General features: G+C 54.6%; 15 protein-coding genes across 21 annotated transcripts; 8 read left to right on the top strand and 7 right to left on the bottom strand.

Annotated features, from left to right (window-relative positions):
• The first annotated feature begins 82,303 nt into the window (after positions 1-82,303).
• CSF3R (colony stimulating factor 3 receptor) lies at positions 82,304-89,335 on the top strand. Its single transcript, XM_068158930.1, has 16 exons — positions 82,304-82,440; positions 83,112-83,207; positions 83,473-83,772; positions 84,088-84,211; positions 84,349-84,518; positions 85,234-85,388; positions 85,610-85,763; positions 86,373-86,455; positions 86,559-86,772; positions 87,032-87,220; positions 87,359-87,460; positions 87,593-87,739; positions 87,913-88,053; positions 88,164-88,254; positions 88,424-88,505; positions 88,704-89,335. Exons 2-16 carry the CDS (start codon positions 83,126-83,128, stop codon positions 89,202-89,204), a joined length of 2,535 nt encoding a protein of 844 aa, XP_068015031.1. The 5' UTR covers positions 82,304-82,440; positions 83,112-83,125; the 3' UTR covers positions 89,205-89,335.
• Positions 89,336-89,506: 171 nt separating this feature from the next.
• Positions 89,507-97,024, top strand: MRPS15 (mitochondrial ribosomal protein S15). The gene is made up of 8 exons (XM_068159361.1): positions 89,507-89,652; positions 90,437-90,499; positions 91,327-91,402; positions 92,660-92,708; positions 93,317-93,401; positions 93,879-93,937; positions 95,171-95,362; positions 96,740-97,024. The coding sequence occupies exons 1-8, from the start codon at positions 89,568-89,570 to the stop codon at positions 96,998-97,000; spliced, it is 870 nt and encodes a 289-aa protein (XP_068015462.1). The 5' UTR covers positions 89,507-89,567; the 3' UTR covers positions 97,001-97,024.
• A 1,424-nt stretch (positions 97,025-98,448) lies between these two features.
• Positions 98,449-109,357, top strand: OSCP1 (organic solute carrier partner 1). 2 transcript variants are annotated; one of them, XM_068159357.1, is made up of 11 exons: positions 98,449-98,573; positions 100,421-100,450; positions 104,132-104,286; positions 104,888-105,055; positions 105,591-105,671; positions 106,221-106,324; positions 106,631-106,759; positions 107,300-107,369; positions 108,050-108,189; positions 108,549-108,612; positions 109,163-109,357. In XM_068159357.1, exons 1-11 carry the CDS (start codon positions 98,462-98,464, stop codon positions 109,277-109,279), a joined length of 1,170 nt encoding a protein of 389 aa, XP_068015458.1. In that variant the 5' UTR covers positions 98,449-98,461; the 3' UTR covers positions 109,280-109,357. The 2 variants fall into 2 exon arrangements, with proteins under 2 accessions (XP_068015458.1, XP_068015459.1); XM_068159358.1 differs by lacking the exon at positions 100,421-100,450.
• LSM10 (LSM10, U7 small nuclear RNA associated) lies at positions 109,356-110,352 on the top strand. 2 transcript variants are annotated; one of them, XM_068159360.1, is made up of 2 exons: positions 109,356-109,410; positions 109,821-110,352. In XM_068159360.1, exon 2 carries the CDS (start codon positions 109,828-109,830, stop codon positions 110,197-110,199), a length of 372 nt encoding a protein of 123 aa, XP_068015461.1. In that variant the 5' UTR covers positions 109,356-109,410; positions 109,821-109,827; the 3' UTR covers positions 110,200-110,352. The 2 variants fall into 2 exon arrangements, with proteins under 2 accessions (XP_068015461.1, XP_068015460.1); XM_068159359.1 differs by lacking the exon at positions 109,356-109,410 and adding an exon at positions 109,417-109,521.
• An 884-nt stretch (positions 110,353-111,236) lies between these two features.
• On the top strand, positions 111,237-139,393 carry STK40 (serine/threonine kinase 40). Of its 2 annotated transcripts, none has more exons than XM_068159355.1 (12): positions 111,237-111,337; positions 118,502-118,614; positions 120,487-120,606; positions 122,310-122,395; positions 122,831-122,974; positions 124,586-124,813; positions 125,629-125,681; positions 128,687-128,802; positions 132,569-132,713; positions 133,357-133,476; positions 134,419-134,503; positions 136,767-139,393. In XM_068159355.1, the coding sequence occupies exons 3-12, from the start codon at positions 120,495-120,497 to the stop codon at positions 136,983-136,985; spliced, it is 1,308 nt and encodes a 435-aa protein (XP_068015456.1). In that variant the 5' UTR covers positions 111,237-111,337; positions 118,502-118,614; positions 120,487-120,494; the 3' UTR covers positions 136,986-139,393. The 2 variants fall into 2 exon arrangements, with proteins under 2 accessions (XP_068015456.1, XP_068015457.1); XM_068159356.1 differs by lacking the exon at positions 111,237-111,337 and adding an exon at positions 114,832-114,849.
• Positions 139,394-140,440: 1,047 nt separating this feature from the next.
• Positions 140,441-143,761, top strand: EVA1B (eva-1 homolog B). The gene is made up of 3 exons (XM_068159354.1): positions 140,441-140,641; positions 142,690-142,803; positions 142,903-143,761. Exons 1-3 carry the CDS (start codon positions 140,554-140,556, stop codon positions 143,313-143,315), a joined length of 615 nt encoding a protein of 204 aa, XP_068015455.1. The 5' UTR covers positions 140,441-140,553; the 3' UTR covers positions 143,316-143,761.
• A 911-nt stretch (positions 143,762-144,672) lies between these two features.
• On the bottom strand, positions 144,673-148,687 carry LOC137451449 (SH3 domain-containing kinase-binding protein 1-like). The gene is made up of 8 exons (XM_068158915.1): positions 148,675-148,687; positions 148,170-148,253; positions 147,178-147,309; positions 145,636-145,747; positions 145,432-145,493; positions 145,020-145,341; positions 144,876-144,939; positions 144,673-144,800 (listed from the first exon to the last, which is right to left on the bottom strand). The coding sequence occupies exons 1-8, from the start codon at positions 148,685-148,687 to the stop codon at positions 144,762-144,764; spliced, it is 828 nt and encodes a 275-aa protein (XP_068015016.1). The 3' UTR covers positions 144,673-144,761.
• A 2,210-nt stretch (positions 148,688-150,897) lies between these two features.
• Positions 150,898-152,979, bottom strand: LOC137451448 (proline-rich protein 36-like). The gene is made up of 3 exons (XM_068158914.1): positions 152,937-152,979; positions 152,047-152,213; positions 150,898-152,002 (listed from the first exon to the last, which is right to left on the bottom strand). Exons 1-3 carry the CDS (start codon positions 152,977-152,979, stop codon positions 151,139-151,141), a joined length of 1,074 nt encoding a protein of 357 aa, XP_068015015.1. The 3' UTR covers positions 150,898-151,138.
• On the bottom strand, positions 150,898-178,924 carry THRAP3 (thyroid hormone receptor associated protein 3). The gene is made up of 13 exons (XM_068159353.1): positions 178,855-178,924; positions 173,453-173,518; positions 171,584-171,669; positions 167,761-167,922; positions 163,934-164,830; positions 162,085-162,825; positions 161,027-161,199; positions 159,960-160,071; positions 159,277-159,361; positions 156,720-156,904; positions 155,688-155,880; positions 154,912-155,061; positions 150,898-153,427 (listed from the first exon to the last, which is right to left on the bottom strand). Exons 4-13 carry the CDS (start codon positions 167,895-167,897, stop codon positions 153,206-153,208), a joined length of 2,895 nt encoding a protein of 964 aa, XP_068015454.1. The 5' UTR covers positions 167,898-167,922; positions 171,584-171,669; positions 173,453-173,518; positions 178,855-178,924; the 3' UTR covers positions 150,898-153,205.
• A 760-nt stretch (positions 178,925-179,684) lies between these two features.
• Positions 179,685-195,329, bottom strand: MAP7D1 (MAP7 domain containing 1). 3 transcript variants are annotated; one of them, XM_068159351.1, is made up of 18 exons: positions 195,311-195,329; positions 187,720-188,397; positions 187,504-187,572; positions 186,701-186,864; positions 186,248-186,362; positions 184,616-184,726; positions 183,008-183,130; positions 182,724-182,866; positions 182,471-182,604; positions 182,085-182,365; positions 181,835-182,009; positions 181,609-181,768; positions 181,262-181,366; positions 181,083-181,136; positions 180,913-180,970; positions 180,714-180,831; positions 180,435-180,640; positions 179,685-180,348 (listed from the first exon to the last, which is right to left on the bottom strand). In XM_068159351.1, the coding sequence occupies exons 1-18, from the start codon at positions 195,312-195,314 to the stop codon at positions 180,338-180,340; spliced, it is 2,709 nt and encodes a 902-aa protein (XP_068015452.1). In that variant the 5' UTR covers positions 195,315-195,329; the 3' UTR covers positions 179,685-180,337. The 3 variants fall into 3 exon arrangements, with proteins under 3 accessions (XP_068015452.1, XP_068015449.1, XP_068015450.1); XM_068159348.1 differs by lacking the exon at positions 195,311-195,329 and adding an exon at positions 194,955-195,087; XM_068159349.1 differs by lacking the exons at positions 184,616-184,726; positions 195,311-195,329 and adding an exon at positions 194,955-195,087.
• Positions 195,330-198,264: 2,935 nt separating this feature from the next.
• Positions 198,265-202,523, bottom strand: LOC137451665 (uncharacterized). Its single transcript, XM_068159352.1, has 14 exons — positions 202,232-202,523; positions 201,992-202,152; positions 201,607-201,766; positions 201,305-201,475; positions 201,114-201,205; positions 200,870-201,027; positions 200,686-200,789; positions 200,367-200,591; positions 200,127-200,212; positions 199,822-199,958; positions 199,555-199,644; positions 199,154-199,362; positions 198,814-199,020; positions 198,265-198,694 (listed from the first exon to the last, which is right to left on the bottom strand). The coding sequence occupies exons 1-14, from the start codon at positions 202,430-202,432 to the stop codon at positions 198,407-198,409; spliced, it is 2,289 nt and encodes a 762-aa protein (XP_068015453.1). The 5' UTR covers positions 202,433-202,523; the 3' UTR covers positions 198,265-198,406.
• A 2,110-nt stretch (positions 202,524-204,633) lies between these two features.
• TRAPPC3 (trafficking protein particle complex subunit 3) lies at positions 204,634-210,641 on the top strand. The gene is made up of 5 exons (XM_068159347.1): positions 204,634-204,759; positions 207,544-207,641; positions 207,804-207,903; positions 208,144-208,326; positions 208,996-210,641. Exons 1-5 carry the CDS (start codon positions 204,718-204,720, stop codon positions 209,113-209,115), a joined length of 543 nt encoding a protein of 180 aa, XP_068015448.1. The 5' UTR covers positions 204,634-204,717; the 3' UTR covers positions 209,116-210,641.
• Positions 210,642-225,980: 15,339 nt separating this feature from the next.
• Positions 225,981-259,404, top strand: COL8A2 (collagen type VIII alpha 2 chain). Its single transcript, XM_068159346.1, has 3 exons — positions 225,981-226,046; positions 248,723-248,896; positions 254,059-259,404. The coding sequence occupies exons 2-3, from the start codon at positions 248,740-248,742 to the stop codon at positions 255,978-255,980; spliced, it is 2,079 nt and encodes a 692-aa protein (XP_068015447.1). The 5' UTR covers positions 225,981-226,046; positions 248,723-248,739; the 3' UTR covers positions 255,981-259,404.
• Positions 259,405-261,594: 2,190 nt separating this feature from the next.
• On the bottom strand, positions 261,595-267,407 carry ADPRS (ADP-ribosylserine hydrolase). Its single transcript, XM_068159345.1, has 6 exons — positions 267,169-267,407; positions 265,399-265,495; positions 264,399-264,606; positions 264,105-264,289; positions 263,924-264,024; positions 261,595-263,474 (listed from the first exon to the last, which is right to left on the bottom strand). The coding sequence occupies exons 1-6, from the start codon at positions 267,392-267,394 to the stop codon at positions 263,158-263,160; spliced, it is 1,134 nt and encodes a 377-aa protein (XP_068015446.1). The 5' UTR covers positions 267,395-267,407; the 3' UTR covers positions 261,595-263,157.
• Positions 267,408-267,754: 347 nt separating this feature from the next.
• On the bottom strand, positions 267,755-272,973 carry TEKT2 (tektin 2). Of its 2 annotated transcripts, XM_068158928.1 has the most exons (9): positions 272,793-272,973; positions 271,723-271,848; positions 270,883-271,088; positions 270,439-270,582; positions 269,809-269,923; positions 269,334-269,441; positions 268,776-268,919; positions 268,466-268,545; positions 267,755-268,135 (listed from the first exon to the last, which is right to left on the bottom strand). In XM_068158928.1, exons 1-9 carry the CDS (start codon positions 272,946-272,948, stop codon positions 267,931-267,933), a joined length of 1,284 nt encoding a protein of 427 aa, XP_068015029.1. In that variant the 5' UTR covers positions 272,949-272,973; the 3' UTR covers positions 267,755-267,930. The 2 variants fall into 2 exon arrangements, with proteins under 2 accessions (XP_068015029.1, XP_068015030.1); XM_068158929.1 differs by lacking the exon at positions 269,334-269,441.
• Between the last annotated feature and the right edge of the window lie 606 nt (positions 272,974-273,579).

The raw sequence follows: 273,579 nt of genomic DNA, 5'->3' as shown, positions 1-273,579 counted from the left end.
AATACAGCCTCAGCTAATAGCCCTGATGGTGCTTCTGAACTGCCCTGCAGAATACAGCCCCAGCTAACAGCCCTGATGGTGCTTTGCACTGCCCTGCAGAATATAGCTCCAGTTAATAGCCCTGATGGTGCTGAGCCAGATGAACCACACCATGTGGCAAGAGCCCCATAAGAAGGTCTCTTTGGTCTCCTCTCTGTATGCTCAGAAGGAAACCCAAGGTTTGGGGTTGGGTGGCGTTCAGGATGGCATCACATTTCCCTGGAAGGCAGAACTGAAGAGAGGGATTCTGCCTTTTCACACTGCAAAGCAACTTGAACCCAGGTTAACCTACTCTGCTCCTCCACACAGCTTCCTGGAGCTATTCCTGTTGCTCTGCTTTAGCAGCACAGATGGTTCCTGACATGGACAAAACCAAGCCTCACTTGAGCCCAGACTGGGACCAGTTAGATTAGAGTGTTCCTGGGTCTTTTAAAAGTCATTTGGGGCTGTGTTTTGCGTTTCAATTTACACTCCAATGTAGCAGTTAGCATCAGAGATGCCATCAGGTTGTATGTGACATTTGGCACAGGGACCAACCATCTGGCCCCTGGAAAGTGTGTACAGGGCATCACAGCCTCGGGGGGCATATACTGAGCTACACTTTGACCACCATCAGAAGGTGTTTTTTTTTAAGACCAGCCCATCACTAAATTGATTGAGATGAGGCTTTTGTATTGGACAGCAAAGCAGAGGAAAAACCACAGACAGTAAAAGAAGGGGAGGTGACACATGCTGGTTAGTGTCCTTTTGAACATACCCAAAAGACTGATTGTGGTGGGTTGAAAATTCCCCTCCCCCAGCATTAAAGGCATAGCCTAAAACTACCACACTGATGAACCATCACTTGGACAATGAACTCCTCATGCTTTGCCCTCAAGGGATAAAGCCAAACTCCAGCTAAAACACCCAGACCCCACCATGGGTGGACAAAGTAAGGCAGCCCCTTGCACCAAAGCCAACTGCTTTTTGAGAACCCTCCTGTGATATTAGAATCACAGAATTGTTAGGGTTGGAAGGGACCTCAAGGATCAGCCAGTTCCAACACCTCCCTGCCATAGGCAGGGACACCTCACACCACAGCAGGTTGCTCACAGCCACATCCAGCCTGGCTGCAAAAACCTCCAGGGATGAGGCTTCCACCACCTCCCTGGGCAACCTGTTCCAGTCTCTCACCACCCTCATGGGGAAGAACTTCTTCCTAACATCCAATCTGAATCTACCCATTTCTAGTTTTGCTCCATTCCCCCTTGGACAAGGTCACTAACAGGGATACAGGTAGCACACAGCCCCCAGCATCCAATTCTTCCTATTTAAAAGATCTCAAATCTTCAGTGACTTCAAGGCAACAGATGCACTGAGGCAGCACTTGAGAAAACAGAGGCTTTGCCCCGGTATGAAGCTGCCCAGGTTCATTCCAAGGAGCAGAGCTCTGCTCAGAGCATGTTATTTTCAGCTGAAGGCAATAAAGTAGGAGGATAAAATGAACTGAAAGTATTGATTGAAGAACCTGCACCACTGAGCTAACTCCAGCACCCTGTTTTTTTCCCCTGAACTAGCACCATAAAGCCATGAAATCTTCACAGTGAAGACCAAATTCTCCCCTCCAGGAACAACCCAAACCTTCCATCATATGGTGTAAAATATTTCCCCTCTGCAACTACCGACCTGAAATTGGGAATGCACTGCACAGCACAGCCTTGCAAGATTATCCCGTGGGAACAAACTGCATCTAAGCTGCCGGATGGTGCCAACAGCTCCTTACCTGATCTTCCTTTGTTATTAGCATTTGCATCACAATAGCACTGAGAGGCTGCGACAGAAGCCAGCACACCATTGTGCTTAGCATCCTACAAGCACCAGAAATAGATGATTCCTGTCCTGAGAGCCCCGGAGTTCACTTTCACAATAAGAGGGAAGATAATTAACTTTCTTTTACCAGAGAGACACTTTAGCTGTCTTCGGAAGCTGGGCTCAAATCAACACCCAATGCAGTGTTGGCACCGGGTCTCCTCTGCAGCCTGCAAAGCTGTCTGTCCTCCCCTGTCCTCCTGAAGCTGGGGTAAAGCTTTGCTTCTTTGCAGCCTGAGGAAGGCAGGCAGGGGTGGCCACACATGAGGCTCACTGTTGGCAGTGTTGCTGCAAGGTTTTGCTTTCATTTCAGAAACTTCAAAGCAAGAACCCAGATTCCATTTCCTCTTGCAGCCTCACTGGGTCAGCGCAAGTCCAATGTCAAGCAGCAGGAGGAAGCTGCTCCCCTCCTATCCCATTTCTGTCACAAATCTCAGCTGATGCCTGGCCTCTCCTTACCCAAGAAGGAGGCAGCACTGAGAGCCCAGCCACAGCAGCCATGCTGCTACCTGTGCCCTTAGCTCACAGATGTGCCCAAGAGAAGTTAGCACCAGATAGATCAGTAAGAGAGCAGGAGGAGTGGATGACAGCAGGGACTCCCATGAGCCCAGGGCAGTAACCACGACAGTAGGACAGGCAGCTCCATTTATTTGCTGTTTGGTTTCTGTGCAGCCCATTTGCCAGCCAGGAGCACTGGGTGCACTGGAGCCCCAGCTGGGTGGCCAACACGTGGCAGTGGCATGCCAAGAACTGCCCAGGGGAGAAGTGAGTGGGGAACCTTTGTGCATCAGCTGCTTTCAAAGTAACAGAGAATGTCACTGCTCATCTCTTGGACTAGATTTGAGACCAAGCTGAACTCTGCTGGCTTAATTAGCTAACCATAAATAAACATAATTTACAAGGCCTAAACATTTAAAACACCCTGTTAAGCATCTGAAACATAAATGCTTTAATTATAGAGTAGCTCAAGATTTAAGCAAGGCTGGGAGAAACGCTCTGGAGCAGCTGTCTGTGAATATTTTACAATGGGATTGCTCTCTGCTCTCCCAAGTCCAAAGATACCACCCTGGTGGGAAGAGCACATCCATCCTTTCAAATGCTTCTTGCCCTCTCCCTGCAGGGTGCAGCAGCCCAGCTATCACCATCAGCTCTGCAGGTTCTGCTAAAAGCTTTGTCCCCGGTGAAGTGCTCACAGTGAGGCCAGAGATCTGGGGTTTCTCTGCCGCTGTGCTGAATTCTCTCCTGTTGTGCTGCTCTGCAGACTATCCCAGCTGATTCTGCACCAACACGATATAAAAACCAGCTCCAAACAGATGCCACAGAACAGCTTTTGGTGCTTTATCCACAATCAAGTATCTCCTGAGCTCCAGCCTCATGCTGGATCTCAAACTTAGCTAGCAAATGGCAGGAAGGAGTTGCAGTGCTGGCATTGCTATTGCATCAGGACTCTCAGCACTTCTCCAGTTTGAGTCAGTTTAATCGCTCTAAAGATAAAAGTACTCAAGGGCTCTTGTCCTGAGCATTGATAGGATGCTCACAGGTCTCTTATTTCGTGTAAAATAGGAACAAACAGACAAATGGAACCAGCCTTCAAAGAGCAGAAGGAAGGGGCTAACTGCACCTTCAGCCAAGGCAGCTCCATCCCTGGATCTGTGAACACCTGCAGCCTATTGATTGCACTTCGCCAGCTACCTTTGGAATGCTAATTCCAGCCCTGCCTCCAGAACGCAGCACTTCTTTACACAGCACTCCCTGTGCAGCCTTTTTTTTTCTGCTGTAAGGAGTAAATGGAGCAAGTGATTTTTATTTTTTTAACTACAGGCTGGTAACTTCATTGGCATTACACTGACAGTCATCTATTAGTTAAGGAAATCAAGTTTTTACTCGCTGCAGGAGGGGAAAGAGATACTTAAGCTTTTATGTCAGTTCATTCTCTATTAATGATAAACACTGGAAGCCTGGCAGGGATAGATCATCTTGCATTTATTGCCATGAGTATATTAAAATTACACATCAGGCTGAGCAGCAATGAAAACACCAAATGCCTTTACCCTCCCTGTTGCCAGAGCACCTCACGGCACAACTGGGTGGAGCAGAACCATAGAATCACAGAATGGTTTGGGTTGGAAGGGACCTTAAAGATCATCCAGTTCCAACCCCCCTGCCAAGGGCAGGGAAACCTTCCACTAGCCCAGGTTGCTTGAGGTCTCATCCAGCCTGGCTCACAGCAGAGGTGCTCCAACTCCCTGACCATTTTCATGGCCCTCCTCTGGACCTGCTCCATCAGGTCCATGTTCTTCCTATATTGAGAGCTCCAGACCTGGGTCTCACTGGAGCTTAGCAAAGTGGCAAGTACAGGCATGTGAGTGGTGCTCTGCCTGTCCCAGGACCCAGGTCTGCAGGAACTTGTGCCTGTCTCTTGAGAGATTTGGTCTCTGATCAGAAGGGCCAAGAGGATGAGCAGAGGGCTGGAGCACCTCTCCTGTGAGGACAGACTGAGGGAGCTGGGGCTGAGAAGAGAAGGCTCTGAGGAAACCTTATTGTGGCCTTCCAGTATCTTAAAGGGGCCCACAAGAAAGCTGGGGAGGAACTTTTGAGGGTGTCAGGGAGTGGTAGGACTGGGGGGAATGGAAAAAACCCCAACTAGAAATGGGTAGATTCAGATTGGATGTTGGGAAGAAGTTCTTCCCCATGAGGGTAGTGAGACACTGCAACAGGTTGGCCAGGGAGGTGGTGGAAGCCTAACCCTTGGAGGATTATGTAACCAGGCTGGATGTGGCTGTGAGCAACCTGCTGTAGTGTGAGGTGTCCCTGCCTATGGCAGGGGTGTTGAGATTGGCTGATCCTTGAGGTCCCTTCCAAACCTAACAACTCTAAGAGTTTATGATTCTGTGTCTGAGAGTGAAAAAGGAACAGAGGAATTTTCCTCTGGCTCCCACTCTCAAATACACATTCTTGAAAACCCCAGCCTAATCTTCACGTTATTTGCTTTAGGAAACAAGCTGAAAGCAAGCAGAACTTGGGAAGGACTTTCTATCAAATGCATATATTAGCAAATTCCCCCCCTTTTTTGCTTTTATTCTTTTTGCTATGACCTATTTCTCAGCCATTCTCAGGGAAAAGAAAAAATAAAGTATTTATAGCAGTTCAGCAGAAAGGACTGAAATTAGGAAAAGGAGAAAAAAAAAAACCCCAACCATGAATAGAGCAGCACACACATTGTGGCTCATTTTATTATTTAAATGTCTTCCTTTCATTCTCAACAGCCAAATTAAATAAAGGAGGGAAAGAAATATTCCAGCATTCAGAACGCTGCCGAGAGTGACTTGCATTCATATCTCTGTCTACATCTCTATGCTCATGCACAGAGGGGATGGGAATGCATCCATTCTATCTAGCAAATGGAGTTAACTCTCCTGCAGCAAATGTGCCATTTAAATTCCAGACTGGATAATGAACAGCACAGGAGAAAAGACTACAAGAGGGGAAAAAAAACCACCCAACAACCACCCTACACGATAAGCAACTGAAAATTGCTTTCAATGACTACAATGTCTTCTATTATTTAATTATTTCCACCCACCCACACCCCCCCCTTCCCTAATCTGCTGCGTGGGAGTTGGGTTGCTGAAGCTCTGGCCACTTGCCCAGTTTGCTGGGGTAGGTAAATCAGTGGAACCTAGCAGCCATCTGTTCCAATTGGCTGTGCGCAGCCCAAAGAAACATCATCAATATGCAAAGGACTACAATAAGACCCTGATGGAATAGCTGGATAACAATGGCTTTAATTTTTCATTTGTTTATTTGATTTGCTGTAATGAATGAGCTGCTGGAGCGTCTGAAGTAAGTGAGATGAGACAAATGGAACTTCAGGGCAAAAGGAATCTGTTAGAAGCAAAGCTGCGCTTCTGGTTCTGCTGCCGGTTTGAGTCGATGCTCTTTGCTCAGCCATCTGCACCGCTTGGTGACGCAGAGCTGGACGTGGAGCCTGGCTTTGTTTATCCTTTAACTGCTAGCTTGGAGGGGCTCTGGTTAATCTGGTAAACGAGACAATTTCATGGCTCCGTCACTCACAATCAAAACATCTGATTTAATGCTTGGAGCAAGCCAGGGGAGTCACGGCCCCAGACGGGAACCCAACGCTCTATCGCAGTTTGCTATCAAAGATGCTGAAAGCCTTTTCCCTGGATCTTTGCAATTCAATGGCATCAAAAAGACATAATTGCAACTGCAGGGCAGGGATGGATGGACTAATGCAAAATCACTTGAACAAAACCCATCGTAATTATAACCGACAGGAAGCTCAAGGTAGCCTGCAAAGCTACCCGCTGCTCTGCCACAGGGAGGGGAACCAACAGCTGAACAAGGGCTCCAGAACAGCTGCACAAACTTAAATGCTGTGACAGAAAGCAGGGACAGCAAAGAGCCACCAACACCCCACACCAGTTCCTGACACGTACAGACAAGCATTTAGTGCAGGCATTTGCCCAAAATCTTTCTTTACTACTCATGCAGCAGGCCATGGCACTCCCCTGGCAAGGCCAAAGCCAGCAAGATCCAAGGTGAAGAAAACAAAGGACACCCAAGAGAAACATCCTTGAGCCCTGCAGTGCTTGGCCAAGGGCGCTGGGTGATCCTCCTAGATCACTGATGCAAGACACTGCAGTTGGATGTGACTTATGTTTTAATTGTGACTGGGGTTTGGGTTGGGGAAGCTGCCTTTGAAGAACAGAGCAGTGACAGGAGCTGCATGCTGGAAGGAGATGCAAAGTAGTGAGATAGAAACCACCCCAGAACAACACCCACTGCCAACACCAGAGTTCAGAAAGTGCTTTAATGCATCTTACTTCAAGCAGCAATTCTGCAGAGGAAATAGCAATCTTCATTAAGGATTAGGTAAACAATTAACTTATTATGTTCAATCTTTTTAATGTGTGTCTGGGTACACAGAAATGAAAACAAACAGCTTAAGCACAGTACAAGTTAGGTTGGTTGCCTCATTTCAGATTAACTCTTTGTAAGTTTTGCCTTTGATGTCTCAAACTTGGGACCCCAGAAATCCACTCCTCTGAAACAGTCAAGCTGGAGGAAATTCAAACCTTGAACCCTTTGTAAGGTGAAGGAGATCAGGATTTAGTCCTGCATCACTGTCCTCTGCTCTACACCACCCTCACCATGGAGCCACACTTGGGCTTGACACAGCCTGGAACAGCTGGCTTAGAATAACAAAATGGTCTGGATTGGAAGGGACTTCCACAGGTCATCCTGTCCAACTCCCCTGCAGTCAGCAGGGATCATCCTCAGCTACATCAGGTCGCCCAGAGCCTTGTTGAACCTCACCTTGAATATCTCCAGGGATGAGGCCCCAACCACCTCCCTGGGCAACCTGTGCCTGCAGTGCTTAGGTTATTAAGTTTTGTATATTCCACCACAAAACTACTGGGAATCCAGTTTCCAAGGAGTAGGCACCATGCTGCAGTCACAGCATGGCTTAGATTGGAAGGGACCTTAGAGATCATCTAACTCCAAACTCCCCACCATGGGCAGGACTCAGCTGCTCAAGACCTCAGTGCTCCTTATGAGGTACTAACTTGAGCACAGAACACAGGACAAGGGGTAATGGATATAAACTACAGCACAGGAGGTTCCACCTCAACATGAGGAGGAACTTCTTCACTCTGAGAGTCACAGAGCACTGGAACAGGCTCCTCAGAGAGGCTGTGGAATCTCCTTCTCTTGAGACTTTCAAGCCCCATCTGGATGTGTTCCTGTGTGACCTGTGCTGGATTCTATGGCTCTGCTCTGGCAGAGGGGTTGGACTTGGTGACCTTTGGAGGTCCCTTCCAACCCCTGACATCCTGGGATCCTGTAATAAAACACAGGAGCCACCCCCAAGCAACCTCTTTCTCCTCATCCATCCCTTCTCCACTATAAGAAAGGGCCACAGATCAGCAGCATGATGCCTGATGTTTTCAGGGAAATCTTTGTCACATCCTTGCTCTAAGCTTGCTTTATTATTTCTTTGTCTGTTTTATTTTATGAGACTTTTAATGGGAGGTTTCAACAACCTCATCATTAAAAGGAAAGGAAAGAGAAATGGGGGGGGGGGGGGGGGGGAGAGAAGGAGGAGAAAAAGAAAAAGAATAATTAAATTTTTAAGGTTCTTTCTCCAGGAAAATGGTTTTATATCATTTTAAATGGTTCAAATCTAGCTGACTGCAGCATTTCTGCTGATGACTTCAGCAACTTACAGGGCAATTTAAAGAAATGAAGAGAGCTGGGAAATACAGTCTGGAGTAAAACTACATGGATTATCCCATTTGGGGGGAAAGAAATGGCAGAACAGATGCAGAAATTGCTGCAGATGCTGGGAGCTCACCCAGCCTTGTTCTGCTGCCTAAGAAAGGAGCAACAAAGCGCTTTCTGCTCTCAGTCTGAGCTTTGTTATTTGCAGATAGTGCTAATCCTGGTTTTGAACTCACCACAGAAGGCATAAACAAGCTCAGCAACCCAAATTACAAGCAGGCTCAGTTGGGGAGAGATGAGATTGGATCTGTTTGGGGTTTTCCCTCCTGATTTTGTTTAAGGTTGCCCTGTTTACTTTGATGCTGTCTTCAGTGGGAGTCCTTTTCTCCTGGTGTTCCCAACCTGGTCCTGCGCTGCTGACATTCATTTCCATGAACCCTGCAGAACTGTTGGAGAAAGTTCTGGCAAATTTTAACAGCACTTTTCCCTTTTTTGCTTTCTGAGCTTTTAGGGCACTCAGCCACACTTTAGTGATGATTCTACAGGCTAGGAAATAGAAACACTGCCAGTTGCTGGGGATGCAAATGGAGATCCACACATAGGCACAAGACTCCCAGGTGTTTCTAGCAAATACCAAAGTCGAGAGTCAGATGCTAAAGCTGAGTGTTGGCACCTGGGCAGCCCTCATTTCCCCTGCCAGAAAAGAGGGGAGGGGGGTAGAGGGGCAGCCTGCTTGGAGCAGGAGAACTGGAAAAGAGAACAGCAATTAAGGTGCACTTGGTTGAAGCCCTTGAGCAAGAGCTGAAACAAAGTATTGAGGCTGGGCTTTGGGCTCGGCTGTTTTCAGCCGAAGAAAGAAGGCTGAGCCTGGGGTGGGAGAAGGGGAGGGAGGAGCAGGGGAGGAGGGAAAAGAAATGTTGGAAGCTAATCCCAAGCACTGTGAAAAGGTCATGTGCTTCGATATGAGTAATTAATTTTCTTAGAGCAATGTTGAAAAGGTTAACCTGATTTATGGGATGCAATTTAATTCCAAATGTGTTGTGTACCTTGTTAAAAGGGTCCAATTACAGCTGCTAATTCCGCGGACTGACACCCGTGCCGTGGTCTGATAACAAGGCAGTGCGAGGGGGGAACATGTGCCTGTCAATAATTAGACATGGCCTATTGAAAGTTGGGGGGGGGGGGGGGGGGGGGGTGGAAAGAAAAAAAGGTAGAAATGCTTCAGCAACAACTGTTCGCTTTGTATCCCATCATGTCCTCTTTCAATTACCTGCGCTGTGAAATGCTCAGCGGTTCATTTCCAGCCGGAATGGTTTATCGCGATGCTCTGAGACAGGACTCCAAATGCCAGGTATTTACAGAGCAGCCCACATGGCTCCTTGACCTTCATTCTGTTAATTCTTGTAGCAGATATTAAATATCTCTCTCTCTCCCCCTCCCTCCCCCCCCCCCCCCAATCCTCTCTCCCTGATTTGATAAACAGTGGGCAATGGGATGACAAAATCACATTAGTGCTGCTTGTCTGTACATCTTGGTAATAATCAAACTACCCCAGGCTGTGTGGAGTGGGGGATCCTCAGCCAGCAGGGCTTGTAGTCTTGAGTTTCCAGTCTGGAAGGTTTTGTCCTCATTAACTCCTCGCTCATCCTCTTGTCCTCTGCTGTGTCCCCATTACTCCCCATCCCTGGGGAGCAGGCTGTGCTTGGTGGCCCCAAGGTCTGTGTTGCTGTGCCTGCTGGAGCAGCCCTGATGCTCTGCTCCTCAGCAGTGGGTAGTGTGAACACATCCCACGATGATGCAGCCCTGAAGCCACTTACTACCCAGGCTGCAGTGAAATAGGTTCAGTTGCCTCGAATTGCTTCTCTAAATTCTCACTTTCTGGCAGCAGCAGCCAGTGCTGCTCCCTCTGTGTTTAGTCGCCCCTCCTTCAGTGAGCAATTAATGCAAAGTGACTAATAGCTGTGGGGGCACTGCTGCATGTGGAACACAGTGTTCCCTGCAGTGCCTCCCCCCCCCAACTTTGCTCCCTCCAACTGTGAGCCCGTGCTTGGTTTGATAGACTGCAGATTGATGGGGGAACAATTGTAACCCAAAGAGCTGCTTGACAGGACACATATTCCTACAAGGAGCAGAATAAATGGATTCATGCAGCTCCAAGCTACCTCTTGTTCCCCAAGTGTGTTGATAAATTGGGTTGATAAATGGCTGTCAAAACTCTGTGGCTGCAAATGGGGACTTTGGAGGCGGTAGCCCCAGCTGCACAGAGCAAGGAACTCTGTGGTCTTAGCTGGGGCTGTCCCAAGCGCAGCCATGTCCCAGTGAGCAGGAGGGAGCAGCTGTGCAGCTGAAATGTGCTTGCTCCTGCTTGCAGTTTATCATGAAGGCAGAAAAAAAACCCCACAACAAACCCACCCTGTGCTGCAAATGGAGTTTGCCAACCACAGCTACAGGTGTCTGCAGTGTCAAACTCAGTTAGTGAGATGTGAGCAAATGGATTTCCAAATTACTGCAGACTGTAAGGACTGAGCAATCCCTACATGACAGGCCCTGTGTGTCTGCCTCATTCCTGGTGCCCTCTCATGCATCATTTGTCAACAGTGTTTGAGGCAAATAAGCAGAGATGGACTCAGGAAGGGTGATTTGATGATGAGCACAGCATTCTTATCGCTTTGGTATTACTTCTGCTGAGCCGGAGGAGGACATGTGTGCATCAGGCTTTCCTAGGAAACTAAAGTGCTGTGGTGGAGAAGTGAAGCAGCTTTTTTTGTTCACAGGATCACAGGATGTCAGAGGTTGGAAGGGACCTCCAAAGATCATCAAGTCCAACCCCCCTGCTAGAGCAGGACCATACAATCCAGCACAGGTCACACAGGAACACATCCAGATGGGGCTTGAAAGTCTCCAGAGAAGGAGACTCTACAACCTCTCTGGGCAGCCTGTTCCAGTGCTCTGTGACCCTCAGAGTGAAGAAGTTCCTCTTCATGTTGAGGTGGAACCTCCTGTGCTGTAGTTCATATCCATTGCCCCTTGTCCTATTCCAGGGTGCAACTGAGCAGAGCCTGTCCCCTCTCTCTTGACCCCCAGCCCTCAGATAGATTGCTCCACAGCACTGAATGGTCAGAGCCAGGAGCAGCCTGCGTTTGAATTAACCTTTCAGAATCTAGCTGTTGTGACACTGAGTGTTGAAACTTTGACAACCAAAAGGTTAAAAGAAGCTGGCCTGAAAGGGCAAGGATGGTGGAAGAAGCTGCTGCCTGGCTTGAACCGCTCCAGCTACCCTCGTGCTCACCTCTGCAAGCAGAGCTGGCTCCCCAACCTTTCCCCAGAATGCCTTTGTATTGCCATCACCAAATTAGCTCAGCAAGCTTCATCTTGTGCTAATTTCATTATGGTTTATTGACTTCTCAGGGAGCTGAAAGGAATATAATGGCCAGCATGAATAACTGGATGGGGAAAGCCAGGCCAGTGAAAGAGCCATTCCCTCCTCAGCCTTTACCCAGGCAAATCACCACCGTACGTTTCATTTTCTGATGTGCATCTTAGTCTCTTATCAGGGTTGTTGGTTTGGGCTTGGGGTTTTTTTTTCCACCCAAAGAGGATTCCTCCTCAGAGAAGCACACAATGATTAGCATCAGATGGAAAAAGAAAATGCTGTTTGTATTAGCAGAATATTAAAGGGGCAATTGCAATTTCTCAGCTGCAAGGAACACTTAAAAGCAAATTACCTCAATTAAGAGAGTAAGAATCAGGGAACTGCTTTAAATGGGTGTTGACACAAACATCCAGATAGGATCATATTTCATGTTTACAAATGTCTGAAGGGTGGGTGTCAAGAAGAAGGGGCCAGACCCTTTTCAGTGGTGCTCTGGGATAGGACAAGGGGCAAGGGATGGAAACTGGAACATAGGAAGTTCCACTTCAACATGAGGAGAAACTTATTTACTGTAAGGCCACTGGAGCCCTGGAGCAGGCTGCCCAGAGAGGTTGTGGAATCTCCTTCTCTAGAGACTTTCAAGACCCATCTGGCTGCTTTCCTCTGTGACTTGCCCTAGGTGATCCTGCTTTGGCAGGGTGGTTGGACTCGATGATCTTTGGAGGTCCTTTCCAACCCCTACCATTCTGTGATTGGTGTCTGCTTGTCACTGGGGGCTTAGTATTTACTCCAGCTGCTGAGACTTGGTCATGCTCTGTTACAATTCATAGGCTTGTGTTCCCAAATTCTGGGTACCAAAATGCTCTGATTTATGGGATAGAACTTCTTGTTCCCTCTGAATTCCTTTGCTGTTGTCATAAGTGTGGTCAGTGATGCTTATCTCATTATATTAGTGTGCCTCATTTAATTATATGCTCTTGCTCATGAATTGCACTTAGTTTGAGGCAACTGCAAGTTGTTAACTTTGGGTAAATGAATGTTTCTTGCTGGAGAACCATGGAGGTCCCTCTTGGGAAGGAGGTTGTGTTACTGTTGGGTCAGTAACAACTTGGGTCCTTTCAAGCCCTGCTTCATGCGGGAATCTCAGCATCAGACCTCCTGGCCATCAGTTTCAGGGCTCCTTGCCTGTTCCCTGGCTTCTCCTTCCCACCACAAGCACCCCCTGAGAATAGAATAGAATAGAATAGAATAGAATAGAATAGAATAGAATAGAATAGAATAGAATAGAATAGAATAGAATAGAATAGAATAGAATAGTATAATAGAATTAACCAGGTTGGAAGAGACCTTTGAGATCATCGAGTCCAATCTGTCATCCAACACCATCTGATCAACTAAACCATGGCACCAAGCACTCCATCAAGTCTCTAAATCCATCCCAACACCCTGCTCCCAGCACACCCAAGCCAGGAGCTGCCTGGTGTACACACTGCTGCCCTTGCCCCCCTGTCTGGGGCCCAAGGAACAAGAAGTGTGCCCTGGGCAGGTTTTACCTCCACTTATTTGGGTCAGGGTGGTGAGATTCCCTATTGATTACATGATCTGGGTAGTCACAGTCAAAACTACAGGGATTTCAAGGCTGATTGACTACAAATTAGAAATCTATTGCCTTGGCTGGACTCCTAATGACAAGGATTAGGAGAGAACACGGTTTGGGTCTGCTTTTTCTCTGTAGGCTTCATTTTAGGTAACTGATGGTATGAGAGGAGAGGTTTGGAAGGGAGGCACCCACCCATTCTTCACAGCAGGCTGGTGGGGGCTCAGCTCCTTCACCTCTGATCACAGTGGCACAGCTGGCATCCTGCTTTTGTGACCTTTCTGCAGTAGTGTGGTGCCTGCAGGAGTTAAAGGAACAGAGGCTGGGAGTAACTGCAGAAAGAGCCAAGGACATGTCTGGCTGAAAGGCCCTCTCCCAGCTCCTCTCTCTGTTAGAGAGGTTTTGGCACCTATCTTTCCCACTGGATGTCCTCATTTAGGGCATGAGCTCCCCTGGTCTATGAGCAGGAAAATCCTTGTTCAAAAAAAAAAAGAGTTTAGGGCCTGGAGTTTGTCTGTCTCCCCCCTCAGAAGCCGGGCAAAGAAGCATCAGCAGGCAGGGGAAAGGACCTTCTCCTTTTTTTTCCTGAAATAGGTTTTCATTTAAAAGATGCCAGAGCCAGCAGATTAGTGTCTTGACTATATAGGTTTCCTAAAGATAAGGCAGAGAAATTGATTTCAATTACCAAAGTGGATAGACAGGCTGCTCTGCACTCTCCAGAGGATTTTTAACCCTTCAGAGGCAAGAAGTGAAAACCAGGAGGGGCTTTTCAAACCTGAGGCCATTTCCTTAGCTGTGCCTCTCGCTGAGTGTAAATCCTCACAAAGGGAGGGAGGTAAAGAAAGGAGGTTTATTTAAGGATGTACAATGATCCTTGTGATACTTTGGGATTTCAGCAAGCTTTCAGATCCTTCAGTGAGGCTCAGGAGGCCAAGGGTTAAAGTGGCTGCAGGGATTAAAGGATTCGGTGCCTTTCAAGCACCAAGTTCACCTTTTCCAAGAGCAGCCTGGCTGCTGGGAAATTTCTCTCAGAGACTCCAGGGCTGGGTAGCACAAGGCTGAGCAGGGCTGGATCCCAGCTGGACTGGGAGAAGGTTGCCAAGGTGATGGTGGGCTCTGCTGGGGAAGCCCTCAGCATGTCCTGATGCTGGACCTCTCCATCCTGGAGCCAGGTGATCCAGGCACCGTGTGCAGGGTGTGAAAGCCCAGCTTTGGTCAGGATCAGTCTGGAATGAGCTAACCCAGCTGAGAGGACAGAGCCTGCTGTCTGCAGGGAAAGATGAGGCCGCTTGGAGAGTCACAGCCAGGACATGCAAGGGGCATGGGGCTCTGTTGCAAGCGTCACCATCCCTCACCTTCATCTGCAGAGCTTTTCTGGCACAGGGTGAGGGACATGGGCTGTGGGAGCAAAGGAGCAATTCCAGCTGTATGACTGAGAACCAGAGGTGACCCAAGGGTTGAAGGAGAGGTTTTGCAGGGAGAGGTAAAACAGCCACAGGGCCCAGAGCAGGAGAAAAGGAGATCCTGCATGTGCTGGGACAGAGGACAGCAGCCAGGGTGTGGAGCATGGCAGATGCAGGAGGGACTGGGCATCTGCTGTCCTGGGACTGGGCAGAGGGAGCTGGCCCCAGTGGACAGGACCAGAAGCAGGCAGGTGGGTGGGTTTTTTTAGCACATGTGGGAGACCAGTCCTACCCTTTCATCCTCAGACCTTTCCCATCCTGCACTTACACACCCAGCGATTTCAGACACATCTCTGTAATTGTGTCCACAGGGTGCCTGCTTCCCTTCCATCCTCAGATTCAATTCTCTCCTTTTTTGCAGCTTCACTGCTGCTTGCTAATAGGCACCTTGCAATAGATTGTTCCACTCTTCACTTGCTGGCTCTCTTTTGTCCTACCACAGGGAAATTTGCCCCTGTAGGTCTCCCAGTAGGTTTCTCAGCAGGGTTTCACAGAGGCTTTTATTGCCAGCCGCATCTGCTCTCCTCTCCGATTACTCCAGCACATTTCTTTGCTGTCCTGCCCCGCTGGCTTCACCACCAGCTCCTGCCTCTTGCTGAACTCCCATGCAGGCTTTTTGCCACTGCCTCCGGGGGGTTTGGTGCAGAGTTTCACCGTGGTCAGGAATCTGCACGTGGTCATTTCTGAGCAGAAGCAATTCAGGGGCTCTGTGCTGGGAAAAGACCAACCTGCTAAGCACGTGTGAGCAACCACAGGCAAGCACAGCCTGGAAATGAGCCTTCAGGCCGTGGAATACATTTTGTTCCTGGAAGCAGCTCAGCAACTGCAGCTTTTGTGTCCTTTCAAATACATATTTCAGAGAACCACCCTGTGATTTGTACTTTGCATAAGCAGCAGTGAGGACAGGGCCTGTCCTGCGTGCACAGCATCCTTTTGGTTTCCCTTTTGTGTCTCTCCAATCTGGGCAGGCTCCCAGAACAGGCACTGCTCCTGCCGTGCCTGTGTGGCACAGGCACTTCCCAGCGTGGCCTCTGGCACTGGGGCCGGGGCAGGCTCCCCAGGGAGGCTGCAAAATGGCAAACACTGTGTCTGGGGCTGCTTGATTATTTTCTTTTCACCCTAGTGAAAAATGTTTTCTGACATTCTGGCAACAGTAGGAAAACTACATCTAGCTACAGAAATGTTTCAGGTTTATTGTCTCAAACTCAAGACAATGTTTTCCATTTCCAGCAGTGTTTTCTGCAAGGAAAATCTAATCATTTCCTCCCCCGCAGCTCAGTTATTTTCCATCTTACTCTGTGGACAATCCCTGGCTCTTCAGATAAAGATCTGCTAGAGTGCTGAGGAAGGAGTGGCAAAGACAGTATCAATGGCATATGTCCTTCTACCTGCCCAGCTTCTACCTGCCCTCTGCTCTTTGGTGAGGTTCATAGACTCATAGAAGGATTTGGCTTGGAAGGAACTTCAAAGATCATCCAGTTCCAACCCCTCTGCCATGGGCAGGGACACCTCACACTAGCTCATGTTGCTTAAGACCTCAGCCAACCTGGCCTTGAACACCTCCAGGGAGATGACATCCAAGACCTCCCTGGGCAACAGAAAGAGTAATTGGCTATTAGAATGGGCTGCCCAGGGAGGTGGTGGAGTCACTGTCACTGGAGGTTTTTAGGAGGAGACTGGATCATGTACTTGGTGCCATGGTTTAGTTGATTAGGTGGTGTTGGGTGACAGGTTGGATCTCCAAGGTCTTTTCCAACCTGGTCAATTCTATTCTGTTGTGACCAACCTGTTCCAGTGTTGGTGATGTTACCAAGATTGTTAGCAGGACCTTGGTGTTGTTACCAAGATAGTGATGCTTTGAGAGGGCTAACTAGGTAAAACTGGATTTCATTCCTAACCCAGGATGTCCAAGGGACTTGGAGATCAGCGATTTTTTCCTCCCCTCTTTCCTCTTAGCTGCCAGCTTCATCAGAGGGCTGGAGCACCTCTCCTATGAGGACAGACTGAGAGAGTTGGGGCTATTCAGTCTGGAGAAGAGAAGGCTCTGAGGAGACCTTATTGTGGCCTTCTAGTTTCTGAAGGGGGCCTACAAGAAAGCTGGGGAGGGATGTTTTAGGTTGTCAGGTAGTGATAGGACCAGAGGGAATGGAGCAAAACTAGAAATGGATAGATTCAGATTGGATGTCAGGAAGAAGTTCTTCCCCACGAGGGTGGTGAGAGACTGGCACAGGTTGCCCAGGGAGGTGGTGGAAGCCTCATCCTTGGAGGTTTTGAAGGCCAGGCTGGATGTGGCTGTGAGCAACTTGCTGTAGTGTGAGGTGTCCCTGGCCATGGCATCCAGTTCCATGTTGGGACTGGATGCTCCTTGAGGCCACTTCCAACCCTAACAATTCTATCATCACTAATGCCTGGATTCAAGACGACAGAGCTTTAATTGTACAGGACAAAGGTGCCTGATTCCCTGCTTCCCTCACCAATTCCAGTTCATAAAATAGAGCAGAAACAAAACTCTTTAGCAGTGCTGACAATTAAGTAACATCCTGATAAACATCCCCCTTTTTGTTTTATTTAAATGAAAAGTGCCTTTATTTCCACAGTTGTATCTTGCAACAATAAGATTCACTGTCCCTGAAGCTTGGTTAATTAAACACAGTATTTGCAATCTACCAAAACAAGCTGTTTTATGCAAGCTGATAACAGGGTTTCCATTTCATAATGTGAACAATTGGGTTATGCAAATGCCAGGATTTTAAGCCCCTGTGATCTGTTTTTGTTGCCTTATTATCTGTTTCTGTCTGCGAACTCCAAATATAGACATCCCAATTAAAGCAGCTAAATGCCATTAAATCCAACTAAAGATGGCTTTATCAGTTAAAAAAGCTTCCCCCAATTTAATTAAAAATATGGTTTGCAATTGGCCTTTGTTGGTCCAAACTCTACACCCACACTTCCATCTGCTTGATTTAATTCTCCACGTGCTTCCCCCCCCCCCCCACCTCCCCATCCCTCTTCTTACTCCTTGATGTAGCTTTTGAGCCCTGTTGGGGATATATGGTGAGAGACAGTGACTCAGCCAGGGTTGTGCCCACCCTTTGGCACCTGCACCTGCACAGCACTTCTTCCTCCAGCTGATTCAGTGAGCATCACTGGGTGATTTGGTGAAGAATCACTGAATGGGCTGGGTTGGAAGGGACCTCCAAAGGTCATCTAGTCCAACTCCCTCTGCAGTCAACAGGGACATCCTCCACTAGGTTACCCAGAGCTTTGTCAAGCCTCACCTTGACAGGAATGGAGCCTCAACTACTTCCCTGGGCAACCTGTTCCAGTGTTCCACTACCCTCATGGTGCAGAACTTGTTCCTAACATCCAATCTACATCTCCTCTTTCCTAGATTCAAACCATTGCCCCTCATCCAATCACTACAGGACTGGAATGTGACCAATCAAACAACCTGCCCAGTCTCCTGCAAGTGATGATACTCATGGGAAGTCATCCTGCAGAGCTGGGCTGATGCCTGCCACAGTGCATGGCATGTTTGCTGTGCCACACCACGTGTTGAGCCTATCTCATACCTGCAGATCAGAAAGAAGAAGAAAATGTTACCAGGGAACAGACGGGAATAAACCCAGGGCTCTTCACCACAGGTGTCCTGATGTTGGCTCCAGGTGTGCCCTCAGATATCTTCAATGGGTATGCACTCACTGAAGACCCCACAGCTCAGCTTGGTCTGCAGGAGGGAGATGATGTGCTAGCCTGCCTGGAACACATGTGTAAGCTCACTGGAGCTGTATTGTGGACAGCAGTGCAGAAAGTGGGAGTCTTTTTATTCCTTCACGGGCCAGCTGCTAAGAAAGGTGTCTTCCCCTCTTCAGTCACTGTCTGCCATGCAGTCCCTACAGAAGGGGTGGAGGAGGCCCTTGCTTCTCTGCCTTGTGCCTTTGAGAGCACAGGAGATGTAAAGCCAGGGCTTTGTACCAGCCCCACCGGTGGTGAGGTGTGCAGGAAGCTTTCTGAGCGCTCCGGTGATGGAATTGGTGATGGAATTAGTGGATGCCTCTCAGCCCACAGCCTTTCCCAGGAGGTTGTAAGAGATCACTTCAAAGCTTCGCTCTTCTTCTAAAGTGCAGCAATTTAACTTTCCATCAGCCGTGTTTGCAGCAGCTGTCAGTCACCAGGACAACAACATTCACACTCCTGGTGCTTCTGTTGTGAGCGACAGAGGATGTAATAGCCTTGAGGGAAGGTGCAGCAATTGCTCCGGCAGTTGCTTGCAACCCAGGTGACTCTGTTGGGCTGGGAGAGGTTCAAAGTATTCAAAACATACAGGAAAAGAGTTGCTTTTACCGTTTAAAATGACTTGAATTAACTTGAGGCTGACAAGAGGAAGCAAGGGGAATCACTGGAATAAATCACTGGAATAAATGTGAGGCAGGGAGACTAGGAGGACACCTTCTGAAATCTCATACGATGCAAATTCACTCTTCTAGGCACTGCCTCTGGAAGGGCAGATTTACATCTCCTTAAGCTTGGGAGGGGAAGGGGAGTGATTACAAAAGGCTTTGCCGGCCTCCTGGCTCTCGTTTTAGTCAAATACAAACCAGGCACTGAGAGAACAGGGAGGGGAGTTCCGAGCTGATGTTTGCTCTAAGAAATAAACCAGAGGAAATCAGTGTCCCGGGTTTCAAACACCCACGTTTGTCTCTTTTCATCTGTTTCCCTTTTTGAGGGGGAAAAGCAAACAAACCTTCTCTCCATCAATATTTAGTTTCTTCATTGTTCCCAGCCTCCCTCCTTCCCCCCTAGATAGACCCCTGCATTAAGATAAGGTATTGATTGCCTACACTGAGAGAATGCATCCCACTTAATGAGTTCATTATTCCTTTTATTTGGATTTTTGGTGGGTTGGTTGGGTTTTTGCACAAGACTGGTGACTCGTTAAGCTATGCTTAATTACAGAGTTTAGTACTTTGAAAGGCAAATTAAAGGAAAATTCTGCACCTTCAGCTGGTTCTGCTCTTGGCTACTCTGCCACTGCTCTGGACCAGAGGTCTGGAGGCTTTTTCTTCCACACCCTGCTCTTCACTGCAGCCTAGTTTTAGGGTGTACAGCTTTAAATCTCTGTGATCCCACCGAGAAGGCACAGCAGTGAGCTGGCAGCTTGCAGGGTTTTGTGCAGGTCCAGAGCTGGAGGTCCCTGAAACCTGAACAGTCTGCCTTAGATGCTGACCACAGAATCACAGAATTTCAGGGCTGGAAGGGACCTCAATGATCATAGAATCATGGAACCAAAAAGGTTGGAAAAGACCTCAAAGATCACCAAGTCCAACCTGTCACCCAACACCTCATGACTAGCTAAGCCATGGCTTGAAGTGCCACATCCAATTCCCTCTCAAACACCTCCAGGGATGGGGACTCCACCACCTCCCTGGGCAGCACATCCCAATGGCCAACAACTCTCTCTGTGAAGAACTTTCTCCTCACCTCCAGCCTAAACTTCCCCTGGCACAGCTTGAGACTGTCTAACTCCCCTGCCAGAGCAGGATCACCTACACCAGGTTGCACAGGAATGCATCCAGGTGAGTGTTGAATATCTCCAGAGAGGGAGACTCCACAACCTCCCTGGGCAGCCTCTTCCAGGACTCTGTCACCCTCACAGTGAAAAAAGTTTTCCTCATACTTACATGAAACTTCCTATGCCTCAGCTTCCACCTCTTGCAGTTACAAGGCCTTGGTGAGTACCAAAGCTGCAGCATCACCTCTGGAGGCAGAGGCACAGGGGAAGCTCAAGGGTGAGTCCCAGCCTGACCTGTTGGTTGAAGGGGAAGAGATGGAGAGGGAGAGCACCAAGCATTAGTTAAGTGAGCAAAGGTATCTCGGTGTATACCCTACACAGGGCTCCTGGCTTCCCAAAACACAAGCAGCCAGCAGAGGGGATTGAGCTCTGTGCTATTCCACAGCACACAGCAGGAATGAAAACAACAGAGAGGGATTAGCTTGAGGACTTGTCCATCACGTAGGAGCTGACAGCAGTGGCAAAAACATGTCCAAGCAGACAGACCAGCACTGAGTGCAAGGTGGTGGTGGTGATGGTGGTGCTGACCACCACTTCTACAGCACCAAGCAGATTTCTGGGGAAAAGCTGTGAGACTGGAACCTGGAAGTGCAGCCAAACACAACACACTCTGGAGGATGCTGATGCCTCGCTGCCAACCCAGCCCACAGCAACAGTTGTTAACCACGTTGTCAGCTGTGTTTGCAGCTCTGAGCTAGGAGGTTCAGATGCTAAAATTAACACCACACAGGCAGTAGTGAAGTGTGAGGTGCATCTTCTAACTCCAAAGTGTGAGAGAATAGAAAGCAGGCTGCTTGATTGCCGCTTAGCTTTCTGCTCACACAGCTCCTGTGCCGTGACATTTGCTCCAGAGCAGTGCCAGTTCAGGGGGAAATGTACAAAGAGTCCAACACTTGGAACCCCACCCACCCCATTTTGCATGGGAGAGTCTGCAAAGCAGCAGGGCTGGCTGTTGGCAACCCCAGGAGGGGAAAAGCAGAGGGAAAGGGCAGGATTTGTGGCTGTGGTGGGTTGAAATTACCCTACCCCCCAATTTGGAGAACTGCCCCCAAAATAAAACTGCCAGACCAGCTCAGTTTGATATGGAAGCAAATGAAGCTCTATTTACAAGCAAACCAACACCTAGAGATATGAAATGCAACGAATATGTATAAAATATACAATAGATGCACAATGTAGGAAGGCTGGGGAAGGACTTCTCAGGATCTCAGGTAGTGACAGGACTAGGGGGAATGGAATGAAGCTGGAGGTGGGGAGATTCAGGCTGGATGTGAGGAGGAGGTTCTTCACCATGAGAGTGGTGAGACCCTGGAATGGGTTGTCCAGGGAGGTGGTCAAGGCCCCGTCCCTGGGGGTGTTTAAGATCAGGCTGGATGAGGCTCTGGCCAGCCTGATCTAGTGTGGGGTGTCTCTGCCCATGGCAGGGGGAATGGAACTAGATGATCCTTGTGGTCCCTTCCAACCCTGAATGATACTATGATACTATGATACTATGTTTGCAACTTATAAACAACACACAAACTCCTCAGACCCCCCTGGGTGGATCCAGGGGGACCATTCACCTCCTCCCCCACTCCCTCCCTCCTTCCCATTATTTCACATAGGAGTCAAAACAGAGATACCCTGGCAAGGCCAGGAGAAGAGAAAGAAGTTGCAAGCAGAAGCAAAAAAAAGAAGAAAAAGAGAAAAAAAAAGAACTGTTTATGCCTCTACTTACATCCCCTCAGCAAGCCAATGGATTCTAGAGACCTCAGCATTAGTTTTCTTTTACATCCAAAGGTAACTTATCTTACTTTCAGTCTGTGCAGACAGGGACTAGGCTGAAGTTCCCCCTTCAGAATACAGAATTAACCAGGGTGGAAAAGATCTTTGAGACCATAAAGTCCAACACCATCTAATCAACTAAACCATGGCACTGAGTGCCTCATCCAGTCTCCTTTGGAACACCTCCAGTGATGGTGACTGCACCACCTCCCTGGGCAGCACATTCCAACGGCCAATCTCTCTTTCTGGGAAGAATTTCTTCCTACCATCCAGCCTAAACCTGTTCTGGCACAGCTTGAGACTGTGTCCTCTCCTTCTGTCACTGGTTTCCTGGGAGAAACTGTAAGAGTGGTGGTTTCCAAGCAGGGCTGCCCTGCCCTACCAGGGCTGAGACAAAGGATGGGCTGCAAGGCCATCAGTTTCCAAAGTGTGAAACAAGCCAAGGGACCAAAGCTGTAGCGGGGCCAGATTGTGCTCACTGTAAGTCTCCCAGGTGGTGAAGGAGCTACGAAGGAGATGCTGCAGCCCTGCAAAGCTTTCCTTTGGGTCCCCTGATTTGTTTCAGCATCAGGTCCACAATTAGCCCTGAATCCCACTTCTCCTGCCTTGTGAAAATGTCAGCTTCCCTGGTACTCCTGAGGCCACGTTTTCAAGAACAACACAGATGTTAAATCAATTCTTCCATCTTTCCTCCCTTCCATTCTTTTTTTTTCCAAGCTACTAACATTGTCCTTTTGGGAATGTACTCATGAACCACAAACATCTGTCGGTTTGCTGCAAACAATTCCCAGCCCTTAGCTGAATGGCCTCCTCTCTAGTCCTTTGTTTTCTTCCAGCAGCCTTTCTGGTTGCACTGAGTGAAGTTCAAGATGACTGGCACCAGTGCAGGCACCCACAGGCAGAAGCTGACTGACATTTTGCCTTGATGCAGAGAGCAAGTGCTCATGGATGGTTTTCCAACTCCAGAGGCAGCAATTTAGACAGGGAGGAGAGGAGAGGAGAGGAGAGGAGAGGAGAGGAGAGGAGAGGAGAGGAGAGGAGAGGAGAGGAGAGGAGAGGAGAGGAGAGGAGAGGAGAGGAGAGGAGAGGAGAGGAGAGGAGAGGAGAGGAGAGGAGAGGAGAGGAGAGGAGAGGAGAGGAGAGGAGAGGAGAGGAGAGGAGAGGAGAGGAGAGGAGAGGAGAGGAGGGGAGAGGAGGGGAGAGGAGGGGAGGGGAGGGGAGGGGAGGGGAGGGGAGGGGAGGGGAGGGGAGGGGAGGGGAGGGGAGGGGAGGGGAGGGGAGGGGAGGGGAGGGGAGGGGAGGGGAGGGGAGGGGAGGGGAGAAGAAAAAGAAAAGAAAAGAAAAGAAAAGAAAAGAAAAGAAAAGAAAAGAAAAGAAAAGAAAAGAAAAGAAAAGAAAAGAAAAGAAAAGAAAAGAAAAGAAAAGAAAAGAAAAGAAAAGAAAAGAAAAGAAAAGAAAAGAAAAGAAAAGACAAGACAAGACAAGACAAGACCTGAAAGGCATTAGGAGAGCAGAAGAAATAGATCCAGCAGCAGCCCATGAGGGATGATACAGAAGTTTGAAATGTCAGGAACTTAGCATGGAAGTCAAAGCTTTGGGGGCTGTCCACTTGCTGTGTTCAAAGCCTCATCCAATCTGTCACTGAACACCTCCAGGGAGGAGGCAGCCACAACCTCCCTGAGCAGCCTGTTCCAGACCCTCACCACCTTTGTAACGAAGATCCTCCTAAGCTCCAGTCTAATCCTGCTCTCCCTCAGCTCCAAACCATTGCCCCTTGTCCTGTCTCTAAACACCCTTATGAAAAGTCCCTCTTCATGCTTCTGTAGGATCCCTTCAGGTAGGATCCCTGGTCTAGTGTGAGGTGCCCCTGCCCACAGCAGCAAGGTAGGAACTGGATGATCTTTGAGGTCCCTTCCAACCCTGACAGTTCTGTGATTCTGTGATTGGAAGGCAGCTCTAAGGTTCCTCTGGAGCCTCCTCTTCTCCAGGCTGAACAACCCCAGCTCCCTCTGGCTTGCAAATTCAGAGGAGCACTGCATTCAGGCAAAGGGGATCAGGTCCTGGCTCCCAGCTAGGAATCCTTTGGGGGAGGGTTTTTTGGATGCTTTCCAACTGCCACTTTCCTTCCACTGCACATTGTTTGTCCCTGCTGAAAAAAAAAAACCCCAAACCCTCTCTCAGCTGCCCAGCTTTTACCCTTAGTTTCCCAAGGAGCCTTGTTGTTGTTTGATTTTACTTTCCAGAAGCATTCCCACGCAGGGATAAAGTGCCAGTCACACAGGAAGATTTAGTCCCTCTCCATAAAGTTATATATTGCAAGTGAAAGGGGAACAAGCATGGGCTGGCAGCAGAAAATTGAATTAGCTCAGCAGCACACAAAACAAGATAAATATTGTACAAGGATATAATTGAAGCTCTATTATTCCCTCCCCCCACCCCCCCCCCTTTTTTTTTTTGGGGGGGGGGGGGGGCTGGCTGTTTGTCAAAGTGAATTGCAATTTGCAAATGAAAATAGCCATTGATTCCAGGAGTTGGTTTAAAGGGTTTTCTACATTCAGAGCCCTTTGAAACAATTATCTCCAAGTGGCATCAACCAGCCAAATCCTTCTCTGCATGGCAGGCTGGGGGAGATAATGCATTTCCAGCCTCTTTTCATGGTTTGTGGCCGTTCAAATGACAGCTTTGGAATAGAGATTTGCTCCTCCGGGAAGCAACAAGGAAGAAAGATGGCATCAGAAGGGTGGTGGGGCTGTGCTGGCGGGGGGTTGGTGGGGGCGTCCCCCCAGTTAGTGCAGGGAGCACTGGAAGGGGTTGCCTGCAGTGCTGCTGGCACAGCCCAGCTGGGCCAAGGGCACTGGGGCACGGGACATGGCCATCGTGCCAGGGTGAGGAGGTAGATGAGAGCTTCTGTGCCAGGGTGAGAAGGTAGATGGGAGCTGCTGTGCCAGGGTGAGGAGGTAGATGGGAGCTGCCGTGCTAGGGTGAGAAGGTAGATGGGAGCTGCTGTGCCAGGGTGAGGAGGTAGATGGGAGCTGCTGTGCCAGGGTGAGAAGGTAGATGGGAGCTGCTGTGCCAGGGTGAGGAGGTAGATGGGAGCTGCCGTGCTAGGGTGAGAAGGTAGATGGGAGCTGCTGTGCCAGGGTGAGGAGGTAGATGGGAGCTGCTGTGCCAGGGTGAGAAGGTAGATGGGAGCTGCTGTGCCAGGGTGAGGAGGTAGATGGGAGCTGCCGTGCTAGGGTGAGAAGGTAGATGGGAGCTGCTGTGCCAGGGTGAGGAGGCAGAACAGGACTGATGTGCCAGGGTGGGAAGGTAGAATAGAACTGCTGTGCCAGGGTGGGAAGGTAGAACGGAACTGCTGTGCCAGGGTGGGAAGGTAGAACGGAACTGCTTTGCCAGGGTGAGGAGGTAGAAGGCAGCTGCTCTGCCAGGGTGAGGAGGTAGCCCAGAGCCCTGGTCCCTAGGCATTGTGCTTTGTGCCCTTCCAGGCTGGGCAGGAGTTGGGCTCCCCACTGAAGTGTCTGTGCTGAAACAGAAGGGAAAAGGCTCCTTCTGGTTCACACTCAGAGGATACTACTGATCTGAACTCACCCATAGCCCTTTGATTGGCACCCCCCAGCTCGATTTGGGCTCTCACTGAACACAGAGGGCAGGGCAGGAGGGCATGAAGCCACCATTAAGCTTTCACCAACCTGACTCTACCTGCAATTTACTTCCTTCTGCTCCCCAGTGCTTAGGTTGAGCTGTGACTAGGAAATGCATCAGGGGTGTTGCAATGTGTTTTTAGACAGCAGCACAGCAGAGCCAAGACAAGCCTGGCAGCCACAAAGGCTGGGAGGGATGAAGTTCAAATGGCAAAGTCTTGATGGAGTAGGAAAGGAGCTGTGGACAGGTGGCAGAAAGAGCCCAGACCCTTCTGAACAGGGCACTGCAGCCATTGTGCTGCTGCTCAGAAGCTGTGGTGATGTGTCAGTGCAGGTCTTGAGTGTTTTGTGGTAAAAAGCTTCCAGTGGGTCTCTGGAAATCACAGCATTGCTGTCCCTTTAGCCCTCCCTCCAAAAACAATTGGCTTCACTGTAGTCTTATGCACTTTTATAGTCATCCTACTTTCCTATTCACTTTTAAATGCTGATTCTAAACCAGAAGGCTCTACTTCCTGAAGCAAACCTGCCAGCAGCCTTGGGAATACCCTTCTGCAAGATCGTGGGGTTTAACTCTTCAGTAAAAGACTCTTTCAGCTCTTTCCTCCTAATGTCTCATCTACATCCAGCTTCTTCCAGTTTGAATCTATCAGCCCTCCTCCTGTCACTCCAGGCCCTTGTGAAATGTTCCTCTCCAACTCTCCTGAAGTTCTCCTTCAGGTCCTGGAAGGCAATCCACACACACTTTCAGGCCTGACTGCCTGCGATGGGGCAGAGCTTCCCTGGTGATGCTTTCATCCCAGCACCAAACATGGGTTTTTTTCCACAGTGGAATTCCCTTTTCATAATTCCTGCTAAGCTTTCCTGCTGTAGCAAGAGGGCAAACACTCCAGCAAATGATGTCCACTGCTCTTTTTGCAAATCCCCTGAGGTCCCAGGTCTGGATAGGTTCTCCAGCTGTACCCTGTGCTGGATAGACTGCAGGGAGCTGGGACAACATTCCTGCCTTCACCTGTGCTGCTGGCAGAGGAGGCTGGGGGACATTTGGGGGGCAGTGCTTTTGTTCTGCAAAATCAAGAGCAAAGAGCCCTTGTGACTAGAGAGGAAAAAGTAAAATGCATTAAAAACCTCCATCCAGTGCAGCAGGCAAGCTGCTCTCCATGGGCCCTGTGAGCCTCTTACTGTTTGAGTTAAGGCTCCTTATATAAAGTTTATGGATCCCACCAGGGTGTTTGTAGGAGATTACATCCAAACCAGCTCATGCAACACGGCTGTGAAGCAGTCTGTAAATCAGCCCAGCTTAGCTCCTAAGCTTGTACATGCCTCTCACAATGGCTCTCAGTGCTGGTGTAATGCCTCTGATTATTAGCTGCCATCTGGTAAACAAAGCTCTGGCTCCTGGCACGCCGTGGTCGGTGCCGTTACAGCCTCTGCCTACACCCAGTGCTTGGGAAGCTGCTGCCTTCCTGAGGGGCTGGAGATCAGGGGGATGGAAGGGTCTACCACAGGAGGAAAGGCTGAGAGAGCTGGGTTGGTTCAGCCTTGAGAAGAGAAGGCTGAGGGGAGACCTTATTATCATGGCCCAGTATATAAAGGCTGGCTGCCAAGGCGATGGAGCTCCCTTTGTACAAGGAGTCCCACAAAAAAAGACAAGAGGTGATGGGGACAAGTTGCTGCTGGGGAGAGTCCCACTGGAATCCAGAAGAACATTTTTTCCCCATGAGAACAGTTAGGGATTGGAATCATCTCCCAAGGGAAGCAGTGGAGTCCCCTGTGTTGGACAGTTTTAAGGCTCAGCCTGACAGGGTGCTGGGCCAGCTCATGTCGATTACACTGTCACCTTGAAAGGATGGAGCAGATGAGCCTTGGGGTCCCTTCCAACCTGGAACTCTGGGATTCTATGATTTCATGATTCTCGCTCATTTGGCCACAAAATGGCCCAAGCGTGCCTAGCAGCAGCACGACATGCTGTCCTCACCAGGTTTTGACTTCACCTAGCAGAGCTCTCTCTAGTTTTTAACCATGGGACAATGGATGGGAACTACATCACAGGAGGCTCCACCTCAACCTGAGGAGGAACTTCTTCACTCTGAGGGTCACAGAGCACTGGAACAGGCTCACCAGAGAGGTTGTGAAGTCTCCTCTGGGGACTTTCAAGACCCATCTGGATGCATTCCTGTGTGACCTGTGCTGGATTCTCTGGTCCTGCTCTAGCGGGGGGGTTGGACTTGATGATCTCCAGAAGTCCCTTCCGACCCCTAACATCCTGTGAGCCTGTGGCCTCCAGGGTTCCTTCCCTGCAGCACTGCCAGGAAAACAAAACATTCTCTGTTGTCCTGGAGCCTGAACCATCTTTCCTTTCTTAAGAAGTTAGTAATTTGAAAGGTGCAGCTTAGGACTCTGGAACAACAAGAAGGAAAAAAAAAGGAGAGCTGAATATTTCTACATCTAAAAAACAGATTTGAAGCTCTGAGTTTTGAGAAGCAAACCCCTGAAATGGCTCAGCAAAAAGCCTGAAGAGACAGTTCTGAGCAACTCCATAATTGCCCTGAAGTAAATAAACAGGTCTTGCTTATCACTGTCTGCAATAAATTTGGAGGGGGGGAAAAAAAAATCACTCTCGAAGGCAGAGGAGCAGATCTGCTTTGTGATAAACACCTCTGCGAGTGGCACAGTCCCCCTCCCTCGGGCTCTGTCCTTCGTTCCCTCGCTCATTATGCTCTGTATTCATCACCAGGGAGCAGCGGTGCCTCGTCACCGCCGTGCTGCAGCTGCCGGTGGTGGTGCTGCTGCGTGTGTGTGTGTGTGGCAGAGCTGCAAATGGAAGTTCTGCTTTGATTTCCATTATGCATTACCTGCTCTGACTCCCTCTGGTTGTGCAGCGCAAGCAAATGACCTCCCAGCTATTTTCAGGTTCAGGTGTGGGTGCGATGGGAAATGTAAGTCCTGCAATTTCCATTCACTCAGAAAACAGCATCACAGTGAAATGAATACATAAACAAACAAACAAATCATCAAATCACTTTCTTCTGCTAATATCTGAGCTCCCCTTGGCTGGCACATCAGTGTTAGGACTGGACTGTGTTTTGTAATACACAAGCTTGGAATTCATAGTTTCATAGTTTCATTCAGGGTTGGAAGGGACCACAAGGATCATCTAGTTCCAACCCCCCTGCCATGGGCAGGGACACCCCACACTAGATCAGCCTGGCCAGAGCCTCATCCAGCCTGCTCTTAAACACCCCCAGGGACGGGGCCTCGACCACCTCCCTGGACAACCCATTCCAGGGTTTCACCACTCTCATGGTGAAGAACCTCCTCCTCACATCCAGCCTGAATCTCCCCACCTCCAGCTTCCTTCCATTCCCCCTAGTCCTGTCACTACCTGAGATCCTGAGAAGTCCTTCCCCAGCCTTCCTGTAGGCCCCCTTCAGATACTGGAAGGCCACAATTAGGTCACCTCGGAGCCTTCTCTTCTGCAGACTGAGCAGCCCCAACTCCTTCAGTCTGTCCTCATAGGAGAGGTGCTCCAGCCCTCTGATCATCCTCGTGGCCCTTCGCTGCTTCCTCTTCTTGCAAAGTAGTCACAGTACATCAGAGGTGGGAAGGGATCTCCAGGGATCATCCAGTCTAACACACCACCACCCCAAAGCAGGGTCACTTAGGGTAGTCTGCACAGGAATGCATTCATAGAATCATAGAATCACAGAATCAATAAGGTTGGAAAAGACCTCAGAGATCATCAAGTCCAACCTGTCACCCAACACCTCATGACTATCTAGACCATGGCACCAAGTGCCACATCCAGTCCCCTCCTGAACACCTCCAGGGACAGGGACTCCACCACCTCCCTGGGCAGCACATTCCAATTACTCTTTCTGGGAAGAACTTTCTCCTCACCTCCAGCCTAAACTGCCCCGGCACAGCTTCAGACTGTGTCCTCTTGTTCTGGTGCCGGTTGCCTAGGAGAAAAGACCACCACCACCACCCCAAAGCAGGGTCACTTAGGGTAGTCTGCACAGGAATGCATTCATAGAATCATAGAATCACAGAATCAATAAGGTTGGAAAAGACCTCAGAGATCACCAAGTCCAACCTGTCACCCAACACCTCATGACTGACTAAACCATGGCTTCAAGTGCCACGTCCAGCCCCTTCTTGAACACCTCCAGGGATGGAGGCCCCACCACCTCCCTGGGCAGCACATTCCAATGGCTAACAACTCTTCCTGTGAAGAACTTTCTCCTCACCTCCAGCCTAAACCTCCCCTGGTGCAGCTTGAGACTGTGTCCTCTTGTTCTGGTGTTGGTCGCCTGGGAGAAGAGACCAACCCCCACCTGGCTACAATCTCCCTTCAGGTAGCTGTAGAGAGAAATAAGGTCTCCCCTGAGCCTCCTCTTCTCCAGGCTAAGCAACCCCAGCTCCCTCAGCCTCTCCTCATTTTGAATGTGTCCAGAGAAGGAGACTCCACAACTTCCCCAGGGCTCTGTCACCCTCACTGCAAAGAAATTTCTCCTCATGTTGAGGTGAAATCTTCTGTGTTCAAGCTTGTACCTGTTGTTCCTTCTCCTTTTATTGTGCACCACTGAAAAGAGCTTGGCCCCCTCCACCTGACACCCACCCCTCAGATATTGATAGACATTGATCAGATCTCCTCTCAGCCTTCTCTTCTCCAGACTAAACAGCCCCAGGGCTTTCAGTCTCTCTTCACAGGGGAGATGCTCAAGTCCCCTAAGCATCCTTGTGGCTCTCCATTGGACTCTCTCCAGCAGGTCTCTGTCGTTCTGGGGAGCCCAAAACTGGAAACAGTATTGCAGGTGTGGTCTCACCAGAGCAGAGTAGAGGGGGAGAAGAACCTCCCTAGCCCTGCTGGCCGCACTTTTCTTGCTGCACCCTAGGATCCCATTGGCTCTCTTGGCCACCAGGGCACATTGCTGTCCCATGCAGAACTTGCTGTCTGCCAGCACTCCAAGGTCTTTCTCCATGGAGCTGCTTTCCAGCAGGGCAGCCCCTGACCTGTCCTGGTGCCTGTTGTTGTTCCTCCCCAGATGCAGGACCCTGCACTTGTCCTTATTGAACTTCATGAGGTTTGCCTGCAGCCAGCTCTCAGCCTGTCCAGATCTTGTGGGATGGCAGCACAGCCTGAGAGGTGTCAGCCACACACACACTGAGTTTGGTATCATCAGTGAGCTGCTGAGGGGACACTCGATGCCCTCATCCCAGTCATTGATAAAGATATTGAACATAACTGGACCCAGAACTGATCCCTGGGGAACACCACTGGCCACAGCCTGGGCAAGACAAAAGCAGTCTGTGAGTTGCTCTGCTTTTCTTGCTATCAGCTTTACATGAACTTGACAGAGTGTTGGTATCAAATCTGGCAAGCACAGCATTTAATTCAGTATCTTTCTTCTTAGCAGTGTTGAACATCACCTTGAATAAAATTACTTGCCTCAGATTCAGGCTTGGGAAGGTATTATCAGAAGGGAATAGGTACTTAATTGTGTGGAGTCACATTGGTGTGAAGGCTGCTCCTGCTCCCTTATCTGAGCACTATTGATTTGCAGCCAGAGATGGCTGCTCTGAGCCCATGATTAGTCTTGCTGCTTTGTACTCAGCACATCACCCATCACATCTGCTAGGAAACACCTAAGTGGAGAAAACTCCTCTCCTCTCCTGGAGCTGAATGCCCACAAGACCCACCAGCAGCTGGCTGACTCCTGAGCACTCACAGTCTCCATCCACCCAGTCCTCTGGCCAGCACATCTGGGGACACACCAGGGACAGCACAGGAGAGTACAAGTGGCCACACGAGGTCAGAGTGTCCATCCAGCACCTTGCCCTGTCCCTCACAGGGGCTGGGATCAGTGGTTTGGGGGAGCAGAGGAGCTTGATGTCCATCCAGCACGTTACCCTGTCTCTCACAGAGGCTGGGATCAGCAGTTTGGGGGAGCAGAGGAGCTTAATGTGCTGTGGTGCAGCTCTCCTGGGAGCAAGGCTGGAGCTGGGGCTGGGACTGGGCATAGAATGACAGAATCATAGAATCAAAGAAGCATGGAATCAATGAATCATACACTGACAGAATCATGGAATGATAGAATCATAGAATAACAGAATCATAGAATGACAGAATCATAGAATCACAGAATCAAAGAATGACAAAATCATAGACTCAGAATCAAAGAATCACAGAATCATCAAACCAGAGAATTTATTGAATTGGAAAAAAACCTCCAAGATCATCAGCCCAACTGTCAGGACAGCTCAGCAGGGCTGTGGAGCAAGACAGGAACTGGTGGGGCTGGCAGGACAGCTGCCTTGGCTGTGCCTTTGGGAGCTGATCAGTGCCTACAGCATTCCTCAATGCCTTTTGAGGGTTAATTAATGTATGGCCCTGGTGCTTGGGCTTTGTATTAGTGTATAATAATGTATGGCTCTGGTGCCTGGGCTTTGTATTAGTGTATAAACCACGGATGAGCCGCTCGCTGCGTGCTGCCTGGGAAGCCTTGATGCCACATTAGAGAGCCCCAGCATTTCATTATTACATCAGATAAATGTTTTCACGTTCAGCTGTGGGAGAAATTCAGCCAAGAAACATTAGTTCTTTAAACTCAAGCAATCTTTCTTCAGAAAACAACCTCCCAATTACTAAACATTACTTAGAGGATTGGTTGCTTGCTCTATTAAATGGGACACGGTGCCAATCAAATCAGATAATTCAGCCACAAAAAATCAATGGCACCACATTTACTCAATCAAATCCATTGCTTAGTAAATTATATCCATATGAAATTAAAGAGATGAATGTACTGGCTGCACGCTGCAACTGGGGCCCCGTGGCTTTGGCACATGCAGGTTGCAAAGGAAGGCAATCGATGAGCACGAGGGAATGTATTTGACATCAGTCACTGCTTTTAATACATTAATTTCTTCACTAGATTAATCACCTATTGATCATCCTTCAGCTTTCCCAGAAGCCAAGCATGTGATCGCTCTGGGCTGAGCCCCCCCTGGCAAAAAAAGCTCCGGGCACAGAGGTTAAATCTCCTGCCCAGCCTCTCCCAGAAGGTTTGAGAGACTGCGAGGACCCAAGGATGGGACTGAAAGGAGGTTGGAGTGAGGTGGGGGTTGGTCTCTTCTCCCTAGCATCAGGGTGATAGGACAAGAGGAAATGGCCTGAAATTGTGCCAGGGGAGGTTTAGGTTTGAGATTAGGAAACATTTCTTTCTCACAAGAGTGGTCAGGCATTGGAGCAGGCTGCCCAGGGAGGCGGTGGTGTCAGCATCCCTGGAGGTGTGGACGTGGCGCTTTGGGACATGATTTAATGGCAATGGTAGTGTTAGGCTGATGGTTGGATTTGATGACCTTAGAGGTCTTTTCCAACCAAAACAATCCTATGATTCTATGAAGCAGTGCAGGCTGATCCCAGCTGCCCTGTGTCCTGGAGCTGAGCCTGGCTTCATCCTGGTTTATTTGACTGAATTCCTGTTTGTTCCCCCAGGTGGACCTGGCAGCCTGGGCACAGCAAGGAGGGTGATGATGTTTAATGGTGATGAGACCACCTGCCCTGCCCTGCCCTGCCCTGCCCTGCCCTGCCCTGCTGGGTTTCCCATCCCTAGGTTTGGTTCAGCACCCACCTTGAGACTTCTGGTAGCCAGCACAGGGCCAAGAGGTACATTTGCTGCTTGGATCTGCTCTTTGCTTTTGTGGTGGCGTCACAGGGGAGTTCTGCATGATCTGCACATGCTGAGAATAGACTCAGATTCAGTCCTTCCACAGTATGAGTGGAGACTTGATCCTTGCCTTTGCCACTCCAAAGTGAAGTGTTCAGAAACCATCTGAATGGGAGAGAGGAAGAAACCTCCAAGTGCCTTGCACATATGGGGAGGGCAAGAAATCATCATTTATTTGTAGACAAGTGACAATTTCTAATCTCAGCTTTGTGAAGGATCTGATTTACACCAGAACTGCTTATCTTGATGCCATGGCTAACCTCTAGCTTCCCTTTCTCAGCACTGTGCCAATAACACAGCTGTTGTTTGTCTCTGGTAAAAGAAAAAGGAGGGGAGGGAGAGGAAAAAACCCACTACAAAAATACACTGCAAGGCACCAAAATAGAACTTGTGCAAGTGCTGTGTCCTACTTTAGAACACACTGAGGCAAGGAAGCAGAGAGCAAGTGCCTCAGATTTGTAGCTGGAGTTGTCTTCTGAGGAGCATATATCCCCTCCTTTGCCCTGAAATCAATTCTGCAGGGCTTAGGATTGCCTGAGGTTGAACAGAAGATGACAAGTGTGATAAAATTAATTAGCAAAGCAAGAGACAATCCTGAAGCTGCTTTGACTGGCCCAGGGTATTACACCTCAACAATGGCTTTATCTGCCCAGCAAGGGGGGACAAGCTTCCTGCTGCCAGGTTATCACAGGTGATGTGACAGCCACAATTGTTTCCGTTTCCAGGTGCTGCCTGACAGAGCCAGGCAGGTTATTGAAACTGAGATGTTCCTGCTCACACCAGCCTGCCAGGCCAGGGAGTGCAGGGCTCTGCTCCCAGCCTGGCTTTGCAGGGAAGTATAAGGAAAGGATTTGTGTTTATTTGCTTTTAATTCTTGCATGAGAATTTCAATCCAGAACCACCCATGCCTGGTGGCATCCACTGCTCTCCACAGCTCCCTGAAAAGAGGTTGCAGTGAGGTGGGGGATGCCCCCTTCTCCCTGCTGTCAGGGGAGAGAATGAAAGGAGGCTCAGGGGTGACCTTATTGCCCTCTACAACTACCTGAAGGGAGATTGTAGCCAGGTGGGGGTTGGTCTCTTCTCCCAGGCAACCAGCACCAGAACAAGAGGACACAGTCTCAAGCTGCACCAGGGGAAGTTTAGGCTGGAGGTGAGGAGAAAGTTCTTCACTGAGAGAGTCATTCACCATTGGGATGTGCTGCCCAGGGAGGTGATGGAGTCACCATCCCTGGAGGTGTTCAAGAGGGGATTGGACGTGGCACTTGGTGCCATGGTTTGGTCATGAGCTCTGTGGTGACAGGTTGGACTTGATGAGGTCTCTTCCAGCCTCGGTGATTCTGTGATTGTGAAACTGTGCCCTCCTGACATGGTGGCAAAGATGAGCCTTTCCCCAGCAAAGGAGCAAATGTAACTAATGCTCAGGGCCATGCCCTGCTCCTCAGAGCTCCATACCTGCCCCCAGGTTGCTGTCTCCCTATTCCCCATGGTCCCATTTCATTATTCCAAGGAGGAATGGAGAGAGGCTCCTGCAGATCCCCACGGCAGAGAGCGGTGGGGGCACAGCAGTGCGAGGCTGCAGCAGGCTCTGAGTGTGTGTGTGTGTGTGTGTGTGTATGTGTGTGTGTGTGTGTGTGTGTGTGTGTGTGTGTATGTGTGTGTGTGTGTGTGTGTGTGTGTGTGTGTGTGTGTGTGTGTGAGTGTGTGTGCAGAGGCATTAGCAGGTACACCCCGGCCCAGACAGGCTCATTTGTAAATCTGAGCAGAGCTTAAGGAGCACAATTCTGCAGGGAGAACTTCTCAGCTAATTGCCACAGCCTTGTTCAATTGACTCTTTGGCAAAATGCCCTCTGCTTATCAAAACAATTAAAAGCCCAAATACCCTCTGTTGCTGTCTTGATTTATTGCGTGGATTGGAGTAAAGTCTGACATAGGAGCATAAGTCAACCTCTCTAGGTTGTTTGAGTGTTTAGCTAGGCTGCATCAGGCAGCCCTGGAGGTGTTCAAGAAGGGATTGGATGTGGCACTTGAAGCCATGGTTTAGTAGTCATGAGGTGTTGGGGGACAGGTTGGACTTGATGATCTTTGAGGTCTTTTCCAACCTTATTGATTCTATGACTCACCACGAGTCTGTCTCTGGATTTAAACCTTGTCCTCAGGGGCTGCAAGATGTGAGTCACTGTCCTGTGGTCAGACTTTACCACTCGCTGTTAGCTGAGCATCAGGGAATGAGGAGGAGTGGCAGAACAGAGCCAGGATTGCTGGAAGGGATGAGAGCTGCTTACATGGAGAACAAAGACTGGTCCCTTAAAATGCAGCTGCTGTCTCCTGTGGATATTAGGCTTAGATTACAAAGGGGTTGGTAAAATGCAACTTTCTTCCTCTTGCTGCTTTCATCTGATCTGTGGGGGGGTGCACTGCTTGGTTCTGCTCTGCTCATCAAACTGTCACATGGTTAAGAAATAGCCAAGGAGCAAGCAGCATTCTGACCTTTGGGCTGGATGCCCCAGGACTGCAGAAGGATTTTACATCCACTGCCTGCCCACAGCTCACAGGAGCTGCAGCCCTGGCCCCAGCTTGCTTTAGGGAGTATCCTGGTTTTGCTGGGACAGAATTCCAGGCCACATGGGCTGCAGCTCTGAGTCAGTCAGCACAGCTGACATGAGTAGGCTCCAGGTGTGTCCAGCCCATGAGCATCACAGTTGGTATAAAGGGGGAAGGTGGAGGAGAAAGGAGGGTCCTGCTAGGGTTGCTCCTTGCCCAGTTTGTCTCCTGCTCTCAAGAGCTACCTGCCTGGATGTTGTGACCATTGGCCCTTAGCCCAGCTAAGTATAACTTTCATGTATTTTGTACTGATGTTGGTACCAGTTTGGCTCTTCCATAGAATCATAGAATAGAAGGGGCTGGAGGGGATTGGAAGTGGCCTCTGGAGAACATCTGCTTCATTAAATCCATTTGCATTTCAACCTGTGAGCCTCTTTTTCCCAACCCCCCCTTCTCTGTTGGGGAGGGGTCAGGGAGTGATGGAGCAGCTGCTGGAGTTTGGCCCCAGATGTGGGCTGAGCACAGGCAGTCAGAGTGGGGATCCTGGTGCTGCTGTCCCGTGATGTGCAGAGCTGCACAGCACCAGCGCTGAGCCCTCCTGGTCCCTGGGGATCCTCCTGTTCTGCCAGTGCAGCAATCCAGCAGCAGGAGGCAATAAGGGGTGATGGATAACCTCCAAGGTGCTTCCCTGGCAGCTTTTACAATGCTTAATGAGGTAAACTAATTGTAAATTGCAGCAAAATGAGAAACTTAATGACACTTCAGCTCTCGAAAGGATTTTAAATACTGAGGAGTTCACTAATATTTCTGGGTGGTGGGAAGTAGCAGGGAAGCCCTGGAATTCCCACAGATGGGCTTCCTGGTCTCTGTGAGCCTTGCCATGCTCCTGCCTCCTGTCTGATTGCTTCTCACATCATCTGGAGACCAGCTGCAAAGCACATTTGCTCTTTATTTTGGTGACCCCCCAAAGCTCTGGGGCTGTAGAACAGGAGCCAGCACACAGGCAGCTGTGCTGGGGTCAGGGGGCCCTGCCCAGCCCAGCCCAGCCCCATTTCTTCCCTTCCACCTGGCTGGGTTGCAGCCCTGCTTGTGCTGGCACAGGGTTCTGCTATGGGCCCAAAGCGAACCAAAATGGGAAGTGTCTTGGCATCTGGCTGACTCCAAGGAACAGAAGCCTTTTCTCCCTTTATCTCTGGTGTTGAACTGGCTGCCTGTCAAGCTGCTGAGTGAGAATAAAATTACAGCAGCTAAAAACTCCCCAAATCCTGGAACAAATTCCTGTCGTGTGTTGCTGCTGAAGCTGCTACCCCTCAGTTACACATCACCACCTCACCAACTCGCTGTGACACATGCAAACTTTTCCCATTGTATGCTCTGAAATATTCATGCAGGCTTTGCAGCAGATGTCAGTGCCTGCACCAACCCCTCTGCTCCAGGTTCATTTCACAGCTCCAGGGAAATTTCTTTCTCTTTCCACAGAAATCCCTGAAAGCTGCAGATGCTCTGATCCTGCAAACAAGCAGTGACATTCCCTGGCATTTCCACTCAGAGCTCCCCTTGCTTGCTAATTTCACAGTGTAGTTTGGTAGAAGTAGTTCTGAGGTGTCACCTGGCCAGTACAAATGGTCACAGCATCACCAAGGATGGAAGAGACCTCAAAGATCATCGAGTCCAACCTGTCACCACAGACCTCATGACTAGACCATGGCACCAAGTGCCACCTCCAATCCCCTCTTGAACACCTCCAGGGACAGGGACTCCACCACCTCCCTGGGCAGCACATTCCAATGGTGAATGACTCAGTGAAGAACTTTCTCCTCACCTCCAGCTTAAACTTCCCCTGGCACAGCTTGAGACTGTGTCCCCTTGTTCTGGTGCTGGTTGCTACAGAGAAGAGACCAACCCCTTCCTGGCTACAATCACCTTTCAGGTAGTTGTAGACAGCAATAAGGTCTCCCCTGAGCCTCCTCTTCTCCAGGCTAAACAATCCCAGCTCCCTCAGCCTCTCCTCATAGAGCTTGTGCTTAAAGGGCTTCCCAGGCTGGGAATGCTTCTCCCTTTCCCCTGGCTATGTCCTGACTCTCCAGAAGGCTGCAGCAGCTCACGTCAGCCCCCAGTGGGAACTTGCCCTGTTAAGTTCTGGGCCCTTACAGAGGGGAGGGGGATTGCAGGGATCCTGGGGACACTGAGGCAGGGCTCTAGTTTTGCTCCTTCTTTTCCACAGCTCAGCAGAGCTCGGTGTGACAGCTGGGGATGGAGCTTTATGGAGCTGCCTGTGCACAGCTGACCAGAACCACCATCGGTGGAGCTGTGTAGAGTTCTTCCAGCTGCTGTCCTATTTGGGAGGAAGTTTGGGCTGACTTTTCAGTGAGCTGATGCAGAACCTCTCCCCAGCCTCTGCCAGACTTGGTAAGTTTTGCACATTCAAATATTGACCTTTCATAAATCCTTCTTAGCCTCCCACTGAGGCTGCCACTGCTGGGAGTGAAAGCAAGAGCTGGCAGGACATGAGCAAGCTGAATATCATTCTCCTTAAACAGCTCTGAGATGTTCAGGGGCATAAAACCTTTAAGAGCTCCAAATGGCATTTTTCAGCGTGCAGCCTCCCTCTTGAAAGGTCAGATGGGAGTTAAACTGGAGGCTCCTCTTCTCTCCATCTTAATCAGCCACTGCGCAAGCTTATCAAATTTCACTCCTGCCTCCCTGCTCTGATGAAATTGATAACCTGAGCTGAATTCTCCCTGAGCTTTGCTGATGGAAGATCAACGTGAGACAGAGCAGGGTGATGCACAGCCAGCTTCTCCACTGCTGCTGCAGGACATCCCTGCAAGCAGGGTGAGCCAGAGGCTGCTTCTCCTCCAGCTCGCCTGGAGGTGTCCTTGGGGGTGTCCAGGGGCTGTGAGGAAGAAAGGAGGCAGGAGCAAGCTTCTGCCAGTGAAAACGTGACTTGGGCCTTCCTTCTCTGCTGGCTGGAAGAAGCTGCTTCCAGGGCAAGGCTTAGATTGTTCCCAAGGGAAGAATTGTTGCCTTTGTCCTCTCATGAATTCTCCCTGCCTCATTTTCACAGAATGTTAGGGGCTGGAAGTGACCTTGAAAGACCATCTAGGCCAACCCCCCCCCTACAGAGCATTCACCTTCCCCAGGCACTTTGCAGGCATGAGGCTGAACTTGTGTGTTGCATGAGGACATATCACCAGCACTGCAAGCCTTGCCACCACAGTGCCCACCAACCTGCCCTTTCTCCTCTCCCTACCACCCAGGACAGTCCTGGCACTGTTGGTGCTGCTGACAGAGCCTGCAAACAGCCTGAACTCAGGTCACCTACCCCCACACCCACCCTCCAGCTGTGGGTGCTGAGGTCCAGAGCTGAGCTTTGGGCAGAGCTGGGACAGGATTCTGAGCAGTGTTGCCCCGGGTTTTTTAAAGGCATATTTCAAACTCTCACACTTGGGGTCAAAAGCCAGCAAAGACATTTCCCTAACTGGCTCAGCAGCCATAAATATCCAGAACTTTGGAGCTTGCCTTCAAGCAGCAAGCATTCCTGAAAAACTCTGCTAAACAAAAGCCTCCTTCTCCAGCAAAGCCACTTTGAGCCAGCCCAGCCCTGAGCCTCTGAGGAAGAGCAGGGGGAAAGTCGGCAGGGGACAGGCTGGGGTGACCCTTCCCAGCCATATGTGCATAGTCATGAAGGATGTGCAGGGGAGGACAGATCTGCCTGGTTAGCTGCATGCTCCTGCCCTTGCCAGGTGGGGAAAGCATTTGTTCTGCCTCCTGCAGCTCCCACCTTTGCAGGAAAGTCCTTCCAACCCACCAGCCTGTTGGGCAGAGGGTGAAAGTCCTGCCTCTATTTCTGGGGCAGGATCTGTCGTGCTGCTACCCCCGGTCGGTGCCAATCTGCTCAGCTCCTTGGATGCAGCTCCTCTTGCTGAAAGCAGATGCCATGCCCAGCTTTCTTCTGCTGTTGTATCTCAGCTGTAGGTTGGCAGCTCCACATTGATTTAGTGTGTTTCTCTCTCTCTCTGTCATTCCATCCCTCCTCTGAGGTGAGCTGGCCACATTTCCCATCAGCTGTTCCTTCGCCCTGATGTTTGCATTCCTATCTCCTTCCAAAGCACCACAAATTATGCTGCTTCTCTCTGGTGCAGATATCAGCCTCCCAAGGGGAGAGGAGAAGCTGCAGGGAAACATCCTGGGAGAGGAGTTTTAGTTCTCTGCCTGCTTCAAGAGGAAATCACTTGAAAACGGGGGAAACCTCTCCTGCTGTTAATCAGCTCTTTCAATATTTGCTGTGCTGCAAGCACTAACTTGCCTTGCGAAGTCCAGAGGGCAGGGAATGCCACCAGGATTTTGCCTGAGGAAAACATAAACATACCCCCACAGACACCCCTATGCACCCTCCACAGCTCACAGTTCCCAACAGGTCCCTGCACTGGTGCTGGCAGTGGTCTGTGCATCCTGCGCACCTGGGCCTGCAGCCTTCAGGGGGAATTCCTTCCTCCCTTTTTCCTTTCCCCTTTTTTCCCCCTTTCCCCTTTTTTCCCCTTTCCCTTTTGTTTCCCCTTTCCATTTTTTCCCCTTTCTCTTTTTTTCCCCTTTCCCTTTTTTTCCCTTTTCCCTTTTTTCCCCCTTCCCCTTTTTTTCCGTTCCCCTTTTTGTCCCCTTCCCCTTTTTGTCCCCGTCCCCTTTTTGTCCCCTTCCCCTTTATTCCCTTTTCCTCCTCTGTTCCCCCTTTCCCCTTTTTCTCCCCTTTCCCCATTTTCTCTTTTCCATCCCTTTCCCTTTCCCCTTCCCCTTCCCCTTCCCTTTCCCCTTCCCTTTCCCCTTCCCTTTCCCCTTCCCTTTCCCCTTCCCTTTCCCTTTCCCTTTCCCTTTCCCTTTCCCCTTCCCTTTCCCCTTCCCTTTCCCTTTCCCTTTCCCTTTCCCTTTCCCTTTCCCTTTCCCTTTCCCCTTCCCTTTCCCTTTCCTGTTCCCTTTCCCCTTTCGCTTTCCCCTTTCCCCTTTCCCCTTTCCCCTTTCCCCTTTCCCCTTTCCCCTTTCCCTTTCCCTTTCCCTTTCCCTTTCCCTTTCCCTTTCCTTTTCCCTTTCCCTTTCCCTTTCCCCTTTCCTCTTTCTCTTTTCCCCTTTCCTCTTTTCCCCTTTTCCCTTTCCTTTCCCTTTCCCCTTTCTCCTTTCCCCTTTCCTCTTTTCCCTTCCTTTCCCCTTTCTTTTCCCCTTCCTTTTCCTTCCCTCCCTGCAATGTTTTAACAGCCAGGGATCTGTGTGATGTGTCAGAAGTGGCCAAATTAAGTTAATTTGACCTTTCAACTCCATTTTTTAATCCCTTGCTTTGGCATCCAGTCTGATTTGCATTCCCTTATAGTGACACTCAGCCTAACAAATGACTTTCTTTCCAAACTGCCTTTGAAGTATCTGAACTTAATGGACTATAACATTTATGAACATCTGAGTTCTTCTCTCAGCAGCTGCAGCAGGTTATTGATGATCTAATTGAAATGCTGGCAAATCTACCCCAGCAGTACATGGGGAGCAACAGACAACTCAGCAAGGCCCAGGAGTCTTGGAAGCCCATCTTTGTCATGCTCTTCATTAGAAGCAGGCAGTATATTTTCAGCTGTGTGAAAGCAACAACAAAGAGAAGAGTAAAGATACCAGAAGGGAGAGGAGGAAAAAAATAAGCTACATGCAAGAAAAAGGCTAAAATTTGCTGATATTCTGTGGATGCCTTGGCACAGAGGATGCCTCGTGGGTCCCTCATCCACATGGAAGGGACAGGAGCCAGTGCCATGAATTGGATGCCTCTTGGACCCTGTGGTTTATTTGCAGCAAGTCACTCAGGGCAGTTCAGGTTACTCAGGGCACATCCAGCTGCCTGCACTGGGTAGAAATACATGGGCAAGCTGAAAACAAGGCAACTGGGTACCAAAAAGTGGGATTTCTTATGCCCAAATAATCATCACCCTTTCTTTTGAGCCCCACAAGGGGTTATCCAACCTGAAAATGTCCTAACTGGACATGGAAGGCCATAAACTGCCTCCACTGCTCTACACATTTCCCCCAAGAGCCGAGGAAGGGACATTCAGAGTGGATATTAGAAAGACATCCTTTACAGAGAGGGTGGTGAGATCCTGGAACAGTTTGCCCAGGGAGCATGTGGGTGTCTCCTCCCTGGAGGTATCACAGTATCACCAAGGTTGGAAGAGACCTCAAAGATCAGCAAGTCCAACCTATCACCCAAGACCTCATGACTAGACCATGGCACCAAGTGCCACATCCAGTTCCCCCTTGAACACCTCCAGGGATGGCAACTCCACCACCTCCCTGGTGTTCAAGGCCAGGTTGGTTGAGGCCTTGAGCAGCCTGGGCTGGTGGCAGGATTTGGAATTAGATGATCTTGGAGGTCCCTTCCAACCCAACCCATTATTTGAATCCATGAACTCGGAGCCTAGCCTGGAAATGCCCATTCCTTCAGTCACCTCTGCAGTCTCCTTGCACTCAATATTCATCCAGCAACCAGCTGAGAGCCTGCTTCGCTCTCCCCTGATTGGCACCTAATTAAGCAGAGGGAAGAGTCATAATGTTTAGCAGCAGCAGCATCACTTGAGTGTTCAACAATACCGAAGATCTGAACGATATGCTGCTAAAAATAAAGAGGGGAATGTCTTATTAGGAGGTGGATTTAGTTCCCATGCAGTGAATAGCTCCAGGCAGTCCATTCCCTTCCATTTCATTTCATTTGTTAGTATCCGGTTTACAGCAAGGATAAAAGAGGAAGGGGAAAAAGGATATTGAAGAAAAAGAGGAGGAATGCTTTTTGACATGAAAATAAAGATGGGGGGGGGTGGAATCAAACTGGTATCTTAGAGCAGATGGAAGCTGCTCCTGGCATCATCCACACAGCTGGATTCACTCCTCTGGTCCAGGCTGGCTAAAAGGCGTCGATGGTTACAAAAAAAACCTGACAAATGCAAATGAAATCTCCACACCTTCCTGGACAGAGAGAAATGGAGGGTGCCACTCAGAAAGGCAATCTCTCCAAAAAAAAAACCATTTAAAAACATTGTGCAATTTATATCTCGTGCTTGACAGAGCATCCAAAAGTAATTTCAGTGCTGTGTACCCGTGCCACAGCTCTCTGCCGAGGGTGCCAGTCACCGCGCCGCGGCTGCTGGATAATTTCCCTTCCCTCTCCAAGCTGCAGTGCTTTAAAATGTAATACGAGTTGGCTGCTGGCCTCTTCATTTCGGCTGGAAAAAATCTGGCTGTGCCAGCATGTGTAAGGTCAACAGCACAAAGCCTGCTTATTAACTGGAAATTTGGGGGGATCCGGTGCCAGAAAATAGCTTTCAGCCTTTGTGAAAGTGAATAAAGAGGTTTCAGGGCAGTGGTTTGCAACAGAAGGAAATCAGGTTTGAGCACATTTCACCGCCTGCCCATTGCATCTATCTGCTGCTCTTCCAGGGAGGCAGGAGCCGTGTCTGATCCCACCAGGACACTCAATTAGGCCTTCTTCATCTGAGCATAAAGCTCTTCCCAACCACATCAGGTTCCCTGTGACACTGCTGTCACACAGACCGCGTGGGGACCGTGCCCCACAGCCCCCCACAGGCACCCAGGGAGCTGCAGCGTTCCCCCTGCTGTGGGCTGGCTCATGCTGTCATAGCTCCAGAGGTTTCTGTTTTAGAAGTCAATGTTATTTGGGGCTGAGGCACACAGGAGACATTCCTAGCTTCTTTCAGGACAAATTCTGGTTTTGGCTGAGCTAGGAGGGCCATCCAGCCTGGCTGGCTGAGCAGAGCTTTCCTGCTCATAAGGAACAGTCCAAGCAAGGATGAAATAGGGGTTTAGTTCCACCTTCCTCTTTTTTTCCCCCTCACTAAGTGGTAATTTACAGCCCAATTTTTGACTATGAGAGATCTCAGCAACTGGGCTACAATCCAGGAAGGTATTTAAGTGCATCCTAAACACAGGAACAGATTTAGCTCTGCTGACTGATGCTCACGTGGCTCAAGCTTACACGCAGCTCCTGGCTGTTCACTTTTGGTCCAGTGGAGTTAAAAGCAAAAGGGGTTTCAACGTGAGAGATGGGAGGAAGTGCTGCCACTTATTCACCATTCCAGCTGGAAACTCATTTTCAGACAAAGGTCATCTCTGGGTGCTGAGAGCTGCTCTCCTCTGATGTACCACAACAATCTCTGCTTGCCCGGTCCCAGGCCTGACTCTGCGTCCAGGCAGCAGCAGAGTCAGAGAGTCAAACCTCAGATCCCTGCTCACGTAGCAGATCCAGATGGAGCAGGCAGCAGGATAAACCACCACCCCCAGGTTGTTTATGTGACACATGCTGGATGAGCAGCTCTTTAAGGCTAAAGATGCCTCATTTTCTTCACAACTTTTAGCCTTTCTGACCTTGAAGCCTCTCCCTGCTCTCATACCACAGCCATGTTTTGGGGAACGGTCAAGAGTTCACAACATTAATCTCTCCAGCTGCCTGCAGAGGTGAAAGGATTTACACTTTTGATGCTAAGAAGAAGGCAATTAAAACAACAGTTTCCCACTAATTTTACAAATAGATTTGGGATAGAAAGATTAACATTTCCACTGCTGGCTAATGCATCATGTAAATTCTAATGACAGCGCAGCTCCCTCGCTCTTGAACTGTTAAATGATTTCCTGAGGCTCCTCGCAGAATCCATGCTTCATTTCCAGCCCCTCTCTTCTCTCTTGCAAATAATGAGTCTCAGATTCCTTCCGTGGATTTGTCACTTAAAATTTCTATTAAGGAAGGGAGGTTTCTGTTTAAAGGGAAGAGTCTGGGGGGCCAGCTCACGCGGGCTTTGACAGCGCTTCCTCAGCTCTGTCGCTGTACTCACAGTCCCGGGGACTTTCACCGTAATTAGCTCTCCTTTGTAAGCACAGAGGCTGGAGACAATAGCACCTCTGATCTGGGATTTGGATGCGTTTGGGCTGGGAAATGAGCACGCTGAAGAGATAAAGCAGATTAATAATGCAGAAGGGATTTCTGCAGCCTGCTCTGCCAGTCTTGCTGTGCATGCTTTTTTTTTGGGGGGGGAGGGGAGCTGAAATTTGACTCAGATTTGAGGCTATGCAAAAACTGCAAGGTATAAATCATGGCATAAATCAAGAGATGGAGCTCTGTCTAGGTCAAAACCAGAGGGAGCCTGGGAGCCTGGTTTCCTTCCAAACATATAAATCATCCTAAAGTGATTCCAAACTCACTGGAATGCTTTGTGAAACTTGGGAATGTTTCCAGCAGCCTTGGCACCAGGCCCAGGGTAGAATAAAAAGTTCCTTAAAATTCGATCAATTTCACCTGAAGTTTCACCTGGCTTCAAGGTTTTTTTAGCTGCAAACTTGTTGGCCACTTGGGAACTGGGAGACAGAATTCAGGTGGGAGAGGTAGAAACCTCTGCAAGGGACTGTTCAGAAGGAGAGATACCAGAGCTGGAACTCAGATCCAGGACACTGACAGACCTTCCTTCCAGGAGGACCTCAGGGGAATGTTAAACAGTCATTATTGAACCTAAAATTGATGTTAAATCCTCCAGATTTGGAAAGCTTACCAAGAGCCACTGAAGAACTGGCCAAAGTGGTCTCTAGATCATTAATACTGATATTTCTTTTCATGAATATTAAAACCCTGGATGGAGTTCAGAGGCTGGGAATGTGGTGAACGCTGAGCTTGTGCTGGAGAGGGGCAGCTGAAGTGCATCTAATGCAGCATCCAAGCCACACTGAGAATGGAGGGGGGTTGATGAGCGACAAACTGAGATGGTTTAGTGGAGCCTAGGGGTGGCTGGAGCCATTATCTGTTGCACTGACCATAGGAACAGCCTCATGGGCTAGAAGGTGACTCTGGGAATGGGGCTCACAGGAAGATGTGCCCATTCTGGAGGCAGGATCGCACCCAGGATGCTGTTGGCCAGGGAAGTGTCCAGAGCAGGTCGAGGGAGGCTTTTTTCCTGCCTCTACCCAGCGCTAGTTAGACCACATCTGGAATATTGTGTACAGTCCTGGGCTCCCCAGACAGGGAACTACTGGAGAGAGTCCAATGGAAGCTATGAGAATAACTGAGGGACAGAGAGCTAATGGAGAAAGTCCAATGGAAGCTACGAGGATGATTAAGGGACTGGAGCACCTGATGAGGAAAGGCTGAGAGACCTGGGGCTGTTTAGTCTGGAGAAGAGAAAGCTGAGAGGGGATCTTAGCAATGGCTACAAATACCTGAAGGGTGGCTCTCAGGAGGATGGAACCAGTCTCTAATCAGTGATACCCAGTGATAGGGCAAGGGGCAATGGACATAAAATCAATCCCAGGAAATTCCACCTCAACATGAGAAAAAACTTCTTTGCCATGAGTGTGCTGGAGCCCTGGAGCAGGCTGCCCAGAGAGGTTGTGGAGTCTCATTCTGTAGAGACCTTCAAAAGCCATCTGGATGCATTCCTCTGTGACCTGCCCTAGGTGACCCTGCTCTGGCAGGGGGTTTGGAGCAGATGATCTCTGGAGGTCCCTTCCAACCCCTACCATTCTATGATGAAGAGCAAAGCATCCAGGCTGTCCCCACACCCTCCCTGTGCCCAGAAGAGCTGTGCAGAACCATCACAACCTTTGGCAGCGTCTCCAATCCAAGTGTCAGTGCCTGGGAGGCTCCCTGGTGCTGCATCAGGGTTTACATTCTGGTTTCATGTCAGGGAATATCAGGCAATTATGTATTTTTTTTTTCCCCCTTACTACATTTTTCCCTTCCTAAGTGAACACAGCATGTTTTCTGATCTGCATTTCCCTGCTTTGATCATCTCTTCTGCAGATCAGTTTTCATGTTTAGAGGTGCAGCAGGAGATGTAATGAATGCAAATGCAGTGTGTTCAGAGATAAATGTCTAGACTTCAGAGCCTAATCCTCACAAATCTTTGCACCCCGATACAATGTTTTCATGTTTAATACATTGCCAGGGATTTCACTTTTATAAATAATGAACTGATCTCATCTTCCAGGCATCACTTTGCTGTTTAGGTGGGGGGGGGGGAAAAAAGGGCAATACTTTGTGCTCAAACCCCCACCCCCCCTGCTTTAACCAATATTAACTGATGCCTCCCCTCAGATAAAGGCTCTTGCAGGTTTGGCAGGTGACTGCTTTCTGAATAAAAGTGTCCTGGAAAATTACCTTGCAGGGGGCAGGGTAAGGACTGGGATAAAGAGACACCAAGGAAGAGGAGAACATGTGACCCTTGTAGGCAGGGATCCCAGCTCTCAGCCCTGGACTTGGGGCAAAGCCTGTAGCTGAGGGTGCCCTGCACTGCCCCTCCTGCACAGCCAGCCCTGGTGCCAGTAAAGTGGTCTGAAGACAAGGAACAAGGAACTGAGAACAAGGAAATGAGGGTGGTGAAATACTACCACAGGCTGCCCAGAGAGGTGGTGGAGGCCCAACCCTGGAGACATTCAGTGTCAAACTCAATGGGGTCCTGGATGGAGATGCCCTTGATGACTGCAGGGAGGTTGAACAAGATGACCTTTGAGGGTCCCTTCCAACCTGATGCAATCTGTGAATCTGTAAACCCAGGCAGGCAGGAGCTCAGGACCTTACGGCTCTACAGGCAACAGCTTCAGGAAGCAAAACAAGGAGAAGGTGCAGAACACAGGAGGGAGGGTTTGGGAATCCACCTGCAGCTCTCTTTGCTCCCTTACAGAGACAGGCAGGAAAAAACACCCTGTGACTGGGAGAGCTGCAGAGGGGGTGCAGGTGAGCTCTTCCCTGACCCTGCCTCATGTCCCTCACTCTCACCCTCTTTCCACTGGGTAACATGAAATGGATTTTCCTGCTATCCACTAAAACCTGCAAGAGGAAGCCAGATGTTCTAGGAGGTGTCTAAAGCTGCTTGCCCAGACGACCTGTGACAGAACAAGAGGACACAGTCTCAAGCTGCACCAGGGGAGGTTTAGGCTAGATGGTAGGGAGAAATCCTTCACAGAAAGAGATTGGCCATTGGAATGTGCTGCCCAGGGAGGTGGTGGAGTCACCATCACTGGAAGTGTTTAAGAAGAGCCTGGATGAGGCACTCAGTGCCATGGTTTAGTTGATTAGATGGTGTTGGGTGATAGGTTGGACTGGATGATCTCGAAGGTCTGTATTCCATACTCCCTCAGATCAACCCTTGTGCTTCCCTTTTAAAAGCAAACCCAAAGTGGCCATCTGGAAGTAGTGCTCTGGTGCTTTCCCTTGGCAAAAGGAAGCCTGGAGCCACACCAGGGTGCCTTACAGAACTCCCTATCATTTCTCTTTCTCCCACTTGCTGGAGCAGTGTTGGTGTTCTCTGTACCGCTATCAGTGCTGCCTGTCCCTAATCTCACCTCTGTGGCCCTGGCATGTTCAGCAGTGGAGAGCTTCACCACTTCTGCTCCTGTTACAAGTCTCACCTCCCTCCAGTTTCCTCTTGCTCATCCCTGAATACTCCCAGCCTGCTCCTCCACATCAGGACAAACAGTGAGGTACCCAAAGAGTTAAAAATTAACTAATTTAAATATTTTGTGTTCAGTGGGGAGAGAATGACACTAATTGTGGAGAAGAATTCTTTGCAGAAGGAATATTTGAAATTTATGAATATCTTGTAATTAGTTTTGCCAGGGAACACGAATCCCAGGGCTGGAGGGTTTTTTGTTCCTGGTAAAACCAGGTAGAGGAGATAATTTGCTCTCAATACCCTATTAGTGTAATTCTGTTTCCTTGAATGCCAGCAGAGGTTTCTACATTTCCTCCCAACTTAATGGCATTTCAGTGAATTCCAAATAAAGGGGAGGCATAGAGCCTGCATTGCAATGAGCAGGAAAACTCCCTGAGGTGGTGGTGGTACCACACAGTGCTGGGCACAGGCCCTTCAGAACCCAGGTGTGATCCAGAGGGCACAGAGTGAGCTGACCAGAGGACAGGAGGCTGCCCTGCAGCTGACAGCCCAAAGCCACTACTGAGCACAAGAGGGGAGGCAGGGGGAAAAAGCATCTTTTGGAACAAGAATGTCTCATTTAGTATTTGTCACCTAGATGGCAGGAACACAAGCCTGCCTTTAATGCAGCCAGCCCCAAAATCTGTCTACAAGGGTTGAGAGGAGTGTCACCGTGTGAATGTCTGGGGAGAAAGCTGCTGACAGCAGGTTTAGTGCATTTCCAGGCCGGCACGGAGATCGCCCCTAATGGCATCCCCAGAGAGGAGCGGCAGCCAACTCCCCTCTGCAGACAGGGACACGGCTCTGCTCCTGCCGGCTCCTTGAGCACAGCACAGCCTGTGGAGAGGCCTTAAAATAATTGACCGTGGCAAGAGAACGTTTTTAAATTGGGAGCAGCAGCAAATCTGGATTGTTTCCAGGTCAGAGAGAAAAACAGGTTTCTCCCAAGTATGGATCTGACTCTCCTGCAAGATTTTCTCCCACTGCCTCGGCAGGGGACCGGCTCCACCACCCCATCCTTGGCCACATGGGATGATGGGAACAGGGCTTGCATCTCCTTCCTGCCCACGGGAGCGTCCCCTGTGAAGCAGAGGCCACTTTTGCACAACCTGTTTCAGTATTTCACTGCCCTCATTACAAAGAATTTCCTCCTAATGTCCAAATGTTCTTAAACAGCATCCAACAAATCAGGCTCAAAGAGGCTGCTGCTGAAGTGCTTTCCTGGGTGGAAATGTGCTAACTCACACTTTACTCAGGTGTGTAGCCCCTGTTCTCTACCAGGCTGCTCTCACTCATCCTGCTTTGCACACTTTAGCCATCATTACTTTCTCCTTTTCCCACCCTCAGCCTCCAAGATCTTATTTGCAAGGGGAATTGCTGTTCCCCTGTCAGGAGCTGGGCTGCTGCTGTAATTGAGAGAGAAGCAGCAGCCCAGCTCCTGACCCAGGCTCCTTCCTCCCTCCCTCCCTCCCTCCCACTCACTATTGTATGGAAGTAGAAGCCCTCCAGATATGCTGGACTGACTCTTGGAAATAACCTTTTTCATCTCAAAGATCCTGCTGAATTTTAGATTAAAAAGGAAGCTTTTCTTTCAATAATGTATTTCCCCCTTGGCTCCCTGGCTATCAAGTAACTTTCCCTGAACAGAAAGCTCAAAAGATGAAGCTTCCCCAAATTCAGATTCATGAACTGAATCTCTTACCTCCCAGAAGCCTGGCTGGAGAGAGCAAAGGCAATCAGGGCATGAATTTCATATTAAGAAGAATAAATAAAGCAGAACCTCTTTTATTTTATTCCTTCTGCCCATGCAGGTGAGATGGGGTTATTAAGCATCATTTTAAATTAGCACATCTGGAAGGAGAGGGTGACCCAACCCTGTCTCATCAGACACCCTGAGCTGCTGCAGCCTCCAGCACAGAGGAGAGCTGAGCGCCCCAAATCGAGCGTGTTTGGCCTTGGAGGGGAGCTTAAAATAGGGCATTGCATTGTGGGTGCAGAGAAGAGCAAATCATTTGTATAATCCTTCCCTTTGGCAGTGCCCTTTGCAGATCTTTAAATCTTTGAAGAGCGCTGGTGTGAGCCCAGCCTGCACCGAGGCTTCTGAGCCAGGCGTCTCCCCTGCAGCCACTGCCTGTGGCACAGGCACCAAGGGCACCCAGCACAGCACCAAACAGAAGCCTGAGCACAAACCCATCCTCAGAACCCAGGGCAGATCTTCAGGAACTACAAAACTGTGTAGAAGGTTTCCAAAAGCTGTTCTTCACACTCATCACTCCAGAGAAGCAAGCAGAGGCTTTCCAGGGGAATCCCAGGCAGTGACCCCGTGGGCATGAGCTGAGCTGAGATCCCAGCAAGGCAGGAGTAAAATGGTCCTTTGGGTCACCTTGGAAATTGCACAGATACTGCCCCAAACCCACTCCAGAGCTTTTCTGAGACACTGGGGTTTCATTTGTGGTGTTTCTCAGGCTGAGTATCACACAGCACCCACAGCTCACCCCCTGCAACTGCTCTTCTGCTGAAGCTGCAGCTGAAAGCCTGTAGCCAGACAGCACGTGGGGGGGCTCTGTGTGTGTGTGCACACATGGGACCTGGGCACACATCTCCCGTGGTCCAACTGCAGTGTGTGAAATGTCTAAGAAAAGAGAAAATAAACCTCCTTACGACAAATGAATTGCTGGAGGCTGCCTCTCAGCGCATGGTTTAACACCAAACCCAGTCCTGGTTGTCACTCAGCCCCTCAGGATGAGACATGTTCACTGTGGGCTGAACTAAATGGGAGCTGAAGCCTTTAATGGGCAGAGCTCTGCACTGGTTGTGACTGGGACCTTTCCTGAGCAGCTTTAACCCAGCTGCAGCCCCCAGCTCCCTAGCAGGCACAAAAAGTTGGGGTTATTTTATTAGGGCATCCTAATTATTTTATTAGGGGAAACCCAGCTCCACCCTGGGATGTCTCTGGATGCTGTCTTCCACCCAGACAGCAGAAATTACCTCCTCAGGATCAGAGTCAGTCCATGGGCTTTATTAATTGCTAGATGGAAGCACAGTAACACCTTGCAGCTGCCTGTCAAAGCCCCCAAGCTCTGACAGCCTCTCCCTTTTCCCCTGACACCACCTCGCCTTGCTCATACCGATGGCTCCGGGGATCACCCCCAAGCTCACCAACCCAGAGGAGGTCCACAGTTTCTGTCTGGCTTTGTGCATCAAAGGAGAGGACTAAGGATCCCTGCTGGAGGTCCTGATGCAGGCTTAGGGCTGGGCTTTGCCTGGGATCTGCTGCTGATCTTGGTGACCCCCGGAATCCTAGCTCAGGCTGGAGGAAGACAAAGTCGTACGAGGTCTAATGGTGTCAGTACTCAGCTGGGCTGATTCCTGCTGCAATTCCCCCGAGCCCTATTGTTTTTCTATCATTAGAACTGGATAATGATTACCTGTGAACCACAAGTACCACGACAGCCTTTTATTTCCCCGTTAATAGCAGACATGCAGCAGTGGCAGCGTCAAGCCGACGGGGCAGCCTTCGCTCTTTTCTGACTGGGAAATAATGGAAAGCTCCTCGGGTGGTGATCCAACCTGCAATAAGGCTCTCCAGCAGCAGGTACACCCAGGGAGAATATTGATGGCTTGATCTCATCTCAGGGGCTGTATTCTTGCACTTGGGCACAGATAACAAAAAGCCTCTGATCGATGGATGCTCCGGGGGATGGCGTTGAGGGCACTGATCGAGTATTCATTGCATGCCTTCAGCCTGTGTTAACATGCAAGCATGCTGATCGCTTTGTTTTTACAAGGACAGAGAGAGAGAGAGAAAGGGCTGGAATTCCTTTTGCTTTTCATGCTGCCTAACCCTAAACCGTCTGGATTCCATCTGCCGGGGGGTGGGGGCACACAATACCCCACGCTAATGGTGTCTCTCTCTTGGCACCAGGCGCTTTTGACATCTCGGCAGCAGCCGATTTGCGACTCCATAAAGGGAATGCAGGGCTCTAATTTATGTGTGGAGCTAATGGATCATTGCTCCTGTAATAAACTGCTCAGAGTGGGCAGGATTTATCAGCAAGCAGGTTGCCCCTTTACACGTTTTGATTTAATTTGGCTTTATTTCGTGAGGTGCCAAGTCAACAAATGATTAAATAGGAGCAAATATTTCTCCACTGGAGTTTTATCAAGTTACCTAATCCAGTTGAGAGAGGGAATGTAATTGTTTCTGGAAGCGGAGCTGGTTTCCCACCAGGGTTCTTGATTGAAACAAACAAACAAATAAATAAATAAAAGGTTTCCCCTTTGGAGAAAAACCAGGAGGCTACGAACTGTATTGTGTCTGGAAAACAAACAGGAAATGTGTGGAGATGGCCGAGGCTCTGGAGGGATCTTACGAACCTTTATTGTCCCCATCGGTGTCCTAAGCAGGCGCTTTTATCCCTTACCCTTGAAGGAAGCTGCCCTTGGCTGTTGTTGCTCCACAGCCTTCCCCTGTGGGACAGGGATTAGAGACCCTGCCCCCCAGATGCCATCCCCTCTGCCCTCTTTTCGTGCTTAAGAAGCACAGGGAGCCGGGAAGTCTCCCCTCTTCTGCCTGGGGCACATCCTGGCTCCGCATCACGCTGCCATAAGCGCAGAAAAGTAGCACTTAACAAGTCCATTGCCTGCCCAGCTGCTCCTCTCTGTAGTTCTCCCCAGCAGAAGGGCAGCAATTACAAGAAAACATTGCAGAAAGCACGGGAAAGGGGCAAGGAGGGACACAAAACATTAGAAAGTCTGCTGGCAGCAGCAGGCAGTTCATTAAACTGCTCCCGGGAGCCTGGAGACGTCCTCTGCTTACGGCAGCGAGGGCAGAGGCTAAAGCACTTCCCTTGGCAGCCTTGTGTGATTTAGGGCTTCAGGTTCATCAGGTGGAATCACAAACTGTGTTTGAGTTACCATCAGTCATTGCATGTGCTTGGAGGGACTGGAAAAAACATCCACGAGGGCTCTCCCCCCTGGCTCATCCTGCCCTCCGTGCAGCATCCCCAAACCACCTCCCGGCAGGAGCTTGGGCAAGGAAACGTCCCTGAGGAGCAGAGCCCACACAGGAAGGGGGCAGTGACCCAGAGCTCAGGGTGGAGGAGATGGACCATCCCAGGAGCCTGGCCTGGTGCAAAGGCCCTTGGCTGGTCCTGCTGCTGGAAAATCCAGCCTTGGAGGGCAGCTCTGCTCCTGGAGCTCCCAGACAGGGCTACGGCAAGGTTGTGCTGCGAGTGACCTGGGCGATGTTTGCTACTGTACTTTGTGTATTAATCATCCCAACCAGCCCAGGTGAGGAGCTGGAGGCTCTGGCTCGTCAATGCTGCCATCTATAGCGGGCTCTGCTACAATGCAAAGTACTCAGAGGTGCCCACACGCAGGGGCAGAGCCAAGAACTCTCCATCTAGGGGCAGAGGCACCAGAAGAGCATCTCCCAGGGAGCCCAAAGAAGGAAGGACCTTGAAGTTCTGCCCTTTTTCTTCCTCAACCTTCCTTCTAGCACGTAATGCCAAGCTCACCCTTCCTCACCTGCCATGGACACTGGGGTACAGATGAGAGTCCTTGTAAGAAGCCTTAGCAATAAGAGCTGAACCCACCACAGAGTGGCTAAAGGACACAGCAGGAACTCATCCTGAGGAAGGAGAGGGCAGCTCTGAGGTCAGCAGATTTAAAGGAAAGCAAGAGGAGGAACAGGAGGGGGTGAGAAGAGTGACTGCTGGGGAAGAAAAGGGCCAGCACCAGATGCTTCCCCTGAGCTTCAGTGGTGAGGGAAGGCTGGTGAGGACTGCTTGTGCTGGTTCCTCACTGCACCATCCTGGGCTACACAACATGCTGGATGGGGCAAGGCAGGGACCAGCACCCACCCCAGTCTACAGGAAGTGAGGGCACCCATGAGCTGGCCTTTCTCTGCTTGGGGTGAGGACTAAGCCTCAGCAGAAGTGGGACCAGCCTGGAGGTGAGTGTGGAGCAGGGGTGTTCACCTGTGGTGCCAGGCACAGGGTGACAGGAACCATGGTTGGGCAGAGCTTTGCAGGACCAGGGCTCAGAAATGGTTGTGCTGGCATTGTGCTGGGGGCTGGCTGGCTGTAGGGGCACAGTCAGCCCTCTCTGTGACCTGCACTGTCAGGGAGAGAGCCAAGGACCAGCCTCTGAAAACAGGAGAGCAGGCAGCAACCCCAGGAACCTCTTTGTGCTGATCACAGGTGTCGAGATGCCACGCACTCTGCCTGCCCACAGGGCCAGCCCTGTCTGTACACTCAGAGCTGCTTATCAGCATCCAGACCTTACTGAAATGACTGTGAATAGCTGGGATGTGCCAATGCAGCACCCCTTGCACCAGCCTCCACTTCTGCTGCTGCCCCTTTGAAGCCCAGCCCCGCGTTTGCGGGTTGTGAGTTTGGCTACCAGACATCACACATCCCTCTCAGATTTCCAGCACATGCAGAGAAGCCCATAAATATTGCAGCTTTTGCCTTCTTTTTTTTTTTCCCCTTTATTGTAATTTGAAGCTGTCTTGCAAAGTGAGCTATCTAATCCTTGGAACATCTGCTCAGAGCAGGCAGCAATCTCTTAAATGCCACTGTGCACTTAAGAAGTTCGCCTCTTCTCTGTGGGAGCCTCTGGAAGAATTTAGCAGATAGAAGGCACCTCCCACAGCTCCAGCTAATGATCACAATACAAATGACATCTGCATGCTATGATATTCCTTTTGTGCAGAAGGGTCCTGCACACCAACATTCATTCATCCCTGACAGCTTGTTTGCCCTCTCTCTGAAAATGATTGCCCAGCCCAGGTGATCTCCAGCCGCTGTGCAGATGGCTTCTGGCAGACCCAGCGGGTCCCTGACCCCCTGCTGCCCTCCTCAGCCCCTTCCTCTGGTGAAGGGCATCAGGACAAGGAGCAATGGATGTAAGCTGCAGCACAGGAGGTTCCACCTCTATACAAGGGGGAACTTCTTCACTGTAAGGGTCACAGAGCACTGGAACAGGCTGCCCAGAGAGGTTGTGGAGTCTCCTTCTCTGGAGACTTCCAAGGCCCATCTGGATGTGTTCCTCTGTGACCTGAGCTCGATTGTATGATCCTACTCCGGCAGGGGGGCTGGACTCGATGATCTCCTTGGGTCCCTCCCAACCCCTGACAGCCTGTGATCCTGTGATCAGAGCTGCAGCCCCTCCCGTGCCTGGGGGAGATCACAGGGGTCTGGGGACATGATCTTGAAGGTCTCTTCCAACCTATTCTATTCTATTCTATTCTATTCTATTCTATTCTATTCTATTCTATTCTATTCTATTCTATTCTATTCTACTCTACTCTACTCTACTCTACTCTACTCTACTCTAAAGGGGAATGTTGCAGAATGGCCCCAAGCTATGGCACCCGTGGCAGGGAGCAGTCACTTTCCTGTGCCGGGTTTCACACTTGGTACAGCAGCAGCTGGCTGCAATCCTGTGTGGTGATGCTCAGCACAGAGACTGGAACCATCCTGACCCAGACTGCTGGGGGTGAGCAGCTGCTTGGTTGGGCTGAGTCACCAGCACCAAAATCCATGGGAATGGGAGCCCCAGGTCTGCTCTGGGATCCCCTGCTGTGCTCCTCGGTGGCTGTAGCAAATCCCTTCCCTTTGGTCTTGCTGAGATTTTTTTTCCCACTCTGATTTTAATTGATTGGACTCTCCTGTGGTGTAGGAGGTTAGCAGGAAGGAAGGCAATGCAGGTTAAAAAAAAAAAAAGGCAAAAAACCACAACAGCAAATTCACTCATTAGCCTTGCAGATACTCACTGCTCCCCTGCCCCAGCCCATAATGACACAAACCAGCAATGTTTAAGCTGTTGAAGTCCAAGGGACTCACAATCGATGGCTCAATACTGGAATTTCAGAAGGCTTTGTTAAATGTTTTGCTTCTTATTGTTTGCTCACTGCAAAGCCAGGCAGCCCCCACCAGAGCAAAGCTGTGGGTCTGTGGAGGGGGTGAGAAGCTGCATTTCAGGTGGGTGCTGCACCTGCTGGGTGTAAGCACAGGACTGTCCCAGCCCAGGAGTTCTGCAGGCTCTGACTGGGGGTGGGGATGGCTGCTGGGTGCACCCCACAGAGCCTTGAAATGTTCCTAAGGCTGTGTCAAGCCTGCTCTGAGCTGCTTGGTCTCTCTGCAGTGCCCAGGGTTTTGTCTCTGGTGGTCTCAAACAGTTCAGCTGTCGAGGGGTGGATCTTCTCCAGCTTCTTTGCTGCAAAAGTGGTTTGGGGCTTGTTTGGTTATTGTTTTGTATTGTTTTGTTGCTTTTGTTGCTTGGGTTTTTTTTTCCCTGAAAGAACAACTTGTGGTATTTCCTTTTGGACAATTATTAGCTCCTACAGAGATAAAACCCAGGAGACTCCCAGGTTTGTACTCCTCTGAGCAGGAGCTGGGGGAGCTGTGACAGCCTCTGCACCCTTTACCTGTCTTCTCCTTTCTATTCCTGGGCTGTTCAATGCTGGGGTTGCAGAACACACACAGTTTGGGGATGTTAATCCATGTAGTGAGTGATTGTTTGTGACATATGAGTTGGGAATTGCTGTGTCAAACGAGGTTAGAATAGAATAGAATAGAATTAACCAGGTTGGAAAAGACCTTCGAGATCATTGAGTCCAACCTACCACCCAACACCATCTAATCAAACAAACCATGGCACCAAGCACCCCATCCAGGCTCTTCCTAAACACCTCCAGTGATGGGGACTCCACCACCTCCCTGGGCAGCACATTCCAATGGCCAATCTCTCTTTCTGTGAGGAACTTCTTCCTAACATCCAGCCTGAACCTCCCCTGGCACAGCTTGAGACTGTGTCCTCTTGTTCTGGTGCTGGTTGCCTGGAAGAAGAGACCAAGCCCCACCTGGCTACAACCTCCCTTCAGGGAGTTGCAGAGAGCAACAAGGTCTGCCCTGAGCCTCCTCTTCTCCAGGCTAAGCAACCCCAGCTCCCTCAGCCTCTCCTCACAGGGCTGTGCTCCAGACCCCTCCCCAGCTTTGTTGCCCTTCTCTGGACACCTTCCAGCATCTCAACATCTTTCCTAAACTGAGGGGCCCAGAACTGGACACAGGACTCAAGGTGTGGCCTGAGCAGTGCTGAGTACAGGGCACAATGACTTCCCTGCTCCTGCTGGCCACACTGTTCCTGATCCAGGCCAGGATGCCACTGGCCTTCTTGGCCACCTGGGCACACTGCTGGCTCATGTTCAGCTGCTGTCAGACAGTACCCCCAGGTCCCTGTGTCTGTCCCTGAGTCCTGGCTGTCTTGGGGTCACAGGGAGCATCAGTCCTCCCACTAGCTGCAGGGAAACCCGGGCACAGCATGGTGGGAGTAAGATGAATCCCACATCACACCTGCATTCCCAGCACTCCTTTAATGTGTTCCTGCAAATTCATGTCTTATGGGACATGATAAATAAAGTGACAGTCTCTGAATGTTGCAAATCTCTCTGCCCTCAGAGCAGTGGTGAGGACAGGAATCTTTCTTTTCCTTTGCTTGGAAGAAAACACAAAGGAAGTATCTTAGGAATAGCAAGGGGTTAACCTGCTCTGAATCAGGACAGACCATCAGAAGAGAAACACCTGAAATGCCTCTCCCCTGCCTGCCACCCCTGGTTCTTCCAAAGCAGCCAACAAGACAGATTTTAATGGTGCTTAGAGCTAGGAAGACAAAAAAAAAAGAGGGGGGAAATGGAGAAACTGAATTAAAAATGCTTCCAGAGCTGAGACACCAGACAAGATAAATAGAGATCATCATTTCTCCTCCAAGGGAGGGTGCTGCTGCAGCGCTGCTCACCTGATGAAGGCAGAGGTAAAATTAATGCTGGTTGTGGGCACATTAATGTCATTCATTCCCTGTCCCATTTGTCTCCTGCTGCCCAGACTCCAGGCTAATCCCTGACACCTTCCCTGAGCCTCAGGCAGCCTTGCATGGGGAATTTTTGCTCTTTACTCCTCAGTCTGTGCTGCTGAACCTGACAGGGAGAGCTACAGCAAGGGCTGACTGTTCCCAAGATGTAGGGCTGGAGCTGGAGGAAACCCTTGGTCCCAGGTGTCTAAAGGCAGCAGAGAAAGGGAGGTAGCAGGAGCACAGGAGAAGTGTCCATCCGGGCATGAACATCCCCCAGACCACACCAATGGAGACCTGTGCCCTGAGGCAAGGTGGCGTTAATGGGACCGTGGGCTGGCTGGCTGGTGGTGGAACAGAGCTGAGCACCTTGTGTGAGCCCCAGCCTGGGGTTTGGCTACAAGACCACGTTTACCCCCTCCAGTGGCAGAGCTGGGGGCCATCCCTGCTGTCAGAGCCCAGCAGAGGCTGAGGGGACTCATTTCTGTCCCTCTGTCCTTTTGTACAAAGTCCTCCAGGTGACATTTCAGGAGAACTGGAAACTCTGAAATGGAAGCATCAGGGGCTCAGTCCATTAGCATCCTGATAAGCTTTTTAGAGATTTACAATGGGTTTTACCACCTGCTGGAGGTGCAGCAACAAATTTCCATCCCTAACTCATTCTTGGACCAAGATTTACAGCTGCCATCAGCCTCATGCTGTCAGTCAGCCCCTTATGACCAGGCAGGAAAAGGTCACTTTTTAGGACCATAAATGACAAGTCTGTGACCAAGCCACCTGCTCACATCCCTGCCAAGCTCTTGGCCACCAGTCCTGCATTTATTTGGTCTCTGTCCCCACAGGAGCAACCATCACCAAAGGCTTCATCAGAGGGAAAAGTGACTTCCCTGCAGCCTGTCACTGCTCACATCTTCCAGGGGCTCCCGCAAACCACAGAGCCTTACAGCCAAGAGATGCAGCAGGGTTAACAAGACGGAGGTCTGGGCGCTCTGCTCACCTCCCAGGGAGGAACCAGCCCATGTGCCACCGCTGATGGCACACAGGTCCCCTCTGGTGAGTAGTTCCCCTCCTGGGGGCTGCCTGCTGTCACCAGAGCAGGATCTCTCACCTCTCATTTCTGCACCCTGGTATCTCTTGCTGCCATGGAACACTCAGGAGGATGTGAGCAGGGCTGGTGACCTGTGCACGTCCCCATGCTGTCTTGTGGGGATGTGGCAAAATGAAACCTCCTGTGACCCAGGGTCCAGAATTGCTGCCAGCTTCCCATGGGCCACAATTTATCACTTTTGATCAAATATCACAGCAGAGCAGCCCTTGCTTTCAGCAGCACTCTGTGCCTGATGGCTCCCCCTGTTAGCACATTTGCCTGCTCTTTAGTGTAAATCCCAGCTCCTTATTTCTCTCCCTTCCTCCTTCAGATAAATCTCTTCCCTTCCTTCGTGCCCACTCCTTTCCAGGCTCTGCCAGGAGGCTTTGTATCCTCCCTCTACACGCTGCTCTTTTTCTTGGGTGCTAAAGCAGAACATGCTTACCAAAAAAACCCCAAACCTTTTCATAGCTCACAGGAACAGCCACTGAACATGAGTAGGAGTTTATAAAAAGGAAAGAAATAAAAGATTAATTTCCTCCTCCTCTTTTACACTGCAGCACTGAATATACAGCAGCAGCTATTCCTCCTGCCTCCAGAGTCTCTAAGCAGTAGTAAACAACCCTTCCACGTACACCCTGTTCCCAGCCTTCCCTACAAGGGAGCTGGAGTGGTTTGTAAACTCAGGGGCCAGCCAAATTATCTCTAAACAAACAGAAAAATCACAGCCCTTGGGAACAGCAGGAGAGAGGCCAGGCAAGCACAAACACCAAAGTTTTTTCCTCTGAAGCGGATTTGCTGCAGGTGAATGGTCCTGGGGGTGGAGCTGCCTGGATGTCCCTGTCCGGCAGAAAGCCCCCGGTCAGGCAGCATCAGCTGGCTCTGCCTGAGTCACTCCCTTCACATCCTTCTGGAAAGGTCTTGCAGGCACAGTGACAGTGATGAAATCAGTGAGGCTGAGAAGGGCCATAAAAGCCTCTGCAAACTGCTGGATCCCGGAGAGGATTCCTTCTGCCGGGGTGGGGGTGGTGTGGCGTGTGTCACCCAGATGAATTCTCACCGTTGACATTCTCTCCCCAGCTCTATGAGACAGGAGGAAAAGGAAGTTTCTTCCCACTCAGCCTCCAGCTTCAGGGCTCATCTCTGAGGTAAGTTCTGAATTGACAGCCCAGCTGGAAACCTCTGCCCACTGTTCCAAATAAGTGCTGGGAGGATCTGCAATGGAGCGGCGCAGGGATGCAGGAGCATCCCTCTTAACTCCCTGTGTTACTCCATGCCCAGGGCAAGCCCCGAGGCTGCTGCAGGACCGTGGGGATACACATGCAGGATTTAAAAGCCTCTAAACCCCTTCCCAGCCTGAACTCCAGGTGCAGCTTTCCCAGTTCTGGCTGCAGCTTAATGCCAGAGTAGTGGCTGCATCCCCTTGATCTCCAAATCGATCCCTTCACAGCAGGGCAGCCACTTCCCTGCATCTTCCTCCCTGCCCTCCTCTCCTTCCTCCTTGCACACTGCTCCTGGGTTTTCCTGCTGCTCTTTTGCCAGGTATTTGCCCCTGACTTGCTAAAGCAGCTTCTCTCCCTTCCCAGGGCTCCCCATCCCCAGGCCCAGTCATCCCAGCATTTTGGCTGGCGGGGAGCACTACCAGCCTTGAGGAGGGGGAACACAGGGGGTAGGGATGGCACCACAGCAAGCATGGGGACACCAGTGGGGTTTACATTGGCTTGGTTTTCACGCCATCCTCCAGGGAGATTTTGGCCTCCTTCCTCCCTCTCTCATCTCAATGGCTTCAGCATTACCTGCAGCAGCCACAGGTGGGAAGCACAATTTGTTCCTCTCTGTCCTTCTAATGCACATGGGGAAATTAACTTAGAGCCTGGGTTATGAAGAGAGCTAATTAGTTAATCCATGTAAAGTGCTTTAAGACTCTCAGCTGAGGGGAGAGAATAGCTAATGGGGAGCTCAGGCAGGGCTCTCTTGATGCAAAGTGAATTTCAGACAAGAAATCCTTACTGTACAGAATGGAATTAAATTCAAGGGCTTGTCTAGAAGAAAAACCTCAGAATTGATCACATCCCAGTGAATAAAAGCAGTCCATCAGTTCAAGGGCATCTTACACATATATCCATGGCCACTAATTATTCTGCTTGAAACCAGCCTTCCTGGCAGATTCCCAGAGTCGATGCATCGAGGACCTCTGTGTCAACATTAGCTTTATAGCAGACGGATAATTGGTGGTAAGTACCCAGAGCTGGACTGTGCTGGACAACATAATGGCAAAAATTAAATCCTTCCAACAAAATAGCTCTTTGGAAGCGTGTTCAGGCAAAAAGGGGCTTGAGAGAGAGCTCCATTGCAAGGCAGAACAATTACAGAGCAATTAGAGGGGTGAACTTTACCAACTCACCTGCACAACGCCTGCTTTCTCCTCTGCAATCATCTCCATCAAAGCTTCAAACATTCCCTTTGTTCCCAACAAGACCTGCTGGATCAATTACCCTGGTGAGAACACTGCAGCCAGCGGGGATCTGGGAAAACAGCCTTTGCCCATGGAAGCCTCCTGCTCATTTCTGGTGCATCCATCCTCCTGGCACCATCCCAGGGTGCTGGGACGTGGGGCACATCCAGCCCCTCCGCCTGGGATTCAATCACCATCAGGCAGCCTTGTGGCTGGCAGCCCAGAAGGTAAACCCTATCCTGGGCTGCATCCAAAGCAGTGTGACCAACAGGACAAGGAAAGTGATTCTGTTCCTCTGCTCTGGTTAGACCTCACCCAAAGCACTGCATCCAGTTCTGGGGCCCCCAAGGCAAGAACGACATGGAACTGTTGGAGAGGATCCAGAGGAGACCATAAAGATGATCAGAGGGCTGAAGAACCTCCTCTATGGGGACAGGCTGAGAGAGTTGGGGTTGTTCAGCCTGGAGAAGGCTCTGGGAAGACCTTAGAGCAGCCTTCCAGTACCTAAAGGGGATACAGAAGAGCTGGGGAGGGACTTTTGACATGGGCTTGTAGTGGCAGAGTGAGGGACAATAGCTTTGAGCTGGAAGAAGGAAGATTGAGGCTAGAGATGAGTAAGAAATTCTTTCCATTGAGGGTGCAGAGACACTGGAACAGATTGCCCAGAGAGGCTCTGGCTGCCCCCTCCCTGAAGGTCTTCCAGGCCAGGTTGGATGAAGCCTTGAGCAACCTGAGCTTGTGGGAGGTGTCCCTGCCCATGGCAGGGGGGTTGGAACTGGATGATCTTTGAGGAGAGGCTGAAGGAGCTGGGATTGTTTAGCCTGGAGAAGAGGAGGCTCAGGGGAGACCTTATTGCTCTCTACAACTACCTGAAGGGTGGTTGTGGCCAGGTAGGGGTTGGTCTCTTCTCCCAGGCAACCAACACCAGAACAAGAGGACACAGTTTCAAGCTGTGCCAGGGGAGGTTTAGGCTCCAGGTGAGTAGAAAGTTCTTCACAGAGAGAGTTGTTAGTCACTGGAATGTGCTGCCCAGGGAGGTGGTGGAGTCACCATCCCTGGAGGTGTTCAAGAGGGGATTGGATGTGGCACTTGGTGCCATGGTCTAGTAGTCATGAGGTCTGTGGTGACAGGTCAGACTTGATGATCTTTGAGTTCTTTTCCAGACTTCTATGATTCTATCTTGAAGGTCCCTTCCAACCCAAAGCATCCTGTGGGTGTATGGGAGGGCTGTGCCGTGGCTGGTGCTGAGTGGCAGGCGCGGGGAGCAGAGGTGACAGCGCCCAGAGGGCTGCGACGGCGGCGGCGGCAGCTGCGTCTGGCCCGCGGCACAAGCTGGATGAGGTGGGAGGGGTGCGGGGGGCAGCGCTGCCCTTTGAGTGGCAGCTCCACACTGCCCAGCACAGCCACGTGCCCATAAAACCTGAGCACTTTTCTTGGCCATCACTCTGTGTATTTTTATGAGTCTATTAAAATGTGATTTACATCTTTTCAATTTCCCACCCCCCACACTCCCTTTCCCCCTCCCCAATTCCCCCCCCCCCCCCCGCCTCCCCCCTTGCTTTTCCCTTCAATATGCCCAAGGGATGGGGGAATTAGATTGGAGGCAGCCCAGGACCATATGGCCAATTGGATTAGGCTCTCCTAAGTGTTCAGCAGAAAGTAATAGGGCTTTTAAAGCCCTGTCCCAAATTCTGGATGCCTGTCTTGTCTGAATTGCCAAACAGCTCCTTCTGAGCCTCTCACAGAGTGCTGAAGCATTGGAGGCAGTGACAAGGATGCCCAAGGTCTGTCCTGACCCTCAGGGCATCAAGCCACTGCTGAGCACCTGGTGCTGCTTCAAGCATCAGGGGCCAGTCGAAGCTCAGCTACCTCTACCCCTCTTCCTCCAGCCCTGCAATTTATCACCAGCTAATCGTTGCTCAGACTGAATATTTTTAGTCACAAACGAGGCTTCTTTGCCAGGCGGCAGCAGAAGTTGTGCTTCCCCTGCTTCTGCTCGCTCAGGGCGAACACAGCAGCGTCCCTGGGCTGGGGGCACAAAGGAGCTGCAGGAGCTGCCAGGTGAACGTTTGCCTTCAAATTGGAGAGAATATTTGCAGAAATTCCTCTCCCTGCTATTTGCTCAGCTCTGCTAACAATGGGTTGCCAGCCAGGTTCAAGGACAGATGAGCAAGCGGGCCTCCGAGCAGCTGCCAGAACTCTCTTTTCTCTGGAGAGACAGAGGGAGATTAATAGAAAAAGCAGCAGCAGGAGGATTTGTCAAGAAAAATCATCATTTTCAGCTCAAGGAAGCAATGCTGGCCTGAGAGTGAGCAAATGGCACGGCAAAGGACTGCTGAGCCTGCCCCTCGTTACTGCAAGAAGCAAATCAAGGCAATTGCACTTGAACATAAAACTGGTATTTGGCTTTCTTCTTTCCTTGGTCTCCCTCTTCCTCCCTGAGACCCTCCCAGCCCACCCTGCCCAGCTCCAGGAGCCATTTTGCAGCCCACGTTTGGCATCCACAGGGCAAGCAGCAGCGTGTGCACAGAGCTGGATGGAACAGCGCCGAGGAACCGTGCACCACGCACACCGCGGGCTGCTGCTGCCACCTACGGAGAGCCACTTGGGTGGCCGTGGGAATGGTGAGGACCAGGCAGGGACAGGAAGGACAAGGTAGGGCTAGTGGTAATAGGGCAGGAACAGAGAGGACAAGGCAGGGATGGTGGTTATAGGGCAGGGACACAAAGGATACGGCAGAGACACTAAGGACAAGGCAGGGATGGTGGGCACCAGCAGAGCTGGAGGTGACATCCTTCCATGTGTCACTTAACATGCTGTGGGAACAAGCACCAGAATTAATTGCACACCATAGCTGGGAGCAGTGGATGGTGATGCAGCCCCAAATCTTGGCTTGAGCATCCCAGAGCCTCCTGTACCACCCACCTGGGGCTGCAGGCATGACGTGGCACAGCAGGCACGGAAGGATGTGCTGTCGTCCCCATGGGACCAACACTGCCACAGCCACCGCAGCAGAGCTGGGTAGCTCTGGGCCCCCTGGCAGCAGGTGCCTCTGTGCCTCCTCCAGGAGCTGGTGGCAGATTTCACAGGTGCCTGAAATGCCACAACCACAGCTGGCAACGGCTGTCAGGAGATGATGGCTGGCACCATGTGCAAGCGGCACTGTGTCCCTCGCAAGTGGGGAAAGTGTGCAACTTAAAAGCCACTTTGAGCTCTGCTGGTGAGAGCTGCTGTAACTCAGAGCACACCTGAGCCCGTGGCGTTAAGAAACACGATGGGCAACAAGCAGTTGTCAGTACACCTCTAGGACGTGGCACCGGGTTACCAGGACAGTGTGGGGCACGATCCAAACCCACCGCAAAGGGAAATGCACAATGAAAACTTTCCTGCTCTCCGGGACTGGAGCTTTGTGAGTCGCTTTCCCTTCTCCCCATGGACAAGGGACCAATTCACGGTGATTAACAGGCAGAACTAACCCAGGTTCATTTCCCACCTCTGTTTGCCTAACACGCGGCTGCCGTTTGTTTGCTTTCAGTCTCCAACAGTCTCTGTATCCCCCGAACAGTTTGCTGCTTGTAAATAGTCGAGTATCACATTCCCCCTGTGGAAAATAGGGTCGACAGAAAACCTGAAATCCACATGTATTTATTTATTCCCCTCCTTCCCTTTTTTTCTTCCCCCCTTTGCAGCTGTGCTGCAATTTCAATTAACATACGGCGGCGTTCTGCCCCCGGCGGGGAACGCCAGCAAGGAGATGAGGAATAGGGGGGGATGTGCGGCAGGTAATGAAAGACACCTACTCATTTCTGCTCCAGCAGATAGTGCAAGTGCCCATTAAATGCTAAAATTAATTGTTTAAATTGTTCTGAGCAGCATTTACGAAAATCTCCTTGTCAGTGCAGCTGGGCTTTGGGTTTCCAAAGCGTTCCCGGCGTTATCTGCATCTCAACGTTTCAGGCAGCGAAGCTTCCTCACCACAAACTAATTTGCTCTACACGCATTTATTCCTCTCCCTGCACAACGCTTACACAAATACGTGGCAAAAATGCAGATAATTTTTTTTCTTCTTCTTCTTCTTCCCCTCTTGTTTTCATGTTGTTCTAGAGACAAATTGCTTTCAGCGCTCAGCGGCAACCCCCACCAAAGGAGCGCGGTTGTTTTCAGACCTGCCTGGTTTCAGACCAGCTGGGGCTGCAAATGTTTCCCCCAAATGCCCCCCCAGAGCAGCCCCGCCCCTATCCGCTAACCCCCACCCCCCGAAGGCAGAGCCAGCATCTGAGGGACAGGGTACATGGAGCAGCACCACCCAGACCTGAGAGGGTGAGGGAGGGGGGAAATGCTTCTAGGGCCGCTCAGCCTGCCCAGTGCCCCTGGAGCTGCTCAGTGCTTCCCAGTGCCCCCAGTGCTGCTCAGCCAAGCTTCTGTTCCCTCCTGCTCAGGCTGTAGTAGAAAATACCTGGGCTAGAGGTGAGACAAACATGGACCCAAAAATCCACCCCATTCTAGGGGGCGACTGCTGTGGGAAGGGAAGAACTCCATCCCATGTGATGGAAGATGAAACAGTCCCTGCGGGGTGAGTGCGGCTCCAGAAGCTGCTCCCTGGGGACCCCATCCCTTGGGTGCTGGGGTCACATCACCAAAGCCCCTGGCACCAGGGGCCAGAGCCAGGCAGGACCATTCCTGCTCAGGGAGAGGGTTGAGCACTCTAAATCCCGAGGGAGGCAGCAGCTGTGGACACCAAACTCCAGCGTGCTGACAAATTCTTCTGCTTTCCCAGGGACACCATGCCAGGTGCCAGCAGTGGGGCTGAGCTGTTGTGGGGATCAGCCCAGGGCAGGATCCATAGCTGCAGCTGGGGGTGGATTCCCCACCTTGGATTTTCCTCCACTTTTCAATTAACTGCTGCCATCAGCAAGCCTTTCCCAGACCTTCCCAGCAGCTTTTATTAGCATTATTAATGCTGTATTGGCTGGAAAAGTTCTGGCTCCTCACTCCTGCTCCCAAGGCTTTGTCCAACTCATTCCAAGTCTCCCTGACCCGGCCAGTACCCTCCAGCTCTGGCAGGAAGGCTGGGTTGCACACCCCACCCCCCCAGCTTGGGCAGGCTCAGGGGACCCTCCAGCACCATGTACTGAACCTGTGAGGATTTTCCTCCTTAACCTTGTCTGGAACAGGTTGTCTTTGGGAATCAGCCTGTGAGGCACAGCTCTGCAGGGATGATTTATCCCACCAGGATCCAGAGGAGGCTGCGGGGCACTGCTCTGCTCTGCTCCAGGTGTCTCAGGCTGGAGCTATTTACCTTCAGTGCCACCACAGCCATCTCGGGGGTGAGACATGAAATCACTTATGTGACTATGAATATTGCATGGCTGCTTAGAAATTAAAATGGATTTTGAGTCGTGTAGCGTTTATGTGCACTTCTAATTTATATTTGAACAGGAGAGGAACTATTTTCTGTCTCAAAATCCGAGCTTAATTTTTATCTTTATTATCTTTAGAGCTCAGTGAATAATTAATTCCTTTCCTTGCAAGTTCTTTTTATTTTTTTTTTGTTGTTGTTGTTGGGTTTGAAGCAAAATTAATTCAACCACGGCCCTCTGGCTTTGTTGTCGTTGACTTTGCAGGAGGCTGTGGATGTCCCGGAGCAGCTGAAGGTCCCACTGGGGCTACAAAAGGAGGTAGGCTCAGGGATCAAGAGCTTCAGGCTCTGAGCAGAGGATCAGGGCAGAGAGGGGCTAGGCAGGATGGGGGTGCCCTCCCTCTCTGCCCACAGAAGGTCCATCTCCTCCCATTGCCAGGTTAGTTCAATGTGAAGGGTTTTCCCACCCAGTCCAACTGGCCTGGGCAGCAGCTCTCAGTCTCATTACATCCCAGGAATGAAGCAGATGTTCATTCACTCCTATTTTTCATGCTGATACATGCACAAAAAAACCTCCTAGCACTGCTCAGGAAGAGAGACTTGGAGGCCATTAACTGAAAATTAATGGGGAAAACAAGTGTGTGATCTCCAGGCAGGCCAAGGGGAGGGGGCTCCATCAGAGAGGGAAACTGTGCTCCTCTTCTTTCACAGCATGAAGCAGGGTGGAATCCCCAGCAGCCAGGAGGTTTTGCTGTGTCTGGTGATGCCATGGCTCCTGCACCACAGCCCAGCCCCACAGCAACACCCCACAGCTGCTCCCAGAGCCCCTAGCTCCATGGGACAGGGACTGCAGCTGGGATGGACAGGGACAGGGACTGGGACTATGAGGGGGACCATGATGGACAGGGATGGAAACAATTACGGTGACCATGATGAACCTGGATGGGAACCATGGTGGAACCAGGATGGATAGGGATGGGGACCATGGTGGAAACAGGATGGATAGGGATGGGGACCACAGTGGCAACCAGGGCGGGCAGGGATGAGGACCATGATAAACAGGGATGAGGCCCAAGATGGACAGGGATGGAGACCATGAAGAACAGGAATAGGAACCATGACAAGGACCACGGTGAGTGAGCTCTGGGCTGGGAGGAACAACTGTGAACATGCTGCAGAGCTTGAAGCACTGACACCAGGAGAAGAATGATGTTTAAACAGAAAGCGTTTCAAAGTCTCTCTAAGAGCTTTGAAGTCTCATTAAACAATTTTATCTCTTCATTCAAAAGTCTGTTTGAATAACTCAAAATGAGATCAGGCTGGAAGGACTGGAGGAGCATCCCTTAGCCAGCCACAAAGGGCAGTGGTTCCTCCTCATCCAACTCAATTATGCCAGGCTCAGTCTTGGGGAAACGGCCACCACACCTGCTCTCTGCCAGCTCCAGGAGGGCAGGTTAATGACATCCCATCTGCCTTTGATGCATCAGAGCATTTTGCAATTACTCCTGAAGAACTTCCCTGGCAGGGGCTGGGAAGGGGTGCAGGGGATGGGGACATGCCAAGGTGTGAGATGTCTCATGTAGTTTCACGTCACCCTGGTCCTTGCCCCCTCCTTTTGGGGCCCTGCTAAGCTATGGGGGGGGGCAGGGGGGGAAACATGGAAAGCATGTAAAGAGGAATGCCTCTGTCTTCTGCAAATTGTCTTGATTCAAGACATTTAGGTGTAGAAAGCCCTTCTGCAGGGTGTCAGCGGGCCACAGGCTGCGCTGGTAGTGCAGAAAGAGGGCCAGAAGAATTAGAAGGCAATTAAAGGCTCTTGTCTATTAAATCTTTATTATATAGTCCCCACAGACAGTTCTCCTGCCCCAGCCCTCTCCCTCCCCTGCCTTCCCAGCTGCTCACCCAGCATCAGAGGTTCATCCCTTCCCTCCCCTGCTTTCTTCACTGTTTCATTAAGCTAAATAACAAGAGGGCAAACAGGGTGATTCTGGTGGGGAGTGAAGGATGCTGCTGCTGTGCTTTGCTGTGCACCTTGGATTAATCATCCAGTGACACACTGGCTACTGGCCTGATGCGAGATAACGAGAGGTAATTAGTTACAAAAATTAGGAGGTGGGCAGATTGCCAATTGTTTACAGGCTCTGTGGTGCTGGGAGCAGCCAGGAGGATCTCCCTCTCCCAGGGATCAAAGCTTGTTTTCAAACATCTGATTCCATCATGGACCAAAGGCTGAGCTCTGGGCAGCAGCAGGAGATGGACCAAGTGTCCCTGGGGTCCCTGCCCCAGCTGCAGCAGGAGTATCAGAGCATGGCCAGGATCTGACCCCTCCAAGGAATGTGGGACCATGCCCTGGCCCAGCTCAGCCCTGCATGGTGCTGGAGCTGCTGCTCAGTGCCCAGCTGGCCCATTATAGCCAACCCACACAGAGCATTCCAAGACACACTAGCAAGAGGTCACCCACATGCAAAGGTCCCACTCCTCTCTGGATGAGTTTCCAGATGGACACTTCTGGCCAGGCTCCCCACAGCTGCTCCAGGTGAGAGGAGCTCCAGGACATCAGCTGCCAGGGACAATCCCTTCCAAACCTGCTCTCTCTCACGGGAGAGGAGGATGAACAGAGTCTCTTGGTGGGGAGGGGTGGTCAGAGAGGTGCCAGAGGGCACCAGAACTTACCCTGGCAGCAGTGGGATTTCCCAGGCTCAAACACTGTGGCTGGTGAGTGGAAGAGCCTGGCTGAGCCCCTCCTGACTCAGGGGCTTCCAGGGGTTACAGGACTGGGTTTCTCAGGGGCTTCCCAGCTACAAGCCCACCCAGGCCCTTCCAACCCAAACCATTGTGTGATTCTGATACCAGTAGTGCCCTGCTGCTGTTGCTTTAAGGGTGATGTAACAGAGGCAGTGGCACTGAACAACCTGTAGTGGCTTCATCAAAGTCAAGCAAAGTGATACTCAGCAGAGCCTGAGCAGAGGCACCAAGCTTGCTCTCTGTTTTCTTACCCCTGAATTTGTCCCCTCCCATCTCCTCAGCTCTTGGCAGGAGGGTAACTCTGTTACTTGGGGAAGGCTGCAGCAGTCACAGTGGTGTCAGCCCTTGGGAGGAGCTGGACTTGCTTGGTGGGAAGAAACTCCGGGTCTGGGTGGTTTGAGGCATTCATGGCTCAGACCTCCTGAGAACTCAGCCCTCACCTCTGCCCCATGTAGCTCCAAGCTCAGCTCCCAGAAGAGCTCCATCTCCTCCTGCCAGCAAGGGCAGCAGAGCAGTCCCAAGGATGAGATGTTCAGCTCTGACACCTTTTAATTCCCCAGCTGATTCACTTTCAGTGGATTAGAGCAGGGATGGCTATTTAATTAACAGACATGTCAAGCTTGCTTATGAGCCATTAAAAAGACACCTTCCTGATTAATTCATTAACACACAAGAAATCAATTGGATTTTGGGGTTGTCTTTGGTTTTTTTTTCTTCCCTCTTCTGAAGATTTTGGCTCCAGCTATGAGGATGAGGAAAGGATGCTGGGATTCAGCTGAGCTTCCCTCCTTGCAGAGGAGGTTGTGGGAACAACTTCATGCAGGTACTGGCAGTATCCTGGGAGGCAGAAACTGGCCCAGGGTGCAGGGGTGGGCAGGAGCAGCCACTCAACACTGGGGTGCTTCTGGGGTGGAAAGCTGCCCTGGCCTCTCTGCATCTCTCAATTTGCTCCTCTAGGGCCATATTCCAGGCATCCCATTGCTCCCAAAGTCTTATCCCAAAGCCAGTGCCCCTGAAGCATCTGCTTCTGATTGCAGCTTCTCCAGCAAGTCTGGAATTGGGGATGGGAATGTCTGGAGTGGGGTAGGAGGGCAAGGAGAGGGCAGCAAGAGCACAGAAGCTGCCCAGGGCAGCAAGGGTGTGATTCTGGTGCTGCTGGGGGAGGCAGGATGACTCCCACAGCAGGGAGCTGATGGCAGCCTCTTGGAAACGGCTCCTGCAGTTTGCTGAGTTAATGATTATATCAGGGAGAAAAAAAAATATGCAGGGTGTCCCTTGGGCAGCAAAGGCCAGCCCTGAGCAGGAGCTTTCTGCTCAGGGAACAGCTGATGGAGTTCACAGAGGAATAAGCAGGAATTTGGGAGCCGAAGGCGGTGCTGCTGTGAAAGCCCTGAGGTGGGTCAAGGGTTTTCTGTTCCCCACACCAGTGCTGGGGTGAGGGAGGGCTGGGTGTCCCTTCCTTCCTTCCCTGGGGAACAGAAAAAAACCCACAAGGGGTTAACTGCTGATCTCAGAGCCGGGTTTAAATTTGCCGTCTGTGGAGCCTGACTCTGCACAGCGGCTCTGATTGCTCCCACTGTAGATTGCCTCTTGACATTAATTACCATGTAAATCCGGCAGATTAACATCGTCAGCTGACGAGGGGCAGGTTCCCCTCCCAGGCTCCCGGGAGCTGTTGCACAAGTTGCCATAGCAATTTTCTTTCTCTTTTTTTTCTTTTCCCTTTAGGAAAAAAATAATAATAATAAATATATATATCTATATGTATCTAATAAAATCAACCCAAACCAGAGCAGCATGTCCCTGAGCTCCCACCCAAGCGCTGCTGCTCGCCCTGCTCTCCCCTAATTCCTCATTCAGACCCTGTTGGAGCAGAAGATGAAGTTGCATTTTGACCTGTCAGTGAATTTAAATCTCTCCAAGTGCTTGTCCAGCTCCTCTTGGTGCTCAGTGCCTGAGTGGCCAGCATGGGGAACGTACTGCACAGGGCACAGGCCAGCTCCTATGCCATCGTGCCAGCTGGGCATGGTGCCGTGGCAGCATGGAGCCTCCTGAGTGACAGAGCTGCCTTTGGAGAGAAGAGCTACCCTTCTGTGTCCACTTGAGGAGATCTGGGGGTTGTAATCATAGAATCACCAGGTTGGAAAAGACCTCAGAAATCATCAAGTCCAACCTACTACCTAATACCTAACACCTCCTGACACCTAAACCATGGCTTCAAGTGCCATGTCCAATCCTTTTTTGAACACCTCCATGGATGGTGACTCCACCACCTCCCTGGGCAGCACATTCCAATGGCCAATCACTCTTTCTGTCTCTGAAACCAAATAGTGAGAAGGAAAACAAAAAAAAAAATTAAATGATTTTTCACCTGAGATAAAAGATGCATGAGCAGAATTGACCAGGGCTGCTCACCCCGGGGTGGAGAGGCTCTGAAGGTGAGCAAGCTGCAGAGTTCACTGAAGAAACTGATGAAGTGCCTCAGATCTCAGGTCAGGAGCAGAGCAGGCAGAGAGCTTCAGAACTCACAACATCTAGGGATGCTTTAAGCTGTCCCCTTAGCCCAGTGCCCCTGGTACATGCCAGCCCCTGGGACTGGCAGGTGGATCCTGGTACCCCAAGATGTTGCCAGGAGCTGGGTCTGGGACAAAATGTCACTGCCAGGGCTCCCATTGTGCCCTCCTGCAGGTTGCTCAGCTCCTTGGGATGTGAAACTGGGGGGCTGGGAACGGGAACCTCCAGAGCCTTATCCCCATGGCCTGGCTGTCAGGGCTGTCCTGAGTGGCTGAGTGTCCCCAGAGAGCTTCCCCAGTGCCACCTTTGCTCGCTGAAGCAGCTGGGGACAGCCCAGTGCACTCATGGGGCTGGGTGGGCTCCTTCAGCCCCGAGGGATGCTGTGTGACAGGGGCTGTTTATTGCCTTGGAAAGGCAGGAATCTGCTTCTCCTCCTTGTCATCCTTCTGAAAACATCAGACGTCTTGCCCCGGCTCTCCTCTCGTGTTAACGATGCTGAGGAGCGACAGCTGTATCATAACACAGGAGACACCAATTCCTCCTCCCCCCGGCGCAGGCTGCTGATGTCCCTGGCAAGCTGAGTTAGGAAAATGCCTGGTGACACAAAGCAGAATTAATGTCAGGCCACGGCAGCACAGAGCCTCGGGGGAGCCCTGCTCCTGTCACGCTGATTAAATTAGCTCCAGCCCTCCCCTCGCGTCCCACCGCCATCAATATTCATGCCGGAGCTGCTCCTGGGGGGCGCTGCCCGGCCAAGGCTCTGGCTGCCTGGTTGTGGTGATAAAACAGTGGACAGAGATGGGGCAGCCTTGGCTGTGGGACACAGGAGCAGATCCAGGAGCAGACTCTGCCTGCACTCCAGCCATCAGTGGATCCCAGCATGCCAGGATGCCAGGTTGGAAGAGACCCTAAGGATCATCAGGTCCAACCTTTGTAGGTTGAAAGGAGATGACCCAGCACCCTGTCAAGCTGAATCTTACAACTGAACAATGTAAGGGAATGCCCTGCATCCCCTGGGAGATTATTCCAATCCCTAACTCTTCTCATGGTGAAAAATGTTCCTCTGGATTCCTGTGGGAATCTTTCCAAGATGCTTTGCTCAGGGATGCTGCCAAACCTGTGCACTGAGGTGACTGTGGAATTCTTTGGGTAAGAAGAGACCCTTCAGATCTCCCAGTCCAACCACTAACCCATCACTGCCAGGTCACCACTGAGCCATGTCCTTCAGCACCACATCTCCACAACTCTGAAACCCCTTCAGGGATGGGGACTCCACCACTGCCCTGGGCAGCCTGGGCCAAGCCTTGGCAATCCCTTAGGGGAAGAAATTGTTCTTCATATTCAACCTAAAGCTCCTCTGGTGCAACTTGTGGCTGTTTCCTCTGGTCCTACGGCACACACAGCTCCCAATAGGGAGTCTCAATGAGCTTCTCACGAGCTTGGGTGTGGGTCTTGATTTCACTCTGTTCCCACTACCCACTCTCCTCAGCCTGACATGGGTGACAGCAGCAGGATTTGCTCTGGCAATGCCCAGAGATGGCCATGAGAGAAGCTCATCCAGTAATTCCATGGTCCCTGTGGGTGCCCCCACCCTGCCCTACTCACATCACATAGTGGTGGGCAGCATCACACAGGGATTTTGCCAGGGGATCTGAGCCTGGCAGCAGGCACCAGCCTGGCTTGGCACAGCCCCCCTGGCATTACTCCTGCTTGCCACCAGCCCATGCCACAGCACCCAGCCCTGCCAGCTCCCCCCAGCCCAGTGGTCAGGGTAAGTGTACAACCCTTTTAAAAATTAACTCCCTGGGAAGATGTTATTCCAAGATTGCAGCCATTAAGGGCTCATTAATATTTATGAAATAATTAATAGATGCACCTCTGTTCTTTAATAACTCATTTTAAATTGTGCCACCAGATGCAGCCTGTTGGGAGGAGGCAGCAGGCACTGGGCAGTGGAGGAGCTTAGAGCATGGAGGAGCTGTGAATTATGTATTAAACACACCCCAGTGGGACAGAAAAATAAAGGCATTTAATTTAAGGTATAATGAAACTGATTTTAAAGAGCCAACTGGCTTTGGAGCTCTGCTTCAAGGGAAAACATTTAGAGAGGGGCCTGGCACATCCTGGAGGGCCACATCTCTTCTTGCTCATGGAGAAACACAACCAGAGAAGAGGCTGAGGTTGGCAGCCCACCTGAGTGCAACTTGTGGCAGGTGAACCTGCCCTGGCAGGGGGGTTGGATTCAATGATCTTCAGAGGTCTCTTCCAGCCCCTCCCACTCTCTGATTCTTGTGGGTGTATCTGGTGCTCCCCAAGGTGGGTGCCAGCATGGGCTGCTGCCAAGGCTGCCCAGTGCTGGCTGTGCAGAGGTGGGGTGCGTGCAGGGAGTTTTTCCAACACCAGCTCCTCTGCACCAGCAGGAGATGCCCATCTCTGCATTGGCCCCCATGCAGATACCCCCACAGGTGGGCGGAGGGTCACTGGAGCCATGGCATCCTGGGCTGGAAGCATCAGCAGTGAGCACACACGGGTTCATCTCCCCAAACAACGAGCTATACTTTCAATTTTCCAAAAAGATTATGTTTTCATCTTAAAAAGATGTTGTCTCCTGCTTTTTGACCTGAATAGAGTGAAAGATAATAGAATCCAGATGAAATATATCTCCAGATTAATCTTACAGGGAAAGAGCCTTCTCTGAGCTTCCAGGTGCTGCAGCAGGAGTGAATCTGGTGTGCACTCCGCTGGGCACCTCACTCCCAGCAATTTCCACCCCTCTTTAACTGGGTGAAGAGCTGGGAGCAAGTTGGGAGTGTGATAGGGAAAGGGCTTGAGGGTGCATTTTCTTCACACATGGGTGTCTGTGTGTGTGACCCTGATGCCTCTGGTCATCCCAAGGTGAAACTGGGGGTGTGATGGCAGCTCTGCCCCAGGCTGGGGTCCCATGGCTGCTGCTGTGCTGAGCAGGATGGGGCTGTGCTGAGCAGGACGGGGCTGTGCTGAGCAGGATGGGTCCGTGCTGAGCAGGATGGGGCTGTGTTGAGCAGGATGGGGCTGTGATGAGCAGGACGGGGCTGTGCTGAGCAGGATGGGGCTGTGCTGAACAGGATGGGTCTGTGCTGAGCAGGACGGGGCTGTGCTGAGCAGGACGGGGCTGTGCTGAGCAGGATGGGGCTGTGCTGAGCAGGACGGGGCTGTGCTGAGCAGGATGGGACTGTGCTGAGCAGAATGGGGCTGTGCTGAGCAGGATGGGGCTGTGCTGAACAGGACGGGGCTGTGCTGAGCAGGACGGGGCTGTGCTGAGCAGGATGGGTCTGTGCTGAGCAGGACGGGGCTGTGCTGAGCAGGACGGGGCTGTGCTGAGCAGGATGGGGCTGTGTTGAGCAGGACGGGGCTGTGCTGAGCAGGATGGGGCTGTGCTGAGCAGGACGGGGCTGTGCTGAGCAGGACGGGGCTGTGCTGAGCAGAATGGGTCTGTGCTGAGCAGGACGGGGCTGTGCTGAGCAGGACGGGGCTGTGCTGAGCAGGATGGGGCTGTGTTGAGCAGGATGGGGCTGTGCTGAACAGGACGGGGCTGTGCTGAGCAGAATGGGGCTGTGCTGAACAGGACGGGGCTGTGCTGAGCAGGACGGGGCTGTGCTGAGCAGAATAGGGCTGTGCTGAGCAGGACGGGGCTGTGCTGAACAGGACGGGGCTGTGATGAGCAGGACGGGGCTGTGCTGAGCAGGACGGGGCTGTGCTGAGCAGAATGGGTCTGTGCTGAGCAGGACGGGGCTGTGCTGAGCAGGATGGGGCTGTGCTGAGCAGAATAGGGCTGTGCTGAGCAGAATAGGGCTGTGCTGAGCAGAATGGGGCTGTGCTGAACAGGACGGGGCTGTGATGAGCAGGACGGGGCTGTGCTGAGCAGGACGGGGCTGTGCTGAGCAGGACGGGGCTGTGCTGAGCAGGATGGGGCTGTGCTGAGCAGGATGGGGCTGTGATGAGCAGGACGGGGCTGTGATGAGCAGGATGGGGCTGTGCTGAGCAGGATGGGGCTGTGCTGAGCAGGAAGGGGCTGTCTCAACACTTGGATAAGGACTTTCACAGTGGGTTTTGGCAGCAAACAAAGCTGCCAGGAGCTCCTGGGGGCACCCCCAGGAGCCATCCCCAGGTGGGTTAGACGCCAGCTGCCTTCTCAGCACAGCAGAGAGGATTCACTTTTCTTGGTGTCTTTTCAGCTTCCTCCTCCTATTTGTTTTACAAAGCCTCTCCCAGCTGTCCTGCCTGTGCAGAGCAGGTCCCACCAGAGAGACCATGGCCCCATCCCTGCTGTGGCACATGGCTGGGGCAAGGGGCACCTCACGGTTCCCTGCCCAGGACGGCACTGGCACCCCCAGCCCCAGAGCAGAGCCTGGCACAACCACAGCTCTGGCTGGCAGCAAGCTGCTGCCACCCCCTTCACCGTCTGGGAGAGGGAGAAATTGGATCCAGAGGCAGCAAAGGCAGCTGCCCAGAATGGATGTACATTTTCATTATACTTATATGCTGAGTAATTGGTGGTAATACAAGAGATATGGGCAGTATCATTACAGACCAGGCTGTGCTGGAGATGTATTATCATCATCTGTCATTATCTGGGCTTCCTTGTGGCTGCTAAAATTGTAGAACATGATTTTAATAACCCTGGAAGGCAAGAATCATTTTTCTTTTGTCACTTAACTACTTGGCCTCATTCACTGATACCTTTAAATAAGAAGGGGGGGATTAGTTTCTAGTGGAATAAATGCAGAGCTGGTTGTTTTCTTCTCTCCCTGCTTCCAAAGGTGCCCCAGCCAAGTCTGACAGCTTTCAAGGAAATTGCAGATAATAGGGGGAGGACATCAGCAGGTGCAGAGGGTACAGGAGCACCTGGTGCTGGCCTTGGGGCTCTCACTCCAAGAGCCCTTCTGATGAACAAAGAACCTGTCCCAGCGGTACAGTCCCAGCTGTGGCAGCATGCCCCTGGGCCGAGTGCTGGAGGCTACTGGGAAGCACAAGGTAAGCCTTGGGGATCTTTCCCAGGCTCATCAGGACCCAAATTGCAGCAGGACCATTGCAGGCACCTGTGGCATCCCCAGAGCTTTGCTCAGGGCAGCACCACAACCCATGAGACACCCACGGCACCCTGGAGTTCTGCCCTTCCCGAGCCTGAGAAGGGAGAGGGGGCAATGGCAGAACCTCCAGCCGACCAGCTCCTGGGGGCCAAGAAGGAGGAGAACTAAGGGTGGAGGATGCCGAGGTCTGCAGGGAGCCCTACCAGGCGTCGCCTCCGGCTCCCTCCGCTGCAGACACAGCCGAGTGGGTTGAAAGGGAAAGCCCTTAATCCATCCTGTCAGGAAAGCCTGCTGAAATTAATTGGAATCTGCAGAAAACAAGCCAGCCCGGGAGGGTGACAGCAGCAGCAGAGGTGATGTCCCTGGCACGCTGCTCCTGGGATAAGGCCAGCGCTGGGGTGTCCCCCGCTGGGTTTGGAGCTTTGGGCTGTCCCCATGCCCAGAGGGCTTGGCAGTGCAGGGCTATGCCAAGGCTGCAGGGCATGCCGCTCTGCCAGAGGCTTCCAGCACTGACATGATCCACGCACCTCCAGCCCTCAGTCCCCTCTGTGCGGGGACGGCTGCTTGCCGGGAGCCAGGGGAGCGGCGGAGCTGCGTCACTCCCACCCCGCGGGGACACCGCCGGGGGCCCTGCAGCCCAGGAGGGTTTCATTTGTTGCTCCTCTTGGCCGTGGAAAAAGCCAGCAGCAGGAGAGGGACAAATCGAATTACAAGGCAGCTAATGAAAATAATGGGGAATGAAGCACTTTTGGAGGCTGCTTGGTTGGATTCCTATTTCCGTGTGTCACTGGATTTCAATCGGTGATGTTTATAGCCCTTCAGAAGCGACTATTTAATTGCCCTCCATGATTAGCTGCGGCTCAATTGACCATGAATTTCTTGCTCCTGCAGACCCGAGCCTTTGACAGATGAGTGGTGGCGGGCGCTGAGCTGAGCTCCAGCCCCACAGCTGCTCCCAGCCCCACTTCTCCCGACTCCAACCCCCTCCTGGACCACTCAGGAGCTTGGTCCGTGCAGGTAACAGGGGTGGGGATGCTGTGGGTCGTGCAGAGCACAGCCAAGATGCTCCATTTACACTGTGGGAGCATACTGGGCTGTGCTGGGAGAGGTTTGTCCTATTTCCATGCCTTGTTGCAACCACTCCAACAGCAAGTGGTTGGCACCTGCCTGGGCTACCAGCCCTTGTTTGCAGCTATTGACTCACAGTAAATCATCTCCAGATGTATTTTTTCTCCTGATAGAGGCTGATTTTCTTTTTCCCCACCCCCGTTCCTCCTATTATTGGCAGGGTTGTTTATTAGAGCAGAAACCCAGCAGTGCTGTGCTCACAGCCCCACTGCCGGGAAGTGTCGGACATCAGCCCTGGCACCTGGGATCAACGTGTTGCTTGGCACCGCGGTCCCTGGAGGGTGAGGGTGGGGAGGGGGCACAAAAATCACCCTGCCCAGCTGGTTTGAGAGGGGCAGCAGCAAAAGGAAATAGCGAGGGCAGAGGGAGAAGATGCTCCACGTGTCTGAGCTCTAGAGTGGGAATTGTCAGGAGCACCAGAGCATGAGAGGCTGGCACAGGGCTCAGCCAGTGGGCACTGGGAGGTTTCTCTGCTGCAGACACCTGGCCAGCAGAGCCCCAGATACTTAGGGGTGTGCAAGTTTTATGTGGTCTCATGGAAGATCTCTCACTCACCCACCCAAGGACCTCTCTCCTGTGCTGGAGCTGTCTCGCCTCAGCATCCTTTTAGTGTCTTGCAGATTAGAGATGAGTAATGGCAGGCAGCGCAGGCAGCTCTGCCCCTCTCACCCTGTCCTCCCCCTCCCTGTGCCCACCAGGGACTCCCCAGATCTCCTCAACACAGAAAATTAATCCTCCTGCCTCATTAATTACAGTAATGTGTTGGGAGCCTTGTTCAAGGTCAGCCCTGCAGACCCTGGTAATCAATCCTCTCCAATCTGCAGCTGTGTCACTGAGGAGATGGCAGCAGTGGCACACAGTGGGGACCAGCACCATGACCATCCCCAGTGCTTAGGGATCAAGGTCTGGACCCAGCAGACACAGGAGGGTCCTGGCTGGGCTCTCCTGCCCAGGGCAGTTCCATTCTGGCAGCCTGGGCTCCCATGTGTCCCTCTATGCTGCCATCCTGTGCCAAGTGTCTCCTTCTCACCACCTCTGCCTGCCTCCCTGCCCGGCCCTCTGCTCCCTCCCCATCACTGATGACTGAAGAAGATGGTTTGTTTGAATAAATGATGTTGGGTGGCAATTAAGCAGCTCTCCTCATCCATTAGAGACTGCAGCAGACTCTGCTCTTAGATCTTGCATCTACATGACTGGCAATATTTTATTTTTTCAGGGAATGAGCGGAAGAAAGGGAAAAATCTCTTCTGGGAGGCTGCTTCTTGCTGCCAGCCAAGCTGAAAGGAGCTGATAACGTGCTTTATTCTGCTCAACAACCACGGTCCGCCCAGGAGGGACAAAATCAGAGACTGGTAACACCCCCCAGGAGCACTGGAGGCAGCTGAGAGCCCCCCAGCACCTCAGATGGAGGGTGGTGGGAGGGTGAGGCTGTCCATTGGTCCCCTTCCCACATGCTGACACCCAGGAAAAGCCCTGCGGCTGCTTCCCCTTTCCACCTTCCCCCTCGCTGGTGGCCCTGGGCAGGGGGAGGCTCTTGCACCTCAGGCTGGGAGCCCACAGCTGCCCACAGCTCACCCCAAGATGTGCCATGGCCATGAGCACCCACCCTGCCTCCAGGCTGTGCTCCCCAGTCTGTCCCACACCACAGCCCTGTGTCACCACCTGCCCTCTGCACTTCCCTGGCCTCATCCCGTGGGAGCCTCCGTCACCCAACAGCTTTGCATCCCATCAGCCTCCTGCTCAGGAGGAGCTGGACAAGACTCATGGGTCCAGCTGTGGGTGCCCTACAGGGTGGCCTTTTGTCCCCCCTCCCATCCCACAGACGGGATCTGAGGGCTTGTGAGAGTGACTCAGAGCTGAAGGGGAAGCGAGAGCACGGTGGCGGTGGCACGTCTGCACCATTCCTGAGCTCAGGAAGGAGCCACGGCCCTGGGTACAGCACAGGGAGCCATGTCTCCACAGCCTGGCACCCTCGGGACCTCCCTGGGGACAAACCCTTTCCCTAGGGAGCATGGGGACAGGCATGTGGTGGGATGGGATGCACGGTCCCTTCTGCACAGCAGGACATAGGGCCCCACGGCAGGGCCCCACCGGCAGCAGCGGGCAGGGGCAGGGCAGGGTTGTTTGTGTCCAGCTGGGCGTTCCCAGCGGTTCCCACGGAGATGCCCACGTCGCCATGGCTACACCAGGAGCTCCCTGCTCTGGCTGGTAAACAGCCTGCGAGCCCCACGCTGCCCCCCCCCCCCCCCCCCCCCCCCATGAATGCTGGGGGTTGCTACACCCCAGGGAAATGGCGCAAGAGCAGATCCCCTGCCCTGGTGGGAATCGGCCCTGCACCCCAGCCCAGGGAGCCGTGACCCCACACAGCCCCTCTCCAGGCAGGGGGCTGGGACCCTGGGTTGGGGAGATCTGGGGGAAAAGTCTTTACTGGGACTGTGGGGGCTGAGAGGCAGCCGTCGTAGTCCCCCACCATCTCCCTCCAGCCAGCAGCCCTGCTCCGTGTAAGGTGAAGCTGGGAGCACACGTCCCTCAGGCTGCTCTCCTGTGGTCCCAGGGCCACCTTGGCTCCTGGGGACATTGGGGTGGGGGCTGCGCTGGGCCCCTGTGGTGGTTTGCAGCATGTGGTTGCGTGAGCACTGAGTCAGGCACGGCTGGAGGTGAGGAACAAACCCCACAGTAAACAGTGGTTTGCACAACAGCTGCCTTCGTGTGGCATGGGTTGGGCAATCCCTTGTTTACACCCACACTCCAGGCCCGTCCCATGGGGCTGTGACACCAGCTTGGATGTGGGGGCCTGTGCCCATGATGCCAAACTGGCATGGCTGGGCAGAGATGTTTGGCATCCCAGCAATGAGCCCCACCAAGCACTGGGCAAAGAAGAAAATCCCCAGTCCATAGTCATTACTGGGAGATGCTGGTGGGGAAGTCAAGTCCTGGGTTGCCCATTGGGCATTTCCCATGACCTCTTGGGTGAACTGGATGCCATGGTGCGAACATGGACAACTTCACACAGTATCACACAGTATAACTTAGGTTGGAAAGGACCTCGAGGATCATCGAGTCCACCTATCAACACAGACCCCATGACTAGACCATGGCACCAAGTGCCACGTCCAATCTGCTCTTGAACGCCTCCAGGGACAATGACTCAACCACCTCCCCTGGCAACCCGTTCCAATGACGAACGACTCGCTCGGTGAAGAATTTCCTCCTCACCTCCAGTCTAAACCTCCCCTGGCGCAGCTTGAGACTGTGTCCCCTTGTTCTGGTGCTGGTTGCCTGACTTGGGTCAAACGGGGCTTCACAGACCAGCTCTGCCCAGGGTCAGGCTTTAGGAGATAGCCCCAGCTCAGCTGCAAGAAGCAGTGGTTCTGTGCCCAGGGACTGGGGTGGTGAGGCTGGCAAGCACTTCCCAAGAGAGGGATGAAGTTCAGAGGGACAAGGGCATGGGGATGAACCTGGTGCCCCATGATGAGTGCCTGGCAAGGACACTGGAGTGGGCAGGAGGATATGACCTGCACCCAGTGGCACCACACTGCTTTGGCTTTGCCTCTGGACCTCCGAGTTCCATATCCCTCTGGCCTGTCCCCAGCCCCACGGCCCCAGGTTAGTTGCAGCAAGGAGTCTGCTGTGCCACATCCTGGCTTTGCCCCGTCCTGGCTTTGCCCCGTCCTGGCTGTGCCATGTCCCAGCTGCCAGAGAGGGCAGGGTGGGAGGCTGGCTGCTGGCCGTGTGCATGTCACTGAGCTTTCCTTCCTGCGGCGAGCGCGGCAGTCACAGCCTTCAGGGAAGTGTTTTGCAATCACCTTCTTCAGAGAGTCACAGCAATTAACGGCACTGGGCTTGAGGAACTAACGGTGAGAGCAGCATGGTGGCAGCCGGGCTGAGCACGGCCAGCAGCCAGGGGCTGGAGGGCAGCGGTCGGAGCAGGCGGTGAGCACCGGCTGGGCACACCAGACACGGAGGTGAGTTAGGGGTGGAGGTGAGGTAGGGATGGGTTGTGCAGTGCTTGGGTGCAGCTGAGCACCTTGCACCTTGTCTGTGGCTGTGCAGCTGCTCTGCCCTGTCCCCTGCCTGGGACAGCCACACGTGCCAGGTGCTGGCACCACTAAGGGCACAGCCAGGACCAGCCTGGGGCAGAGGATGAGTGGGTGGCTGAGCAAGGGCAGAGGCATCCCCCATTCCCAGGGCCATTCCCAGCAGCAGGCAGCGGGGTGAAGCCAGAGGGGCAGCACGCGGAACCTGTCAGCTCTGCCTGCCCCCACCACACTGCCCTCGTTCCCTGGTTGCCTGTTGAGCTCTCTCAGCTCTGCAGCCCCAGCACCCCCACTCCCCAAGCCCCAAATCTCTGCCCAGCAGTGGCTGAAGATACCCAAGATGAACCAGCCTGGGGCACTGTGCCCAGGCTCAGGGTGCATGGGCAAGGGGCCAGTGGCAGGCAGTGCCAAGGAGCCTCCCCACAGCTGCTCAGTGCCAGACGCGGGGGCAGAGGTGTCAGCACTGCCAGGAGCTGTGGGCGAGAGGCTGCCCCTGATGGCAAAAGGGCATTGGTGACGGTGGCAGCATGGCACCTCCAGCCTGCCTCATCCCCATGCTCTTCCCAGCCTGCCAGGACCACTTCCTTTCTCCATCCCAGGTGATGCCAAAGCCATGGAGGAGACCATGGCCAGGTGCGGTGCCAGGACATCCTTCCTGCTGCAGCTCTCCCTGCTCCTGCTCCTCTGCCCATGGGGTGAGTGGAGCCCACCCCATCCCGCCCTGTGTGCACCCAGTGCCCATCCTGACTGGCACAGGAGCTACACAGTAGGCACTGGCAGGATGGGGGGCCTGGCACGTGCCAGCAGGCTTGCCCAACGCCTGGTTCTTCCTCTCCTGTGGCTGGGGGGCCCGTCTAAGGGAAGAGGCATGCATGCCTCTGTCCTGCCTGGGCACCGAGGAGCCGAGATGGCTTCATCGTGGCCATGCCCTGGACATGACACATCTTTTCCTGCCTGCAGGGACCCTGGGCTGTGCCTCGGTGGTTGTGGGCTCACCCATTGTGCCCCTGGGCTCGGCTGTCACAGCGTCCTGCACCGTCCAGAGCGAGCTCTGCCACATCTTGGAGCAGGCAAAGGTTCAGATCTCCTGGATGCTGGACAACGAGCCTGTGGTTGGGAGCCAGCACCAAGGCCTGGGAGGCACAGGGGTGTCCAACCTCACCCTGCCCCACTTCAACCAGACTCAGGCCAAGCTGTGGTGCTGTGTGGAGTGGAATGGGACCAAGCAGCGCGTTGGCATGGCTGAGATCAGGGCGGGCTGTAAGTCTGCTGCCAGCACAGGTCACCCACATGGGCACTTGTGCACTTCACTGAGGTGCAGTCTGGTACCAGGGTTTGCACATCTGCTCTCTGAGATGTGTGTCTGCTCTGGGCAAGCTGGGGAAAGCCACTGGGGCAAGAGCAGCAGTCAAAGCTCTTTTGGAGCTGTGCCCAGCCACGTCCCAGCATGCCAGTGCCCAGTGGGCAGGCTACAGGGCAGGGGAGGTTTGTGGACCAGGCATGGAGGGAGCAGTGGCTCCTCCACAGCTGGGATGGGCACTTCCCTTAGGGTCTTACCTGACCACTCTCTCCCAGACCCACCAGCAAAGCCCTTCAACCTCAGCTGTGTCCTGAACCTCACCGACTATGGGCTGACGTGCCAGTGGGAGGAGGGAGCCAGCAGCCACCTCCCCACCAGCATTGCGCTGATGTGTGCCAGGTAAGCCTCACGGGTGACACCGTCCCTAGTGCCTGGCCCCCGGGCGACCTCTCCTGGCCCTCACTCCCTGCTAAACCATGGGACAAACCTCAGCCTCCGCCAGAGGGACCCTGAGGCCACTCCTCTCGCTGCCCCAGGAGCAGAGAGCAGACGGTGACAGGCTGCAGCCCGGCCGGTGGTCGCAGCCACTGCACGGTGCCGCGCCGACTGCTGCAGCTCTACCGGCACATGGAGATCTGGGTGGCTGCCACCAACGCCCTGGGCACGGCTGAGTCTGAGCATCTCTACATCGACCCCATGGACGTTGGTGAGTGATGGCCAGAGCCACCAGCCTCGTGTGAAGGTCAGGGGCCGGGGGAGCTCCTCAGCGCCGGGAGAGGGGCATTAGAGAGCTGACGGAGCTCGTCGGGCTCTTGGGTCACGTTTTATGAGCAGGTTCCATGATAAATGTCTTGCTGGGATGAATTGATGCCAAAGCTGCATCACAGGCTGAGCAGCGTGTGCCAGCAGGTTATGAGCCATCAGTTGACCTGCTGCACTCTACAATTCTCTCCAGCAATTGATTACCCACTTATTCAGGAGGTCTATTAATAAAACATCCAGCTCCTATAAACTATTTATAAAAGGAACCTTCCCAGCCGGCGCCGCTCATCCTCCCTGCTCCGGGCCTGGGGAAGGGCTGCCTGGGAACAAGCTGAGCCACGCCACGGCCGTGCTGGGCTCTCACCCCGCAGCAGTCCCTAACCTGGGGCTGTCCTGCTCTTTTACTAGACCCTGAGTCCGGCAGGGTCTGGATTTGCTGTGTAGGCATTAACCCCTCCCGGAGCTGGGCTGGCCCTGTGCTCATCAGCAGTGCCCTGTGTCCCAGGCAGGGGCACATACCAGTTCCTGTTCCCTGCCACAAGCTGTTCTCCTAAACCTCTCAGAGCAGTTTCTCCTCCTCAGCTGCAGCTCATGGCATTAACAGTGGCTGCACATGAGGCCATGGCACCTCTCCAGCTCTCTCCCTGCTCTTTCTCCAGCCAAGCTGGATCCCCCAGCCCTACAGACCATCCAGTCCATCCCCTTCCAGACCGACTGTGTGGCACTGGCCTGGGAGGTGAGCCGGAGCAACGCCCACATGGAGCTGCAGTGTGAGCTGCGCTACCGGGCACCCGAGGACCCTGCCTGGGCTCTGGTGAGTGCTGCTGGGGCAGTGGCACTGGGGAGTGAGCAGGAGCTGGGACCCTCAGCTCTGAGCTCTGCCAGGTCTCCTGCAATGGGAGCAGCAGGGGCCTGCATGGGAGGAGGACACCAAGGTGCCCCCTCACGCACCCTGCGTAGTACCCACACCGGGCTGGACCCTGCGCTGGATGCTTGAGGCAGGATCCAGCACAGCTCTTGCTCTGCTGCCACCAGGTCACTGGCATCGTCGGCCGGGCTGGCACCACGCAGTGCTGCGGCTTCCTCTTTGGCACTCAGTACCACTTCCAGATGCGGTGCCGGCGGAGCGCGGCACAGGGCTACTGGAGTGAGTGGAGCCTGGGCAGGAATTACACCACCCATGAGAAAGGTGAGTGTGAAGTCATCTGAGAGGTCCCCACTGCCTGGCCAGGCGGCACAGCCACAGTGTTATGGCTACATCAGCCCCTCTCAGCTCCCTGCTCTCCCCTCTGGAGTCCTCAGCACAGCACAGACAGGGACCTGTTGGAGCAGGGCCAGAGGGGGCCACAACAATGATGAGAGGGCTGGAAGTCCTCTGCTGTGAAGCCAGGCTGAGAGAGTTGGGGTTGTTCAATCTGGAAAAAAAGAAGGCTCCATAGAGACCTTCTGGTGGCCTTTCAGTGCTTAAAGAGGCTGATCAGAAAGATAGGGACAGGCTTCTGAAGAGGGCCTGTTGTGACAGAGCAAGGGATGATGGTTTGAAACTAAAAGAGGGAGATTCAGACTGGAGACAAGGAAGAAATATTTATGTTGAGGGTGGTGAGACACTGGCCCAGGTTGCCCAGAGAGGTGGGAGATGGCCCATCCCTGGAACCAATCCAGGTCAGGTTGTCTGGGGCTGTGAGCAACCTGCTCTAGTTGCAGTTAACCCTGCTGACTGCAGGGGCTTGGACAGGATGCCTTTTAAAGGTCCTTTCCCACCCAAACCAGTCTGGGGTTCTCTGATTCCCTGTCACAGCCCCCACAGGGAAGCTGGATGCGTGGTGGAGCACTCAGCTGGCCAGAGCAGATGAGTGGCTGGAGGTGCAGCTGCGCTGGAAGGTGAGCAGAGCAGGTGATGGGCATGCAGAGGCTGCCAGAGCATCACCCTGGGGACTGAGCATCCCCCGTGGTGACTAATCCTGCACACCCTGCCTGTGCCCAGGCCCCGCAGCGGCGGGAGGCAAACGGGCGAGTGCTGGGGTACCACGTCACCCTTAGCCCCAGGAAGAGGGGCATGGACCCCCCCACTGTCTGCAACACCACCCACACCCAGTGCAACTTCTCCATGCCTGTGGGCACCAGGAGGGTCTATCTCTCGGCCTACAACTCTGCCGGCGAGTCAGCAGCAACTGAGGTCACCCTCCTGGAGAGGAAAGGTGAGGGCAGGGCAAACCTCCTGGGGCTCTGCCCTGCTCCCAGCAGCTCCACAAGTTCTCAAACTGGGTGCTGCACCCTCACCCCGCTGCCAGGGAGACTCCTCCTTGGATGTACAACTGAGGGGCTCCTGAGCAGGCTGCTCACAGAGTGCCCAGCCAGGGCATGGAGCAGAGCAGGCTCCAGGCTGGGAGGCACAGGGAGGGGATGCCACCAAGGTGCTCTCTTCTCCCATCACCCTGGCTGGTTGTCCACACTCAGGTCAGCCCCTGGCCAGGCTGTGGGCTGTACCCGGGGATGAGCACAGCCTCTGGGTGCACTGGGGAGAACCACCAGCCCTGGCCACTGCCTACATCCTGGAGTGGCAGCAGGTGTCCTCGGAGCCCAGCCACTGCAGTGCCTGCTGGCAGATGGAGCAAGACGGAGCTGCCACCACAGCCCTTATCCAGGGTAAGCCCAGGGGGCCCTGCCCTCCTGTCTGGTTGCTCCGAGTCCACCACACACCTTCCCTCCTTCCTCTGGATCAACTCTTGGGGTACAGCATAGGGCAGAGCCCCAAACCCTTGCTCTCTCTGCCCTCTGTTGCAGATGGCATTGAGCCTTTCCAGCAGTACAACATCTCACTGTACCCCCTCTACAAGGACACCATCGGGGTGCCCATCCACACCACAGCCTACTCCAAGCAGAAGGGTATGTGTGCTCTCAGCAGCCATCCTTGGGGTGCAGAGAGACTCACCACTCAATGCATCCCCCAACTCTGGTTCCCCACCCTGAGGCACCAGCTCTGCACAGCACCCAGTCTCTTGTCCTGCTTCATTCTAGCCCCATCCTACGCCCCAAAGCTCCACCTGAGGAGCATTAGCAAGTCCAGCGCCGAGCTGTGCTGGGATCCAGTGCCAGTTGAAATGCAGAATGGCTTTATCATCAGCTACACCATCTTCTGGGCCAACAGCACCACAGAAGTGTCTAGTGAGTCCTGTCTGCCTTGCCTTGATGTGCTAGACTGGGACATCAGCAGGCTCCATGCCCTTGTCAGAGAGCTGGGGACATGCGGGATTTTGGCACAGGACACCCTGCCAGCACGGACCCAGGGGGTGGTGCAGGTGAGAGGCACCCACCAAGCAGTCCCCACCTTTCCCCAGGTGCCTCTGTGAATCCCTCTCTCAGCTCCTTTGTCATCCGGGAACTGAAGCCATCAACCCTCTACAAAGTGCACATCATGGCATCCACAGCTGGTGGCAGCACCAATGGCACCAGCCTGACCCTGGTGACCACAGTGCTAGGTGAGGGGGTGCAGCAACTCAAGGTCTAGAAATGGAAGGGGACCCACCAGATGCTGGGTCCTCCCCAGCCATAGGTATCTCACCCTGTTACCCCCTGCCCCACTTTCTAGATGACATCGAAGTCCAGTTCCTCTTCCTGACCCTGGGGCTGATCTTTGTCCTGCTCATGCTTCTGCTCATCTGCTTCCACAAGAACGGGAGGTGAGTACCAAAAGCTGCACCAAGCTGGGCTGCCCTGGCAGTCCCTGTCCCCAGCAGTTGCAGCGGCCCTGGCTGCAGTCTGACTGCTGGAGGGACAGAGTGGACACAGCCAGCCCCAAGACCACCAGTTTCAGGCCCCCTCACTGAGTCCCCATTCTGTGACCACCAGGGTGAAACAGCAGTTCTGGCCCAGTGTCCCTGACCCCGCCAACAGCAGCCTGGGCAAGTGGTTGCCAGCAGAGCTCCAAGAGGTGAGCCCCAGCTGGCTGCTCCTGCTGGTGCCCATTCCCCACCGCTGGGTACCACAAAACCCAGGGCATGAGACCGTGCCGGGATGGGGAGCAGGGACTGGGAGTGGGGATGCCAGGAGCTGCCCTGGTATACTGTTGGGAAGGGGGAGTAAAGCAGGGGCTGCACCCTACAATCTGTGCCCACATCCCCTTCCCCAGGAGCCGCTGCAGGTGCCCGGCGTGCGGGAGCCTGGCCCGGCCACCATTTCCACTGTCACCGTGCTTGAAAGGGCAGCGGGAAAGCAGCCGCCTGCCTGGAGCAAAGAGCCCACCACCGAGACCTCCGGCACCTTCCCCGCCCTGCCACAGCCCTACGTGCGGCAGGAGGGTGCCGGCACGCCGGGCCGCGGCCGGGCAGCCGTGCAGCCATGCCGGGGTGCCGGTGGGAACGGGGACACCGTCCAGTACGCGCGGGTGGTGGGCGATGGCTACAAGGGCCAGCAGCACACCCTGCCGCGCCTCTACCTGCGCTCCAGCTCCACCCAGCCCCTGCTCCTCGACGCCAGCCCCAGCCCCAAGCCCTACGAGAACCTGGGCTTCCACCGGTTCCACGGGACCGCCGCGGACGGCTGCCCCGAGGATCTCCCCGCCACCTTCCCGCTACTGCAGGGCCTCCGCATCGGCGGGGCCGAGGAGCTGCACGACTGTCGGACGTTTTAGTGCTGGAAGACCGAGAAGCGCAAATGGACCCAGCCCGGAACCTCCCCCGGGGTTGCGAGCCCCTCCGGCGTCCAGCTCCCCCCGCCGGTGCTGTGCGCGTCCCTTCAGCCCCCTGCCCTCCTACAATAAACGGGGACGTGCTGAGAACAGCTTGGAACTACTGTGTTGGGGAGCGAGCCCCGAGCGGCCGCCGGGCACGGAGCAGACCCTCCGCCGGAGCAGGGGGGCGGAGGGAGGGGGCGGACTCCCGCCCTGCCCATCGACGCGCTCGGCGCTCTGCTCCTTCGCCCTGGCTCGGTGCTCTCCCGTTGCGCCTCGGCAAGATGGCGGCGCCCGCGGCGGCGGGGCAGTGAGGGAAGGGCCATGCTGGCGCTAAGGACGGCGCTGGGCCGCTGCCTGGCGGGACCGGTCCGCTGTGGGGCTGCGCCCCTGGGGGCCTGCGGGACCGGTGAGGCCCGCGGGGAGCTCGAGAGTTCCCTGGGAGAGAAAGGGGAAGGGGAAGCTGGGCCCGAAGAGGAGACCGGGTGGGAGCCGGGAGCCGAGGACGAAGCGGTTGCGGTGTTGGAGGTGGCCTGGGGCGGGGTGGAAAGAGCCCGAGGTGGCCCTGAGAGGGGCCAGGGAACTGGGTGACCCGGAGGGGACCCGCTGGGGTGCAGAGCGCGGGGAGGACCTCGAAGTGTCACTCCAGACACCGAAGGAGGACCGGGGTGAGCGGGGCTGATGCCCCACGCCGGTGCTGGGGCAGGGGCCTGGGCCTGGGCCGGCCGACCCCAAGCAGGAAGTCAGGCTGAGGGCTGCCCACCGATCCTGCCCTCTGCACAGCCGGGGCCTGCCGGGGCAGTTCCGAGGCCAGAGGCCCCGGGCGAAGCTGCTGTGAGCTGGGCCAAGGCTCAGGCTAGATGGCTTCTGCGTGTGCTGTCACTGCACTGTAGCCATGGGACAGTGCAGAGCCCCGTGCTCACCGCCTGTGTCTTGGCTCGTTCCATCCGCAGGCAGGTACATGGCCCTGCAAAGTCTGTGTTTGAAAACGTGTCCGAGGCACAGGTGGAGAAGCTGAAGCAGGTATTGACTCCAGTAGCAGGGGTGTTGAAAGAGCAGTTGGAGGACTCTGTTCTGGAAGGTCAAAGAACAGCTCAGTTCTGCCCAGTTTTCTAGTACAGTCTGAGGAGTGTTTAATGTCTGCATAGCTGAAAGTGCACACAAGTGATGAATCTGTGTTTTCATCCATCTAGCTTGCAGTCCCTTTATTCAGACAGCAAGATGCTATGCCAGGCCTGTGAGAAGAAAGAGAAAAGGTATGTTGGGGTTAATGGGACCAGGTGGCAAAATGTTTTGCTCTTGGTATTGCAGAGTTGTACCCAAAGGCTGCGGGAAGAAAGGGTATTCAGAGCAGTGAGTGATATTCTCTTTAAAGATGTGGAGCTCACCCCGAGCAGAGGGAGGAATTATAGTCCCTGTGACAGGATTCTGCAGTCCTGCACATGCTTGATGGGTAACTATAAGGGTGAGGAAGCCAGATGACTCCTAGCAGTGCCAAATGATGTAATGAGGAGCAGTGGTCCCACAAAGCAGCTTGGAGATGTTCCAGCTGGATGCAGAAGGAAAAAGGATTGCCCAGGAAGGCAGTGCAGTGTGGGAACACTCCTCAGGGGGACTGTGGAATGTCCTTTCTCAGAACTTTTCAAGGCTTTGGGGGACAAAGAAGTGATGACAGTCCCACTTCAAAGTGGGGGAAATTGAATTAGAAACTTTATAAGGTCCCTTTGTGAACCCTTTTGTGATTCTGTGCATCTAGAAACAATTCCTTGCAAGCTCAGAAGTGACTCAGAGAATTCAGGAGCTCATGAGTGTGGGGAAAATTAGCAACTGTCACTGGCAAGAGATCACAGATCTCAGACTACACCATGCTGTAAAGCCAGAGAGCTCTGAAGGCAAGAGACTGCACACAATTTTATTCACTCAGTTCCTGCCATCTCAACTTGGTCTCCTTGAGTTCTCCCTCCTTGTCTGGAGCATACAGACTATTTTCTTTGCAGTTTGTTTCCTCTCATCTAGTTTGCAAGTGTGTTCAGAGCTCTGACTTTAGACTGCTCTTCCTCAAATGCTAACCCTCTCTTTGCAGACATCCCCAGCCATTTGGATGATCTTCCTCCCACAATGCTGAAGAAGGATTATGCCAGTGTCCCAGTAATCAACAGGTATGATCCAGGGGAAGGGAACAAATCTCTCCTGAGATTTATGTGTTTCACACAACCACCATATGTCGAAGCTGTCACCTGCTGAGCACCTGATGACTGCTCTGTGGTCACTGGGATGGAATTTAGCACCAAAAAATGGCAGAGTTGGTGAAAGTCCAATTAGTCAGAGCAGTCACTGATTAGGGCTATGTGAGGTTTTGGGTTACTGAAGGTAGGATGAAGTGCTTCTGCCTTCTGTGGGCTTTGTAGTCTATAGGAAGAAGAAATAATCCTGAAGTACTAGAAATAATCTTCTTAGAAACAGTCTGGACCTGTTTGGAGCTGTTGTGCTAGCAAGTGTGTGGTTAAACAACTGGGAACGAGTGGCTGCTTCTGAGACGTGCTCCTGGAGCCTGGCGTTTCAGTGCTTTGATCCCAGACCTGCTCCTGTGAGGTGCAGGGAGAGCCCCCAGTGGCGTCAGCGAGAGTTTCACCCAAGTTCTAAGGAGCTGCTCTTAACGTCATTCTGACCCCGTGAATTTCCCTGGGGGTTCACCTTCAGCACCCAGTTTGCATGTAGTGTTTTTGGAATTGATGATACTTTGTCATCATTTGAAATGATAACTGTGTGAAAATGATGAAGGGGTTGGAGCACCTCTGCTATGAGGACAGGCTGAGGGAGCTGAGGTTGTTCAGCCTGGAGAAGAGAAAGCTCAGGGGAGACCTAACAACAGCTTTCTAGTACCTTAAAGGGGCCTGAAAAAAGGATGGAGAGAGACTGTTTCCAAAGGCCTGTAGTGATAGGATGAAGGGTAATGGTTTGACACTAGAGAAGACTAGATTTGGATTGGATGTTAGGAGCAAGTTCTGCACCATGAGGGTGGTGGAACACTGGGACAGGCTGCCCAGGGAGGTAATTGAGATACTCAAGGTGTGAGGCTCGACAGGGCTCTGGGCAGCCTGATCTAGTTGAGGATGCCCCTGCTGACTGCAGAGGGGGTTGGACTAGGTGTCCTTTGGAGGTCCCTTCCAACCCAGGCCATTCCCACAGCAGCAACACTGCTCCCTGCTTCCATGATCTCAGCCATGATTTTCCACAGGAAGGCAAGGAATGGTTTATGGCTGATGGGTCTGGGAGGGAGGGAAGCTGCTGTGAATTAAATTAAAGCTGTGGTAAATTCAAGTGGAGAAAAGTGAATATATTCTGAAAACCTGGTCTCATTTCTGGTGTTGAATACACTTGGGTTTACCTTAAACTAACCTGCAGTCTCCTTGCAGTGTTGATGATGTAGTAAGAAGACTGCTGTCACTGGAGATGGCAAGCCAGGTTGGTTTCCTTCTACCTGCATAAAGACCCTACAAGACTGAGTGAAGCCATTTGTGTAAGATTTGTCTGTACTGTGAAATGGTCTTTGCTTGCTTGACTTTGAAGTGGTGTTCAGTGGCTGCAAAGCCCAAAGCCAGGGCTGTTAAATACATGAGTGATAAGTCGTCTAAGCCCTTAAAATTTAGCCTGCAGTCTTCTCTGTGACAATAATTGCATGCTAAAATGAGAGAAGGAAATGCCATTTCTTGCTGCATGGCTCTTGAGCTTAAAAAGATGTGACAAGTAAAGGCTGCTACCGTGTGAGGTCAGCTTCAGTTCTCCCTTCCATTCAGGAGAGCAGCAGGGCCTCCTCGACGCCCTTTTGTCTCCTGAGGGTGAAAGGTGTGTCTGGCCTCTTGCTGTGGACAATGCTGATGCTGTTTGCTGCCCAGCTCCTTTTGTGCTGCTTCACTGCTGTTCTCTGAGAGCTGTCTTCCAAGCAGCAGGTCCCTTTCTGCAGCATTCGTGAGGGACACTGAGTAAAGCTATTAATTACAAAGCCTTTACGTGGGCGTCTCAGAGCCTCGGTGTTCCTGAGCAAGTGACAAGCTCTTCTCTGTTCTCTACAGAGGGAGAAGGTGAAAATAAAGACACAGCAGCTGGTGGAGAAGGTCAGGAGGTCTCCCAGTGACAATGGCTCCCCTGAGGTGCAAGGTAAGATGAAAAAGTAGAAGGATATTGTTGGCAGATGATACATCTCTGCTTTTATTCAGCTCTTCCCACCCCAGCACTCCAAGTGTCCTGTTTCAGTTTGCAGCATCTCCTTCAGGAGAGCCCCTGGGAAGCAGGTAGCCTGCAGCATGTGCTGGAGGACCTGACTGGGGTCTGGGAATGTTGAATGTAAAGCCACCAGTAATGAAATGAGGGCAAGAGGCATTTTCCAGATTAATTCCTCTGATCTGTTGTTAGAACTCCAGCCCCCAGTGAAGGAGCTCCATCATCCTAACTGGTGTGAATCTGTTGTGTGGTTTGCTTTGAGCTTACCGGGAGGGCTGTGTGGTAGGAAGTACTGTGAGGCAGTGGGTACCTGTAAGAACCAGTGCTCAGCTGGCAGTGTGGAAGGAGTGCAGATGGCACTGACTGCTCTGGAAGGCTGCTGCTCTCATCTGGCTGCTTTTGTCTCCTCTGCAGTTGCCACACTGACTGCCAAGATACGCACTATAGACGAGCATCTCCAGAGGTATCCCAAGGTAATGGCACACCTGCTCAGGCTGTTTCCTCAGTTTAGAACAAAAGGATTTCAGTTCTGGGTATTAAGAGCTTTCCTGGGGAGGCTTATAAAATATCTGTAACTGTCCTGGGTTGCCACTCTGGGAAACTGCTGGCTCAGGCACAGCTTCAGTGTCACTGACTGGAATGTGGAGTGTGTCCTTTTTGTTACTGGCTGGGTGGAGGTGGCTGAGCACCTTTGATCAGTTTGCCTAAATTCATCCTGCTGCAGATGTGACTTCGCCACTTAGTTTCCAGTGTGATTAACATTACCACTTCAGCTGCATCCTCCCTCTGTTCTGTCTGTGGAAACATTCAGTGGGCAGGGCTGTGATGATGTTGCAATGCCAGCTTTGCTACCTAAAGCTACTACCTGGGATCAGAGCCCAGACTGGAAACATCACAGCTCTGAGTTTAAGAAGAAGGTACATCAAAGATCCCTCATGCAGTGCAGAAGGGGGGGAATGGATTCATCCAGCTGCATTGGAAAACAGTGCATAATTATTTTTTAATCATGAAGGCCTGAAGGGTAAAACAGAACAGAATTTAGGTTTTATAATAAACCTTCTACCAAATATTTTAGCAGAGGAACTGCTTTGAAAAGCCATTTTATGTACCTCGTGTAGGGAAGGGACATTTCCCCCATGGGGGACTGTCCTGAATGGCACAGCTCAAGCTACACCTCTCTTCCAAAAAACAACCCCAACAGTCAGATAAGACCAAGTCCCATTTTATTTCCTGGAAAAACAAAGGTGAATGCTTCTGTGCTAATTCTGGATGAATGCATTCCAGGGGAAGCAAGGAGCCAGCAGAATTCTCCCCGCAGTCTTTGCTCCGAGCTCTTGCTGCTCTTGCCACTGTCTGAAGCTGGGTACAACAAGCTCTTGCTGCTCTTGCCACTGTCTGAAGCTGGGTACAACAAGCAATTGCTGCTCTTACCACTGCCTGAAGCTGCCTGCAAACTGTTTTGAGGATGGAGGGAGGAAGGAGCAGTCCCTAAATGGAGAAAGTGATTGAAGGGAAAAGTAAATTAAGCTTCGGCTCTCCTTGTAGTGACCTCATTGCGCTTGTGGTGTCTGCCAAGAAAAATTGGTCCAAGATGCTGTCCTTAACCTGATTGTTTCCTTTCAGCCATAATCTGGTCTATTCTAAGTAATTTACTAGGATGGCAGTGTGCTCTGTCTGCAGTCTGGTGAAGGTTGAGTCCTTTGCAGGATAAGAGCAACCGCCGGCGCATGCTGATGGCCATGGACCAGCGGAAGAAGATCCTCTCCTACCTGCGCCGCGTCCGCTACGACGCCTTCGAAAACACCTGCAAGCTGCTGGGCATCCAGTACACCATCCCCCCTGCCTACAACAGGAAGCCCACCAAGCGCTGGCTGGTGAAGAAGGCCTTCTGTATCAAGGTATGGAGCCGTCCTGGAGAGAGCCAGGGAGCTGCAGGAGGAGAAAACCCCTTCGCAGAAAGGCATAATGAAGATAGTCGGGAAAGACTGACAGAGGGGTCCATGACTGAATTTGAGGGGGCAGTGGGGGTGGCTGTAGGGAAGTGCACAAGCTGAGTGAGGAACTCACAGAATCACAATCACAGAATTTCAGGGGCTGGAAAGTCCTTGAAAGGTCATCTAGTCCAGCCCCTCTGCTGAGCAGGATCACCTACACCAGAATACACGGGAACACGTCACAGACTGGTTTGGATTGTAAGGGACCTTTAAAAGGCATCCAGTCCACCCCACCTGCATTCAGCAGGGACATCTAGAGCAGAATCACAGAATCATCCAGGTTGGAAGAGACCTCCAGGATCATCAAGTCCAGCCAATCACCCAACCCCAACTAATCAGCTAGACTGAGAGCCTCATTCAGTCTGTGTTTTTAAACATCTCCAGGGACATTGACCCCATCACCCCCCTGGGCAGCCCATTCCAATGGGCAGTAATAATGAACAGGTTGCTCAGAGCCCCAAACAACCTGACCTGGAATGGTTCCAGGGTGGGACTTCTACCACCACTCTGGGCATCCTGAGCCAGGGTCTCACCACCCTCAGCATAAACATTTCTCCCTTCTTTCCAGTCTGAATGTCCCTCTTTTAGTTGAAAACCACAGAATACAGTATAAGGTAAACATGGTGGAGTCTGAGTCAGCCTCTTCTCTCTAAACTCTACCTGAACACCACAGTTCTTAGAATCCAGAATCATTTTGGTTGGAAAAGGCCTCCAGATGAAGTCCAACTGTTAACTCAGCACTCCACAAACGAGTAGTGGGCAGTGATGTGTGTGCTGTGCTTGAGAGCTTCACATTGTGCTGCTGGTTTGCTCAAAAATGTGTAGTTTAAGCCAGGGTCTCTTTTTTTTCCAAGGCCTTGTATGGGACTTAGTGTGTGAGATGGTTCAATTTGGTGGCAGCTGTGGAACAGGGATGTGGGTGCACCACTCTCTGTTCTCTTTGGCTCTGTAACTGCTGGGTGCAGCATACCTTGATATAACTGAGAGAATCCCAAGGACTGCAGATGCCTTCAGTCTGCAAATGGTGAATTTCTGTCCAATGAACTTATAACTAAAGGACTGGGTGACTCTGACAGGACCTTTCAGGGTGGTTCCTGGCACCAGGGCTGACTGCAGTCCTGGAGGAAGTGCAGGGATGGGGCTGACCTTGCTGCACAGCATCCCCCAGCCGCAGCTCTGAGAGCTGAGCTCCATGCTGCATGCGGGAGCAGCAGTGGGGGAGCAGCTCTGCCCAACAGCTTCCTCTGTACCCTATCTCACCCCCTTTTGCTTGTCCTGCAGGTTTTCCAGGAGGCACAGAAGCTGAAAGCAGAGAAGCTGAAAGCAGAGAAGCTGAAAGCAGAGAAGCTGAAGCAGAAAAGTGAATTGAAAGCGGCACAGAGCAAGGAGACACCCCAGAGCAAGGAGACACCCCAGAGCAAGGAGACACCCCAGAGCAAGGAGACACCCCAGAGCAAGGAGACACCACAAAGCAAGGACACCACAAAGCAAGGAGACACCTGTGTAGTGGCCAGGGGAGGCCAACCCCACCAGGCTCTTTAATAAAAAAACACCTAAAGACTCAGAGCCTCTTTGCATGGTCTGCCTCATGGTGAGCACCCAGAAGAGGGCAGTGAGTAGTTTAAGTGTTTAATTTATGGCTGATGTGCTGTGAGTTGTTCAGTCAGAACCTGGGGGGCTTCACCTCTGCTTCAGGCTGGGATATCTGCAAGATCAGGGTCTGTGTCTCACCATTGCTCATTGAGCTGTCAGACAGCACTGACCCTGCTCCACAGCAGGGATTTGGGCAATGGGGTGACAAATGAGGAACAGTGAGGTGAAATGCTGCCTATTTGGAAACCAAGCAGGCCTGACAGCAGCTCAAAGTGCCAGTCCTCATAGGAAAACAGGTTGGTTCAGAGTTCTGTGAAACTCTTTATCAATCATGTCTGTAATTTCCCAGATTACAGAACACATTTCTGCCTTCTCTGTCAGTCGTCCCTCTTTCACTCCCAAACTTGGTGATTTTGTCTTTTGCACCAAAATCACTAAAGGGAGGATTCCCAATGTGACTGCAATGGTGCCTGCTCCCCAGCTTTCTATAGCTTTCACCAAGAGTTCTCCCATGTTCCTCCTAACTGTGTTGTACCTGGTTATCCTGTCAGGCAAGGGGTACCACTGAGCTCTGGTTTATTCCATTAAAATCACTTTCTCTTATCATGTCTTTATAAATAATTTATCTTCTCTTGTGCACCATAACTGATGAATCCCAGCATGGTGAGGGCTGAAGGGACCTCTGGAGATCATCCAGTCCAACCCTCCTGCTAATGCAGGACACCCACAGCAAGATCAGAGTGTCCAAGTAAGTTTGGAATCTCTCAAGGGAGACTCCACAACATCTCTGGGCAGCCGGCTCCAGGGCTCCAGCACCCTCACAGCAAAGATGATTTTCCTCATGTTTAGGTGAAACTTCCTCTGTTCCTGATTGTGCTCTTTATTCCCTGTCCTGTCACTGGGCACCACTGAAAAAAAGCCGTGGGCCATCCTCTGGCCTCCATCCTTTAGCTCCTGCTGAGCACTGAGAAGATCCCCTCTGAGTCTGCTCTTGTGGAGGCTCAGCAGCCCTAGGTCTCCTCGCAGAGCTGCTCCAGGTTTCTCAGCATCTTCGCAGGCTCTCCTGGGTTCTCTCCAGTAGTTCCCTGTCCCTCTTGAACTGTGGAGCCCAGAACCGGATCCAGTTCTCCAGCTGCGGCGTCCTCGGGGCACAGAAAAGAGGCAGGAGTCCCTCCCTGGCCGCGCTGCTCCCGCTCCGTGCCCCCGGCACGTCCCCAAGCACAAGCCCCACGCACGCGCTCCCGGCGCCGTGCCGAGGCGCCAGGCCCCCGCTTCCGGTTGCACGCGCACCGGCTGAGCGCACGCTCGGGGGCGGGGCTTGCACGCGCTCCCGGACCGTTCAAGGCGGCGCCTCCTGATTGGCCCTTTCTGTTGCCCGGCAGCGGCGGCGGCGGCGCGCGGGCTGTCGCCATGTCGCTGCGGACGCTGCCGCTGCTCTTCCTCAACCTGGGCGGGGAGATGCTCTATATCCTGGACCAGCGGCTCCGCGCCCAGAGCATCCCCGGCGAGAAGGCCCGCAAAGGTGAGCGGTGAGCGGCCGGGGCCCCTCCCGGAGCTCCGGCCGTGCCGTGCGGGGCCTGGCTCTGCGGCCCGGGGCCGAGCAGCGCGTCGGGGAGCCGCTGGCCGTGTCGGGGTGGGACACGAGGAGCGGCCCCGCTCCAGCTGCCGGTGCCCGTGGCCGTCCCCCGGCAGGGCTGGGTCGCTGCCTGCTGCCCCCTGAGCAGGCACCGCGTGGTGCTGGCTCTCTCTGTGTGAGGCAGGAATAAACACCGGTAGCCCGGCTGCGCTGGTGCTGGGAGGGTGCTTGAGAAGTGACAGAGCATCACCGTGTCTGTCCTCGAAAGGAGTCTGGGCAAGTCCTTCCCCTGCCGCTCTTTAACAGCTTTAATCACGGCAGTTAATCGTGTGTGCTTTTTCTTCTCTGAAATCTGAAGTAAAGCCTGTCCAGCTCATCAGCTCCCGTGAAGTTTCTTTGAGGTGTTATTGAAGCTGATTTGTGAAATCCTTACAGCTAAGGGAGACACTGGGATACATGTCAGGCTTTCTGTAGTTGCTTCAGAGGTGACAGCTTCAGACAGAGACCTCTGGAATCAAAATAACTCAGGCTGTGGAGTGTCTCAGTCCAGGTCCTGAGCCGTTTCAGGAAGACCAGGTCACTTGGCTTTCAGAAGTAGTTCCCAAGAATAACTTAGTAAAACCTCTGCCAGGGACGTGTGAGCAATTAAGAAAAACTCCAAATACTACAAATCTGCCCCTGAAGCCCTTGTCCAGCTTTTACAACACTCAGTCAGTCTAGCACTTGGTCAAAAGTGCTTTAAAAGCAGAGCTCTGGGTGGTCCCAGTGTGCACAAAACCCCCAGCTCTCAGCCCAGATCTCTCTGCTCACCACTTTTCAGCTAAATCAGCTTTGCTTCTGAAAATCCTTGTAGCTTCCTGCCATGGGTTGGGGAGCAAAAAATCACCTCAGTCTTGAAGGGGTCGTTGTGTTGTTTCCTTCTCCAGCCTGTCCCAACACCAAGAAGCAGCAAAGGTGTCACCACAGCAGTGTGATTTTTAACTATTTCATGTGTGCCTTCAGAGAATGAGCTGCCAAAAGGTTCCCTGCTGTTCATACAGGTCTAAGTTTTGAGCTGAAACTAAATGAGCTGTGTGCTGGGTCGACTGTCTTGGCAGGAGATCTGCACTGGTTTATCCAGACATGTATTTTATCTTCACAAAAAAAAAAACACCCCAGGTGTTAGTTGCCCTCAGATGTGTTTTCATCCTTGCTGAGGTGTTTGTTAATGGTTTCAAATGGTCCAATATTCTTCACTTGTAAATGCATTTAAAAATAACCAGCTGAAGGCTTTCCAAGCTCAGTGCAAAATGGGCTAAGATTCAATTACAGGTAAAAGTTTATTTCCATTGAGGCAAAACCCAAGTTTTTTTCTCCAAGGAAGGGGAGGGGGAGGCACAGGTTCATGTTTTGGGGTGTCTGGGGGCGACAGAGCACTGGAGCAGGCTGCCCAGTGAGGTTGTGGAGTCTCCTTCCTTGGAGACATTCAAAACCCACCTGGATGTGTTTCCTCTGTGACCTGCCCTACGTGAGCCTGCTCTGACAAGGGGATTGGACTGGATGATCTTTCAGGATCCCCTCCAACCCCTAACATTCTGTGATTCTGTGTGCTCATTGAAAGTGGAAGGTGTGGAGTGCCAGCAGAGTTGGTTCCTGTTAAGTGCTGAATGCTGATGAGAAAAAAAACCAAAGTCCATTAGTTTAGATTATTTTTTTTTCTCTCTCTTTTTTTTTTAGTTTCTTTCTCTCTTTCTCCTTGAATCTCTTGTTCTTACTTCTTGAACTGATGTTTTTGTTTTATATGCTTCGTGTAGATGAATGGACAGATGTGGACAGGAAACGAGGTACTGTAATCTTCTAGCTGCATGCAGTAGACAAGCACCACTACATGCACACATGAGGCTCATCATATGTGAACACACCGTGTGCTGTTCCTGCAGCCTTCTAGCCACAGTGCCAGAGAGGACTGACAGCACTCCCTCTGATCATTAACATGCACTTTAAGGATAGATCCTGGGCAAAACAGACAATATCTCCAAACCCTGTGGCTTCAAAACTGACTTGCTGATCGAACCCAGGCGAGAAACGGATCAAAACTTGTTACCCCAGCACTCTTCCCAGCCACAATGATGTTTGTGTTACTCTAGCATCCTGCTAAAGCAAGCTGCTCACCATGTGAGCACTGTGAGGGTGGCTTTTCTGCTTAAATGCAGGAATATTGGCTACACCACTTTTTATTTCCCCCCCTAAGATTTTGTTTCGGGCTGGGTGAACTCCAGCAAGGATTTAAGGCATTTCCATCCCAGCTGCTCACCCATCTGTCTCTGCTCGAGGTTACCATGCTTACAGCAGAGTGGTCACAAAGGAGCAGGTGCTCACCCCTCAGCCAAGCTCCCCTTGACTGAAGCCACCCCTGGAGGTGGGTTTTGCTGAGACACTCAGGTGTGCAGTGAGCAGCTGAGGTGGGAGTGTGTGCATCCCTCTGGGCTCTGCCTTGATACCTCCAGCAGAGGGGTGTGGCGAGCAGCTGGGTGAGGAAATGCATGTCTTTAACTCAGGATTTTTTGCTAGGTGAACACAAGCAGAACTTCCAGGGTCTGTTTGTGCAGCCCTTTTTCAAGAGGGGTCAGGCTTCTGGTTTGTGGTTTTCAAAATAAACATCATTTGTAGGTTTTGAATAGGTACTGAAGGTAAATTCTGATATCCTGGAGTTTGCCTCAGCTTGGGTTTTGGCTACCATTACATGCTGGTCCAAATAATACTTTTTTCCCCAGTACTTAATGCCTTGGAAGTCTGAAAGATCCCATCTTCCCATTTCTCACACCCAAAATGATGGCCAGTTCTGTGAGAGCCTGCTGGATTTAGATGGCAGCGGCATCCATGCAGATCCCATGTTGACCCATCAGTTACTCTTGTGAGAGAAAAACCTACAAACACTGTTCTTGGGGTGACCTCTGAAGGCTTACACAGAGTGACCAGCTGAGCCCCTTGCTGATGAAGCCATGATGGGATGGTTTCACCTGCCTTTGGCCTCCTTATGAGCTATAAACCCATCCCAGGTAGAACGTGTGGCTGTTTTGAACTCCTAACATTGCCTCTGCTGCCTTGAATGTCCTCTGAGAAGCACGAGCATAGCCTAGGTGTAAAGGCTCCAGTCTCATGTCATGCATCCAAGCCATGTTAAGTGACAGTGCACAAGATGTTGGTGTCTGTCACTGGTGACATGGCACACGTAGGCCACTGTAAATCCTCAGCTTCTCTTCTGTCCATCGCATTGTCCACACTTGGTCTCCCTCTCCCCATCCCGGTTGATGAAACCCTTCTCTGCTGAATTGCTTTTATGCTGTGCTGCTTGGCCTGCCATTTCCCCTGAGCCAACTCTCCTTTCTTTGTTACTGTTCATTGTTAGACTGGTGTCACTATGTCTCCAGGGCCTCCCTGTGCTCAGAGGTCTCTTTGCTGTCTCGTTACCAAACACACTCTGTCAGGCTTGCCCTATATCTTCATTTTTTAAATGTCTTTTTCAGTTCTTTCTATAGCCCACACAAGAGGTTTGAATTTCAGAAGCTAATTGATGTAAGGCTGGGTGTGTGCTTAACACAGAGCTTCCCATCCCACTGTGAGTGTCCACCAGCCACAGTTAGCACATTGGGATGTTGTCTGTCTCAGGACAGTTCTGGTTGTTGGTGACTCTCCAAAGGTGGAGGAGAAACCTTTGTGCAGCCAACACACACAGGCAACTTAAATATTTTTCCTGTTAGGAGTATAAGGAAATGATTGTCATGACTGATTACCTAAGCAAAATGAAATCTATACTGCTACATACCAATGGAGTTGGTTTTCTCCACTGGAAAAGGTGAGGATTTTTGCCTCAGGCTGCAAGTACAAATGGTTCTCTGGACAGTTTATTGGAAAAGAAGGGAGGAAGAGGAGGGATGTTTTGCCTGTTTGTACTTAGGTGTTTCTGTAATCCCTGCTGCTCAGCAGCTGAGCTGAGCCCTGGCCGTGTTGCTGCCCAGCTCTGTACAGTGCCACATGAATGGCACCAGAGGGTAACACCAATGTGCAAGGGAAGGTGTGAACTTCAGATTTAAGCAGGGAGAGCAAACCTCATCCAAAGGCACTTGCTCTCAGAGAGCAGCTCTTGGTGCCAGGCTCTGCCAGGTATATTCCCCAGTGGGTTCACCAGCTGAGAGGATGAAGTGACTGGGACATTCCCTTTCCTCTGGCTGCTTGTGTAGCTGCAGTCCCCCAGCTGTGGAAAGCCAGTGTGTAACCCACCAGTGAGGGACTGTAGCAGTACTTCACCCAGCTGATCACTGCCACTACCTCTGTGTTCACTTTTTCTCTAATTTTTATGCCCTCCTCTCAGACTTTTCTAATTTGTAAGGACCAGCTGGCATTCTGAACTCCACTTAACAGTCACCTGCTTAGCACACTTCATGCTTGCACAATAATCTGTCTGGATGGACATCTTTATTGGACATCTTTTGGACAGAAAAGTAAAGGCTTATTTATGATAACCAAAATACCTCAGGTACAGACTAAAAGTAGCAGGTCCAGCTAAAAGCTGAGCTGCTGCATCTGCTTGAACCACTGCAAAATGTTTTCTTTCTCCTTTGCATTAAAGCCTTGATAACTTGCACAGCCCTTCTACTCAGACTCTAAAGTCACATAACAATTCCATGTCTAAATTTACACATTAAAAAAAAAAAAAAAAAGGAAAAGGAGATATGTGCAAGGAAATTTGGAGTTCTGAGCTTTTGAACTGCTCTAGTATCCACAGGTGCTGCTGCATGAGAGCCCTGGGTGGCCTGACAGAGACCTCAGTGTTATAAATGTTTCCTTAAATCCTCATCAGTGTTAATCCACTTGAAACTAATACTTGAAGGAGCCTCAAACCATTCAGGAGCTTCTGTTTAGGAGGAAAAATAGACTAGAAGTGTCAAAGGCTAAAAGAGAGAACAGGCAGAGTCAGCCAACTCTTCTGCAAAAATCTACAGCGATGCCAAGCAGTCTCCTTGAGCAGCAGAGCTGCAGCTCTTGCAGATAATCCCTGCCAGAGCAGCCCATAAGCAGCATTCTATAGGAGGTGAGAAACCCAGTGCATTCCCACTGGAAACCAGGGTTTGTTGTTTGCAGCTCCAGCAGCATTTCAGCCCCTGGGGACTATTACAGAGCTGCTCCCTTAGAGCAGGCTGGCATCTGTTGTTGTCAGCAGACAAAGGCTAGCATTAAGCAGGATGCTTGAGGCCAGGATGGACAGGGCCTTAAGCAACCTGGTCTAGTGGAAGGTGTCCCTGTCCACGGCAGGGGGTTGGAACTAGATGATCTTTAAGGTCCCTTCCAACCCAAACCATTTCATGGTTCTATGTTCCTCCTCCTGTTCTCCATGTGGCTCTGTGCCTCCCCCTCACAGGTAAGCAATCACCTCACAGCTGTCAGCGTCCAAGGTCTCAGTGTGGAATGAATCAGACGAATGTCCTGTTTCTGCAGCAAAAAACAGAGCCTCTTTGTCTTTGCAGTTATGAATGACATCATCACAACCATGTTCAATAAAAAATTTATGGAAGAGCTGTTTAAACCACAGGAACTCTACTCCAAGAAAGCTCTGCGCACTGTGTACGACCGCCTGGCTCACGCGTCCATCATGAGGCTGAACCAGGCCAGCATGGACAAGGTAAAGCAGCTCACCTGCCCATCCTGACCACCCTGAGCTTCCAGCCTACCACCCACAAGGTTCTGGTGGCCATCACAAGGATGTGGCTTTACCTCTTTCATTCTGGAACCATGTGTAACAAACAGCCCTCTTTCCATGTGTTTTCCTGGTAAAATGGGTCCCAGCCAAGCAAGCTTTGAGGAATGAGCAGCTACTTCAGCAGTATTTCTGCTTTAACAGCTGAATGTTTGATGTGAAGAGGCTCAGTAAGCATTCTTTAATATATTTTCTAAATCCATCTGTGGGTGTGTACAATGCACACAGCCCTGTGTCACCACTCACTGCTCTGCGGTTGCAAGCAGTACATCCAGCGGGCAGCGCTGAAGTGGGTGGAAGCAGCTGGATCACTTGTGAGACCTCTGCCTTCTGACAGAGTTGTGGGAGAGACCAGCAGGAGGGCTGGAGGTGTGGTTCCCTTATTTTCATAGGAAGCAAAGCTGAAGTTCTTACCATAGGCAGGTGCAAGCCTAAGTGTTGAAATCCCCTTCTCTATCAACACAACTTTACCTAAGTTGGTGTCACGCTCCCCGTTGTGACGGTCTGTGCCCATGTTCCTTTGCAGCTCTATGACCTCATGACTATGGCTTTCAAGTACCAAGTGCTACTGTGCCCTCGGCCCAAAGACATTCTGCTGGTCACATTCAATCACCTGGATGCAATCAAAGATTTCATACAAGATGCCCCTGGCATTCTGAACCAGGTGGATGAAACCTTCCGACAGCTGATCGATGTAAGAATCCTTCCAAAAGTGGGGTTGGGGTGGTTGGGATTTTTCATTCTCTTTTGTCTTTCAAGCTAATCTTAGAGACTAAACATCACATCAGCAAGTGCTGTATCAGGTGTGAAGGACAAGGCCTCAGAGAACCATCCAAATAGCCTTCCTCTTTTGTTTTTTTTACCCTGAGGGAAAGAAATTTGTCTCCCCATTAACAACTTTAAAGTGCTGAGAAGTCATGAAATGTTTCCTGAGGGCTCTGGAGGGGGAAGCATCCATGAATTGAGTGTTATTTTTCTACTGGCCCAGTTAAAATCAACAGATTGCTTATTCAGTCTGATCAAAATCTCCACTGACTTCAGCAGAAATTAAGTCAGACTCTTAGTCATGGATAATAATTACTGATAATGACCAGCAGCCCCTCTTAGAGCATTTCTGCCTCCCCTGCTACACAGTTCAGGCAGCAGCATTGTGATGTGCTTCTTTTCACCCTTACCTGGGCTGAATGTGGTGTGCCTGCAAAGCCTTTGTGATGGTTTTTCTCTTCCAGACATACTGTGGTCTCTCTGCTGGGGAATTTCAGCTCATCAGGCAAACACTCCTTGTGTTTTTTCAGGACATGCATATAAGGGTAAGAGCAGGATACAACCACTCAGAAGGGATTTTGCAGCTGGAATACAAAGGGATCTTGATATAATGACACTGCAGGCTTGATTCTGTTACTTGTGCCTTTCAGTCATCTTGATCTGCTTGTACCTTAAACCTTCAAGATGTCACAAATGAAGCAAATCTACTACAGCCCTCCTCAATAATTTCAAAAGGCCATGGGGAAAAAAAAGTACTAATAAGGATTTGCTAGTTGATAAATGTGTTGTTCCTTGTAGTAGAAACTTGATATGAAACTGAGGTGGTGAGCTGGAAATCACGAGGCTTGGTATCCTCTAATACATTGATCATACTCAAGTGCATAAACAGTAACGTTAGATCAGTGTGCCCCTCCTCTGGGCCCCACTTCTGCTTCACTGCCTTTGCCCTGTGCCACAGTCTCTGTACCAAAATCTCTAGGAAACCTCCTCCAGGGTAGGCAAGAAGGCTGCAAGCTCAGTCTGCAAAGAATTCAGGTCAGAAGGAAAGCAACTGATTGTCTCAAGGGTGGAATATTTGGAATATTCTTTTGCAGGTCTCAATCTTTCTGAAAGACAAAGTGCAGAACTCTAATGGTCGCTTTGTGCTGCCCATATCAGGCCCTGTTCCTTGGGGTACAGAAGTTCCAGGACTCATCAGGTGAGTGCAGTGTGTGAGTCTTAACAGGAACCCAGCTCAGACTGTCATCCATGTTGCATGGATTGCTGAGCCTCCAGGAAGTGCTATTTACAGGGCAGGATTTGGGACTAATGAAGTACTAAGCTATGTCTGATGTTCTCCATTCCAGTAGATTAGATTAGTAATTTATCCTCTAAAATGGGCATTTACCCACAAACAGAACAGACTTCCATTGCCCTTTTTTCTTGTGCAGTAAGTAGAGGAAGTCAGTCTTCAAAGTCAGTACTAAACCCACTAAATGTGCTTCAATAATGACTTGTTTTTAAGGATGTTTAATCACAGTGGAAACGAAGTTAAAAGAACTGAGTTCACCACCGATGGGAATTATGTTACTCCACAAAGGGAAGGATCTTTTGAGCTTTATGGAGACAGAGTCCTCAAACTTGGAACAAACATGTAAGTGATTTTTTAGTTCTACAGGGCCACATGAAGTAAATGTTGGTGCCTGTGGATTTGGTCAGCAGCACATCTCCAGCCTTGGGTATTTTTGCCTTTTTCACTGTTACCCAGCCTGACTTCTTTGTGATGTCCTGAAACAGAACACGTAGACAGATGTGTATAAAGAGCTGTGGAAAAGAGCAGAAGTTTGATTTATGTCTGCAGTAAAGCTGAGAAAAGAGTGTTCTCATGTGGTGCTGCAGATTATGTGCAATGTAATTCAATTTTATCTGCATTCAAGAAATTCTTCCTTTTCTCTGTGTTTGTATTAACATAATCCTTCCTCTCAAGGAACCAGAGTGAGCAGTGTTCTTTTGCACAGCTTTGTCACTCACGCATTTTAATGCCTCCATACTCCATAAATCTGAACTGTAGCTTCTCAGCTATTTCCAGCCTTCAGAAAAACACCCTGAAATCAAAGCTACTGTGCTGCTCCCTGCAGCTCCTGTAGCACATACACCTAACAGGTCGCTCTTCCCCATGTGTTCTTCCCTCTAGGTACAGCGTTAGTCGGCCAGTAGAGACCCACATGTCAGGATCATCCAAAAGCCTGGCATCCCATGCAAAGGTCAGTGCTGTTCTGCTCCTGTCACTGCTCACCTGGCTGACTGCTCTCTGTCAGTGAGTCCTGCAGCTGGTGGGGTATGGTGGGAGCTTTTCCTTTGAGCTGCTTCACCACATCCACCAAATTTTACCTTCTCCTTCCTTGGTCTCTTAGTGGATGAGGTCACTGAGTGAAACACCCACGTGCATCACCACCAGATCATCACTCTCTTCCTCTTTGTTCTTCTCATTTCTCAGGGAAATAAGGACCATCTCTTTAGTCTACAATTACAGGGTAACTTCAGGGGAACTTGTTCTGTTCTTCTTGGAGCTCCATGCAATTCCCCAGTCCCTTCTGAGCTGGGGAAGGGCACATGTTCCTGAAGAACCTCACACACAGGCTTATGCAATGCTGCACTCGCTTCCTATTTTAATCTCCTCAGAAAACAGAAAGCTGGGTTTACAGATTTCTCAGCTGTTCATTTGAGATGGAAAATTATCTTGTCCTGTCTATAAATTCAAGCAACCATTTTAAGTACACAGCTGATAATGAGTAGTTATCTGCAGAGTCTGTGGCATTAACAATACAGAAATGTATTTATATCGCTCCAAAGAGCGTTTATGTAAGATGAGACAACACAGAAATTATTACAGCCCTCATCTCCCTGGTAACCTGACCAAGGAACCCATCTCTGCTTTCTGCAGGAGAACAGAGTCCCTAACCTTCTTGCTAAAGAAGAACTGAACTTTCTGGCCAGGCTGCTAGGAGGTCTGGAGGTCAAGAAACCTGCTGGCAGTGAGACGGGATTCCGCCTGAACTTGTTCACGACCGACGAGGAGGAAGAGTAGGTTCCATCCTTCATGTCTGGGGTTTATGCTGCAGGGCCATGTGGGCAGCCCTGGAGACTAAAGCTGTCCCTTTACATCTTTGGGGGTGCAACAGCAGGCTTTAGGATTTTGGGCCAGACTTTTTTTTTTGGCTGGACTTTTTTACCGTGGCTGTCAGCCAGAAGGTGTTTCACATAAGGCGTCTCCTGGCTTTGCATACCCTCAGTGACACTGGTGCCAGCAGCAGGTGACGCCTGTGCTTAGCTCTGTCCCATAACGCAGAGACATCTCTTCAGCCCCTGTAGCTCTCCTCTCCCCACATAGTTTCTGGTATTTTTTCATGAGCTTAAGTACTCTTTTCATGTTTTCAATCCAGACACGCTGCGCTGACTAGACCAGAGGAGTTATCTTACAAGGTTATCAACATAGAGGCCACACAGGTAAGTACAGCACCTCTCAGAGCTTCATTCTCACCCTTCCTGCCTTGCCCAGAGCCAAGTTCCACCCACAGCAGTAACTTTAGAAGCTCATCCCTAAGCACTGGCAGTATCTCCCACCCAGTTTGGGGACTGTTTGCTAAGGGAACTTGAAACCTGGCAAACACCAGAGCAAGTTCTCAGCTGTAGGGGATGGAGAGGTGTTACTGGGTCTGTGGTCATAGCCGAATGCTTGCAGCCCTTTCTAAAGGGGCTTGTGGGCATCAGCAGGCAGTTGGGCATGTCTCAGTACAGCCAAGGGCATCCTAGTCAAGGTCCTCGTTAGCGGGTATTGAGTTACATCCTGTCTCCCCCAGTCCATCCGAGTAAAAGCACACGTTAGCCGGCAGTGGGGTACATCCCAGTACTGCCCACTGTAAAAGCACCTATTAACAGATGGTAGGGCACGTCCTGGTCACCCCCCGTAAAAGCCCCCGTTAGCAGGCGATGGGTCTCGTCCATGTGCCCCCAGTCCTGCGCTGGCCGGCGGGCTGAGACCGCGCTCTCTCCGCAGGAGCCGGGCCGACGGGCCGAGCTCTCTCGCATTCTCGGGGAGCTGGAAGTGACGGAACCGCGGCCGGCAAGCGGCGAGAAGGGGGAAGACCTGCTGGCGCTGATGGACGCGCTCTGAGCCGCGTTAACGGCTGGGGAGGCGGCGGCGGCAGGCGGGGTCGGGGCGGGCGGGCGGAGCCGGTGGGGCGCAGTGCGCAGGCGGGGCCGCCCCTTCCTGCTGCTGGGAAGCGGGAACGGGAACGGGAACGGGTGAGTGTGCAAGGGAGGAGCGGGGTGGATGCACGGCCGTGGAAAGGAAGGAGGCGGCGGGCAGGGCGTGTGCTGGGGCCACAGGCTTGACAGGGAGGAGCGGCAGCGTGGGTGAGGGTGCCAGGGAAGGAGCAGGGTTTGGGTGTGCGTACAAGGTGGGCACATGGAGAATGGGAGTGACTGGTGGAACAGGGATGGTGTGCGAGTGCAAGGGGAGCAGGCAGTGGGGGCCCCCGTGGACAAGGATGGCACATGGAGAGTGTGAGTGACTTGGGAGAGGGGTAGCAGGCAGGCGAGCGTGCAAAGGGTGGTGCACGTGCACACGAGTGTGCCAGCTGACACAGGTGGATTTCCTGGTGGGCACCAAGCTGGGGCACATTGCGGTATCTCATCTTCCCTGCCTGCCACAGCTGCACGATGGAGGTCAGCCACTCGGTGAAGGAGCGCACCATCGCCGAGAACAGCCTGGTGATCCTGCTGCAGGGCCTGCACGGCCACGTCACCACCGTGGACATGCGTGACGAGAGCACGGCCACGGGCCGCGTCACCAACGTGGACGCCTTCATGAACGTGCGGCTGGCCGAGGTGACCTTCACGGACAGGCAGGGCACAGTGTCCCACCTGGACGAGTTCTTTGTGACCGGCAGGAACGTTCGCTATGTCCACATCCCCGACGAGGTGGACATCAGGGCCACCATCGAGCGGCAGCTGCAGGCCATCCACAGGATCCGCTACTTTGGGGGCCGTGATAAGGGCAGGAAGGAGTTTCCTCGTGCCAAGCACAAATGAGCCCTTGGCACTGCCCCTTTGACTGGACTGCCAGCCGCCTTCACACCTCACCCTGGACGTTCTGCCCCAGGATTTGGGACTCTGCTGCTTCTCTGCCAGTGTGTTCTGGGGAGCAGTTAGTTTTTCTAATGTATTACCCCACTTAAAAGAGTCTGATCTTGGCTTGTTTCTTTTTCCTTTGGCAGCTACTCGTGTGCCTCCTGTGATGGCCAAACAAACACCTTCTGGCCAAAGCCTGGGCCTCCTGCTCAAGCAGGCCAAGTCCTGCTACTGACATCACTGCCCACAGGAGCTGGAGATGCAGTCAGTCTGCTCTCCCAGTTTCCTGCAGAGCTCTGGACCTGGAGTGACCAGCAGCTCTGGCACAGCCCTGAGAGCAGCACTATTACTTCACTGAGTCCCGAATTGTCTGGGGTGATTTCTAGGAGCTCACATGAAAAACTGGCCAGGCTGGTTTGGGGCTACCCCCAGCCATGAAAGCTCAGGCAGCAGGTTTCACAGAGAGGCCAGAGACTCCTTGCCTGCTCCAGAGACAGGCCTGGGGCTGCAGCACTGGTAGGGGACCTGCAGGGCCTGGCCCCCCGGGCTCCTTCAGCAGGGGTGGCCGGGAAGCAGAAGGAGTGGCCCGGAGAGGTTCCGTTGTGAGGCAGAGCCCAACGCGCCGGGACCCGCGGGCGGGGGGGGGGTTGAGTCGGGGGCTCGGCAGGGCGGGGTCTCTGGGGGCGTGGCAGCCGCTTCTCCTCCAATCACGGTGCGTTCGAATCTCCCGCGTGCCTACCAACCCGCTAAGGTTTAGCGCAGGCCGTAGCGGCAGCCAATTGGCGGAGCGAATCATCCCACCCCGGCCAATCAGCCTTCGTTTTCTGCGGCTTAATCATCTCCGCTTCTGAGCCAATCAAAATTTGCCGCAGGTATTGCCCCGCCCAGTCTCCTGGCTCTTCCCCAATCACGGCTGCCGCAGGCTCAGACGGCCAATCAGCACCTCCTCTTCCTCGGGGGCTGGCGGCGGCGGGGGGCGGTGGCAGCGCGTGCGTCATTTCCGTTGTCAGGTGGCCGCCGCCGCGCAGCGGAGCGGAGGCCGCGGCCGGGCGTGGGGCTGCGGGACGCGCCGGCGGCCGCGCCGGCCCCGGGGCCATGGGTGAGCGGGGCCGGGTGAACCGGGGCCGTGGGTGAGTGGGGACAGGTGAGGCAGGCCCCGGTCCCGCTGTGTGAGTAGGGGGGGCGGCCCGGACACCGTGGCTGTGAAGCGCCGCCGACAGCCCCGGCTGTGTGGGGCCGGGCCGGACGCTGTGGGAGCCGCTTCCTTCTTACTCACGCTGCGGCGGGCCCTCGTGCAGGCTTCGCCGCCTGGTCCTGGGCTGGTAGCCTGCGGGTGCCCTCGGGGGCAGCGTTCTCACGGTGGTCAGAAGCGGCTGGCAGTGCAGCGGCTGGCAGTGCAGCGGCCGGCCCGGCGGAGCTCACCCGCTGCCGGCAGCTCAGCAGGGGCCCGGCTGAGGCCCCGAGAAAGGCCGAAGCCCCCAGACCTGCCGGTGGTCATGGCCATGCCGCTCCTCGTACCTGTGTGATGGCAGGGAACTGCTCTCCGGGAAGCCGTTCCGCAGCCGCTGTGTGCGCTGCCGGTGCACCGGCCGCTTCTCGGTGGAGGGTGGCATGTGGAGTACGGGGGCCGGGTTTAGAACTATCGCTTGGTGAAAATCCTGTGTCATTCTGTGCCCCGTGACGGCGCCGGTGCGGTTCGGGCTTTATCGACAGCGGAGCCTCTTCTGCAGCACTCTGGCAGGCCCAGGGCTCGCTGAGGGAGCTCCCGGCTGGGTTTGATGCTGATTTCGCTTTCAGTCTGGGCAGGAGTTTCTTATTTTAGTAGTTTCGGAGCTCAGTGCTGAGGAGGAGCCTCGTGTGTGCCTCAGCAGTGAGTAGTCACAAGCTGCACCTCCAAGAGTGAGTAAGAGCAGAAAGTATTGCAGCCAGAGCCAGCTCCAGAGACCTGCCCTGGCCTCCCTGTGCCAGCTCCCCAGAGGAAGATAAGGAAGCCTCTTCTCTGGGATCTTCTGCCTTCAGAACCTGGCTCTGGTACCTGTTGGCTCCAGCTGTAGCTTTTGGGAGCTTCACTGCCACAACATGTGAGCACTGAAGGTCTTGCATGCTGCTGTTGGAGTGAGCTGGTGGCAGGGTGGCTTTGCCCTGCTGCTTTTCCCTCTGTCGTGGGGCGTTTGGGGCTTGGCTTGTTTCTGGCCAGCTGCTTCCTCCTCCTGCCGTGGCTGAGGGGGACAATGTGCTGCTCTGGTGCTGATGATTTGTTCTTTACTGGTTTGGAGACTTAATGTGTAGGCTTCTTACATGCTGTAGTCTCTGGGTGTGCTGGTCACCCCAGGCTCTGCTCCCTGGATGGAATCCTGCCTCCAGAGGGAGGTGAAGAAGCTGTAACAGAAGCCAGTGCCTGGTGCGGTGGGGCTGAGCTGCTGCCTGCCTGCTGGGGGACAAGTGTTTCTCTTTGGGGCAGAAGGGACACAAGTTGGGTGTGAGTGAAGGGTGTTGGGGTTTGTAGGGTGCCTGTAATTAGAGTGATGGGACAGAGGAAGAGGAAGGCTCAACCTGCTGGCCAGCAGAGGCGATCAGGCTGCAGGATGCGTGTCCCCAGTGCTGGACTGTTTGTGCTGCATCCTTTGATTGCTTCTCTGTGACATCCACGCTGGTGGTTTGGCCACATAATCACTTTGCTTAAAAGCACCCTGGTGTTCAGCTGCTTTTTACACTCGGGATATTACAGCATCCTCTCAGAATCGGAGGGAAGCCCTGCGGGCACTTAACTGCTCTTTGGTTAAGGACAACCCTATCGATTCTCCCTGCGCCGCCGCTGTGCTTAGCCCAAGTCAGCGCTGCGGTGTCTACCTGCAGAGACTCGGGGTGCTCCAGCATGTGCCTTCCTGCTGCTGGGAACTCCCCAGCTGGGAGACCCAAGGAGACTCCATGCCTGTTGTGATTTTTGTGTGATATGGTCTGGGGTGGGTTTTTGTTGCCAGTCATGACACATGTGTGGACTCAGGGTGTCTGCCAGTCTGCTCTCGTGTGCCGGGCGGCAGTGACGTTAGCCCGGCAGCGTGCGTAGGTAACTCAGATGTGTTTCTCTCTATCTAGTGAGGGTAGGTGAGCAGATTAAAAACAGCAACCACACCTCACTGTGAGGAAAGTGTCAGCACGTGTGTGAGTCATGCAGCGATCTTTGTGCGCAGTGAGGAAAGTCCTGCTGCAGTGGGTTTATGGACTACGAAGTGTACATAGCAACAGGAGCCGTGAACCAGGAGTAAAACCTCCTGGCAATAGCCCACATCTCCCCCGTGCTGGCTTTCAAGGCTGTGACTGCCTGCTTCTCGGGAGCAGCCTGGGGTCAGGAGCTCTGTGCTGAGCGAGTGGTGCAGTCCCGGGGGCTGCAGCTGGGTTTCCAGGCTGCTCTTCCCCCGCTGGCGTCCCCAGCGTGAGGCTCTTGGGTTGGAGCAGGGATTTCTCCTGGTGGATGTGGCTGGTGCTCCAGCATGAAAGGGTTAAGCTGAAGTTGGTGTTTATGTAACCAAAGAGGGAACTCCCAGAGATGAGTCCTTGGCTATCTCATGTGTTGATGCATCAGAAGGGCTTGAAGAAAGCCCAGCTTGTTGCTTGCTTGCACTGTAATTATGTTGCTGGAATCCTATGCCTCAGAGTTTCCCTGGCTGTGGGGGGCAGGAGGGGGGGGGGGGGAGCAGGAAGGAATTTGCTTTCCCTGGTGTCTGACTTGGCCTGTGGGAACCTTTTTTGTCCTTGAGAAGTTGGAGGTTGTTCATTGTTAGGTGTGAGCTGTAGGCAAGTTGTCCTAGGGACCCTTTCAGACCTGTGGCCCCTCAGGTGCTGGCTGTGCTGTGCCCACATGCCCAGGATGGCTCTAACTGGCAGGCTGGGCTGAGGAGGAAGCTCTTCTAGTTGGGGCAGCAGGGGCTGCTGGGCACTCTGGTGTCTCCCAGCCTGTGGCACACAGCGAGGTCCTGTTGCCCCATGTGCCTGCCACCAGCCTGAGAGTGCCCAGCCCCTTGCCATTCTTCCTTCTCTTTTGGTCAGAGAAACTTTGTCCCTGCTTCTGAGCAAACTTCTCATTTGGGGAAGGAGCTCAAATGAACCTTTGCATGTTTCCAAGAAATCTCTGAGTCAGGGCTCCTCTCTTTCTGGAGAAGACTTCCCCTCCCGGAAGGAGCAGTGCAGGGGCTGCACTGGTAGCTCTGAGTCATCAATGGGCTTTGGGTTTTATTGTCAGTCTCTTACAGAGCGGTTTAAAGGTCCAGAGCTTCTCTGGAGTTAGTCTTCCTGGGCAGTGACCATACTATGGTGCTTGGCCACCCCTCCTGCCCCTGCTGCGGCAGCTCCTCCTTCCCACACTCCTGCCTTGCCTGGGATCTGCCCAGCAAACCTTCCCTGCGATCCCCCAGCAGCGATTCCTCCACACACCTGCCTGATCCCAACTCCGCCTCTTCCCGGGGAAGCTTTTCCAATGGGAATGGAGGCTCTGGGAGCGCCGATGACTCGGGTCTGAGCTGTCCAGGTTTGCCCAGCGTGTGGCAGTGCTTCAGGGCTGCTGCTCCTCGCCGCGACACCGACCTGCTTCTTCCTAAGCTGGGAAGCTGGACCGTGAGTTTTACTCACTTCATCTTCATGGAGGTTTTTAGGTCATGTCCAACATTGCTTCTCCTGAGCTGAAATTTGCCATGAGCTAGGCCTAAAAGTGAACCTTGATTAATCATTGCTGATAAATCCTGTTAATTAGATGATCAGAAGGTGCTGCCTGGTGCTGTTCATTTGAATCACTATTTCTTAGCTCCATTTCTGCAAAGGCTGAGCCTGTGCTGGCTGGGAGCAGAGTGGACAGGGTGAGTGGGACACAAACCTGTGGACTGGGGCTGCTTCATCCCAAAGGCTGTAGTGCTTTGGCTCCAGAAAAGAAAGCTGGGCAGAGGGGATGCTGCTGCTGCATTGGGTGGTCAGCCTTCTCCTATCTGGGGTGGGAGATGGATAATGCACAGGTAGGGACCAACAGCACTTCCCTGAGCCGTGGGTGGATTTTGGGTGCTGGCAGCAGGGTGAGTGGGAACAGCCACAGCACAGCTCTTTCAGGAGCCCAAGAGCTGCTCCTGCATAGGCAGGTTTCCTTCAACAGTGTGAGCTCCTTGCTGAATCAGGAGCTTGTCCTCAACAGCCCTGAACTTCTAACAGATGCTGGTGGGCTCCATCATCTGCTGCTGGTTCCCAGCTTGTCCCATCACCATACGTGCAGGGATCAGAGCAGGACACCTTTGGGGCTGCCAGATGGCAGCCTAGAAAGTGTAAATATTGCCCAACTCATTTTGTCCCCTGGTTGCAAGATAAACCAACTGAAAGTAGCGTGGAGGTTCTATCAGCTGCTCCAGTGACTTGACTTGTTCCTGTGCTGCTGAGTAATCCTCTGCACGCCCCAAAGGTACTTTTTTTTTTCCTGCTTCAGCTCTTAGCTGTGGCTGCTGGCCTGCAGGACCTGCCAGCTCTTTAATCTGAGCTGAAAAGGTCCATTTCCTCCTCTCTTGTTTGCCTTTGTTGTTGTGCTGGGCACTGGAGCCCTGTGCAGTAATTCAGGGGATTAGACAATTTCCTTAAGCTACGTCATTCGAAGATGTCACATAGAGGGCTCCTAATTATTTGATTAATAATTCTATTAAAGTCCCAGCTAGCACTGTAAGCAGCTTCAGATGCTTCCCCTGGAAGATGCTTGATTTGTTGCCCACATCACCTTAAAGCTCTTAAGTAATGGATTTGATGCATTTCACGGTCTGTGTGTGACCGGTTTTGTCACAGCTGCTGGAGCGGGGGTGGTTTGACTCGGTTTGGGGTTTGGAGGAGGGGACAGTGAACCCCACCACATCAGTACCTAAGGCTGGAGTTGTTTAAGGGGTAGGTGGGCTGCTTGTGGCTCTTTGCAGTTGTGTCAGATGCTCTCTTGAGGCTGTCACGCTGATTCAGCGCATGTGGCTCGTGGGACAGGACGCCCACGGGACTGGGTCCTGCCCCGGGTCTGAACACCAAGGGCTGCTGTGGCCTCCTGTTTCTGCTTACAGCTGTGGAATCATTTAAAGCCATCCATTTCCTTATGGCTTTTGTCTGAAACGTTTCAAGCTTGTTCTTGCAGGATGTAGCTCAGCTGCTGGTGTCTGAGCACTACCAGCTCTGCGTGAAGCTTGAGGCTTTGTCTCAGCCCAGCTCAAGCCAAGACGAAATGAGTTTGCAGGTAGAAAACACCTGCTGGCTCCTCAGGGAGAGGCCTCCTGCACTGCTGCTCTTGGCTTGTTTTCCTTAAACCCTGTCTCAAGGTCCTGTTCTTAGCCCTGTGCCTAGTGGATGCCATTCCTTCTGCAGGAGGCTTGCACAAGGAGGTCTGTGCCCTTTTGACCAGTTTCTTTGCTCTGCTTGGAGTTGCACAACATGCAGAAAAGACAACAACCTTCCTGCTTTTTCACAGCAGCTGCCACCACTTTCCTCCTCTTTGCTCTTGGACCTTCCTTCCACCCAACTCTCCTCCGTTCCAAAGGAGCCTGAGGTGCTCCTGTGTAACCCTCTGGGTGCTGCTGAGATTTCTGAGGAGCTCTGCTGTCCTTGCTGCCACGCAATGCAGCAGGAACTGAGTGAGGAGATTGGGTAGAGTGCCATAAGTGGCACAGGATTATCTTTTAACAGCTGAGTACTCATTTGCTCTTACAAGTATTCCCTGCTGGAGCTGTCATGCTAAGTCTGTGGATGTCCTTTCAGCAGTGGTAGCGCTGGAGCACCTCTGCTCCCAGTACCATCAGCACAGCTCTGCCTGGAGTTGTGGCTCTGGACCTCCTTCATCAACCTGCAAATACCTTCAATGCTTTAATTCAGGAAGACCTTCAACAGATTCACAGCTCCCCTGGGTCCAGGTGATAGCCCTGTGTTGTGTTAGGAGTTTGGTGCCCATCTTCCTTGTGCATTTTGCAGTTGCTCTGACTGGATACTGGTGAAGTTAAACCAGCCTGGACTGATGGGTGTGTAACACTGGAGATGAAACTAAGGATCTGGAACTGTTCAAGGCTATGCTGGACAGGGCATTCAGCAACCTGGTCTAGCTGAAGATGTCCCTGCCTGTGGTAGGGGGTTGGAACTAGATGACCTTTAGGGTCCCTTGCAGACCAGTCTATATCCTAGATGGTACAGATTCAGTTCTGGAGTATCTGATTTAAACCCTACCTTTGTCCCTTTTAATGGAACCAGATGAACTCTCAAGCAGCACTGACTGCAGGTTGAATTTGGTTATTTCTTATTTGAAAGGCCGAATATGAACTGTGCAGAGGAGCTCATTGCAGTGGGGATTTGATAGGAATAAAGTTCAGTGCCCTTTGCCTTTGCTAGGACCACGTGGTGGAGGTTCCAGGGGGGAAGATGTTTGTTTCGGCTCCGAGAGTCTGTCTCGCATCACTAAATGCCTCTGGAGATTGCTGATGCTTGTGTCTGTCTCACCGTGCAGGGCCATATGGTTCTGTGATCCTATGCTTGTGAAGGGCACATGACCTGTGGGGAGTGGAGGGAGCATGGGTTGTTTGGTCTGCAGGGGAAGAGGCTGAGGGAAGGCCTCGTTGCTCTCTGCGGCTACCTGAGGGAAGCTTGGAGCGAGGAGGGGACCACCCTTGTCTCCTTGGTGGCAAGCAACAGAACTAGAGGAAATGGTTACAAGCTGCCCCAGGGGAGGTTTAGGCTGGATATCAGGAAGTATTTCTTCACTGAAGGGGTTCTCAGGCATTGGAATGGTCTGTCCAGGGCAGTGGTGGAGTCACCGTTCCTGGGGGTGTTCAACCAGTATGTGGACCAGGTGCTCAGGGACATGGTTTAGTGTCATCCCCTCAGTGCTGGTTGAGGGGTTGGACTGGATGATCTTTGAGGTCTCTTCCAACGAGATCTGTTCTGTGAAAAGGGCCCTGCTAGGAGCATGTGGTGGGGGTTCCAGCAGAGAAGATGTTTGTTTCGGCTCCGAGAGTCTGCCTCGCATCACAAAGCGCCTGTGGAGGTGGTTGATGCTTGTGTTTGTCTCGCTGTGCAGGGCCATGTGTCTGTGACTCTTCGGGGGAGTGAACTCCGAGAGCCCTTTAACTCCCTCACGTGATGCCAGGAGCTTGGGGCCTCGTGTGAGCCAAGCCCAGGAGAGCTGTCTGCGGCTGCAGGAGCTTGGTGCACTCCACGTTATCGTAATCAAGAATAATCCAGACCCGCAGCATCAAGTGTATCTCGTTTCCCATTGCAGAGCCCTCGACCTTTCGACCATCCAGCCTTCTCCAGCGTGATGACTCCTCTCTCCTGAGACGTTGGGAAACCTAGTTGGGAAGAAGAGTAAAGAGAGAGTTGATGCTGAACTACGTGAGTGCTCCGATTGTTTTGTTTACGATAACGCCGTTTGCACCAGCCATTCCTCCAGCCTGCATTGCACAACAGGCATGAGCTCAGAGTTTCTGTGCAGTGGGGTTTCTCCAGTGGAACTGTTACTCATCCCTTTCCAGCAGGGAGGAGGAGGATGATGATGGTGGTGGTGTCACAAAGACTGGAGAATCAAACCTTAGGTCAGGGAGGCAGAATGAGCAGCTGGAGGAGCACACGTGGCTCAGGACTTTGTTCTGCTCCTCCAGCTGGGCCTGGCAGGGCTGGTCTGAGAGCTGAAGGGTGGTGGAAGTCAGCAGTGCAGGGCTGCAAAGCCTGCTTGCAAGGCTTCTGCCCTTATCTCTCGCTATCTCTGATCTCAGCGACAGGTACTGCTGGATGGATTAATGCGGTGAGCTCACCCTTGTGTCCACAGAGAGGGTGGGACTGCCAGAGGGTGAGCTTCATTCACAGCCTGCTGATTTATCAGGCTCTTGCCTGGTGAGACACTGGGACTCTTTACAAACAAATAACAACCACCCCAAAGGATCTTCCCACTCTCCTGCTGCCTAAACTCTTAGGGAAGAGCACCAGAACTTAGTTTGGACTTGCTCAGAGTAGAGAAGTTCCTCCTCTCCCCTACACACCCCTCCAAAACACAATCTTTGAAATGTTAGAGCACAAGCATTTCATGTCTAGAGGGTTGTGAAAGCCTTCCAAACTGTTTTCCACGAGATAAAGGTGAAGAGGAGGTGTGCTGGGAGCAAGGCATGAGTTTGCTGGAGCTGATGGAAGCTTGCAGTGAGCATGCAGTGTGTGAAGCCTGGTAGCAAGCACCAGAGGTTCTTTGCCTGCTAAGCTGAACCCAGGCTTTCCTTTGGGGAAGAAGTTTTAGTCAGAGGCTTGAATTATAAGTAGGAGTTAGCCAAGCTTCTGGTTGGTTGTGCTGACCTGCAGTGATGTGTGGACCTTGAGTAACTAATGTGGATGCAAAGTGAGAGAGTCACACTTAGGAGGTGAAATTGTTCTTCATGTGGAGTGGTGGTGCAAGGGCCCACACTTGCTGGCACCACAGTGCCTGCTGCCACTGGAACATCCCTTGAAGGCAGGTAAAATAGAGTAGTAATTCCAAACAAATCACCAAGTCCTGCATGTGCAGGCTGCAGTGAGAGAGCTTTGCCTGTGGGACTCCAAATTTCAGCTGCGTTGGATGCAGACAGATCGAGTGGAAAGGTTAGAGCTGGGGAGGTGCGGAGAGAGAGGAGGGCTTAGTTTAAAACCAACTTTTTTGAGAGCTCCTTCTCAGATGAACTGAATCTCACCAGAAGTGGCAGGTTTGTCTTCGGGGCTCTTGCTGGAAAAAGTGAAAGGTGTTGCTCATTTTTGTGGTCAGTGAGCTTTGTGTGTTCCTGGCTGAGCCTGCCCAGTGAAGTGGGTGAGCTGGCTGCAGTGCCTGGGGGGACACCCTCTGCGCCCACTAGAGCCCATGGCCTGGATCAGGAGGAGCCATCCACCCAGAGGGATATCTTGAGGCATTTTGCTTGCAGAGTCTCTTTGGAACATGCTAATTTGCCAACTTGTTTTTGCTGTTAAACCAAGCTTTAATGGGTTTGACTTGTTCCCACTATGTCTCTCAAACAACTGTGGCAGGAAACGCTGCTGTGAATAAGGAGACTGATTTATCCCTTCAGAAACACACCCAAGGCTCCAGCCCACACCTGGGCTCTCAGCAGTGAGCCATGGCTTGCTGTAGACACACAAGTAGGCAGAGACAGCAGCGAGGCAGTGGGCGAAAGGCTTCCAGTGTAAAATGAAGGCTGGCAGGAGAGGCTGAACTCAGCTGCTGATCATCTCTGATCTTCTTTCTCTTTCAAGAGCCGAGGATGAAGCGGCGAGCATCAGACAGAGGAGCTGGGGAAACATCCACTAAGGCAAAAGCTCTTTGTGCAGGGATTTCTGGAAACAATGCCAAGAGAGCTGGCCCTTTCATACTAGGTAAGCAGGGAGGGTTTTCCTCAGGTTTCAAGGGAGCTGCTGATTGCAAAACTGAAAAGCAAAGGTGCCACGAGATGAGGCAAAGCAGATGTTTAGTGTCTCAGCTCAGAGGGCAATCTCCTCCAGGCAGCAGAGCAGCAGCCCTTGGAGCTTCTGCAGCCAGACAAGCCAAGGCTGTGTGAGGAAGGGACAGCCTCTGCTCACTTGTGCCCTGGGATAGGACAAGGGGCAATGGATGGAAACTACAGCACAGGAAGTTCCACCTCAACATAAGGAAGAACTTCTTCACTATGAGGGTCACGGAGCACTGGAACAGGCTGCCCAGAGGGGTTGTGGAGTCTCCTGCTCTGGAGGCTTTCCAGCCCTGTCTGGATTCTATGATCCTGCTCTGGCAGGGGGGTTGGACTCAAAGGTCTCCAGAAGTCCCTTCCAACCCCTAACATCCTGTGATGCTGTGAAGAGTGGCACAGCAAGCAGGCTGGGCTCTGGAGAGCAACAGGAGCCTTGGCTTTTGGCTTTGGGGTTTTTTTTCTTTTTTGAAACTCCCTTCTTAAATTTTGTTAAAGAACAAATTCACTCAGGGGGCTTTTGGTTAAAGCTCCAAGGAGCTGTCAACCCTGCTTGCCTGGAGTATGGAATGGTTTGGGTGGAAAGGGACCTTTAAAATTCATCTAGTCCAACCCCCCTGCAGTCAGCAGGGACATCTGCAACTGCTCAGAGCCCCAAACAACCTGACCTGGTTTGGTTCCAGGGATCCCCAAGGCATCTCCCACCTCTCTGGCCAACCTGGGCCAGCTTCTCACCATCCTCTCTGTAAAACATTTCTTCTCTCCAGCCTGCATCTCCCTCCTACAATTTAAAACCATCAACACTTGTCCTGTCACAGCAGGCTGTGCTCAAACCTCTGTCCCCAGCTTTTTTTCAGAGACTCCTTTAAATACTGGAAGGCCACAAGAAGTTGACTTTCTCCCAATGAATTCCAGTGAGAAGAAGATCATAGAATCACAGAATGGTTTGGTTTGGAGGGGACCTTAAAGATCATCTAGGTCCATGGTGTCAGATCAACCCGTAGGCAGCTTAACAGCACACTAGTGGTCTTTGTAAGCAGGGTGTGCCAAGGCAAGACCACCCTGCCAGCTTTTGAGGGCTGCTGGAGTGGCTGTTAGCTGAGAACCGCTTACATAACCAGTCAGCCCATGATGGACTTCAGGGTTGGGAAGCAATGGATCATCCATGGGAAGCTGCTGGATTTAAACTGAAGAGTGGAGGCTGTGTGTTAACTGGAGATTTGGACTGCCCTTGTGTACCTGAGCTGAGGTGCAGCTGGCTTCAGAGAGGTGTGGTAGCTGCAGTTGGCCATGGGTGTTGCCAGTAAAAGCTGGCATGGTTCAGGCATGCAGAAATGGGAAGCCTTCAGACAGCTGTGCCACGTGTGGGCTTGGGTAAAGGTTTTTCTCTGGTGAACAAATGAAACTTTGTGTCCCCCCAAAAAAAAAGTTTCAGAGCTTTTTTTTTCCCCTCTCTCTCTCTTTTTTTTTTTTCCAGCTGGTAATTTGTGGAAAGGTTCTGAGTCTGCTTGGAAAAACAAAAAAGGAGCTTAGCTTAAACTGCAGTCAAGTGCGTGACACTTGGTACTGATGTAACCCAGAGTTAGTCACTGCTGCTTAAAGGCAAACAAGTCTGTTTTTGCTCTCTGCTCTTAGGTCCACGTTTAGGTAACTCCCCTGTGCCAAGTATTGTTCAGTGTTTGGCAAGAAAAGATGGGACTGATGACTTCTACCAGCTAAAGGTAAGCAAACCGCAGAGCTTCCAGGTCCTCAGGGCTTCTCTAACTTCAGCTCGAGGGACAGCAGCGCTGGCAGTGAGTGGTGTGGGCTTGAACCAGTGTGCAGTGCTGCCAGATGTGGATCTGGTGGTGAGGTTAGCCCTGAGATGAGGCCTCCGTGCCAGCTGTGCTGCTGCCCTGGAGTCCTCTGATGTGTCCCATTGTGCCCAAAATGGGGGTGGATTCAATAAGGGAAACCACCTGGGGGAAGCCACTTGAGCAGCTTTTCTGTGCTGATGGAGCTCCTGCTGTGTGCTGTGTACAGAAGGGAGCTCAGGCAGGCTTGTGGCAAGTGTGCTGCATCAGCTGGTAAACAAGTGTGAATACCTAAAATGAGAGAGATTTGCAGGCATTTGGGTTTTTCCGGGAACTACAGAGGTCTTTTCCCTTTTCCTGAAGATTCTCACCTTAGAAGAAAGGGGTGACAAAGGAATAGAAACACAGGAGGAACGACAGGGTAAGATGCTGCTGCACACGGAGTACTCTCTGCTTTCCCTGCTCCACAACCAGGAAGGAGTGGTGCATCATCACGGGCTCTTCCAGGTAGGACTGCTCAGTGCCCAGGCTGGGAGAGTGCCAGGGCTCCAGCTGCCTGTGTTCCATGTACAGTTTGTGCTGAGCCTGTTCTGGTGCCTGAAGAATTGGCAGCACACCCCTGAGGTTAACCACTACTGCTTCAGACAAGCACGTTTGTGGCAGAGGCTTTTGGGAGTCAAGGGGATGTGACAGGATTGGGGGTTTGGGAAATCATAGTATCAGTCAGAGTTGGAAGGGACCACAAGGATCACCTAATTCCAACCCCCCTGCCATGGGCAGGGTCACCCCACACTAGATCAGGCTGGCCAGAGCCTCGTCCAGCCTGGTCTCTGGCCAGCTGTGTGCTCTGTGAGAGCATACAGAGGTGGGACAGACACTCAGCAGTGTCCCTTTCAAACAGGGTAAGAGCTGCTGCACTGGCTAATAGAGTAGCCTTGAGAGCTGAATTGGTGCTCTCCAGTCTCTGTACTGCTTGTTGATGACTCCTAAGAGGGGACAGACTGCCAAGAAACTGTGAGCAGGTTAGAACAGTCCAGGTGCCCATCGGGGCTGTGTTACTGTTAACAGCTTCAGAGCTGATTCTGGCTGTGATGGACTGTTAGGAGTCCCTGGTTTGGATGCTGGTGGTGCTGTGCTTGCTGGTTACATTTTGTCAACACTTTTCACTTGAGGCCATCTGGACTACATCTTAAACAAGCCAAATGTCCAACTCAGCTGTGTGCTGTTTAATAGCTGTGGAAGAACTGTTAATTGTGTCTTAAGATTTCTGTTCTGCTTAATAACCTGCTGGATCCCCAGTATTGAGAGTCTGTACCTCTGTGCAGCCTCCCTGAGGCTGGAGAAGAGAAGGCTCCAAGGAGACCTAATTGTGGCCTTCCAGTATCTTAAGGGGGCCTGCAAGAAAGCTGGGGAGGGGCTTTTTAGGGTGTCAGGGAGTGATAGAACTGGGGGGGATGGGAAAAAAACTAGAAATGGGTAGATTGAGATTGGATGTTAGGAAGAAGTTCTTCCCCATGAGGGTGGTGAGAGCCTGGCACAGGTTGCCCAGGGAGGGGGTGGAAGCCTCATCCCTGGAGGTTTTCTGAGGCCAGGCTGGTTGTGGCTCTGAGCAACCTGCTGTGGTGTGAGGTGTCCCTGCCCATGGTAGGGGGGTTGGAACTGGCTGAGCCTTGAGGTCCCTTCCAACCCTGACAATTCTGTGATTCTTTGTGTCTGGATGTGTATAAAGGTTATCAGTGCTGCCATGCACAGCTGGCCAACCAGCACAGACTTCAAGGGCTTCTTCAGGCAAGGATCTTACATCATAGAATTGTTTTGGTTGGAAAAGACCTCTGAGATCATTGAGCACAACCATGGACTTAACACCACCATGGCCATTAAGCCATGTCCCGAAGTGCCCCATCCACATGTATCTTGAACCCCTCCAGGGATGGTGACTCCATCAATCTTCTTTCTGAAACTCCAGCTGGGTGCAAAGATCAAGCACTGGGCTTGCATTTGCTTGGTTTGAGATTCCCCCCCCACCAAGCAGTCATTCACTCTTCAGAGCTCTGTGTCTCAGAAGGTTTGCCCTGAGCGCTCCCCCGAACCACCTCTCCTTTGTTTGCCTCCCCGCAGGACCGAGCTTGTGAAATTATAGAGGACCTGGAAGCCAACAGAATGGTCAGGAAGATGAAGAAGCGGATTTGCCTCGTGTTAGACTGTCTCTGTGCTCATGATTTCAGTGACAAAACAGCAGATCTGATCAATCTGCAGCATTATGTCATTAAGGAGAAGAGGCTGAGCGAGCGGGAGACTGTGGTGATATTTTACGACGTGGTACGAGTGGTAGAAGCATTACATAAGGTGAGACCTTTGGTCCTCCTTGCTGTGCTGCAAGCTTCCCCTTTCCCATGCTGGGATCTTGTACAAGTTCCCTGTGCAGGCAGTAGAGGCAAGGTGGCAGAGGATGGAAGTTTCAGCTGTTTTCCCCAGAGCGATGTTCTGTGTAAGACCTCATGCCCCAAGCCAGAAAAGAGCCTTCCCCTCCCTGCAGGGTTCTCGGTGATAACGTGGGGTTTGTTGACTGTGGAGAGGGGCCAGCTGGACAAAGAGCAGATCAGGTGAAGCACAGTGTTCCTGACCTCAGAAAGGGCAGTCCAAGAGGGGAGCAGAGGCTAATCAAATGCAGGAAACACTTCAAGCTATTTCCTTTTGCAGCAAAATAAATCACAACGGAAGAATTGATTTCTGAGGCCAGAGCCTCAAGTTACAACCTGGAGATCAATGAGCTAGGAATTACTGTAACAAAAATAGATTCTGATGGTGTTTGGCTGCTTACCCTGTGAGAAGGGACACTCCTCCTCCCTTGGCAGAGCAGGGAAGCAGATTGCTTGTAAGGGGATGTCCATCACAGTGATCTTAATGGGCCTGGACACTTAAGTTTCAGGCCTTACTTTCAGTCAATCTGTCTTTGTGTTCAAAGATTTGCTTGTTCTGACCAGAACCAAAGAGTGAAGTGCACAAAGTACCTGGATCTACCATGAAACCTTCAGCTGGGTTATCTCTGAGAATGCAGATGATGGGATGTCAGGATACTGGGTGCTTCTGCCCAGGTACCAGCTTTTCACTGCTGTACCAAAGGTGCTTCTGCTCATGGGACACTCTTCTGTCTTTTACAGAAAAATATTGTGCACAGAGACTTGAAACTAGGAAACATGGTGCTAAACAAAAGGTGAGTCTGCTGAGGAGCTGCTGCTCTGGCAGCTGCCTGATGTTCCTTCCCTGAATCAGGTTTCTGTTAGAAACCACAGGCAGCACTTGTTGGGAGAAGGGTGAGGGAGCTGGCAGCAGGCTGTGCAAAAGCACAAGACAAAAAATCTAGTGAGGAGTTCACCTCCAAACGTGAACTGAGCCCAACCTAGAGAGCTCACTCTTCCACCAAGCTTAGTGACTCCCATGGCAGCACTTCTTTTGGGTTCTGGGCTCTGAGAATGAACTTTTTGTAGTAATTCAGAAGCCTGCAAGAGCAATTTATATATGTGTAAAAGAATGAAAACGTGGTGCTGCTCCCAGCCTTCCCTTTCCAGCCTGCTCAAAGGATCCCCAGTGCTGCAGCCTGGGCTATAAGCAGAGCAGTGTTAAATCTTTTGGCTGTGGCACTGCTGTGTTTTTGCTAGCTGTAAAATATTTACTTATCTAAACAAAAGTCCCTCTGTCTGGCCTGTGTTTGTGCCTGAAACAGCTTCCTTGTTCCCATCCACTGCTTTGCTGCAGGCCTCAGTTTATGATGCCCTCACGTCCAGGAAGCTGCAGGCGCAGAGGGGGCAGCCCTCAGGGAGGCATCAGTGGGGCACCGAGTTCACCCCCAGCAGAGGTAGCTGCTGGCAGTGGCTGCTTTGGTTGGTGCCTCCTTGAAGCTTATTTTGTTGTCTTGGGTTATGTTGTTACTTAGTTGGCAAGTTGGGATGCTCTGCTGCGTCCCTCGGTGCATTGCTGCCTAAATATTTAACACCAGCTCTAGGAAGGAGTGGAATTCATCCCTTTCACACTCTCTGGGTTTCTGTGGAATGAATAACATTGGGAGGCTTTAGGTCTGCAGTCATCCAGGGTCTGTGCAGAGCACACAGATTCACTCTTCTCCCTGCTTCCTGCTTTCTCCCAGTGCTGTTTGAAAGCACAGATTTTAACCTGTGGAGGTTGAACAACTTAGTTCACACACAGCAGCTGGTGGCTTTCAGGACCACTTGTGAAACTGGTGCCCCCAAAAAAACATTTTACATCCTTTCTAAGGAGCTGCTTTGAGAGAAACCTCTTCTGCTGCTTTGATTCTTCTTGCAGACAAAGGTTCCTGCTTTAAAGGATCCACCCAGAGCTTCCCTTCTTTTCTGGGCGAGGTGGAGCATCCTGCTGGTGCTCAAGGCCCCCCCTGCAGCAGGAAGGGAGAGGTGTTTGGAGCTCGGAGCATGCCTGCCCAAGTCAGTTTTGCTATGACGTGCTCTGTTTTGGCTTTTTACTAGCAAGACCATCAGCTTTGGTGAGGCAGATCTGTAGCCTCTCCAGCAGTGAGTCATGTGGAAGGGTGGGTGAGGCACAAGAATAGATCACCATGGAGAGGACCAGGCATAGGGCTGAGCAGAATTGTTTGTTCTGTTCCAACAGCTGAGCCAGGTCTGCTCTCTTGGCATGGGCTGAAGGTAGCTGTGCAGCACTGCAGAGTCCTGACCAGGCCCATGCCACCCCAGGCTGGTGAGGAGTCCTCAGATGCTGTTCCCTGTGAGATGCAGATCTTCAAGCCTCCCAAGGTTTCCAATTAGCCACTGCAGCAGTTGGGTGATCACAGATTAGATCAGATTTCAGTGACTAAATAAACCCAAGCAACCCTGAACGTTTTGGTGTCCTTCAGAGCACTCAGCCTTGGAGGTCTCCCACAAACCCTGCAGACTGTTTTTCAGCAGGGATGTCTCCTGACAGTTGAAGCTAACACTTCTTACACACAAGTCTGTCTGTCTTAATAATCAGCTCTCCCTTGCCAGCCCACACTTGGTTTTGTTTCACTTGTCTGTTAGGTTTGCTGGCAATACTCTTTGGTTATTTTGACTGATTTAATTCATGCTCTCAGGCTCCAGTTGTGTAATGCTGTGCAGGAATATAGACAGCTTCTAGACAGTGCTTTCCTCTTCAGTCAAAGCCTTAGGTGGTTTGTTAAAGTTCAAATAGTCTGAGGGAATGGAAGATTAAGAAGAAATTCTTTGCAGTGAGGGTGGTGAGGCACTGGAACAGGTTGCCCTCTCCCCTCCCAGGCTGAATGAGGCCTTGAGCAACCTGGGCTAGTGGGAGGTGGCCTTGCCCATGACAGGGGTTGGAACTGGATGATCTTTAAGGTCCTTTCCAACCCAAACCATTCTGTGACTCTATGAATGAAATGTGATTGTATCCTTGTAATGAACTAATTTCCCTGCAAAACTGCATGAATTGGAGCTGGCAGTGCCATAGGGCAGTAGGGAGATCTTAGTACAGCTCTGTGCCTGCAGCTCTCCCCTCACCTGAGGGGGGAATCTGTGGGTATTGCTTAGACTTTCTCTGTTCCATGCACTCGTGGGTGAAGCAGTCCTGCAGAGCAGGTGAAACTGCCACCAGAGGCCTCCTGTGGGATTGGTGGGCAACACAAAAGCAGCTCACTGATCAAAGGTCCCTGCAGCTCATCTGCTGATAGAATAGAATAGACCAGGTTGGAAGAGACCTGGTGCACAGCAGGCAGGGATGGGGCTGACCTTCAACCTCCAGAAAACATTGTGTGGAGAAGATGCCTTTAGAGGTGGCAGCTGGGAAGTGCAGGGGAGAGCAAACAGTTCAAATAAACTTCACTTTGTTAACACTGACACCCAGCAATGGTCAGCAGGCACAGAGGTGCAGGTCCTGGGGCTGGGATGCTGGCCAGAAGGTGGCTGCATGGCTGAGGGCAGGTTACTGAGCACCCTGTGCTGACAGCCACACGTGCACCTGCTGCTCAGGTTGAGCATAGACATTGTCCATGGCTAGGGGAGAGATTCCTCATGCCCCTGGTAAGAGTCTTGCCAGCCCTGCTGACAGCTGTGGACCCCCTGCAGCTGATCTCCGCTTGTCCTTCCCAGCCTGCCCCACGGACACGCAGCTGCGTTTGGTGCTAACTGCCTCAGCTGGTGCTGTCTGGCTCTTGCTGATGGCCCTTGCTGACTGATGCCTTCTGATTCTCCCCAGGACTCATCGAATAACCATAACCAACTTCTGTCTGGGGAAGCACCTGGTGAGTGAGGATGACCTGCTGAAGGACCAGCGTGGGAGCCCTGCCTACATCAGCCCGGACGTGCTCAGCGGTAGGCAGCCCCTGGGTGGGAGCTCACAGCCTCACACTGCCTGCATTTCTTTCTGCCTCTTGACAATAAATGGAAACCACTTCAGTCCTGTTCCACTCTGTAACCCTCCTGCTGTGAGAGCCTCTTAATTAGGGTCCAGTTAGGAGACTTGGTCTGGTTTTGTTCCAACTGGGAGAGTATGGAGGGAAGGAGCAAGTTTAACTTCAGGCCAGGCTGACCTTCAAAGCCAGTTTAAAACTTCTGCCTGTTCCTAAATCCATTTGACTGCAGACAAGACTTTGCTGCCCATGTCTGAATTTTCTTCCTGAGGCTTCTCTTAAGCTGCAGGTAAATCCCTCAGCTGGGTCCAAATCCCACCATAATGTCAGTTTGTTCCAGGCTGGACACAGAGGAGCAGTTGCTGCAGCTGCTGCTTGCTTCCAGAGGGGAACTATTGACCTTCTGGGCTGACTGAGAGGAGTTACTTAAAGGAATGATCACAGCAGGCCAGACCAGCAGTCTGCTGGGGCTGTGTCCTGTCTCCAGCAGTCTGCCCTGTGCCTTGTCTCCAGCAGAGGCCTCAAGCAGAAGTCTGGCCAAGAGCAGCTCTGTCTAATGTCCTCCTGCCTTTTAACTGTTTGCAGTGCACAGGGCTCACAGAAACATGTAGCTTCAGGAGGGCTCTCTTCAGTGAGGTGCCTGCCATGCTGCTAAGTTTTGTGTTGGTAAGAGCTGAGCAGGCTGGGGGTGTCCTAAGGCTGTTGCCAGGGCAGTGACTAAGGCTTTGTTTGGGGGGGTTGGTTTTTTTTCTGGAGTTTTTGTTGCTCTCATCCAGGTGAACTTGACTAGAGTGGTGAAGGGTGCATTTACACTTGGGACTGTGTGTCTTGAAGCATCTCTCCAGAAGTCTGTACAGCTTTAGCTCACATTGTGGAACACAGATAAAATGCCCTTTGGAATTCCCTCTGCAGTCCAGGATCACTCCTAATGCATCCCACCTGCTAAGGGTCATCTGTCTGCAGGGCCACACTTTTGGATGGCTGGAAACTGCCTAAACCTGTGGTCAGCAGATCAGCCCCAGCTGTTCTCTGGACAGGTTGGCAGCAGGTTAGGCAGCACCACTCTGCTGTGCACCAGAATCCCTGCCCAGCTGTTGTATTTATAACATCTGGAATACTGAAGACACCCCTGAAGCTTTGACTTACTCACTTATGGTATCTTGAGCTACTGTAGATCAGAAATGTCCTCAGAGGGAGCTCTTCTGGATGCTTCCAGACCTAGTGGGCTCCCCTCAGTGTCTGTTGTCAGGTTCACAAGCAGCAGAGCTGAGCTCTTCCCTCTCTTCCCTCATGATCTGCCAGGCAGGTTTGAGGCTGCTTCCCTCCTGGGCAGGACCAAGCCAGGAAGGGAGCTGAGGCAGGCAGGGAGGTGAGAGGGTTTTTTTTGCAGGCCTTTCCTGTTCTGCAGGATATCCTGAGGCCCCTGTGAGCAGATGGATGATATGAGCCAACTGCTCTGCAGGAGCTTGGAGCAGTTGCAGCTCAAGTGGCTGGTGTCTGGTGAGGGCTGCGTGGAGCTGCTCCTTCCTGCCGGTCCAGGGTGCTGCTCCCTCCTGGCCTCTGGCCAGCACAGCTCAGCTGCAGGCACCGTGGTTCTTCCAAGGGCAGTGGGGTTGACTGGCCTGTCTGCAGGTCACACAGGCACAGAATAAGCCACCTTTGACTCCTTTCAGCTGAGGCTGTTCAAGACCCTGCAAAGCTCAGCCCTAGTCCCAGGTTCCTGCTGCAGCCCCTCCTGGCCTGCCCTTGGGCTCCCATCGCAACGTGCTCCAGCTCTGAAGTCTCTCTGCAAAGCCCTTTGCAGCCCCAACCTGGGCTCTTAAAAACACTCTCCCAAAACGGCTCAGTCTGCAGCTCCCCTCTGAGCATTGAGGGAGGTGTTACTTGAGGGCATTCCAGGCTTCAGCACCTCCTTCAGACTCTGAGCATCCCTCTGTCTGCGCTGCCGCTGCTCCTGTGCGAGAGGAAGCGAAAGACGCCTGAAGGCTTAATCACTGGTTTGGGTCTCCAGGAGAAGCTGTCTTCTGCTGAGGGATGGCTGCTGAAATGTCACTGCAGGAAAGGCTGGAGGAGGAGGGGGGAGAGGTGCCTTTTCTTTTTTTTGAGCACATAAAGCAAAGAATAATTAGTGCAAATAACAAATGCTGCAGCAGTGACTCACTCTGTGAGTCAGAGGAAGTCATTGCCTCAGCCCTGTGCTGTGCTGCAGCGCTGGAGATTGGCTCTGTGACCCTCACCCATGTGCTGCCTGTGGCTGTATCCTCCCATCAAAGGGGCTTCAAACCAGCATGGCCATCGAGCAGCTTCCAGGGTGTGCTGGGCTGCAGCAGCTCTTGGGAATGCCTCCGTGCAGGGGAGGCACCATCCTGCTCCTTCCATGGCTCCCCAGAGGCTCCAGTGCCACAGGCTGGATTCATCCTGGAGGCAGAGTCCCATCAGGATGGGCTCAGGCTGAGCTGGGTGTGGAGAGCCTCAGTTTGTGCTTCCACACAGACCTTCCTGTGGAGCAGGGACTGGCTTGAGTCTTGGGCCACTCTCCACCAGAAGAACACTAAATCTTCCTTGGCTTGCTTTCCTGTCTCCCCCTGCCTTGTGCTCACTGCCCCTTAAATCCTTGTCTCCTTTGGCTTGGACTTGCAGCAAGGCCCATCTGTGGAGCCTGCAAGGCTCAGTGGCTGCCAGTAGTGTGCAGGGAAGGGGAAGAGGAGGGAGGTGGGAGCTCTAGCACAGCTCACAGCAGCTCTGGTTACCTGATGCTCTTGGATCACACCAAGGGCATCCTCTGTAGCAAAGGGCAGACCCCTGTGGAGATGAGCAGTGTGATTATTTGCAGTGAGGACACCTTGGAAAGGTCAGGCCCCAGGATCAGCACAGACTGGGTGTGAAGGGATTGAGAGCAGCCCTATGGAGAGGGATTCAGGGTTGCTGGTGGGGTGAAAAGCTGAACAAGAGTCAGCACTGAGTGCTGCCAGCCCTGTCCCAGCCTGTCCTGGGCTGATCCCTAGCAACGTGGGCAGCAGGGTTGGGGAGGAGATTCTGCCCCTCTGCTGTGCTCTGCTGAGACTCCCCCTGCAGTGCTGGGGCCAGATCTGGAGCCCACAGCACAGACAGGGACCTGTTGGAGTGGGGCCAGAGGAGGCCACAGCAATGCTGGGAGGGCTGGATGCCCTCTGCTGTGAGCCCAGGCTGAGAGAGTTGGGGTTGTTCAATCTGAAAAAAAGAAGGCTTCAGAGAGACCCTCTGGTGGCTTAAAGGGGCCAGTCAGAAAGCTGGGGAGAGACTTCTGAGCAGGGCCTGTTGTGGCAGAGCAAGGAATGATGGTTTGAAACTCAAAGAGGGAGATCCAGACTGGAGACAAGGAAAAATGTTTATGTTGAGGGTGGTGAGACACCGGCCCAGGTTGCCCAGAGAGGTGGGAGGTGGCCCACCCCTGGAACCAATCCAGGTCAGGTTGTCTGGGGCTCTGAGCAACCTGCTCTAGTTGCAGCTGACCCTGCTGGCTGCAGGAGGGTCGGACTGGATGACCTTGAAGGGTCCCTTCCCACCCAAACCGTTCTGTGGCTCCACAGAGAGGCTCTGAGTGCTCTGCAGTCGGAGGCCTCGAGGGTTCGATCCCTGCTTAAGGAATCGTGGCAGAGATTGCTTCAGAGCCTCTGCTGGTGGTGGTGGTGGGCTGGAGGGATGAGCAGTCTCACAGAGCCTGTCCCTCTCGTGTCTCCTTGCCGCAGGGCGGCCGTACCGGGGGAAGCCCAGCGACATGTGGGCGCTGGGCGTGGTGCTCTTCACCATGCTCTACGGCCAGTTCCCCTTCTACGACAGCATACCTCAGGAGCTCTTCCGCAAGATCAAGGCTGCAGAGTACACCATCCCTGAGTGAGTATGGCCCGAGGAGCCTCTGGGGGGCGCTGCTCTGGGCCTCACCGGCAGAGCTGGGGCTTCACTCCAGCCCCTGAGGGTGGCAGTGGTAATGAGAGCACAGGTGGCATGCAGTAGGCACCATAGATTCAGAGAGTGGGTTGGGTTGGAAGGGACTTTAAAGGTCATCTGCTTCCAACCACCCTGCCATGATCAGGGGCACCTCCTACTAGCCCAGGTTGGTCAAGGCCTCATCCAGCATGGCCTTCAACACCTCCAAGGAGGGGACATCCACAGCCTCCTTGTGCAGCCTGTTCTGGTGCCTCATCACCTTTGCTGTAAAGAATTTCTTCCCAATATCCAATCTAAATCCCCCCTTCTCAAGCTTCAATCCATTCCTTCTCATCCTAGGATTATCCCAGGATTGGATTGAAGGGCTGGAGAGCAGCTCTGTGGAGAAGGACTTGGGGGTGCTGGGGGGTGAAAAGCTGGATGTGAGCCAGCATAGGAGGTGGTAGCAGAGCTGGGAAAGGCCTTACGCTGCAGGGCCAGGGAATCAACCTCCTGGATAATTCTGAAGTCTCTTGGTCAGAGCAGCGCTGGCTCCTCTAGTTCCTGACCATCCTGCTGCTGCCTCTGCCTCACCACCTTCTCTCCCCAGGGATGGCAGGGTCTCAGAGAACACTGTGTGCTTGATCCGAAAGCTGCTGGTCCTGGACCCGCAGCAACGCCTGACAGCTTCTGAAGTGCTGGACTCTCTCAGCTCCATCATAGCTTCGTGGTAGGTTTGAGAGGAAAGAGGAGGAAATGGCTTCTCTGGCCTCAGGCTGTGTTGTTCCAGCTGTGGCCAGCAGACTGCTGCCAGCAGGAGACCAGGGGAGGCTCTGAGATGACAAAAAGTCCTTTGAACCACTGGTGTCTGCTGATGGCCACAGCCAGAGTGGCCTGGGTGATGTTTGTTGTGACCAAAGCTGGGCTCTGGAAAGCAGTGACATGAGAGCAGTGCTGGGGTACAGGAGGCTGTGCCCTTGTGCTCCCCAGATTGGGTTTCCAAATATAAAGCCCAAGGGTCAGGAGTAGCTGATGTGGACAAAGAGCTGCAGCCAAACACAGTCACTTCCTACCAGCTTGGGATTAGCTCTGCATTGTCCCTTACATGGAAGCAGGACAAGAGGGGAAGAGCAGGAGATGCTGTACAGGTGGGAACATGCAGAGTGGGAGGTGCCTTTTGAGGGTAACTCTGACTCCAGGTCTGGCATGAACCAGCTGGGATGAGATTCCAGTAGCCCACTCCAGTGGAACTGGATGCTGGTGTTTGCTCTGTGCAGGCTTCTCTGGCCAGCCCTGTGACCTTCTGTCCATGCAGCACAGCGTGCCTGGGCCAAGTGCTTGTGCTGCCTGACGACTCAGCAGGGAGCTCTGTGAGTTTTGGAGCTGTGACTGTTTTCTCTCCTACCTATGCAGGAGCTCTGGAGCTCCACATCCTGTTTAAAACAGAAAATAAAGCAGCTCTGGGGTTCTGACATGATTTCATGGCAGGGCAGTTGAGTTTGGAGAGGTTTCCTTCAGCAGCAGTAGCTGGAGTGGCACCCAGACAGTGCTGTGCCACGCTTGGGTGCCCAGCTGTGGCTGGCCAGGTGGGATTGCCCTGGCCAGGGGGTGGGGTGAGGGTGGGTGAGCTGGGGCCATGCCCCAGGTCCCTGACACTGTGCTGTTCTCACAGGCAGTCCATGTCCTCGCTGAGTGGCCCTTTGCAAGTGGTGCCAGACATCGATGACCAAGTGGCCAACCCTGAAAACCCTCAGGAGGTAGGTGCTCCTGGGCCAACCCTGAAAACCCTCAGGAGGTAGGTGCTCCTGAGCCAGCCCTGAAAACCCTCAGGAGGTAGGTGCTCCTGGGCCAACCCTGAAAACCCTCAGGAGGTAGGTGCTCCTGAGCCAGCCCTGAAAACCCTCAGGAGGTAGGTGCTCCTGAGCCAGCCCTGAAAACCCTCAGGAGGTAGGTGCTCCTGGGCCAGCCCTGAAAACCCTCAGGAGGTAGGTGCTCCTGAGCCAACCCTGAAAACCCTCAGGAGGTAGGTGCTCCTGAGCCAACCCTGAAAACCCTCAGGAGGTAGGTGCTCCTGAGCCAACCCTGAAAACCCTCAGGAGGTAGGTGCTCCTGAGCCAACCCTGAAAACCCTCAGGAGGTAGGTGCTCCTGGGCCAGCCCTGAAAACCCTCAGGAGGTAGGTGCTCCTGGGCCAGCCCTGAAAACCCTCAGGAGGTAGGTGCTCCTGGGCCAGCCCTGAAAACCCTCAGGAGGTAGGTGCTCCTGGGCCAACCCTAAAAACCCTCAGGAGATAGGTGCTCCTCCTTTCCATGGAGCTGCTTCTCCATGCTGCTGTGCCAAGTCTGCCATGGAAAGAGCTGGCAGCCCCCAAGCTGGCAAGGGTGGTGAGGACCCAGCTGTGGCTGCTGGTCTGTGAGGCAGCTGAGTCCATCCCCACCTTGTGCAGCAGAAGGAAAGGATGATGCTGCTGGGACCTGGGGTCACATCCAGCTGGAAGGGAGCTCGCTGGCCCCGGGGCTGGCTGGGGGCAGCACTTGTCCCTCACATGCAGCCCAGAGCTCCCTGTGCTGGGAGAGCTGGGAGGAGGCTACGCTGCTGGCCCTGGCTCCCCAGTGAGTTCTGTGGGGGGAACAAACATCCTGTGCTCTTGCCAGCACATTTGGTGTTGGAAGTGAGGGCTGGTGACCTCACTGCCTGGGGACAGCCTTGGTGGAGCTCATGGCTGTGACGTTACAGTTGGTGTTGCCATCAGAGATCCCACACACACACCCTGGGGCTTGTGGGGATGTGAGAGCTGGAGCCAGGCAGCTGCAGCCCCTGAATGTCTGCTGAGGTTGGGATGAGCTGCATCAGGATAGAGCCACTGAGGTTTCCAGACCTCTGCATCTGGTGGCACTGGGGAGCTCTTCCTGTTCATCTGGCAGCAGGTCCAGCTCCTGCACTAGGATCTCATTATCCCGTGGTAGCTCAGGACCATCAGAGGGGAGCTGTGGGACCATGGCCCTGACAAGGTGGTGCTCTGGCCCTGCAGGGATGGCTCTCTCTCAGGGCTGGTGCTCTGGCCCTGCAGGGCTGGCTCTCTCTCAGGGCTGGTGCTCTGGTCCTGCAGGGATGGATCTCTCTCAGGGCTGGTGCTCTGGCTCTGCGGGGATGGCTCTCTCTCAGGGCTGGTACTCTGGCCCTGCAGGGATGGATCTCTCTCAGGGCTGGTGCTCTGGCTCTGCAGGGATGGCTCTCTCTCAGGGCTGGTACTCTGGCCCTGCAGGGATGGATCTCTCTCAGGGCTGGTGCTCTGGCTCTGCGGGGATGGCTCTCTCTCAGGGCTGGTGCTCTGGCCCTGCAGGGATGGATCTCTCTCAGGGCTGGTGCTCTGGCCCTGCAGGGATGGATCTCTCTCAGGGCTGGTGCTCTGGCCCTGCAGGGATGGATCTCTCTCAGGGCTGGTGCTCTGGCTCTGCAGGGATGGCTCTCTCTCAGGGCTGGTACTCTGGCCCTGCAGGGATGGATCTCTCTCAGGGCTGGTGCTCTGGCTCTGCGGGGATGGCTCTCTCTCAGGGCTGGTGCTCTGGCCCTGCAGGGATGGCTCTCTCTCAGGGCTGGTGCTCTGGCTCTGCGGGGATGGCTCTCTCTCAGGGCTGGTGCTCTGGCCCTGCAGGGCTGGCTCTCTCTCAGGGCTGGTGCTCTGGCCCTGCAGGGCTGGCTCTCTCTCAGGGCTGGTGCTCTGGCCCTGCAGGGCTGGCTCTCTCTCAGGGCTGGTGCTCTGGCCCTGCAGGGATGGCTCTCTCTCAGGGCTGGTGCTCTGGTCCTGCAGGGATGACTCTCTCTCAGGGCTGGTGCTCTGGCCCTGCGGGGATGACTCTCTCTCAGGGCTGGTGCTCTGGCCCTGCGGGGATGACTCTCTCTCAGGGCTGGTGCTCTGGCCCTGCGGGGATGACTCTCTCAGGGCCAGCTCCCTGGCCCTGCAGGGCTGGCTCTCTCTCAGGGCCAGCTCCCTGGCCCTGACATGGTGCTTCCCTGGCAGGTGAAGGTGACGGAGGAGTGCTCGCAGTACGAGTTTGAGAACTACATGAGGCAGCAGCTGCTCTTGGCTGAGGAGAAGAACACCTTGCATGAGGCCAAGAGCTTCCTGCAGAAGTGGCAGTTCGGGAACATCCCTCCCGTGCGGCGCCTGGGCCACGACGCGCAGCCGATGAACCCTTTGGACGCAGCCATCCTGGCCCAGAGGTACCTCCGGAAGTAGCTGCCCCACGGGAGCACAAGCACCGCCCTGGAGTCTGCCTTTTCACGTCGCCTACTACTACAGCTCAACAGCAATACCAGTGTCCCGTGGGGGAGAGCCACGTAGCAGTCCTCAGCTCTGCCCGGGGACACTCACCACTCGCTCTGGAGGGAGAAGACTTTTTGTTGGGGTGGTTTTGGGGTTTTTTTTTCGGTTGTTCTTCTGGTTTTTGTTCTTCAGAAGCTACTTTTGGAAGCAGCAGCAGCAACCTCTTGGCGTCTTCTGGACTCTTGGTTTTTGGTTTGGTTTTGTTGGGGTTTGTTGGTTTTGGTTTTTTTTAGGTTTATTTTTGGTTTTTAAATCGAAGCCTAGATGACTAATCTGCTTTTAATCATGACTGTAATCTACCTCTCTTTGTCTTTTTAACCATGCTGTTCTCTGGATCGAGCAAAGCCTGTGGGAAAGGAGAAGACTACCAAGGGTTTGAAGCTGGTTCCCTGGCAGGCGTGGAGGCCGCCGCGAGCCGGCCGCCGGCGTTCGCTCCGTGTGGTTTGAATAAGCTGAGATTTACCTGGGGAGGGCTTCTGGAATTGGAAGAGTTTTCTTGAAACCTCCCCCACTTCCCTTCATCTGCACCCACTCTCTCTCTCTCTCTCTCTCTCTCTCTGTGTCCTTCCTCTGCCCCCTGGCTTGGCTGTCGCCTCACCTGTGGCGGCCACCTGTGGGCTGCGGCCCCGAGGCCTCTGAGCGGCACAGACGGCTCCCGGCGAACCCAACGCGACTGGGGCCTGGCTGCCTGGGGATCCCAGCTGCTGCCACAGGCAAGGCTCCTCCTCACAGCCACCTCTGCAAGGGTGGGATCCTGCCTGTAGCCAGAGCTTTGGCAGCACTCGGCCCCCCCCCCCCCCTTTTTCTGACCACTTTCCCACCTCTCACCAATTTCTTTTAGTCGGTAAGGATTTATGATTTAATCTGTTTGGGGTTTGGTTTGTCTTTCAGTAGCTTACCTAAGGTGCAGTTAAAAGTTGCATTAATTCTGAGTTAGCATTTTCACCCTTCAGTTGTGGTACAGATATAAGATAGGAGTTATAATGTGAAAAAGCTTCCCAAGATAATCTGCCTAGAGTTTAGGAAGGGGCTGGCTGAAGTCTCTGCTGTATTTGTTCCCCAGCTCTTATCTTGCCATCCCAAGCCTTGCCACGCAAACTGGGGCCTGCCTCTGCCAGCCCCAGGTGGCACTGAGGCAGGAGAAGGATGTCCCCATTTGTCACCTGAGGCCACTGGAAGAGCATCTGCCTGTGCTGAGAACAGGAACGATTGTTTCTGAGCCTCATTTTGTGAACTGGATGCCTGTCTTGCCAGATGAACTGTTCTCACACGGATGCCAGGGCTCCCAGTGCTCCAGCCAGGGCTCCCAGGGCCCCAGCAAGGGCTCTTGCTCGAGGCAGCAGCTTTCCAGCTGCCTCCTTCCCCTGCTCCTAGCCCTGTGGCGACTCTGGCCTCCCCCTCTCCTGCCAGCCTCATCCTGGGCACAAGGCAGTGAGTGAGCAGGGCCAGGACAAGCTGCTGTGGCTTTGGCTGCAGAGGCTTCCCTGCATTTCAGTGCCAGCTCTGGCCCCCAGTGAGTGGCAGCAGGGAGTGAGGGGCAGATCTTTGTAGCATGTTGTTGCCTTCTCTTGCCCCAGGCTGGGGCAGTGGCCTGTGTCTGGCCTGGTGCCACCCTACAGGTGTTTTTGTAGGGACAGGGACTGACCCAAACTCCTCAGCAGCATCGGGCATTACCCTGCCTGCCCACTTGCCCCTAGCAGCAGGCAGGGCCTTGTGAACACTAACACAGACCAGAACAGTTGCCCCCACCCCAGCCAGCTGAGCCAGTAGCCTCAAGTCTTAGCCTTATTTATTTTGAAGATGGTAGGTCTGTCCTGGCACACCCCCAGTGTGCCCTCCCCCTCTTGCCCCTCCTGTGCCACCAGCAGCAGAGCCGGGACCCCTTCCCCAGCCCCGAGCACCCTGGCCCTGGGGGGGGGCTCTGCTCTCTCCACCATTTTTTCTCCTCTCTCACTCCCACCTCTGTTTTACTTTATTTTCCCAAAGTTAAAGCAATATTGTGGGGCCTCTGCAAGGCTGTTTCACCCCCAGCATCCCTGCACACCGATCATCGCCAGTAACTCACACTCGGATCGAAGCAAACTGGAACTGGAGGGGGGGGGTGCGGGGAGGGCAGGAGCCGCTGGTGGGAGAGGGGGGTGGGCAGAGGGGGCTGTGCTGTGTGGGAAGGAGCCTGTTGTAAGGAAAAGAGGAGAGAAAAACAAAAAGAGAAAAAAAAAAAAGAAAAAAAAAAGGAGCAAACAACTGTATAAAGACATTATTTTTGTACTGCATCAGAACTACTCCTGCATGTCGGCAATAAAACTTCATACCCTCAGCCCCGTGAGCCCGTGGGGATGGGGGGGAGGGGGGGGGGTGATAAGGCACAGTGGGGACAAGCCCACAGCTGCCCCGTGGGCACCCACAGCCCTATCTTGCCCCAGGGGTCTGTCCCAGACCCCCTTGCAAGCCCCTGCCCCAGGCTGAGCCCAGCCCTCCTGGGCTGCTGTGGGTGAACAGTGAGCACAGTCTCATGTCCTGAAGGTCCGTTCCAACCCTATTAGAACTAGGGGGAATGGAATGAAGCTGGAGGTGGGGAGATTCAGGCTGGATGTGAGGAGGAGGTTCTTCACCATGAGAGTGGTGAGACCCTGGAATGGGTTGTCCAGGGAGGTGGTTGAGGCCCTGTCCCTGGGGGTGTTTAAGAGCAGGCTCGATGAGGCTCTGTCCAGCCTGATCTAGTGTGGGGTGTCCCTGCCCGTGGCAGGGGGGTTGGAACTAGATGATCCTTGTGGTCCCTTCCAACCCTGAATGAAACTATGAAACTATGAAAGCAGCCTGGCCGTGTCCAGTGCTGGTACGGGTGGGGCAGACCCTCCTCTCCCTGCCTTCAGCTCTTCCCCACCTCTCTGCATGGGCCACAGTCAAGCTGCTGGGTGGGTTGTGATGTGGCCGTGGCACTGCCCCATGGCCTGGGCAGCTCCATCCGTGTACAGCTCCTCTGGGGACAGCCAGGAGCAAGGCAGACCCCTTCCCATCCCCACACCTCCCTGGGGCTGCGGGCTGCCCCAGGAGCCCCTGCACACCCAGCCGCCCCTGCACACCCAGCTGGCTGTGGTGCAGCAAGGGAGCTTCGCCCAGCCGAGGCAGAGTGCCGGCAGCCCGGGGAGCTCCTGCGTGGGGACTTCGTCCATCTGAGGCCAGCCCAGGGTGCTCTGCTGGGGTCCAGCACCACCAGCCCAGCCTGACCAGGGTACGGCCAGGTTTGATCCTGCCAGGCGGGCACAGGCCAAGGCTAGGATGGGTCCTGGAGCTGCCCGCCTGCAGCTCCACTCCCAGCTCCGGGGCGGCTCCGCAGCTGGGCCGAGCGCAGCGTCCCGGGGGAGCAGAACGAACCCCAGCCCCGCGCCCCGCTCGCTGTCGGGCCGGGGCCGCCATTGGCTCGGGCGGGGAGCGCTGACCGCCAGCCGCCTCCAAACTATTTCCTGTTGCTGCAGCGTTAATGCTGAACAGACCTTGCTGGCTCTTCCCTGCTCCAGCCAAAGTGCAGCGAGGCTCCCTCTGCCACTCGCCGTCCCTCCGCCACCCCGGTGAGTACCGGCCCCGGCGGCCCCGTGGCACCTGCATGGGGCTCGGGGCCGCAGGGGACAGCGGGGCAGGCGGGGCACCTCGGAGGACCCCAACACCCCGCATCCACCCAGCCCTGTGGCAGTGTCCCAGATCTGCTCTGTCCCTGCCTTAGGCTCCAGCTTTGCGTGCAGGGACGGGGGGCTTGGGGATGAGGGTACCAGTGCCTGGCAAGGCGGGGTTTGAGGGCACAGGATTCGGTGCCCGTGGGTGCAGAGCTCAGGGCTCCGGGATGCAGCGGTTGAGGATGTGGGGCGAGAACCGGGGGCTGGGGGCTTGGAGATGCAGAGCTTAGTGCTCAGGGACGCAGGGCTCCGAGTTTCAGGGCTTGGTGCTTGGGGCCGCAGGGCTGAGCGCTCTGGTACTGTGCCCGCAGGCGCACCCAGATCCCAGAGTGATCCCAGGTGATGCCCTTGGGGCCCAGGGCAGCCCTCGCTCTGGCTGGGGATAGATCCTGGCACTTGCCTGCCCAGCACACGACAACCACTTTTGCCCTGCTGTTCCCAGGCTCACACGTGCCCTGTGCCCACCCAGGGTGGCCCGAATCCCTGCCCTGCCAAGGTCCGGGGATGCCCATCTGCGGGAGCCGAGCACCCTGTGGGGCTGGATCCAGCCCTGCGGTGCTCTCGCCCAGCAGCCCAGCCAGCGGCGGGGCTCCAACGACCCCATGGCAGGGCTCTGCCCCTCCAGCCCCACAGCAGAGCCGTGCAGCTCCCAGCAGGGTCCCTTGCAGGGGCAGGGGGTGCCAACGGGGCTGCACTCTGCGGAGTGCATCAGGAGCCTCTGGGGAGTGCCACTGGGTATGTTTCGGGGGGTCGGAGCCTGGGACGCGCAGCGGCTCCGCAGCCCGGGGCTGTCCGGGGATGTTCTGCTGATGTGTCACATTTTCTGCATTTCTTTCCTCATTCCTCCCTCCGTGGAGCCGTTTCTGGGAAATTAGCTCTTCCCCTGCCAGGGCTGGGCTCTGTCGCCTCCTGCTCTGCCCGCTGCTGTACCCTCTGTCCTGCCCACTGCCCTGTCCACTGCTGTACCAGCTGTCTTCTGCTCTGCCCGCTGCTGTACCAGCTGCCCTGCCCACTGCCTTGCCAGCTGCTGTAGCTACTGCCCTGCCTCCTGCTCTTCCCACTGCTGTAGCCCATGCCCAGTCCCATACCTTGAGGCCCATGCGACCCCACAGCTGAGGGGGACTTGGCCCCACACCAGCATCGTGGGAGCAGCGAGGAGTTGCCAGGGCTGGTGCTCAGCTGCTTGGTGCCAGGCTCAGGCGAGAGCCAAGTGCCATGGAGGAGGCTGCCTGTGGCACTCACGTCCCTTCCCCAGATCCCAGGGCAGGTTCCCATGGAAGCTGTGCCAGCCCCTCTGTGAAGGCATGGGGGGGGGGGTTTCCTCTTGTCTAGGGGCTGTAACAGGAGCTGGTGGGTTCAGGGTCAGTTCCTCTGTGGCTGCCTGCTGCTCAGTGCCCTTTGCACCATGGCCAGGTCTTTGCCCTACGACACAGGGCCCCATGGCAAACAGAGGAGGCTGGAGCTGCCTGGGCACGGCACAGGCACAGGGGACACTGGCCTGGAGGGACTCTGGGGGGGCACACATGTGTGCCTATCTGCACAAGCAGTGCCAGCTCCTGCATAGCCTATGGCCCTGCTGGTGTGGGGAGCCTTGCAAGCATATGCTGGCACTGACCTCGGCCCTATGGCATGGGTCCTGTGCCCATCACCAGGGCAGGGAATAGAAAGGCTGTCCTGGTGCCACAGATCTGCTTGGCATGGTGTCCTGGAGGAGCCACATCCATCCTGGGCCTGCAGGAAGGATGGAGGTGGGAGCAGGATGCCTTTGGTTCCACACCTGAGAGTCAGCCCTGGCCAGAGCAGCCCAAAGCAGGCACAAGAGACTGCCCCAACTGGTACTCACCCCTTGAGGCATGGCAGAACCTGGGTGCAGCCTTGAAAGGGATGGGAGAGTCCAGGGGGTCCCAGCCCCCAATACCACCTCACTCAGTCCCCGTGTCCCGCAGATGCCAAGCCCGTGCCATCCCCAGAGCCACTGAGCAGAGGGCACAGGATGGAGAGCCGCAGGCGGGACATGGAGCTGCTGAGCAACAGCATGGCCGCGTACGCCCACATCCGAGGTGAGCCCTGGCAGGGACACATCCCGCGGGGACCCGAGGGCCACCATGGCCCCTGCCGCAAGCACAGGCCACTCCTCATGCCCTCTGCTCTCCCCACAGCCAACCCCGAGAGCTTCGGGCTCTACTTCGTACTGGGCGTCTGCTTCGGGCTGGTGCTGACCCTCTGCCTGCTGGTGCTGCGCCTCTCCTGCCGCTCCCCTGCGCGGCCCCCGCCCCGCCCGAGGGACCTCAGCGAGGACGAGGAGGACGAGGAGGACGATGACGAGGAAGAGGAGGACACTGTGGACCGCGCAGCATCCGAGTCGCTGCTGCCGGTGACCGAGATCCCGCTGGACAGCCACGGCCCCGGCGACGGCGCTCTGGCCGTCAACGTCTTTGCCTCGGCGGAGGAGCTGGAGCGGGCGCAGCGGCTGGAGGAGCGGGAGCGCATCATCCGCGAGATCTGGCGCAACGGGCAGCCCGACATCCTGGGCACCGGCACCGGCACCCTGGGCCGCGTCCACTACTACTGAGCCCCGGCACAGGGGCACCTGCCCTGGCACCGTGCCTGGCTCCCGCCGGTGGCTCAGCCGACACCGTGCCGACCCTGCGAGCTGCTCAGGACCCGGTCCGGGGCCAGGAGAGGACAGGGAGCTGCCCACTGCCCTGAGTTGGAGGAGCTGCCATGGAGCATCTCTGCACTGCTGCCAGCCAGCCCCCAGTGTCATGGGCACCGCCAGGGTCAGACTTGCCCCCACCCCTGTGGGACACGATGCACTTTGAGCCATTGGTACGATTGCTGGCACCAGCCAAGCAGCCCCGGAATGCTGTGGGGACAAGGACAAGGACAAGGACAGGGCAGAGCTTGCCAGTCTTGGCCGTGGACACTTGGAGGGTGGCCGTGGCGTGGGCTGCGGCCAGGCTGTTGTCCATGTAAGCTTTGGGGCCCTGCCCCTAAACATGGTGCTGTCACACGTGATGGAGCCCAGCACGGCAGGGTCCTGCATGCCAGGGGAACTGCAGCAGCTGGCACAAGTGGTGCTGGGGGCTGCCTTGCCGTGGCCACCTTCCCAGCCAGTCCCTTCCCATCAGCACCACTAAAATTAGCCGGGGCCTTTCCGGCACCGCCTGGCCGGGGTCGGGCCGGATGTGTCCCTGCAGGGCTCTGGGGCCTTGGGTGCTCCCCAGGGGCCTGGGCTGCTCCCTGCAGGGCTGGGCCACATCCTGCCCACGCTCCCGGCCTCGCTGCCCCCTCCCCAGCCCCCACCCAGCAGCTTTACAAGCTTTACAAAAATAGCTCCTTCCCAGGCCAGCCCCCATGCAGCCTGCGCCAGCAGCGTCCAGATGTTTTCCAGATGTGCTCCCGGCTCCTTGCCAGTGGCTGGAGGCCAGGATGTGCTGGGACCGGGACTGGGTTGGGAAATTGTGCGTGGGCTGGAGGACAGGGAGGAGGAGGAGGTGGAGAAGGAGGCCCTGGCTCTGCATCCCAGCCTGGGACATGGTGTAGGGAGGGATGGAGGACATTTGGCTGCCCCCAGGTCTGTCTGTCAGAGTCTGCAGCCCAGCCCATGACTGCTGGCATGTCCACCAGCACCTGGGGCTTTGCAGTGAGCCAGCCCTGGTGGGACTTCCCTGTGCCATGACAGGACCCTCTGTGACATAGCGAGACTGTCCTGTGCCTGGCAGGACCAAGCCAACCATGCAGGGACGTGGCAGAGCCCCTGGCACTGCCCTCTGCAGCACCCAGCTCAGCACCACTGTACCCAAAATAGTTTATTTTAAACCATATCTGTACACCCTGGGGCTGTTGTGTGGCCTCACACCACAACACATGGCAGAAAGCAGAGCCTGGGCACGGAGTGGGGCTGAGCAGTGCAGCACCAGCCTGGGGGCCGGGGGGGCGAGGGGCACATGGCACAGTACTGGCACACCTGCCTGTGAGGTTGCAGAGGGCTGGGCACCACAGCCCCTGACCACACTTAGCAGGGCAACACCTTCCTCACCCGCTCGATCTCTGCCTGTGGAGAGAGGCTGTGAGGGTTGGGGGGTGATGGGGACCCCAGCATGGGCACAGCCCCTTGCCAGGGACTCACCTGCAGCGCCTGGCGCTTGGCCCTCTCCTGGCACAGCTCCAGCCGCATGTCCTCCAGGTCCCGTCTGCAATGCAACCATAACAGCTCAGCCAGGAGCCACTGGGGACCCCCCAGCAGCACCCCGACACCCCCAGCCCCACTCACAAGTGCTGGACTCGCATCAGGTCCACGAGGATGTGCAGGGACCGGACCTCAGCCTTCAGGTCCTCCAGGGCCAGCCTCTCCTCTGGCCGTGGTGCTGCTGGCACCTCCGTGCTCCGTGGCAAGACGGGCACCTGCCCTGTGCCAGGGAGAGGGGCACAGAACCCAGCGTGGGGTGGCCCCCAGGGCTGCTCCTCCCTGCAGGGACCTCCTGCACTCCCCAGGACAAGGCTGGGTGGCCGCTGGCCTGGTACCCGGGGCCGTGTGGCAGTGGGGTGACTCAGCCTGGCCGTGGTGACCAGAACCGCGTTGATGCCATCAGCCTCTGCCAAAGAAAGTGTGTCAGAGCCTGGCGCTGGCACAGGGCATGGCCCCGTGGTGGCTGTGGTGCCCGGTGCCAGCACCCAGCGCTTACCTGGGTCAGGGACTCTGCCACGCTCCATGTCAGCTGAGGCACAGGGCTGGGGGCCGCCAAGCCTGGAGATGGCAGAGGTGTTAAAGTGGCACAGCCGGGCTGTGCTCAGCCCTCCCGTGGGGCGGCTGCCAGCCCCCACGCCGGGGACCACACGGGGACATCGCGGTGGCCCCAGGCACCGTGGCACAGCCACGTGGGTCTTACTTGCCGGGCAGCGTGGGGGCCGGTTTGGCCTTGGCAGGAACCGGGGGAGCAGGAGCCATCCTCTTGATGGGGGGCAGCTTGGCTGGCTCCATCCTCACCGGTGCCAGGAGCTCTGGGGACAGGAGGCAGGAGCAGGGCTGGTACCAGCACAGCGAGCACGGCGGCACAGCCAGGAGACAGCGAGGCAGGAAACGCTTCCTGCCGTGAGCCACGGCCGTGCCCTGGCACCAGGGACCTACCCCAGGCATGAGGGTCTTGTCCCCGGCACGTCCTCATCCCCATTTCCATCTCCATCCCCATCTCAGCTCCTCCCTCCCTCTCTCCAGGACTCACCTGGCTGCTCCCCGACCTCGTCCTTTGCCGGTCTCCCTCTCACCGGCTGCAGGGAGCAAAGGAGCTGCCCAGGTGCTGGGGAGGGACCCTCGCTATGCCCCTTTGCCAGGGACTCTTCGGCCGGGTGGGACACCTCCCCCTCCCTGCCTACTGGGACTTGGTCTCCAGGGACCACCTCACCCCTGAACCCCCCCCTCATGCCCACACCCAGCTCCAGAGACCCTGGGCTCAGGGCCGTGTTGTGGGATCAGGGCTGGGGCCAAGAGGCACCCACAGGCAGGATGGGTGGGAGCTGTGCCCCCAGTGGCATTCCTGGGCCCATGGCTCCTGCCAGCATCACGCACCATGGCCGGCGGCAGTGCTCAGCAGGACCCAACCAGCCCCACGGCAGCTCTGCCCCACTGCCACCCCCGACCCTGTGCCCAGGGCCTTGTTAGCTGTTTTTGGGGCAGCTGCCCCTCCTGCCAGCCCAGTACCCAGCTATGCCCCCAAACCCTGCCCCCAGCCCTGCACCCAGCCCAGCCCCCAGCCCCCAGCCCCGCTGCGGTTGGCGCTTCCTCTGTGTGCGGCAGAGCAGGCAGCTGCAAACCTCCCCCAGGGCACCAGCACCGCGGCACCGGGCAGGATGCTGTCCCACCACCACCTAGGGTGTAGCAGCAGCACTCTGCCATTGAGCCCTGGGGTCACATCAGAGCAGACCCCATGGCACATTAGGGTACAGGGCACCAGGTCACAAGCATGTGCCCATCGACCACCCCGTCCCCATGGTGGGCCACCTGGTCCCTTTGGTGGGCCACTCTGCCCCTGTGGCAGTGCCCTCGTCCCCATGGCGAGCCAGCAGCCCTGATGCTGCCTGGACCCTGCCACCATCAGCAGGATCCTCACCGTGGTGGCCTCACCGGCACCAAAAGTGCCTGCGGGTTTTAGCCACCAGAAGAGCTGCCCACAGCCACAAGGGCTGCAGGGACAAGGACAGGGCCACGGGTGCCCAGCTCCAAGGGCACGGGGAGGTGCTCTGCAAGCCTGCAGCTCCATTGCTCCCAGCGGCATGGGGTGGGTGGTGCCCAGAGCTGCCCAGTGTCCCACCAGCCCCTGCTCCTCCTTGGCAGCTCCACCAGCTCTGGGGGCATCAGCACAGCCCAGGAGCAGCACGGCCACCAGGATGGTCCCCAGGTACAGGACCCCAGAGCTGTGGCCACTCCATCCTACCTGCTGGTGTGGGGCTGCCCCCGAGGCCGTGCCAGGCGGTGCCGTGCCAGGCGGTGCCGTGCCAGGCGATGTCGTGCCAGGCTCCCACGGCCCCACACCGCACATGTGACGCCAGAGGAAATCTGCTCCGTGCTGGGAAGGAAGTCGAAGCAGAGAGCACCTCGGTGCTGGTCCATGTCGTGTGCTCACGCCCCGTGGGGCTGCCACAGCTGCCCGGCCCCGCGGCTGCCCCAACCCACCTCGCAGCTGGCCGTGGAGGCACCCGGGTGTGCTGGTGGGACACTGGGATGCCAAGGGCTGGATGGGCACCACTACCAGACTCGCCAAACTCTGCACCCCGAGAGAGTGTCGCCAGTCTCAGCTGCAGGAGAGTGGCTGGGTGAGGACACTGGCACCACTGGCAGGACCCGCGGGTGCCAGGCTTTGGCCTCATGGAGCTCACAGGGTGCAGGGGCCAGCTGCTCACTATGGGCACTGGTGCTGGCAGGAGTTCCACAGAGTTAGGGGGAAGAGGCCACTCCGGTGCCAGCTCTGCCCATCCCACCAGCCCTCGACCTCTGCTGCAGGCAAGACAGACATCAGCTCGGGGGTGGGGGGGCAGCCTCGGGGTCTCCCCCACCTCTGTGTCCCCTCCCCATGCTGAGGAGCTGGATGACCTCTCCCTGCCGCAGCAGCAGCTGGTCCGGCAGGGCTGGGGTCTAGCCGAGCAGAGCCTGGCCAGAGCTGCAGCTCGTGGTCTGTGCAGAAAGGGTAGAATGGGGCTTGCAGGGTCCCCACGTCCCCCCCAGTATCCCACATGAGTCCCTCCATGACGTACAGGCAGGGTGATTCACTCGGGGCTGGTGGCAGGATGGGTGCTGGGCACGGTGGCACCAGCCATGGCTCTGCCTGCAGGGGAGGAGACCCACTGGGGCACAGAGATCCCAGCTCTGAGCCAAGGTCCAACCCTCCAGCACCTGGCAGAGCCCCATGTCCCCTGAGCTCCAACTTGCCCTCGGCATGAGCACCTCCCACCTCCTCCTCTGGCGCTGGGAAGGGCTTGGGCGTCTGCTCCTCTGCAGCGTCCCATCGGGCACCTGCGAGAGCAGAGAGATTCCCTGCCACAGCCAGGACCCCAACACCGGTGAAGAGCACAGTCCTGGGGCCCAGCTGTGCCAGGCTGCATCTCTGGATGCCCACAGGGAGCTCTGCCTGCAGTGACTGGCCCCAGAGCACAGCACAGCCCTGCTGTGGAACCAGCAGTCAGCAGCTGCCATCTAAGGCCACTGCAGCTCAGCAGTGCCAGTGCAGGGCTTGGCCACCCACAGTGGATAGAGCAGAAGCAACAAGTCCAGCATGGAGAGGATCCATGGCTCTGCTCCTGCTCCCACCTCTTTACCACCATGAGGTAGAGGAGAGCAGACTCATCCCCCTCCAACTCAAGGAGAGCCAGAAGCAGCCCCAGGGCCCCCTGCCCACCACCACCACCTCTGGGCACCACTCAAGGCATGTCCCTACCTGAGCTGCACATGTAGGCGGCAACCGAAACCCACACGGGCAGGGCTGTGTAGCTGGCACTGGTTGCCAGTCCAAGAGTCACACCCAGCCCTGGACAGCAGCACAAAGCCATCCAGGTCTTGCTGTCACCATCAGTGTGGAGGAAGTGAAACTCAAACCACAGAGGGGCTGAAACCCACAAACCACAAGCGCTTGGGGCTGGCATGGTGCCACTGGAGTCCCTCTGCAAAGCATGGCAGCCAGAAGAGTCATGGCTGGCCCCAGGGTTCCTTGGCTGGCCCAGGCCAGTACCAGGTCTAAGCTGGCAGCAGGAATATCCTAATAGACACGACACTGAGCCAGGAACTGGAAGGGGGCCTGGGCCTCAGTACCGAGCAGTGGGCAGAACAGATTGCTGATGGGGAGCCTCAAGTGGGCTCCCCTCTGGGTTTGGGCCTTTAGGCTGAGGATCTGGATAAAGGAAATAGCTTCAAGTTGCAGCAGAAATTTAAGCTGAACATGAGGAACAATTTCTTCCCCTGAAGGGTTGTCAAACCTTGAGCAGGCTGCCCAGGCCAGCAGTGCAGTCTCCATCCCCGGAGGTGTTTCAAAGCTGTGGAGAGGTGCTGCTGAGTGCCGTGGTTCAGTGGTGACCTGGCAGTGCATGGCTGAAGATCTTTTCCAGCCTAAGTGATTCTGATTCCATGCTCCTAACACTGGGTGCTCCTTGCCTCAAGGGCTTAAATTCACGTGTGAAGGGACCCACAAACTGTTAGCCCACATCCGTCTCAACCTATTAGCCAACACCATGGACCAAGCCCAGCAGGAAGGCTTCTCTGCAGCACAAGGGGACACCTCAAGTCACACAGGCAGGCAAAATGCATCCCAAAGGCTGCACCCCCTGTCCCTGTCCATGGCAGGTGGGCCTGGATTAGTTATCTTCAAGGTCCTTTCCAAACCATTCTCTGATGGCCCTCTCACATCCCTGTGTTCTGAGGGCAGTTCCTTGCTTCCAAGAGCAGCATTCCCAGCTGGAGAGCCACATAACCTAAGCACCTCCCCTGCACTGCACCAGGAGTCATCACTTCCCATCACTGCTTTCCAGGAAGCTTGAGCTTCCTCTCCTGACTGCTGTGTGGTGCAGCCTCTCCTGCAGGACCACCCTGTTTTAAATATTCCCTTCCCAGCCACTCTTAGCTTAGCACTCTCTTAGCCTGGAGGAGACTCAGGGGTGACCTTATTGCTGTCTACAACTACCTGAAGGGGGGCTGTAGACAGGCAGAGGTTGGTCTCTTCTCCCAGGCAGCCAGCACCAGAACAAGAGGACACAGTCTCAGGCTGTGCCAGGGGAGGTTCAGGCTGGAGGTCAGGAGGAAGTTTTACACAGAGAGAGTGATTGCCCATTGGAGTGGGCTGCCTGGGGAGGTGGTGGAATCACCGTCACTGGAGGTGTTCAGGAGGAGACTTGACAGGGTGCTTGGTTGCATGGGTTAGTTGATTAGGTGGTGTTGGGTGATAGGTTGGACGCGATGATCTTGAAGGTCTCTTCCAACCTGGTCTGGTCTATTCTTATTCTATTCTTATTCTTATTCTATTCTTATTCTTATTCTATTCTTATTCTATTCTTATTCTTATTCTATTCTATTCTTATTCTATTCTTATTCTATTCTTATTCTATTCTTCACAGATTGTTAGGGGGTGGAAGGGACCTTGAATGCTCATCCAGCCCAACACCCCCTGCCAGCTCTGGGGCCGGCCATGGGTGTCTGGTTCTTCTAGTCCCCTTCCAGTGAGCTGCCTCAGGCAAGGGTCTGGTGAGAGTAGCCACCCCCCCACCCCGACTCAGCACACAGAACAAAGCAGAGTTACACCTACGACTGATTTTATTGTACTTTATTTGCATAAACAAACGTCAGGGCTTTGCTAAACAGGAACTGTTCAAGTCAAAACAAACCAAACTCTAGTTGGTGTGTGCGGGGACAGAGCACAGCAATCCTGGGCGGGGGGGTGGGGGGGGTGGGGGGGTAGGGAGGGGGGTGGAGGGCACAGGACGGGCGCACCGGGCATGGCCTCTCCTGCTGGAGGCCTCTGGCTCGGCCAGGGAGCCTCCTGCCAGCTCCTTCTGAAGGCTTCTGAGTAGAAGGATAAAAAGAAAGCACACCACGCTGGCCCCTCCTCAAGCAGCACAGGAGGGAACCTGACTTCCGTGGGGTGGGGTTTTTTTTCTGTCGGTTTCTTTCGTGGTTGTTTGCTTTTTTTTTTTTTTTTGTGTTGTTTTTTTTTTATATAAAAAGATTAATAAAAAATATTGAAAAATTCTCAGCTCCTCATCAGCCTTTTTTTTTTTTTTTTTTTTGTCTTTTTTGTTTTGTTTTGTTTTTATTTTAAGCCTAGGAGAATCCTGAAGTTCCTTAGAAAAAACTATTGTGATGGTGGAAAGAGCATCGAGTTCACAACCAGCTGCCAGGAGAGAACACAAAATTGCCTACGAGCAGTTGGGGGGAGGGGAAGGAGGGGAGAGGTTCGGTTCGGAGGGGGGAGAGAGGTTCAGAGGGAGGTTTGGAGAGAGGTTCGGAGGGAGGTTTGGAGAGAGGTTCGGAGGGAGGTTTGGAGAGAGGCTCAGAGAGGAGAGGGGAGAGAGAGGCTCGGAGGGGAGAGAGAGGCTCGGAGGGGAGAGAGAGGCTCGGAGGGAGGTTTGGAGAGGTTCGGTTTGGTTTGGAGAGAGGCTCAGAGAGGAGAGGCTCAGAGAGGCTCGGAGGGGAGAGAGAGGCTCGGAGGGGAGAGAGAGGCTCGGAGGGGAGAGAGAGGCTCGGAGGGGAGAGAGAGGCTCGGAGGGGAGAGGTTCGGTTTGGTTCGGAGAGAGGCTCGGAGGGGAGAGGTTCGGTTTGGTTCGGAGAGGAGAGAGGTTCGGAGGGGAGAAGTTCGGTTTGGTTCGGAGGGGAGAGAGGTTCGGAGGGGAGAGAGGTTCGGAGGGGAGAGAGGTTCGGAGGGGAGAGAGGTTCGGAGGGGAGAGAGGTTCGGAGGGGAGAGAGGTTCGGAGGGGAGAGAGGTTCGGAGGGGAGAGAGGTTCGGAGGGGAGAGAGGTTCGGAGGGGAGAGAGGTTCGGAGGGGAGAGAGGTTCGGAGGGGAGAGAGGTTCGGAGGGGAGAGAGGTTCGGAGGGGAGAGAGGTTCGGAGGGGAGAGAGGTTCGGAGGGGAGAGAGGTTCGGAGGGGAGAGAGGTTCGGAGGGGAGAGAGGTTCGGAGGGGAGAGAGGTTCGGAGGGGAGAGAGGTTCGGTTTGGTTTGGAGAGAGGCTAGGAGAGGAGAAGTTCGGTTTGGTTCGGAGAGGAGAGAGGCTCAGAGAGGAGAGGTTCGGTTTGGTTCGGAGAGGAGAGGGGTTCGGAGAGGAGAGAGGCTCAGAGAGGAGAGGTTCGGTTTGGTTCGGAGAGGAGAGAGGCTCAGAGAGGAGAGGGCTCCAGCACACACCAGGCCTAACAGTGTACACAAACAGTTGGGGGGGGAGGGCAGGGGGAGGGAGGGCAAGGAGGGAGGCTCCTCTTGTTTCTTTGTTTTAAACCACGCTCATTCTGCTAACTCCCAACAGAAACCAATTGGTTTTTTCCAAGGCCCTAAACTCAACTGGTACATAGGAAAAAAAAACCATAATAAGAGTTGTGGGGTTTGGGTTTTTTATTGTCTAAAAAAATGGGGGGTGGAGGGGGGAAATAAAAGATAGCAGTTTGGTCCCACCAAGTCAACATTTAGATGTTTTATTCACATGCTTCGTTGTTTGCTTATTGAAGAACCCCCCCCAAAAAAAAACCTAAAAGGTCTCCCAAATGAGCTTTTAATTGATGTTACCACAGGAAGGGGGGGGGGGGGGGGTAAAAAAGGCCTAAAATAAGTAAAGTATGAATTAAAAAACCAAAAAGAAATAAAACTGAATACACAACAGGAAGGGGAAGGGGGGGGGGGAAAAGGCAGGGAGGGGAAGAGAGGGGGAAATTTGAAGCGGTGAGTTAAAGCCTCACCTTTTCTAAGCTCAAATTATAAAAGAGAAACAACAACAAAACAAAAAAACCCCAACAAAAAAATAAAATCAAATAGAAGCCACCAGTCAAGGCTGCTGGGGAGGCTAAAATGGGCACCAACCAAAATCCACATTGTCTTCCAAAAAAATAAACCAAACACAAACCCCAAACCAAACCCAAAACAGAACGAAAAAGGTAACCGACCGCTCGCCAAGGTCACGGAGAGGAAAGCCAGGACCTAAGCCAGGACCTCGCCCAGAACCTGACCCTAACTTAGTCCGGCAGGAAAAAAAGTCTTTGGGAAGAGAAACTCCATGAGTGGATCCAAGCATCGATGATTGATCACAGTTCCAGTCCACGCTGGGGGAGGCTGAGCTCTGGAAATGCTGTTGATTTTTCAGGGGTGGTTTGGGAGCTCCTGGCGGGGGGCTCCGGCTCAGCGCTTCGGGCGCGCTCCCTGGCGCTCTCCAGCAGCGGCAGCAGGCGGCTGCTGAACCCCTTCCCTCCTGCCAGGGCGCCCTGCAAACGCGCCGGCGCCGCGGCTACTCGGCCGTCGTCTGCAAGGTGTCCTTCTCCTCCCTGTTTTCTGTGCCGCTTTCGTCATCTTCGATCTCTCCTTCCTCTCCGCTGAATTTGTCGTGAGCCCACTTGGGGCTGGTGCTGGACTTGCGGAACATGAAGCGACCTCTGCCCCGGGGGAAGGCTCCCCGGCCGCGGCCTCTGCTCACCCACTTGTCCGCGCCTTCGCCCTCCCGGTCGTCGTGCTGTGCGGGAGGAAGCCAACCAGGTCAGCTCAAGCTCTGACTGCTCACCAGAGGGGTTTTGGAGATCAGGAAACATTTGGGATGTTTGGAATCATTTCTTTGCTGCAAGAGTGCTCCAGGCATCGGAACAGGCTGCCCAGGGAGGCGGTGGAGTCACTGGCCCTGGAGGTGTTCAAGAAACCTGTGGCCACGGCACCTGGGGTCATGCTTTAATGGCCATGGTGGTGTTGGGCTGATGGTTGGACTTGATGATCTTAGAGGGCTTTGCCAAACCAAACAGTTCTATCATAGAATGGCTTAGGTTGGAAGGGACCTTAGAGATCACCTGCTCCAACCTCCCTGCCATAGGCAGGGAAGCCTCTCAACTAGACTCAGATGCTCAAAGCCTCATTCATCCAACCTAACCTTCAACACCTCCAGGAAGAAGCACCCAGAGTCTCCCCACCTTTGTACTGAAAAACCTCTTCCTAAGCTCCAGTCTAATCCTACTCTCCCTCAGCTTCAAACCATTCCCCCTCGGCTGCCACCAGACACCCTCATGAGAGGTCCCTCTCTGTGAAGCTGGCTCACGACACAACCCTGCACAAGCCACCTGCCACCATCAGGCCACAGCTAATGCTGCTGAAGAGCCACACAGGCTTGCCTGGGCAAGGAGAGCAGCAGATGGAGGGCAGGAAAGCACAGCATGACACAGGCTCCTTGGGCACACATTTCCCCTTTGTTTTGTTCTTAGTCAAACCAGCTTTGGTCCTTACAGCTGGGGACTGGGGGAAATTTAACCACCTCTGCTGCCTTCAGGAGCGCTTTGTGTGAGCCAAGAGAGATGCAGCTGGCACAAGCTGACACTGGGCTCACAGTGACCTATTGGTGTACATAAAAAGTGCAGTAGAGACTGGAAATTCCCAAAATCACAACTCTACCTTCAGCAAGATCAGAGAAAAATGCAGTCAACAGAAAATAAAAACCAAGGCTTTCTTGTTTGAGGCAGGAGACTGAAAGAGTGCACTGCTCACTGAGAGGGTGAGGAACCTCAGGCACCTCAGAGGAAAAAGGAGTTGGTGTGTTTAAAACTATCTCTCTTTCAAAGGACAAAGTCAGTCAGGATTCTCCCAGAGCACTGCCCTTCATTTTCTCTGGGGTGGTGACATTCTGCCACACTGAAGCAGGTCTCACCCACCCAGGAAACTGGACACCTTATGGGGACAGAACCACCAAGACACATCTGCACCACAGGTTTGGGCTGTGCTTTCACACTGTGAAACACAAAGCTCTTTACCTGGCCTTTAGGGTTTCACTTACAGCAAACCCCAAGGAGCAGAAACAAGCCCTCTTGAGTGATGAGCCAGAAGCTTCTTGTGAAGAAGTGTCACATGAAGCCTCACCCTGGTGGATCAGATGGTCTAATGACAGCTGCTGCCTTCCCCTCTAATAAGATCAGATATACCTGCAGTGCACAGGCATGTTTCAGGACTTCAAACACATACCAAGTAGTACTTCTTGCTCTTGGGTGTGTACTCTGGATCCCACTCCTCATCTCGGTTGCGCTTCTGGAAGTCGTTGTTGCCACCACTGTTGCTGTTATTGTTGCCTGAAAAGTTGCCTCTGCCCCATCCTCTCCCTCTGGCTCTGAATTGCTGCAACAACAAAACACAGAAATGAAATTAACCAGCTGTGGTGGCAGCTCCCTCCCACCCTCAGCCAGCTTCCAGAATGTCCAAGAGATGCATCACTTGTCTGAGCATCCAAGAACACCTTTAACCCATCATTAAAACAAGAGGCCAGGACGTTTTAGGGTTCTCTAGCTCATCTGATTTCTACCAAGCTGTTTAAGGTCCTGCAGAGGTGGTTTCCAGAGCAGCCAAGAGAAAGCATCTGACAAACAGAACATGCACATGAGACATCTGTGTAACCAAGGCATTGGGCTGGGTGGTTGTGACCCGATGAGTCCCATCAACAGCCTCATCCAAAGAAAACCAGCTAAGCACATCAGGTTGCTCAGCAATTAGTAATGCACAAAGGCATCCTGCCGTGATTCTGCTCCACACATCCTGAGTTCAGCTGCCCAGACCATGTCCTCAGCACCCTGCTCTGCACCCCACGCCTGGAGCCATCATGTTGTGGCTCCTCAGCCATGCCCGAACAATGACTGTGGGGTTTCTCCTTTCCTGTATGTGCTGCTCTTCCACAGCTGAAGCACAGCAGCTGATTTTTTGCCCGCTCTGGGAATGGACACTGAGGGCAGGGGGTGCAGAACACTTACAAAGGTCCCTCTAGCTCTTCCTCTCTCATTTGGACCAGTGAATTCTTTTGTTCCAAGCCGGGACTTGTCAAAGCCTGTTGTGCTTTCCTCCCTCTCCTCAGACTCCTCAGGATACTCCTCTGCTTTGACCGAGTGAGAGGAGCGTGACGAGGAGGAACTGGATCTGGATCTCTCCCGTACCCGTCGGTGTTTCCTGTTTCAGGGATAGGAAATGGAGGTGAGTGGGACACCAACAGGGCTGGTACCTCCCCCGTGCCTTGTCTGCCCCACAGAGCCGGTACCTGCCCTGTGCCTTGTCTGCCCCACAGGGCCGGTACCTCCCCTGTGCCTTGTCTGCCCCACAGGGCCGGTACTTCCCCTGTGCCTTGTCTGCCCCACAGGGCTGGTACCCTCCCCTGTGCCTTGTCTGCCCCACAGGGCTGGTACCCTCCCCTGTGCCTTGTCTGCCCCACAGGGCTGGTACCCTCCCCTGTGCCTTGTCTGTCCCACAGGGCCAGTACCTCCCCTGTGCCTTGTCTGCCCCACAGAGCCATTTCTTTATGCACCCCATCAACACGACACTATCCTTTCCCTACTGTGGGAAGGAAGAGCCTTAGTAAGGGTTTAGATCAGCTAAAGCACACAGGTAACACAGGTCCCAAGTCTTCTCCACAGAGAACTGGTTGCCTCTAAGGTGTTTACACCACTGCCTGAGACAAACCATGCATCCACAGAGCTTCAGCCAGAAACGAAGCCAATAGGAAAGGCTGCAATGAGCATTAAAGCAGAGCCATTTAAACCTGGCTGCTCTCTAGAACACAACAGGAACAAGGAAAGGTGACTCACCCATTCTGACACATGGAGCTTTCTCATTTACCTTTAACAGTTATTTTAGTGTTTCAGACAGATCTAATGATATCAAGAAGACTCCCAGAGGAACAACTCATGCCACTGGAGCGGTTATGTACCACGGCATGTACGCGGTGTCGTCTCCAACCTTAACGGCAGAAACACCAAATGCAGAAGGGAATGGCTAGTGGGTTTCCTACATACTTTTTCTTTGAGCCTTTGTGACTTTTCTCCGTTTTCTCAGCTGATCTTTCCCTTGAGTGACTTGAATCCCTCGAGTCCACCGACTCCCTGGACTTATCCCGTTTAAGATCTCTTTCCTTATGTTTTTTACGGCGTTCAATATCAAGGCGCAGGTCAACAGGGTCGTCTTTATATTTGCCCTCAGCCTACAAATGCAGGGAAGAGAGGAGAGTTTAACACAGGGCTTCCAGTGCGTGAGCTCAGCACCATAACTTTGCTACTGACTGCACAGACTTCTGGAGAACAGCTTTATCTGAGTGCTAGCCAACAATCCACTTTAAGCTGTAAAATCCTGCGCTACAGCAAAGTCTGCATTCGTCAAGAATTTACTTTTCCTACTGCTTTTTAACTTCTCTTTTAAGCATTACAATAAATATCCTACTCACAGGGGAGGGAGAAATGCTGAAGCTGACACTTAGGGTATGCCACAGCCAGTGAGGGATGACAATGACTTGGGATTATGTAGCAGGACTATGACAGGTCAAAAACATCCGAGAGCCTGTGGAGGTCTGGCACTGAACAGCAGCACATCTGCTGTCCTGCTGACAGGCATCACCTACCAGAGGGCAAACAATTTGAACTACCAGGTCTGGAAGTAGCACTTCAGGAGAAGCAAAATTTGGTTGCTGCTTGGAGATACCCAAGAAGGCCATCACTGATCAAAGTGTAAGGGATGGAGGCCACCAAAATGCAGCAACCAAGTGCATCTGGGAGAAGGCCAACACCCCAGTGCCACACAGCCTCCGACATCTCTCAAGGGGATTTACTCTGTGGCAGACATCACCCAGAGCACTCCTTCCCCCTCAGCTGGAAGGGAGACTGAGAGGTGCCAAGGAGTCAGCAGAGACAGGAGTATGAGCTTCTCCACACAGTGCCAGCTGACCATGGTGTTGCACAGAGCAAACACCAACGGCTGTATGAGAAGTACTCAGCTTCTCTGGGCTGTGTTACACTGATCATTGAAATGTGGCAACGCTTGCTTCGAGGTCTGTTTAAATTGCTGCTTAACAATGGATTGAGAGAGTTTCTTTGGCAAAGGAGAAGCTGCGTTACCTCTGTGTCCTCTAAGACCAGTGGCACCTGGAGGAGCCACTGGAGCAGCAAAGTGGCAGTGGCTGTGGTTCTGACCAACCCTGAGCTGGGGGAGCAAGAAGGGCTGCGCTCAACCGGTAGCTACTTCACTTACACGACCCTGACCTCGGCAACTGCACGACTCAATATGCAACACAACATCACATTAATTGCCTCGAATTAAATACAGAGGGATTAGTTAAGTCTCTAGCCAGGAAATGTTTTTTACTTACATGAGTTTCTAACCACTTTTTTTTTGTACAAACAAACATGCCAAATAACGCAGGAGCCAGAGCAGGCGGGCTGTGCTTTGGTTTGGGGTGGCTTTTTTTGGGTGGTTTTGGTTTTGGTATTTTGCTCTTCTGCTTTCCCCAGGCAAAGAGCTTTTAATTCCTACTCTGAGAACAAAAGTGCTCCCGACAACGCTGGATGACAGATAAGTGCCAAAAGCAGCAGCAGCTCCCTTAGGTGGTACAGCAAACACCTATTTGGGTTTGTGGGAGGGCACGTCTGTTTCACACGGAAGGCTGGCCGAGCTGTTTGGAAACCAGGTTTATAATAGACTCTGCCAAGCTGATGCTCAAGAGTTCAGGCCCATCAAATCCATCTCACCATCGTCCATCTCAAGCCACAAGTGTGTTTGGGGGGGAAAAAATCGAAAACAAATATGAAACAAGTAAGGTTTGCAGCAGGACTGGTTTAAAAAGCTCTTCAAACTCAATATGTATGAAGGTGAACAAACAAAGGTTCCAATCCCCAAAACATTTTGGTGAGGTTAAGCCTTTCTGTTAGCCATTTGTTTCACAGCCAGAACCTTGTTTAACAGTCAGCAAGCTCGGCTTAACCCCCCCAAAAAAAAGGCTAACTGACAGACAGCTAACACCAACTTCCAAACGGTCTGGATCTAGCTCGAAAGCTTCAAGTGTGGAGAACTAACGTTAAAGCAACAGCAAAATCAACACAGAATGGTACAAGTCAAAAGCTGTTAGAACATGATTTAGCATCTGCTTAAACAGTGTAGCTGGTTTAGCTCAAGTATTTAACTTTACTTCCCTCTCTTTTGACATGCATGTCTGTCTGTTTGCAAACACGGTTGGAAACATTGGGTGTAGACAATTGAGTTAATCATACTTACAAGCAGAAAAATATCACAAAAAGTCTCTTCTCTCATCAAGGGCACTTGCTCCAAAAATCCTCTCTTTTTTCTCAAGCTCACCTCAATTGACTTTGGGGTCATTTACCATAGTCTAAACCACTTCACAAAGGTTGTTGATACATTTTTTTAACAAAAATTAACCCTTTGTAGTTCATTTTTAGAATTATGCCCATCCTTAAAAGAAAAACACAAACTTAAGTAGAGAGTAATTTAAACAGGAACATCACTGTTAAGATCATGCCCAATGCACTCATTTTGTTGAATTACAAGTAAGCAGAGTTAACAGTTCACCTTGAAGCCAGGATCTCTGGGGCTTTTCGATTCCTCTTGAGAGAATCCATGTTTTCTAAAAGTACTGGGAGATATATCTATCCTCCTAAAAGGGAAGAAAGCACACAGCTGCAGTCTGTTGCTCTTCAGAACAACCTGAAGTTTGTTGTTTAGATCAAGTGGCACTGGAAGAGCCTAAGGGGTAGCCTCATTCGTGTTGATGAAGGTGTGAAGGGCAGCGTGGGGAGGATGGAGACAGGCTCTGCTCAGGGCTGTCAGTGATAGGACAAGGGATAATGGGTGCAAGGTGGAGCAGAGGAGGTTCCATGTGAACATAAAGAGGAAATGTTTCACTGTGAGGGTGACAAAGCCCTGGAGCAGGCTGCCCAGAGAGGCTGTGGAGTCTCCATCTCTGGAGACATCCAAAACCCACCTGGATGCATTCCTCTGTGACCTGCTCTAGGTGGTCCTGCTCTGGCAGGGGGGTTGGACTCCACCTTTCAGGTTCCTTCCAACCCCTAACACTCTGTGATTCTGTGTAAAGCAGACCAGTTCTTCCAAAAGGTACTTAAAACTCCCCATACTATTCCATTCTCTTTTGTCTGAAGGTAGTTATAGACTTGAATTATTCCAGAACTACTCCAGAGTGGAAGAGAAGGAAATCTGAACCACCCTTGAAATGCTGAGATACTCGAGACACCAACCTGTGGATTTCAGGGCTCTTTTTGTTTTTAGCTGCATCCTGTTCCATTCCTTTCTTTAGATATTTGGTAAAGCGTTCATTCAGTGTCATTCCTGAAGACCCAAAGTGGTGCTCTGTGGAGGGGGGCAGTAAACAACACCAAAGCATTAACACCGGTTCCCTACAAGGATGAAGCACAGCAGCCCTACAGCCTGAGCGAGTTCAGGTGCCTGCATGTGGAGCACACTGCTGCTGAGAAGCTGGAATATTGTGTCCAGCTCTGGGCCCCTCAGTTCAAGAAGGATCTCAGGGAACTGCTTCAAAGAGTCCAGCACGGAGCCACAAAGCTGCTGAAGGCAGTGAAGCATCTCCCTTGTGAGGAAAGGCTGAGCTGGGTCTCTTCAGCTTGGAGAGGAGGAGCCTGAAGGGTGCTCTCATTCATGTTAACAAAGATGTGCAGGGCAGTGTCAGGAGGAGAGAGCCAGGCTCTGCTCAGTGATGCCCAATGTAGGACAAGGGGCATGGGGACAAGCTGGAGCAGAGAAGGTTCTGTGTGAACATAAGGAAAAACTTTGTCACTGTGAAGGTGCTGGAGCCCTGGAGCAGGCTGCCCAGAGAGGCTGTGGAGTCTCCTTCTCTGGAGACTTTCCAGACCCATCTGGATGCATTCCTATGTGACCTGCCCTAGGTGATCCTGCTCTGGCAGGGGTGTTGGACTGGATGATCTTTCGAGGTCCCTTCCAACCCCTACCACTGTGATTGTGTGAGCCATAACTAATACTGCTGACACATTTCAGTTTCACTCCTGAACCAAACCATTTATTCAACGAGTCACACGTTCTCTAGAAGACACAAATTCTGAGTCACAGCCTCTCTGAACACTGCTCAGGTAAACCCAAAAATGTCTCTTCTGCCTTTCCAGCAGAGAAGTGATCTGTGTAAATAAAGACTCCCAGCTGAGCTGCTGTTCTCATCCATGTTCTATCTGCTGGCAATCAGCTCTCTGAGCATGAACCAGAGTGACGAAACCTGCTTATTGGGCAAGGGAGGAGTGACCTTCAGCTGAGGATACATGGACATCTGACCTACCTCTTACATGGTGGACTATAGTCACTATATGTTGAGCAAACAGTTCAGAAGGGCTCCGCTGGGACTGAGCAGACTGAATGTGGTGGAAAATGGAGCGGAATTCTTGCTCCTTTTTGTTGCTGTGCACCAGGTCCCGGCACAGCTTCCGTTCCTGAGCCAAAATGCCACTGGGACTGGAAAAAGAACAGACCACATGAAATGGAAGAGGGGGGTAAAAAGGGAAGCAGTTGAAGATAAACAATCTCAGAAGTTGGAAGCTAACTTCACTCTTTATGTAGGATTGTGGAGGGACCTAAGGACATTCAACAGCACGAGCAGGGCACTCATTCCAACCCCTCTAAACCACTGCAGTAGTTCAGGTCACTGCTTAGGTTGTGCTGGGAGGGCTGTGCAGGTATTGAACCTTCACAGCCTGTGACACAAGAACCCCTTCTCACTCCACTCCTTGCAGTGATCCTTTGCTACTGTTGCTAAATTCCACCTTTGACACCCCCCAGAGCACATTCACACTCCCTCCCTTTGTACTGCTGTACAAATCTATTTTCCAGAATAATTTGTTTACTGCCTTAAGATTTCTTGAAGCAAAGCTGAGGAAGGCTCCCAGCGCTTCAGTAATGCTGTGCCGAGATAATCAGAGCAGTTAAACACACTCCAGACAATCAGGTGGCATTCAAATGGCATTGGAACTTCACTAAGCTTCTGGAAGCAAAAAGCCATCAAGTACCTGACTCTTCCCACAGCTCAGTGTAGGTGGAACCTGAGGCAGAAGCATCTACATGGTGAACTCATCTTATCTCTGGTGGTAGAAAAGTTCCTTAACCTCCATGCTACGCCTTCACCAGCTGCAAGCTGGTAACCACTCTATCCTCCCAGCACAAAACAAGAGAGTCACACAAGCATTACAATGGAAGAAAAAAATTAATTCCTGTTGCCAAGGAATGCAAATTGTGGTGCAATATTCTTTAGCCTTGCTCACACTTGGCCAGCACGTGAGGATCCTGGGAAGAGAAGCAGGAAAATCTCCTGTTTAGAGCTCTCAAACGACAGCAAATACTCACCGAGCCAGGTCTTCATCAAAGGAATCCATTCGAATATTGACCTGGGCCTCTCGAGTAATGGAGAAGGAAGATTTGCCAGGAGTGAGCCCCTCTACTTTGGTGCCTGGTTTCTCCTTAACCTCAGAAGTCTTCCTTGGTGGAGGGGAAGAACTTTTTTCCTGGCTCGATTTGTAAGTGGTCACTCTGAAATTCTTTTCGGGAACAAAGCCCCTGTGACCTGGTTCAGCTCTCTTGGATGTTGGTCTCTCTTCCTTTTTGGATCTCTCAGAGTAACTTTCCTCCTCCATTTCATCAGATTTCCTTTGCTTCTCTTTCCCAGGTGGCAAGAAGACCACACCTTCCCACTTTCCTGACCTATCCTCCTCTTGGCCTTTACTTGAAGTTGCCACAACTTTAGACATAAATTTGGGCTCGTCATCGAACTCGGAATCTTTTCGGCCCTTTGCTTTGTCTTTCTTTTCCTGCTCCTCCGTTTCCTCTTTGCCATAATGGCTTTCCTTGTGGAATTCTGGGACCTTGAGCTTGTCAAAGTCATCCCTGAACTTGTAGCGCTTGGGCGACTGGCTGCCGCGGTATCCCTTGTCCGAGTCGGCTTTGGACGCATAGGAGTCGGATTTTGCCTTTCCATCTGTTGATCCCAACTCAGAGAAATTCCCTTTTTCTTTACTTTTTTCTTTCTCAACATTTGTTACTTTCTGCTCTTTGTCTTTCCCATTCTCAGCCTTCTGCTCTTCCAGATACCTGTTCATAAAACGAGACATGGCAGAAGCTCTCTTAGTAAAGCTCAAACGGGTTCCACGCTTCGGCTGAGCGCAGGCACATTTCAGAGCTAGGCACGGACAGAAAGCTGCCTTTAGGCCTGGCAACAGTTAACACAGAGCAGATTTACTCAGCCTGGATTTAAGACTTTCAGTTCTCACTAGAGTCAGCAAATGTAGAAGAAAATGGATGTGCAGAACCGATGAGATGAGGCTCAAGAACAAAGACAAAACCAGCTTACCACAGAGTCAACTTTAAGGAAAGGAGTAACATCTTACCCAATCCGTTTATTTCCTCACAAACCTGGCTCAGGAGAACAACACATCAAAACTTTCAAACTGGGCTGTTCTGCTTTTAAACAACACACTGGAAAGAAAAGCCTCAAAAGCTACTTCAAATTTGGGAGGCAAGTTTCATAGGTAAGCTAAATATTTCATGACAGACTGCAAATACAAATAAAAGCAAAAAGGTTAACAGAGGAGAAATACTTCTTCTGCTGGGAGAAGACAAAACACTTGCAATGAGAACAACAATGTATCCAGTTTCAAGCATCAGAACCCTCTTTAAAGCATTCGCTAAGCAAAACCCCAGCCTCCAGGGACCAGCTGCAGAGCCCAAGGACCTCAGTTCAGTGCCCTGGGAAGCCCAAACAGGAGTTACAGGTTTGGGGTGGTTTCTTTTTGAAGTTTCAGACATCCTTGACATAGAATCAGTATTAAAACACTTAAAAAAAGGATAAAGGGAAGGTTTTTAAAGTGCTTGTGAATGCTACAGTATCTTACAGAACAAAGTGTTGCACTTGGGCACCAACCTGCTGCCCAAAGAGACATGGGAGCCTGATACCTTCCCTATGGAAGGACATCTCCGTCTCTATGAACTCTACAACTACCCAAGTCAGAAAACTAACTCCACCCTCCCACAGCACAGGGCTAGGTCTGGATTTTTGTTGTCATTTAGACAGCAAGCAGGACCAGCAGCTGGCTGCCACAGCACCTGCAGACCCTAAGAACCCTGCAGTGCTCATGCAGAGCATCTACATGTGCCCACTGGCTTTAGGAAACACCACAGGAGAGCCAAACACATCACTTGCCTCTTGGAGAAGGCTCCTCCTCCAGGAGCTGTGCTTTCCTCCTTCTGGGATGCTCCATATATCGAACTGATGGGTGTTGGACTTTTGCACACAGGGCTCTTCCTTGTCGGGCTCAAACCTGCCGAGCCGTGGTCAAAGGGACTCTGAGCCTGGAAGGAGGAGCTGCTGCTTTGCAGAGCAGAGCTCATCTGGGAGGGGTTGGACAGTGGAGGGCTCGACTTCTGCAGTGGACTCGGCCGAGGAGAGCGACGCCTGACCACGACGGACTGGAGAGGGCTTTTCAAGGCTGGACTGCGCTCCCTCGGGCTGAGCTCAGACACAGACGCTCTGGAGGCTGAGCTCGTACCATAGGTGGCCACCTCCTGCCACGGTTTTGATCCCTCAGACGCCTTTGCATCTTGTGCCGCCGCTCCTGAGAACGGCTGCTCCTTAGACTCATCCCCTTGGTTCTCCCCGGCGGCCTGAGAGCCTCGGGTGTCCTTGGAAGATGACTTCTTCTCCTTTCCGGACTTACGCTTGGAAGACTCAACTCTGCTATGATTCGAGGAAGACCGGGAAGAGGAAGACCTCCTTGACCGATCAGAAGATGACTTATCAGAATTTCTAGAATGACTTCTAGACCTGGGTGAAGGAGACCTCCTCTTGGGTGACCGGGAGCGAGACCTCCCTCTGCGAGGGCTGTAGGCCTGCCGGTAGTTTTGCCAGTTGGAGCGGTAATTCCCATAGCCCCCTCGGTTGTACTGGCCCCAGGGGTAGAACCCACGGTTGCGGCCACGGAAGTAATAAGGTCTCCTGTACCCCCTGTTATGGCCTCGGAAATCCCGGTTCTGATAGACCCTGGGGTGGTTCCTCTCTCTGTTATGAGATGGAGAATATGATCTTGAACGAGACCTAGAACTGGTAAGAGAGAGGAAAAAGCAACAACAACAAATTACACACACAGTTTCTTCTGGCATCACAGCTTTTTACTGGAAGCCTTAGAAACAAAGAATTTGAAAATCCAAGCCTGGCCCCCAAAAATTCAGGCCTGGCCCCTGAAAATTCCACTCTTTGATTCACCCTCATCCAGCTGAGCTATTTATTAGGCTTCACCCTGCCCTGGATATGATTTCTATCTGCGGCGCTGCCAAACAAGTGTTTGATTTCAGGATCACTGCAGAGACCACGATGAGCACACAGTGCTCTTCAGTTCTTCTAGGATGAACATGGCTGCTAGCCAGCTTCAGAAAAGATCCCAGATTTTCCCCTTGTGTCCCAAGTTCTCACATGCTTTAGAAATTCTCATGGTCAAGGTGAAATCTCACTTTGCCACAAGAGCTAAATAAACCACTGCACCTCCACATGAGAAGAGAATTAGAGAGCAAACAGCACACTGCTCAATCGGTTTCAGTTTCAAAAGCCACAGTTCAGAAGCTGGAGCTCCAGAGAAGCAGGAGAGCGGAGGAATGTGCTCACTCTCCAGCCTGACACCACAAGATGGCATTGTTCAGAGTCCCTCTGCTCACAGCCACACCAGGCAAGAACACTCCTGAAGGACAGAACTGAATCCACAAGTACAAAGCCTGTAAGAATCCAGACTGAAGTGGCCAAACATTTTGTTCCAATAGTCTCCTCTGTGGAATTTTTGGAGCTGCAGCTGTGTAACTGTTTGAAAGCCCCACTGCAGCTCAGGAGCATATGCCAGCTATACAGAACATGTTTCACAGCTGTTGGAAAACCAAACTGCTGCTGAAAGTCTGAGATTTTAGCTAAAACTTGTGTTAGTGAAGCAGCAAAAAAAAAGTTCAAACCAGTAAGTTAAATAGAGCAGATTGTTCAGAATGGAATTTGAGTGAATAATATTAATGAAAACCATTTCCACAATCTGGCCTTCCATTAAGAGCCTGTAGCTCTGCAACACTCAACTGCTGCACTCCAACAGACAGCTACTTTCACAGCCCAGCAGCACACAACTCCCTGCTGCTCTGTCGTTTTAGAGAGGCTTGCAGCAGGAAGATTTCACTCCAAGAGTTGCAGAGATTTGCAGAAATCTTTTCCATACAATTTGCTGTATTTAGCTTAAAAAGTAAGAATTCTCCCTCCTCTGAGAGCCCCTGTAACCAGCCAGCTCACAACCACTGCTCTGGCGTTAAAGCACCCACTGCTGTGCAACAGGGAAAAACCAAGACCTAAAGAAGGTAAGAAATATTAGGCAGACTCCAACACGACACAATACAGCACAGAACAACCAGTAAACCTACCAAATGAAGAGGCAAACCCATACTGTGGTGTATGCTGAAGCACACAATAATGGACTTTCATGCCAGGATACCACCAGACCTACCTCAGAGAGCATCCTAACGCCACACAAGACGACTTGGCCGCACTAACCCCCTCCATCCTGACTCTTTGTGTCAAAAAGGAGTTATTTACAAAGCACAAGCAGATTCAGCAGCAGCACAGAGGAAATGACCATGTTTGCACAGGGTGCCTTTGTTTTCAGCTGTCAAAGTTCCTTCAGAGCTAGGCAGCTATTCCCAAATGACCACAGATCTTCCAGCATTCCAGCCTCCTCCTGAAAAGGACGGGAGTCTCCGCCTCCAATTTACTTTTGTCATGCCCTCCACTCTCCAACTGTACATTTGTTAGAGCCTCTGCATTTTGAAACTCTCTCTTAATTGTTAACAGTTGCATGTGTTTACAGCCTAATGATTTTCAGAATGTGTGTTGAGAATATAAGATCAGTGAAAAAGCAGCTGATGCTATACCCTGTCCAAGCCCTAATGCCTTTGCCAGATACAGAATGTTTAGCCAGAAGCAAAGCATAAAGATGTTCTGCTATCCAGGGAAGGCTGAACCTTTGACTGGCCTGATCAGAATCAATTCAGGAACCCAAGAACAATTATTATGGACACAAGGTGATTTCTCAAAATGAGCTGCAGAGAAACTAACTTTGTGTACTTTACATCCACCTAGAACTAGCATTTCTGTTAACTGACTCCTGAGGGCAGGCACAGAGAAACAAGGGTAGTCCCTATTTTTTTCAGTAGTACCTTCAACTAAGAGGAAAACTTCTTTGAATTAATTTTCATCAAGAGGGGGGAAGCACAAAACACCTGCAAAAGCCCCCTCAAGGTTGGGATCAATTTAGAAAAGCCCAAAATATGTTCCTGTGTGACCTGACCGAGGTGACCCTGCTCTGACAGAGCAGCTGGACTCTACCTCCAGAGATCCCTTCCAAGCCCTACCATTTTGTGATTCTGTTAAACTAAACAAAGAAGCACATTTTGCTGTGGATGTTCCCAGTTCTCTCTCCCCACTCTAGGACACACATCTAACCTCTCCAGTAGAGCAAAGGTCTGGTCAAAAGTAGAAAATTGTGGATGCCCCCTCCCTGGAGATGTTCAAAGGCAGGTTAGATGAGGCCTTGAGCAGCTTGGTCTAGTGGAAGTGCTCCTGCCCGTGGCAGAGGAGTCAGAACTGGATGATCTTTAAGGTCCTTTCCAACCCAAATGATTCTATCAATCTCAGAATCATTCAGCCTAAGACCACCATGGCCATATCTGGTTTTGCTTCTATTAAGGGAAATAGACCTGCAGAGAGAAGTAAAATTATTGTTCACAGGGACCAGATTCAGGGCTCAAAAGCAGGCTCTCCCCAGCGCTGATAAACAGTCACCGATGATTCTCTCAGCTCATGAAAACACAACAGCACAGGCTGGCAGGAAACAGGACGCTGGCTACCCTGGAATCTAATCAAAGTCTTTCCCTGCAAAGTGACAAACCATCTGGGCAGGACAGAGAGGAAAACCAGTTACACCCTTTGGCTTCTGAGCTGCAGACACTTACCTGAGCCTGCGTTTTCTGGAGCGTGAGACAGAGCGGGACCGGGAGCGGGACTTGGAGAAGGAGCGGGACCGAGACCTCGAGCCAGACCTGGACCGGGACGAACGGGACCCAGACTTTGACTTGTTAGTTTTAGACATCTTGGCAAGCACCTGCCAGTGGCACCTGAAGGAAACAGGGAGGGAAGAGTATTTGAAAACAGTGAAGTCACAAGGTGGATTTGAGAACAGGGAACATCTGGCAGCCTGACAAAGCACAGAGTGACAGAAAGCTTGGTAAAACCGGAAACAGGAACGTTTGAAGCTGCTGCCTAACAACAGATGAATAGTGCTGGGCACAGAGCAGAAGGGTTTTTTTCCAGTCCAAGGAGGAAATCTGCAGAAAGACTAAAAAGCTTTCAACCCAGAGTTATTACAAATAGAAGTGCTACAGCTGAAAGCAGGGAGGCAAAGGCCAGGAGAAGGCAGAGGCCATGGTGCTAGCTTAAGCAAGGACACCTTGAAAGAGCCAAATCAGCTCATTTTGGTCACACCACTATCAACACTGCCAGCTGGTTAAAGATCAACAAAAAATAGAAGGGCCTACCCCAAAAAAATATCCCAAAACCCTACCCCCAAACTCTTCTCTCCATTTTCAGGTGGAATTATGAACAAAAATGCTTATCCAAGACCCAGCAAACAACCCTAATGGCACAGCTCTGAGCACTCAGGTTAAGTCCTGCTTCTGCAGCTCAGGCAGTGACAAACACCTAGCACCAGCCAGTTCTGCTGCAGCCAGAATTCAGACATCCTTCCAAATAGTCACAGTGAAAAAAAAAAAAAGGCAAGACTGATAATGGTGCAACTTCTTTTTTTTCCACCTACTGATTAAAACTGGAGACATTTAGGTCTCAAGACACAACCCAGCAAGCAGCTCTGCTGCTGGATCCATTTTAAGCAAATTCCAGCGGCCTGACTTGCAATGTCTGCGCTTCCAGTCACTGCCCAAAGCCAAATTACATATATGGTTACCAAATCCTCCAGCTGCTGCCAGGGCCCTTTCAGGAACAGCACAACACCCCAGGAGCAGCCAGTGGGAAAGTGGGTGGTTGCTCATCACAAGAGCTGGTACTTTCCAGAAATGGGAAGTTGGCTTTTGTTTGAAGGAAAGAAATCAAGTTACATCTGCCTGTCCTTCCCTTTAACTGCACTCAAGATGCTGTATCAACTGAAGCAGTTTAAAATATTCCACACTGCAAAGTACAGAGGAGGGGGGAAGAAAAAAAAACCAAAAAGACTTCCTGTTCTATCAGGAAAAACTAAATTGCACCAGGGGTTAAGATCAAACAGCACTACCAGTGAGGAAGAGGAGTTCATTCCTATGCATGGTCAGTTTTCAGGGAAGGAATGTGTGAAAGGACCCTTTCTAAATATTTCCATCCAATTTACCAACTACACCCACTCAAACAGCAACATTTGCACTCTGTTGGTCAAAACAATCAGAAGATCAGCATAAGAAGTCAAAACGTGGAGGAGAAGCAGAGCGAAATGGCAACAGAAACTGCTAGAAGGTACAGAAAGCTGATCTGAATTACCTCCTGGGATCAAGGAGCTGCTCCCAACTGAATCCTGAATGGCTTTGACACAGGAAAACCACAGGAAAAAAGCTACTTTGTCAGGACATTACAAATACACCCCACAAAGTGTGTAATTTCAGGACAGCTCTCTACTAAATGACTACCCTGGAGTTCAAGAACAAGCCACACTCAGCACACATCATCAGTTACCTTTATTTACACTGAACCCTGAACCGCCTGAACTACTTTAATGGACTAATATCACGAAACCAGCTTTCACCACAGCTCTTCTGCTGTGCCCCTTCCAAAAGGGCTCATTTGCCAAGGAAAAGCACCTGGGCAGAGCAGACTGACCAAGCAGCAGCAACTCCCAGTCAGCCCTGAGAAGGCCCCAAAAGGGATTTTAAAGGTATCACTTGCTTTGAGCTGTTTCAGAGCCGCTGCACTTCGCTTTGATCCGCAGCACTCACCAGCCAAGCACCACTCTGGTATGTGAGCTGTGTGCCAAAAGCTCTCTTGCCTCAGAAGTGTTTTGGGTTGGGTTTTTTTTTTTAACCTTTTTTTTTTTTTTCTCAAATCTTTGTCAATATTTTTAAAGTTGATTCATTCCTAATGTGTGAGGTAAACCCTGACCAGAATAGAAACTGAGCTGCTGTGCTCGATCAGTGCTCAAGAGGTTAAACAAATGAAAACTTGGAGTCATTTCAGCTCCCCTGTGCTGACACTGCAGTTGTAAAGTCACTGTGATATATATTTCATTGGTCTAGGAATTACTAACTGACCCAGATAAAGTGTGTGAAGACACCAGTGAAGACAAGGGCCAAAGCCAACCCTCTTTGATGTTTGGCAGGAACCTTTGAGGATGGTTTTCTGCAGAGATCCACTGCTACTCCTTAACTAGAACAAAAAAGGGCAGATGTCTCTGAGGATATTTCTGCTGTTGATGAGCACTTGGACTAATCACTGCCTTAGCAACAAGGCCCATGCAGAAAATCCCCAGCATGACAATACAATGAATTATTCATCTACATTCAAAACTTAATCCATGACAACACTTAATCATGGCAAAGCTTACAAATGATCTGTTTTACAAGACTATTTTTAATCCAGATCGATTCTGTGACCCTCTTCATGAGTCTTGCTGACAAATAAGGAGAAGTTAAGCTGGAGAATCAAGAACCTGGAAGCCTCTCACTCTCATAGATTCATAGAATGGTTTGGGTTGGAAGGTTCCTTAAAGTTCATCCAGTTCCAACCCCCCCATGCCATGAGCAGGGACACCTCCTACCAGCCCAGGTTGCTCAAGGCCCCATCTAACCTGGCCTTGAAAACCTCCAGGGAGGAGACATCCACAACCTCCCTGGGCAATCTGTTCCAGTGTCTCACCACCCTCACTGTAAACAATTTCCTTCTAATATTCAGCCTGTATCTGCCCTCCTCAAGCTTCTCAAAGTGCCTCCCAAAGTTTGGAGGCTATTTCAAGAAGCAAACTTTGCCTTCTCCATTTCAAAAGCCACACCAAGCAATCCATCAAACCACGTAAAGAGGGGAAAGCAACAGAGGAATAAATGCTCCTCCTAAGCCACCACAAAGGACTCTGCATGGAAGCAGTGTCAGGAAAGCTAAAAGTTTTGCCTGGTTTGAGTCTCCTGGCAGAACTCCTAAAAGAAGAGCTCAACCCTGCTGCGTGGCAATGAAAAACAAACAAATCACTCAAGAGACTCTTACTGTTGGACACAGCACCAGCTCCCACAGCTTCAGAATAGGGTTATTCAGAACAGGTAGAGAGAATTTATGGGCACTGATTAACATCACTGCAAGGCTTCAAAGCTTTGAGAGTGGGCACAGAAATGGAAGTTTAACACCTGCCACCAGTATGAGAGTGAATAATGCAGGTGAAGAGGGGGAAGCACAGTCCTCTTCTGCGCAAAGCAATCAGGGTGTAAATCCAAAGAGCACTCTCTCAACAGAGCTTGTCTTTCCAGGACATCCAAGAGTCTTTCACAGAGCTGGTGTATTTTACCCTGTTTACCAGCTATGTGGAAGGACAAACCACAACATTCCAAGTCATCAGGCAGAGGTTTTTCTTCATAATGTGTTTGGATAACACATGGCACACACTCCTTCAGGCACAGCAACATTAACAATGAAAGGATTCAACAGTTTAACTTGCAGTGCCCAGGATAGAAGGGATACAAGAAGACATCTTACAGACTCCAGGGCAGGCAGTTCTACCACCTTTGAAGGTTTTATTTTCCATCATGTACCCACCTGCTTGTGCAGGTTCACACCTTGCAGCCTTCAATAGTCAGTTTTCACTGTCTCAGCTTTGTCAATTATGAAATCAGGAAGCAAACCTGAAATGAGAAGAAAATGGCACTGAAGCTCCTTTGTGAGTACTTTGTTGTCCATATCATCCCCAGGAGCTTCCTTAAGTGCCTTTTTTTCCTAACCCATATGAACCAAGATCACACTCAGGAAGCAGGACCAGCTAACCTTTCTTCCAGTCATGGAAAGCAAGAAACGTGCTCAACACTCTCTGCTGGAGCAGAACAGCCAGTCCAGGACTCTGCTATTCTAGAACACTGTAAAGAACATTTCTATATGCCAAGAGCTGGGTCAAATGAAGAACATCTCTTCTTTCACAATGCCTTCTTCCAGGGTTTTGTTTCCCCACTTCCAGCTGGCCTGCAGTACTTGACTGTCTCTTTCCACCCTCCACTCCTTTTTCTGAGGTCTTTCAGGCAGTACTCATCATTCCTTCAGACCTTTCAGATGCTGCAGCAGAACAGAGCCACCAGTGCACAGAAAAGCCTCTAAGAGAACGTTACAGCTGAAACTGCTCCAGCTCCAGCGTGTCATCGAGGATTGCTACAGCAGGGAGCATTTGCCAGCAGAGAGAGACAACCACAGCAGACGTGGCCCCACCAAAAGCAGTTTCTCTTTGTGTCTGCCTGTAATACACCGAGCATAAACACTCTGAGCAGTTGGGAACAACTGGGAGGACTCCTGAGCACACCTTGGGAGCACTCCTGACAGCAGGCTCAGTTTATTGCGCAGTGTTTACAAAACATTAACTTGTAAGTTTTAAAATGTTTTGTGCAAGCAGCTGTAGAAAGCTCTCTGTGACTGTGGCAGGGAAACAGAAATTGATTTGTTCCTTTCTGGCCAGGGCTTAATGAAATTGTTAGGGTTTGTTTTGCTTCAAGACCCAAAGCAAACAAGACAGCACCTCATTAGAGAAACTATTTCTGCCCGAGTGTCTTGTCATTCATTTAGTGTCCTCCAGCACAAGCATTCAGCTGGGGAGAAGCAGCTGAACTCCTGCTTTCTGTGCACAGAACACCCTTCATTATCAGGGAATTCAACTCTCCTTCAGCCAGCTCCACAATTCATAATCCTGAGCTCCAAAACCCAAATGAGATTAGTTAATGCTAAAAAAGAAATATAATCCTACAGCACATCTTACCCAGGGCACTCTGTATGACTAGGCAGCAGCAGCCACTGCTCACAGACACAGAGCTACACAGTAAAACCCAGCTTCATCCCCCATAAACCAAGCTTTTGAACATTTGGATAAGATACCCAAAAGGCTTACAGCAATTTAAACTGTGGCAGCCCCTGTGTTAGCCAACAAATTCTCTCTCTCTCTCCCCAACTTAAACCCCCAGAAAGCAAAAATTATTTATTGCTGATAATTTAAAAACCAACTGAGCTGGAGGCTCTCTGGGTATCTCCTGAAAGACACAGAACAGTTACAGCCACAACTGAATCTGTCCTAAAGGATTCACACATTTACTCTTCACACATTTCACCACGAAAATACCAGCTCCAGCAACTCTCCTTTAGAAGCTGCAGAAAGCAAACCCATTCATTTGCTCTTAAGCCAGCACCTGATTTCCCTCTACCTGAACCTGAAACCTTGCTACCTCAGGGAAAAAGGAGAAGGATTTCAGTGACTTGGGATAACATTAAAAGTTGTTTAACAAAATTAACCTCCCATGGCAGGGACAGCCATCAGAACAGGCTGGCCCTGAGCCCTGCCAGGCTGCAAAACAGGTAACTCCCTCTCCACAGCAACCTGGTACACATGGAATCAGCTTAGTTGACCAGGCAGCCCCCTGTGCTGTGTGTACATACCTTGTATAGGTCTCCCATCAATGATGTTTCTCAATGCAGCTTTAGCAGAAGCAACAGAGCTTTCACCTAAGTTAAAGAGAGGGGAAAAATCAAATTTAAAGTCATTAAGATCCTGGATAAAGCTCACATTTTACAAGCACAGGGAAGGACCCTGATTCTGCCATTCATCCCAGCAGCTATTCCCAGTGAAAAAAAAGAAACAGCTGCCAAAATGACTTGATCTAATCAGACAGTGAATAGACAGATCCTTAATTGGGGAATCTGACCTCATCCACAGCCCTACAAAAGCAATTAGCTGCAAAAACTTACAGAGATACACAGGGCCTGAAATAATCAGGTGCCCTCCTAAATGCCAGGTGTACAGCCCTCTGTTACAGCACAAATTAACATAATTAATAACAAGCCTACCTCCCCAGAGAACAGAATTTCAGCCTACCACCCCACACACCATCACCTTTGTGCTCTGGAGCAGACACTCCCAGGGTTACTGCCAAGCTTCCACTTTAGAAGCCTTCACCCAGAGGCACGGCGAGTGTGGGCAGCAGGGCAACCACAGGCAAGCTGGGCAGCGTGCAGCCCCTGGCATTGAAGCAGAGGCTGCTTTGGGCTCTGTGCAGCTCCCTGACTCTGTAAATCATGACAGGCTAAAAATGGCCAGATGACAAATCTGGAGACAAAATGATGAGCAGGCCACTTGCTCTCCTACCCAAGGAGAGGCAGCTCTAAGCAGAGCTCTGCAAAGAGGCCTCCTTGAGCAAGTGCAACAGGGGAGAATTCCACCAAGTATTTTCATAGGGGATAGGAAAAAGGGCAGTGATGGAAAACTTCCTTGGGTGGGAAATGATACCCCTCCCACAGCAGGACCCCCCTGCAGCAAGGCTGGGTCCCCTCTCCCTGTGTCACCATTATTGTCTCTTTATGGACGAGACAGCTTCCGGTTGCCATGGAGGGGAGCAGCGCAAACACAACTCGCAGCTGGCGTGAAATGTAATCCATGATGTGACTATTCATAGCTCTGACACAAGAAAGCTAAATTAAGCAGGAACTCTTCACTTTCTCAAAGCCACCCCTCGGCCTCTCCAGTGCCCTGTTTCACTGTGACCAGGGGAAGGATATTTTCCTTCATGGCAAGAGGGACTCCTGACCTACAAACCCAGCCCTGTCACCCAGAAACAAAATGGCACTGACTTGTTTCCAGGCACCACTCTGGCCTGACTCCAGCAGGGACAGAGGAGATGAGATCTTTTGCTGCATCTAACAGCTTCTCCTCATCCTAGGAGCCATTACAGAAACCCAGAGAGCAGTTTTAAGCCACACTTCCAGGCTTGCCCAGCAGTGAGGGTTTGCTGAACACCAGGACAGAGCAGTGAGGTCAGAGCTGTGCCACACAGGAGGTGAGCAGCACACCCTCCGTGTCTCCCCTTGGCTGCTCACTCAGCCTTGAAGCATCACCTTGTCCAAGCTCCCCTGGAAGCCAGAACAGCTTTTGCAATCACCACCACCATTCCTCTCCCTCTCAGTGCCCATGGCCTAAACTCCATGGCTCAGTACAGAGCAAGAACTTTACCACAGAGGAATTCTCTGTACAATGGTAAGGCAGAGGAAACCTCACCACCCAAACCCCTCATTACTCTGCTGGCACAGGCAGCCATTAAACACAGCTCAGAATCTTGTAAACTTTTCCAGGCATGGAAAAAAGTTGAAGGGCTAGAGAGCTGCTGAAGTGATTACCAAGTTCTGACATGGCAAGTGGTCACTTTGCAAAGACAAAGGCAAGTGAGCTAAAAGAAAGGTAAAGAAATAATTATAATCAAGCTTCTGGCAAACTGCAGAGTTCTTCCAAGGAGCTCTTTGTAACACAGCTAAAGGGAACACCACAGGTCTGCAGTGAAAAGCATCCTCAGGCTTAACCAGCCCCACTCAGCACTTCCAAGGCCTCTCAAAGCAAGACTTCTTTTACAGTGAAGTGGGAGCAGGTAAACAGTGACAACACTGCTGACTTGCACAGACTGTCACCTACTTTTATATCAGGGTGGTTTATACATGTGGTGTATTTGTGTTCCATGTCAGGTGTTCACCTGCTTTTCTGCAGCATGCCAATCCCTGAGCCCTGGCCTGACCCCAGTGACTCTTTTCTTAACTAGTTTACAAAGCTCCCCAGCTTCAGAAAGCTGAAAGAAACCAGCAGCCAGCCAAATGACATTTTCATAGCCCTAACAGCAGAACAATTCATGTATGGTACACAGGACACAACTTGCATTGAAACAGAAGTTAAGAAGTTAAGGTGAAGGAGCAGGGCTGCTCTGAAATCCCAGCACACAGGGAACCTCTTTCCAGAGGTGGAGAGCTGGCAGAGACATGAAGGTAGCAAGGAAGGGGAAAAAGTAGGAAGACACTTGAGTGTAACTCAGCAGGAAGAGAGACATAACTTCTGCAGACAAAGCACTACAGGCACACATCCATCACCACACACCTGCCAGTGCCCACAGCTGGTCTGTATGGACATCTGGCAGGGCAGTGAGACCTGCCACTGCTCCTGTGCCCACCGTGCCCACACCTGGCCCACATGGAGACCCAGCAGGGCAGTGAGACCTGCCACTGCTCCTGTGCCCACCGTGCCCACACCTGGCCCACATGGAGACCCAGCAGGGCAGTGAGACCTGCCACTGCTCCTGTGCCCACCGTGCCCACACCTGGCCCACATGGATACTCAGCAGGGCAGTGAGACCTGCCACTGCTCCTGTGCCCACAGTGCCCACACCTGGCCCACATGGATACCCAGCAGGGCAGTGAGACCTGCCACTGCTCCTGTGCCCACAGTACCCACACCTGGCCCACATGGATACCCAGCAGGGCAGTGAGACCTGCCACTGCTCCTGTGCCCACCATGCCCACACCTGGCCCACATGGATACCCAGCAGGGCAGTGAGACCTGCCACTGCTCCTGTGCCCACCGTGCCCACACCTGGCCCACATGGAGACCCAGCAGGGCAGTAAGACTGCCACTGCTCCTGTGCTTTCACAGCCAGCAGCTTGCAAAGGTAGCAGTGCTTGCCATGGCCAGGTTGTTTCTTTACAGGAAACTGGCAGGCAGAAGGTTTCACCTTTCGATCCCTGGATAAAAATGGATGCTGAGTGAGCAGGCAGCAGGGTTCTGGCACCCTTGCCAGCGGCACCACACTGCCCTGTGCCTGCCTCCTTCCCCCAGGCAGCAGCTCCAGCTGAAGAGGAGCTCACTGTGCACACTGCAGCCAGTCAGACCCCAGAGCTCTGCAAGCCTCCTGTGCTGGGGTCGTGTCATTCAAAGACCACACAGCCTTCCCTGCAATCAAAAGGCAGCTCAGAACACTGAGGCCTATCTGCTGAAGGACAGCTTCAGGAGCAGCATTTCTGCAGTGTCAGCTTCCTAGGGACTTCAGAAACAACTCCTGAAACTGACTTCTCACAGTGCCCCTTCCTGCTCCTGCTAAAGCAGGAACAATAACTCACAGCAAGGAGAATATGAAACAAAGATACATAACAGGATCCAAAGAAAATGTGGACACAAGATCCCATGTCACAAACCCACACATTTTAGACAGCTCTCTGCCTTATTCCATCCTCTGACCTGCTGCCAGATTGCATAACTAATTCTACAGTTCACAAATCAGCCATTTCCTTACCCTGTGCTGGGCACCTGCAAGTGCCAGGCAAAGTGCACAGATGAACTCCACTCTCCAGAAGAAGGCACTGCTGTGCCTAAATACTCTTTCTCTTTCTGCCTCTACAATATGCTGCCTTAAAGGCAATCAGAGAGGCTGAGCTTCAAAACATGTATTTTTAAAGGAATGGGAGCTGGGTTATGCAATGCAAACCTAAAGAACAGAGTTCCTCCTCGGCCATAGCACTGGAGGGCAGCAGCCACACAAAAGGCACACTAAAAACAGCTGCTGACCTCACCCTAAACACTGACAGAGCCACCTGGCCTCGCTGCTGGCAGGGAGGAATTCTGCAGGAGGCCTTCCCAGAGAGAAACTGACTGATTTAATTGTCTGTGCTGAGGAAAGAGCATCCTGAAAAGGGCCTGCAGCCTTGCACACACGTGCTCTGTGCTGACACTGCTGCACAAGCAGCAGATAAAGGCTCTTGTCCTTCCAACCCTCAGCTCTGAGGCAACCCAAAAAGCTTTCCAAACAGCTTTCCATCGAATTTACTTCAGCGAGTTAATCTGTTCTTACACCACAGCATCAGACACATCGTTGTATGACTTAAAAATCAGGAATGAGCATCCCACCTCAGAGGAGTCCTGAGGAAATGCTGCTGCACACACAGCACCATCCATCCCACACCTCCACACTCCCCACCCAGGAGCATACAGCAGCGAACTCGCATCTCCCAAGGCTACTACACAGAGCCCTGCTTATGCCAAACTCACTGCATCACCTCCTGGCACACAACCGCGCTCAGAAAGCTACTTGGGAGGAAGTCACAGGGAACGTACTTATATAAACCAACACGCTGATCTCCCCCAAACAACAAGAGTTAAGGAAATGAGCCCTTGTCAGTCTGCTGAAGATGAAGAGAGGCTCAGGCGTGCCTCTGTGCCCCTCCAAAGCCCATTTGATCACATCTTCTGAGGGTCCACCGAACCGTAGTTTTAACCGAGATGGAGAGCGGGGCATACAAGTTGCCAAACCCATCCCGCTGGACCGAGCAGCACGCGGTGCTGAGGGTCGGTGCTTGAGCCGCACACCATCGGCGGAGAGGTATCAACCACAGCTCACGGGGCCATGGCTGCGGCCCGGACAAGTTGCCACCCCTGCAAGCTCGTCCCCTCGGGAGTACAAGCAGCGTCTCCTGCGCCGCTGCGAGCATGTGGAAAACCCAGACACAGGCCATGACCCGGCGAAGGGAGGAAACCTCCGTGAACAGGCCGAAGGCCCGATGCGGGGGAGGAGTCTCTGGGGATGAGGCCCTGAGGCCTGGGTGAAGAACGGGAATCTCCAAGGAAGACTGAGTCGGTACAAGGGGACGAATTTCAAGAAGCAGGTTCGGCTGGAGCGGGACAAGGGAAGACTCTGCAGACAGGCCTCGGGAAGCTCCGATCAGCCCCGGAGATGGGAGGAGGTGGAGCCAGGCTCGGCCACGAGGCCTCGCCCGGACCGGGCTCCGGGAGAGCCCCGTCGCCGCGTTCAAGCCTCGCCCGGGGGACCGTGGGGCCGCGCCCGGCACGTGGCGGGAGGGCAGCGCCGCGCTGAGGCCTGGGGCGGGGATGGGGACAAGGCTCGGCCAGGGTGGGCGGCACAGCCGCGGAGGGAACTCGGTGTGAAACGGAAGGAAGGGAAGGGACGAGAAGAGCTCAGTGGCGGAGAACAGGGCCGGGCCCCGCCGCGCCAGGCCTGGCCAGGCCTACCCACACTCACCGGATCCGCTCCGCCCGCGGCCTCCTCAGCAGCCAGGCGCCTCCACCTCCTCCGCACGCACTTCCGCTTCGCGCGCGCTCACCGCCCGCCCGCCAGGGCTGCCGGGAGCCGCAGTCCCAGCCCCACGGCGCTCATTGGCTGTCGGCACAGCGTGGACTACAATTCCCGGCGGGCATCACGAATCACTAATGTAATTTCCGCCTCCTCTCCTGGTGCCACGGGGAGGGCAGAGGCTTCCGGCGGGGAGGGGCGGGATTGCAAGGGGCCTGGCAGGGAAATGGCGGCGGGGGCGGTGGTGGTGGCGTAGGGTGTTTTCCGCCCTTCCCGGGGTAGGCGGAGCCTTCTCCACCACCACCACCTGGCGTTCCAGAGCTGACCCCGCCTTGAAGGGGAGAGAAAGGAGTTCGGCGTTGAAGGGACTGTGCGGCCGCCTTTTCCTTCCCGCCCAGGCGGTGCAGGCTGCAGCCCTGGGCAGCCGGAGACCCCGAGTTCCCCGCGCCTGGCATTTTATAACTGCCTTTGGCCTCTTGCGGCCGCTCAGAGGCTGGGATGGGGAGGGGTCATCTCTGTGGCAGTGGTCTGCTGATGGGTGAGGGCAGCCAGGACGAGCCCTCTGCATCCCTGGGAGGGAGCAAGTTGCTGAGAGAGCAAACGGTGCTCCAGGGACAAGCCCTGACACGAGGGTAAATGCAGTCCCGCTGGCAATGCAAGATCACCCCAGGGCTGAAGAGCCAGGCCAACTGCCGTGCCAGCCCAGCCCCACAGAGCACCAGGGCACTGCCAGCGATCCGCAGGGTCCCGTCCTTAGGGGACACAGCAAGACAAGGCGGTGGCAGTTGTCCACTTTTATTATTGGCAAAGGTTGTCCAGATGCATAACACTGTCACAACGGCACGGAGAGCAGCATGGCACCTGCCAGGCCCCGGCTGCTCAGGCAGCACGGGGACGCCCAGCACGCACGCAGACATGCGCAGGGACGCGGGCACAGGGAGCGACCTTCCCGTGCAGCCGAGCTCCATCCCTTCTCCCTGGCAAGCCCCCAAGTCCTCCCACCCCGCACGGGGCCAGGCCGGTGCCCCCGGTGCCTGGCCGAGCTCTATTTACAGTATTCACAGACATTGTACCCAGCAAGTTAAATAACTACATTATTACACCACACGTCTGGGGCGGCTCTGGCAAGGCTGCTAGGGTGGGGGTGTCAGTCTGATAAGGTGCATATTAAAAAAACAGAAAGAAAAATCCAACAAAACGAAGTAACAGAGAAACCAGGTGTCCCCCGTGGCAGGCAGGGAGCAGGCAGCCGCCTTGCTGGCGGCTCCCACGCTGCCCCAGCCCCCCCGCGGCAGGGCCGGGGGCGCGCGGCAAGTGGAGGGGAGCAGCAAGGTTCTTGTTCTGACAACAGCTACGGTTCTGCGTGGGTGTCCGGAGTCAGGAGGCGTGCGGTGGCCCCATGGGGACGTCTGCTAGGGCCCGGCTCTGGCCCTCACAGCACCTCTGCAGAGGAGGGAGGGTGGAAAGGTGAGACCCGAGCGGCTGTGGCATTGCCCCGTCCCCCCTGTGCAGCCCATTCCCTGTCTCACCTGTCACCTGGGGGGGCTTGACCACAGCCTGCTTGAGGAAAGGCTCCTTGTCACCAAAGGGGATGATGCTTGCTGGGGTGCTGCTGTGGTGGGAGAGCTCCAGCAGCTCCTGGGAGCCCTCTGTGCCTGAGAAGCCATTCTCATGCTTGCTGGGCTGCACACCATTCACCAGTGATGCTGGAGACGCCACCTCCTTGGCTGGGGAGCTGTGGGACAGGAGGGCTGGGGTCAGCCAGGACCCCACCTCACCCCAGTCCCCCTGGCCACCTCCATGCTCACCTTGGCTGCAGCCCCTCACCCACCAGACCCTTCGGCCCCCCTGGAGTGCCTGTGCTTGGCGTCTGTGTCTCAGGGAGCTCCTCCTCCTTTGGCATCGGTCCTGCACGCTTCTCACAGCCTAGGGATGTTGGCAGAACCCCTCTCAGCCAGAGCCCCAAGCAGGAGCTTGGCTGGGGAGAAGCAGAATGGGGCCACATACCTGAGACATCCTCTGGTTCAGCTGCTTTTCCATTCACCACCTTTTTGTCCTCCTTCTTCTGCAGGGAGAGGAGGGCAGTGAGAGGCACTGGCAGCTCTGGGTAGGGGCAGAAGGGCTCTGCAGAGCCCCCCATGTCCCCAGGCACCTTGGAACAGGGGACAGGCACCCACCTTGGCATCTGCTGCATCTGACTTGCGTGTCCTCTTCATGATCTCCTCCAGGCGCTGTGGGGCAGAGAGGGGCTTGTGCATGGTCCTCACCAGCAAGAAGTGCCCTGGGTGCTGGGCAGGTCCCCTGGCAGGAGGAGCCCCTGCTATGTCATGCATCCAGGAGTGCTCCCAGTCCTCACCTTCTTCCTCTCCAGTCGCTCCTGCTCCTCACGCTGAAAGTGCTTCTCCCGCTCCAGGCGCTGCCGCTCAGCCTCTTCCCGTGCCCTGGCCTCAGCCTCTTCCCTCTGTGGCGCAGCAAGGATGGGTGAGATGGGGCAGGGACAGTGGGGACAGACTGCCCAGGTGGCTCAGCACAGCCCTGCCCCACATCCTCTCCTGCTACTCTGGGCACTGAGAGATTGGTCTGATCCATTTCCCTGCATCCCTCTGGGCTGGAAACCACAGGAGAGCATCCCTGCCTTCCCCCTCCAACCATGTCTTCCCTTTCCATCCCACTTCTTCCTCCCCTATCCCCTCCAGACCAGACCTGTCTCTGCAGGCGCTCTGTCTCCTCCCGCTCAGCCTGTGCCCTTTCCCGGGCCTCGCGTTCCTCCTGCAGCCGCCGCTCCTCATCCCGCTGGCGTGCCAGGGCCTCCCTGCGGCTTTGCTCCTCTGCTGCCTCCTGTGCCCGCTCCTCTTGCAGCCGCCTGTGGGGAGGTAACCCTCAGCAAAGTTGGGGGTCGGGACTGGGGGCCAGGGGGAGCAGCACTCACCTCTCTCGCTCCTCCTGCTCGCGGCGCTCCCGCTCCTCACGCTCCCGCTGCTCGCGGGCCTGGCGACGCTTCTCTGCCAGCAACCGGGCAGCCTCCTCCCGGTCTGTGGTGCCAGCTGAGGGTCGGGTTGGGGGAGTGGCTGGCACAGGGCTGGGGACTGCAGGGGCCAGAGGGGCTGCAGAATGAACGCAGGTCAGTGCTGTTCCTGCTCCCCCCAACCCTTCTGCTCCTCCCACCACCCTGTACCCACCTGCTGCTGGCTCTGTGGGCACCTTGGGGGGCTCTGTGGAAACCTTGGGGGGCTCAGGAAGGGCTGGGGGTGCCGGGCTCCGTGCCTCCTCTTTCTTCTCACGTGCCTTCACCTGGCCCTCCTGCTCCCCCCGCTCCTCCCGGGCCCTGGCCCTCACCTTGGGTGAGGAGTGGGTGCTGCGGGGCAGTGGAGGCTTGTGGGGAGAGCCCAGGGCTGGGCTGGGGGACGCCGGGCGGGCTTTGGGGGTGGCAGGGGATGAGGGACGGTTCTTGGGGCCAGGGCTGCAAACGGAAGGGGAGACACAACGTTAGCAGGGCTGGGGCGTCCCCCATGGTTGTGGGGTAGGGGACAGAGGGCTGGGCAGCCCCCGGGCAGCAGGTCTCTACCTGCTGTCTGCTGCGGGTGGCAGCCGGGGCTGTGCCCCTGGCAGTGGCTGCCGCTTCTTGAGGCTGCGCTCGCGGGACAGGGCGCTGCGCTCCTTGGCGTTCTCCCGCTCCTTCTCCTTCTTCTCCTTCTTCTTCTGCTCCATGGGAGAGAGACAGAGACAGAGTCAGTGCTGGGAGCTCGGCTGGCCAGGAGCCTTGCCATGCCCCACAGCCACCCCAACACTGAGAGCTCCCCACAGGAGGTGGCACTCACGGGCGAGGATTCGGTCCTGCGGCGTGGCGTGACGTCGGGGCTGGCAGCGGCACCCTTCCGCCTCTCCCAGCAGCGGTGCTGCAGGCGGTGGTTGTGGCAGGGGCTGAGGGGGCTGACGGAGGCTGAGCGAGGGCACACTGGCACTGGGGGTAGGAGTGACCACACGTTAGGGCAGAGGTGGCACAGCACTGCTACCAGGTCTCTGCTGGCTTCAGGCATCCTTGTCCCTGTCCCCTGCCCATGCCAGGACACGTGTGGCCCCGTGCCCCTCACCCATTGCTCACCCTGCTCTTTGCCATTCCCAGCCAGTGTCACGGCGCTCCGGCTGCGTGCCAGGAAGGACAGGGTGGGTGTCATCAGCCGGTCAACGATGCTGCTCTCCCATGGGCTCAGCTGCAAGCTCCGGTCTGGGGAGAGAGAGAGAGAGAGCCTTAGCACGTCCCCAAGACCCCAGCACTGCAGCTGCTCACAGGGAGGGAGCAGCCAAGCAGTTGTGGCAAGGCCATGGCATGTGTGTGGCATCAGGAGAGCCTGCAGCTCAGCCATGCCAAGAAGGGGTCTCCACTGCCCTGCTCAGCCGGCTGAGCAGGATGAGGGCCACGCAGGCACAAGTGTTGGTGGGCAACTGGATGCCCACAGGATGGTGCAATGGCACAACAATGTCCCTGTGCCCTGCAGACACCTTGGCCACCATGCACCCACAGTGAGCAACACCTGCCATGGCAGGGTGCAACCCTGCTGCCTGCAGTCCCTTCCATTCTGTCCCTCACTTTGCACCTGGCACTGGTGTGCATTCTTCATGTGCCTCTGTCCTGGTGTGACTGAGCCCCCAGCACACTGCAGCTGCTGCAGGGACACCACCAGGTGCCCTCACCCCAAGAGAGCTGTGCTGAAGTTGCTGAGCATGCCATAGGAGCCACACCAGGCTCATGGCACCCAAGGAACAACCGTCCCTGGACAAACTGCTGGGCACAGGGCTGCCACTGGCCGCCCTCAAGTGCACATCGCTGGTACCAAACACCCCATGGGCACAAGGAAAGCACCCACAGAGACAGGGCCCAGAGACAGGGCCCCTTGGCCCCTGTCCACCAGGGCCCATGATCAGGCCAGGAGCAGTACCCACTGCCAGCAGTGGAGAAAAACACAGCCATGGGTGCAGCACAGGGCATTAGGCCTGGCACCAGCCCAGAGAGATGCTGCTTCCAGGCAGTGCTGAGAGCCTCTGGATGCCTCCGCCTGGGCTGAGCCCTTAGCCCTGGAGCCACCTGCGTCACCAGCGCCCGCAGCCATCCTCGTCAGCTGCTGCAGCTATTTATACCCGGCCGGGGAGGCGCATGCCCATCACCAGGCAACCCCGAAACACAACAGCAGCCCCAGCGCTGGAGGCAGCCCTCTGGCTCAGCCAGCAGCCTCCAGCAGCTCGGCCAGGGCCAGGACGACCTCACAGCACCTGACACAGCACAGTGCCCGCAGCCTCCATGGCACCCAGCCCTAGGGTGCCTGTGAGGACAGGCGTCGTGGTGGCGGGCACCGTCACTGTGCCCAGCCTTGAGGAGGATCTGGTGACAGCCCCACTCTGTGGCTGCATCTGTAGCCACCAGAGCTGTCCTGGGGCAGGGAGCCAAGGCTTCTGGTCCCTGTCCTGGCACCTCACAGGGCTGCCAGCACCCAGCTCCTCCTTCTCTTCCTCCCAGCCTCTACCAAGCCTCAAGGAGCCACCGGCCAGCTTCAGCCTCCTCCCGCAAACAGCAAACGGCTTCTCCTCTCTCCATGGGCACCGTGCTGCAAGGCAGGGCCTGGGGACGGGGGACCCTGGTCTCAGGGGCTCCCCAGCGCTGAGATGGGGGCTGGGCTGGGCCCCCTGCGCTGGGGCAAACGCAAAGGGCTCTTACTTCTACTGGGAGAGTTCCAGAGGGTGGCGGAGGATTTGGAGAGCCGCTTGTTGATTATAGAGTCGACGTGTTTGGGGAGGTTTACGGCGGACACTGAGCAGCGGCTCGCACCTGGAGGAGGGAAAAGACACAAGGGCATTAAGGTCCCGGGGCTGGGGCTGTGCCCCCCACATGCAGCATGCACGGCCGCGCTGGGGCACTGAGGGCAGGAGGTGGCAACAGAGACTGGGGCCAGAAGATGTCTGGGAATGTGACACGTGGCGCTGGCATCCGGTACGGCACGGTGCCTGAGCCCCATCATGCTGGGATCATGCAGGGATCTCATACTCAGGGAGCCAGGATAGTTCCCAGGCCACAGCAGTATCCTCAAAAGTAGTCTTGGGAACTGGGAGCCAGGTGGCCAGGGACCTTGGCAGCACAGGCCAGCAGCCAGCCCTGGGGGAGCAGGTTGAGGGTAGCAGGTCCAGACAGACATGGAACAACACTGACACCAGTGCCAGGTCAGTAGGGCAGTGCGAGGAGGGTGCTAGTGGCCAGCAGCACCTGCACAGGGCACCAGAACCTCTCCACAGGGCACCAGGACCTCTCCACCCATCCAAACTTCCCAGAATGTATCCACAGGAGGTCACAGGGGACCTAAGATGTCCGCTTGCTGGACCCTGCCGCATGTCGCACCAGACTCGGGGTCTGTCCCCTAGTGCGCCACAAACCACAGCTGGACACGTGGCATACGGACACACAGCCCAGACAATCATAACCAGAATGTGATGCTGGTACACACAGCCCAGCAGACACAGCCAGGCACACAGTGCCTGCATCCATGGGGTGCCACAGACATAGTGCTGGGGCGCACAGCCTGGCACACAACCCCTGTACACACATCCCAGCCAGGCACAGTTGGGGCTGCCACAGCCACCCCATGGCACAAGAATGGCAGACAGACCCCAAGGTCACAGCACTCCCCTCAATGCTGTCAGCCCACATCAGACACCCCAGACAAAGCCAGAGCCCACCAGCACAGCCCTGTGTCTTCAACTATCACGGCACAGGGGAGACCTCCACATTTCCAACCCTGGTGCCAAACCCCATAGGGTGTCCCTGAGGAGCCCCCACAGAGAGGGGCCAGCATGGCTCAGTGCTCCAGCTGTGGGCAGTGGGCACAACTGAGTCTCTGGCAAGGTACCCAAGAGCAAACACAGCAACTGTCACCCCACAATGGGAGCTGGAGGGGCCAAGTGCTGCCCCCACCCAGCTGGCAGATAAGGGGACACGGCACAGAACAGACTGCCATGAGAGACGGCAGCAGCCTTGCACAGCTCCAAACCCACACCTGGCTCCTCCTGGCTGCTGCAGCCCCAGGAAGCAGGGCCACAGCCTCCCCACAGTCAGCCAGGGCTGTCCCCAAGCACATTCCTGCGCAGAACGGTGACCATGACACACAGTCCCTGACTCACCCAGTCCCAACCAGAGCAGGAAGTGACAAGGGACCCCCTCAGGCCCAGGCACTGCCTGAGGTGATGGCACCATGACCACAGCAGAGTGAGGCTGAGCTCCTTGCACCACAGAGCTGTGCCCAGCCACTCCTGTGGAGCCACGAGGCTCCAGGTGCCCATCATCCAGCCCAGCACTCACCATCCTTGTGTGCAGGAGAGCCGTGGTGCAGGGCCCCAGCCCAGGACCACCGCTGCTGCCGAATCTCTGCCCACGTCTTCTTGGCTGACCTCTGGATCGCTGCCTCATAGCGCTCCTGCTCAAGGGAGAGGGACAGGATGAGGCTAGGAGAATGAGGCTGGGGCTGGGTAGAGCCTCCTGGCATGAGGGTATCACAGCCATGGGGACGCTTGGATGGATCAGTGATGCCCACCCTGGACAGGGCATGTCTGCCCAAGGAGTCAGGCACTGCAAAAGCTCTGCACCGTGAAGGATAGGCACCATGAAGAACAGGCATAGTAGGCAGCTCCCAAAGGGTTGCTGCAGCCAGGAGGTCTCCCCAAAGAGCACATCCCCAAGTACCACCCCAGTGCACCCGTGCTTTAACATCATAAAGGTTTTAAGCAGCCTAACCGAGTCTGATTCTGACCCCACCTTGTTCTTCTCCAGCTTTTGCCTCTGCCGCTCCTCCAGCACCGCTCGGCGCTTCTCCGCCTTCAGCCGCTGCTCCTCCAGGCGCTTGCGCCGCTCCTCCAGCTGCTTCTCCCGCAGCAGCCGCGCCTTCTCCTCCTTCTCCAGCCACAGCACCCGCTTGGCAGCTGCAGGATGCACCCGGGGCAGCGGGGTCACACCTGAAGCACGGCCCCGGCGAGCCCCACTGCTGGGACCCGTGCCCGTGCCCGTGCCCGTGCCGGCGGCGTGGGTCCGAGGGCGGGCTCTGGCCGGAGCACGCCGCTGGGCACCCGGGGCAGGCAGCATCGCGGCCGGCCGGCGAGGGAGGGGTTTTGGCGAGGACAAAAGGGAGGCTGGGAGCCCGCCGAGCCGCGCCGGCGAACAATGGGGGAATGAGGGTGGAAAGAGCGCGGGGAGCAGGAGGCCCCAAGCGCGGCACAGGGGCCCCACTCGCCTGCCTCCACCAGCGGCTGCGGGGCTGCCAGCAGCTGCCTGCACACGGCAGAGGGATGGGCGTGGGACTGGGTGCATCTGGGGGGCACTCAGACTGTGGGGAGAGCGCAGCAGCAAGGGCAGTGGTCTGCCGGGGTGACAGTGGTATGCCAGGGAGACAGAGCCAGTGGCACAGCAGCTCCTGCTTGGACTCAGCTCATCACAGCTAATGGGATTGCCCATGACCCGGCAAAGCTCTTTAGCCTCTGCCTCCCCTCTGTCCACTTTCCCTCCCAATGCTCGTCCTGGGGGTTGCCAGCCCCGTGTCCCACCCAGCTCCCCCAGCCCCATACCCAAGTACTTGGCCCTCTCCTCGCGTCGCTCCTTCGCCTGCTTGTGCCTTGCTTGGGCTTTCTGAGCATCTGCAGCAGGAAGACACAGTCAGAGCAGCACCTGACCTCCCCAGCCCCAGTGGTGCCATGCTGGCACCAGCAAGGCATGGAGGTATTGGGGTGTGCCCATGGGGTGGACAGCATCACTGAAGCACTGCTGGCCCCCCTGGCACCCACCTTGTTTGGGCTTGGAGCTGGTAGCAGAAGCTGGTGAGGCTGCAGCTGGGGAGGGGCGGTCACTCCGGAGAGTCACATCCTTTGAGGGCCCAGATGTGCCACCCGGGGGGCTCTTGGCATCGGAGGGGGCTCCTTCACTGCCAGCTGGGGTCGGGGCTTTGCTCCCACAGGGCAGTGTCTCTGCTGGACAAGGGGCAGCAGCCGCAGTGTGGACGGGGCCAGGCTGGCTACTGGCGTGGGGCAATGCCTCTTCTTTGGGCTGCTTTGTCACAGGGGGCTGGGGGAGCCCAGGAGAAGACTTGTCCCAGGGGGGGACATTCTCTGCTGAAGGGGCCACAGCTGCAGCGTTGGGAGATACAGGCTGTCCTGACGGTGTCATGGCTGGAGGAACAGGTCGGTCATGCTGTGGGGTGCTGCTCTCAGGAGGGGGTGTCATGGCAGGGGGGCAGATGGGCTGCCTGGAGGGGGTCACAGTAGCAGGGACAGGTGAGGTGGTCTTTTGGGAGGGCGTGATGGCTGGAGGGACTGGCAAGACAGGCTGTCCAGAAGGGACCACGGCTGGAGGAACGGCTTGGTCAAGCTGGGGGGAGGTGTGCCCTCCCTGCAGGGCATCCTCAGGCGTGTGGGGTGACAAGGTCGGGGTGGGCGTGCTGTCTCCCATCGGGGATGGTGGCTTCCCTGCAACACAAGCAGAGCAGAATGTGTCACTCAGTGGGTGAGCCTGGGACTGCCCTGTGCCCCCAAACACAGCCCTCAGGGGTGCAGCCTTGTTCCCCCCAAACAGAGCACTCAGGAGCAAGTCCATCACTGGCTGCAGGGGCTGGGGACAGCCCTAGGACCCCTCAGAATAAGGTGGTAGGACCCCAACTCAAGCCCTGCTGCTGCCCCATCTCGGGGCGCACCCACACTGCCCCATGCTGGGTGCCAGGCGCTGGGTGCACAATGCACAGAGAGCCTGGCCAAGGCTCTGCCAGGCACCACCACCACAAAGCCACCCTTCTTCCCCTGGCAGCTGCCACCCTGGTCTTGCCACGGTGGGGACGCGGGGACTGAGACCCCACACGGGCAGGGGGACCCACGCGTGTCCCTGCTGCTGTCCCTGGAGGCTGCGGGGCTGCTTCCGCCGGTGCCGGCAGCAGGATGGGCGCGGGCCCCACAGCCTGACGTCACCCTGTGGCCCATGTCCCTCAGCACCGCACCATGCCGCGGCCAGGCCTGCACGCAGCCATGAACTCATGGCACAGGAATGCACAGGACGAGGCCAGCGCCGGCGAACAGCCCCATCCCCACGTGGGGCCAGTCGCTCGCTGCCTGCTGGAGGGCAGGTGGGGGGCACAGTGCCTGCTCTGTGCACCTCTCATCCCAGCCAGCCCCAGTGGACCCCGGGGGAGCCTGCTGCGTGACCTGGTGCTGGGAACTGACACACGGTGCCAGCTGCCCTGTGAAGCTGCATGTGCCCTCTGCACAAGGTGGCCATACCAGGACTGTCTGCAGTGACCAGCAGCAGTGATGTCCCTGTCCTGGTTAACCAGCACCTTGTAAATGCACCTGTGGGGTGCTGAGACTACAGCCCTGACCCCCACGCAGCAGGCAGCACCACCACTCCTGCCCAGGAGTGATGCCCAACCTGCTTTGACGCCATTGGCACTGGGGTCTAGCCCCGCCGGCACTGCATGACCTCAGCTGTGGCAGCAAGGCGTGGCAGGGACACCAGTGACCGGCACCCGCTGGCTCTGGCCGTGGGCTGATGTCATGGCTCAGCCGTGTTTGCAGAGCTCTCCAACAATCTCCGTCGAGGGGCAAAGTGTGGGCTTGGCAAACACAGGCCGGCGCCGAGCCTCCACCCGCTGCCAGAGCCTGCTCAGCCCACCCTGCACGGCGGCCATGTCTGCACCCCACCTCCCATGGACCCCAGCACCCACAGCAGCACCCAGGAAGGTGCTGGGGGTCCTGCTGCATCCTCCCAGCATGCTGGAGATGGTGCCAGCAGGGTTGACCCACCCTGGGCTCCACAGGGGACAGAGCCAGCCCCGGCCCCCCCGCAGACCCCAGCAGTCTTCCGGGTATTTTGTGCCGCAGGAAGCCAGCCCATCCCCTGGCCTCCGTCCTGCACATCCCACGGCCCCATCACTGCGCTCTCCATGTGGCCCTGAGCCTGCTGCCTGGCCAGGAAGGTGCCAGGGCTGCATCCAGGGGATCTCCCACCCCAATTCCTAGGGCTGCCCCAGATTGGCACCTGCAGGCAAGGGAGCTTGGCAGCTCCACAGATGCCACCTCAGAGGACAATATCCACAGAGGCACTTCATGTGTCCCAGGTTGGAAAGGTGCCCCTCTGGTAGTGCTCTGGTGGCACAGCTGAGTGCTGCCAGCTGAGGAAAGGTTCAAGGGCAGGCTGACACCCCGGAGCAGATGGGAATGTCTCCTGTGGGCATAGACGTGCAGGGAGTGGGGTGGGGGGATGGCAGGTGCCTCCTGCCACCATCCACCACCAGTCATGGAGCCCTGGGCACAGCCCTGGGTAGGATCTGTCCCACCCCACCAGTCTTCTTGCAAGGGCAGGGCTGTTGGGTACAGCCAAAACCCCAGCGCACGGCCGGAGCCAGCCCTGCTGCCATCTGTCCCTGTCGTTGCTCCAGCACGGCAGCTGCCCTGAAACCCAACGCTGCCTGCACCCAGGCGTGCGGGCGTCCCCTCTCCCCCAGCCCGGGCATTCCAGAGGGGATTAGCTCCCTGGCCCCCCAGACACGCAGGCATGGTTCCCTCACAGCCCCCAGCCCAGTGCTGCTGGCACAGGACAGCATTGTGCCCAGCCACCAGCCACGGCTGTAGGGTGAGATGCTGGCCCTCGACATCATCCTGTCACCCAGCTCATCCCCAGCTCCTCCCAGCTGGTCCATGAGGCACCAGCACCCACACCACCAAGCAGCGGTGGCACGTCCAGCCTGGCACTGCCCGGTGCGGTGCTGCTCCGTGGGCAGCACGGGGAACATGGGGATGCTCAGCCAGGCAGAGGCAAATTCCCCAGTGCCGTGAAGCGAGAGCACATCGAGGCCCCGCGGGGGGCTCCGGTCGGAAGGCAGCAGCCCTTGTTCCCCGGCCGCGGCACAGCCCCGCCGGGCACTTCCCACGAGGGCGGGGGGCACCCACCGCGACTTAACCTCAGCTCCCCCCGGCCGCCGTATCCTCATGTACCCGCTCTGTGGTGTGGCAGGGCTGGCCACGGGCTGCTCCGTGTGCTGTGCCCACCTAGGGCTGGGGGCATCAGATGGGCCCCACCTGTACTCTGGCACCAGAGAAGAGCAGGGCTGGTGGGCACAGCATGGACCTGTTGATGGCTGCTGCAAAGCCACCTAGATGGGCCACAGTGCCCAACCAGTGACTCTGCCATTCTGGCCATTGCACAAGTCCCAGGGACAAGGTCCTGAGGGGAACACAGCCTCGAGAGGCACAGGGGACACCCATGTGTCTGGTGCATCTTTGGGTCCTTCCTGATGCAGTTGCTTTCCAGCTGCCTCAATGGCAGCCCAATGGCAGGAGGGGTCCCCAGGACCTCCCCTCACTGCCAACAGGTCCTGGTGCTGAGCAGGGTGGCATCTGTGGCCCTAAGGCCGGGATGCTCTGGTTGGTGTCTAGCAGGGAGAGTAGGTGCCCAAGGCCACTGGCATGCCATGGCTGTGAGGTACACAGAGGGTGCTCAGAGCCCTAGCACTGCCTCTGATCCCATCCCATCCTCACTACCTCTCAGATGTACTTCAGAACTGAGCCTGGTCCCATCCCACCCAGCTCCTGGGATTTCCCAGTGCTGCGGCAGTCCTCACACCTGGATGACAAGGACAGTGAGTGAGTATTCCTGGCACAGCCCTGGCACAGCCTTGGCATGTCCTTGGCACATCCTGGCCGCAGGCACAGTGCTGACGCACACCCTCAGCCCCAGCTCACATGCCACGGGCAGAGAGAGGTAGGTTATGCCAGCAGCCCCACACCACAGGGATGGCAAGTGACACCCTGGCAGCTGCTAACAGCAATCCCCAGGGGAGGGGGAGGTGGGGGAAGGGCTCTTATGATGCTGCTGCCCACAGCCACCCACACTTTGGCTCTGGGCAGCATGGGTGCTGTATCCAAGGCTGGCTCCTCTCCCTGCCAGCTCAGAGCCAGCAAAACGCAGCCAGCAGTGCCAGGGCAGGTCAGGCACTGTCCCATGGTGCCCCACGTGCTGCCCACAGCTCTGCTCCAGGGACAGGACTCCAGGGCCAGGCAGAAACAGGGCAGGAGGGGTGTGGGCAGTAGTGCAGCTGGGAGGGCACAGCCACATGCCCGTGGCGGGTGCTGGGCAGGAGGGACATAGCAGTGGATTGCCCACCCAGCTGGAGCCATGCTGCCTTTGCATCTGCTCCAGGCAGGACTGGTTTGGGAGAGGGCTGTACCCACTGCCCAGCACTTCCCAGCATGGAGGACCAACCCCTACCTTCCTGGGGTCCATACCCCACCAAGGCACCAGGATGGGAGGCATGGGGAGGCAGCCATGGGGAAACTGTGCCAACCTCCAAGGGGTGGCAGAGGCTGCTGAGGTCCTGTGTCTCAGCACCCAGCCAGCAGTGACATGCCAAGGCAGACAGCAACAAGGGGAACTTGGGAGCTGGAATCTCGTGGCCAGAGCAGGGCCATAGCTGGGGGGTTTCCAGGGTTTAAAATACAGACAGAGGAAAGAGGCAGAGCTGCTGCACTGCCCTGGCACCCCCACAGCAAACTTGCCGTTTGGCTGCGGCCACAGCACAGCCCCAAACAGATCGAGGGCAAGGGCAGGCAGCACCTGCCTGCCATCCATCTGGGCAGTGCAGACAGGAGATGCCCTCGTCCTTGGGGTGACCCACATGGAGCTGCCAGTGGTGAGGGCAGTCAGCACCTAGGGTGGCTGGCCCAGCCACGCTCCCAAGAACCTGTCTGCTAGCATCATGCTGGGAAAACAGAAACCTGTCTCCAAGGCAGGGCAGGGGGCTCCACACCTGCCAGGACCCAGCCTCACAGGGAGCAGGTATCCAGCACCTCCAAAAAACAGGCTCTGAGCCTCACAACGGCAATGTGGGCACCTACCAGGGCTGGGGCTGTGCAGGGTCCGGCTGCACTCCCAGCAGTCGGCCTGTGCCGCCCCTGCTCCCAGCCCTCTGACCAGCGAGAGCTCTGCTAACTATTTTGGACATGGCACCACGGGACTGTCACATCCCTGCTCCGCCCGTCGCATCACGTTGCTCTGATGGTTTCACAGCAGCAGCTTTGCTGATGTCCCCACGCTGGGATAGCTCCTCAGCTGCCTGCTCCCAAAGATGGGGGCTGGCTGGCAACCAGCTCACCCTGTACTCTGCCTTTGCACTGGGCTGGAGGAAGAAGGACTGAAGAAGCTGGGAGAAACCTAGATAAGAACAAATCCCTGCCTGCTCCCTGCTTTGGTCCTCATCCCTCTACCCACTTCTGGGGTTGCATCCCACCTGGTCAGTTTCATGGGGCCACCACTAGCTCCTGCATCCTCAGCACCATCAAGTGCCCCATACCACGGTGGGTCCTGGTCCCTGGAGTGAAATCTCATCCCTGTTGGTAGCCAGGACATGGCACACCGCGGAGCCTCTAACCCACGGTAGGCAGTGAAACAGGGAGCAGCCTGAGCTATGCAGATTAACCAGATGAGAGGGACTGAGATGGTCCCCAGAGCAGGACATACTGCAGAGCCATCCCCAGCACCATCCTCTGTTCACAGCAGCGAGAACAACACCTCCCTGCACCGGAGAACCGAACCTCCGGGGGCAGCGCGGGGAGCCCACTGGCCGCAGGAGAGGCTGGCATGGCCGGCAGCTGCCATCCCTCTTGCCCAAGCAGCGACGGGCTGGAGAGGGAAGGCAAGGCCGGGCAAGCTGGAAGGCTGTGGAGGCGGCGAGCGGGACGCAGACAATATGTCTGCAGCGCAGGACGCGCCGTGAGGCCAGGGATTTGCAGCCAGCGCCTTCAAGAGCCACCGATAAAGGAGCACTTTGACTTTGCCGGGAGCCGGCAGCCATCGCTCCGCACCAACCAAGGCCCGGGAGGCTGTGGGCGATGAATCACGGCGTGGCCGTGGGCAACCGGGACCGAGGGGGAGGGGAGTTGCCTCTCCTCTTCCTCCATCGGTGGAAAGCAGCCTCACCACAGAGATCCCTGCTTAGTCACAGCCCCGCGCCGAGAGCGGCCGACGGGGCCAAGGAGCCCCTGGCCGGAGCCCTGCGAGGAAGAGCCAAAGCAAACCCTCGCCCCGAGCCTCAGCCCCGCTGGCCACCGCCCTCCCGCCTGCCCAGCCCTGGGCCGGTGGCAGAGTTCATCCTGGGGCAGCACCGGCACCGGACCTGCTAGGACGTGCCCATGGCGGGGGCAAGCGGAGCTAGTCCTGGGCATGTTGAGGGGTAACGCCTGCACCCTTCACCCCACCGCTGGGCAGTGCCTGCCACCGCTGCTCAGCAGGGCCCTGCCCGCCGGGACCCCGCAGCGGCACGCGGAGGGGAATCAGGGCCAGGTTCGGGGCGGGGGAAGAGAGAGGGCAGGGACGGGCGCCGCCGCCCCGGTCTCCCCCAGCAGCCACGGCGGGGCCGACTCTGGGACGGCTCCCCAAGGGCAGCTCTGCCCGGGCCAGGGGCTGCGCGGCTGCGTCCCACCCCAAGATGGAGGGACCATGCCCGAGCTTTGTCCCTCCTGGGAAGAACCCCCCGGCCTGGCCCCCGGCCCCGGCAGCGCGTCCTCTCGGGCTCCTCCACCGCCTCCCCCGGCCCCCGCCCCGGCTCTGCCGCCCGAGCGGCTTCGCGGGCGGCCCTGCCGCATCCTTCGGGCCCGGCAGCTGCCGCATCCACGCCGGCATCCGGACGGCCGGGTCCGGTCCAGCACGCCCCACGGCCGAATGCAGTCTCCCCACGGCGGATCCACTACCCCCATGGTCGGATCCAGTTCCCCCCCCCCCCCCCCCAACCGGATCCGGTACCCCCCCGGCGGATCCCGCTTTTCCACGGCCGGGTTCCGCACCCTCCGTCCCCAAGACCGGTCCCACATTCCCACTGCCGGATTCTGCACCCCCACACCCGACTCCTGCTCCTCTCCGCGGCCCGGCTTCCGCCCCCCACCACGGCCGCATCCTGCACCCCGATTCCGGCGCGGCCTCGCGGTACGGGAAGGCCACTGAGCCCCGATCGGTACCGGTACCGGTCCCCGCCACGGAGCCTTACCCTGGGGCTGGGGCTCCCGCCCGGCGCGGCTCCTCTCCATGGCGTGGCGGGGAGGCGCAGGGGGCTGGCCGAGCCGAGCCGAGCCGTGCTGAGCCGCCCCGCTCCCCCTGGCCCGGCGGGGGAGGACGCTCTGAGCTCCCCGCCCCGGCCGCGCATCCCGCCCGGCCCCGCCGCCCCGGGCTGCTGGGGGTGGGGGCGAACGGGAGGGCGGGGGATGCTTTGCCCAGACTCGCATTTCCCCGGCGCCGCACCGCTCCGCAGGGGTCTCAGTCACCCTCCTGCAGCCACAACGGGAACCCACGCCCGTCCCTCTGGCCTCAGGCTACAGAATCCCCCATCTCAGTCCGGGCACTCACCCATCTCCAGCCCCTTCCTCTCCCAGATTTGGGGACTTGCACCCACCCTTGCTCACTCCCCACATCTCTGGTCACCCCTGAAGCTCTGGCCCAGCTGGAAAGCCCTCCCCCACTCCTCCTGCCCCTGGCCAGCACCACCCAGGTGCCAGCACCCAGCACCAGGCACCCCAAACAAAATGGATTTTCCGTCCTGGAGCCCCACCTTGGCTGCTCATGAGGCTTCGCAGCTGCTTCTCCAGCACCCACCCGTCACACGTGAGCCTTACTCACTGCCAGCAGCCAACCCCCCTGCTCCCAGGGGCTTCACCCCCTCCACATCCCACCCTGCCTTGATAACGGGCTGATAACAAGAGGCCTCCTTCAGACTGGAGCAGAGCCCTCGGCTCAGCCCTGCTCAGAAGGGAACCTCCTCTTGGCCTTGCAGGATGCAAGAGTGGGCCAGGAGCGCAGCCCCCAGCCCTACCCCACGCAGCATTCCAGAACACACACACCCGGGTGTCTGCCCGCTGCAGCAGCACGTCCAAGGGCAGTGGACACGTGGCAGCAGCAGCAGTTGGAGGAGAAACACCGCCTGGGGGCTTTCTGGGGGCAGCAGGATCCAGGGGACATGTCCCCATCCACCGCACATCTGGCCCAGCTCGCAGCACCCCACGGAGCAAAATCTCTGGGTTCATGTTGATGTGCTGATGAATACTCAGTTTTCTGTGGGCAGGGCCCATCAGAGATGCCTGGTTTTGGGATGATGTCACCACGGGGCCAGGAGATCCCCTGCCACCCCATCCTCCCTCACCTACCAGGCAAACAGGTTTCCCCAAACCCCAGCCTTCTCCTCCGGAAGCTCATTCCTCTGACTCAGGGGACAGGCAGCAGGCAGGAGGGTTTCCTGGCAGACAGACAGGGTGGCCTTGCTCTGTGCTGCTGCAGGGGTGGCTCTATGCCCTAAAACATCCCAAACACCCCAGAGCCCCGAGCTGTGGCTGAGCCATCACCTTCCTATGCCCCACAGCCCCTGCTCACCCGGCTCAGCCAGGGCAGAGCCTACCACAAGACTTGCAGCAGCCTCCCGCCACTGGCTGACTCCCCACCAGGGAATGCTGCATGGCTGAGCCACGGCTCCAGGAGCTGCATAAGGATGGCATGGGATAGGGGCACATGTGGCACAGGAGCATGTTCCAGTACTGCCACAAACACAAGGGACACCCCAAGACAAGGACAGCAAACAGCTCACAGCCCCTCTTTTCCATGGCACACAAGAGATTGTGCAGAGCAAAGCCAGGGCCACCCTGTGATCTCCTCCAAGAGTGCACATAAAGCCCCTGTGCCTCATGTGGCCACAGCCCTGTGGGTCCCAGTAGGGCAGGCAGGGGACCAGCACAGTATCAGCTGGGAGGAGATGAGCATCCTAAGGCTCCAGGACAGCCTCAAACTGGGTCTGGCCATGCCTAGGGTCTTTCCCCCCACTAGAAGGCCAGCCTGGAGCAGGGGGAACAGCGAGGAAGGGGGCACCCATGGGTGTGCAGGGCCTGTGCCTGTGCTCAGCTGGCACTCCCAGTGTGTGCAGCAGTGCAGAGGGCTCCTGGTGGTGGGCTTGTGGCTGCCCTGGAAGCCCATCGACAGGGCTTATACAACACACGGAGCACTGATCGATCACCCTGCTGCAGGCAGAGTCCTGCTGCAGCAGGGCTCCTGGGAATAACCACCCTCCCCAGGCCAATGGAAAATCCAATGAGCTCACGATGAACAGACTGGCTGGTCCCAGCAGCTGCAGGCCTCACAGCTCCCCAAGCTCCTCAGCCCCTCAGCACAGGGTGCCATGCTGCCATGGTGCGAGCTGGCGCTGTGGGAGGCTGGGTGCAAACAGGGGTAAGAATGGCAACAAAGTGCTGTGTGGGACACCACATCCCACCCAGTCCACACACCCTCCTCCTTCAGCCCCTAGGCTTTACCTCTGCCCCAGATTGCTCCCACCCTGCTGCTCTGTGTTTCAAAGCCCACACTGAGCAGTGGTATCAAGGCCATGAGGGCTGATCTGAGTCCCTGCCCCCAAAATGCTCCAGCTGACCCCTACTAGCCATAGGGCAGTGACCCAGCAGGAACCTGAGGGCAAGGATCTGTCTCTGCATCCTGCACCACAGGGGATGGGTGTGGTGCCAGCCCATTGCCAGCAGTGTGACAAGGCAGCCACCAGCCCCCCAGCATCTTGCCACGGGGCTGGCATTGTGGTGGGCACAAAGCCCCAGGGCTCCAAGACAGTTCTCTGTGGGTGCAGGTGATAAATGGGCCAGTGATAGGCTGAGCCCTGTCCTGCCCCACCCCAGCCTTCTCCCACTCTGTAATTATCCCAGGCCCTATCTGTAATTAGTGCCCTGATGTCATGGTGTCAGGCCTGCACAGCCCCACGAGCTCCCTGCCAGCCCCACCTTGGCCTCCAGCCCCAGGGCCAAAGGAGATCCCAGCCCTCCAACTGTCCTGAGGAGCTGAGCTCCAGACCCTTGTGCACTCCCCACCAGCATCACTGCTGGACCTCTGTCCCACCCCTGCTGTGGGGCTGGATCCAGCCCTCTGGTCAGTGCAAGGTGTGGCCATTCCCAATGCTGCATCTCTGCCCCCAACATCCTGCCCACTCACTGTCATGCCAGTCCTGTTGCCTGGCTGCCACTCTCCTGGGGACAGATCCTGCCTGGGCCAGACTGAGGCCACCCCCTGGCCCTCCTGAGCCTCCCAGGATGGGGTTGAAGGCAGTGCTGCCAGTCCCCCCACGCCCTCAGCATAGGAATGTGCTGGATTGGCCCTGACAGCTATAAATAGAGCAGGAGGCACAGGCTTGTGCCAAGTGGGGCACACGTGGGTCTGGGCAGCCACTGCCCCTCAGCTGGCATGGGATATGGGCAGGGTGTGGGGCTGCAGCAGCACCCTGAGGTGGGAGAGGGATAAGGAGGAGGGTGAAAGCCCCAGGCAGGGCACAGAGCTGCTGTGGAGCAGCAGCCAGCGCTTTATTATGAGGCAAACCATCCTTGCCAGGGCACATGGCAATGACGTGCGCCCCTTCCCTCCACCAATACCCCATGATGCCCAGCCCTGCAGCCATCCTCAGTCCTAGCACCCATGCAGGGGCCGAGCTGAGCCAGTGACTGTGAATCGTGTGCTCAGCACCTCCGAGGGCACCCGCATCTGCTGGGCTGGCTGCTGCCCACCAGCAAAAAGGGTGAAGGTGCCAGGCTCGAGGTGCCAGTCCTGCGCCCAGACAGCACGCTGCTCAGCCACCACCTGGAAGGACAGCTTGGTCTCCTGGCCAGCCGGCACAGCCACGCGGCGGAAAGCTACCAGCTGCCAGCGGGGCACTGGCACAGATGACTGCTCCCACCGCAGGTACAGCTGCACCACCTGTCCAGAGGGATGGGAGTCAGTGCCAACAGCACCCACCAGCTGCCCACCTGGCAGCAGGGATCCTGGCTGTATCAATATCCCCTATGGCCACCTCACTTTGGAGCAGCCCTGCTCACCTCCTCGCCATCCCGCTGCCCCGTGTTCTCCAGCACCACAGACACAGAGAGGTTGGCACATATGGGCAGCACCGGAGGGCTCAGCACCAGGTCCCGGTAGCGGAAGGTGGTGTAGGATAGCCCGTAGCCAAAGGGGTAGAGTGGAGCCTCCTGCCCGTAGTACCGGTACGTCCGCCCCTCCATGGTGTAGTTCTCCATTGGTGGCACCTGCAGGACATAGGGCCGGTAGAGCAGGGCAGGGCTGCATGGCCATGGTCAAGCATCATCCCTGCATCCTGCAGCTCCCCTGGCCACCGGGGCAGGGAAAGGCTACTGGTGCCACCAGCTGCCCCAGCCTTACCTGGTGCATGCCTGCGGGCCACGTGGCTGGCAGCCTGCCGGCTGGGTTAGCCCCCGGCTCGCCCAGCAGGACCCTGGCAATGGCAAGGCCGGTGGCCTGGGCAGGGAAGAAGCATGCCAGGATGGCTCCCACACCCTCGTGTGCCTGTGCCCAGCTCACGTCCAGGGGCCCCGCATTGAAGAGCAGCAGGATGACAGGACGTCCAGCGGCTGCGGGGAGATGGCTGTCACCAAGAGCCCTGTGCCAGTGCTGCTCAGGCAGCTCTGGGGTGCCCCATGGGTGGAGAACACCTTAGGGTGTTGTGGTTCCCTGAACCCTAGCCCATCACCACCCTCTCTTGGCTGGCTTCGACCCAGGGGACTCCAGGGAGTGCCAGGAGCCATGTCCCGCAGAGCCCCTACCTGCCTGCACCACATCCTGCAGCAGGTCCAGCTGGTGGCCAGGCAGGGACAGGTCCCTCCGATCCTTTGCCTCTGTTTCCACATCTATCCCTGCATGGGGACAGCCAAGACACAGCCCCTTACACCCCACTCAGGGCACCACGGATGGTTGGGGCAGGGAAGCACTAGCCATCTCAGGGAGCTTATGGGGACCTCTTTCTCTCCTGGAGCCAGGTGCTGCCCATCCTTAGGCTGAGCCCACCCAAGACCCTCCTCATTCCCACCTACCTGTCCCCAGGCAGACCACCACCACATCAGCTGCCCCTGCTGCAGCCACCACCTCTGCCCGTGAGTACCAGTGGCACCGTGGATCATGGCAGCCTGCTGCAAAGGTGACGTTGGCTGGCAGCGTCTCCAGCCCCCTCCTGCACCAGAAAAGAGCAGAGAGTGTAGGACTGCTGTGCCCCAGGCTTGGGACACCTTGGGGACAATCCTCCCTTGCTCCAGCCCCCAGAGAAGGGTCAAGCAGCTCCAGCAGCAGCCTCAGGCAGTGCCCAAGACTAGGGGATATAGGTGGCACTGTGTTGTCTCACCGGGGAGTGTAGATGTATTGCGGCTCGGGCACTGGTGCATAGTCCCCAAACAGCACCCATGGGTTGTCAGCGAAGGGACCCACCACCTGTGGAGGGCAGAGGAGTGAGGGTGGGCACCAGCAGCCCTGTGCCACACGGCCTGTGGCTCTCCAAAGAAGGAGACACCTGTGTGCCTGGGGTACGGAGCCAGCAGCCGTGGGCCACCATGTCCCCTTGACAGCCTCTCTGCACAGTGCTCACCACAAGGCGCTTGCCAAGCAGGTCCTGAGCCCGGAGAGGCAGCGTCCCCTGCGTGTTCTTCAGCAGCACGAAGCTCTTGACAGCAGCTTCCAGTGAGAGGTTGCGGTGCTCAGGGCTCTGCACAACGCTCAGGTCCAGGTCACTGTAGGGGTTCATGGCCGGGGGGTCGAACTCCCCCAGCCGCATCCGTGTGTAGAAGAGGGGCCGGACGCGGTCACGCAGCATCTGTTGAGACCCCCACACCAAAATACCAGCTGTACTTGGCAGAGGCAGCCCTGGCTCCCTGCCCGTGCCCCTGGCCCTGCTCCTCCTGGCCCACCTGCAGGGTGATGTTGCCCATGGCCAGAGCCTTCGGGATGTGTGTGAAGACGTTGTTTCTCATGCCATAGGAGAGCTCCAGGTTGCAGCCAGCGTTCAGCGAGGCTGCAGTTTTGGCGAGAAAAGAAACCACCCATGATGGCTGCACAGTGCCCAGGGACCCTACACCCATCCTGTGAGCTCACCAACTGCTGTCTCCAGAAAGCTGTGGGTGTAGTGGTGCCCCAGCATGATGAGCTCCAGGGCTCCCTCATCGCTCACCACATAGCCCTCGAAGCCCCACTCGCCCCGCAGGATGTCCGTCAGCAGCTTCTTGTTGGCACAGGCAGGGACACCATTGATCCTGTCAGACAGGGGATGGGGCAGCCCGGTGCCGGCTGGGCACTGACCACCCCACAGGCAGCTGAGCCCATGCACCCCTCTCAGTACCTGTTGTAGCTGCACATGAAGCTGTAGGAGCCGGCACGCACACAGGCCTGGAACTGGGGCAGGAAGGTGGTGCGCAGGTCCCGCTCCAGCACCTGCAAGGGCCGCAGCACAGGGTGGCAGTCAGCTCCTGGTGGGGGGCTGCTTGCCACCCCATGGCCTCACCACCCTGCCAGGCCCCCCACCGTGCTCACTTTGGCATCGAAGCTGAGCCTGGAGACAGGGATGTTCTCAGGGCCCCCATGCACACTGAAGTGCTTGCAACCAGCACTGGCCTTGATGTAGCGAGGGTGCTGGCCCTGCAGACCCTGCACAAAGCTGCGGGCCAGCTCCCCACTCAGGAATGGATCCTCTCCGTAGGTCTCCTGGCCGAGAGGCAGGCAGGTCACCATTGGGACCCCCAGCCCCACAGCCCTGCAGCCACACCCAGCCAGTCAGCCATGGTCCCGTGTAGCCAGAGCCAGGGTCGGGGCCGCTCCCTGCCCCATGCTGGCACCTGGTTCCTGCCCCACAGGGGGTGCCTCATGATGTTGAGGACTGGGCTGAAGCAGCTCAGCCCCGTGTGGTCACCGTAGCGGCCGGTGGCGTCGAAGTTGTTGTGCTTGGCTCTCACCTCGGTGGCAGTGGCGTTGGCCACCCGGTAGATGAGCTCGGGGCTGTGGGGAGAGTGTGGGAATGTTGGGGGTTGCAGGTGAGGGCACCCATCCTGTGGGGACATGTAGTGCATCCCCAGGTGTCCCATCCTGCAGGGATACTTCCCAGGTGGATCCCAGGTGTCTCATCCCGCGGCTGCCACTCCTTGGGGACCCATGCCATGGGGATTCCTGGGCGCCCCATCTCGTGGGGTCCATGCCCTGGGCTCCCATCCCCGGTGCCGGTACCTGAAGGTTGCAGCGAGCCCCAGCGCCTGGGGGAAAGCTGTGGCCCATCCCGGTGCCTCCGCGTCGCCCCGCAAACACTCCGTGTTCCAGTTGTAGGGCCCGATGCCCAGCCGCGGGATGGGGGGTGCGGGGCCGTTCCCCATCGCTCCCCCCCTCGCTACCTGCGGGCCAACGGCGCTGAGCGGGAGAGTCCCGGAGAGGTCCCAGGAGCGTCCCGAGGGAATCCCGCCGCCCCCTCACCTGCAGCACCATCTCGGAGGGGCTCAGCCGGCCCAGCAGGTCGTCGAGGCGGCGGTGCCAGGGCAGCGCCGGGTCCTGGAACGGGAAGGGGCCGGGTGAGGGCTCGAGCCGGACCGGGCCGGTGCCTAGCACCAGGCACAGCAGCACGGCTGCGGCCCGGAGTCTCGCCGGACCGGACGGGGGCGCGAATGGGCACGGCATGGCACGGCTCCGTCCCCGGGATTTGCCCGTCCTGTCCCGGCGCTCCGAGACCACGGCGATGGGCTCAGCAGGGCGGAGCAGGCTGCCTCTCGGGCCTGCGCCCGCCGAACGGGGCGGAGCGGGGCGGGACGGGACGGGGCAGTCCGAACACGGAGGTCCCGGGGTCGGGGGATGCCGCTACCGGAGGTCCCAGGGTAGCAAATGCTGGAACGGGGTATGCCGGTATGAAGGATGCTGGTACCAGAGGTCTCGGGGCGGGGAACGCTGGTGCCGGGGGTCCCGGGGCACTGCCAGGTCCGTGGACCGAGGCTCCTGGTCCTCCTGTCCAAATCCCACATATGCAGCCTGAGGACACAGTATAAGGCTGGGCAGTGGCTCCAGCCTGAACTGGCGGCGGGCCCAGACAGGTGACTCCCTGACCACCAAAGGCTGGCACAGCATGATCCAGAGCAGCATGTGTGGCCTTGGCAGCCCCCGGGCACATGGCAATATTTGCTCTGCGGTTTTCCCACGTGGCCACTGGCACAGAAAAAACATCATGGTGACAGCTGAGGTTTGGCTTGGCACCAGCCAAAGGGCCTACAGAGATCCGTGACTTCACATGGGTCAGCTTGGTGGCCACCTGGTTCTGGTAGGCTTGTTCCTACCCCGGCATGGTGGCCATGGAGTCCCCTCTGCCTCCAACTTTGCCCTCTCCTAGATGCTGCTCTGCAGCTGAGAGATGCCCCTGTGAGGGAGAGCAGAGCACGTAACAGCCATTTGACTCCCAGCGCTGAGATGGGGCTGGCAGCAGGAGCAGGGCCAGTGACCCTAGGCTGCTCTCCCGTGCTTTTGGGCTGGACGTTGGGGGAGCAGAGACACCTCTGCCTCTCTGGTAGCATGTCCTGCTCCTGCCAGGGCTGGAGGTGATGCTGGCGGCTCCCCAGCCTGGATCAGAGCTGGTATCAGGCTGTGGGGCTTGCAGCCCACAGGCTGCATGTCCGTAGCCATGTAAGGCAATGCCAGCAGGTCAGCCACAGCCTGGAGAGACTGGCTGGCCCCCACACTCCCAGCACTGCTGGCAGGGACAGCAATCAGCCACCCAGCTGCTGGATTCCTGAGCAGGTGGCAGGGTGGGTCCTGTTGACAGCTCCCTCTGCACCCAGAGCAGATCTTACCCGGTGCTGCCTCTCTCGCTGCCTTGAGCAAGGGTCAGTGGTCAGGGCCTGTGACATGTCAAGTCCAGAGACACACCCCAATAACCAAACACCCGGGCACCGGACAGTTGCTAGCTGAGGCTGGGGCTTGGGTGACTGTGCTGGCTGGGGGGGCGGGCGGAGGAGCTCAGTGGCTCCAGTAAACACTTACTGCAGTTGCACAGAGCCCCGAGCTGGGCTGATTTCTGCGACATCATCATCCCCTGCCACCCTTCTCCCACGAACACGATCGTATGATCGTTTCCCATTCTGAGGTGTGGAAACCCAGTGCTGAGCAGCTCCCGTCCCCACCCCGAGGCTCAGAGCTGGCCATGCTCCGCCAGCCCAAGCGTCCCTCCAACTGTCCCAGAAAACGCCGACTGCCCATGCCCCAGGAACCAGCTTCTTCCAAGACACCGAGGCCGGCGGCTGGGCGGGGAAGAGGCCAGCACCAAGCCACAGTAACAGCAGGATCTACCGCCCCTGGTGCACCGGGGAAGCGAACAGTTTCTCCGACCAGGCCTCTGCTTGGACTCCGTGCGGAGCTGTTCGCCCAGCAATACCCCTCGCTGCCGCCAGCACGGCTGGGCGCACCAGCAAGGCCCACTCGAGGCCGGGCAGCGACTGGCTGCCGTCTCGATTTCAGGAAGGACCGCTCACAGAGAGCACGGCCACAGTCCCCGCCGTCGTCCCAGGCAGGAGTCCCCCGCTACAAACCCGGGGGGAGGGCGGATAGAGCGCCTCGCAGCAGCCCCGGGAGCGGAGGGAACAAGACCGCTCCGAGCGCAGACAGTGGAAGGTGGTCAGAGGCGCCCTCTGGCGGCACAATCCCCACATGCCGACAACGACGGTGACGCCTCTCGGCACGCCGGGACTTGTAGGCACCGCAGTCACGAGAAAGAAACAGCACCCACCCGTCCGCCCTCGGTGCACATGCGCCCAGCGCTGTCGCATTGCATTCTGGGACGTGTAGTCCACCGGGAGGGAGTGGCAGTACCGAAAAGCGCTGCGCGAACTACGAGTCCAGTCGTGCCCCGCGGCGTGGAGCGAAGCGGAGCGGAGCGAGGCGGCCGGGCCCAGGCGGGCCGGGGACGCAGCGGGCCGGGCAGGATGTCGCGCCAGGCCGGCCGCGGCACCGAGAGCAAGAAAATGGTAACGGCAGCGCTGCATCGCCTGAGAGGCCGGGCGAGCCCCGGCGGGACTAGGTCTGGCGGACCTGGGGCGGGGGGTGCTGGAGGAGGAGGTGGAGGCCCAGCCCGGTTGTCAGACCAAGGCCCGCGGCTTTGCCCGCCCGCCGCTGGGCCGCGCTGCCTGCTTCGGTTCGTGAGGTGGGCTCGGCGGGACCGGCCCCTCCGCCGGCGCCGCCCGCCCCTCTCTGGGCCGCCAGCTCCGGGGCGGGAACCGTTCGGCTGTCCGTTTATTACCCCTTTGCCGCCTGCCACGGAGGCCCGTCAGCGGTGTGGAGTGGAGGGCGCGGTGCAACGGGAGCCGAGAAGCCCGCACGGCTTGTAAACGGGCTCGGTCTGAAGCGTCCGGTACCCGCAGCTTCTCCCCGCGGGACATCCCTGCGCCTCCGCGCTGCGAAGCCTTGCAGCCGGCTGCGTGTGCGGGGATCCGCGGCCGGACGGGGCGGGACGCCTCTGTGCCTGGAAACGTGTCAGGCAGAGCGCGGCTGCTCTCCTGGCGCCTTTGCTCCTTCTAACCACATTCCGTCTTATCTGTCTGGGAAGTGGAGAACAAACCTGTAGAGCTGAGGTCTAACTCTGAGCCAAAGCAGATCGAATTGATGAGTTTTGGATGCAGTGTCAGTATTTGAAAGCAAGTAGTAAAAAGGAGATACGGGGTTTGGGTTTTCTTTCCCTCCCTTTCTGGCCCTGTTGAGGGCTCAGCAGAGGCCAGGCAGCTGCCTGCTCCTGCCACCTCTGCAGCATGGGGAACTCCTTAAATACCCCGATTTTTATTTAAGGAATTGGTGTTTTACTCCATTAGGATTCTGACACTTTGTAGCCACAAAAAGATATTGTTGAGACTGCGCTGCTCTGCAACACAAAGCCCAGAAATAATGCAGAAACCGTCAGGCACTTGGAATTCCACTGCAAGGCCTGAAAATGGAGAGTTTGTTTACAAATATGTCTTAGAAATTTGCCACCTTGCAACACTTTAAACTTCACTGAGCAGCAGCATTGCAGGAGGTAACTGTGACCAGCACTGGGTTTGCACTCCGGGGCTGATAACACTGACAGCTTCCTGGCTTTACCCAGGAACTGACAAGATCTTGGACTGGTAACAGCTGGGTTTCCTCCATCCATTCACCCCCCTACTCCCTCCAGCTGCCAAGCCCTGTCTCTACTAAAATTACTGAAATCCTTACACACAGCCTAACCTTTTCTACATGTTTGTTAAATTCTCTGCCAAATGTCTGACTCTGCCAGTTGAGCTGAAGGAGGTTTCCGCCTTGTTGGGTTGTGAACTTGCACAACCTTTATCTTTCCAAGGTGAAAACAGGATTGTGAGTTAAAAAGAGACAAACCAACCCAAAACCCTCAAAGAATGTTTCAATTCTTTAAATGTGGAATTAGGTGAAAAGCACCAAGCAAGGAGCCTGACTGCTCCTTTTCACCTGCTGAGAGCCTTTGGGGAGCTGATCGCTGTTGTGAAGTATAAGGACAAGGTGGAATTCCCTTTGTGTCTTCTGACAAGCCTGGTTTCTAGCAGTGGAATGTCTGGGAGTGATTGCTTCTCTTTTCTTTTGGTTGGGAATGACATGTGGTCAGTGTTGTTAACTCTGATGTTGTCTCTTTTCCCTTCCTTTCTGCCCGCTGCTGCTTTCATTCTGTAGTATTGGTATTTGCCATTCATTTCACCTTCTGCATCTATGCATCTCATGGTAGGTGATAGGCTTTTAATCCCAGATTAGACTCTCTGCTCTTTCTGAATGCTAAAACTGAAAGCAGAAGTTAATTCTCACAGTTTATTTGTGCCTGCAAACACTCCTGGGATCAGTGAAAAGCTAAAGCCTGTTGTTAGCTTTTTGTTTTGCAGCCTTTAATGACTGTGTTAGTCACTGGCCTGGCTTCATGGCTCACAAGAAAACACTCTTGGACATAGCTGCTTCAGGTTGGAATGGTGCTGGGCGGGGAGGAGATGCCTTCCCTTGGTGTTTTCTGCAAATCAGGCCACTTCACAACGAAAGCCCATCCTGGCCAGGCCCAGAGAGCTTCTGTGCACAGATCTGAGCTGAGCCAGCATTGTCCTTGCTGTTCCTCTTCTGGTCTGAGGAGCTGTTTTTAATGCATGAAGCAAACTACTTGCCTAGAAAACTTTTGAGGGCCCAGGCAGGTCTTGTCTCCTCTTGGTAGCAGAATATGATAAATATGTGAATGAATGAGCATTTTCTGTCCCCTTGAGAGGAGCACACATGGAGCCTACCAAGCGTTGCCTGCTTGCAGCACAGTGGTGAAACACAGATAGTACTTTCAGCCAGGTTTTACCTCCAGGTCTGTGGCTGAAATAAATCCAGGTCACCTGGAGGTGATGAGCAGCATGCAAAATGACCTTGAGGTGTCACTGCAGTTATCCAGGGATCATTAAAGCGGGGGGACATTAATTAGCAGCTAAGAATGGCTGCAGAGCATGAGCAGCCTCCTGGCTTCAGGTCAGGATTCTTAATGGGAAGTGCTGTGTGGAGAGGGAGAGAAAGGAAGTGCTCAGTCGTTCCTAGTCAAAAGAGGATTTCTCTTTCCAAGGAGACAGAGGTGACCTTGCCAAAACAGGAGCTGGGATCTCTCCTTGTTAAGCAGCAAATTCCTTTGGGACAGCAGGCTTTTGTGCTCCCTCTCCGGGCCAGCGGAAGCAGCGCCGCACACAGGCAGCAAGCAGTGAGTGCTTGGTCACTTTCCTTTTTGCCTTGTGTTGAATCCCTTCTGCTCTGCCTAGAACTCAGAGCTCTTCACGCTGACCTATGGTGCTCTGGTGACCCAGCTCTGCAAGGACTACGAGAATGATGAAGATGTCAACAAGCAGCTCGACAAAATGTGAGTGGCCCTGCTGCAGCGGGGAGCTCAGGGTGGCAGCAGGCACCTCTGCTGCTCTGAAGCCTGGCAGACTGAGCTGTGCTTGGGTGGGCTTTTTTAATTTTCTGAAGCCACATTTGCTCTTCCCCACTCTGCAGCTGTTGCTTTTCTGGATGTTTGCAGGGGTTACAACATTGGGGTTCGGCTCATAGAGGACTTCCTGGCCCGGTCCAACGTTGGGAGGTGCCACGACTTCCGCGAGACCGCCGATGTCATCGCAAAGGTAATCACCAGGGTGCAGCTCTGCACCCGAGGGTGGAGTGCTTGCTACTCACAGGACTGCTTGGAGGGTTTGACTGAGGATTTTGGGGAGGAAAAAAGGGAGAATTAGATCCCTAACTGCTGCTGAGTGGTGGGAGTTGGGAGGAAGACGTGGGGTTCCCGAACCCTTTAGCACAAAGATCAAAGCTGTGCTGCTGCTCCGTGGGCTGTGTTGTTGTTCATACTCTGTTTGACGTAACAGATAGCATTTAAAATGTACCTGGGCATCACTCCAAGCATCACCAACTGGAGTCCTGGAGGCGATGAGTTCTCCCTGATCTTGGAAAATAACCCCTTGGTGGACTTTGTGGAGCTCCCTGACAACCACTCTACTCTCATCTATTCCAACTTGTTGTGTGGAGTGCTGCGAGGTGCCCTGGAAATGGTGAGCCAGCCTTGCTCTCCTCATGAGGTCTAAGAATAACCAAGGGTTCAGCAGATACTTTGGTGTTTAGTCTGTGTCTGTGATTTCTGTGTTTGCTTTGGGCTTGAAGCTCATTCCCAGGAGGAGAGCAGAGCTACAGGAAGCACTCAGCTGCCCTGCATATGGCAGCTGTGTCCCAGAGGTGCTGCCCAGGGCTCTTCATCTTATGGCACAAGCACTAGCAGCACCTCCTTGCATTTTAATGAAGCTGCAGAATCCTCACTTTGTAACTGCTGAGAGCTCCAGGTGGGAGCTGGCTGGAGCAGGAGCCCAGCTTTGTCTCAGGTTTCAGAATCTGTTCTGATTATCTTGCTTAGCTGAAGTGTTTGAGGAACACATGAGGCAGGATGTACAGCCCTGGGCAATAAGGTTAGCTGGGCCCTGATTTCTGCTCTGCTCTCCCATCTCCAGCAGTCCCAGTCTTGCTGTAGGAGGTACTTCTGCTGAGCGAAGGTGCCTGCTCTCCACCATGTAGGCCACAGTGTACGTGGAGGGTGTGATCGTGACAATAACGAGCGTTCCCTAGAGCTCTGCAAGGCACATCCTGCCCTCAGAGTCCCTGAGCTGGTGCCTCATGATCAGAGGGTTCCTAGAGAAGGGAGGTAACAACTCCTCTCTCCCATCACCCAGGTTCAGATGGCTGTGGATGTGAAGTTTGTCCAGGACACGCTGAAGGGTGACAGCGTCACCGAGATCCGGATGAAGTTCATCAGGAGGATCGAAGACAATCTCCCGGCTGGTGAAGAGTGACCTTCAGCCCATTCTTCCTTTGGGACTGGAGGGGACCAGCTGGGTTTGGCCATTAGCTTTTGTCCCAGATCTCTAGGGATCTAGTGCCCCTCTACATGCAGATGGACTCACCACTGACTGTTTAAGATGTTATTATATTCTTCTACTTCCTTCCATCTCCTGCAGAGGACGATTGTCTGCTCGCCGTTTGTTCCACAGGTTCATTCTGAAGCATTTTCGTGGGTGATGGCTTTTCATATTCCCCTGGGGACTCTTTCTATGCTTAGTTTCTAATTGTGATGTTTGGTTGTGCAAGAACTACTGCTCAAATCTGCATCCAAGTTCTACTACCAGAGTTGGACACCAAGCTGTTAAGAGCCCACTGGTTCACTGTTAAGCACTGTCCTTAAAAGAGGGGTTAGAATTCATTCCAAGATCAGCACGTGGTATTTCTGTAGCCCAGGCTGGCTTCCTGCATTTTGTTCTGGAGTTACTGGTAACACACAAGCTTGGTACAAAGGGGATGCTGTGGGAGAGCTGGCACTGGGTGGGAGGTTCCTCTTCTCTGGGAGCAGCAGCATCACACAGCACTGGCAGGTTCCAGAGGTCCAGGTAGCCTCAGCCTTTGTGGTTTCTCTTCCCCATCCATCTCCTGATTCCCTCCCTGCAAGGGCAGGACCATCATGGTGGAGAAAAGGAGAAAGAGGCTGAAGTGCCACGGGTGTTTGCAGTCTCTGCACAGCCCAGGGGCTTCCTGGCAAGTCCAGGAACAACAGACAAAAAAAACCCAAACCAAACAAAGCCCCAAACTGAAGCTCTCTCTCAACTGCTTTCAGCAGGGCGAGTCTGCTCTGTTACGCTGTGCAAACACTGCTGGGTGAGGAGGTGGTGCTGGGCTGGATCCTTGCAGATGTTTAGGCTACCACACAATTTCCCCTGTTAGTTGAGTTGGCAAAGCCTGGGCGGCCTGGAGCACCTGCTGCTCTGGAAAACAAACACAAGGGTAGTGTTAGAGCTCAAAGAGTGAGAGATTGGAAAATCCACTTCCTCTGCCCCCCTGCTCAGCCAGAAGGGCAGCTCTCCAGCCACTTTACATACCATGAAGGCAAATCCACAGGCAACAGGGAGCTTAAAGCTGATCCTGCCTCTCCACAGGGGTTGGGTGGCTCAGGCACCTTTGTGGGTTTGTGCCTGAGTGTAAGGTGAGAGGGAGGAAGCTGCCACCTGTGCTGCCATTCACTCAGCTTCTCTGGATCAACATTGGGTGACTTGGGCGCTGCACAGCTCACCTCATCCCTTTCTGTGGCCAAATGAGTCCCTTTGAGGGGAGGTTTGCCCTGCAAAGGGGCAGCAAGTTGCTGTACAAGCAGTTGCAGGATGGCGCTGGGGAAGGGGGTGGCTGATGGCTTTGGAGGCAGAGCTGGCACCGTTCTGTTGCAGGGATCAAAAAGATCCTTTTGTTGTTGTTTTTTCCTCATTGTTGACCATTCTAAGTCATTTTAAGGCTGCATTTTGAAAGCAATTTCATTAAAAGAATCTCAGTGTCAGCTCTGGTGTCCTCCTGCCTTTCTGTTGGGTGACAGATGCCGGAGTGGAGCAGGGCTGGCAGGGCGACGGCAGCACTGCAGCAAGAATGCGGCTGCTGGCGTGGCGAAAGCTGCTCCTGAGGGGAACCTGCCCCACATTCAGTGCACACAGGGGCTAGGGGTGGGGGTGGGACTGGGGGCTGATGGGCAGCACTGGGAAACCAGACAGTCAATGTTTGCTTTGAGGAGGGGCCTTTTTCTGCCCCATTGATACTCATGTATGTACATGGGCTCTCAGAAGGACTCACCACTGCCAGTCTGAGGCAGAGCTGAGACCTGCTGGTTGTGGGTATTCATGGTGGTGAAAAAAATCACCTCTAAGACATCTGAGCACCCCCAGGACAGGGCCCTGGCCACTGCCAGTCCCACGGAAGAGGCAGCAGCAGCTTGTGCAGCAATGCAGCTTTTTGGCTGGAGCTGCTGAGCATCGTGTGTCAGCCGCCCAGCTGGTGGCCAGAGCCAAATCTTGCCAGCCAGAACGGCCTCAAACATCCCCAAAACTCACCTGGGTCCCGAGTTGACCTCTGGGGACTGTCCCCAAGGGTCTGGAAGACCCCCTGTCCTCAGTGATGTCACAGCTAGAAGGGGCTTATTTTGCAGTGGGTCCTCTTCCCTCCTTCAACAAGCAAGGGAAGGCTTTTGCCCCCGTGGGGAGTGGGTCCCAGCTCCCTCTGGGAAGTTAGAGCTGTGCAGTCATTTGGGGCAAGTGGGTCAAAACCAGCCCAGACCCTCTGGAAGAAGAAAAAGCAAAAGCTACATTAAGTAAATTAAAACTGTCTACTACTGAGCAGCTCGTTGTAGACAAGGGAGAATATGCAAAAAGCTCTGTTTGAAACCTACTAAATATTCCCATGTGCTGTTTATAGGAAACAAATGGGGAAAGGCATGCTGCACCAATAAAACCCCAAACATGCTTGGAGTTGGACTAAAGCCTTTCCACGGCTCTAGGTTATTGAATACCCTCTGCTTTCATGTGGTGCCAGCCCTGACCCCTGGACACATACCACAGAGGGGAAAGTTGACTTGTGGGAATAATAGACATTCCTGGAGAAGGATTTAACCTGGCAGGAAAAGAGGAGGCTTTCAGCCTCTTGTATCCTTGCGTGGTATTGGAGATGGCAACAGCAGCGAGTCGAGGAGGGGACGCGGGACGCAGGCTGGCAGTGGGGCTGCAGAGTGCTGCTGCCAGAGTCCAGTGCCTGGGAGAAGCCCCTTGCCTTGCCCCCTGCCATGCCTGCTCCCTGCCTGCTCCTGCCACCCCCCATGATGGCAGCAGATGGACTCAGCCTCACCCAGACTCTGTGCCATGTCCCAACCCCTGTGCCACGTCCCAGCCCCTGTGCCACGTCCCAGCCCCATCGAGGCTCCCAGGGTCATGGGTTGCCAAGGCTCTAGTTGTGACATGGTGCCCACAGAGGGCACAAGCAGCTTCTACAGCCCTTACCTTTCCCCAGCACCATTTCTTCCCATGGGCAAGCAGGACTTTGGCTGCTGCTCTGATGGCATGCACTGGCAGGAGCCAAAGTCCAGTGTATGATTTACCAGGGTCCACCTTAAGGGTTTAAGCCAGTTCACCTCCCCAGCATGAGGACAACCTGGCTGCCACTCCCAGCTTGCCCAGGGTTTGTCTCCTGCTTTGCTGCTGGCAGCTGGTGAGGGCTGTTTGCTGCTGCCCTGCTCTGACCACACAGCACAGAGTGGCAGAGCTGCCACTGAGCTTAGCCATGCTCTGCACCACCTCATGCCCACAGCACCCTCACCCCACCCTCATGTCAGTTGGGAGATCCTTTCTTCCTTCACTGGTGGCAACCAGAGCTCCCAGTTCTGCTTCTGCCACCTGAAGCAGCTCTGGGCACCATCCCTATGAGATCCCAGAGCTCAGCACCCACAGATGGGGCAGGGATGGTGCTGGGAGGGGATCCTGGCCGGGATGGGGAATCTCTCCAGGAGGGAAGCGTTTCCGGACTGGTGTCCTCAGTGCCGGGGCAGCTCCCACAGCTTTCAGCCAGATGTGCTTGGCTGGGGTGCCAGGAGCTTGCTGGGGCCGTGTGAAGGATGCTTCACCCACCAGGGCTTGTGCACCAGGGATCCAGCTCCTCTGCATGGCTGGCATGGTGCTGGTGGCCCTGAGCAGCCACAGCATGGGCAGTACCAGTGGGGATGGGCTGGTACCATCTGCTCACAGCTCAACACTCAAGCCCCACATGCTTGGGATGCTCAGCCACAGCTCCTCAGGTGCTCTGGCCCCACATCCCAGCTGCAGCTGTGCATTGAAAAGCTTCTGGCCACTGGCAGCATCAGGCAAGAGCATGCCCAAGGTGTGGGCTCAGGCAGGCATGGATCCCTCCCTGCCCAATCTGTTCCTATTCTGCCCAGTCTGGCCGAGCATATCCCTGCACTTGGCACCACACAGGTATCAAATGAAGCTGTTCTCTGCCTCACAGCAGCCTGGCAGGTTTGGGTCTGTGGGTGCTGTATCAAACCTGCCCAGGCCCCAGGCTACTGCAAGGCACAGGCAGCTCACAAAACCCTTCCCCAAGACACAGCCAGGCTGCAAAACCACTGCCCTGCCCCAAACGTGGCTTCCAAAGCTGGCAATGACTGCTGGCAGCAGCAGCGGGTCAGGGCAGCCCTTTGGCGACACTCCCTGGCACCCACCCTCCTGCAACATCCCTTGCCAGGGCTGAGGAAGAGGAGGAGGAAGCTGCAGTTCCTCTCCTCGGGCCAGGGGACACAGGAGCCGCCCCAGCAACGCTGCTGGGAGCTCTGCCACGTTTTGGTGGCGTTTGGTATTTCGGGTGAAAAGGGAAGGAGGCTCCATTGTTCCTCTTTCATTGTTTTGTGTTTCCTAAGCAGGACAGACACCCTCCTCCCACGCTCTGCCCGGCCGCGGAGCCGATCCAGCCCTTGGAGAGCCGCCGCTGCAGCGCAGGCATCTGCGAATGTGCTGGGGAACGGAATCCGAGCGAAAAACGGCCCCGGGGGCTCCTGGGCACAGGCTGGACCACCAACACGTGCAGGGGACTCGATTTGCTTCGGTGTCCCCCCGCACCCGGCCAGGGCCATGCTCCCGAGTCACCACACCACACAGCAGCCGTTCATGCCAGGCTGTGATGGGAAAGCACAGCCCTGGGCACCAGCAGGACAGTCACAGGAGGATAGACTGCCACCAGCCACGCCGTGCCACCGGTCCCAGTGCTGTGACCTGCGAGGACATCTCTGCTCTCCTGACCACGGGATGGTCCAGCCGTGCCCACCACACCTCCCCCCAGGCAGCCAGCCAGAGCCCATCCTTTCTGCCTTCCTCCCTGCGGCTTCAGTGCTCAGTTTCTCCTCCTGCTCCACACAACTAAACCCCAATAATTAAAACCACAGCAGCTATTGTCCTGCCGGCAGCAGCACCCTGGCCCCTCCGGAAGCTGCCCGGGCTGCAGGATGCAGTACTGGGACACGGTCCGGTGGGACCAGGCTCCATCTGAACCGGTGCAGGAGTGCTGGCAGGATGAGATCAGCCCCTGCAGCTGCTTTGCACCACAAACGCTGAAGCCATGAGCTCACTGTCAGCCCAGGAGCAACGACCCCAGAGAGACCTGGGCAGCCCCCATCCAGCCTTTCCAAACAAAGACCCTGGAGAATTCCTGGGCAGCCCCTCCCAGCCTTTCCAAATGCTGCCAAATTTCCAGGGGCTGGTTCCCAAATGCAGCCAGGGCTGAGAGTCCAGCTCGGGGAGATTTGCCCCAAGGCAGCTCAGAAAGCTGCTGGTGTTGAGCAGCCTTGGCCTGTGCCAAGAGCTTCAGCTGCAGGCTAGGAGCAGACAGGCATTTTGATGAGAAATGTTTGTTTTCTTTTAAAATAGTTTTAATTGTGGCTTCCAAGGAATGGAGCTGCTGAAATGGTTTGTGCTTCCCTGGCCACAGCAAGCAGGGTTTCGAAGGACATCCAACCCATCCCAGGGAGCTGCTCCCAGCCCATCCCTGGGCTGACCCAGGCTTCTGAACACAGCGATGGAGCTTTTTGCCTCACCCCAGGAAACCCAGCCCCTCCTCAGCTGTCCCCAGAGCTGCCAATTTCTAGATTGAATCTTTCCTCCAGCAGTTCAAGCCTGCAGCGCCCTGTCCTGCAGCAGTGCCTGGGGTGAGAGGTTATTTTTCAAACCCTTTGTGCCAGCCACCGATGGCACCGACCAGGGGCCTCACAGGAACCCCCAGGACACATCCCTGACTTCATCCCAACCAGCAGCTCGCCACAAGCAGGAGCCAGCTGGATGGCTGGATGGAGGGAACGGGCTGTGGTCAAGGCTTCCAAACAGTTAACAGTCAGAGAAACCAAAGGATTGAAAAATTCAAACTCCTTCCCCTCCACAAAAGCAGCAAAGCCTCAGAAGTTCCTCTCAGCCCAGGACCCCATTGGCTGTCACACGTGGGCAGCCAAGGCAGGGAAGCTTGCTTGGGGAAAGTGCTCACCAGAACAATGTCTCTTTTTTTTTTCCAGGAAAAAAACATATTGATTTTGTTTTAATTGGCACTAGCAGTGACATCCAAGGGCTGGCAGAGAAGCTGCTGGCCATGGGGCTGGCTCTGTCCTGGGCTGTGGCTCCATGTCTGGGCATCATTGCTCCCCCAGGTCCCGCAGTGGTGAGCCTTTGCTGGGAAGATGTTTGAGCAAGATGCCACTGAGGAGCTGGAGGAGCATCCCCTGCAGAGGGGAGAAACCCAGCAGCTTTCTCGAGAGCAGAGCACCAAAACCTGATGGGACCTCTGCCTGCCTGGTGTGGAGGATCAAAAAAGAGCCTGGAGCGAGCAAAGTGGCAGTGGCATCTGTCCTGGGCTCTTGCATGTCCCCCCCCCCAGACTCCAGCATCCCCCTACCCCATTATCCTGCACCCCCCTACCCTATTATCCTGCATCCGAAGCTCCTTTATCTCCATACCCTGGGTTCTGACTTCCCCCTGCCCTCCTGCATCTTCTTACCCTGGACTATGACATTCCCCTTGCCTCCTGCATCCCATTACCCCAGGCTCCAGTATCGCCCTTGACCTTGGGCTCTCACATCCCCTGACCTCCTGCATACCTCCAGGCTCCAGCATCCCTGCAGCTCCAGCATCTCCACCAGGCTGGACACAGAGGGCTCTGCCACGGGTGCTGGCTGTCAGCCAGGGAGTGGAGCATTACAAGGGACAGCTGGACGGGGGAGCAGAGCCCAAGGAATGAGGAAGGCGAGGAGAGGGCATCGTGGTGGAAAGGGCTTGGCACAGGCTGTGGAAAATGGAGGCCTAGAGAAATGTGACAGCAGGCAGGACTGGCTGGGAGCACCACACAGGCATAGTTAAGCCTTCAAGCCTGCCATTGTTCTCCCCTAATTATTCCCACTCCCTGAGTATTACACCCCATAATTCAGGAAAGCTGAGTAATGGAAGAAACAACAGCAATTTTAATCTCTCAGTACCGGTGGTCTCTACCCAAAAATGCTTTCAAGAGCTCTGCGGTTGCGACTTCCTCGGCTTGGTGGGCAGTGGAGGGGAGGGAGAGCACAGCCACCGGCCCACGGCCGGCAGGAGCTGAGCAGGGGAGCAGGGATGGGACTGGGACCTGCCCCCAGGTGATGGGAGAAGAGCAGGAGGAGCAGGCTGTGTTCTGGGAGCATGCCTGCCAGGTACCGCAGGAGCCTGTGCCAGCAGCCAGGATGGCTTTGGGGTGATGCCCGGTGGGAGCCTCTCCTTGCACCAATATGGGGGGACCATGGCTGGCACAGATGTCACTGGGAGGGGACCAGAGCTGGGCAAGGCACTTGCCTTGCAGCACCAGCACTTTATCTTCTGCTCTTGGCTAGACCACAGAGAGCTGGGTGTCAGTTTTTGGTCCAAACATGTTTTCCTTACTGGGAACTGGCTTTCAGGAAAGGAAATTCTGATCTCCCTAGAAATGCTCTTGCTTTTCAGCAAAAGCCACCATGGGTTTGTTCCCTGAGGAGAAAGCTTTTGGGTGAACACATTCCCACTCCTGCAGGGAACAAGACCAGGAGTCAGAGCTGGCAGCATCCAGGTGCTCCAGAGGAGTCCATGCAGGGAGAAGGACCTCCAGCCCTGCCCTTGCCCCTCTACCCAGCTGCATCTAGGCACCTGTACCTCCTCCCAGCCCTGCTCCCACCACAGCTCAAGTTAAGAAGCTGGGGGCAGTGTGTGTGTGTGCTGAAATGATCTCCCCAGCTAATGTAGCATCACTTTCCACCAATTCTTGAGGAGCAAGGACCAGAGGGTTGGCAGCAGCACCCACAATGTAGCAAACACCTGCACTAGGCACAGTTCTGCTGTGCCACACTGCTGCCCTAGGAGAGAAGCACCATGTGCAGGGACTGGGTATCCCTTGGGAGCACCCTGAGGGGCATCCACCAGTGTCCTGGGTGCATCCTGCAGGAAGCAGCCATTGCCTCCATCCATCCATCCATGGATCCCCCCCCTCAGCTCCAAGCCACAATGAAACTATCAGAACAAGTGCAGCTCTGCCCTGCCCAGGTGTCTGCAGGCAGGGCAGCTACCTGTCATGAATTACATCCATCATTTTCCTTCCCTTTTGAAGTTTCAGAACTAGCAGCACTGAACCCAAGAGCCAAGGAGCTCCCCAGGCCACCAGTGACTCACCAGCCTGAGGAACCATCACAACCCATGGCAGGGATCATGCCAGGAGCCAAGGGGACTGAGCCAGTGGTTTCAAGACACAGTTTAGCATCACTTCTCAGCAGCTGAGCTATAATTATGGCTTCACAATGCTCAGCTCCCTGCTACACCCAGCAAAGCTTTGCCAGAGGTCACATCCTTGCCCCAGGTACAAGCCAGGGCGACGTCTCCGCTGCAGCATCCCTCGAAGCCACATGACAATCCCTGCACCCTGGGGCAGAGGTCACACTGCAGCCAGCCCTTAGTGGCAACCCTAATGACTCTCAGCTCAAGCTGCTGCATCTCCAAGCTCTGCCCTTTGGCATCTCCCAGAGGTCCCCCAGCACAGGCCCTGGTGGCCCAAAGGTGGCCGTGGTGGCGGCAGCAGGGCGAGCTGCCTCTGTGTGGTCTGCAGCCATCTGGATGTACTTACAGCACTGCTGCAGCAATTGTGAAAAGATCAAAAATCTTCAGGCCAACCTTGATTCCCAGTGCATTTTTTGCATTTTTGAGGACTCAAAGTCTAAAACCTGACAGCAGGGAGGGGGTGCTGCCTGCACAGCCTGGGAGAGCTCTGCTCGGCACTGCCAGACTCTGAGACCCCCACCAGATCCTGGGGAATGACCTCAAGGAGCTGCTCTGCTGTCTGTGACCCAGCACATGGAGCTGCCACCGTTTCTGCTGGAGTGGGGTCAGGATCCCCAGCCAGGACCCTGAGGCTCTCATTTGCAGCAGCAGGAGGGAGCATTTCAGGTCTCCCCATCCCTGAGGTCAGGAAAGATAGCAAGGAGACACCAACACCATGTCTGCCCCCAGCAATGTCCCCGCTTCTGGACAGCTACCTTCGCCCCACAGGGCTGCTGACCCCCACAGAGGTTCCTTGCCTGGCCAAGAGGAGGGTATCCTGGCATGGAGGTGAGGTGATGCTGATTTACCAGCACCATGCCACCTCCATCTGTTCTGGCCAGTGCCAGGGTTCAGACACCTGGGCTTTAGGTGCCCCAAGGCACAAATTGACCCTGTAGAGGCTGCTGCCACATCCAACCCCAGCCCCACCAGTTACTTGCTTGCCCCTCCCTGCATCCTGAGCACTTCTGCTTCACCCCAGCAGAAAGTTTCCAGCTGTTCCAGTCCCCTCTACCCCCTGCCAGCAAAGGGAGGATGAAGTGAATGTGCCCAGGAACCAGCACCCACTTGAGCCCACGGGGTACATCCAGCCCTGGGTCCAAGGCTGCAGCAGCCATGTCCTGTATCTGGGCTGGGAAAAGGAAAGGGCAGGGATCAGGGTGCTGGTTCCAAAGCACATTACACTCAGCACAAAGCCATCACCAGGTCACACTCACTGTGCAGGTTGAGGCAGGGTCATTCCACAGCCAGCACCAGGCACAGGCAGCAGCACACAGTTGAGCCCCAGCCATGCTCCTGAGGCAGCTCCCACCCAAACAGGGCTCTCAGCTGTGGTGTTTTAAGAGCAAATCAAGGAAAAGGCCTCAGGTGAGACCATCCTGCCTGAGCCTCACTGCACTGCAGGAGCCATCCCAGTTCACCCCATTGCCCATCCCAGACTGATACCAGTCTGTGTGCACTGAATGCGAGGGAGATTTATCTCTAGGCATGGAAAGGGTTAAACCTCCTCCTCTTCCTCCCCAGTGAGGTGCCCAGTGCTCACTCCTGGGACTGCATTCCCAGTATAACCTCTCAGCAACAACCAGTCCAACACCATGGCACTGGAGCACCGTGGCACTGCAGCAGCCTGGCACCACCTCACCGTGGCACCAGGCTTGGCTCTGGCGGCTCTCACACTGGGCAAACTGGACATGGTGTGGGCAGCTGGAGAGGCATCATGCTGCTGTGTGCTGAGCCACATGGGACACCTCAGCATGCCTGGCAAAGGTGCCAGGACCCGCTGGCACGGCTCTCCACATGTGTGCACAGCCCTGGCACATTTGCTCTGCAGAAAAGCTGCTCAGAGAGGTGCAGCCCCAGTAACAGGGTGGCAGTGGGGGCAAGGGGAGCCGGGTTCCCACTGCTCTGCCAGTCCCTGCCCAAGCTGGCTGCATGGGGCAGTCACTGACAGGCACAGGACTCGTTTGGCTTGTCCCTTGTGCCACCTGGAAAGGGCCCACTCACTGTTCCACAACTAAAATAACAAATCATTTCATAGTGGGCTGGAGCTGCCAGGAGCTCTGTGGTGCCAGGGCAAGCAGCCTCCTGCACCCCATCCCTGGTGCTGGCACAAGCCCTGGCATGGGCATGCCTCAATCATGCCCATGTGGTTCCCATCAGCACAGACAAAGGGGGCAAGTGATGGAGAAGGAGGAAAGGGGCACCAGGGGCAAGAGCTGACCTGTCCTCATGGTTGCCTGTCCCTGCCAGTGCTCACCTTGCCACAGGGACCCCGAGCCCCACAGTGACTCTTCAGAGGGGCTCTGTGCAGTGCTGGGGGCTGTAGCAGCCCTGGCACACCTGGCTGCCATCCACATCCTGCAGCCCTGCCCTTGGTGATGCCATAGCCAAGCACTGGACTTCCTCTGGGAACAGCAGCTGCACCCCAGTTTCCTTTCCTGGGAAGCTGATGGGAACCAGCCCAGCTCCCTGCTCCCTGCCCTGTCCTCCACAGCTCCTCACACACTGCCTGCCCTCGCTGCCAGCTCTGGGGGTGCCACAGGATGCAGCCCTTCACCAGCAGCCATTGAGCAGGGCCTCCACCTGCTGACAGCCCCAGCAATGGAACAGTGAATAAAAATCATCAAGCAACAAGTGCCCTTCCCCAGGTCGTGCCCTCTGCTGCTGCCCGTCCCTAAGTGCCCAGCCTGCTGCTGTGGGCTGGATGGGGACTGGGGGATGCTGAGCTGAGGGGGGGCATGAGCCTGGAGCCCCCCAGGACCTGGGCTTTGTGCCTCTGTTCCTCCAGCTGGACCTCCTCAGAGAATGACCCCCATAAAACGAAGCAGCAGCTGTTTGGTGGATAATAAAAGGTTATTTTTTTTGCTCTTTTACAACTAGTTTACTGCATAAACGTTTCAGCAGCACAGCAGAGCACCGGGAGCAGCAAACCTCCTCTTGTGCTGCTCTGCTCTCCAGGAAGGTCAGCAGAACCCCAGGGCAGCTCCCAGATGGGCTGCAGGACCCTGGGATGGGTCCCCAGCTCCCATGGGATCAGTGTGCAGATGGCAGCACCTCGGTCACTGGTGCAGGAATGGCACAAGGAAGAGGGATGCAATCTGGGATGATGACAGCAGCTTGGGGACTCTGCTGCTGAGGGCTCCTCTCCTGAGCCACACTCCATCAGGGATGGGTGCTGGGGGTTGCCTTGGCCCAGGGATGGAGCAGCCCCTGGCACCCAGGGCCTCTGCTCCCCTGCTGGCAGATTTACTAGCTCATAGCCAGGGGTGTTTATGGTGGGCTGGAATGTGCCTCCCCAGCATGTGATGAGTTTACAACGTGCCAAGGAGTGGATTTATTCCTGCCCTGCTGGAATCACAGCAGCCACAGAGGTGTAGGGTGGGGAGAGGTGCTAGGAGAGGGTGTGTGTGTGGGCACCTGGGGCACACAGGGCTGGGGCATCATGGGGATGGTTCCTGGCTCTGGCTGTTATCCATTACCTTGAGCTGTGGTGAGCACTGGGGCAGCCACAACTCCTTCAGAGTTCCTGGGGAGCTGGGTTTGGTTGGTGAGGCTGGGAGATGCTCTTCCAATAGATTTCATGCTCACAAATGCTGCTGTTCCCTGGAAGCTGCACTTTGCCTCCTCTCCTCCTGCCCCAACAGGACATGGAGCCTGATGTGTGAGGACATCCATGGGTAGGGCTGCTCTCAGCACATCTCCTGGCTGCTCTTGGGGGATCACAGCCATGGGTGAGGTGAGCAGTGCAACCTCCTGCAGAAGGCAAATGGGAATTAAAGTGTCCAGGAAAAACACCACCCAGGGAGGTATTCACTGGGAATCTCCCTAGTTTGCTGCCCCAGAATCAGGCTGTGGGCTGGTTTCCATCAGCTGCCCTCATGGTGATGGGCAGGAGACAAGAGCTCCAAACCCAGCCAGCACAGGAGCAGCTGCTGCTGCTGTTCACATCCCTGGGTCCGTGCTGAGCTGTTTCAAGCCAGACCCTGCAGCAGTGTTTCTGTGTCTGCTGTGCATTTGCTGTGTTTGACAGAGGCTGGGGTCACCTCACCTCCCACCCCCATCCCAACACCTCGCTGAGACAAGAGGCTGCCCTGTGCTGGCTGCCTGCATGGTCAGGGCATGGCCAAGCCCTCTGGGACACCCCACTGCTGGCCTTGGGGTGTCCCTCCTATCCCTGCAACCCTTGAGCAGTGTGGTGCCAGAGACACCATGCTCCTGCTCTTGCTCCAACTCCTGCTCCCTCTCACCAGTATTGCCCAGAAGCCCTCTTCCATCCTCCTCTTCCTCCTTTTCACTCCCTGAACTGCAGCAGTTGAGCTTTGCTGCTCACTGGCTCTGAGCAAATATTTGCCTAAGAAGGGCCAGCAGCTTCCACAGCTACCATGGGCAGAGGTTTAACCTCCAGCTCCTCTACAATTCTCAGTCCAACGTGCCCTTGCCAAGCAGCGGTCTCGGGCCCAGCAGCTCCCACCTGGGCTGGCTCTCTGCAGAAGAGGGAGCTGTGGAAACCTTAGGTGAGTGCAGTTTTTCCATGCACATGTATATAGGAGCAGAGTCAGCTGCCAAAGTAAATACAACCCTTCCCTTTCCAAAAATGTCCTCCAGGAATTGTAAAGGATCCTGGAGCAAGAATTCTGTCTCAGATCCTTTATGCTTTCTATCGGGGGAAGTGTATAAACCCACTGCTTCTCAGCTCCAGCAAAGCCAACGTGCTGAGAGTGTTGTTTTTATGAGATGCACCAAAGGCACAGGGAGCAGGAGCTGTGGCCATGTGTACCCCGGGCAGGGCTTACACAGAAAAACAATCCCAGTAAAGAGCTTTATAGCCACCAAGGAATGTGGAACCTCCACCAGCCCGGCCGAAGCTTGCAAAGCTAATTGCTTTGGGATTTACTCTTTGGGGGGGGTCAAGTCTCCATGGTTGCTGCCTCAGAGGGTCCCAGCTGCCCTTGCGGTTCATTAGGATGCTGAACCAGAGATGCTTTTCGGAGGCTGCAGCCGTTGTGGGGTAAAAGGGAAGGAGCCCTGCGGTTCCCAGCTCCAGCCCTGCCTTCTCCCATTACAGCTGGGGACCCTTCCTGCCCTGGCGGGGTCCCTGCCTGGAGCCGATGGCGGCTGTGGCGGCCCCACGGCTGCTGCGGGTGCAGAGCTTGTCTCCTGCTAGCTGACCCACACCGCCCAGCCCGGGCAGAACCCCTGGGGCAGAGACACAGGGGATGCTGCTGGGGGGCTGATGCATCCTCGTGTCTTGCAGGACGAAAGGTTGTGGTGGCCCTGTGGTGATGCTCTGGCGTCATACCTGGTGATGCTCTGGCAGAGCAGCAGCCCTGGGATGCTGTGACCGCAGCCACCGCAGCCGCCGCCCCAGGCCCCAGCTGCCCTCTGTGTTTTCTTTGCTGATCTTTTCTTGCTCGTTTAAGTGACTTTGGAAAATGGGATTTTGGCTCTTAAATCGTTCAGGGGCTTTTGAAAATTCGACTCTAAATACTTTCCGAAGTGCATTTGTATGAAGTAATTCTCTCCAACCTCCCACAGTGGTAGTCAGATTGCATTTAATCCATCACTGAATGTTCCCGAAGGCTGGGATCTGGCACCGCGCTCCACACGGAGCCGCGGCTCGCCCAGCACTGTGCCGGCACCGCCGCTCGCTGCCTGGCCTCCTCCCACCTGGGGCACCTCTCACCTGCTTGCCACTGCCTGCAGACCGGGGTGATGCACCCCAGACCCTTGGCACAGCCTGGTACAGCTCTGCCAGCCAGCTCAGCGAGCACCCTGGCGCGCCCTGGCACATGTAGCCGGTGGAGCTCAGCCTCTCCTGCGGTGGGGATGCTGTGGCACGTGGATGCCAGCACAATGGGGCTCTGCTCCCAGCTGCCAGCCCAGTCCCTGGCCCCCTCCCAGCCCCACGGCAGATTTTCCTGACGAGCACCACGGGCTGGTTTTCAGAGCACAATTATCCATCCTGTGGAAACATGGAAAGGAGATTCCAGCGCACGAGGCTGATTCGATTACGTCCGTGACCCACCGAAATTAAGTTAAGGCATTTTGCAGCCCTAGATTGAATTATTTCTCCTTCTCTTTCGTTCCTCTGGGGTGGAGCAGCAGAGTGGCTGGGATGGGGCTTTTTGTGGAGGGAGCAAACCTGGGACCCTGTGAGCAGCTCCTGGGTGCAGCAGTGCCCATGATGGTGCTGCTGTGGTGCTGGGGTCCCTGCCAGCTCACTCACAGCAACTGACAAGGTGAGTTCAGTGCCAGTCTGCCAGGTAGCATCTCTTGCACCCCTGGGAGGCCGGGGCCACCGTGGAGCCCTGGCACAGCAGGCGGGTACAGAGCTGCCAGAGGTTAGAAGCAACAGAGCTGCTAAATCCCACTGTAAGCCCAGCTTCCCTCTCCTGCCAGGAAGCAGAGCCCTCAGCAGTGGCTCAGCACAGCTGCTGTGCCCAGGCTGAACCATGGCCCATGACAAGTTGTTTCCAGATATGTGCTGTGTCCCAGGACAAGCCATGCCCAGGGGTGAGCTGTGTCCTGGGTGCTAGTGTCACCAGCAACTGTGGCTGCATGTGCCCTCACAGCCATGCTCATCCCCAGTGCCCCACATGTGCCATGGCACCACTGAGACATGGCCAAGCATGAAGCAAATGCCCTCAGAGGGAAGGAGCTGGTGCATGGCCAGGTAGGGCAAGGGTGGCATAGCCAGGCTGCCTCCCAGGCTAAATCCTGGCAATGGGGCAGGCATGCAGGGCATGGAGGAGCAAGGTGGTGCAGGGGTGATGGCAAGTGGGGAGGCCATCGTGGAGAGAGGCTGCAGACGTTGGTTTGCTGTGTGGGACAGAGGAATGTCTGTGCTGGCCGATGAGGCTGCGAGTAGAGGAAATGCTTTGCCCGTGAGAGCTCTGCTTAAATGAGACGAGGCTGGTTTGCTTCTGCTGGCACCATCATGCTGATGGAGCCCCCTCCATGCTGTGCTTGCTCCTGGGCTCCCCAGCACCACGGGCTGCAGGTGTGATGAGGATGAGAGCAGGAGTGCTGGCACCGCCAGGGCATGGCTGGTGGCAGCGTGGTTTGTGGCCAGCAGCTGATCCCCACACATCAGGTGATGGTGCACCGTGGTTCAGCCACGAGCAGGAGCAGGAGATGCTTTGCCTTGGCCTGCGACAGGGACCAGCCAAGGGTGGACCCCCAGTCCTGCCTGCTTGGATCAGGGAGGGGAGCCCAGCCCCAGAGCACATCAGCATTCCTGGGAGCAGGGTCCGGCCCGCGGCCGCTCGCCCAGGGAAGGCATTGAGGGGGGATTAGGCGTCTGCTGCCCCCCCCGCTCCAGCGCTTAATACAGAAAACAAACACCCTTGTGCACCCCGGCGGCTCGGTCCAGACGGGCTTTCTCCGTGCCCGTTGCCTCAGCAACCCTAATCTGCCTCCCGGGGCACACCGGGGCCCTGTACCCGCCCCCCCGGCTTGGCGAGGCCGGGTAGGACATGGCGAGGATCCCACGGCTGCGGCAATGCCGGCGGTGGCCTGGCTGTGCCAGGCACGCGGCTGCCAGCAGGACGTCGAATCGCTGCCACCTCACAACGGGCTGCAGGTGGTGGCTGGGCAAAGATGGAGCTGGGGGCTGTGGGCATCCTGCTCCCCCTGGACTGGGGCATGACTTGAACCTGCTGAGCCAAGAGGCAGCAGGACCTGACTGCACCAGCACCGCATTGCTCTCTTTTTCCTCTCAGGGCAGCTGGATTTCTGGGGTTGTGAAGACAACAGCAGAGTAGGGGCAGAGCCTCCTGTTCCCTGTGCCTGCATCCATCCATCCATCCATCCATCCATCCATCCATCCATCCATCCATCCATCCATCTATCCATCTATCCATCCATCCATCCATCCATCCATCCATCCATCCTTCTTTCCTTGTCTTTGTTTTCTTTCTTTCCTCTCTTTTCTTACTTTTCATTCCTTTATTTCCATTCTTTTCTTTCTTTTCTTAGCAAGCTGCTCCAGCCCTGGGCTGCCAACCAGGCTGATGAGTGGAAAGGCAGTGCCAGATGCAGCCAGCACCCAGTGCTGGGATCTCAACAGGCTCTTTTCCCACCTCTGCTGCCACCAACATCCCACAGGCACTGGGCATCCTTGGTCCGCAGAAGCATCAGGCTCTGTGCCGTGCCCATGGGCCCCAAGCCTCCCTCATGAGGAAAAGGCCAAGTGCCCACAGCTCCCACCCTGGGAGGCGGGAGGGAGGCGCACTTTTAAAGTGATTTATTCTGAAGGGAGGGGGAAACGGAGGAGAAGCGCCGCCGGGCTGCGACCTGCGGGGGAGGGGGAAAGGCAAAAAGTTTTTTTAAAAACAGAAGGAAAATGAAAAATAAATTATAAACCATCAGCTAGCCCAGCCCAGCCCGGCCCGACTCGACCCTGCCCCGCTCCGCTCCGCACCTCCCGGCCCCGCTCCTCTCCGCACCGCCCCGCCGGGCTCCGCTCCGCCCCGCACCGGCCCGCTCCGCCCCGCCGCGGGGGTGCCCGACCCGTCCGTCCCGTCCGTCCCGGCCCGTCCCGGCTGCTCCCCTCCAGCCCGTGCCCGCTTGAGCCGCGCTCCGCCAAGGTAAGTGCCCCGCCGGTCCCCGGTCCTTGGTTCCCGCCGCTCGGTCCTCGGTGCTCACCTGAGCGGCCCCCGCGGATCCTGGCGGGCTCGGACGGTAGAAAATCTCTTGGATTTCTCAGTCACGAGTCCCTGTAGCTCTGATTGCTTTTCCCCATGCAGAGAAGAATATAGGAAGGGTTCTTTCAAGCGCCTCTCTCCAGGCGAGCTCCGAGCCTCCCCTGCTCCACTTGATTCCTTATTCCCTCTTCTCATCCCTTCTTTTCCCCTCGTCTCATCCCTTCTTTTACCCCGATCCACTTTCCTCCTGCGCCTTTCCCAATAACCTCTACCCCGAGGCTTTGCCGTGCTCAGGGAGCAGACAGACCGAGCCGTACCCCAACGGTCAGCCTTTTCTTTCTGCTCTTATGAAAAACGATTGTGAGAACAAAAGTGCTTGGGGAAAGTTCTGTGACCTTTGGGATTGCTGCTGCTCGATGCCCTGGTCCCACCAGGAGGTCAGTCTCCCTCCCATGGCTCCCAACATCTGCAGCCAACGGTTCTTGGGTACTGGCAGGATCAGGTCACTGAGGCTCCTTCCTCAAACACCTTGGGAAAAGCAAGGTGCTGATTTTCATTTGTCTGTTTTTAAGAGCATGGCTCTTAATTGTCTCCTGACCTACCAGGTTCCCTGGCTTTGAATGTCCCCAAGAAGCCAGGAGCCATCCCCCCTGTGTGGTAGCCCCAGGCAAGGCAATAACCCACCGGAGATCTTTCCTCATCTATGGGCAGCTTTGCTATAGGGAACATGTTTAATAAATCATAAGGCCGGTGAATTCCTGAGATTTTTATTGCTTCTGTAAAAATGCACTTTTGATCCGTCTGCAAGGGACACTGGGAAACAAAGCTGCTCCTTTCCCAGCCTGATCCCCCGAATTTAGGGCACTGGGGTGGTGGTTGTGACCCCCGTGGGCAGGGGCAGCGGGAGATGAGGGCTCCCAGGGCCATCCCCGGCTGTGCTCAGCTCTTCTGCCTTTGCTCTTTGAGGTGCCCACAGCCCTGTCCTGGCTTCCCTTGAGCTGCTGGGGCTGGAGACACAATACCAGGGGAAAGATCCCAGCTGGAAACCCAGCGAGGCTGTGCCAGGCTTCCAGTTACATTTTTCCTCCTCGCCCTATTGCCCAAGGGGAAAAGAAGCAGCAAAACCCAAACTGCTGAAAAATGGGAGAGAGATCCTTGCAGGGGGAAACTCCCTGTTTCCATCAGCCAGGGTGACTTGGTCCCCACTCAGCAGCTGGGCACTGGGTTGCCCTGTTTGGGCAGAGGAATGGAAATAAAATTATTTCCTATATTGGTTTGTTGCAGCCTGAAATTTGGGATTTAAGGGTGGGTGAAAGGCACACGGAGACACGAACCTGGGAGCTGTCAGGAGCGTGTTGGGGTTTGGGGAAACGTGAGTGTTGTGGTTAGAGGAGCTGGCGATGGGTTGAAGTGGGTGGTGGAGGGTGCCCAGCTCTGCCCAGCTGCCATGCAGAAGCAGAGGTCCGGGGATGGGGATTTGTCCCCTCTCCTGCCATCTCTTTGTTTTAGGCTGCACAGAGCCCGGGCGCAGCAGCAGAGGAGGGGAGGGAGCTTTGCTTTGTACAGGGAAGCATTTAAATTCTTTACAGTGATTCATATATTCCATTCATATGAAACACAGCCCTGCCGAGTGTGAATGGGGGCTGCTGGGGGATTTTTTTTTAAGGCAATAAGCCCTAGAAGTGTCAAAAGTTATTCACACCTTGGTGAAATCAAGGATATTTCTGTCCGTGGCTCTTGGCAGGGGCTCAGCACAGCTCGCCTTGTGCTGGGGTTTCGGTTTCCCGCTTGGATGCGGTGCGGGGGGGAGCACAGGGGCAGCCCTCTCACTCCCATTGCCCAGCTCTCAAAGTGTTTCTCTGTGCTTTCTCAGCTCTCGCGAGGGGCATGGCGTGGCCTGAGCCCAGGGGCTGTGGGACAGACCCCAGCATTTGGCTCCAGAGGGGTTTGGACCCACAAAGCCCCCCGTGCTGGGAAGCAGCTCAGTGATCTGTGTCTGGGTGAGATGCTGCCCATGGGGCTACCACTCATGGGGCCATCACCAAGGCTGTGATCAAAGATACAGGCAGGTTGTCCCCATTGTAGAAGAGCCCTGCCCAGTCTGCCCCCCAATTCCCAGGAGTCAGCTCAGTAAAGGCAGGAGTCTTTCCATGGCTGGCACAAGTGGGTGCCCTCCATCAGCTGCTCCATGGTGGCTGTGCCCATTTCAGTGCCAAGAAATTCCTTTTGGGCTTTGCCTTTTGGGATGTTGCCTGAGGTGGTCAGGCTGGAACCTTGGCAAGAAACTCTAGGGGTCAGATATGATCCTGGGGCCACTGACCTGCTCAGGACAGGGGGCTGCCAAGTCTCTGTGGGGAAGCACTAACATGGAGGGAAACATACGGAGCGGCTGGAGGCAGAGAGGGGCTGGGTCATTGCCTGACTGCCAGGATGCAGGGCCAGCACTCATGGGGGGCTCTGGCCCCCACCAGCCACTCAGGGATGCTTTGAGCTGCTGTAAATCCTGTCAGAAGGAACCGGGAGGACAGTTTTATGGCTGCTGGGGAGGCAGATTAGCAGGGTGTTGTTTTCAGAGCTGATCCATCACGGGATGCGGGCACTGCGTGGTGCATCTGAGCACTTGGCTGCTGGGCAGGCTCTCCTCTGAAGGTTGAGATGAAACTGCCTGGTTTTAATGTTCTGTCTGCTCCTGGGATCTGTGATGTGAGGGATCTGTGATGACAAAACCACCTCTGCAGGCCCCATGGCCTTCCAGCAGCAGGGCTACTCATGAGCTGGGAATGGCAGATCGAGGGGATTTGGGCAATGGCACCTGCAAAAGGCATTAACCTTGGTGGGGAGGGCGTGTGGGGCTGGTTCCTTCCCATCCTCACACCCTCCCTCTGTCATTTGCTCCTATTCCAGCTTGTCCACAGCCTGGGAAGGAGCAGAGTTTCCATTTCCCTGTGCTACAGAAAAATGTCTGTGACAATAAAACTGAGGAGTTCAGGAGGGGGAGGGATAAAAAGACACCAAATTGCATTTGTCTTCCCTTAGTTTCTCTCTCCCAGATCCTATCCTGGGCATGCACTGGGCTGTGAGCCTCCATACTGCCCCATGTTCTCAGTCAGTGGCTAATTAGAGAGGTTAATTAGCTGTCTTAGCAAAGGTGTAGAGGGGCACTGACTGGCACCTACGCCCTCCTTTGTACCCAGGGATTCTCTGTCCTGGGCTTTCTGGGGAGAGAGGTTGGATGCTGCTGGAGACTGTGTCCTGCAGCCATCCCGAGGGAGCAGGGCTCTCAGGGGCATGTGAAGCTAGGAGTGATGGCCCACAGTGCTGGCAATGCCCTACCCCACTGGCAGTGCCCCACACCGCTGACTCCCCCAGGCTCTCCCCTGCCGGTCAGGGCTCAGCTGCTTCCCCTGCGTTGGCGATTTGGACGCCGACACAGACACAATAAACCACTTTTCCTCTTCCCCTTGTCACTGGAGCCGTTCCTGAGTCACATCCCTGCCTGCCTGGCCTCTTCCCCAGGGCCGGCTGCTCTTGGCTGCCTGACTCTGCCAACTTCAAAGTGATGGGATCCAATCCGGCCGGGAAGGGCTCTCCTGAGGCTGGCTGGATGGCAGTGCACCGGGAAACATCTGCACAGGGTCAGAGGGGCCATCAGGATGCTCTGCTTTGCAGAGTCCAACTCACCCACTGGCATTCTTCAGCTGCTCCCAAGATGCTGCAGAAGCTGGACCCTTTGCCAGGGCTACCTTCTGCCCTGTCCCCCTGTGTCCTTGGAGGAAGATCCCAGAGGGGACCCCAAAGCTCCCACTGACTGCTGCATCACTGCAAAGCTCCCAAGCTTGGCCAGGGTGCTGCAGGTGCAATATGGGTGCTATCAAAAATGAATTTGGGAGACAAGAAGAGCCAAAGGTGGCTACATGAGGGTTCCTGCTGTATCCTCAGCCCCTTGATTCAGAGCTCTCCTATGGCCCCCGGCCCTGGTGTCAGCTGAGTTCACAGAGCAGAGCTGCACATCACAGGCAGAAACTGCAGCCAAAATCTGCAGAGCAGCCGGGTCCTGTCTCCAAGACCTTCCCTGGGGCCGAGCCCGTCCTGCTGCCCCATCTGGAGATGTTTGTCCTCAGAGGCTCTTCCAGGAGCCTCTGTGCAGGACAGGGCTTGGCGAGAAGCAGTCAGGGAGGGTGACAACGATCTTGGTGTCCACCTGCTGTGGATGTGGAGAGGCAGAGGTGAGGACTTTCCCTGCTTGGATATTTTGCCCTAAATAATGGAGTCCCCACTTCTTGCTCTGAAATGCAGAGCTCACAGCGCAAGCTTTGCCTTCCCCAGGCAGGATGTGGCTGCAGGAATCCCCCAGACCAGGAGACTTCTTGAAACTTGCTGCTCACCCGAGTGGCCCAGCAGTGCCAGACCCCTGGGACCTCGCAGCGCTGCCCACGCTGCCCTGCAGAACTCCCTGGCCGTCGCCGAGAGCCTCTTTATTGTTCTTGCCGAGGGTTTTGTTTCACTGCTGCCTTCCAAGTTCCCAGGGATCTAAATTCTAAAGCAGGGTCTTGTAAAGAGCCCTGTCCAGATGGATGGGATGATATTGCTGGTATCAGATGAGATCTATCCCCTGTCTTTATCCACAGACAATGCAGCAGTGGGAGCAAACAAGGATACAGCCTTTCTTCAGAGGCACATTAGCCAAATAAGAGCCTTTGCTTTGTGCTGTACCGAAACCCAAGACCCTGCAGCCAGACCACCTTGTGCAGCTGCCCTGATCCTCACAGCCCTAGGAGGATTTACCCCTTTTGCTACAACCCCCCGTGCCCCATGCCCATGCTGCAGTCAGGGCAGGGCAGAAGGGTCCTGCCCAGCACATCATGAGAGTGTTTCCTGGCTGTTGGGGGTTTGTGTCAGTGTCCCTGGGGCTGGGCATCTCACTGTGATGCTGCAGGGATGGAGCAGTGCTCAGGGCTCTTCTGCTCTGGGGTAAAGAGTGAGAAGCACAGGAATTATTTTGGTTGGAAAAGGCCTCTAAGGTTATCAAATCTAACCACTGACCCAACACCACCATGACCACTAAACCATGTCCCAAAATGCCATGTCCACACCATCTCAAATGCCTCCAGGGGTGGTGACTCTAATGAACGTGACACCTGCAGAAGGTGGGAGGTGCTTTGGTTGTGTCCCACCTTTAAGGAAGAGCTGAGACCCCAAGATCAGGACTTTCTGGAGCAGCTGCATCCCCCTGTGCACAGCTCCTGCAGTGATGCTCAAACCCCGTGGCCAACTCACCTGCCTTCAGCTTTCATTACAAGTCCTAAAATTCAGCCCAGGTTTGTTTTAAGAAGTTACTGGAGGCTGAGAGAGCCTGGGATTGATTTATGGCTTCCCATCAAAATCATGTGGTTTTACCACAAAACTTGGAAGCTCTGGCTGCATTTTTCCTTTGGAGATTTTGGCTGTGCTCCAGGCTTGGCTCCGAGGGATGAGAGTGTGAATCCAGGGTGTGCATCAGGGCTGGAGCACTGGGTGAGAGGAGATATGGATCACTGCAAAGGGGATATTTCATGTCAGGACACACAGCCATCTTTTTCAGGGAAGCACTGATAAAGAGCTGGGAAGCTTGGCACAGAGGGGAGCTGCAGCAGCTCCTTTGCTTTCCATGCAGCTTGAACTTCAACACTTGCCACTTATCACCCTTGCATCCTGCTCTCTGCTCAGCATGTTCTCTGTGTCAGCAGCCGAGAGGAATGTGCCCCCCTCCTCAGGCCCAGGGAGGCTGGGAAGCCCTGCTGCAACCCTTGGTGCTCTGCTGGTGCCCACCAGGGTTAAATGTGTGGGCTTGTGCCAGAGGAGCAGATTTCCAGCCTCAAACATGCATTGTCAATGGCTGCAGGAAGGTATTTCTCAGCTCCTCTGGTGCCAGGCAGCCAGCGGACAGAAACAAGCTGCTTTTTATTGCTATTTCTTCATATTTCCTGATATTGCCAGCCTGGCACTCACAACCCACGGGCAGGTCCCCAAAGGTCCTGGGGTTGGATTACAGCAGTGATACTTTTGTCTTTTCTTTGCCTTTAATTTCAGATGCTTTGGGCCCCAAAGGGCTCAGGCTGACAGGCAGAGACTGTGGCCCCCCCTTGGGGGAGAGCAGCCCAGGCATCCAGAGCAGACCACAAGCTGGGCCAGTGAGGGTGGCGTGGGGACATGCCTGGGCTCCTTGGACACAGCTGGGGCTGCCCATCCCCTTGGCTATGGTGGCATGAGGGTCCTGGAGCCCAGCAACCTCTGTGTGCCCATGGATCTCTGAGGGTCACACTGGGGCAGTCTCAGCTGCCAGCTCGTGGATGATGCCTGAGCAATGAAGATGGTGCTTTGTACTTCCTAAACACAAGGTCAGGGTGCCCATGAGCTGCTCCAGCCCTGAGCAAGTGCCACATCCTGCCGACCTTCCCTGGGTGCAGGGGCTGGTGGGACAGCAGAGACTCGCTTTGGGGCTTGGGGAGTTTTGTGGGCTTAATTTAGTGGCTTTTTTAAAGGAAAGCTGAAAGGAAGAGTTGGGCAGTGACCTTGTCCATGCCAAACACTATGCCATGCTGTGCTGTGCCAGCTGGGAAGCACCACCTCACACGGCACAGCCCTGGTGCAAGATGCTCAAGGTTTCAGCGCTGCTGCACCAGCCAGGGCATGTTTGATGTCTCTGGGCACATCCACTGAGGCTTTTTTTCCCCTTGCACCTTCTCCTGTAGCTGTTTCTTAAAGACCAAGTGTGATGGTATGGCCAAACATCAGCTCTGAGCTCAGACCCCAGTGCCCCTGGAGGTGTTCAGGGCCAGGTTGGACAGGATCTTGAGCAACCTGGTCTAGTGGAAGGTGTCCCTGCCCATGGTGTGGGGGCATTGAACTCGATGATCTTTAAGGCTCCTTCCAACCCAAACCACTCTGTGATTCTAAGCAGAACTATACAAGAGGGCTGTAATTATTTTATACCAAGCCCAGCATTTTCCTCCCCCCAGGGGAAGGGCAATCGAGCAAACAAGAACAGGCCCGTGCCAGGCTGTGCCCAGGCAGCACTTTGATGAAATCTTGGGTTTGTAAGAATTAATTTCATTTGAAACATTCTTTTCGTTTCTCATAAAGCACAGCAAATCCGCGCTGCTTAGGGCAGGAATGCGGCCAGGCCGCTGCCGGGCAGGCGGCAAATGACCTGCAGCAGAGGAGCTGTGACAGTCAGGTCGCCCCTGGTCACCCCTCGGCTTGCTCCAGGCATCCAGCTGGGGAGAAGGAGATGCCAAAGTGCCCATCTTGGATGCAGCCAAGCTTTGGCAGCCCTGTCCCGTCCTGCTCTACCAGGCAGGACATGGCGGTTCAGGTGTGGTTTGCCTCCAAAGATCAGCCCAGTGCCGGCATGCTGCAGGGTCATGGCAGCCTGTCTGGGTGAGGCAGGATGTCACAAGTCTCTGTTTCCAAGAATCATGGAGTTGTTTTGGTTGGAAAAGACCTCTAAGACCATCAATTCCAACCATCAACCCAACACCACTAAACCATGTCCCAAAGTGCCTTGTCCACAAGTTTCTTGAGCACCTCCAGGGCTGGTGACTCTGCCACCTCCCTGGGTAACTTATTCCAATGCCTGTCCCCTGGCTGGTGGCAACTGGTCCAGGGATGAAACCTCAGCTGGAATTCAAGCAGCCTTGTTCAGGTGACAGGTTGCAAAGAATTCAAATGAGTTTTGGGGCTGGAGGCTGGAGAGGTGCTCCCAGATGAGGACTGGCAGCTGGCACTGCTGCCCTGCACGTCAAAGTGCGAAGACCAGGCTGTGGGAGAAGCAAACCTCTGTCCACCTCATTGCTGGGCTGCTGGAGAGATGGCAGGAGGCTCCTTTCCAATGGCAAGACCCCTGTGGGGCCAGCTGCTGAGGAGCCCTTGGCATGGGATGGAGTTTGCTCACTGGGGTCAGGGAACAGCCCCAAATCCCACGATTCTGGAGGGCAGCGCTGGGCAGCACTGGGAAGATCTTTGTCTCTTCCTCCATCAGCCACTTCCCCCTCTTGCAGCCTCCCAGGATAGGACCCAGATGGGTACCTCCTGTAAGGTGTCCTTCTAGGATGCAAATGGAGGGGTCATGACCTTGGGCATTTCCCTGGTGACCTCGAATGTCTGGCCACAAGCACGTGCACGGGATGTGCCCAGGGGATTTGGAAACCAGCTGATGGCTCTGGCTGGCTGCTCCTGCTGCTGGGCTGGGATCGCTCCCTGCTGCTGGGCTGGGATCGCTCCCTGCTGCACTCGCCGGCGTTCCCAGAGGCTCGCTGGCTGTAAATCTGCCTCCCGCCTGGCTGGTGGGCTCCAAGCCTGCTGGAGAGCTGAGAGTGAGGAGCAGGAGGAGGATTAGAGGCATTAGCAGGTGTCAAACCTCATCTTTCATCCCGCTGCTGGGAAGCCTGTGGCTCGCTCTTCTCTGCTCCTGTGTAAGCTGTGCTGGATCTGGGGCTGCCTTGTTCCTCTGCATGTTTGCTGCTGACCCCAGGAGATGGGGGCTGCACCAGCACAGTGGGGGCTGTACCATTGCAGGGCATCCACCCTGAGCCCAGAGCCCTCCACACACCGCCCACCCTTTTTTTCTGTGGTGCCCAGAGACATGAGAAGGGGCAATGAGCACAAACCTGAACATCAGAAGTTCCATCTAAACATGAGGAGAAAATTCTTTAATTTAAGGGTGATGGAGAACTGGATCAGGCTGCCCAGAGAGGTGGTGGAGTCTTCACCTCTGGAGACATTCAAAACCCACCTGGACGTGTTCCTGTGTGACCTTCTTTAGGTGGGCCAGCCTTGGCAGAGAGGTTGGACTCCAGAGCTCCCTTCCAACCCCTACCATTCTGTGATTCTGTGCAAATATCTTCACGATGATCAAATCCAACCATTCCCTAACTCTGCCAAGCCTGGTGCTAAAACCACGTCCCTCAGCACCACTTAGTTTTGGTGGCTGTATGAGGCTTCTGAGAAGGAGAGGTCAGCAGCTCTCTGGCAGGGCACAGCTGAACATCTGGGGCTGGTGGGCATGCCCTGGGCACTCAGTGAGGGAGTTTGCCAGCCGCCGAGCCGGGTCGAGCCGCTCCGCGCCGCGCCGCGCCGCTGGCTCCGCGGTTTGCCGGGGAGCGTGAGAGCGCCGGGCCGGGCGCGCTGTTTGTTTTGGTTACACGGAGTTTGCTCTGGGAGACTGGGGGGCGCGGGGGGCCTCCAGACAAGGGGCTTTTGTGAGGCGGGCTGCAAGCCGATCCCCTTTTGTGGTTTGGCTTTTTTTGGATGATACAATTTGTTATTCCAACAACTACCCCAGCGAACGGACCCCGTTACCGAGCCCCCGACGCCGCCGGAGCCAGCGCAGCGCTCGCCGTGCCTTTGTCTGCGCCCACCTTGGGCAGGATGGCAGCTGCTGGGGCTGTGCGCCTGTGGCTCTGCCCAGGGGAGATGGGGGCCAGGGGACTGGGAGCTGCCATCCCTCCTTGGCAGCTGCAGGGCCAGGGCTGTGCTGACTGGGCATCTTACGGGATTAGTCCGGGCTGGGAAAGCCAGGAGCACAGGCAGAAAGCGCCGGGCTGGGTGAATTCCCCGGCACACTCGTGTCCCTGGCAGCACGCTGACAATGCCCTGATTGTTGCCACGCTGCTGGGGGCTGGAGCCAGTGCCAGGGGGGAGCCAATCTGTGGGGCAGTCCCTTCGCCCCCCTGGATGGGGCTACAGCCTTCACCTCACCTTCAAACACCAAAGCTCAGCAGCTCACCGGGAGTTGTGGGAGTTTGGTCCCTTTCTTCCCTTGGGCATGAGGGCTCTGGCCCCAGTCACAGCTGGTACTTGAGGCACTTCCCCCCCCAGCAAGCTCTGACCACGAGAGGGGCCAACTGTCCCAGTGGAGTGCTCGTGAGCAGGGTGGGAAGTGGGGAGCAACCACGGCATTTGGGATCCATGGCATCTGCAGCTCTGCAGTTACCCAAGATGGTTCTGCAGACCTCGAGCAGGGCATGGGCACTTCTGTATCACATATGCAGGTTCCTGACAGATAGCAGCAGCCGCTGTGCTGGGCTGGGATTTTGGGGTCCTACCAGCAGCCACCCACCTGCTCCACAGCAGCCCCAGCACATCGAGGTCCACCCAGGGTGGCTGTGCAGCCTCGTGCTGTGTAAGCTCAGCCCCCAGGACCATGGTGCCAAGGCGTGTCCAGCGCGACGGGCAGCCCGGGGCCGGGCGGGGCAGCTGGAGCATCCTTGGCCCTCTCGCCGTTGCCTCCTGCGGTGCGGGGATGCTGCTGGCTCCGTTTGTCTTGGCTCCGTCGGGCTTTTTCCTGCATGCAAGCGGCTGGAGCTGGGTAGGAGCCAGGGGGGTTATAAATAAAAGCATCGGACACCTCTCGGGGTGGTGCTGAAAGCTCCCGAAATAGCCCCGCGCCCCGCCAAGGCGTGCCTGGCCGGGATGGCCCCAGCAGCAGCCTCAGCTGGGTGTGGGAGCTGGGATCCCCCTGCTCCCCAGCTCCCATCCCGGCCACCGTAGAACATCCTGAGTCTGTCTCTCCAGCTCCTGCAGCACTGGGATATGTCCCTGCTCCTGCCTCCCGACGGGATGTGTCCCCCTGGAGCTGGCTGTCCCCAGGATGGAGAGTTGCCCCAGGGGTGGGCAGTGGGCAGCAGCCATGTCTGAGCTTGCCAGCAGCACAGGCATGTAGTGGTGTCAAAAAGCAAGATCAGCACTGGTGAGGACCCTGTGCCACAGCCCTGCCAGGACAGCAGAGCATCCCTGGGCCGTGGTGCGTGCCAGGCACCACGTGCAGGTGACATGACTTTGGCCAAATGGCCCCTTGGCCATCTCTGGTGGATGGAAGGAAGCTGGAAGAAGGGTGCCAGCTTCACAGCTTGGCTTCCCATGCCCGGCTGCCTGGCCACGTGCCATATTTTCACCGCAGCACTGGCCTGGCACCGGCAGGGAGGGTCAGAAGCCGTGGGACACTGGCCTTGTGTGACATTTGCTTCCTGCTGGTGGAGAAAGCCCAGCTTGCTGGGGTCATGGTGTGGCCCTGGCAGAACCCAGTGAGGCTGTGGGAGGGGGCAGCTGCAATTTCCGGACAGAAGGAGTTGCCAGTAGGGCAGGAGCTGGCACCAGGAGCCAAGCACAAGGACAGGACCTATCCAGGGTTCCTCACTCTGGCCACCTTTGCCTGACACTCCACACTTTGGTGAAGGGATTTAGGGTGTCCCCTGGCCTTCCCGTGGTCAGGTCTCTATCACCCCACACTGGGCAGGGATCAAGGAGCACTGCCTGCTACCCCTGCCCAGCACCACCAGTGCCTCCAAGATCCTTTCCCTGCTCTGTTCCTGCACAATAGCTCCGGGGTCAAAAGCTGAGGAGCTCGTTGGGGTTCTTTCCTCTTTTTGTTTGGTTTTTCTGTCAGAATTCTCCTCCAGTAAAACAGAATGAATAGGTTATTTAATTTCCCCCCATGTTTCACTGGCACATGTGAAGGCTCATAAATGGCAGGTGAGTGGCAGCGCTGGTGGCCGCAGCAGATGCCCAGTGCTCACCAGAGCTGGGGCTGCCACATGCCCACCATTTCCTAGAAGGCAGCAGCAATCATGCCAGCACCTGCCCTATGGCAGATCTGCTCCCTGGCTCTGCTTCTGCTCCCTGGCTCCCCTTCTGCTTCCCAGGTCTTGTTTTTCTCCCCAGGTCAGTTCTGCTCCCCAGTGCAGGGATACAGCTGGGATTGGTATTGGGGTCCCTCGAGAGTGGGAATGGGTGCCAGTCCCACCCTGAGCATTCTGGCAGTCTCTCAGCACCTGTGCCCAAACCAGGGGGTGGCCCCATGACAAGCTGAGATGTCCTCACTGGGCTCAGCACCGTGTCACTGCCAGCCCCTGTAGCCGGGGGCAGGATGAGAGCCTCTTTGGGCAGTGGGTCCTTAGTGGGGACAGAGAGAGGTTCCCACACAACACAGCCTAGAGGAAAGCTCTGCCTGGAAAAGAGGAGCTGGATGTTGTTCCAGCTTGGAGCCTAAACAAAAGGTTTTGCAATAAGTGTGTCCCCTGGCCCCGACTCAGCACCCAGCTTGGCTGGCCACAGTGGCCAGCACAGACCTCCCAGTCACCACTGAACTGGTCCCTGACTTTTCACCCTGGTGCTCTCAGGACAGGGCATGGCTCTGTGCCATCCCCCAGCAAAACATGCCCCAGGAGACTGCAGGGGCATGGGGACACGGGGATGACACTGAGCACCGTTGGCTGCATGTCCAAGGGCTGGTGCCTGGCAGAAATAAATCAGAGAACACTCAGCGTGTTCCATGCTGATTCCCACTCCTGCTTGGACTCCAGGCTCTAGTTTTGCTTGGCAAAGGGTCAGTGGTAACAGTGATGCCCTGGGCAGATGCTCTGTGCCCTGTGGGGAGGCAGGGCTGGCCCTGGGGCTCTGCAAAGGTCATGGACATCTTGGTGCTGTTCCAAACGAACTTGTTCCCAGCGCTGTCTGAGCTGCATCTCCTGCTCCTTTCTCCAACCTGGGTCCAAAAGTGTTTTTTCCCTGGGATGGTTTGGGGCATACAAAACCTATCCCATTTTCCTCTGGGCTGCCCTGTTGTGGTCTGGGTCTGGCTCTGCCGGGCATCTCTGGTGGATGGTGCTGTGCCAGGAGGAGCAGCAGGAGACGAAGGAGATTTGTGGGTGCAGAGGTTCAGCCAGAGGCAGGCCAGGGGGGTCTGAAACCCTTTAAAGCCAATTAAATGAGATACTCAACTGCTCTGGCAATTAGGAGCCTGGTAATGAGACTCCTCTCATTGAGTAGTGGCACGCTGGCATCTCTTGGGGTTGAAAGCTGTTGGTTAATGACAAGTAGAGGTGGTACATGTGGGAAGGGTGAGCTGCCTGCCCCTCCTGGGGCACAGCACCCTGCTGGCTCAGACCCCAGAACCCTGAGGGAAGAGGGGAGCAGAGCTGCCCCAGGGACTCTCTGCTGCCTGTGCCACAGGGCTGGGGGTGAACAGAGAGGCTTTGGCATAATCCCCAGGAAAGCAGGGCCACTGGAATTCCCTGTGAGGCTTTCGGCTGCGAGACAAAGGAAATGTGGAAACTGGGGGGGGGGGGGGGGGAAGGAATTAAAAAAAGGTTTTAAAAGCAGCAACCCCAAATAAAAATCCCAAATTGGAAAAATCAAAGCAGCTGATTCAGCGATGTTGAAACATCTTGTGACAGTGCTGGGGACATTCTTCCAAACAAAATTCTGGGAAGAAATCAGCTGGATTTTACACAACCAGCATCCATCCCAGCAGAAAGGCACGTGTGGGGGTGGGGGCACTGCCCTGGGATCAGTAGCCCCCCCGGAATCAGTACCCCCCCTGGCATCTGTACCTTGGGACCAGTGTTCTGGGATCAGCACTTTGGGATCGGTACTCTGGGATGGGCATCAGGAGCCCTGCAGTGCTGCGAGCCCGTGGCACTGGCCCCACTGAAACAGGCAGTAGGGAGCGTGGGGGAAAATCTGAAACCCAAGCCGGCAGCGCGGGGCCAGCGCGGTTTATGGTAGCGTCTTGTCAGAGTTTCCACTGAACACCTCGGGCTTGCTGGGCTCAGCTCACACAAATTCAATTAAATTAACGAACAGAAACCAAAATGCTGCCTGAAAAGCCTGCGCCGTCCCCCTCGCCGCGCCGCGAACGCCTCTGAGCAGCTCCAGCGCTGCCCTGCCAGCAAAACTCCGGCACGGGGCACGGCCCCGGCGGCAGAAGGGGATGGGGACAGGATGGGATGGTGTGGGATGGGAACAGGATAAGAAATGGGATGGGAGCAGGATGGGGATGGCAACGAGGATAAAGACAACGATAGGGTGCTCAGAGCAGTGGGATGGGGAGGGTTCAGGCATCAAAGGACGAGGGTCCTGCTGGGAGCCCCTGCCATCCAGAGAGGAGCCGCCGCTTATTTTCTTTCCTGGGCTAACTGGGACTGCAGGAAAGCCAAATGCTTTAACCCCCTGACAGCCCCCTGCATACCAAGGGTAGGGGAGGTGAGGGGTCTCACCTGCCCAAGTGGTGCAGCCCCTGTTTCTCCTCCCTGACATCCCACAGCTCACCTAGGTGCTGCTACACACCACACTGCCCAGCAGCTACCAGTCCCCACGGGATGCTCTTTGCTGGGAGCTGTGCCTGGGAGACCCTGGGAGGGGTCCTGGGCAGGGCTGGGAAATGGCAGGCAGTTAGCAACCCTCTGGTGGGGAGGTGGGGTGGTGGTGGGGAGGGTGAGGTTTGCTGAGCAAAGTGGGGTGGAGGTCACTGTGCCTGCACTACCCAGAGGGGTGCCAGCAGGAAGAACTGGGAACCAGTCCCCACCTTGCCCCGCAGCCCTGTGCTACTCCACTGTGCCTGGGGAGCAGCACCTTGCCCTGGTGAGACCCCATGGCACAGGCAGGGAGCAGCCATGGAGGCGAGGGCGAGCAGGCAGGACGAGGCCATCACCCCGGCAGGTAACCCTATCCCCCCCCGCACCCCTGCGCCGGGGAGGGACACAGCCCAGGCCCCCGCTCCTGAAATTTCTTTTAATGTAAACCTAGCTCTGAGGCAGCTTTTTCTCATTTTTAAACTATTTCATATCAATCCTTGGCCTGACATTTGTTTTCTTTGAGTGCGGTGGGGAGCGTGGTCGGCATTGCTGAGGAGATCTCCTCAGGAATCTTGGCAGAGGCGGCTCCCTATCTTTGAAGAAAGGCAAATGCAAAACAGAAGGCAGATATTAGAGAAGCATAAACAAGATTTCCTCCACACCCCCCCCCAATCCCCATCCCCCCCCCAAACCCCAGCCCCAGAAGCAGAGCGGCAGCCGGCTTGGCGACACGGCGGCGGCAGGGACCCCACGTCCGGACCCCACCAGCGCCACAGCACCTGCCCGGGTTGACCCCCAGGGACCTTGGAGCACGTCCCCATCACCTGTGGCCACACTGCTGTGCAGGCAGATGTGGTCAACCCTGTCCCCAGGGGCTGTGACCGGGATGGGGAGCGATGGCAGCTGAGGAGACATCCCACCGGGAGGAGCTGCAGTGGAAGGGGGAGGATGGTGCAGCCAGGAGTGCTCCCACTGGGGTTTTGTCTTTTGGGAGCCATGAGCTGGGTTCTGAGGTTGCCCTCCCCAGATGCTGGAACCCCAAGGAAGTGCTGCTCTTGAGGGTGAAGTCGTTTTCACCAGGATGGTGTCACAAAGGGGTTTTGTGGAGGACATGCATGAGTGCCATAGTGTGGGCACCAGCCAGGTGCAGGCAGGGTCACCTGAGGGAGCTGCTAGAGGAGAGGGAATGGAGATCAAAGGACCAAACAAAACCAGGGAGCTGGGATTTCAACCCCTGACATCGACATAAAATGACTGTTAGGATAAACACTGCAAGGCAGGTTCCCATCCCAGGCAGCCAGGTTTGCTGGTGGCAGGGGAGGCTTGGGGCTGTGCTCTTTGGTATTTGCTCGTGGCAGCTCAGGCATTTCTGGTGCCCTCCATCCCAAATTTCACCCCAGGGATAGATCCTTAGGTGCTGAGGAAGTGGCTGAAAATGCTTCTGGGTTTGACCTGAGAACTTTGGAGAGACAGGAGGAGAGGCCCAGCATAGGGCATGGTCCTCCTAATTGGGCTTTGAAGCCACCAGTGGTCTCCCCATGAAGCCACCAGTGGTCTCCCCATGAAGCCACCAGAGGCTCCCCATGGCTGTGACTGCCCTAGAGCTTCTACGGGCTCACACTGCTCTTCAACTGCATTTCTCTTCATGGGATTCCCTTCCCATAGGGCACAGGGCAGGGGATGGAGCAGCCACAGTGTCCCTGTGTTCACTTAGGAGATGAAGCCACATCCCTCCTGTGATGCTGTGCAGGTGCAGTGGGCTCCAGCACCTCCATCACCCCAGCTCTTAGTATGGGTGGGGACACAGGGGGTCTCTGGGGCATCCCTGCCCCTCACACATCCTATTAGCAGCTCCCCAAGTGAGCTGCCCTGGCCACTCAGAGCATCCCTGCCCCAGATCACAGCTTATTATAATTAAACACGAGGCTGGGGGCCTCCATATCTTCAGTTGATGGCCACTTGCCCACAAACTCCCCAGGAAGGGACTTGCTCTCTGCATGCCCCTCCAGGCTCGGCAGGTCTCTGCATCATTGTTTCCACACAGGGCACAGCAGTATCTGACACACAGAGCTGGGCAAACAACCTCTGCCTCCCAGGGAGCTTGTGTGTCCCTGTGGCCAGGCTGCTTTGGCTGACCAGAACCCTGAAGCTGCCCCAAAGCTCCTGCAGCTCTCTGGGGCTCACAGGCTGTGGCTCTCCCCAGGCTGTCTGGGTTCCACATCCCACACCAGGATCAGCGTGAGAGACTGTGCCTGGGTTGTGGCATGAGCCAGGGCTCATATAGCAGTTCAGACTCCACCACCGCACCCGCACAGACCCTGCCCAGGCTCCAGAGAGGGGCTCCAGACCCTGCCCAGTAGCTGCCAGCATGCCAAAGGGGATGGGACCCTCCAGCACTGCCATCCCCACTGCTGACCCCAGCTCCAGCTCCACCTCTCGCTCTGCTCTGCTTTTTGGCTATCAGGGTCAGCATCACTGCTGCCCCCCTGGGCAGGCCACCATCCTGCTGGGAGAAGGAGGAGGAGGAGGAGAAGAGGGGAAGAAGAAGGGAAGAAAAGAATGAATCCCCACAAAAATGTCTTCATAACAGGAAACGTCTCATAAAATACCTGTGGTTTGGCATGTGTGATCTGACTGGTCAAACTATGCACCTGGCAGGCAACCCTGCTATTAATGCTCTGCACAGTCTGGTATTTTGGTGGAGCTGGGACTGGGGTGTGGGGGAAGGATGGGACCAGGGAGCTTGGGGTGCAGAAACCTTCCACTGGGGCTAGGGTGAGGGAGGAGCATGACCCTTAGGTCTCACTTGCTTCCATGTGCACCCAGGGGCAGAGCCCAGCCGTGCATCAGTGAGGGCACGTGGTGACTGGGGCTGAGCCTCATGGCCCAGGCAGATACCTGGCATTCTGCAGCCTCTGGCCAGGGTTTTCCACCCAGTCCCAGGTCCAAGCCAGTGTAGACCTGTCCAGAGACCAGGTCTCTGTATGGGTCTCCACATGCCACAGTGCCACCCTTCCCCAGGGATGGCTTCACTTCACGGGCACGTCGGCAGCGATCAGCCAGGGCTCTGCAGTGCTCAGCACAGGAGTTTTGACAGCTGGAGGTGAGGGATTAAGCCCTGAGCTGTGACCTGCTGTAGGCTCCAGTTTGCTGTGCTTCCAGCACACACGTGGAGGGTCATTAATCCTCTGAGCTGAGCCCTGACCTGGTGGCTGTGGGATCAAGTGGTGGCATCAACCTTGTTGGCAGCACCATCGCTGGACCTGGCCATGGGTAGTGTGCACCATGGATAGTGTATAATGGGCAGACTGCCCCATGGACAACATTTACCACAGACACCATGCACCACACAGGTCCCTGCCATGGCCCAAGTGCAGCCTGACCCCAGTGCAGGACACTACCTGGCCCCTGTGGTGGGGCAGCAAGCAGTGCCCATGTGCTCCCCACTCTCAGCACATCACAGATGGCTCAGGCGTGCCAGGAGGTGAGTCCAGCCAGGGAGAGCCACCCAGGCTGCTTTTGCAGCACCTGGAGAGCAGCTGTTTGACACCCAGTGGAGTGGCAGAGCCCAGCGTGGCACTGCCTCATGTTGTACATCCCTGGGCTCCTTCCCCTGCAGCCCCCCCTGCAGAGCAGTGCCAGCTCCTCTCCTGCACCCAGCATTGCCACGGGTGCCAGCTGACCTGTGGCTGCCAAGAGCTGTTTGCCCATGGCCTTTCTTTCAGCCTTTCACACTCACCTGCTCCTGCAGTAGTTGTTAACACAGCGGGAGCTAATTAACACAGAGCCCCCAGCCTGGGCGTTAACTTGGCTGCCACCCTGCCTGGAGCAGCGCAGGACAGGTGGGCATAGCCAGCACCTGCAGCCAGCCGGGCTGAGGGCGCCGTAAGGTGAGGCACCATGCCCTGCCGTGCCCATGCCACTCGGAGCAGAGGCCAGGCGCGGGCGCTGCAGGGGTGGCCAGAGGCTGCCTGCAGATGGGCTGGAGTGTTTTTATTTCGTCAAGGAAAATGTTTTCTTGTTCCCTGGGCCGAGGGGCGGGCGAGGCTCGGGCAGGCGGCGCGTACAGCAGCTTGGGGCTGGGATCGGGTGTCAAGGACCAGCCTGCGCCAGCGCTCTCCCCGCGCCCCGGCGCTGCTCGGCCGAGCTCCTCCTGCTGCCTTTGGCTCTCGCAGCCCGGCCCACGGAAACAGCGTGCCCGCTCTGCTGCTCCATAGCTCACTTCTCAGGTTCTTTGACTCACTTTATTATTATTTTTAAAGCATGTGTAGCACAAACCCAATCATCTACCTCCCGCTGGAGTCGGTCCAGCCCCGTGTTGGGCTTGGAAAACCTCCCTGCTTTTTTTTTTTCCCCTCCTTTTTTCCCCTTTCTTTCCTTTTTCTTTTTCTTTCTTTATTTCTTTTTTTTTTTTTTTTTTCCTTTTTTTTTTTTTAATTGTAAATGACCGGAGGATGGAGAGGCTCGACGGGACACGGCGGCGTCCAAACCCACCCTGCTCCAGCCCACCCACACGCACCGGCTGCCTGCTTGCTGCCTGCTTGCTGCCTGCTTGCTGCCTGCTTGCTGCCTGCTTGCTGCCTGCTTGCTGCCTGCTTGCTGCCTGCTTGCTGCCTGCTTGCTGCCTGCTTGCTCTTTGTGGCGTCCACCTGAGCCAGGCAAGGATGTGAGGAGCTCACCGCGGCTCACCACAGCCCAGGGTGTGGTTTGCAGGGCTGGTCCCCGTTTCCCATGCCGCGCAGCGGTGAGCTTGGGCGAACAGTTGAAGTGCATCACATGCCCCATCCTGTGCCCCGGCAAACCCCCGTGGGGGGCTGGCGTGGTCCCCGGTTTGGTGTGGGGACAGAGGTGGGGCGGAGGCCAGCGAGCGGCATGCTGAGCCCCAGGCTGATCGAGCTTTTTACTGCCGGGTTTAAACAAGTTCTCCATTTTACTGACCTTCAACCGCAATCACAGATCCCCCACGGATCACATATATTGACTCAGAAAATAATTAGCTTTGAAGGGAGCAGGCGCGGGGCCTGCCTGCCAGGGCCATCATTAATATGTAAGTAACAGGGGCCATAAATCAGCTGCAGCTCAGCGAACAAGCCCCGGGTTGTGCAGGCAGGGGATGCGTGGGGCTGCGTTCCTCGAGGGAAGGTCACCCGGTCCGTGGGCAGGGCTGTGCCCAGAAGGGTTAGCATGGACGCTGTGGGGAAAGGAGGGTGGTGTGGGGCAGCAGCAGCCCCCTTCTGCTGGGAATGGTGGGGAGCTGCCTGCTAGGAGCTCGCTGGGAGCTCACTAGTCTCACAAGCACAAGCCATGGGCTGTTTCTGGAGCGATGGAGGCAGCTCTGGCTGCCCGAGCCCTCACACTCTTTGGAGAACAAGGTGACATTTCTTGTCTCCTTTCTCATGCTTTAAGTGTGAGATTTTTTCCCCCGTTCCCGGAGCTTTCATGGCGTGCCAGGGGTTTTTAACACGTCTGCTCACCGACTGCCAGGGGAGCAGACACTTGCTCAGCCTGCGCGCCGGCAGCCCGCTCTGAAGCGGTGCCAAGGGTCTCGGTGCTGCGCCACCACCGCACCGGCTGCAGCTGTGCTGAGCTCCCACTCCCCCTCCAGAGCCAAGCAGTGCAGTGCTTCCGAGTCCTGTCCCGGCTCCAGCATCTAGGGGACCCCTCAAGTGCTCCCCTGTATGAACACTCCTGGCCCAGCTGGTCCTGCTGGGCTTGGCTTTCCCAAAGGGAGAGGCTGTGGTCAAACTCCCCAGCTCTGCTGAGGGACTGGAGCTGCACCTCAAGGATGGCAGCCTGGCTGGTGATGGTGCCCAGCCTGGTGTTGCCCTTGTGTGCCCAGAGCTAGCCATGGGTAGCAGAATGGGGCGAGTCCCATCCCACAGTGCCAGGAGAGACTGTGCTTGGGAGCATCTTTCCTTCATGCCCCTGAGCACCTCCTCTGCTCTAGGTGGGAAAAAGGTGACTCCTCATGGGATTTCTGCTGGCCATGCCAGAGGAGTCCTCATCCCACAGGACAACAGGCAGGTGACACTGTCACAGACACAGCAGCCCTGCTCCACAACATGAACCAGCCACTGTCTGCAACCTGCCCTGGGAGAGGAGAACATTGCAGGGCTGCTCCTTGTGATTAATTATCATTTCATAACACAGGAGATTTCAGGCATGAAAGAGCCTCTTCACAGACACGTCGTGCACACTTTATCCATCATATGAGACTCCAGATGTTTCCATTTTATTCTCTTATTAAATCACTGCCTGGAGAGCCAGGCTAACGTGAGGCCTCCTGCCCTGCTGCTGGGCACCAGAGAACCCTTTTCCTTGAGGGATATAGATGTGTGCTTGGGGGTCTCAGGGTAGACCCTGTTGTTGCCCCCCAGTATCTTGGGGGAGCGAGGGCAGGTGGAATGACCTGTCTGGTCAGGAGCTGAGCCCGTGTGTGGTAATGCCAAGTTACAACTGGTCATGTTGGCGTGGAGCAAGGGGACTCCATTCCTCGTCCATGGCCAGAGCCAAAGCACCTGGATCACCTTATCCTCCCCCTCCCTTTCCTCTGGCTCCAGTGTCCCTCTGGTGCTGTGCTTCTCCAAGGGCTGGGGTCTCGCAGAAGGACAGGGGGAAAGGGGGACGCTCCACAGCACCCAGCAGCGAGGGGCTGAGCCACCCCAGGGTGCTGCTCTTGTGACGTGAGCTTGGCAGAGCCATGAGCAGCTGCCCATGGAAACAGCCCAGCCAGGGAGGAGCAGGGGTGACTAAAGCCCAGGTGGGAGAAGAAAGAGCTGGGAAGGGAGGGAGTTAGAGGTGGAGGCACAGGGGTCATCCCAGGTAAGGAAAACAAATAAATAGCTGATTCAGGGGTTTGTTCTCCTCTTTTATTTAGCAGAAACTGTATTTTCACAGCTGCAATCCCTTAACATGGGATTCTTTTTCCCTTAAACAAATCCTTGTAAAATAATGCTCCATGAAAATAAGCGTTCCTCTTCTCGACCCTGAAGACAGACAAACAATGAGGCCGGCGAGGCCCTCTCCTCGCCGCCAAGGAGGCCGACGGTGGCTGTCACGCGTGTCCCTGGCTGTCCCACCCCAGCTGCAGCCTGGCCCTGCCCTCCCTGGTGGGTGCCACGGTGGGTTTGGCACAGCACCAGTCCCACTGGCTCCGGTGGGATGCGGGCAGAGCTGAGCTCCTCTCCCAGCATCTGCTGTGGCCACCTGCATCTTCCCAGGCTCCTAGCTCCACCGTGCCACCAGTGGCAGAGCTGGCCCTGTCCCCTCCAGCCCTGAGCACGGCATGGGAAGCACAAGGGGCTCATCTCTCTGGGTGTTTCCCAGGCAGAGCAGAGGTCCTTGGAGACCTCGAACAACCTGCTGAGCATTTACACCATCAGGAACAATCGCAAGCCAGGCCTCCTCCTCCCTCCATTTAATTTGCTTTAATTTTGATTTAATTTGTTGGGTTTGGGGGGGTTTGGTTTATTTGGGTGTGGGTGGTTTTTGGGGGGGGGGGGGGGGCGTGTGTTGCTTTTTCCCTAGGTTGCAGCTTCATTTTTTTCTTCCCTGTCTTCAATGCTGCTTCAGCAAAAGCGATTCAGGAAATTCCGACCAAATCCTGGCCCTCAGCAGCCCTGCCCCTGCTCGAGGGGCTCAGCTCTCGTTAATAACCCCCACGGGTCAATTATTGTGAGGAGGAGGGAAACTCAGCAAAGCTCTTTGCCATCACGTGCTGGTTAAGCTTCCGAAAATAAATGCCCTGCGCGAATCAATCTGTTTGCAGCTCCGCGCGTGGAGCTGGCGCCGAGCAAGCTGCTGGAGGAGAAGTTTATTTATAGAGAGCATTTCTTTTAAATAAACAGACACTTAAGGCAGAAGCTGCTGCTCCCAAGCCTGCCTCCCCTAGGCTTTCCTGGCCAAGGGCTCCCATCCTTCACCTTCCGAGTGAGCTCCCGTTGCTGCCCGCAAAGGGACGCAGCTGAGCCATGGACGCAGCAAGTCTTGGGCTTCACCGTCATAGCTTGGGGCCAGCACCCATTTGGGAGATGCAGCACCCACCCACCTGCTCCCTGTGCAGGCAGAGGTCAGCTGTATCAGCCTGAGCTGCTCATAAAACCATGACCAGCACGGACACAGCTTTGGTTGGAGGAGCCCCTGCCTGAGAGATGTGACAGCACTGCTGGGCTCAGCAGCTGTGGTTTGCATCCTTCCTTTTACCCCCTACTTATGTATGTTGGAAATATGTTTGCCTGGGCATAACCCCAGGCAAGCAGGTGCCAGGGAAGCCTCTGAAAGGCTTTGCTGGGTGCCCGTCCTTAGTTATTGCTCACAAACCACACACTCATCGTGCACCTCCCAACCAGCGTGCAGTGGGAAGGGGAACGTGCCCAGGGCACTGCTGCTCTGCAAAAAGGCAAACTCACCGCAGCCCTACTCCCCAGGTTCCCAGCTGATCCTCACAGGATGGAGGGTGGGGATGGGGGTTGTGGGTGTCCGCTCTCACTGCCGCTTTGTCCACAGGAGCAGTGGGGAGCAGGATGCTGCCGGACGCTGCGGTGCTGCTGGTGGTGGTGCTTGGCCTTCGCTCGGCGGCGGGAGGCGGCGCAGCAGGTTACGCCCAAGTAAAGTACATGCAGCCCATGGTGAAGGGACCCCTGGGACCCCCCTTCCGTGAAGGCAAAGGGCAGTACCTGGGTAAGAGATGCGCTCGATGTGGTGGAGAGGGACACACAGGTGGCTGGGGCTGCTGGGACCTGCCAGCACGGTGGGAAGGGAGAGCGGCATCCTGGGGAAGGGGCTGCAGCACCCCACAGCCATCAGGCACTCCTCAACCCTTTACTCATAGAATTGGTGCCCCCAGGGAGCAGCCTGTCATGGCCAGGGGTCCTGATGCCCAAAGTGTCTTTGGCCAAGCATGAAGGGACTGTTTAGGTCTCCTTAACCCAGCACAGGGACAGGCACAGAGAGAGGCTCAGCAGAGAGGCAGAAACCTTTGCTTGTGCTGGGCGAGCACGTTTGGGTGCTCAGTCTGGGAGCTGGTGCACAAAGGGGCCCCGTGAGCCCTTTGCTTTCCTCCTCCTCCTCCTCCCTTCCTGCATGTCTGCTGGTACCTTTGAGGCTCAGCCCCGGCGCTTGCTGTCTCTCCCTCTCGCTGCCGTTAAACCTGAGCTGTCCCTGCGAGGCTTTTTCCACTCCTCCACCTATTCCGGTTTCCCCGTCTGCGTTTTGCACCAGCTGGGAAAGGAAAGAGGGCCAGGGCCGGAGCTGAGACCAGCCTAGCCAGGGGAGAGCAGGGGAGAGACATTTCCTCCCTCGGAGAGCAGCGACCAGAAACTCCACACGTGTGAAATCACTTCCCACCAAATCTGGCAGGTCTTGGGCTCATCAGGGCATCCCCGAGGTGTACATGATGCTCGTTAAAGCATCTACAGCTTGGGAGGGGATGACGGGAAGGATCTGAGTCCTGTCCTTGATACCAAACACAGAGTCCCCAACGTTCTTCCCCGAACACCGAGGGGTGGGGCAGTGCTGGGGTTCGGCAGTGCTGGGGTTCCAGGTACCCGGACAGCTGCGGCGCTGCCTGGTCCTTGGGAAGAGCCACGGGAGCCCTCCCCCTGGGATCGCACAGCCCTGGACCCTCCTGGGAGCTAAGTGTTGGCTCTGGCAGGAGAAACTGGGGAGGGCTGGGCTGCAGTGGCTGATTTACTGCTGGCTTGAATAGCTTATCAGGAGTTCAGCCCAGCACATGTGTCAGAAAACACAGCAAAACCTGGAGCAGCAGCATGCATCGAGCCCCCCCTTCCCTGCCCCCTTCCCAGCTGTTGTAAAGCTGCTCCCTGAACCCCAGCCAGAGACAAAACCTTCCAGTGTAGTACAGGAACGTTTCAGCTGCTGGTGGGACTGGATTCAAGTATCTCCCTGCTGCTTTTCCTTCTTTTTTTTCCTCCCCTTTCTTCTTCTACAGCTTGTGAGGCCTCTATGCAGTGTAGCAGAGAGAGCGTGTCAGGCTGCCTCGAGCAAGGTGCAATTTGGGTGTGAGCTTTGCCAAGGTCACACAGGGCATACCCTGAGGCAGGGCAGAGCTGGAGGGTCTCCTGCATACAACTCTCCTAAAAGCCCTGGAAGAGAGGTGGGCAGGGGGATGCGGGCACAGCGGCATGGGCAGGGGGGCAGCTGCAGCCTGAGCTGGTGCAGCTGGGGAAGCCGGTGCCTCCTGGATCCCACTGAGCTCCTATCTCTGCTTAACCTCTGATTTGGCAAGGAAAATCCCTGCTGGCCTCCTGCCCTGCTCGGGGAGCTCAGCTGACTTGCTGTGACGGCACAGGGCTGTGCCGTGCCCCCGTGGGTTACCCCTGTGCTGGGCCCCCCATGGGCTGCCCCAGCCTGGCCTCAGGGCTGGGACCCCCACCTGCAGGGCCAAGCCAGGCCCTGGGCAGTGGGTACCATCTCGTGAGAGACAGGGCTGGTTTCCTCAGGGCCAAAAATACACTCCTCAGGAGCATGGAGGCCTCTCTGGACAGGGGATGCTGATGAAGGCTGAAAGCATTGAAGCAGCAGTTTGCACAGTTAGGTTTATTTTGGCTGGGTTAAGCTCAGGACTGTACAGCTTGCAGCAGGTAAAACCACCTCTGGGTGCTGGCCAGGCCCCAGGGAGGCCAGTAAGGCTCTGGGAACCCTTAAGGCACAAACGGTGCTTCAGGTAGGGGTTTGTGCCCAGCGAGCAGTGCAGTCCACCACCTACAGTGACAGAACAGAGGGTTCAGCCTAGGGCAGCCTGAGCTGCAGGGGTAAAAGAGCATTTTCCCCCTCTCTATGCCTGGGCAAGGCCCAGCCTCTGCCTGCAGGGCTGCGCTGCCCAGGAGGTGGGAGCAGGCAGGTGCTGGGCAGCATCTGGGCTGCTGCTGTTGCCCAGTGCTCCCAGAGCCAGTGCCCCACAAATCCTGCTGCTTTTGAGAACTCAGTCCTGTGCTCCTTGAGGGGCTGCTGCTCACTGCGTGTAGCTAAGAAGCCTCCAGTCCCTTAGTTGCTCTTAATGGGGAAAACTTGTCACTTCCATGGTTCTTGCCATCTCGCTGCCATCCCTGTGCATGGCAGCTCCATCTGTCAGGGCTGTGGCTGGGTGCTGCTCTGAGCCCTTCCTTCTGCCATGGAAGATGGGAGGAGATGCAGCAGCACTGGTCCCATGTAGTGTCCCTGGGAGCCTGTGAAACTCGTTCTCACGAGACAAGGTTTGGCAGCAGTGCTGGAAGGAGCTGGGCTGGGCTCTGCCATGGAGCAGCCAATGTCTCCTTCCTGCAGTGTCATCCAACCGCACTGGCCAGACCCACTGCTGGCTGCTTGTGGCTGGGAACCACTTCCCATCCTGCTGGATTATTCCTTTGTAGGCCAGTCTGTGCTGATGGCTCACTGCTCCAGGCATGCTGGGGACCTTACTGGGATGAACACAGCTCCAGAGTGACTGCAGGGTCCACCTGGCCACACCTGTGCTCCTCAGAGGATGAGAAGCTCTGCGGTGGCCGGGCAAGAGCTCGCAGGGACCTCGCCTGCTCCTTCCCCTTCCTGCTGCCCCAGCTGGCTCCCTGCATTAGCATTCATGGCAGCTTTGTTCAGGCTTCGAGGGGAACTCAGAACCCCATGCTGCTGCTGTGAAATGCAGAGCTCCGAGACATGCGTCTGTGGTCAGACATGGGCTTTTGAAATCGGACACCGCCGGGGCTGCAGTGTCCCAGTTTCTCTCCGCTAGCGTCCCCGGTTTGGTTTTCCCGTCTGCTTTTCTGGCCGCCTGCAAGTTGGCAGCTCCCGCCTGGCGCTTCTCCTCCTGCCTTGTGTGAGAGCCTGTGTGTGCTCTTCCCTTCCTCCCTGGGCTCAGCTGTAGATCCTTGTTCTGATTCCATGCAAAATGACCTAGAAAACTTATTCTTTTCAAACCGCTGCAAGGAAAGGAAAAAAAACCCCAAAAGCTAAGAGAAGGAGGAGAGGGAAACACATTGAAATCATTTTCTGAGAAGTTCTTTTCCAGAACTGAAACCCCAGAAATCTGCTTTCAGTGAAACACAGCACATCTCCCTCTCTGCCTTTCCCACAACACCATTTTCTGGGGGTGAGGAGCAGGAGGTTTGCAGAAATCCAGTGGCAGTGTCATGACAGACAAGTATTTCCTTAACCAAGACAGCCAAGTGACCTCTGCTGGAGCTGAGGATGTGGGCCAGGATCTGAGAGACAGATAAGCTCTGAAAATGTTTCCATTACCAAAGGAAAACAAGCAGGTCCTGGGCTTGGAAATGGCCAGAGCTAAACTGCTGTGCTGAGGAGAGGCAAAGCCACCTCTGATGCTCCGGGAAGGCTGCCACAGTTATGCCTTTCACGTGTCTCAAATCTCTCCTAATCTTTTCCCATTGACCGAGAAAATCTCGGTGTTGGCAGATCCTGGCACTAGGGATGCTGCCCAAGCTGGGGGCCAGGCTGCCAGACCTCATGGACACCCCCCCACCCCCCTCCACTTCCTCCTCAGGGCCATACTGGGGCACACAGCCTGCACTTCTGCTCCCATCTCAGACAGGATCCATCCTCATCATGGGAGCTTGCCCATACAGACCTCTTTGCTCCCAATGGGAACAATCCACCTTAGGCAGACTTAGTTACAATTTGCCCAGGATAGAATCACAGAATCACAGAATTGTCTTGGTTGGGAAGGACCTCCCAGATCATCAAGTCCAACCTTCAACCTAAGACCACCATGGCCATTCAACCACGTCCCAAAGTGCCACGTCCACGCCATGTTGAAGCCCTTTCCTCTGGCTTTTCCTTTGCCATCCTAATCCCTCGGCCACGCTCCTGCCAGCTACTTCCTTCATTTCAAGCTTTGCAAAATAAAAAGAGTAGGTCAGATTTTTATTCTTTCTCACCCATTCCTGGTGTCCCATGAGCAGCAGCACCCTGCCTGGGCTGGCCTCAAGGAGTGACTTACACTCAGGTCTGTGCTTTAAGGACTGAGCTGGGGCATGTCCTGGCTCTCCTCAGCTTTTGTAGCCTCTCAGCCCATTAGTTTCTTTCTTATATCCGTTTGCAAAAGATCTCAATAAATTCTTTCAGTGTCAAGTGGTTGCAGCCTATTCCCAGCTGGGCTGACTCATTTGGACACAGCAGAGGCTGCATTTCCCTCCCAGCTATTGGCTTTTCCTCCACCCTCAGCACTTTTTATTTTCTTCTTGGTGAGTTTTTTCTCTGCCTTGTTGGACACAGGAGCTGAGCCAGAGAGCACCGCGGGCATGTCTTAACCCATACACCAAGCACCTCTTTGGTCTCTCAAGTACATGCCCAAGAGTTTTCTTTTTAATCCAAAAGGATTAAAGGCCTCCCGAGGGCCTGGACTCGAGGGATGGAGAGGAGGCATTATGCTCACTCTTGGCTTGCTCTGTCACCAGCTGAGCCCAGGCAGGAGTGACTGAATCCCAGGGTGCTTTCGAGGCCACTGGGAAGTGAGGCAAAGGGAGGGAGGTTTGAACCTATCTCCTAAAAAGAACCCCAGCAGATCATCACCAAACTATCCTGCCAGAGCCAACAGCAATTGCTGGTCATGTTGATACCCTCTGTGGAGGGAGGGATGGAGTGAGACTTGGATTAGTACCCTGGACTCTGGCCAAGGTCTTGCCTCAGGACAATCGGGCTGATGTGATGGCCCTGGAAGCCACAATGGCCATGTCTAAGTAATGCCATGTCTGGAGAAGGGAACCCAAGCAAGTACAGACCCAGGCAGCACTGAAGCCTCGGGCTGTAATGCCCTGAGGGTGTCACCACCAGGCACTCCTCCACCCACCACTGGCCCCAGTAAAGCTCTCTGTCTCCTCTCTCCACAGACATGCCACCGCTGCTGCCGATGGACCTCAAAGGGGAGCCAGGACCCCCAGGGAAGCCTGGCCCACGTGGACCCCCCGGGCCCCCTGGCTATCCAGGAAAGCCAGGCACAGGGAAGCCAGGGATGCACGGCCAGCCTGGCCCTGCTGGGCCCCCTGGCTTCTCGGGCATTGGGAAACCTGGCATCCCAGGGCTCCCTGGCAAGGCGGGTATGAAAGGGATGCCTGGAGCCAAGGGTGAGCCTGGCATGCGAGGAGAGCAAGGACCAAGAGGACTGCCTGGCCCCCCAGGGCTGCCAGGACCAGCTGGCATCTCAGTCAATGGGAAGCCGGGACCCCAGGGTGGCCCTGGCTTGCCTGGGTTTCGGGGAGAGCCTGGCCCGAAGGGAGAGCCAGGGCCTCGTGGAGAGCGAGGGATGAAGGGTGAGAATGGTGTGGGGAAGCCAGGGTTACCGGGGCCCCGGGGGAATGGGGGCCCTCCTGGCCCTGCAGGGCCACCAGGGCCCATCGGCGTTGGCAAACCTGGCCTCAACGGCTTGCCAGGAGCACCAGGGGAGAAGGGTGACATTGGGCCTCCAGGTGGGCCTGGCATCAGTGGGGAGCCTGGCCCCATGGGGCCACGGGGGCCCCCAGGCATTGATGGGATTGGTGTGCCAGGCGCTGCGGGAGTGCCAGGGATACAGGGCCCCATAGGACCAAAGGGAGAGCCCGGGATCCGTGGCCTCCCTGGTTTGCCAGGTCCAACAGGCTACGGGAAGCCAGGCTTGCCTGGCCTCAAAGGAGACCGCGGGCAGCCGGGGGCACAAGGAGCCATTGGCGATAAGGGGGAACCTGGTGTCGATGGGGAGCCAGGTGAGCCAGGCCCTGCTGGCATCATTGGGCCACCAGGCCCACCAGGGTCCATGGGGCTGCCAGGCAAGCATGGGCTGCCTGGAACCAAAGGGGATGTGGGGCCAAGTGGGCCTCCGGGAATGCCAGGGATACGTGGTGACCAGGGACCAAACGGCTTTGCGGGAAAGCCAGGGGTGCCAGGAGAAAGGGGCCTGCCTGGCTCGCTGGGACCTCCTGGCCCAGCAGGCCCCAAGGGAGAACCAGGCTTCATTGGCCTCCCCGGGGTGCCAGGGTTAACGGGTGGCCCCGGGCCAAAAGGGGATGGCGGGATCCCGGGGCAGCCAGGACTGAGGGGCCCCTCTGGCATCCCAGGCTTGCAAGGACCTGCAGGTCCCATGGGGCCTCAGGGGATACCAGGGATGAAAGGGGAGCCCGGGCTCCCCGGAGTTCCCGGTGAGGGGAAAACCGGTGAGCCTGGCATGGCTGGACCCATTGGCCCACCGGGAATGCCGGGAACACCAGGGCTGAATGGGCCACCAGGCCCACCAGGGCCGCCCGGGCCGCCAGGAGCACCCGGGGTGCTGGACGAGACGGGCATCGCGGGGCTGCACCTGCCGGACGGAGGCGTGGAAGGCGCCGTGCTGGGCAACGGCAAGCCGGGGAAGCCGCAGTACGGCCGCGGGGAGATCTCCGCCCGCATCGCGCCGGCCTTCACCGCCATCCTCACCTCCCCCTTCCCCGCCTCGGGCATGCCGGTCAAGTTCGACCGGACTTTGTACAACGGCCACAACGGCTACAACCCAGTCACCGGCATCTTCACCTGCCCCATCTCTGGCATCTACTACTTCGCCTACCACGTGCACGTCAAAGGGACCAACGTCTGGGTGGCGCTCTACAAGAACAACGTGCCTGCCACCTACACCTACGACGAGTACAAAAAGGGCTACCTGGACCAGGCCTCGGGCAGTGCCGTGCTTGAACTCAAGGAGAACGACCAAGTCTGGGTACAAATGCCCTCGGACCAGGCCAACGGGTTGTACTCCACGGAATACATCCACTCCTCCTTCTCGGGGTTCCTGCTTTGCCCCACATAACAGCTGTTGGGTTCGTTTCCTTCTCACCCACTTTAGCCATAAACTGTCTTTTTTTTTGGTTTTTTTTTTTTTTTTGATTGTTTTGGTTTTGATAAAAAAAAAGGTGTTTTTTTAAACTTAATGGAAACAGAGAAAAATCACTGGGAAGAACGCGCAAGCCGTTGTCGTGGGACCTTGCTTCAGGCTGTTTGATCCAGGAGTTGAGGGCAATCAAGAAAGGAGACTTCTTCTCTTTCTTTCTTTCTTTCTTTCTCTTGTTGGGGAGGGAGGAGAGCGACTCCCTCAGCAAAGCCTGTTTGGGATCAGTTTTACCCTAGTGACTGTATGTCAAACACAGGAATGAGCTTGGGATGGCAAAGATCTGGCTCTGCAGCGAACTTGCTCTGGGATCCAGAGAGGGTCACCTGGAAGAGCAGGCCCTCCTGGTCTGTAACCAAGCGCCCTGGTTTCCCCATGTTGAGCACGAGTCAAATCAACAGCAGCTGTTGTCACGGATGGTGGATTTGCTAACCAGCACGGGGCTCCTAGGCACTTCACACAAACCTGTCCGGCAGCGGAGATCCAGGAGGGATTGAGACATCTCCTTCCTAAGCCATCAGACACCCAAGTTCCAGTCTCACTGATGGCTGTTTCTCCAGACTGATTTGAAGCAGTCTCCCTGATTCACTCTGGATTCACTCTGGTTGGATTTAAAACCATCAAACATGGAACACTTTGCATAAGCACCTTCTTGTAAGAAGTAAATATTCTTTTTAACCCTCACCCCCAGCACCTTTGGGAACAAACCCGCCCAGGCGCTGGTGTCTGGGAGGATGACAGATGACCTAGTCCAAAGCTGCTGAGGACAGCTGGGACCCCTGATGAACATGAATCCTCTCTTGGCTTCATTCACCTCCTGGCAAGTCCAAGGGCTAGTTCTGTCCTGTTTCCCTGCAGCCCAGAGACTCGCTTGGCCTCCTGAGCATCCTGCTCCGTGACCGCCCAAGGAGGACACCTCAAGCCCAGCTCACGGTGCTCCTAGCCTGGTTTGACAGAAGGATTGGTTAGGCTTCCTTGGAAGTGCCACTTATGGACAACTTACTTCTACTGTCTCACTCATTTGGGATGTGTAAACCTCTGCATTGGTGTCCCCCCTTCCTCTGGGGACCTTTTGATTAAGAAAAAAAGAGAAGTGTTCCTTCTACCTTCCCATTCCGTCATTTCCCAAGGGTGCTATTAGCTACTTAACGATGTCACTGACGAGTCTTAGTGCAATATGTCCCTGTCAAAGTGCACCGTCCCCGGTGCCAGTCTGTGACCTGGCTAAACAAAACCACCACCTTTGTCTGTGGTTACCACTTTGTCTCACTTCATGCTTGAGCTGTCACCAACCTGAGCATGAGCTACAAGGTTCTGGGAGAGGTTTGGACAGGCACTGACCAGCGGCTGCTCTGTCCTGTGCCAAAGGGAGCAACCGAAGCCTCCTGCTTTGCAGATATTCTCACAGTAGTACATCCATCACCACTTGCACTCACAGAACAGCGATTCTGCTCATCCCAGGCCGGTAGCAGGCTGCTGAAGTCAATCCACGCGCTGCCTGTCCCTTCACAAAGGCACATCCCTGAGAAAACAGCAACAATTTGGTCACCAGCTGAGCAGTCATTACCCTGAAATTGTCCTAAAGCCTGTTCTACGGCCAAAGAAATGTAGCAAGAATGGGACTTGGGATTGTTCTCCAGATGAGACTGTACAAGATATTTAAAAGACTTTTCTTTTTCTGTTCCTGTTTTGTTTGTTTGTTTGTTTTCCTCTGTAAGCCTGTTCTGTGTTTCCGCCTCTTGCCATCCCGGGCTTCCTTTGAAAAACTCACCTATCCCTGGAGCTAAACACAAGAAGGAAATGTACAGCTGGAAGGTCAGGGCTTCAGCTGCTGCCCCACCGGGGCTGGGCTGGCCCGGCCCCCATCCCTGGGATATTCACCACACCAAGCTGCAGGTTTCACATCCTGATGAAACCTTCTCCAGCTGAAAGGCTACCCCAGGGTCCGATCCCACTGGATGTTTTGAACTCCTGAAGGCAGGGGATTGTTGGGGCCAATCAGGTTTTGATCAGGTTGTTTCCCAGCAGGAGCCATACAAAGAATCCCTAAAGTTGAAAGTGGAAGCCGAGATCACAGAATCAGAGAACTGATTTGGTTGGCAAAGCCCTCTAAGATCATCAAGCCCAACCACCAACCCAACACCACCGCGGCCATTAAACCCAAGTGCCATGTCCACACGTTTCTTGAACAAGCCCAGGCTTGGGAGGAGGGTGCTAGGATGGGGCCTGTGTCTCCTTTATTGAAGTGTCTTTCCTGTGGAGAACAGCAACGAGCTCGAGGTGGTGCCACGCAAGGCCCTGGCGAGCGGCGGGTCTGGCTCCCACCGCTGGAGCGCCAGCAGTGCATCCACACTACCTGCAGCAGGGCCAGGAGCTGCCGGGCCACGCTCCGGGCTGGAAACTTCATCCTGTCACTCAGCAAAGCAACTTATTTATACTGTGTCCTAACCTCCATCTCTTTTTGTTCTCTTTGGGGTTTGTTTTTTTTTGTTGTTTTCTGTTTTATTCCAAACTTCTTCTTCTAGCTGGCAGAAAGCGACGACAAAAGCACTCTCACCGCAGCGAGAGGACAGCTCGTTGGGTGCTGTAGATACTGGTTTGCAACTTCACCTTCCCCTCACGTGCAGAGCAGGAGCCATAACCAACCTTCTGCAGCTATGTTAACCCCTGACATTTACACAGCAGTCTAAAAGGCAAAAACTATTTTACACGCACATAGAGTTAGGCTAAGAGCAAAAAAAACCACCACCGACGGTAAGAAACGATGCACAGGATGAAGGGAGGCTGTTCCCTGAACCAGACACTGTCAAGGATGAGGGTTTGAGGGCTGGGGTTTTATGTTTTGTTGTTTGTTTGTTGTTTGTTGTTGTTGTTGTTGTTTTTCACGGAGTACTGAGTAGGTGACATTTGCCAGCAGACAAAGGGTCATTTTCTGTCGTGTGTGTGAGCGCGTGGGAATGTGGGATTCAATCCTAATAAGTAAATAAAACTAACTAACTAACTAACTAAAAGGTTGGGTTGGATGAAGTTCTATTTTTAATGATTGAAAACTGCATTTACAATGTGCATTTTGGTTTGTTTTTTTTTTAAATATACAAAATCCTTACTATTTTTGTTAAATTTGCCTCTAGTATCTTCACTTCTAACCTAGCATATAGAGGGTTTTAGTTTTGTAAATACTTATTACATGCACTGTCTTTCATAGTAAAAGTTGGTTTAAAAATGCACTCTTTTGGTTTGGTTTTGGTTTTTTTTTTTGGTGATCAGAACTTGGCCTTCTCTTCAGAACTAAAACTGCAGTACTTGATTGTATTGACGAAACATCAATAAAACCCATTGTATAACAGGTGGCTCTGCTGTGCCTTTGTCCTGCTGCTGAGACCACTCACAAAGACCCCACCCCCAAATCCAGCAGCTCTGCTTGCTACTGAATGCTCCTAGGTGAGGAGCAATGGATTGAAAACTGGAGCAGGGGAGATTTAGGTTGGACATCAGGAGGAAGTTCTGCACAATGAGGGTGATGAAATGGGCAGAATCCAACGGCATGAGATTGAACACATCCAAGTGCCAGGTTCTGCGCATCCGCCACAACAACCCCATGCAGTGCTACGGGCTGGGGTCAGAGTGGCTGGAGAGCGGCCAGGCAGAGAGGGACCTGGGGGTGCTGGTTGATGGTAGGCTGAACAAGAGCCTGCAGTGTGCCCAGGCGGCCAGGAGGGCCAATGGCATCCTGGCCTGCATAAAGAACAGTGTGGCCAGCAGGAGCAGGGAGGTCATTCTGCCCCTGTATACTGCACTGGTTAGGCCACCCCTCGAGTCCTGTGTCCAGTTCTGGGCCCCTCAGTTTAGGAAGGAGGTTGACTTGCTGGAATGAGTCCAGAGAAGAGCAACAAAGTTGGTGAGGAGTTTGGAACACAAGCCCTGTGAGGAGAGGCTGAGAGAGCTGGGGCTGCTTAGCCTGGAGAAGAGGAGACTCAGGGGTGACCTTATTGCTGTCTACAACTACCTGAAGGGGGGTTGTAGATAGGCAGAGGTTGGTCTCTTCTCCCAGGCAGCCAGCACCAGAACAAGAGGACACAGTCTCAGGCTGCACCAGGGGAGGTTCAGGCTGGAGATCAGGAGGAAGTTTTACATAGAGAGAGTGATTGCCCATTGGAATGGGCTGCCTGGGGAGGTGGTGGAGTCACCATCACTGGAGGTGTTCGGGAGGAGACTTGACAGGGTGCTTGGTGCCATGGGTTAGTTGATTAGGTGGTGTTGGATGGTAGGTTGGACGTGATGATCTTGAAGGTCTCTTCCAACCTGGTCTGGTCTATTCTATTCTATTCTATTCTATTCTATTCTATTCTATTCTATTCTATTCTATTCTATTCTATTCTATTCTATTCTATTCTATTCTATTCTATTCTCTTAGGTGAGAAGCAATGGTTTGAAACTGGAGCAGGGGAGATTTAGGTTGGACATCAGGAGGAAGTTCTGCACAATGAGGGTGAGGAAATATTTCACAGGTTGCCCAGAGGTGTGGTTGAGGCCCTGGCCCTGGAGACATTCAAGGTCAGATCTGGTGTGGCCCTGGGCAGCCTGCTGTAGCTGGAGGTGTTCCTGCTGACTGCAGGGGGGTTGGACAAGATGCTCTTTGAGAATCCCTTCCAATCCAGTGCATTCTGTGAACTGCAGGTTTCTTGTGATTAAGGAAAAGATTCCTCTCTCCAGGAGCTCATTTTTTAAAAGGATGAAATCCAGACCCTTCTAAACTGGCAATTATTTGAGGAACTGAAGTCCAAGTGTTTGGGATCCCCTTTCCCCTTTCCTTTTTTTTTCCCCTCATGACACTTTTTTGCTACATTCCACAACTCTGTCTACAGCCAACCTCCACACCCTGAGTGGTCAGCTCAGCAGCACACAGAAGAAATGGCAAATCACCTGTAGGCAAATCACTTCCAAAGGCCAGAAGTACATATAACAAAGAGAAGAAAATATGTTTTTTAACCCAGTTCCTTACCTGGAAGAGAAGCTGTTCCTTGTTAGAGGAACACCACTTCCAGAGAAGCCAGGCTACCATAGACCCCATGAAGAAGCAGTCATGCTCCAGCTGGGAGTCATGGAGCACCCAGCACCTTCCATGGTCTCTGCAGGATCATCACAGGCTGCTCTCCAGAAGCTGAGCTGCTTCCACACACAGCAAACAGCCTGCAAAGGAAATCAGCCTCTGCAGCAACTCACACTGCTAATAAGAACCTCTGCTCCAGCTTTAGCTTCCCCAGATGCTCACAGGCAGGAGTGGGCACCTAAACATCATTTTTAGGGCAGATTTCCAGTGCTAGAACTTACCCCAAGTGAAGCTCAAGACTCAGCTACGTGCAGGATGTACCAAGTAATTTCCATTCTGCTATCTACTGAAGGATTCCAAGAAGTGGTTCCAGGTTGAGCCTTAGAGTGAAGAACAGGGTGGGGAGGAAGAGTCCAGAGATTTTCATACAACTCATCTTGTCCTTTAGTGTGGAAGCACAACTTGAGTTGAATGAAAAGACAGGAGCAGAGGCTAATTAACAAAGACAACCAAGTGATTTTATTTCTTTCCCAGGAAGTCAGAGCTCTATGTTTCAGGACACATTTCCATTCTGACCCCAAAGGAGCTGTATTTTTCAAACAGAGCTCTTCTGCTCTTGGTGAGTTCCAAACATTCCAAATGATAAAGCTGCTTTCAAAGGAAAGTATCTTCTTTTACCTAATTCAGTGAGGATGCTCATATCTCTGGCAGAGAAACACGAAAACCCTGACATTTTACATCCCAGATCTGCAGCACAACACTTAAACATACAACAGACCAAAATTCCACATGTTCCCAGGACACAAGAATTCATCTGTACAAGGAAAACCCATTCAAGGATCACACAGAAGCCTGGCACTTGATGGAAGCAGACAACAGGGAAAACTGGAAGGAGCCATGGAGCCAGGTTTCCCATGTGGGTATGGAGCTGACACCCTCAGTGCTGTGACACCACAGGGAGTGAGTTCTGCTTGAGCCCCTTCCTGCAGTGGCAGAAACACCAGGCTGTAGAGAACATCCTCACATTCAGATCTGTGAACATTTCCACAGGGTCACCTCCTGCCTTCCTTTTTGCTTTCAGCCATTAAAAGGCTTTTTCCCTTTTCAGACTGAGCTGTGACTCCCTTTGTGATCACTGGGAAAAGGTCTGACACTGGCAACTAGTGGAACAACACAGCAGTGCTAAAACATTCTTGGCCACAAGTGCCACCAGCTTCAAATGCACAAATTCTTTTCAACTCTGATTAATTCTCCCCCAGTTCTCCCCCTTACTCTTACCAAGGACAGAGCTTTAAGGCTGCAAGAAGTAACTCCTGCTTGCTGCTGAAGGAATTTTTGTCCCTGGCTGCAGCAGAACCAGGGGCCTTGCCTAACAGATTTGAACACAGAATCATAGAATCAATAAGGCTGGAAAAGACCTCAGAGATCATCAAGTCCAACCTGTCACCCAACACTTCATGATTAGCTAAACCATGGCTTCAAGTGCCTTTTTTGAACAGCAATCTCATTGGGTAGGACAGCATGAAAGAGGCAGAGTTAGGCACAGAGGAAAGCAAGAGAAGCTGCAGCAAGGTGAAAGCTATGTAAGGGAGCACGGAATGTAGTCAGGGGGGTTGCTAGGTGAATCACAGAGCAAAGGACACCAAAGGAACAGGGCCCAGTTCCAAGCTCTTCCAGCAGCAACCATGAGCCAGCTGGGATTGTCACCATGGACATTTCCCCAGTGCCACTGACAATGCCCAGGAATGCTCAGGAGTCCCTTTCTCCAATCTCCAGCACTTTCTGTTCTGCCTCTACAGAAGTGACTCTCCCAGAAGGTTCACCCTCAGCATCCTCACCCCACATCCCATGCCACCATGCAGGACACCCTCAGGCTCTGCAGGGATGTGCCTCCATGATCACTTCCCACCCATAATCCTCAGCTGAAGGTCTGCTGGGTTTTGCTAAGCCCAGCAGAGCCACTGCAAGACAGGTCACTAACAACTCAAAGGCCACAGCATGAGGAGTAGAGGAAAACAGTAAGAAGTTGCAGAGGCTCCTGCTTCACCCTCAGAGCCCAGGCTGCCCATGGGCTGAGAGCTTCTGGCAGTACAGCTCATGCAGGCTCTGTGCTATCTTCTGTGTCTCTTGAAAGGCTTCACAGCTCTGCTCCCAGGTTGGGGGGATCTGCTCCTCCCCATAATAAGCCCCAGCGATGGCTCCTGCCATGGTAGCAATGGTGTCTGTGTCTCCACCCAGAGAGATGCAGTAGGTGATGGTCCTCTGGAGGTTGCTGTAGTGATCAGGAATATCAGGGTCAGCCTCCATGCAGCGCAAGAAGGAGTAAATGGCAGTGGGGACCGAGCGCAGGGCAGCAATGCCGTTGCCTGTTGACAAAACCAAACACTTTCAGTGCTGCAGGACCCAACTGCAGGTTCCCAACTGCCCAGCAACCTTCAACACCAGCATCAGTGAGACCTCCCTCTAGTTCCCCAGTGCCACTCACCCAGGAGACAGCTGCCAGCTCCACCAGCAGACTGGCAACACACATCTGCCTGTTCCCCTCCAACACAGCAGCCGTTAAGACAAGAGGTTTCTGAATGCTAGCAATCATTACTCGTGGCAAGCTTTTCCTAGCAAAAGAGGCTTCCTCCCCCCACCACTACAGAAAGGGAATCACTGGACTCAGCACAGCTGACTGGTGGGCACAGGCAGCCTTTCCAGCACTTTCCATGCTGAGAGGCAGCAGAAGCTGAAGGGGTGATCAGGGGCAGGCTGGCTGAGTCAGTCCTGCTCCCAGCTCCCTCCTAATCCTTGCAGTAAGAAAGGTGCTCACCTAATTCAGACAATACATCTGCTCTGGGAACACTGCTGAGCTCCAAGAATTCCTTTATCTTCTTTAGACGCCTTGAAAATGGTAAATCCTCAAATCCCAGCCTGGAAACAAAGAGCACACTGAGGAAGAGAGAATGGGAAGGGGGAGAGCAAACTGGACACAGCTCCTCACAGCCACTTACGCTCGAGCATCAGTAAGAGACTTATCATCTGCCTCCACATCTTCCATGTGGTTAATGAGCTGCTCCAGGAAGGTCTCCTTGCTGAGCTCTCCCTGCAGAGCCAGGTGCACAGCCAGGGCCTGCAGGATGGCCCCATTGTAGCCCAGGGAGTTGGCGTGGGTTAACTCGGCGCTCAGCTTCGCAAACTGGGGATGGGAACACGTGGTTAGGAAACCCCCCTGAGACACCACAGTGGGACCTGCCTGACAGCAGGGACTGAGGAGCCCAGGTGCCCCATGGAGCCAAGGATGGTACCTTCTTCACATCCTGGATGTCAGGGTACACAAGTGAGATGCCTGCCACCCTCATGGCAGCCCCATTGCCATAGGAGCCCTTCCCATTGAACTGGGCTCTCGCTGGTTCAAACACATCGCTGCACTTGGGGCTCAGGAGCTTCTTGAAGACGTTGACAACAGCCATCCCATAGCCCCTGTTGGGCTCCTTCTTGTACTCCTCAGCAAACCTGGCACAGGCAGGAGAGAAAAAACACAGGGAATAAGGGGATGTGTAACTGAGGTTGTGTCAAGCCACCCAAAGTGAATTAGCAACATGTGGGCAATCCAGCGACAGTCAGGGGTCAAGTGAGTCAGCTCTGTGGGGACCGAATCTGATTCCCAAACACTGGTGTGAAAGAAGGAGAGGGTGGATAAACATCACCTCTCACAACCCACTTGTTTCCTTCTCAGCTCTGCCTTGAAATAGAAGCAGAACTGGAAACGTTTCCGTGGGTCACAACCACAAAGAAAGTCTTTTGTTCGAGTCCAATGGAAGAATTGTCTAAACAAATAAATGCTCTGTCTTAAGTGGAACCAAATGCTACCAGGGCTCTGGATTCAAAAGGGAAATGGATCATAAACAAACCCAAGCTGACCTCACCAACATTCACTAACTGAATTAAGGGAAGAACAAACATAAATAGCAACAAATAAACATGGAAGGAAAGGCTTCTGAAACGCCTTAAGCATTATCTTCCACAGGGGTGAACAGCCACACAGGGATGCAGTCCAGAAGGTCCCATCCTGCTTCAGTCCAAAGCAGACTCTGAACCCACACTGAAGCTTACAGGACAGTGCAGAACACACAAGAAATGACAGCATTTGCCTGCACCTTTCTCATTATTTTTCTCCACATACTAAGAGTGACTTTGCTGTAGCCCCTTCCACAGAAATTTACATGGATTGCTTCATCTTTAGGAAGTTTTTGTCTCCATAAGGAGCCATCAGCACCCTGCCCTGCAGCTGGCTTCAGCCCTTACCTCTTGGCCATATCAACTTCATCAAACTCCTTCTTGGCTAGCAGGGACTGCACCACCGACCTGCTCATGGCTGTGTCGTCCGTGTATGAAAGTGTTTCTGAAAGGAGAAGGCCAGAACACAATGTGACCATCCAGGGACAAACTCTTCTCCTGTCCTTCTCCACTCTCAGCACTTCCCTACTCTCCAAGGCCTCATTAGCTGTACAGCTGAAGTAAGAATAGAACAGAACAGAACAGAACAGAACAGAACAGAACAGAACAGAACAGAACAGAATAGAATAGAATAGAATAGAATAGAATAGAATAGAACAGAACAGAACAGAACAGAACAGAACAGAACAGAACAGAACAGAGTAGAAGAGAACAGAATAGAGTAGAATAGAACAGAATAAAACAGAATAGAATTAACCAGGTCAGATCATCAAGTCCAACCTATCACCCAACACCATCTGATCAACTAAACCATGGCACCAAGTGCCTCCTCCAGTCTCTTCTTAAACACCTCCAGTGATGATGACTCTACCACCTCCCTGGGCAGCACATCCCAATGGCCAATCTCCCTGTCTGTGAAGAATTTCTTCATCACATCCAGCCTAAACCTCCCCTGGTGCAGTTTGAGACTGTGACTTCTTGTTCTGCTGCTGGTTGCCTGGGAGAAGAGACCAGCCCCCACCTGGCTACAACCTCCCTTTAGGTAGTTGTAGAGAGCAATAAGGTCTCTTCTCAGCCTCCTCTTCTCCAGGCTAAGCAACCCCAGCTCACTCAACCTCTCCTCATAGGGCTGTGCTCCAAACCCCTCACCAGCTTTGACCAGAAGTTCCCCAGCACTTTGAGCTCATCACTGGCTGCAGTCATCAGAGTTAGAAGACACAGAGGAAGAGAAATGCACCCACAGCAAGAACAAGGCAGAATGAATGTCAAGATCTATAAGAGCCACAAGAAAGTGCCTGACATCCAGAGGTGCACACGGACAAGCAAGGCAAGTCTCTGCCTCAAGAAGTTTATTGCATACACTGACAAACAGAGAAAACAGAGACTGTGACAGCACCAAAGGCCATCAGCTGCTACTGGAAGGCTTTACAGGGCTTGCTGCACAGCTCAGAACCCCAACATGAATCCATCCTCGCTTGCAAACAGTTAAATAACCATTTACATGCTTCCCTTACTCTATTTCTAGTACATCTATTCCTTGCTGACACTGCCCCGTTCCCAGCACAACACACAGCTTCACTCGGGCCAGGAGCAGCACAGGCTGAGCACAGCAAACCCCAGCTCCCTCCACATCAGCCATGTGCAGAGGAAGCAGGAACCACCCTGGGAGAGCCAGACGCTGGGCACTGCTTCAGCAAGGTCATTCTCACCCGGGGGCAGGGGAGGCAAACCCTACAGCACAGGGGCACATCCCAGAGCAGGGCTGGGTGTCCCAAACCCTACAGCACAGAATATCCCAGAGCAGGGCTGGGTGTCCCAAACCCTGCAGCACAGGAGCACATCCAGGGCAGGGCTAGGTGCCCCAGGCCCCCCAGGGCAGGGCTGGGTGTGCCAGGCCCCGCAGGGCAGGGCTGGGTGCCCCAGGCCCCCCAGGGCAGGGCTGGGTGTGCCACGGGAGATGCCTCACGCTGAGGCGAGGAGCAGGACCGGGGGCACCCTCGCCTCGGTGCCACGATGCGCGGGTGGAAGCACTCTAAAGCCCTGTCTTGGGGTGTTAAGAGCCAGGCCCGACCTGGAGGCTACAGGGCAAGGTCCGACCCCAGGAGGTTTTCCGCCCACCTCTGCGGGCGCTGCCGGCCGGTTCCCCCTCCTCCGGCGCCGATTCCAGGCCTTGGAGGAAGCGCAGCAGATCAGGGAGTTTCACCACGCTCTTGTCCTCAAAGACGGCACCCAGACAGTCACCCAACAAGGCTCCGGCCAAACAGCCCCGGAACCGGGCGAGCGCAGGCCGAGGTCTCGCCGCTGCTCGCCCAGTACCAGAGGGCGACCCCGCGGCCGCCGCCATTTTGCTCCGCGCCGCTCTCCTCCGGGCCGCCAGGGGGCGGCGTTGGCGACAGCGCCACCGCGCCGCTGCGGACACCGCCCCCTGGCGGCCTGGAGGAGAGCGGCTGAAATGTGAGCATGGGAAAAAAAAACCCCAAACTCTCCCAAATTCCAACCCAAATCTGAGATTAATCGAACAAATTTGAGTCGGTTCACCCACAAAGCAGATCGAGCTTGTCGCCACCATGACAAAGAGTCTTTTCAGAGCGCTGGCCCTTGCGTTTGTAAAGGACTTAAAGCACTCAAATGGATTCAATCACCACCACCCCACACACGCAAAATGCTTCCTAATTGCCTTTGGATGATTTTCTTGGGGCATAAATTCTTTATTTTTTAGGGAGTGCAAGAGGATATAAATATCATAGAAGGGGGCAGACAGTTATATAAACTCAGAGGAGAATGGTATGATGCTAACAGGACACAGATGTCCGCGCTGCTCGCTACGGAACTGAGTCACTTGGTTGCTTTCTCCTCGTTGCACAACACTCCCCCAGCACGTTAAGCCACCTCCAGCTGCTTGTTCTTCAGCTCACGGTTCGTGGTTCGGTTGAAAGTGTCAACCTCTGGCACAAATTTCTCAGCAGGAACCACAAGTTTTCTGCGGCTGTCCATGCACTTGTTGTCCAGCGCTAAGGAATTGGCTTTGCAGCCAAGATCGGTCTGAATGCGGTAAAGCTGTCTGTAAAGAGCATCCAAGGCCTCCCTGGGAACAAGCAGAAGTGAGAGGACAAGGTGAGAGGTTGACTTGCAGGGAAGCAGCTCCGTGGAGAAGGACCTGAGAGTCTTGTTGGACAAGAAGTTGCCCATGAGCCAGCAATGTGTCCTTGTGGCCTAGAAGGCCAATGGCCTCTTGGAGTGCATTCAGAAGTGTCACCAGCAGGTCAAGGGAGGTTCTCCTTCTCTACTCTGCCCTGGTGAGGCCACACATGGACTACTGTGTCCAGCTCTGGGCTCCACAGTTCAAAACTATTTGAGAGAGTCCAGCAGAGGCTACAAGGAGGCTGAGGGGACTGGAACATTTAGAGAGACTTACTGTGACTCTGCCAGCTTCTGCTTGAGGGCACGGATGGTCGCCTCCAGCTGGTGGACCTCATCTGTCAGCCCATACTGGGCCTGTGAAGTGGGAAGGAGAAGGTGACACAGTTACTTGGCCTGGTTTAGAAAGGCCACAGCTCTCTTGTTCCCCTTCTAGCCCAGCTCTGACATTTATTTCCTCTCTTTGAGGATCCATTCTCAGCCCCTCTGCGGGTCTTTTCCAGAATGCATCCACACGTTTCAGATCCACACAAGCCCCCACCACAGCTGGTGCCCCCCAGTCCCTCCTGGCAGGAGCATGCTGGCACCTGGTCCCTGCAGAGCTCCTCCTCAGGACGGTAGGTGCGGGTCTCCAGGCGGGTGTGTGCCACTTTCAGATCTTGTGCTTTGCGCCGCAGATCTTCCTCCAAGCGCCGGATGTCCTCCTCCAGCTCCGCAATTTCCTCAAGGGTCTAAGGATGAAGACACGTACAGGAGGGACAGCCAGGGACTCAGCCTGGGAAACAGCCCCTAGGGTATCTGTGGAGGCTGCAATGAGCTTTTAATGAGGTCTGGTGGGTTTCTGAGTACTGAACCTCTCTGCTCACAGACTGGGCATTTCATGTGATGCTGCTGGCTTAGAGCCAACAGTGGTTGAGACCAGGAGTAAAATGCAAAGGCCCAAGCCTGGCACTGCTGGAGGAACACCAGAGCAGCACCTCTGATGGCAGAGGGAGGAAGCATGCTGTGGGGATCATATATGTGCCACTTTACAGCTCTCCTGTGGGAAGCACGCTCAGGCCAAGGAGCCTTCCACAGGACAAAGAGCCTTCTGGATTCAATTCCCACCCAAGGCTGTAGTTGATCATCAGAGAAGCAACATTTACATTCTGCTCCTGCCACTTCAGCTCATCGTAGGCTCTCTCCATGTCTCTAATCCTCTTGCGAAAGGCAAACTCAGTGGCCACACGCTGAGCCTCCAGCTCATTGTTTGTCTGCAGAGAGAGCAGGCTCCACTCACACTTCTGGAAGGTGCTTCCCTCCCAGCTCTTGCCTGGGAGGTTGGGACGAGCCTCAGAGCAAACCCAGCTGGGTTCTGGCAGCCATCACATGTGTGCTGGTGTCACATTCCCCTGAGCAAAAGGCAGGGGACGACGGACAGGGACGTGTCTGCCAGGCTGCTGAGATGGCTGCAAGCTCCACAGCACAACCAAGCTCCTCTTTTAAACCTGGGGGGCAGCTACTCTTAGAGAGGCTCATGGGCCACATGTTGCTTTTTTCCAAGCCCCCCTTGCCCTGGCACAGCATGTGCCAGCCCATCCTCCCACACTGCACAAGTTGCCAGCCAGGGGGCTGGTTCACCTGGGCAATGGTCAGCACCGCTGCCTCTCGGAGCTGTCTGGAGGCTTTCATTTCTGCCTCGGCGTGCTCCTTGTTGTCTCGGCTGTACTGTTCCCACTCCTGGAGCGTAATTGTCCTGTGAACAAACCAGCAGTTGAGAAAATAAACCTGAGTGTTTGTAAGATGGTTCAAAAGGAGCCACCTGCTGCAGGCCAAGAAGGTTTTGTGCAGCAGAGAACGACTGGGGAATTGGAGAGGTCACATCCTGTCTGATCTCCTCACCACACCAGCTGCGGATGGCTACCCTGTGGCCCAACATCTGCTCACAGTGGGGACAGGGCCAAACCATGCTAGGAAATGCCAAGCAAGTGAAAACGTGCAGCAACTTCTCCATGAGCTCTGCAAAGGCTGATACCACACAGCTTCCTGAGTGCCACCTTCAGCCAGGCACAAGGCAGGCAGGGCAGCTGACTTCTCTTTTTGTGGGGACAACTTAACTCCCCAAAACCTGCAGCTTCACAACTCAAGAGCCATGACAAATCCCAGGAGCCAACTCTCCTGCTCTGAGCTCTTTCTCCCACACTGCACCCATCAAGCCAGGATGTGGCACTGGCATGGATTTGGCCACATAAAGGCAGGTTCCTTCCTTACCCGCCCGGGATCCGTGTTGGGTTGACTTTGAAGGAGATGTTGGGAGAGTTCACGTTGAGGGACAAGCAGATACGGTCGATTTCCAGGGCTTCCGTCTTGTGCCGGTGGTCACAGCTCAGCCGCTGGCGAGCCTCCTGCAAGTGGCTGTGGAGAGCAGGGTTGGAGTCAGCAGGAGTAGGCAGAGGACACAGCTCACAGCTTCCAGTCCTTGTTAAAGCAAGTGATGAGCTCCTGCCCTCACAGTGACCTGGACCTGAGCTGGTGCAGCAGCACACCTGCATCCCCACCTGCCTGACTCCTCCCTCTGAGGCCATGGCTCATGAGGGATCAGGGCCTGGGACCTTTGGCACCTCCAGGACACCAATTCATGACCCAAGGTTCCAGCGAGGGACATGGAACCATTTGGGCCAAGAATCCAGCCCTAAGCTGTGTCGTTCTCCTCACCAGAGCTGTTGGAAGGCTTCGGTCACTTTCTCCTGCAGCTCTCTCTTGGCTTTGTTGATCATCCTCACCTCCTTGTGCAGCTCCTCCTCCACAGGGTCTCTCACCACATCGACAGCGCGGCGACTCTCCCGGAGCGTCAGGCACTCGATGGACACATCCAAAGACAAGTTCTTTGCCTGCAGGGCACGTTCTGCTGCCTCCTTCACCTGGAAGAAGCAACCAGTGTGTGTGTGTGGGGTCTCCTTTAGGGGAAGGAAGAAAGAAAGGAGAACCCACTTGAGCCCCTTGTTAGCAGGGCCTCAAGCTGCCCAGTTCTGAAACCTTTTGGCAAGTGTGAAATGAAAAGTGTAAGAGCCAAACACATCAGTCCTTTCCATCTGCTCTTTGCATTGGGAGTCACACCTTGCTGGGGACTTATGACTGCAGGAGCAGCAAGCAGCCTCTGGGTTTAGTGCTGGAAGAATCAGAGAGATGTCCCTCTGCTATTAAAAATTAAACATTTCAAACAAACCTATTTAAAACCAAACAGTTTTGAATGATGGTGGTAACAGGTTTCTCATTATCCTTTAGAGCTTTAAAAAAAAACCCCAGACCAACCACAAAAACCACCCCCAGCACAAGGGTGCAAGGCACAGCTCCATCCAACAGCCTGACACAGCGCAGAACACAACACTTGGCTTTCCAGGAAAGCATTTCATCAGGTACAGATCTCAGAATACCTGTGCTAAGCCCCTCTGAACTCCATACGGACTTGCCCATCGTGGAAGACAAGCCTCTATTATTTAGCATGCCATGTGGAGAGCCTAAGTTGATTTCCAGCCATCTGTCTTCCCAACATACTTTGGCTAAGGCATCGATTTCCGCATCTATGTCTGCGAGGCATTTGTCCAGCTTCTCCTTCCATCTGTTCACGCTGCTGATACGATCAGCCAGCCGGGTTTGGTTGTCATGCTCATCCCATTTCGTCTGGAATTAGAGGAGAAACATCATCACTCTCTTTTAAACTGCAGTTTTGAACCTTGCTGAAGCCTTTCCCTGTTTTCAGGACTGACACCCCCCCACCCCCTCCCCATGCCAACAGCAAGCACACACAGAACACAAGTCACAATGGATGCAAAAATCACACCCCCAGGATTTTGTAACAGCACACCTGCATGGCTGCACATGGGTTTATGGGATGGAAATGTACACAGAAGGTTCTTTAGAAGTCATCTTCTACTCCCTCATCTTCCTAGATTTATAGAGTGGTCTGGGTTAGAAAAGACCTCAAAGATTGTCCAGTTCCAACCCCTTTGATGGTTAGGGACACCGCTCCCTAGCTCCATTAGCCTGGAGGAGGCTCAGGGGTGACCTCATTGCCCTCTACAACTACCTGAAGGGTGGTTGTAGCCAGGAAGGGGTTGGCCTCTTCTCCCAGGCAACCAGCACCAGAACAAGGGGACACAGTCTCAAGCTGCGCCAGGGGAGGTTTAGACTCGAGGTGAGGAGGAAGTTCTTCACTGAGTCAGTCATTCTTCATTGGAATGTGCTGCCCAGGGAGGTGGTTGAGTCATCGACCCTGGAGGCGTTCAAGGGGAGATTGGACGTGGCACTTGGTGCCATGGTCTAGTCATGGGGTCTGTGTTGATAGGTTGGACTCGATGATCTTCGAGGTCCTTTCCAACCTAAGTGATACTGTGATACTGTGATGTTGCTCAAGGCCTCATCCAACCTGTCCTTGAACACCTCCAGGGAAAGGGCATCCAGGACTTCCCTGGGCAGCCTGTTCCAGCATCTCACCACCCTCACTGTAAAGAACTTCTTCCTAATACCCAGTCTAAATCTTTCTTCCTCCCTTCTGTCCTATCACTACAAGCCCCTTGTAAAAAGCCTCTTGACCCTCAGCCCCCAGGAGCAGGCAGCAGACCCACCTGGCTGTTGGTTTCGTTGCGGAGGGCTCGGGCTTCCTGCCGGACTTGGTGGGAAGCAGAGCGCTGGCGCTCAGCATCGGCCGAGATGAGATGGGAGTTGGTGTGCCAGTCTGGCACGGAGTAGCGCTGCCCTGGCTTCACGCTCAGAGTGGCCATCTCGCTGAAAACAGGCAACAGAAAGTTCTTCTGTTTATCCATGGAAATACCCCAGAAATGGAGGTGCACCCACAAGCTGGAAAGTTGTTCAGGAGAAAAGCAGCAGCAAGCTCCAGGCTGGCATCTCGCCCAAGGCAGACACACGTGTCCACACAACCAGGGAAGCACAAGGGATTGGAGCCTCCCTCCGCCCCTGGGCAAGGAGGAAAACCCTCTCCACCTGCCTCTCCCTGGGGAACTACCTGCAGAGACAAGGAGCTGCTCACTGCACCATCTCCCACATGGCATTTATAGAGCTTGGACAAAATGGCTGATTGCACAACTGCTTCTCCTTGTGTTACAGCTGCACAGGCTCGGCCCAGGGCTACCGCCCCAGGGGACTCGAAGGCTTTGCAGCAGCAGTGTGGTTTGCAGCCATCCAGGGCTACCCCATCCCGACAAGAATTGCAGGGACCACACAAGAGGATCAGAGGTGCAGGTCACCGGAGTGCAACAGTCAGGGCAAGCTCTGGTGCAGAGTCCCTGTCCCGGCTGCACCCCATGGCCGTCTCTGGTGTTCCCTACAGCTGCCCCCCAGCCCTCCCGGGCACCGGCAGCTGAGGCACAGCACCTGGAGCACACCGGGAAAGAG

The sequence above is a fragment of the Melanerpes formicivorus genome, unplaced genomic scaffold (genome assembly GCF_026170545.1).
Source record: "Melanerpes formicivorus ecotype bairdi unplaced genomic scaffold, bMelFor1.0.p_v2 SCAF_45, whole genome shotgun sequence".
In the NCBI taxonomy this organism is placed as follows: Eukaryota; Metazoa; Chordata; class Aves; order Piciformes; family Picidae; genus Melanerpes; species Melanerpes formicivorus.
This window is presented reverse-complemented; position numbering and strand designations above follow the sequence as displayed.

Excerpts from the sequence above, each read along its gene's own strand:
- LSM10 (XM_068159359.1), top strand. The coding sequence starts at position 109,439 with ATGCACGGCCGTGGAAAGGAAGGAGGCGGCGGGCAGGGCGTGTGCTGG. Across the intron at positions 109,522-109,820 it reads AGGGAGGAGCGGCAGCGTGG|CTGCACGATGGAGGTCAGCC; the intron begins GTGAGGGTGCCA and ends TGCCTGCCACAG.
- STK40 (XM_068159355.1), top strand. The coding sequence starts at position 120,495 with ATGAAGCGGCGAGCATCAGACAGAGGAGCTGGGGAAACATCCACTAAG. Across the intron at positions 120,607-122,309 it reads AGCTGGCCCTTTCATACTAG|GTCCACGTTTAGGTAACTCC; the intron begins GTAAGCAGGGAG and ends CTCTGCTCTTAG. Across the intron at positions 125,682-128,686 it reads AACATGGTGCTAAACAAAAG|GACTCATCGAATAACCATAA; the intron begins GTGAGTCTGCTG and ends GATTCTCCCCAG.
- TRAPPC3 (XM_068159347.1), top strand. The coding sequence starts at position 204,718 with ATGTCGCGCCAGGCCGGCCGCGGCACCGAGAGCAAGAAAATG. Across the intron at positions 207,642-207,803 it reads AACAAGCAGCTCGACAAAAT|GGGTTACAACATTGGGGTTC; the intron begins GTGAGTGGCCCT and ends GGATGTTTGCAG. Across the intron at positions 208,327-208,995 it reads TGCGAGGTGCCCTGGAAATG|GTTCAGATGGCTGTGGATGT; the intron begins GTGAGCCAGCCT and ends CCCATCACCCAG.
- EVA1B (XM_068159354.1), top strand. The coding sequence starts at position 140,554 with ATGCTGAACAGACCTTGCTGGCTCTTCCCTGCTCCAGCCAAAGTGCAG. Across the intron at positions 140,642-142,689 it reads GCCGTCCCTCCGCCACCCCG|ATGCCAAGCCCGTGCCATCC; the intron begins GTGAGTACCGGC and ends CGTGTCCCGCAG. Across the intron at positions 142,804-142,902 it reads CGCGTACGCCCACATCCGAG|CCAACCCCGAGAGCTTCGGG; the intron begins GTGAGCCCTGGC and ends CTCTCCCCACAG.
- OSCP1 (XM_068159357.1), top strand. The coding sequence starts at position 98,462 with ATGTCGCTGCGGACGCTGCCGCTGCTCTTCCTCAACCTGGGCGGGGAG. Across the intron at positions 105,056-105,590 it reads CCTTCCGACAGCTGATCGAT|ACATACTGTGGTCTCTCTGC; the intron begins GTAAGAATCCTT and ends TTTCTCTTCCAG. Across the intron at positions 108,613-109,162 it reads TCAACATAGAGGCCACACAG|GAGCCGGGCCGACGGGCCGA; the intron begins GTAAGTACAGCA and ends CTCTCTCCGCAG.
- MRPS15 (XM_068159361.1), top strand. The coding sequence starts at position 89,568 with ATGCTGGCGCTAAGGACGGCGCTGGGCCGCTGCCTGGCGGGACCGGTC. Across the intron at positions 90,500-91,326 it reads TGTGAGAAGAAAGAGAAAAG|ACATCCCCAGCCATTTGGAT; the intron begins GTATGTTGGGGT and ends CTCTCTTTGCAG. Across the intron at positions 91,403-92,659 it reads AGTGTCCCAGTAATCAACAG|TGTTGATGATGTAGTAAGAA; the intron begins GTATGATCCAGG and ends GTCTCCTTGCAG.
- LOC137451448 (XM_068158914.1), bottom strand. The coding sequence starts at position 152,979 with ATGGAGTTTCTCTTCCCAAAGACTTTTTTTCCTGCCGGACTAA. Across the intron at positions 152,214-152,936 it reads TTTTTTTCCTGCCGGACTAA|CGTGGTTTAAAACAAAGAAA; the intron begins GTTAGGGTCAGG and ends TAGCAGAATGAG. Across the intron at positions 152,003-152,046 it reads CGAACCTCTCCTCTCTGAGC|CTCTCCTCTCTGAGCCTCTC; the intron begins CTCTCTCCTCTC and ends ACCAAACCGAAC.
- THRAP3 (XM_068159353.1), bottom strand. The coding sequence starts at position 167,897 with ATGTCTAAAACTAACAAGTCAAAGTCTGGGTCCCGTTCGTCCCGGTCC. Across the intron at positions 156,905-159,276 it reads CCAGAGATCCTGGCTTCAAG|GCTGAGGGCAAATATAAAGA; the intron begins GTGAACTGTTAA and ends CTGCATTTGTAG. Across the intron at positions 155,881-156,719 it reads CACAAAGGCTCAAAGAAAAA|GAAACACCGACGGGTACGGG; the intron begins GTATGTAGGAAA and ends TCCCTGAAACAG.
- MAP7D1 (XM_068159348.1), bottom strand. The coding sequence starts at position 194,994 with ATGGAGAGGAGCCGCGCCGGGCGGGAGCCCCAGCCCCAGG. Across the intron at positions 188,398-194,954 it reads GCGGGAGCCCCAGCCCCAGG|GGAAGCCACCATCCCCGATG; the intron begins GTAAGGCTCCGT and ends CTTGTGTTGCAG. Across the intron at positions 187,573-187,719 it reads CAGCTCCAAGCCCAAACAAG|ATGCTCAGAAAGCCCAAGCA; the intron begins GTGGGTGCCAGG and ends TTCCTGCTGCAG.
- LOC137451665 (XM_068159352.1), bottom strand. The coding sequence starts at position 202,432 with ATGCCGTGCCCATTCGCGCCCCCGTCCGGTCCGGCGAGACTCCGGGCC. Across the intron at positions 201,028-201,113 it reads TTCATGTGCAGCTACAACAG|GATCAATGGTGTCCCTGCCT; the intron begins GTACTGAGAGGG and ends CCTGTCTGACAG. Across the intron at positions 200,790-200,869 it reads CTTTCTGGAGACAGCAGTTG|CCTCGCTGAACGCTGGCTGC; the intron begins GTGAGCTCACAG and ends CCAAAACTGCAG.
- TEKT2 (XM_068158928.1), bottom strand. The coding sequence starts at position 272,948 with ATGGCCACTCTGAGCGTGAAGCCAGGGCAGCGCTACTCCGTGCCAGAC. Across the intron at positions 268,920-269,333 it reads TGAAGTGGCAGGAGCAGAAT|ACCCTTGAGGAAATTGCGGA; the intron begins GTAAATGTTGCT and ends CTTCATCCTTAG. Across the intron at positions 268,546-268,775 it reads AGGAGCTCTGCAGGGACCAG|GCCCAGTATGGGCTGACAGA; the intron begins GTGCCAGCATGC and ends CCCACTTCACAG.
- LOC137451449 (XM_068158915.1), bottom strand. Across the intron at positions 145,494-145,635 it reads GCCCCCACGCTGCCCGGCAA|GCTTGGCGGCCCCCAGCCCT; the intron begins GTAAGACCCACG and ends TGCCATCTCCAG. Across the intron at positions 145,342-145,431 it reads TGGCAGAGTCCCTGACCCAG|AGGCTGATGGCATCAACGCG; the intron begins GTAAGCGCTGGG and ends TTTCTTTGGCAG.
- CSF3R (XM_068158930.1), top strand. The coding sequence starts at position 83,126 with ATGGAGGAGACCATGGCCAGGTGCGGTGCCAGGACATCCTTCCTGCTG. Across the intron at positions 83,208-83,472 it reads CCTGCTCCTCTGCCCATGGG|GGACCCTGGGCTGTGCCTCG; the intron begins GTGAGTGGAGCC and ends TCCTGCCTGCAG. Across the intron at positions 88,054-88,163 it reads CCTGGTGACCACAGTGCTAG|ATGACATCGAAGTCCAGTTC; the intron begins GTGAGGGGGTGC and ends CCCACTTTCTAG.
- ADPRS (XM_068159345.1), bottom strand. The coding sequence starts at position 267,394 with ATGGCGGCGGCCGCGGGGTCGCCCTCTGGTACTGGGCGAGCAGCGGCG. Across the intron at positions 264,607-265,398 it reads GAAGTTGATATGGCCAAGAG|GTTTGCTGAGGAGTACAAGA; the intron begins GTAAGGGCTGAA and ends TGCCTGTGCCAG. Across the intron at positions 264,025-264,104 it reads TCTCTTACTGATGCTCGAGC|GCTGGGATTTGAGGATTTAC; the intron begins GTAAGTGGCTGT and ends CTTTGTTTCCAG.
- COL8A2 (XM_068159346.1), top strand. The coding sequence starts at position 248,740 with ATGCTGCCGGACGCTGCGGTGCTGCTGGTGGTGGTGCTTGGCCTTCGC. Across the intron at positions 248,897-254,058 it reads AGGCAAAGGGCAGTACCTGG|ACATGCCACCGCTGCTGCCG; the intron begins GTAAGAGATGCG and ends CTCTCTCCACAG.